The sequence below is a fragment of the Lepidochelys olivacea genome, assembly GCF_965140295.1.
Source record: "Lepidochelys olivacea isolate rLepOli2 genome assembly, chromosome: 1".
Classification (NCBI taxonomy): Eukaryota; Metazoa; Chordata; order Testudines; family Cheloniidae; genus Lepidochelys; species Lepidochelys olivacea.
In genome coordinates this window covers 254,947,955-255,205,263 of record NC_140411.1, presented here as the reverse complement: position 1 = coordinate 255,205,263, position 257,309 = coordinate 254,947,955, and the positions used below count along the sequence as shown (strand labels likewise).

The 257,309-nt window shown below is 42.8% G+C and overlaps 3 protein-coding genes and 1 long non-coding RNA gene across 6 annotated transcripts; 1 reads left to right on the top strand and 3 right to left on the bottom strand.

Moving 5' to 3' along the window:
* The first annotated feature begins 42,092 nt into the window (after positions 1-42,092).
* LOC311519546 lies at positions 42,093-46,934 on the top strand. The gene is made up of 3 exons (XR_014711302.1): positions 42,093-42,179; positions 44,651-45,234; positions 46,549-46,934. It is a non-coding gene; the product is annotated as an uncharacterized lncRNA (long non-coding RNA).
* Positions 46,935-58,856: 11,922 nt separating this feature from the next.
* Positions 58,857-121,505, bottom strand: RIC8B (RIC8 guanine nucleotide exchange factor B). Its single transcript, XM_084613702.1, has 10 exons — positions 121,309-121,505; positions 114,303-114,350; positions 99,314-99,922; positions 93,718-93,812; positions 82,619-82,772; positions 81,160-81,255; positions 78,447-78,591; positions 74,430-74,574; positions 71,704-71,823; positions 58,857-59,201 (listed from the first exon to the last, which is right to left on the bottom strand). The coding sequence occupies exons 1-10, from the start codon at positions 121,393-121,395 to the stop codon at positions 59,090-59,092; spliced, it is 1,611 nt and encodes a 536-aa protein (XP_084469828.1). The 5' UTR covers positions 121,396-121,505; the 3' UTR covers positions 58,857-59,089.
* On the bottom strand, positions 91,393-93,071 carry LOC311519283 (myb/SANT-like DNA-binding domain-containing protein 7). The gene is made up of 2 exons (XM_084625657.1): positions 92,513-93,071; positions 91,393-91,927 (listed from the first exon to the last, which is right to left on the bottom strand). Exons 1-2 carry the CDS (start codon positions 93,051-93,053, stop codon positions 91,842-91,844), a joined length of 627 nt encoding a protein of 208 aa, XP_084481783.1. The 5' UTR covers positions 93,054-93,071; the 3' UTR covers positions 91,393-91,841.
* A 6,442-nt stretch (positions 121,506-127,947) lies between the features above and the next one.
* Positions 127,948-256,412, bottom strand: RFX4 (regulatory factor X4). 3 transcript variants are annotated; one of them, XM_084613445.1, is made up of 18 exons: positions 256,284-256,412; positions 229,857-229,943; positions 216,294-216,354; positions 210,305-210,428; positions 197,069-197,130; positions 190,964-191,177; positions 189,982-190,059; positions 187,791-187,954; positions 184,962-185,062; positions 183,456-183,514; positions 180,455-180,599; positions 175,941-176,035; positions 174,050-174,167; positions 166,026-166,145; positions 164,563-164,724; positions 152,842-153,004; positions 142,678-142,816; positions 127,948-129,405 (listed from the first exon to the last, which is right to left on the bottom strand). In XM_084613445.1, exons 1-18 carry the CDS (start codon positions 256,324-256,326, stop codon positions 129,133-129,135), a joined length of 2,208 nt encoding a protein of 735 aa, XP_084469571.1. In that variant the 5' UTR covers positions 256,327-256,412; the 3' UTR covers positions 127,948-129,132. The 3 variants fall into 3 exon arrangements, with proteins under 3 accessions (XP_084469571.1, XP_084469572.1, XP_084469573.1); XM_084613446.1 differs by having other exon boundaries at positions 164,563-164,721; XM_084613447.1 differs by lacking the exon at positions 229,857-229,943 and having other exon boundaries at positions 256,284-256,408.
* Between the last annotated feature and the right edge of the window lie 897 nt (positions 256,413-257,309).

Genomic DNA, 257,309 nt, shown 5'->3' with positions numbered 1-257,309 from the left:
GAAGGATATAGGGTGGTGCTGTACTGGAGTTCTCCACGCACTGCATAGGGAGGTGAACCCATGACTGTTGAACTTGTAGGTCCACAAGAGTCTGCACCATCTACATTTGCTGCCAAAGAAGACCCATTATGTCCTGGTGCAGCTCCCTCTCCTTTTCCTGTGGGGACTCCTGGGTCTTACTCCGGTCTTCTCTTTCCTTTTCCAGGCTGTTTGCAGTATTCACCCTCCAGGCCCTTTGCTCATGGTCTGATGCAGCACCCGCTTGCAGGATCTCACTGAACATGTCATCCCAAGTCCTCTTCTTTCTCCTTCTTTCCTGGCTCAGGTTTCCATGGGTGTGTACAGCAGACCCTTCAAGGCTGCAACAGCAGCAGCTACAGATAAAACACACAGAGATAGCATTGACACTTCTGTTTTGGAGTGCTTGTGCACAGCACCACTCACAGCACCAGGCATGGTGAGTATGGCCTTCTGGGGGGAGGGTAATGAGGAGGAAATTCCTCAGTTGCATGAAGCTTTGAGTATAAGGCAATGGTCCTGAACACTGGCACCATTTTCCACTGGTAGTGGTGATTTTAGCTGTTATCTCACTCATGATGGTGGCAAAGACACAGAGCACAGCTGCTGCTGGTGTCCGAAGTCTTCCTGGTGCATATGCTGCTAGCCTGTGTATTGCAGTGGTGCCTGCTGAAGTTATTGCTGACTGGCCTGGAAAAGTGTCCTACCGTGGAGGAAGAAACAAGGCTGCCACCCTAGAAACCTTCACAAGAAGGTTGCAGAGTAGCTCCATGAAAGTTTCATTGAGATCTCTCAGGAGGATTCAAGGGACACCACTGCATACGCACACAACCTTCTCTGCATAGCCCAACCTGCCTGACTCTACCAGGGAATGAAAAGAAGTTACCAACTCTACCTCTCTCTGTTGTACCACTACAGCTTCTAGTCTGAGTAAATTAATGAAAAGTCAATAGCTGTGTCCTGTTAAGTTGAGGGTGCCGATCAGTGCATTGTTGTAGCGGGAAATACAATTACACACTTACCTGGAGTTCCTCTGCATCGCGCTTTCCTGAGCTTGACTTTGCTGAGACGGCAGTGGCGTCTCAAACAGGTCCTTCCTTGTGGCATAGCTGGATCCTGACTGCATGCCCCCATCTTCCTCCTCCATGTTCTCGCTGTTCGTGCCAAGAGCCTGTGACCCAGGTATCCATGGTGGTGTGCAGGGTGGTGGTGAGGTCTCCACCAAGTACGGCATGCAGCTCTTTGTTAAAGCGTCAAGGCAGCAGCTCTGCACAGGATCAATTGTTTGCCTCCCTGGCCTTCTGCATGCCTTTTTACGGTTCCTTCATTTTCATGTGGCAGTGCTGGTGATCCCTGTTGTATCCCTTCTCCTGCATCCCCCCCTGCAATCTGCTTGTAGATGTCCACGTGTCTATGGCTGGTCCGTAGTGCTGCCTGCACAGCCTCTTCTCTCCACAAGCCCAGGAGATCCAATATCTCCCGACTACTCCAAGCTGGAGCATGTCTGGAGCATGTTGCCGGCATGGTCCACTAGACAGTTGTGCACAACAATGGAGAGCTGCTAGGTGTGCTTGCCAAGGTAGATAATGAGGAAAAGGCATTTCAAAGATGTGTGGTGTTTTAAAGGGGTAAGGAGGCCTTCTGATCTCTGTGAACCCTGGGCAGTGGAGTACACAATTGTGACCAGAACAGTCAGTGTTAGGCATTGTGGGACAATTGCTGGAGAACTGTTAGGGTTAACATGAGTAACTCTGTGTCTACACTTGTGCTGCATTGACCTCAATACACCAACCACGGCTCAGTGCCGCCCAGGGAGGTGGTGTTACTGCATTGCTGTAATGTGTCGCGTACATCGATGGGAGACAAATTTAAGTGTAGACACATGCACAACTAGGTAGATGCCAGGCAGCTTACAATGACCTATGTTTGTAGTGTAGATCAGGTCATATCCTACCAAGCAGGACACTGAGATCAGAGGCCTAGGACAGCCCCTTTCCTGTTAGATGGAGAGCAGCAGCCAACATACAGCAGACTGCATACCATGCATCCAAAACAATTTGTGACTAAATAAAGGATCATACAGAGACCTTGTTCCAGGCACAGCTCTCTTTGCTATAATGGGCCAGGTCTTAGGGTCCAGCCAAATTACACAAAGCAAGCCAGGGTGTGTTTGTGTTTACATGACATACAGCTCAGCTTGGTACTCTCCTGGTCCCACGGGCCACTGTGTGCAGGCCTGGTCTCACTGTGCTGAGTCCAAGGACCGTCCCCCCTTAGTTGTGCTGCTAACAGCCCCAAAAGGCCAAAACCAAAGCCATGGAATGGTACACGTTAGTAGGGTCCTAGCCAGGTCATGCTTCCTCCAGCCACACCACCTGTACTGCCAACAAAGAGAAGCACAGGAGCCTCTACACCCCCAGCGTGCTGGGCCAGATAAACCAGCTCTACACCTGCAATGTGGTGCAAACTGACATTTATATAGTGCCTTTTATCCCAGATATGGTATGTATGTGCAGCACGCCTGAAATGTCACTTGTAAGGAGGACAGCGGCAGCCAACTAGCACAGGGCTCAGGAAGAGAGAATTTGTTAGCCAACACCACCGGGGCAAATCACTGTTCTGAGTGCTGGCTAAAGATGAAGAGCTGAGTACCATGCAGCTTTGAACACGTTTAGAAATAGGGATTCTGTCTGCCTGCAAGAAAATTAAATAGACCCTGCGACTTTTTGTTAGAGTAGGTTTCCAGTGTTGTGCAGAGTGCTGGTTGTCACCCTCCACCCCAAAGGGGTTGCATTTCAGTTATGCTTTATCTATGTAGTGCAATATTCTTCCCTCTGCTTCTGAAAACAGAGGAGAGCCAAAACCACTAGCTCCTGGCTAAGTATATGGAAGAGTGTAGAAGTGAGTGCTTGAGGCCTCCTTCCAGATGTTTCTCCACTGCAGCTCCATTAGCTTACCCCTGGATTTGCAGGGAGACATAATGCAGATGGGGGTTAAGCTGGTGAGGATCGGATCTCTTGCAGCATGCTCCTCTCCGCTACCCCTCAGATTTTTGATGTGAAATCCAGTCAGACTAGACTGCTAGTGCCACAGACTGTTGCTAGAACCAGAGACTTCCTTCCCTGGCTGCTGTTGTGAAGCTGCCGTGGGAGTCAGTGGTGGGGTAGCTGTGCATAAGCACGGGCTTGCCTGGGTGTCAAGAAGCCTTGTGGCTTAAAGAGCTAAAATCCCTGCACAGTGCATGGGAGGAGACAAACTTTATCCCTCAAGGTAGCTTAGCTTCGAGAAGGGAACTTATAGCATTTCCGGACCCCTGCATGGGAAAATCCCAGCTAGGGTAGAGTAAGGCCCCTAGTTTGTAAGACTCTTTGAGATCCTTCTGGATTTAAATGGTATCAGAGATGCAAATTATTATTATTCTTTAAAGCGAGACCGGTCAGGAACTCTCCTGGCTATTAGCATGTGTTGGCAGTTGGGAGAAAGCCCCTTCCCTTATCCCATTCCAACTGCTACAGCTCCCTCAGTCGACAGCCTTCTCCATCAGTCCCTCTCTGACCAGAGTCAGTGAAGGAGCTCCCCCCAGGAACTGTGTGCCGGGCTGCATCCATTGCTGCTCCAGCTCTTCAGGAATCTGCCTTTCAACTGCTCCGCTGCATCCTTTATTGGTGAATCTCGTTTCAGTTGTTTGAGATAAATGTATTTTTCTGTCCATTCTGAGCCTTTAGACTGAGGTGAATATAACGGTTTCTTTAGATATATTGCGCAGCCTCTCTGGGATAGGTAAGCCTGAGGCTCTGAGGGAGTTGTGTCTTCAAATGATCAGGCTGCTGCCAAAAGAGGTGTGTTCTTCTTGAAGCCTTTAATTGTCGATAGGCTTTAGGATAAGGGCTGTCTGCAAATGTTTTGCCTACTATTGTTACACATAACACTTTAAGATTTCGATAAATGTAAGTCATTACAGGGGAAAAAAATTTCTTTTTTCAGTTATTTTTAAACATCTGGTTTCACTGTAAAAAAGAAACTTACTGTCATCAGATTCCCACGGTTGTGTTCTTTTTTCACACAGCAAAAAGGAAAAAAAAAAAAGTGCTTGTAAAACCACAAAAGTTGGCAGGTAGGCCGTAGGAACAGGTGTAGTAACTGTAACTGCTTTTACAAATTGACTAGATTACAAATTGATAGTGTCCCTTTAACCTTTCTATGCAGTACTTTTAAAAGGTGGGGGGGGGGGATTAAAAAGGTAGCCAAACTTTTTTTGCACATCAAAAAATTTCAGTTTGGGTAAACATGCAAGTTGATTCTTATTTTCGCTCATTGTAACCAGCTCCCTTTTTTCATGCACTAATCTACTTCCTTCCCAGCCTTCAAATGCCTCCTTAAAACATACTTGTTCCACGATGAAAGCTTTCAGTAAAGATTTCTCTAATCTGTGTGCTAATTGCATGACCTTCCATCACTGTAGTAGTATATAAGCACCTTGCCAAGTATTTAAAAATAGAAATACTCTTCCCCTTCTAAGCATGTAGGAGGTACAGTGTGACTAGTTTAGAAGTCATTTGATTCTGTGTGAAGAAATAATTGAAGGAAAGCCAAGTCAAAGAAAGGTTTCAGAGTAGCAGCCATGTTAGTCTGTATTTGCAAAAAGAAAAGGAGTACTTGTGGCACCTTAGAGAGTAACAAATTTATTTATTTTAATGCTCAGATAAATTTGTTAGTCTCTAAGATGCCACAAGTATTCCTCTTCAAGTCAAAGAAAGAAGTTTTGTATTAGTTCTGTAAGCAGCAAATTCTGTGATTTTTTAAAATTTATATCACAGTACCACTCAAGGCTTTTCACTCAGGATCAGGGCTTCATTGCACTGGGTGTGTTACAAACACTGAGTAAGAGACAGTGCTTATGCTAAAGATGATCATTCTTCTCTCCTTACATAAATGAGTTCAACAATGAAAGTTCCTCTCCTGGACCTCTGAGCCTTCCCCTTCTAACTGACAGTTTCATTTTTCCAGTGGAAGGTAGCTGTTGTGGGGGGCAGGGGTTCTCTCCAGACCCCACTTCAGATCCTTATACTGTCTTTCTCTCTCCCCCATGGCAAACACCCAAGGAGGTTCTTGGAGCAAACAAAACAAAAGTTCTCTCCCCTCTTTCTTCCCTTCTGGGAGAGGGGAGTCCATGGAAAAACAGAGAGATGTAAGGGTCATGTGGAACCCAGGGTCAGCCCTTTGGGTGGACCTAAATGGGCTCCACTTCCAGCACCTCCTTGTGGGATATACTGCTCTGAGGCTGGGTCTTGCAGCTTCAGAGTGGGGGGTGATGTTGCTATCTTCCTCTCCATGAGCCTGTTTCAGCTATCTGAGGCAGGGCAACCTTTTTCCAGTTCACCACCCCTATCTGTGGCAGGTTTTCCCTTTTATGCCCCCCAGGCAGAACAAAGCTTGCAGGTGTACCTTGTTGGTGTTGAACAGGCCCAGAGCAGCTCATTAGTCTTTTCTCTGCCAGTGAGGGTGTGCCCCACTACAGGGGGTCATGGTTGCAGAGGGAAAAGCAGTCTCTCAACTAACTATGGTTTTGAATATCAGGACAGATAACTTGGACTGGACTCTCAGTTGAACAGGGAATCAGAGCAGCGAGCTGTGTACTGGGGCGGGAGTGCTCAATCCTGTATTAAGCGGACTGGCTTCAACATTTTGTAACTCTTGGAGCTTTTTCAGAGCGTACAATTTCATGTCTAGACGACATTTGCATGATCAACCCTGGAGGTTACAGCTGCATAAATAGCCATAGTCACTTCTGGGTGTGATGGAGTGAAATCTTTGAGTGAATAAAGTACACCAAAATATGAATAGAGTCCCATTGTAGATACACATCTCTGAGGAACTGAGCAAAAAGATTAGACTGGACTCTGTATTTCCATATTACTATTTGCAAGTTAAAAATGTACATCCACTTGGGGTCTAGAGATTGCTTTCCTGGACAGATATTCCAATATTTTACTGCAAGAAAATAAGAGCTAAACTTATTTCCAAATTTTACAATAATTTAGTTAATGACACCACTGGGCAACAATATTTTAATAGGAAGTGAAAAGGCACTGGAGTGAAAAGCCTGGAGAACAGCTGGGTGTGAAAGACTGGGCGAGAGCTGCTCCAATGTCCAGAACATCTTGATTTGCTGCACATGGAAGGAAATGCTTATCCTGCTCCTCTCTCCTACCTTCAGATCCAGCTTATTTCATAGAAATTGAAACCAAATATAGTTATTCATATGCTGGAAGAAGAATTGAGAGACCGTTGCAAATTGTGTTGGGACATTGGGAAAGGAGATAGACGGGTTGTGTAGGATTTCCAAGGATGGTGCACATAGTAACAGGTAGAACAACGAGGTAGTGCTGCTGTTGGAGGCCAGAAATCAGGTGGGCCTAATTCTCCTGACACAATCAATAACTTCAGAATTACTGTGGTCTAAATCAAAAGGTAGTGAGAGTAGATTTTAAGCTCTTGCTTACGTTGTAAGCTCTTTGGGGCAGGGACTGACTGTCTTTTCTCTTGCCCATGCACGTAGGCCCTGAAGAAGAGCTCTGTGTGGCTCGAAAGCTTGTCTCTTTCACCAACAGAAGTTGGTCCAATAAAAGATACTACCTCGGCCACCTTGTCTCTCTCATATCCTGGGACCAACATGGCTACACCAACACAGCAAACATATCCTCAAACGAGGGTGCTAGGACAATTTTTATAGTGGGGATGCTGCTGATGGAAACCATGTATTTGGTGTTTGTTATTATTACCTCAAACTGGGGGGATGCAGCAGCACCCCCAGTTCCAGCACTACTGTCCTCAAAGGTGTTTAGCTGCCGAGCTCCCATGGAAATCAATGGCAGTAAGTTTGGAACAAATGGATTTCAACAATACTATTTCATAAGACTATTAATTTCCTAATTAGTCTCACCAGGGAAGATTGGTGGGAAAGATCTCAAAAGACACATACTATTTGGTTTGTAAAAGCAGTTTTCTGCTATTTTGTATGCATCCCTTTGGGATAGGGTGACCTCACTCAGAGCACCCTCTCACGGCAGGCTGCAGCTAAACAGTCACACCTGCCTCAATTTCCCTCCTTCAGAGACTCCAGTAACTCCGCATCAAGCTCTCTTGCTTCAATAATTCTCCCTCTTATTACAAAAAACATAGTGTAAATAGTCGATGACAAAAGTCCCCATAGTCCATTTATCACCCCCAGCGCATGTAATCCTTAAAATCCCACATCATCTAGTCCCTCAACACCTCACATACCACACCCCAGCGTCTTTCACCACACCTAGACTCTTTGTCAGTCCTCTCCTATCCTTCTGCCAGGTCAGCCACCTTCCAGCTGGTGTACAACCTCTTCCCAATGGAAACTGTCCCAGCCTCTCTGCTGGAAGTTCATCGTCATCAGGGGAGCATCAATCACTTCCCCTGTCCCATTAACCTTTCTCACCTCAGACAGTTCCATCAGGTAGGCCCATCCACTGTTCCCTTGGCCCTCATCCCTCTCCAGCCCTCTGGCTCCAGCTCTCCAGCATGGAGATGTCACCGGGGTACACCCCTCCGCTACTCCCCCACCTTCAGACCTCTCTGACCCTCAACGCTGGTCCTTCAGCTTCGAAATCAGCAGGTGACTCCCTCTGCTGCTCTCCAACCCGTAAACCTCAGTCCAGGAAGATAATTCCCAGGGAACTCCATAGAGAGCTTCTGGAAGGGTTCCTGAAGAAAGCAGCTTTGGAGAAGCTGCTGGAGGAGCTGTTGAGAGCCCAGAAACACAGTCCCAGGAAGAAGGGATGTGCAACCGCCTGAACCTGAGGGGAAATACTACTGGTCAGGGAGACTTTATTTTGCGTCTGGGTGTGACACGCTTTATTTCAAGTTTATTTGGACTTAATAAAGTAGAACCCCAGCAGGGGATTTTTGTCCGATACCTTTTAACCTGCATAGAATTCCTAAGAGTCCTGAGAGAAGGGGAAACTGAGACAGAGCCACACTTGACCAGCAGAAAGTGCTAGAGGACAGGCACGCCCTAGCGATTGAGCTACAGACTCTTTAGCTTTTCTTTCTGTGTTTTCCCTTTGAGGGCTTGTCTACTGTACAAAATGTTGTTGCGTTCAAACATGATTGTGAAAAGTCGGGTTAGCTGAGGTGATGACTCTGACCCATGTAGACCAGGAAAAGCAGTGTTCAGCATTGTGACAGCATACCATGATTAAACCTCTACCAGGCCTCCAGCCTATTATAAAAAGAAACGGGAAGTCCCTGTACATTTTGAGGTTAGAGAGTCTGTTGGTTGTATGTGAAACCAACCAAAGGCAAAACTCAAGCCTGTAACAGTGACACTCTCCTTTCCTCTCTTCTCAAAGGTCTTTTCCCCTTTTGACTGCCAAACAGCTGTTATAGAGCTTCTTCTGCACCCTCAAGAGCCTGACTGGCTGTTCAGTCCCTAGTCCTGCCTCATCATTACACAACGTTGGAGAGGTTGAAGCTTGGGGAAAACTAGATAGGTGTCTCCATATCCTGTCACAGCTACCTTAGCTACAAAGGCGAAGAGTGCTTTATAGGTACCTATAGGTACAGATAGATATAATAATTAAACAATAAGACACTCTAGGGTTTGTATTATAGTGTAGTAATGAAATAGTCACTGAGGCAAAAGACCAAAGGCTGCCTGCCATTAACCACCAAGGCATGTCGTGATTACAACGCATACACATTGTTACAATATACGTCCTGGAGCATCTGACTATAATAATAAAGTATTGCGTTCGAAAGAAAAAACATTCATATGAAAAATATTTTTTTTAAAACCGAGGACACACTTGAGGACGTGGTTGAAGAAAATAGTCTCGTTTCTTTAAAGTTTTAATTGTAAGCACTTACTTCAAAAGTAAAATAAACTGACCTTAACATTGCTATAAGGAGACTATATGGCTTTCGAGGAGCTCTTCTTGCCTCGCAGAGTCCCTCCTACTCATAGCTGACACACACTGAGAGCAAGAAAGGGACGCATTAAAAAGTAAAGGGAACCTATCAATGTTGCAGACCCTAGGCCTAATCTTGAAAACACTAGTGAGTGTAGTCCCCTGGAAGTTACGAGAATAAGCAGTTGCAGAATCCAGTCCTAAAATATATGCTGTGGTCACTTGTTAGGCTTCCTTCTCACCTATCAGTTTGATCATTTACTCAACAATGCCCTTCCATCTCATCTCCCCCCTTCCTTTGGGCTGTGAGCAGGCCCTGCACCTCCGTTAAGTTTCCTTTTTTCTTCAGGGAAATTAAAAAGGAGCAGAACTGTTAATTTTTTTCAATGTCACATCTACATTTTATGGCGCTGATTCTCCCCTATGATGCAGCTATTTTATGCCACTCTTACAGCAGAAAGGGTCTTAGAAAGTGCGAAACTAGCCCCAGGAGAATACATCTCTATTAGGAAGGAGTTCTCTGCTTGCATAGAGTCTAGTGTAACCGTCATACATAGGGTGACCAGATGTCCTGTTTTTTAACCGGACAGTCCCATATTTAAGCCCTCCTGCAGGTGTCCTGACTTTTTCTTTAAAATGGGCAAACTGTCCCATATTTTCTGCCTTTCTCTCCCACGCCCGCCCCCCCATCAGTACCGCTGGGTCCTGCTGCTGCCTGGATCCCTGCTCACCAGCTGCCCGCCCACCAGCTGTGAGTGGGGTGATCCAATGGCCCACAATGGGGGTGGGTGTGCAAGGCTGGTGGCGAGACAAATCTGCAGCACACGGGTCTAGGCCTCTCCCCCTGCTGGTCTGTCACTGCAGCCCCCGCTGTGTGCCAACTCTGGAGTGGGAGGGGGAGCAATTTCCAGCCTGTTCCCACCCCAAACCTGCAGGCTCCACAGCAGCTCCCCGGGCAGGGGCTTAGCACCTTCTTCACCCCCCACCCCGGCCCCGGGTCCTGGCCCCAGGGGGCGTGGCACTGCTCCGTACCCAGGCACCCTTCCCTGCTAAGCCACCTGTCTGGCTGGGTTCGCTGAAGCCCCTGCAATCAGGTTCCCTGGGCCCTGGTGCACAATGCACCATTAGGGCTTAAACCCTTCCTGCCCACACTGTAGCCAGGGCGGGGGACAAGAGGCAGCTGGGTTATGTTGGTGGCCAGCAGCAGCCTGGAGGTGTTAGTTCCTTTCGACACTATGTGGTCAGGAAGGGACAAGCTGCAAAAACATGGGCCAGGTCATGCCTTCCCCTCCTCCTTCTCCCCTGAGGCTGGAAGTAGCTCCCGGCCCTTCCCTCCTGCACAGTGCCAAAAGGCTGCTGCTGGCCACATTCTGGTGTGAATATTGGCAGAAATCTGCGGGGGGGGAGGGGGGCTATGACCCTGCGTGTCGCCTTGGGAAGATGCAGCGCCAGGTACTGGGAGAGGCGGGTCCATCCTGGGGGGCCCAGCCAGACATGGAGGGTGGAGAGCACTGGGCAGGAAGGGTCAGTTGGTCGGTCACCCCCCCATGTGAGAGAGGTACAGGAGTGTGTCTATGTCACCTCTCCCAGTGTGTGTGTGTGGGGAGGGTAGGTGTGTGTGTGTCACCCATCCCCGTGTGAACCCTAAAGCCTCAAAGAGAAGAAGGTAAAATAAAAAGAAACCAACGCAGTATTTCTTTTTAAAAGGGGCTCAGTCAACTTTATGTTAATTTGAATGTTTGTACTGCATAGTTCTGATTGATTGCTGTTGAACTCACTTGAATACAAGTAATTTTACCAGGTGTCCTGTATTCAGCATAGGGAAATATGGTCACCCTAGTCATACACAGCTGTTGCTTGTGGCCCCTGGCGTAGCGACACACTGGGAATGAGAGGTGGTGCGAATGATACACTCTGTACTGTAGCTCGTCTTTAGCCAGCATCAAAGCCTACTGAGGGTTGTTACCGGGCAGGACCAGATTGCAGGAAGCAGACAGATAGCTTTAAAGCTGCCTTTGCCACCCCTTTTCACACGAAAAAGGAAGAACAGAGAATTTGGCCCAAGTTTAGTACAAACATGATTTAAATCATCATTTACCAACCCTAGTTTTTCCCAAGACACTCCAACAAAGTATCTCAGACATTTGCACAGTTTCCTTAAATTACCAAAGCTTCGTCAACACCTCCACCAACTATCTGGCTATTTTTCAAGTGCCCCAATTTTGACTATTAATATACTTTGCTCTGCTGTTGATAGCTTTATCCAGTTGCGCTGGGACTGCAGGATCCCTCACAGGAGTTCAGCTGGGGGAGGATGATGGAAAGGAGGATTCTGAGCTAGGCTAAGTCATCAGCGCAGTTAGGGAGTGAAAAGGAGGCTTTAATAAATGTTCTTCAAATCTCCCCCACCCTTCCCCGCTTCTGGCTCCCCTCCTTAGCAGCTCCATTTCCCCTTCATCTCTCTGTTTCCAGGAGGGGTCCCCATACATTATAAAAGAGAAAATGTTCAAGAGAACTAACAAGGCCTTTTAACGGTCTGAACAGTGTTCAGATTAATTACATTTTGTGAGGTACATTTTAGGGCGAGCACTGCTGGCTGTGAAGATAACAGTAGTATTTTGCTTTTTCACCATTCTTCTACATCAGTAGCACCCAGCTGGTGGCCTACTGGGCTCTATAGTGTGTCTATCAAGGCCCCCTGTGTCAAGAAGAAACTGTGTATTTGATTGTGAATTGTAAGTGTGCTCCCTGGACCAGGCTGTGCAATTTTTAAACTGTTGTGTTTGAATCAGTCCCAGCTCTAGTGGGCAAGGTAGCTGTGTCACCAACTCTCACTATTTTATCTCACACTATTTGGTGTGTGTGGGTGGGGGGGAGGAGGGGTTTAAAAACATCAGCTTCTGGAGTCAGGTCATTATGTGAAATTAACATAGTAAGTTTCTAACCTTCATGATTGTGGAGAAAAGTTTTAAAATGTGACCCCCCCATGCACCCTAAAGGCTCAGAAACCAGAGACACATTATTTTTTTGAAAAGCCCTCGTGATCTTTAAGCCAATCTCAGGATGTTGAATGTTTTGGGTTACCAATACTGAAGTAGGGAACACATTTCCCCAACTGCCTCCCACCACTTCCCCAGGAGCAGCTCTGATGAGACATGGGAACACGCCAGGCTGCTGTCTCTCCCCTTCTGCATCACAAGGAAGGAAGGAGTAGCTCTCACTGCTCCATTGCCTGTTTCCCTGATGGACCACAGGAGCCCCAGAGAGAGCAGGATCAGAGCTCAGCTGGCTCTGCCTGACCAGAGGGGAGCATCTAGGAAAGAATGCCTCCCTTCCCACCACAGTCATCCAGGGCAGCACAAAAGATGGGAAAAATAGAAGATAAGAACCAACAACCAGAACCATAAGGTTCCCTAATTCTCTGGCTCAGCCCTGGAGCAGGTTAGAGCAGCCTAGGGGATGCACCAATTTGCACCAGTGCTGTGCAAAGAGAGTGGAAGAGGGCAGAGAATCTGCCCCAGTGTATTGATTGTAACCTTGGACCTTTTGAAATAATGCTTTTGTGCCTCAGACTGAAATGTCAGACCCCACTCCTGTCCTCAAACATTTTCAGATGTGAAACTGGCGACATCTTGTAACATACTTTCTAAATTAGTAATGTTTAAAAATTGCTGCACAGAATTAAGGCACTCTTAGCCACTCCTTGTTTAAGGAGGTCACTTTAAAAAATAAAACTTTATTCTGGTGATATTGGTATATTTAACAGCAAGAGCTCTTGTTACATAGCATTGCATGTCTCAACTACAAATAGACAAAGGGGTACAAACCCACATTGGTATCAACACAAATATAGAGACTATTCAGAAAAAGTAGTCTTTCGAACAGCAAGTGCAAATCCTTTTTCTCTCACCTTGTCTTTTCTCAGTTTGAGGGCAAAACAGGAAGCAACCAAGTGAGTCCCAGTGGCATAAAACAATGCATAAACTAGGCTATTTTATATATCAATATGGATGTTGTACAAGTAAAATACAGGTATCATTCACACAAGCTGGCCAAATACTAGTGTACAGCTGGAATAATTTAATTGGCTTATGTGTGTAAAATCAGAATTGGGCACTCTGACTTCATGCTGAATGACAGCAGGGATATTTGAGAAGAGGTCATATTTTTAATGAACCAGCAGATGGCATTCTTACCCTTTATCCTTCACTGGACCAACCATTAATGTGTTTTACAGGGTCCTAGTCACATTTTCATTTTATTGTTGAGACCGACTAGCTCTGCAAATGACCATGTTCCAAAAAAGTAGCTAATGGTTTTTTAAAGGTAGTTTTTTAAATATTTCCTGCATGCTGTACCAAATTGTAAGTGACTTAACTTTGAGGCTTAAAACTATTTCCCCAGAGCTCTCACTTGAATTTTAAAACATTAAATGTAGTCTTTTTATAGGTGGCAATGGAACTTTTTCATATGCCCTTTTAGAAAGCATTTTAATATGCTGCAAAATTTCATGCTGAATACAGCATACACATAGTTTCAGGGATAATAAGGGCAGAAGGGATCACTGTGCTCATCTAGTCTGATGTCCTGCATAGCACAGGCCATTGCATAGGAACATAAAGTTTAACACATTGAATCAGATCATTGGTTCATTAATCCAGTCTGATGGATAGTTTGTTCAGAGGAAAACAATAATAAGATGCATCCTAACAAATTGTTCAAGGGTAAACATGAGACAGGAGCTCTGAGGAATATTTCCAGATTTTTTCAGGCTCTCAGCTAACACTATGAAACACGAGTTTGGCTTTCTATATAATCTGATCTTACATAGCTATAAATCTCAATAATGGCAAAAATATTGGTTGATTTTTAACATGGCAGACAAGTGTTTGTATTTCAAATACAAAATGATTTGTGAATCATATGCAGTAGTAAAAGTCCACATACGGATTTTTAGTGCTATCACATGAAATATGAGTTTATAACTATTTATATCTGGTTGGTGCACAGCTAGAAAAGGTGTAGTGATGGGGGGGGATCTGGGTTACATATTTATAGTAGTGCTGGATCCAAATTTATCCACCCTGATGTTCTGGGCTAAAAGCCCACTGATTTCAATGTATTTTAGATCAGGTCATTTGTGAGCAGACCTCTGCTGATGTTGCTGGGATTTCCAAGCATTGATTCCTAGAAGTATGTCCTTAAGACATTCATAGTGCAACTTGGATAAGAGAATTTCTCTCTTAAACTAGCACAAGAATTGTACTGGTAAACCCGGTGCAATTTGAGAAGGTTCAAATGGTGAAGCCGAAGTGGAAAATGAAATGGGAATAGTCTAATACCACTGTCTGCAGCTAGATGGCAGTAATGACACACGAAGAATGTCTAGATTTGTTAATTTATTGATGATTCTTCTTTTGATTTATATTTTTCTTACATATATTAAAGCTGGAACTTTTTATTTTTAGCATGCCATATTTTCAATTTTGCCTGTCTGTGTACAGTACTGATATGTGTATAGCGATCCATCTGTGTTTGTCATGTAGTTCTTATTGCATGAAAAAATGCTTGAAGCTTGGTGTCCACTAAGTATGAGCAAAGCAAATTCTATTCTCTCATTTAATTTTTAAATAAAATATTTAGTCTAGTCTCTATTTCCACAATATATTTCTATTTCCCCTATGGTAGAAGTGCAGCGAGGCATTCAAAAGTGTTTGTGTGACTCTACTAATTCAGAAGTTGTTGTTTTTTTTAAAGATTTTTTAATTGGCCATTAGCTGTTGATCATCAATTTATAAGCTTACATGAAATGCTTTCTCGGGAGCTCAAATATTGCCTTAAGGTAATTAGAAGGGGCAAAACAAAAAACAAAAACAAAACCCAACAGCTCTCCAAAAATACTCAGAGTAACTTTAAGGGGGAAAGAACACAGCTCAAAGGTTACAGAAGGAGTTTCAAAACTTCTCTTTTTTGAAGTTTTTCCATGAGTATGTTAGTTTAAAAGATTAAAGATTGCAATCTGCTCTGAAAGTAAAGTTCTCACTAAAGCCTGTATACCAAAGCTGTCTGTGAATTGAAGACCTGGTGTAATTAGATTACTGTAAATACAATAAGAAGCTCACTCGTGGTGGTCTGTAGGTGTCACGGGGCACTAAGGATGTATTGGCAGGATTTGGGACAGTTTGACTGAAAGCAGAGAACACAATCTCAAAATCCTTTTAATCTTTTTGCAGTTCTTTGGGGATTTGTTTGTCATTAAATAACAGTCAAAAGCTGAAGGGAATATAAAATGACATTAAATCACTCAAGTATTTCTATACAATTTATTTATTCTACTAGAGTCTTTAGTAAGGATCATAATTTCTGCAAAGGTCTTCTAGAGCCAGTCATTTTTAAAAATCCTACTTGTTTGGGTCCAAATACATTTTTTCTCTTAGCACTTCCAACAGACTGTCTTCCAAAAGTGCTGTGGCCTGTTGCTATGTGTCTGGGCTCAACAAGCTTAAACTTTGCACGGCCCATGCTAAACTAATTTGAGTCAATTTGTCTACATCATTTCAACAATCGTTCTGTGCATTTTGAATCGTACATACAACACTGCATGATAAAGGCCCACAGAGTAGATGCCGACTGCTCATTCTGCCGTGGTCTAGCTGTTGCTAGTTCTTCACCATGGTTTCTCCATATCCTAGTGACAATGTTAGTTTTTCGACGGTGGGGTTAAGGCTCTGCCTGGCTAGTTAAGACTTTCTTTACAGAAGACAGCTCCTATACAACTGCCAACTCTAAGCCTGACCTTTAAAATGAAATGGGGGAGTGTTAGCCTGAGTACTTTCTAAAACTTCCCTAGGGATCTCAAAGAAATACAAGGCGATTTTGCAAGTCAGTTTTAAGCATGTACAAGAAAGGGGCACCAATACCAGAAGCTCTTATTACAAAGAGCTTGTCTAACTTGCTTAAAATTAAGTAGTATAAGTATAAATAGTTCTAGCTAGTTTTTGAATGTAACCTTTGGGTGGTAGTTTTATTTTTAGAACTAAAATTGGGCAGAACAAGGGTGAAGAATTAGAACAGTCCAACTCTGTTCCTAGGGAGTATTAATGGCCAGATCCACAGCTGGTGCAAATCGGCATGGTTTCATTGCAGTCAGAGTTGTGCCAGTTTTCACCTGCTGAGGATCTGGCCTGAGTGCCGAGCTTCATATTTCAAAAACTCCACTATTGCATGTACAGGAGGGTCCAGGAATGAGCGGACAGTAATAGAAATGAATACCTTATTCTTGTGTTCGATAATCCCTGCAAGAGGGGTTGAAAGGTAGTAATTATCTACTGAGAAGACATCTATAACTGATGCTTATATTGTGCCTGGTTTGGTTTGACCTCCTTCCTGGAGCTCTCCGGTAGAGGATGATCGCTTAGCAAGTTTTGCTTATTTGGAGCCTGATCTAACACTTATTGGAAGTCAGATCTGGGAGACCTGGGTTCTAATTCCTTGCTCTGCCCTGGACCTGCTGGGTGACCTTGTACTAATCACAGCCCTGCTTTGTGCCTCAGTTTCCCCATCTGTAAAATGGGGATCATGATACTGGCCTCCTTTGTAAAGTGCTTTGAGAGCTGCTGCTGAGAAGTGCTGTAAAAGCACTAGATATTATTTATTACTAAAGCCAATGGAGAGACTGCCACTGAGTTCAGTAGAAGATGGATGAACTCTTTTAGAAAGAACACCTCATTTTGAATTCATTTGAAGGCAGTTTTGATTGTTAGTTAATATTTATATTACAGAGGACTGGATCAGTCCTGGGGCCCTCTTGTGGCAGCCACTGTACAAACAAATGGAGACAGAGTTCCTACCCTGAAGAGCTTACTGTCCAAGAAGAGGAATGGCATATGAAGGCTGGAGCTATGGGAGACAATCAAACAGATCCATTTGCTATATTTTGTAGTCTGGCAATTACATAAATATTGATGCTTCCCAACTACCCCTCAGCTTAGCTATTAAATGGTGGCTGATTTCTTGTAGGCTTTGTGTCAGAAGTGGGGCTGAAAGAGGGTGACAATGCAGAGTAGTGGGTGGCTTTATGGAGCATTTCAAAAGAACAGTCAGGACATAAGGGGCAGTGTGGACGATAACACAGATGACTGTGTGAGAAGGAAACAGGTAGGACTGTGGAGACTGGCATCATTGGCTGTGCAGAGAGGGAAGGGAATGTCTGAGCATGACATGACACAGGACACAAGCAGCTATGTGGGGAGGGGCAAAATTTGTGAAGATTAAGACAAGGAGGATTTTTCCCTTTGTTTACTCTTATGGTCAAAGGGATTTGAAATGGTATGGTCAAAAATGCCAATTTTTCCACAGGAAATTATGAAATAAACCTCATTTTTTACAAAATTTCTAGTGAACATTTTTTTGTTTTTCAATGAAAAATATGAAACCCCCAAAAGTTTTCAAAATACCTGCTTTTGATTTAAAAAATTGGGTTTTGTTTAAAAAAACAAACAAACCCAATTTTTAAAAAACAAAAGTTTAAACATTTGACCAAAACCCAAACATTTTCACCAAAAATAAATTTGGTTGAATAAAAAAGTGGAAAAATGTTGACCAAAAAGCCATTTTTCATCAACAAAACCTTTTGACAAAACTATTGCAATCAGCTCTGGTTTGTGCACTATTATGTTTCACTGAGAATTCATTGTCTAGTGCCTGGTTTCCAGAGGATATAAGTGGAGATGTGCAAAACTTGGCAGGCTCTGTTTGCAGTGGTTGATGTGAACTTTCTCTGGCATTCGAATTCATCTGCAGTTGCCCTCCTTGAACTTTGCTTTTAATTTTAGCTTCAAATGGACTTCAGTAGCGAAAGTAAAAATTTCCCTGAAACAACAGTGCACTGGGGCCAGAAAGCTGCCTTAACAGGCGAGCTGGGGATTCCCCTTGCATAGTAGTATTTTCAACTGGGAGAGAGGCCAGTAGGGTCAGTTTTACGCCTCTTCCTCTCCCCACCAACGCAAGGGCACTTCTGAGGTAGTTAGTGTGCACCGTGCTTGGGCATTCTCAGCCATGTTACAGCACCTAGCAGTCCCATACAATCCAACGCAAGTTTCAGAAGGCCTGAGGCTGACAAACTAGCCCCTGGCTGGCTGCCACAAGGGTAGGGAGAGTGTAACCTAACTTTGAAGTCCACCTTCCTCTCAGGTACATCAAGTAGAACTTGGGTATTAGTAGCATGCCATCTAGGTATGCAACACATGAAGTTCATACCCCAGAATTCAAAAACATGGTCCAACCGGTGGTCCATGGGCCAGATCCAGCCTACAGGAAGATCCCATCCAACCCCCAAACACACACTCGGAGAATGCTATTTTATAGAACAAAATGGAATCCTCCTCACAGTGTGACCTTGTATGCGCCCTACGTACAAGATCACGCCACATGGAGGATGCTATTTTGTGGAACATCACTAAAAAGGTTGGACCACCTGAGCCATTCAAGTTTAACACTGAACCGTTGTGTGTCTTACTAAAAATGTCACAGCATGCCACTGTTGGGCACACCTGAAGATCTGAGCCATTCACTCTAATACTGCTACAGCTAATAAAGATTTCCCTTTGCTCAAGTAGCCAAGGTTTGTGTTTCTGGAGAAGTTGGTTCTGACTGATGACAGCTTTGAGGCTTCTGCTACAGAGTAGCTACAATTCCTCAATTCTCTCTCACAGGGACTAGCTTGCTACAAACAGATGCAGGAAAAAAGGAAGCAGGACATGGTATGTGATGGGGGCAGCAGAATGGTGAAGGGTCCATCACTAATTAAACAGTATGTTTGCTGGCTAGGTCAGTGCCCTGGTGCAAAAGCAAGTTTCTTATTGCAAGGTTTATCGTGAGGGTTTGAAAAACAATCTAAGGAACATGAACATGTCAAAGCACCTCAAGTTAGGAAGGTAGAAAGCAGGGGCTTTATGAGATAAATAGACGAGAAGTGAAATGTGTATAGTCCAGATGGTCTATTAACAGAACCTTCCTATCCAGCATTCTGAGGACTGGGCCAGATCCTGAGGTGAGCTGGCCAAAATGCACAAGGTGCAAATCAAGGGGAGGATGTTGCTAAAATGGCATATTCCTGATCCAGAGTCCACTCTGGGCTGGGCTAGGCCAATCCAGTCCCCTGGCATATGGAACTGAATGATAGCAAGTGGCTGAAAGAGCAACAGGCCATCAGTAGAGCATCCAAGTGTCCCTTTTCTGAAGCCACACCCCCTACACTGGCAGCAGGTGAAATGATCCTATCAGGTCTACAGTCTAATTCCGTTCACAGCATGGCACAGACTAGACATATATTGCCACGTTTATTTTTCCTTTAGGGTGTCAAACCTAACGGAGGAGGCCTAGTAAATTCAGGTTGACTCAGATCTGTCCTTCTCCAGTGGAAAGTCTGAGAATGCTTGATCCTGAATGGTGTTTCACTTGGTCAGGTCATTTATATGCTCAGGAAGAGCAGCAAGAGCAGTTCCTAAACAAGGGCTTGTCTATACAGTGCATTAGTCCACACCAGGGGGTGTAAATTCTAGTGCACACTAGCATGTTGCACACTAATTGGCCCTTGTGGACCCTGCTGATGCACACTAAAATTTCTTACTGCACATTAATGTAGTTCAGTTTTAAATGGTATTAAGTTAACGTGGACTAGGGAACTTTTAGTGCATGTCCGCAGGGTCCATGCTGGCCAATTAGTGCAGAACACATTATAGCTAGTGCACACTCGAATTTACACCCCTCTGGTACAAACTAGAGCATTGTATAGACAAGCCCTAATACACACCAAGTGCACCAAATTGTTTTAAGTTGCTGGGTTTCAAGGTTGAGGTAGAATTTGGGCTTGCAAGTGGAATTTAGTCAACAATTCTGTTAGTGCGTGAGAAGCAATAGAAGCCAGCTCACTCTCCCATAAGCATGTTGATTGTGTTGTGCAAACAGGAGTAAAAATGAGTGGAAACATTTGTAACACTAAAGTTAGCAGATGTGACTGAACACACACAGGAAGCAGATCACTTAAGATGCCATTTCTATACAGTCATTTTCAACCTTGGAATCTCAGTTTAAGAGCTAAAAGAAAAGGAGTACTTGTGGCACCTTAGAGACTAACCAATTTATTTGAGCATGAGCTTTCGTGAGCTACAGCTCGCTTCGCTATATTGATACACAGGAGCAATGATCAGAGCTCATACACACAGCATGCAGAAAGGTGTACATTTTATGCAATTATTTCCCCAATCCTACATATTGAGATGCACCAAAAGACTCCACTTGGGCTTCTTAGGAGTGCAGGCCTGTCCAAGAACATGAGCTTTTGGGACTGAGCCTAAGAAAGCAGCCAGAAGACAATTCAGCACTGCTTTGATGGTGGTGGCACAGACTGACTGTATGACAATTTGCAAATGATTTAGTTTGCCCGTGCCTCAGTTTCGCCATCTGTAAGATGGAAATAATAATGCCTGCATACATTTAAAAGTGCTCTGAGACTTAGATGAAAAGCATTACATAAATGCTATTTTATATTTATATGTATTATTTAATACATACATCAATATTTAAATATAATTCATTCATTATTATACAATTTAATAAGAGCTTTTTGCCAAGATCTTCGAGCCAGCCAGCAAATACTACTGTGATGGGCTTGTTATAGGATGCCTGCATGGATAGCTAGATTGAAGAAACAGGGGCTTCCAACTATTCCAAGAAGCATCCAGGGCTAGTTTCTTGGTTAATTAAATAGCTCGAAGAGTAGAACACAAGTATAGTTCCTTCCCATAGCTCATTTTCCCTGGCTGTGGCTATCTGGTAAGAGAAGTGATGGAGCAGATGGGTAGTTGCCTGTTCATTGCCAGTCAACAAATTATGTGCCATTTTGAAAGACATCTAGTGTTGAGTGCCTAGGTGTTAACATGTCACAGAGTTAAACATGCACGGGCCCCAGTGAATCAGATTGCCGCGGTTTTGTGCCATTTTCAGGTTGCTAACAGTGGAGGCCACTGACCAACTAGGGAAGTTCCCAGAACCATGAGCCCATGGAAGACAAAACAGATGAGGTGCCTAAGGGAACTGGCATACGGAGAACCTGAGCTAAGTTATTGAACTGTTAGGCTGACTTCATTTCTGTGAATTAACCAGACAGAAAAAGCTGGTAAACAAACACACCCTTAAATCGACAAACATGTCAGAGGCTGTTTCATTCTGTTTTTTTTGTTTTAAATAGACAGTTCTTCTTCATGTATTTGAGTGTGTAGATCCCACTGTTATGCGCTGCTTGTGTGCTGAGACCTCAGCCTATCATGCTGACCAGTATTGTCTCATTGTTGCCTTGTACTCTCCTGTACGTCTGTATCCATCTGTTGTCTTGTCTTATGCTTAGATTGTAAGCTCCCAGAGGCAGGGGCCACTTTTCAATGTTCTGTGTTTGTACGGCACCTAGAACATAAAAACATAAGAACAGCCATACTGGGTCAGACGAAAGGTCCACCTAGCCCAGTATCCTGTCTGCCAACAGTGGCCAATGCCAGGTGTCCCAGAGGGAATGAATAGAACAGGTAATCATTCAGTGATCCATCCCCTGTTGCCCATTCCCAGCTTCTGGCAAACAGAGGCTAGGAATACCATCCCTGCCCATCCTGGCCAATAGCTATTGATGGACCTGTCCTCCATGAATTTATCTAGTTATTTTTTGAACCTTGTTATAGTCTTGGCCTTCACAACATCCCCTGACTAGGAGTTCCACAGGTTGACTGTGCATTGTGTGAAGAAATACTTCCTTTTGTTTGTTTTAAACCTGCTGCCTATTAATTTCATTTCAGTTTCAGTTTCAAAATAAAAAACATTCAGTTTTGAAAGACTTTCCGCTGTGGGAGGGAGCTGTCAACCCATATAGGCAAATGCTCAAGTCAACAGACAAAAAAACCAAGTTTGTTGGGAATTTGCCATAAAAGGGTACATGATGAGAAAAAGCTAAATGTTTTGGCAAAAATTTCCATTTTCAAAAAACAACTAAATATCTTCAAAAATAAAATAAAATTCAAATGCAAAAAGAAAAGCATTCAGGTTATGCAGGGCACTGGCCAGGGAGAACAGGTGGGGGTGGAGCTACAGGAAAGAGTTGGACCCTCTGTCATCACTATGTCTCATCTAAACAACCTGCCAAATATTCTAAACCAACAGACAAAGAAACAAGATAGATCTGTTTGTAATATAGAGGGTAATAAAGGGTTGAAGCTGAGACTAGGTAAGATTAAAAGGATGAGTGTCTGCCCCAAATACTGATCCAGCAGATAAAGGCCTTTAAAGATGGTATAAAAGTGCCTACAAGAGACCTGCCTGTACACTGCAATTTTGTGGACATTTTGAGGGAAGCTAGAATTAATGGGCTAGTAGCCAACCTCAGCAGTCTCTAATGACCCCTATCCATTGGTGGAGCATGTGCAGTAGTTTTCAGGATGGGTAAGATTGTCTAATCAATAGCCTACAACTGACTAGAAAGGAAAAGGGGAGGTATTAGGTCAGCTGGCAGAGGGCCGGAACAGGATGGTTGTGCCAAAGGTAGCAGTGAGAGTGCTCCTAAATGAGAAGGTTGGTTAATCACTTTACTCTTGGGGCACCAGATGACAATCTTTTGTCAAGATTCAAATTTCCAAGGCACTAAGGGTGTAAGTCATCATGGGAGCAATCACTACATGTATTCCCCTTCTAGGCTGGGTTGGCCACTCCAGCTGCCTGTTTGGGGATGTGTCAGTGCAAAATGAAATGAGACCGGTGGATGGAAAGCAAAGACCTTCAAGAATTAAATCATGTTAGAGCTTTACAATCTTACAAAACTGAGCATGACTGTAATGGAAAAGTGTGTTTAGAGGCAGTTACTGGAGCCAGTTGACTCCAACTGTGCTGCATTCCAATGGGTTTTTCTAGTAGCAGATCTCCTGATTAATACATCTGGGGAAAGAGACCTTGGGCGCGTACACAACAGTTGAACTAATCACAAGCAATAAAGAAGACAGTATTTACAGGAAGTCTTTCCAAGGACAGAGATTGCCTGTTCTGACATTATTCTAGAGGACAATCTAAAAATGTCCTATCTATGTCATAGCACTGGGCAGGAAGGAGGTAAACAAAGAAACCATTGACTTTGTGGGATTAGCAAGCAGTCTGATGGTGAGACATAAAACCATCAGGATGGAATGCGTTGGGTTTTAGAGAACACTGTCTAGTGGTTAGAGCAGAGGCCCGGGATCCAGGAGATTTGGGGTGAAATCCTTGTCTCATTGAATTCAAAGAGAGTTTTGCCATTGACTTCAGTGGAGCCAGGATTCCACCCCTGGATTTTGGCCCTGATACAACAAAGCTTGCAAACATATGCTTAACTTGAAGCAAATCAAAGACAATGAGACTTAACTGTGTACTAAAGTGTTTGCTGAATTGGGATCTCTATTCCGTGCTCTGCTGCTGACTCACTGTGGGCCAGACTCTGATACTAGATCTGGTTAGAATATGGGGTTTTTCCCCCTGCAGCAAATTTCAACTTTTTTTGAAGGAAAAAACAAAAAACAAAACAAAAAAATCCCTAAAACCTGAAAACTGAACTAAGCCTTCTAGAATCCATATGAATGAGATAAGTATTTTAGCCCCATTTTACAGACAGAGAAAAGGAGGCACAGAGAAGTTATGTAACTAGTCCATAGTTTCACAGGGCCAGTATCACATTTTGTGGTACAATCCAGACCAGTGAGGGGCTGTGTCATCACCTGCCCCGTAACAATGGGTGCCTTAAAATAAGACAGTTACCTATTCCGTAACCGGTGTTCTTCAAGATGCGTTGCTCATGTCTATTCCACAATAGGTGTGTGTGCTTGCCATGTGCACCGGTGCCAGAAGCTTTTCCCCTAGCAGTACCTGTAGGGGGGGAGCCCCCATCCCCCCGCAACCCTTGGAGTGGCGCCTGCCTGGCATGATATAAGGGGAGCTGCGTGCTCCCCCCACCCTCAGTTCCTTCTTGCCAGACAACTCCGACAGAGGGGAAGGAGGGCGGGGTGTGGAATAGACATGAGCAACACATCTCGAAGAACACCAGTTACGGAAAAGGTAACTGTCTTTTCTTCTTCAAGTGATTGCTCATGTGTATTCCACAATAGGTGATTCCAAGCTATATCTGTTGGAGGTGGGTAGGAGTTCACAAGTTCCCAGGACAGAGGACAGCCTGCCAAACCCGGCGTCATCCCTGGTTTGAGGGACGATAGCATAGTGCGAGGTGAACGCGTGAACCGAAGACCATGTGGCAGCCCTACAAATGTCCTGGATGGGGTCGTGGGCCATGAAGGCAGCTGATGAGGCCTGAGCCCGAGTCGAGTGTGCCCTCACAATGGTGGCAGGGGGACACCCGCAAGCTCATAACAGAAACGGATGCACGAAGTGATCCAATTGGAAAGCTGCAGAGTGGAAATTGGCTGGCCCCTCGCGTGCTAAGCCGCGGAGATGAACAGTTGCGAGGACTTCCTGAGCGACTTGGTCCGCTCGAGGTAGAAAGCCAGAGCCTGCCGCACATCGAGTGTGTGGAGATGGCGCTCCTCACTGGATGCATGAGGCTTGGGGCAGAGGACTGGTAAAAAAATGTCCTGACCCATGTGGTAGGTGGATACCACCTTCGGGAGAAACGCGGGGTGTGGGCGGAGCTGGACCTTGTCCTTATGAAAGACCGTGTACGGCAGCTTGGAGGTCAGGGCCTGAGCTCCAAGACTCACCTGGCCGATGTGATTGCAACCAGGAAGGCCACCTTCCACGAGAGGTGAGACCAGGAGCACGTGGCCAGTGGTTCAAACAGGTTCCCCGTGAGATGAGCCAACACCAGGTTTAGGTCCCACTGCGGGACTGGGGGTCTAGAATATGGAAGAAGACAGTCAAACCCTTAAGGAACCAGCCAGTCATAGCATAGGAAAATACCGTGTGCCCTTGCTCCGGCGGATGGAAGGCTGATATGGCTGCCAGGTGCACCTTGACAGATGAGGGCGCCAGGGCCTGGGCCTTCAGGTGGAGGAGGTAATCAAGGATAAGCTGGATTGGGGCGGCAACAGGGGAGACACCCTGGTCCACCGCCCACCTAGAAAACCGGGACCACTTCGCCAAATAAGCGCAGTGAGTGCAGGGCCATCTACTTTCGAGAAGGACACGCTGAACGTGTTTTTAGCATGTCATTTCCTCTCCACCTAACCACTGAGCAGCCATGCCGTGAGGTGAAGAGCCGCTAGGTTGGGATGGAGGAGGTGGCCATGGTCCTGAGAGAGCAGGTCCGGACAGAGCAGCAACAACCACGGTGGAGCTACTACCAGGCCTGTGAGGGTCCTGTACCAATGCTGCCTGGGCCATGCCGGGGCAATCAGGAGGAACCAGGCCTTGTCCATCCTTATCTTCTTCAGGACCCTGCTGATTAAAGGGAACAGGGGAAAGGCATAGAAAAGCCGGCCTGACCAGGGCAGGAGGAAGGCATTGGAGATAGTGCCTCTCCCCAGGCCCCACTTGGAGCAGAACCGGAGGCATCGCCAGTTCTGCAGAGTCGTGAATAGGTCCACCTGAGGAGTTCCCCACCTTCAGAAGAGCGAGTGGGTCACTTCTGGGTGGAGGGAACCACCCGTGTTGTGAGGAAAAGTCCCTGCTCAAGTGATCCGCCCTCTTGTTCCGGGCGCCCGGTAGGTGGAAGGCCTTCAGGTGGATGTTGTGGGCTACACAGAAGTCCCACAGCCTGAGGGCTTCGTGGCAGAGGGCAGAGGATCGGGCCCCGCCTTGCCTGTTGATATAGAACACTGAGGCCATGTTGCCCATGAGGACCCTGACTACCTTGCCCTCCAGGTGAGAGCAGAAGGCCATAGACGCCAGCCACACCGCCTTGAGTTCCTTGGCATTTATATGTAGGGTCAGATCTTGTGCTGACCACAGGCCTTGGGTCTGAAAGTTCACCACATGGGCCCTCCAACCCAGGTCCGACACATTGGACGCCAGCTCCAATGACGGGGCCCTGTCCCTGAACAGGACCCCTTGGAGCATGTTGTTTGGGGCGGACCACCACCATAGGGAGGTGATCACAGAGTCCGGCACGGTGAGGACCTTGTCCATCCTGTCCATGGCGTGGGAGAACTTCGAGGCCAACCAGAGCTGGAGAGGCCTCATCCTGAGTCTGGCATGACGGACCACATCTGTGCACGCTGACATGTGACCCAAGAGCTGCAGACAAACCCTGGCTGTTGTCACTGGGAACCTTGTGACCAAGTCGATGACACCTTTCAGGGTCTCAAATCTGTCTGGCGGAGAGAGGCTCTGGCCGATGCTGCGTCCAGGAGCACCCTGATAAACTCTAAGCATTGGGCCGGGACTAACATGGACTTGGTGTTGTTTACCAACAGGCCCAAGGTGGTGCACGTGGACAGGAAGAGTGCTATGTGACACCTCGCCTGCGACCGGGAGGTGCCCTTGACAAGCCAATCATCCAGATAGGGAAATATCTGGACCCACCGCAGTCTGAGGTAGGCCACTACCACTGACATGCATTTTGTAAACACCCTGGGGGCAGTGGACAGACCAAATGGGAGGACCGTGAATTGGTAATGATTCTGTCCCACCACGAAATGGAGGAAGCGCCTGTGCCCCTCGAATACTTGGATGTGAACGTTCAAGTCTTGTAGATCAAGGGCAGCAAACTAGTCCACGGGATCCAGGGAGGGGATGATGGAGGCCAGGGAAACCATGCGGAACTTGAGTTTCACCATGTACTGCTTCAGACCTTGCAGGTCCAGGATGGGCCTGAGCCCCCCTTTGGCCTTCAGGATAAAGAAATAACGGGAGTAATAACCCTTGCCCATGAACTCCTCGGGCACTGCCTCTATTGCTCCTAGTCCTAGGAGCCGCCCCACCTCCTGTTCGAGCAGAGCTTCATGTGAGGGGTCCCCCAAGAGGGATGGGAGTAGGGGGTGGTTGGGTGGGGAGGAAGTAAACTGGAGGGTGTAACCCTGGGAGTTGGTGTTGAGGACCCATCAGTCTGAGGTTAACCATGACCACTCTGGGAGAAAAGCACACAACTGGTTGGAGAAGGGGAGCTTTATTGGGGGTGGATCCCTGAAGAGGACTGGCAGGGTGCCCCCAAGTGTCCTGTCAAAAGCGCCTTTTCCCCGCCTGCTTGTCCTTGGAGAACCCAAGCTGGGGGGCAGGCCAAGACTGCCTCTGAGGGTGTCTCTTATAGTCCCACTGCTTCTTATGGGCGGCCTCATACTTTGGGAGGGTGGCCTGGGTGGGAGTCTGTTGTGGCTTGAACTTAGGTTTTGTCGGAGCTGGGACATAGAGTCCCAGTATCTGGAGGGTCGTGCAGGAGTCTTCCATGCCATGCAGCCTTGTATCCATTTCTGCCGCAAACACAGCTTTCCCATCAAACGGGAGATCCTGCGTGTAAGACTGTGCCTCGCTGGACAGCCCAGAGAGCAGGAGCCATGAGGCCCATCTCATGGACACCGTGGAGGCCAGGGATTGTGTGGCCATGTCCGCAGCGTCCAAAGCTTCCTGCAGAGATGCCCTAGCGGCTGCTGCCCCTTCCTCCACTAGCGCCTTGAACGCCTTCCTATCAAGCTCCTGGAGGAAGTCCTCAAACTTGGGCAGGGAGCCCCACAGATTGAATTCTTACCCGCCCAGGATAGCCTGATGTTTTGCCACTTGTAACTGGAAGCTTGAAGATGTATACATTTTCCTTCCAAAAGAGTCCAGTCTCCAAGAGTCTTTGTTCTTTGGGGTCAGGGCTGGCTGACCCTGCCGTTCCCTGTGGTTGACCGACTCAACCACCAGGGAGTTGGGCGCCGGGTGGGTATACAAATACTCATGTCCCTTAGTGGGTACAAAATACTTGCGTCCCTCCTTCATAGAGACGGGGGCCAACAAGGCCGGTGTTTGCCACAGGGCATTTGAAATCTTAGCCACCCCTTCATGGAGAGGCAAGGCCACCCTACCCGATGCCAATGGGGACAGCACATTAAACAGGGAGTCTGAGGGCAACTCCATCTCCTCTGCCTGGAGGTGGAGGCTTGCTGCCACCCTCTTTAAAAGTTCTTGATGGGCCCTGAAGTCCTCCTGTGGGGCGGGACCGCAATCGCCTCCTCCGGGCAGGGCAAAGAGGCCCATGCGGTGCTCTGGGTGTCGGCCAGCACTGGAGGGTCCACCACCTGCTCGGTCTCCGGGCACAGTGCCGAGGACATACGTCCCGCCGACTCCTTTCTCAGGGGTCTGGGGAGGGAGGCCGATGGTGTTTCCAAAGCTCCAGCCACCGAGCGAGCTCCCACCAGGGGCTGCGCCGGAGGCCACGGTGCCCAGTGGTAGCAGTGGGCCGGCCACGACGCTTGGTGCCACTGCACCTGCTGGCTGGGTTGGCTGGCCCAGCCCACTGAAGGACAGCTACGAATAGAGGCTGGGCTGGCATAAGGGCTGCTGCTGTTTCTGAGCTGGGAGGAGCGGCGGTGCCGGGATCTATGTCGGCCGCGGGACCGTGATCTCGACATGCAGGACCAGTACCGACCGTAACAGCTGCTCCATGAATGGCCTCAATGGGCGGACCCACGACAGCGAGACGCTGGCAATTGATGCCCAGGGCTGCGATTTCTTGTCGGAGACTTGGAGCGGGAGTCCGAGCGGGAACAGTGTCGGTGACCGTGCCGTGACCAACTGCAATAACCCCTCAGAGACGAGGACTGTTGGCAACACCTGCCATGGTCCCATCGATATTCGCTCCTTGAGGACAAGCGGTGCAGAGAGTCCTGGCCGGACGGAATCCAGCCAGACAGTCTGGTCGGTGTAGAGAGAGATCCACATGGACTCTGCCCCGAACGGCCACTGCGTGGTGAACAGCGTTGGAAATGTTCCCTCGACCGAGATCAGTACCGGGCCTGAGGCAACTGCGGAGATCCCAGAGGCAGCTTGCTTCTGGAGCGTGGGGCTGACATCGATGGCGCTCCAGGCACAGCATGGACATAACGAGCCTCACCTCAGTCCCTGGAAAAATCATGGAGCAGATCTTCAAGGAATCAATTCTGAAGCACTTAGAGGAAAGGAAAGTGATCAGGAACAGCCAGCATGGATTCACCAAGGGCAAGTCATGCCTGACTAATCTAATTGCCTTCTATGATGAGATAACTGGCTCTGTGGATGAGGAGAAAGCAGTGGACGTGTTGTTCCTTGACTTTAGCAAAGCTTTTGACACGGTCTCCCACAGTATTCGTGCCAGCAAGTTAAAGAAGTATGGGCTGGATGAATGGACTATAAGGTGGACAGAAAGCTAGCTAGATTGTCGGGCTCAATGGGTAGTGATCAATGGCTCCATGTGTAGTTCGCAGCCGGTATCAAGTGAAGTGCCCCAAGGGTTGGTCCTCGGACCGGTTTTATTCAATATCTTCATTAATGATCTGGAGGATGGTGTGGATTGCACCCTCAGCAAGTTTGCAGATGACACTAAACTGGGAGGAGAGGTAGATACGCTGGAGGGTAGCGATAGGACACAGAGGGCCCTAGACAAATTAGAGGATTGGGCCAAAAGAAATCTGATGATATTCAACAAGGACAAGTGCAGAGTCCTGCACTTAGGACCGAAGAATCTCATGCACGCTACAGACTAGGGATCGAATGGCTCGGCAGCAGTTCTGCAGAAAAGAACCGAGGGGTTACAGTGGACGAGAAGCTGGATATGAGTCAACAGTGTGCCCTTGTTGCCAAGAAGGCCAATGGCATTTTGGGCTGTATAAGTAGGGGCATTGCCAGCAGATCGAGGGACGTGATCGTTCCCCTCTATTCAACTTTCGTGAGGCCTCATCTGGAGTACTGTGTCCAGTTTTGGGCCCCACACTACAAGAAGGATGTGGAAAAATTGGAAAGAGTCCAGCAGAGGGCAACAAAAATGCTTAGGGGACTGGAACACATGACTTATAGGAGAGGCTGAGGGAACTGGGATTGTTTAGTCTGTGGAAGAGAAGAATGAGGGGGGATTTGATAGCTGCTTTCAACTACCTGAAAGGGGGTTCCAAAGAGGATGGTTTTAGACTGTTCTCAGTGGTAGCAGATGACAGAACAAGGAGGTGCAGTGGGGGAGGTTTAGGTTGGATATTAGGAAAAACTTTTTCACTAGGAGGGTGGTGAAACACTGGAATGCGTTACCTAGGGAGGTGGTGAAATCTCCTTCCTTAGAAGTCTTTAAGGTCAGGCTTGACAAAGCCCTGGCTGGGATGATTTAGTTGGGGATTGGTCCTGCTTTGAGCAGGGGGTTGTACTAGATGACCTCCTGAGGTCCCTTCCAACCCTGATATTCTATGAGGGCTTCAGGCGTGGATGGCATCCGGACAGGCCTGTTCTGAAGGGGCTGGGCTACTCCGCTCAACATGAGTTGGAGGCCTGGGGCCCGGTGGAGATTGAGGACTGCCCAACATGGGCCTAGCCTCTGTCCCAGACTTCCCTCGGTGCTGCTACGAAGAGGGAGTTTTCCTGGCCCTCTTGGCATGCCCCGTGGATGGAGTGTGGTGCCGACTGGTCAGTGGCACCGGAGGATCACAGCGTACTGATGCCGTGGTGCAGATTCAGAGCGGCGTGCTGGAGCCTAATGTCCCTTTCTCTTTTGGTCCGAGGCTTAAACGACTTGCAAATCTTGCACCTTTCGCTGATATGGGTTTCTCCCAAACAGTGCAAAGAGTCTGTGTGTGGGTCACTTCTTGGCACAGAAGGCCTACAAGAGCCGCACGACTTAAACCCCAGGGCGCGGGGCATGCTCCGGCCCAGGCTCACTGACTAACTAAACTATCTAACAGCTAACTAACTACAGGTACTAACGCTGAATAAATGAACAGTTCTGGGGACGAGCTACAGCAAAGCTGGAGCAGAGCAGTTCCGACACACCTTCACTGATGGCAAGAAGGAACTGAGGGTGTGGGGGAGCACGCAGCTCCCCTTATACCGTGCCAGGCAGGCTCCACTCCAGGGGTCGTGGGGGGTGCTCCCCCCCTACAGGTACTGCTGGGGAAAAACTTCTGGCACTGGTGCACATGGCGAGCACGCACACCTATTGTGGAATACACATGAGCAATCACTCGAAGAAGCAGCTCTGCTTCTGTAGCACCCTTGTCTGGATGCTCCCAGCCTGCACACAAGCCTACACTGAGTGTCTGTGTGATCAGTAACCCTGGACCAGCAGCTCTGACTCCAGCAGCCTGCTTGTTATACCACAGCAACACTCTGGGCTCCACTGACCTTGGTTACATCTGGTAAGATGACCCCAGCAACCCCCAGTCCCAAATTCATGTGCTCCACAATGCCCAGCCCTGTCCTGGACCATTCAGAGGAATAATAAGGTTTGTTTGTTCCTCTAAAGAGACAAGCTACACAGCTTGTCACTTTAACTGGCATTAACTATCACTTCAATTCAAACACAGCACTGGGTTGGTTTAGATTAGAAGTAATATATGTTTATGAACAAAAGGAGATAGGATTTTAAGTGAGTCCAAGTATAAAGGATAGTGTTAGAAATGGTTACAGACAAATAAAAGTGAATTACTTTCTAGAATACTTAATGAAATTACAGTCTTGGTTCAAGGTAAGAGTCTTACACCACTGCCTTCCAGCAACATGGCTGACCACCCGTCTTGTCAGCATCTCCTACAAGGTCCATTGTGCTCAGTTCCTTTGCTTTCTTAAATGAAAAATGGTTTGCGGTTCTTTGCCCCTCTCTTTTATAGGCCAATGAACCTTTGAAATGGATTCTTCTGAAGGTTCTTCCTCCTCCTTCCCCCCCACCATAGTAAAGTTCATTCAAGCTGTGAGGAAGGAGACATGGAATGTGCTGGTAAAGGAAATTCCATGCTGGTTTATTCCCTCACTAGTGTCTGCTAAAATGCAAATGAATGGCCACTTGAGATGTGATTGCTAATTGACTCTGAGGACACCTGGCTGGAGGCGTTGGCGTGTCCTTTGCCTGGGAGAAGCTTGTTTACCCGCTCCCCAGACTTGTCTGGTAAACACAGAATAGTTCCACATTTTCCTCATATTTGAATGGCCCCTTGGCCATTTACCATACATACACTATGAAAGAATATTAATTATCAGTGTGTTGTTAGTTTTCCAGAGATACCTTACATGACACGCATCATATACAGTTTATGTATTAATGAATGAATGAATTGAATTAATTAATGAATTGGGGCACACTGAACTGGCCAGACCAGCTGAAACGCTGTCAGATACTAGTGAGCTCCTTGCCCTCTTGCACTGGGATGTTGTTAAGGTCACAGCCAGATTCTGACACGCTTTACTCATATTGAATAGGACCTTATTCAAAAAATGGCTCCAGGGTCATTTGGAAATGCCATCATGGTGCTTTATGGGAGTTGTAGTTCAGTACCTCATGCTCCCAATCTTTCCTGTAGACTGAGCTCACTGGTGGGATTACTTTTCCCATGATGCGTCCTGTGTCATGGGGAGGGGAAGCAGTACATCATGGAGTCCCTGGCTGTGGTGTCTCAAGGAACATATAGTACAGCTGCGGAGTCCAGCCCATAGACAAGAATGGGGACATGTGCCAACCAGACTATAAATCCCATGAGGCCTTGTGGCATCATATCCAAACAGAAATATTTCTGTTTTTAGCCAAGAACTAAAAACTTTCTGGTTTTTGGATGTTTGCGTTTTTGATGGAAAAAAATAAGATTTTTCAAAGAAAGCAGATGCTTTTTGCAAAACAATTTTCTCTCAAGCCCAGTTTTCCATTAAAAAAACAGTTTTGATTCACAATTTTCACCCAGTCCTCACTGATGCCTTTACTTTTGGTGAGTAGCAATTTCCTCCTTGAGTGGTACCACTGACTTCAACGGAACCATTTGTGGAGTAAAGTACTAATCAAGGTAAGTAAGCATGTCAGCATTGGCCCTGTGAAACTCTGGGGTAGTCACTTGACTTCTGTGCCTGCTTTTCTCCATCTGTAAAACGGGGCTAATAGTACTTGCCTCCTTCTTAAGGATGCCTAAATGTTTGTAAGACACTTTGAGATTGTTGGAGGGAAAGTGCTATAGAAGAGTAACACCAACAGACTGCGGTTGTGATCAAACCTGGGACCTCTGGAGCTAAATGCATGAGCCTTTACTGCATGAGATAAAAGCCACATGGCCCTTAACTAAGGCTGTAGCAGACTCATTAATCTGTAAGTGGTCTTGGTGCCACTAGATGGGCTAGAACACCACACCCAGGAGGCGTGTGGGTTACAGAAGCACCAAGAAACACTATTGCCAGTGAAAGGGGACGTGTGCAGCTGTCAGGCGCTGAGATTGCCCTGTTCTTGCTTGACATTCAGGGGTAGATATTCCAGAGCGCGCACGTTAGACATATATCAACATTTGGAGTTATTTGGAGAACCTCTTGCTTAAGCTTCTAAGTTTCAGCAGGGTGGAATATTGTGTTTCAAAGTTATTGCCAATGGGTGTACACTACATTAGATTGAAAGTGGGTTTTGTGCTTGCCACTCCATGCTGAACCCCAACCCCTGCCTCATTAATATACATGCCCCTTCTTATTTGTGCCCTTATTTGCACTCTGTAAACTGCTTCTAACAGCTCCTTTCCCCTCTTTGTTCAAACAAACAATGGCCTTTGAAAATTTATTTTAATGCTGCTGAGACCAAATTGTTATTTAATTTAACAAATGAATAATTCTCTTCTCCAAATCCCCTTTAGCTGCTCCCAGATATTACTTAATAGTTTATCTGTATGCCTGCCAAATTCTTGCTCCTCTCAAAGCATACAAAGACTAACCCTTTGCTTGTACATCAGATTAGCAGGGCAGGGTGGGGGAGGGGAGGACTAGGCCTTTTCTGTTCACTCTCATTTTTCCATATATAAAATGAAAACATGTAACATAGGTTTTATATAGGTAAACTTGGCTGCTTTATCTGAACTGAGATATTATGATGTTTGGGAACATCTCTAGGAATAGGATTATCTGAACATTTGTGTTATGGATCAGGCACAAGAAAGATATTTCTATTAAAGTGTTTGACGTATAATTTCAATATTATTTTATATAATTTGACCTTTTAAATTATTCAGTTTCTTCTTTTGTTTTATGTCTTTAAGCAGTTAGTGTTGGTGAGATTCAGTGGTTGACTTTTTAAGAGCTGCAGGATTGGGGCCTTACGCATATGAGTAGAGCATGGGATTCAAGAGAGTAAGGACCACAGCAGTGCCTCCCAAACTTGTGAAAGCTGAGCTATCAGCCTCAGGAAAATAAAACCAATTGTGAAAATAAAACCCTGCAGCCTGGCCATGTGTTGTTACTAGTCCTACCCAAAGTGAGCGGTCATTCAGAGTAGATTGTGTAGATGTTTGTAATATGATCCTCCCTCTCCTTTCTCACCGTTGCTGAGCAGTGAAATAGTTAACAACAGAGGCATTTATAGTATATTCATCGTCACCTGAGTTAGCACCCATTGAAAAGAATGGAGTTCACGCTCAGGCCTATTGGTTCAGGCTCTCTGCAAACTCAGACAGACATCACTGCATACTTTACATAGGGTCATATTTGCAAGGATTTTCTTCACAGCCATAACAGCTAGAGACTTAGGGCACACCTTCACTGGCAATGTTAAAGCACTGCCACGGCAGCACTTTAACATGGCTTGTGTAGTCGTGGCGCAGTGCTGGGAGAGAGCTCTCCCAGCTTTCTAAAAACCCACCCCCCACAAGGGGTGCAGCTACCAATGCTGTTGCATTGTCTACACTGGCACATTATAGCACTGAAACTTGCAGCGCTCAGGTGGGTGTTTTTTCACACCCCTAGGCGAGAAAGTTGCAGCACTGTAAAGTGCCAGTGTAGACAAGACCTTAGCTTTCATTTGAAAAAATAAATTAAATTTTTAACAATAAAATGAAGTGGTAATCTTCTGGGGTCTGATCTGATGCCAACTGAAGTCAGTGACTTTGGTGGGTTTTGGATTAGCCCCGTACCGCATGGATTAAAGTAGGCAATAGGGGATGGCAGCCCAAGTTGGATTCTGCAGTGGTTCAGATGGATGACCTCTCTACCAGCCTGGGGCAAAAACGTGTTAAGGAAGTGGACTGGGTAGCAATACAGCTCCTGTTGGTGGCCCATGTCTTCAGATTTGGTAGTATGCTCACACCACGTGAGGCTTTAGTGAAGAGTTTAGTTCTGACAATGTAAGTAATGCTGCAGCTTGTCCTTGCTTTCCAAAGATCATCTACGGGACTAAAGACAGAGCAAATAACATCTGGGTCACTGTGTAAGTATTTCAGGCATCATTCAGACGAATGTGAAAAGGAATATAAGAGGGGGAAGGGTACAGTTAGAGCCATTAAGCGGTCACTTCCTCTGTGTACGCCAAGATGTGGAAAGCGTTGCCCATGTTCAGATGCCTAATTACAGATTGCTTCTGTAGTTTCTTTATGATTTGTCCTTTGTCTCACGTGTGTCTTTAGGCTCATCATGCCTTCTGAAGGCAACTGCCTCTTCTCCAAAATTCCTGGGCCTACTTACCTCTGCAAGCGAAAACTATTCTTTGCGGTTTCCAGTACTTTACTCGAGCTCATTGGTTTTTAAAGCTACTTTGAAATAGATTTAGCTGTGCAAAACAAATGATATCTGAGTAGGCACTATAGGACCCACCATTTCAAAAATAAACTCAAACCAAGCAATGTCGAGAACATACACGTCCTTCTGTAACAGGCAGAATTACAAACATTCTGATATTTCGGTAAAACTGTGAGGCCTAACTAGTTAAAAGGCAATGTGTGCTGAAAGGTTCCTTCAGCTGGTTCCCCCCAGTTCTTTCCACATCCAAGAAGCTTGTGGAGTTAGCTGCCGATTAACATCCAGGAAGATTGTGCTCTGTCTCCAGTTCATTGCTCTTTTGTTGGCTTACGGTTATTCAGAGCCCATTTATTGTAGATGAGCCATTCGTTTCCCTCTAATTGGATGGGATTGGATTTCACTTGCATTGTTGGCTGTATTGAAAACCCAGGGGGGCGGGGATGGGGGTGGGGGAGAAATCAGACAAGGGTCGTGGAGGTTTAACTGAGCGCCAAGTTTAGATTTCTGCTCAGAGAAACTGTACCTTTTTACATAAACCCCTTGCTTGGATTTGCAAGTCCTCTGTGAGGTCTTGAATATTTTATTGCGTTACTTGTATATATTTCCTCAAAATGCCTGATCCTATCAGGGCTTCTAATAAAATGCCTAGGAATAGCAAAATCTAGCAGTGGCTTTATACTGATGTCCCTCTTTTCAATCTCCAACCGGCTTTCTGTCTCTTCTTAGGGGTTCAAATGAAAAATTACTTCACTGCTACCAGGTACCACATTGTACCATTGTGCCCTGGGAAGTTGCTCCAATTTATTTTGGGGTTACTCAGGGCTCTGTGAATGGCGCATATTTCTGATGCTGACTTCCACTGTGCATTCCATCTCTAACAAAGAGCAAACAGGTTCATAAAGATTTTGCCCTCTGTTTCACCTGTATAGCTCCTTTGTAGGAACTTGGATAACACTTTTATTGTTGATGAACCAGCCTAAATAAAATTCCTCTCCATATCTCATAACCGTAGTCTCACAATGCACTCTGAATTGTTAACAATAATAGTAAAAGAAATATCAGCAAGTTGAACTGGAAATACAGTTCTACTGGAGAAAGACATGTCATTTGTATATAGTCACATTTCAGAGTAAGACCCACACTGTAACACCTACTACTAACCTGCAGAATAGTAAGAAACTTACAAATTACAAAACAGAGAAAAAATTGGAAGCCACCATTCACGAAGACAAGTTTATCCTTAGGTTCTTCTGCAGCTGAATCAACAATTTCATCTAAAGAGAGCAGTTTGTGGACACCCAGTGATCCCTGGAGAGCTGGCTGGTCACATGGGGCCAGCACGAACCTAATGAACCATGTAAGTCCCACTTACGCCCTCAAAAATAGGTTTTAAGTGGGACTTATGCATTGGCCTTATATGCTGAATTAAATTTTACCTGTAGATGCATAAATTTTAAGTCCAGAAAGGACCATTATGATAATCTACTCTGACCTCCTGCATAACACAGGCCTTAGATGGGGGTGGGCAAACCTTTTGGCCTGAGGGCCACATTGTGGTTCTGAAACTGTATGGAGGGCCAGGTAGGGAAGGCTGTCTCCCCCCGAACAGCCTGGCCCCCACATCCTACCCTCTGACTGCCCACCTCAGAATCCCCCATCCATCCAATCCCCTTGCTCTTTGTCCCCTGACCACCCCCTCCCAGGACCCCTGCCCCTAACCACCCCCTGGGACCCCACCCCCATTCAACCCCCCTGCTCCCCATCCCCGACTACCCCGACCCCTATCCAGTATCCACACCTCCGCCCCCTGACAGGCCCCCGGGACTCCCATGCCTATCCAACCGCCCCCTGCTCCCTGTCTCCTGACTGCCCCCGGGACTCCCTGCCCCTTATCCAACCCCCCCCCACTCCCTGCCCCATTACCATGCCGCTCAGAGCACCAGGACCGGCAGCCGCGCCGCCTGGCCAGAGCCAGCCTCACAGCCCCACTGCCCAGAGTGCTGGCGGCACGGTGAGCTGTGGCTGCAGGGGGGCGGAGGGGGGGAGAGGACAGCAGGGGAGGGGCCAGGGGCTAGCCTCCCCTGCCGGGAGCTCAAGGGCTGGGCAGGACTGTCCCGCGGGCCATAGTTTGCCCAACTCTGCCTTAGATGAAAGTAGACGAAAACAGCAAAAGTAGACGATATGATTAACTTTTTCAAAAAAGGACGGAACGTTTATCAAATAAGGACAGCTGTGAAACAGGTAATTCCGAATATTACGTTTTCATTTATGCAGTTGCTATTGGCAGAGATATTGTGTGATCATGAAAAAAAGGGAAGATGGGCCATGCACTTGTGAATGGGAGGTAGTCCAAGAATCAGCCTCTACATTAGGATGTGATCCATGCAATGAAAAAGTTTAAGAATCCCTGATTTAAAAAAATAGGGCAAATTAACAAGAAACTCTCTCCAATATTCCAGCTTCAAGCACGAGTAAGCTCCACTCGTGCAAGCTTTTTCTTTCCTGGTGTCGTGTTGGAGTTTTCATCAGTCCAGCTACATCTGAGGTTGGCCACCAATGGCCGAAATCCCAGTGCAGCCAAGGCCAAGTCAGAGAAATTATTTGACAAATAGTTTTGAATAAATTTGACAAAATTGTGATTGTTCGTGGGCAGTTTGAATAAAAAAGTACAAAATGTGTCAACTTATTTTCTATGAATTATTTGCCCAGCTCTAGCTGAGACCAGTATATTTTGGGCATTAAATGTTAAAATCCGCACAACAGGCAACCAATGAATAGTGCAAAGCTGCAGGGAGTGTGACATAACAGAGGCCATAGAATTTCATGCAGTCAAACCAAAGAGCTTGTGGTTGAATACTGCAGATCTTTTAGAAAGACATCCCCTCTTGATTTAAAGACTTCAAGTGACAGAAAATCCACAACATCTCTTGATAAGTTGCTCCAATGGTTAAATAGCCTCACTGTTAAAATGTGTCTTATTTCCAATTTGAACATTGCTGCTTCAAGCCACTCAATCTTGTTATGCCTTTGCTGGCTAGATGAAAGAGCCCTCTACTTTCGCATAGAATCTCCCTGTGTAGATAGACCAGAGGTGGGCAAACTATGGCCCGCGGACCACATCCAGCCTGCGGGACCGTCCTGCCCAGCCCCTGAGCACCCAGCCGGGGAGGCTAGCACTCGGCCCCTCCCCCGCAGTGATGCCCACATCGCGCCACCAGCGCTCTGGCCCGCCGCTCCTGCCGGGCAGCGGGACTGGCTCGGCGGGGCTGCAAGCTCCTGCTGCTCTGAGCAGCATGGTCAGGGGGCGGGGAGTGGGGGGATTGGATAAGGGGCAGGGAGTCCCGGGGAGCAGTCAGGGGATGGGGAGTAGCGGGGGGGGGGGTTGGATAGGCGTGGGAGTCTCGGGGGCTCCTGTCAGGGGGCAGGGGCATGGATAGGAGTCAGGGCAGTCAGGGGATGGGGAACGGGGGGGTTGAATAGGGGGTGGGGTTCCAGGGGGCCTGTCAGGGGGCAGGGGTGTGGATAGGGATCAGGGCAGTCAGGAGATGGGGGGGGTTGGATGGGGGGGGTCCCAGGGGGCCTGTGAGGGGGCAGGGGTGTGGATAGAGGTCGGTGGGGCACTCAGGGGACAGGGGGAGTTGGATAGTGGGTGGGTCTCGGAGGGGCAGTTAGAGGCGGGGGGTCCCAGGAGGGGGCGGTCAGGGGACGAGAAGCAGGGGGGGTTGGATGGGTCAGGGGTTCTGAGGGGGGCAGTCAGGGGGCGGGAAGTGGGAGGGGGCAGATAGTGGGTGGGGGCCAGGCTGTTTGGGGAGGCACAGCCTTCCCTACCCGGCCCTGCATAGAATTTTGTAACCCCGATGTGGCCCTTGGGCCAAAAAGTTTGCCCACCCCTGAGATAGACCATCACCAAGTCGCCTCAACCTTCTCTTTTGTAAGTTAGATTCAGTGAGAGACATAAGGAACTCAATCAAAGACATGTAAGGCAGTCCCCAAATCATTCTCATGGCACTTTGCGGAACCTACTCCAATTTTTCAACCTTGTCTTTGAAGTGTGGATAGCAGAACTGGACACAGTATTCTAACAGTGGCCTCACCAATGCTATATGGAGATAAAACTACTTCCTTACTCCTATCAAATATTCCCTTGTTTATACAACCAACCGATCCAAGGATTACATTATCCCTTTTAGCCACATCATCAGACTGGGAACTCATGTTCAGCTGTTTCCCACCATGACCCCTAAATCATTTTTAGAGTCACAGATTTCAAAGACACAGTCCCCTATCTAGTAAATTTGGCCTACACCCTTTTTTCCTAGATCTATGACCCTGCGTATTGATTGATTGCACCAGGCTTATCAAGACATTCTGATTGTTCTGTACAACTGACCTGTCCTTACCTTTATTTACACCTGACCAAATTTTATTATCTGGAAACTTTATCAGCAATGACTATATTTTCTATCAGACCATTGATAAAGATATTGAATAGCATTAGGCCAAGAACTAATCCCTGCAGGATCCCCCTAGAAACATACCCACTGAAGGATAATTCTTCATTTGCAATTACAATTTTGAGAACTATCAGTTAGCCAGTTTTTAGTCAATTTAATACATACTGCATTGATTTTCTATTATGATAATTTTCTTTAGAACATTGTATTTTATGTCAAATGTCCTGCAGAAGTCTACATCTGTTACTTTTATCAACCCAAGCTTGTAGTCCCATCAAAAAGTGAGAAAGATTGTTTGACAAGATCTCTTTTCCATAAATCCATACTGATTGACATTATATTACCATCCTTTATTTTTTATGAGGGTGGTTATCAAGGGAAGAGATGATTTTACATTTATAAAGAATAATGCTTCTAGTATAACTATTCACAAACTAACCCCCTTCTGATGCCCTTGGCTGGGCTGAGGTAAAGGTGCTACTGGCTGGAGGATTGGAGTAACAGACTAAGAGGGTGTGTGTTGAGGCTGGAGTCTAGGAAATGGTGGAGTATCTCGAGGAGGCAAGAAGAGAAGAGACATGGAGCAGAGTGGGAAGCTGCAGTGGTGGGAGGGTGTAGAAGGAGGAAGGAAGAAAGGAAGGAAGATGGATGAGACCCCAGGGGGAGGGGGCATGGAATGTGGACATGGGAGAAAAGACATTGTGGGTTCAAGGAATGCAAGATACCCAAGGAGATATAATGATTGCGGTGAGGAAGGGGAATGGAGTTGATAATTGTAATTGTCCTGTGCTTCACATTCCCAACCCAGATAGTGGGCCTCATTTGTTTTTTCAACCATCAATTACAAAATATTCATGTGATTTGCACAGGGAGAGACATATAGACCCAGATCCTGAAAGGTATTTAAAGCCCTTAATTCCCACTGATTTCAATGGAAGTCAGGAGCCTAAATTCTTTTGGAGACCTGGGCCATACTCACAAGCAAAGGAGTTATGTTCCATTAAAATCAAAATATAGCTACATGATAATGGCTGCTGTCACAGTGACTTACCTTTCTGTCCTTGGAGTAGCTGTTGTTTTACTTTCTCTCTTGCTGTGAGTAGTTCAGTTCATTGGCCAAGCCAAACTCCATCACTGGCGGTGTAATAAAAGTCCATAAATAAATAAAATTAAATGAAAAAAAAGGTCATTTCAACTCAAGTCTAAAACCTTCACCTTTGGGGCAAGGCAGAGCCAAGGCTCACAAAATGAACAGTTTCCTAGGGTTTGTTGAAATTCTTGTTTTTTTATTTTTCACAACAACAAAAGCATATTTAAATGAAAGATTTCTTCCCCCCCATTTGAAAATTAAGGAATTTCTTTGATTTTGATTTAAAGAACTGCAGTTAAACTTGTTTGATTAGAAGCTATTTTCATTTTGGTTTTCCCCAATCCCAGAAAAAGGGGGGGGGGGGAGGGAGCAAATAAAAACAAACAAAACAAAACATTAGAGGGTGACAAAGTTACATTTTGTTTAACTTTTTTATTAACTTTTTCACACTTTTCCAGTGAGAGAAAAAGTGGAAAAACTAACAAACAAAATGGAAAAAATAACTAAATGTAAAACTCCCTCCTAGCTAGAAGCCCTACCACAGGTTTCACTCAGTCACCCTCACTTGGAGGAAAGAGAGATTACTTGTAGTCCTGGCCCACTTCCCAGCATTCCTTGCTGTCAGGCCTACAGTTCCCATACTTGCTGGGAACTACAGTCCCCAGAATGCCTCCATTCTGGGCAGAAAAATCAGTACAGAGGTGTGCTGGCCTCATAGCCTGCCTGAGAAGAGCCAGCTCTGGTGGGTTTTTTTTTAATGAGTGATAGGATTGCTGAGGGCTCTGGAGCTCATCTTTGGACGATGCTAGAAGCTTTAGCTCTCTCCTGCAATTCAGCCCTGCAAGAAGCCAGCGGACTCCCCTCCCCTTTGCTAACCATTTTCACAGGAGGGGTGGGGGGAACAGAAAAAGCCTGACAGCTCAGCATAGCTTTACCCCTCCCTTCCTGTGAGCAAGGGGGACAGGACAGCACCTCTGTTCCTTCCCTCTGCAACATCTGGCCTGGGAAGGGGCAGGAGGGTGAAGAGCCCCTGGAGTAGCAGAGGTGAGGCTGGGGGGCTGAACTGCGGGAGGGGGAGGACTACTGATTTTTAATCTGCTGAGATTGGCAATACTGAGCGTGCCCTGTTACAGACACCATGAATGTAATAATACAATCTGTACTACTAGAGCACGCTTCCAGGAAACCTGAAAAGATGTTTACAAAAGTACATTAGAACACATGGAAATAAATACTTTAGCTTCCATAATAATACCAGAAATTACACTAAAAATGGGATTAGTAATGACTACTGTCATTAGTCAGTTTTGATACTTTGTGAAGCTGTTAAAAATTAAGTTTACAATATTATGCTGATTATATTTAAATTATGTACTTTTAGTAACCGGCATTTCTGAAAAAACAAAACAAAAAACAAAACCCCCCTAAATAAGTGTGTGTTGCCTGTTGGTGTTTGGTTACTGACAGTGTTATGTAAATAGCGATTGTATATTGTGCATATGGATATATGAAAATTAGCTCACTTTTATTTAAAGTCTAGATATGGATTTAGGAGCCTAACTTTAAGCATCCCAAAATATGGGCCTACATTTCCAAAAACCTGGTCAGTTTTCTATACTGGGAAAACAAAACAAAGCACAGCATGGACTCCCGATTGGCTGGTATCATCAGGAGCTGAGAGTAATTTATAATGGTAAGATTTTTGCCTGGGGAACGGTACCAAATGGGACACCACAGGGGTCAGTAGTGGACACAGTTCAACAACTGAATTAATGGTATGGAGCAGTAACACTTGTTCAGCCTGTCTCTTAAAACAGGGCAAGCAAAAGATCAATTGTAGGAGTACTCCATGGCCTGTCTGACACAAGCAAGACAGCATGAGGAGTGTTGGGGTACCAAGCAACTAAATATGAAGGCCCTAAAATTGAGACACCCCACAAAATGCATTCATAGGGAAATTTCTAATGCAGTTTTTTTTGTAATGGATTCCCCAAAAAACAAACAACCCCCCCTCAAACTTTGAATGAAAAACCCATGCTTAAAAAAAGATAAGAAAAATTAAAGAATCATCACGTTTTCCAAAACTCCCCTACCCTTCCTAATAGATTAAGGGTAGCCCAGAATAAAATATGACACTATATAACACTGAAATATAAAATGAAGAATTGTTAATGGTAAGATTAAGAGCTTTGATAGCCTGTGTTATTAATGATATGTAATTATGTATAGTGAATGAAACATTAAGGCTATGACTTTGCTGGAGTAACTGTGGCTTTGCCAATTCTTCTTTTACATAGAATTACTAATCTGCTTAAAATGTCATTGCTGACAGAACAAAGGTAACGTGTTGGAAGATGTAAGTAAGAGATACACAAACATGCAAGGATAAGTAAAAACTCCCCTTTTTCTGGGAAGACCCAGGGCAGGGTGTCACAAAACAACATGATCCAGAAGCTGCAAAACAAATAGGAAAAATACAGAAGTGGGGTAAATGAAGCTTGCACATGCATAATGTATGGGTTACCTAAAATCCAAAAGGTTGATGTGCTAAAAGATGATTGGATAAAGATTAAGTAATCTGAAATGCAGAAATGTATAAAACATGTAAGTGAACGTGGTTCCAAACTTGAAAAACACTGGACCAGAAACTAAAGAATGGGACCAAAGGACCAGACCAAGGGATCAGAGGAGGCAATGAGTATCATGGAAGATGAGTCATTACACAAACTAAAAACTATTTCCCCATGCTAATTTCTCCCTACTGTTACTCACACCTTCTTGTCAACTGTTTGAAATGGGGCCATCCTGATTATCACTACAAAAGTTTTTTTTCCTCCTGCTGATAATAGCCCACCTTAATCAATTACTCTTATTAGAATTGGTATGGCAACCCCCATTTTTTCATGTTCTCTGTATATCTATATCTTCCTACTGTATTTTCCACTGCATGCATCTGATGAAGTGGGCTTTAGCCCATGAAAGCTTATGCTCAAATCAATTTGTTAGTCTCTAAGGTGCCACAAGTACTCCTTGTTGTTGTTTTTTTGTTTTCTTTTTTTATGGAAGATGAAAGAACTTTTTTGGCCCATTTACCAATTCTGTCTTGTCTGTCGTTATTTGTCTGGCATAAATGTATGTCCTGACACTATAAGTGATAATAATTCTGTCCAAAATTGTATAAATAAAGGGGGAAATTGATTAAGTCTAAATTGGGTGGACTTGTGACTTGTTTCCAACTTTTACCCCCCAACAAGGAGTGATGATGTATGTTTGCTCACTATCACCCCACTCAGGGGAGAAAAGAAACTACAAAGAATTTCTGTCTCCAGTCTCAGCAGTCAAGAGAGGATGAGGGGAGTGAGGAGCTAATGTATCAACTATAGTCACAATGTGGCACAACGTAAATACTGGGCAACTGTTCAGTGTTAGCACTCTCATCCATGCATTCTTGGATGATGCAGATATGGTAGTACATTGTCAAGATGTTGCACCGTGAATATTTTGTCTCTCTCTAGGATTCCACCCAAAGACCAACTTGATTTCTGAGCTCCTCAGAACCGAGTGCTGTGGATCGAGAAGATGATGTAAATTCAAGTATGAACAAATCTGCTGACAGCATCAGAACTGGAAAGATATCAAATACAGTGGGGGACAGACGCAAACTGCAACTGGGCCAGGAGAGATTGTAAAGGAGGCTCACACGTGAAGTGAGAATCGATAGAAATACATGTAAATACATACACCTGGGAAGAGGAAATAAAACACCAAATGAGGATAATTTATCTGGAAATGGGGCCAGATTCTCCAGTCTGCTAAGGCCACTTTGTGGCACAAAACAGACTTAAAGCAGCCTGATATGCCCTCAGAGAATTCCCCTTTTGGAGGGAAACAGTCTGCTGGGGTAGCCTCCTCCTGAGCCCACTGCCACCTCAACCCACAGCATAAGGAGATTTAGGGGGCGCAGCAGTTCTAACTTGTGCAGCTGTAACTCCCATTGGAACAGGTGGCTTCAGATCAGGCAACTTTAAGTAGCTCTTTGCTCATCCCCATTTCCACTCTGTCAAAGCAGAGCTCAGGTGCAATGGAAACACTGAGTCCGGTAAGTTTGAGAATGACCAAAAGGTGGTTCAGTACATGTCTGCTAGACTGCTTCATGGCTCATACACACTGTTCTATGATTAACTGCATTTGCCATCTGTTGGACCCCATCACCTAAACCTTTGAATTCCAGTTACATTATTCCATGTTAATTGTTCTGCCTTTAATTTTAGTATCGCCTGTACATTTGTAAGCCTCATTACATAAGAATGACCACACTGGGTCAGAGCAATGGTCCATCTTGCCCATTATCCGGTCTTCCAACAGTGGTCAATGGCAGGTGCTTCAGAGGGAAAATGAACAGAACAGGGTAATCATCGAGTGCTCTGTCCTATTGTCCACTCCCAGCTTCTGGCAAACAGAGGCTAGGTACATTTCAGAGCATGGTTTTGCATCCCTGTCCCTCCTAGCTATTAGCCATTGATGGACCTATCCTCCATGAATTTATCTAGATCCTTTTTGAACCATGTTATAGCCTTGGCCTTCACAGCATCCTCTGGCAAAGAGTTCATCAGGTTGACTAGGAGTTGTGTGAAAAAATACTTCCCTTTGTTTATGTTAAACCTGCTGTCTATTCATTTCATTTGGTGACCCCTAGTTCTTGTGTTGTGAGAAGGAGTAAATAACACTTCCTTATTTACTTTCTCCACACCAGTTATGATTTTATAGCTGGCTCTTTTCCAAGATGAAAAGTCCCAGTCTTATTAATCTCTCCTCATATGGGAGCTCAGTTGAACATCCTGTATCACTTGGTATGTGTGACTGCAGTGTTGCTCATGGATGGATCACTGTTTTCCTCTTACTTTCTGCTCTTTGAGCTCACTTTACTGTTGTGCTCCACAAGCCAGGCACAGGAAGAGGTGCTCCTCAACGTCAGGGAGCGAGTACAAGCTTGTTATCAGCAAGTCACGTCAATATGCCATGCAGCAAAGCAAGATTATGTCCAGACTTTGTTCACATATGGTCACACCACCACTTGCAATGAAATCCCCTGCGTATTTCCCAAGAGCTGTTATAAGGTTTTACTGCGCGTGGTTACATCACTTAAGGTCACTGGTGTCAGTGAAAAGATAGCGATTGACTTCAGTGGATATTGGACCACACGCAATATCTTAATTTCACAGCCTTAATTCTACAGCTCATCTCCTTGAACCACATATTAAAAATGCTGTCGTATCGCCATTTTAATTGTTACGTTTAAGAAATGTGAGTGACTATAGTGTAACAGCTGTTTCTTGCACTAACACTGTCAAACAAAGCCCCGGAAAGCAACGCACCCTTCCAAGCTTGTTCATTGTGCCCCATTTAATTACAGGAGGATGTTGGTGGCTGAAAACAGGTGCTTAGAAGATGAAACTTTCTCCTGCAGCAGGTCATCAGGCTCACCAAGAAAGCCAATGTAAGGGGAGAAGTGCCTGCTTTCCAGCGACAAGACAGCTTCCCATGAAAGAAATAGGAGCAGACCAAGACTGAGGTGAATCAGCCAGTGTAGCTCCATTCCAGTCAATGGAGCTGTGCTAATTTACATCAACCAGGGATCTGGCCCAGAATCTGTTTCTTGCCTTTCAGATTGCTCTATTATAATGTTAATAGTATTAATACTAATTTTGACAAATTACAAACAACAACGAGGAAAAAACAACACCTTCATTAAGAACACACGTACCAGGGGTCCTATATAAAAGGAAGGGGGAAAGGTTCTACATGTGGACTCAACATTAAAAATAAAAAACTTTTTTTCTGAAGGTAGGTTTGAGTGAGAGGATGGGCGGGGGGGGGGGGGAGAGAAGAGAGGCAGAATCAGATTGCAAGGAGGATGTCCCACTCCCTGTAGCCTACTGCAGCAAATATGTGATCACCTGCTGACTTCAGATCTGAGGGTGAAAACCATAAGAGGTGGGTCATGTGAGGGCAAAACACACAGCAGAACATTAGAAAGTAAGCCTTGAATGCAGGCAGGCCCGACTCACCATCAGTAGCTTTAACAGGCACCACATGTGTATTTTATTCCAAATGGCTAATTTTCATTTATTTGTTATGAATAATTATAGTGCCTGCTGACACCCCCTCTTCCCCATACACAAGCCTATCCCCAAACCGCAACAGTGTGTAAAAGTTTGCCATCGCGTCTCCATTAAACTGTATTCTCTCTGCCTGCTGGTGATAATGCACTTCAGATCATTCATTGATGCAATATATTTTCCAGGATAGGCTTTTTGTTTTTTCTCTTGGCCGCTCACCCTCTTCTGTAGTCAGATTTGCTCATTTCTCTTGTAGGCTGTCTCGGAGCAGAGAAAGGCTTTTAGTTTTAAGCAGTTCTCTTTTCAGCCTCCCCTTATTGAATTCCAACCTCCATTTTTTTTTAAACATAGGAACATCATTTATCTTGGACTTTAAGTTGCAGAGGCCTTCAAGGGGCTCCTTTTTTTCTTTCCCAGCTGCATTTGTTGACACACAGTCAATCTGTTTTTTGCCTTCCTTCCCCTTTTCCCCCCCAGCAGGCCATAAAGTATCGACAGCTGTGCCCTTTATTAGCATAGCCATTCTAAACACAACAAGAGGGAAGAGACTAAATATATTACAGCCATTACCTCTGTCAAAAAGTGACAATTTTAAAACATTTCGGCTTTTCACTGGGAAAGCTAGCAGCACAAAAGAAAGTGCTATAATTTTATTGTAAATGCTTTTTAAATATGGGTCACTTGGCCATAATCAGGAGAAAGAATGGAAAAGTTCAAAGCTTGAGAATAGTTCAGGCTGATATCAGAATTTTTTTTTTAAAAGGCTTGTCTTTAAAATATGCAAATTGGACAAAATACAACAGTGAGAAGCATGCAAACTAAGATCTTGTTCCTGGAGGTTTTGTTTTCAGTACAGCTCTGTTCATATATTTCCATTTACTTATAAGTGTGTTTTACAACTTGGATGGGAATTTTTCCTCCCCAAACAGGGTGTTATGAATGTTTGGACACAAAGAAATAAAGAGGGGGAAACAGCCAGTCTTCTGTTTTCAAAATAATGAAGTATTCTTTTTCCTAAATGCCTTTGGAACTGAGATGTAATATGGCTCTGGGATTTACTCGACAAGATGAATTTTAAGAAATAAACTCAGTGTGAAATCTTTCCTAGCATTTTAGGTTCAAGGTAGAACTCTCAAATCTCTGCATATGCTATGAATTTTGTTTATCTATTTTTAAGTTATGACACCGGAGTTTTTGACAAAGACTGCAGAATGGAGGGTGGGGGAGGCAACCTTTTCAGTATTTCCAGTGACCTACTGTCTGTGGTTAGCATCTAATCTGCACTTTAAAGGTAAAAGGGGATTTATGGATGTGCTGAAGTATGTATAATCCAATCATTTTCATTTTAAACTGCAATCACAGTGCATCAGGCAGGAGGGAAAAAAGCTTGAATTAAGAATGGATTCTGACATCAACTTGCTTCTCATTTAGGAGAATATCAGAAGAAAGTTTGCACTAATTTTTCCCTCATGTTAGCTGTAGCCTCCTATTCACAATTCTTGCCCCAAGGTTTGCTTTTGCTTTTTAAATTTGAAAGCGTGTGTCAACCTGAGCAATATATGACCTGACCATTTGGTAGACTCAGTCATCCAACCAGCCTTCCAAAGGCAGAACTTCTTGAAAATATCTAATTCAACAACGGTCAATAAAATCCTGGGGAAAAGAGTTAACACAATTATTGTTGTTAGTATTGTGGTAGTACCTAGAGGCCTGGACCCCACTGTGTTAGGCATTGTACAAACATATCATAGAGAGAGGGTCCTGCCCCAAATACCTTACAATCCTACTGTAAATCTCATTAAGTTCTAAATCCCTATTTGGTAGCACCCTATAGATTTATATACCACATGAAGAATGGCTTTTTAACAGCAGCAGCAACTAAAGGACCATTAGCATTCCTTTCCCAAGGCTAAGAGGAGTCAGAACAGGATCATATTTTCTTGGAGCTTACTAGTGAGGTGCGATTGCATCTATGTCACTCTCAGAAAAGGTCTTGGAGCTGCTGCCAGCTTAGATCAGGGACTGCAAACCTTTCCACGATGAATAAAATCTGAAACTTCAGAACAGCACCTTTATCCTTTTCATCAGACCTCCTGGTGCTAAATATTGGTAGAAAACACCATATTCTGATATTAGCTTTCCTTTGTTTAAAAAAAAAAGTACTGTAGTTCAAAGGTAGCTTATACCGAGCCAATCCATATTATATTAAAACACTACATTAAAGGATGGCAGGGTTGCAAAGTGTAGCACTCGACTCAGGAAATGACATAGTGAAGGATGTGATCCCCAAATCCCTGCCTCATTCACTGGGTAGTAACATGAGTGTAATTCAGCCTCCTGCAATGTGATCTTCTGAAGTGAACACTGAGGGCCAGATCAGAGTCTGGACTGTGCACAGGGATGTTGAGTGGGACATCCTGTCTCCAGTATGGCTTTCTTGGAGCAGGGGCATTAGGAGAAGCCTCTCCACAGCACCCATTACTCCTGTTAAGCAGGTGAGTGAGGCCAGTCTTATACTGAAACGAGATGGAGGAGGGCCAGCCACACCAGAGGAGGAGGAGGGAGTGTTTCTCCCTTAATCCAGGGAGAGAAGAAGATGCAATCCCCATGTGCTCCCATACGTTAACCCATCTTCAGGACCTTGGTTCCACCTTCTGAAAACTGACCATCAGGGTGGAATTAAGCATCTGCTACTCCTCAGCACTAGAAGATTTTAATACCCCGGAGCAGAAAGAGAGCAGGGAAGAAACCGGCCTGTGTGAGGCACACCCCTTCTCCAGAGCAGAGTATAAAGCCACAATTTGGCCTGGAATGAGATAAATACCATGTGGAGCTTTTTATTTACAACATATTCCAGTTGAACCTGGGGGAAAATTGGAAATAATTTCCTCCTATGTTTGATTTATCTATCTAATTAGGTATTTATTTAACTGTGTCATCTCACTGAGTTTGCGTGTCCTTGAAATGTCACTTCTAGTGAAATTAAGCACCGAGTTTCTCTGCACATCAAGTTGTGAGATCCACTTCTGGCTTGGAATCGCAGGCTGCTGCAATATTGTCCACCGAAATCATCACATGCCAGTATCATGGCAGCCATCTTTGGCCATCTTGCTTTGTATAGCCAATCACGCACCCTTACAATATATTATATACAGGGGGTGCTACTACAAAATGAACTTAGAGCACCACAGAATTCACCTTTTCTGTATGATTTACAGTATTCTTGGTGCTTAGAATGTGAAATAGTACGTTTGGAGATGGTAAATGTCCGCTGTATATTGTCACTCTTCGCACACAGCCCAGGTGAGGACAGAACCATCCCAGAGCTTTTGCATGCTGGGTCTGCCTCCAGGAGCAGTATGAAAACCTCTTCCAGGTCCTTCACCCCCTGTTCCAGTTAGCATGGAAAGCTGAGCTAAGACACCAAAACATCAGCAAATGCAAGAGGCTGGCGGGTGGCAGAAGCCAGCTCTTTTCATTGACTAAGAACATGTAGTGACCAAACTACAGTAGCTGCTCTCACTCTGCACAATGGGACACTCGTGAGCTGTGAATGGATTCTGGAGGAACTGTGAGCTGTGACTGTTTAGTGGGAGATTCCAGTCCATGCAGTCTTCTCGTTGTGCAGTTATGCAGCTACAGAGACAGGTGCTTAGGCTGCCCAGGACTGTGGAGGCAGTCAACCTGGGCACCTCCTCTGAAGCGTAGCCCATAGTACACTTCTCTTTGACCCTCCAAATGGCCCTGCCACAGTGAGCTCCTCTTCTGGTCCTTCCTCCCAGTGCAGGGGAGTGGAAGGGTCTCAAGAAGGAAGCCAGTTGAGGAGGCTGGTGATTTTATGTCAGAATTATGGGCAGATTTGATATTGTTTTGGGTACAGCGTTTCTTAGAATCTGTACACTGTGACTACACAGAAAATGAAATGATAAGCATACAAACACCAGCATCAACAGAGCCAACTGCTACTTAAAAGCACAGAGTAAACTAACTGTACCAGAGTAAAACAAACCATCTGATGTTGGAGGAACCTCACAAAATGTTAAACATTTGGCTGCTTATCAAGCTAGTCCAACCTTTCCCACTACTCAGCCCTCTGTCCTTCCAGCCAACAGGCCTTATGACGGGGCTTCTCTTCCCCCAGACCTGCTCTGGGCTTGTAAAGGGCAGGGGAAAGGAGATGTGCCTGCATAGGTTCTGGGGGCTGTTGGCAATTGACAGGTACAACTGGCAGCCACGTACAACTTAAAGCAGCCTTGAGGTTGCATTACATTATGCCAGGGTCCAGACTGGTCTCCAGCTGGCTTCAGGAAGCACAATGGGGTTTAAAAGCATCTTCCTGCACCCCTCTGCCACCCCCAAATACTTTGCCTAACACAATGGCCTATGGATACATTACTTTTTAAATGGTACTGAGGTAGCTCAGTATCAGTGGACATTTAGCAGAAGTCAAAGGACCCAAGACAAATTGACAGGTCAGAGATTGCTGAGCTAAACTTTGCATGATCCCTGAAGCCAGAAGCTGCATTCTGCAGAGATAACTGACTTCAGTAGTAAAGGCTGCACAAAACAACATAGGAAAGATTGATTTGTTTTGTCTTATTGTATATACGCTTTCAGTTAAACTAGTATAATGGTCCCTATCGTTTTGGGATACCTTTTCTAACAGCGCTGAACACACCAGGTAATTAAGATGTTAACCAATGATTTTCGTTTGCCAGATTACACTGTGCTTATACTTGTTCCTCAGAGCTGCTGTGCCTTTGTACTACTTTTAATTAGCATTTTACACACATGGATCAGAAAGAAGAAAAAAAAAATCTTTCCTGGCCAGCTAACTGTTTAACTTGTTGCTCATCAAAGATCTAAAAAGTCTGTTTTTCAATTATTTGAACAGCGGAACAGTCTTTTTACAGCCAACCTTATTAAAGTGCCGGATTTTATTAGCTGTTTTGTGTTAATAAGACTAAGGAGAATGTAGTGGAATGCTCCTTTGGAAGCTCTTGAATTCCTGTATACTTTGGAGTTCACTTTTCTCTTTCTGAATAGGATGCCTGGCAATGGACTAATATGTTAGCCTGCTGTATTGTAATATTCTCTACCTTGAAGCGCTCTCTGACAACTACTTCACCTAGATAAGCCAAAGCTACTTTCAAAAGAAAAGAAAACCCAAATAATACTGCCCATTCACCACTTTTTTAAACTGTTCCGGGGAAAGGGACTCTCATTTTAAGGAGATTTAATATTAAGTGCATTGGCAGTCCAGAAGGAAGTCATTTCTTAATGCAAGTAAGATCTGATTAAACAAAAGTCTATTCTTAAAAAAAAAAAAAAAGTCAAAATATTCTAAACTAACCCTTTTTCATCATTTTGAAGGTTTTTGTGATTTTTTTTATGCAAGTCACCCTTCCTTCAAAAGTGTCTTTTCAAAACTTTCCCTTGCCAAAAATCTGGTTTTCAGATAATGTAAAATTTTAACCACCATTTAAAAGTATTTGACAAAATGCTTTCAATTAAAATTTTAAACCCTCCCAGCAGAATAAAGCATGAGGTTTTTGTGTTTAGATAGTGTCAACAATTTCCCATGAAAATTTGTTTTAGAAAGCGGTTATTTTTGAATGAAAAATAGCTTTTTGTTCCTGTGACAGGTTACCGGCCCTTTAAGGCTAGAGGACATGTGTCCTGCATAACTGAGTGTGTTGGATGCAGTTCCAGCAATGCATAATCAATAGACAGGAGGTAGACTTCAGAGCTCCAGCCCCAAACAGCAAAGTTAGGTCATAGGAGCCTCCCTAGCTGTCCTGCCCAACTCTACTACTAGCAAGGAACATCCCCTTCTTCCCACCTGCACAGAGGAGGTGCTTTCTGCAGGTCAGGGCCGGATGTTAGGCAAATTGGGTAGCAAATAGAAGGAAGAGGCAGCTGTCCATGTTCATTTGTCAAACTGAAAAGTGCTATATGGAGCCTTTGAGGGAAGCATGTCTGAAAGAATAGCTGACAAGCTAAGTAGTCAGGAAGAGCGTGTGTATATGTACAAAATGTTAGTGGAACCCAAGACCGTGGCAGGGCCTGGGGAATCCATAGAACTTAATCCAAAGTACCATTCAAGTCTAAATCAGCACCTGCTTTTGGGAGCTGTACCAAGAACTGATGCCACAATGCACAGGTACAGCAACAGCTGGAGCAAGAGCTGTGTGTGTAGCTAACAGGGACGATTCTCTGGTTTCATCAGCTTATCAGCCGAATAATCAGAAACCACGAGATGTTCTTCATGGTAGCCGAGAAAAATCAGTGAAACAACTCCTCTTCTGTCCCCGAGGAATCATGGAGAAATTGGTAATACAGAGAGCAGGTTTTACAGAGACAATATGCAAAGTATCCTATGTCACAGTGGAGACGATACTTAGATCATGGCAAAGTACCACGAAGAATCTAGTGTCACAGGATTGCCAACAGGGAAATCACCCCTTACTGTCTATGTTCCATTCACTATAATAACATTTTCAGAAGTGACTTAGATTCTTAAGTCCCTTGATTTTCAGTGAGATTTGAGCTCCTAAATCACTTTTGAAAATGGGACTTAGGTGCTTTTGAACGTTTTACCCAATATCAGAAAGTGACGAATCCAGTTAACTTCCATTGGCTGGGTGGATTGACTGAGCCCATCATTATTATCCAACACAATTACATACAGTAGAACTAAAGCTTATTAAATTCAGAAGCAGGCTGATGGTTTGAATAATGTCCAATGGCTGCCTCAAGACTTTTAGCAGAAGCAAAAACTAGGCCATGGGACCACAAAATATGCTAAAATAATCTTGGTCTACAAGCACGTTCTAGTCACCCTAACATGTGTTTTACAGCTCTCCTCCGGCATGACTCTCCAATAAAAGATATTACCTCGCCCACCTTCTCTCTAGAACCCTGGGACCAATACAGCTACAAGAATACCATTTACATCCCCACATGAGATTACCAATAGCTCCGTGTGCGTTCCTACACCCCGAGAGCGAGAGAGCCACTAAGCAACTGTACCACTCTCCTGAATCAAGTTTATTTTCATCTTGTTTCCTTAATATTGTCCTAATATTTTCTCATATATTCAACTGCTATTGGCTGGGCTCAGCACGGGTGGCGTGCAGGGGTTCCAAGATCTGTCCTTAAAAAGTGACTGAAGCTACTGCTAAATGTCTGGTTTTCATTGACAGCAGACACATTTTAAAAAAAAAAAGAAAACTTAGAAATGCCTCACTTCAGCTTACACTATAAGCTCTTCAAGACAGGGATTGTCTTTTTACTGTGCGTGTGTGTACAGCGCCTAGCACAATGGGGCCCTGATCATGACTGGGGGCCTGTAGGAGCTATTGTCATACAAATTAACTCAAAAGGGAAGCACAGCCTCCAGGCTCATTTAACAATATTCTGTGAGTTACACCAAAATGTAGCATGCAGCAGCTGAAAGAAGTGCAGCACCGGGGAGCAAGGGGAGGAGTGTCAAACTCATTAGGGAGACAGGGCTGAATTTTATTTTAATTAGAGCCCACGGGGCAGAGCTATGAAGTCATGAAGGGCCCTATACGCACTTGCAGTGCACAGCAGACGTATCAATGGGAGTTTGGGATAACTGAAGTTAGACTATGGACGGCCACAATAATTAGTATTATGACCTGAAGTGCTGAGCAACTGCAAACCCATTGGTCAAGGAGAAATGGGGGTGGTAGCCTCACTCAGGCCCTTAATACAATTAGCTATTGCCTCTTTAGGGCCACTGCAATGGCTGTTTTATTCCTCACTTCGCCCATGTCTTTCCCCATCTCAAGGTTGGCCTCTATTTGGGCTAGTACCTCTTGGCCCTTTTCCCTCTTTGAGCAGTGCAGTTGCTTGAAATTTAAGGGGGCTTAAACTGAGAGCCCACCAGTTATTCACAGCCATCCTTCTCTGACCTACACTCCTATCTCCTCCTTACCTCAGGTCTTCCTGAGAGAGAGTAAGGAGCAGATCCTCTTCCTGCTGCAGTCTCTGTGGTACTGTTCCTTACCAGTTTCTGCAAACTGAGGAAGACAGTACTGCATCCCAGCACCTGCAGGTTTTCTGTCAAACTTAAAAGACTACATACCACTTTTTCCCCAAAAGTTTAAATTCCACAGAATCTGAACCTATCAGGGGAGCCAGATTGATGCACAGTGTGGGTTGCCGGTAGCCTGCAGGCAGTTTTTTGCATCCATGCTTCCATGCTGTAAGAGGGATGAAATGGTGAGGTAGGACGAAGAGCCATCTCAAAGAAAGGAGAGGGGACATGTGGGGAGTGAGAAAAGCTTGGGTTTTTTTCCACAGGAGGAGCTGCCAGGTCTGCAGTAACCTTCACCCTCACTCCCCATAATCTTGCTGTGTAAAGTTAATAGAATAATGGAGTGAGGTTTTGGGACATTGCCCTAGTAGAAAGTTACTCCATACACTTAACGAGACCATGTTTCAATTTACTGAGGAGGAGTGAATTTACATGAATTACTTCAGAGCTGGAACATCAGCCAGATTCAGGTACTTGGAGTCTTCATTTCTGCCTGTCACTTTAAGCAGTGTCCAGTGGGTGTCTGAAGAATATATACTCTTATTTTGCAAAATAAACCTTTAAACAGGAAAACAAATGGTTGTGTTATTCAAACTGGCAGAAGCAGAGTGTTGTGCTGTCTATATTGAGATCCCTTGAGCCAATATAATTTCATCCCTCCGGCCTTCTGGGAAAGATCATTTTAGAGTTGGTAGAATACGCTCAGCGGGCAAAGTGTGATCTTTCTCCTTAGTCAAAATAATCTTGCGTTGATCCCTTCCACTTTGCAGGAGGTCTTGCTGCAGCACTGATTGGTGTCCAAAATCTTACAGCCTGTGTATGTTTTATGGGACTCTACTCCTGAGCAACAGCTCCTACCTCTGTAGGAAAGAATGTCTGAAGTGGATACCAAGAGACCTTCAAATCCTCATTAATGAAGCTCGTGAGCTGTTGCTCCTGAGGGAGAGAATTTGTGAATTCTCCGGTCGTCATCTTCTACACCATTAACCTTATTGTCTGTGGAGAGCTGATGGCAATTTGTGTAGAGCAAGCACTGCCCACAGGTGGACTCTTCTACAGTCAGACTCCCACTCTTGGAAAACACCACAAATCAGTCTAGAAGTAACTATCTGGAAGAAGGCAACTACCAAAACCAATCTCATTCAGGAAACTTGCCCAAGATGGAGGAGTAGGGTCCTGTAGTGGCAGAATTGGGGCCACTCTTACTTTTGTACGTGGCACCTACATATTATTGGTGCAATAGAAATGTGTTTGCTTTGGCCAGTTGCCTTCTGCCTCCAACTCAGGGCGGGAGCAGTGGCTGGCTTCACTTCTGCAAGGTGGCTTGAACTCCACTAGTTTCAATGCAGTGTGAAGAGAAGCCATAGATTCACCAGGCAATCTAGAATTGCATGGATTAGCATGAACAACATTTCTAGTGGTCTCAGCTTCAAAAATTCTATAATATTAATTTTGATATCCCTGGTGCTCTTTAAAGTAAAAGGGAAGGCTCTTGGCTAACCTCTCTCTGAAGTGAGTGAAACTCACACCTTCTGAGATGGCATCAATGGGCTTTTCCTTTCCAGTCCTTTAGGAAGTATAAGGGATGCTCAGGAGACACCTCCGGGTAACACACCCCTATGAAATCAAGTCCCATTTCCCCTGCTACACAAAATCATTCAGGTTAGGGAGCCATGTGGACAGAAGTGTGCACATTTACACTTCAGGAAAACATATGGACATTATAGGCTGTCCAGAAGCTCTGTATGCGACCAATGTTAAACTGAGGGAAACAAAAGGCTAAAGGGCTGCTGGCTTCCTTGAGACAAACCATGCTTGGAGTAGTCGTTGCAGGAGGGATTCTGCCAGCCTCCCCCTGAAATTGTGAGAGAGATGTCTATGATGAGCACTTGAACAAAACATAGAAACACACTTGACTAGGACAGGTAGCAGGGATTGTAATTCACATATGGATATCAAAAGACACACAGGTAAAGAGACCAGGTAGGCAAAAAGGCAACAGCAGTAATGCAGCACTTCTAAAACTTTTCATCTTTTAAGGGTCCAGAATTGTAAAGTTAAAGAGTAAAGAAGCATTAGTTAAGTATGACAAGCCTTGTCCCACAACTCCACCAAGTTCAATTACCCCCCCCACCCCACCCCCAAAAAAACCCCTTCTCCTTTCTTCACATGACTTCCCCTCAATTAACACATCTGTTACTTTTCAACAAGTAGCTCCTGATTCAGGAAAGCACTTAAATATGTACTGAAGTCCATCCCTGGCAACAATTTAACAGATGCTTAAGCACTGTTTGAATAGGGATGTTTTCCTGAATCAAGGTCAGGGGCAGCAGCTTTGTATAATTTTTGATGGTGCCCAGAACAGGTCCAAGTCTCGTCCCCCACCTGCCTAAGGCTCTGTGAGGGAGTTTGGGTGCAGGCTCTAGACTGGGGCACGGGAGCAGGCTCTGGGAGGGAATTGGGTGTGGGGTGCGGGCTCTGGGCTGAGGTGGGGTGAGGCTCTGGGCAGGAGGGGGTGCACGGGGCAGGCTCTCAGAGGGCGTTTGGGTGTGGGCTCTGGGCTGGGGCATGGGTTTGGGGTGCAGGAGAGGGTGAGGGGTGCAGTGCTTACCTCAGGCAGCTCCCAAAAGTGACCCGCACACCCCTCTGGCAGCAGCGCCTAGGTGGGGGGGCCGGATGGCTCTCCACGCACCGCTGCCCACAGGCACGGCCTCTGCAGTTCCCATTGGCCGCAGTTGACGCTCGAGGTGGGGCAGCGTGCAGACCCCCCCCCCCAGGGGCCACAGGGACGTGCCAGCACCTTCCGGCCACTTCCGGAAGCAGAGTGGGCGGGCAGGAAGCGCCTTAGCCCTGTTGCACTGCCCGTGGTGGGGGCCGCATGCCCTTTTAAATTGCTCGGGGACAGCAGGCAGGGGATGATCCAGGGGAGGCATGCGGGGGCAGCAGGCGAGGCCAGGGGAGAGACCCAGCCCCTAACTCTGGTGGATCCGGGCCCCCGTGCTCTCATATTGGTGGAGCCTGGGCACCATGGGCTCATACAATTCACCACCCATGATCAAGGCCATAAATAGTATAGGCTTGCTGGGCTTTACTTCTGTGGCCCCAATTCAGAGAACAACCAAATACAGCTTATTTAAAAAAAATAAAATAAAATAAAAGTAGATTAAGCGGTAGCTGACTGACACAGAGGGTAAATTTTGAAACAGATCGGTTAACCATGGTAACGAATGGGGAGATCAAATTTGATGGTTAACATGTTGTTCTTCTAAAGTGGTTGTAGAAACATTGAGAAACCGTGTAAGCAAACTGATGGCTTGACTAGGTCAGTCATGTCACATTTAACATCCTTTATTCCTAGGGCAATTAAGTCATTCTGCTTCTTTAGCTGAAATTGTATTTTGGGACGGGGCTGGGGTAGGACACTGTAAACAACAACCAACAACAACAGGAAAAGGAAAAAACCTATTGAAATGGGAGAGAAGAATCTAGCAAGTTACAATAAATATTTACTTTTTTTGCATTGCAATCTTTTATTTTCATCTCACTGAAATACAATTTGCTTTACAATTAATAAACTGATAATTTGTTCCTATATAAATGGATTAATAAAAATGCAGAGATTACACCACAAGATCCATCATTCAAATATCCCAATAATAAGACTTAAAGTGATGCTGGCTAATGAGAGGGTAGAATGTGTAGATAAAAGATGTCGAGGCTCTGAGGGAAGATGCTGATTAAAGGAGATATTGACAGAAGCAGGTGATGCTTTAGTCTGAATCTGAACTGTCTTGCTCATTGGTTTGGTACTGGCAGATTGTCTCTTCCAAAGGAGTCATCGTGCCATCTGTTCGAACTCCCATTGGCTTTATAACCTCATCCCTGTAAGATTTTTTAAAAGTCTTAATTAGCATATGCACACATGCATCAATCCACTGTTTTATTATATATAGAGATATACACACAAACTATATTTTTATAGTCTTTAAAATAACGTTTTAATGAAGATCTCCATTTTGAATAAGAAAGGGGAACAAAACAAATCCAAAACGGGGGTGGGGAGGACAGATAAAGACTTCATTCATGTAGGCCAACCTATTAAGCCAATTAAAAGATACAGGAAAAGTCAATGCCTGACAGACTCACCACAAGGAGCAGGTTCACTGTTTTAAATACATACACTAGCTTTTCTTCTGTGAATTCTTTAAGAAGAAATGGTTGCCAAAGTTTCACCTGGCATTCTGGGCAACACACAATTAAAATAGACGATTTGATACATATTATCTCATTCGGTGAAATAAATCATTCAGGAGAACACATTCTGCCTACACAACCTCTAGTGGTGCTTAAGTACTTGTTGATTCATTTTGAAAGTCAGCTTTTTTTTTTTTTTTTTTTTTTTTTAACTATTGCTTTTGTTTGTAGCAGTTTAATTACAGGGATTGACAGTCATTTTAATCTCTTCAAAGCTCCAAAGGCCTCTCCACAGCTAATCCAATTATATCTACTCCACAAGCCACGGCCTCATCTAAAGATGATTAATTATTGATTAAGCCAATCAAAAAGTATTAGCAAAGATTTATTTAATCCTCACATTTTATCACCTCATTTATTATATGTGGATTATGGAAAAGGCTGTAAGGTCAAAGATAACATTTTAATTTTCCATTAAAAAGCCCTTATTTTTAATTTTCATGATTTCATCTAAATGGTGTGGATGCTGGACCCTAATTTACCTCCAATTTGAAAGGGAATCCCTTGAAACTTGTTTGTTGTTCCCAAAGACAGCCATAACTTAAAGAGCAGGATTTAGTTACTCTCAGTGGGGAAAAGCTTTATTTCCCCCAACATTCTGCCTGCTCCTCACTCTCTCTTTAGGACAAACGAGAAGGGCTTTGTACAGAGAGTCATCAATCCCTCCTTCCAATGATGACTGTTACAGAAGCAGCTAGAAAAGCAACACGCTAGTTGCAGGGTATGAACAATAATTCAGATATTATAAAGATGACCAATGTTCAAACAAGATACCAGAAACCCTAGTTTTGAAGAGTCTCATCTCTCTCAATAGAGAAAGGGAAGCTCTGAAACCTGTCATTATGCAAGGCACTGCATTTAGCCGTATGGAGTGGAAATCTATCAACTGCATGAAAAAACTTGTACAGATACAGACAGACATCATCTTCCTTTCCAAATGCAAACAGATGGACATCGTACCAAAAGGACTGAAGGTAAAAAATCCATTACAATCTACATACCACACAGACTATGCTGACAGCTTGTGCCACACGCTCTCAAAGAAACTGCGGAATCACCTGATCAACATCCTCTACAGCAAACAGGGAAAGATTAAGAATGAGCTCTCAAAAATGGATACTCTCATAAAAAACCAACCTTCCACACAAACTTCCTCGTGGCTGGATTTTACTAAAACTAGACAAGCCATTTACAACGCACATTTTGCTTCTCTACAAAAGAAAAAGGACACTAAACTTTCTAAACTACTACATGCTACAAGGGGCCACAGCAATGGTTCCCTCAACCCACCTAGCAATATTGTTAACCTATCCAACTATACTCTCAGCCCAGCAGAAGCAGCTGTTCTATCTCGGGGCCTCTCCTTCTGCCCCTCCACCCCCACGAACATGATACAGTTCTGTGGTGACCTAGAATCCTATTTTCGACGTCTCCGACTCAAGGAATATTTCCAAAATACCTCTGAACAGCATACTAATCCACAGAGGTCTCCCTACCAACACTACAGAAAGAGGGATTCTAGGTGGACTCCTCCTGAAGGTCGAAACAGCAGACTGGACTTCTACATAGAGTGCTTCCGCCGACGTGCACGGGCTGAAATTGTGGAAAAGCAGCATCACTTGCCCCATAACCTCAGCCATGCGGAACGCAATGCCATCCACAGCCTCAGAAACAACTCTGACATCATAATCAAAAAGGCTGACAAAGGAGGTGCTGCTGTCGTCATGAATAGGTCGGAATATGAACAAGAGGCTGCTCGGCAGCTCTCCAACACGAGTTTCTACAAGCCATTACCCTCTGATCCCACTGAGAGTTACCAAAAGCAACTACAGCATTTGCTCAAGAAACTTCCTGAAAAAGCACAAGATCAAATCCGCACAGACACACCCCTGGAACCCTGACCTGGGATATTCTATCTACTACCCAAGATCCATAAACCTGGAAATCCTGGGCGCCCCATCATCTCAGGCATTGGCACCCTGACAGCAGGATTGTCTGGCTATGTAGACTCCCTCCTCAGGCCCTACGCTACCAGCACTCCCAGCTACCTTCGAGACACCACTGACTTCCTGAGGAAACTACAATCCATCGGTGATCTTCCTGATAACACCATCCTGGCCACTATGGATGTAGAAGCCCTCTACACCAACATTCCACACAAAGATGGACTACAAGCCGTCAAGAACACTATCCCCGATAATGTCACGGCTAACCTGGTGGCTGAACTTTGTGACTTTGTCCTTACCCATAACTACTTCACATTTGGGGACAATGTATACCTTCAGATCAGCGGCACTGCTATGGGTACCCGCATGGCCCCACAGTATGCCAACATTTTTATGGCTGATTTAGAACAACGCTTCCTCAGCTCTCGTCCCCTAAAGCCCCTACTCTACTTGCGCTATATTGATGACATCTTCATCATCTGGACCCATGGAAAAGAAGCCCTTGAGGAATTCCACCATGATTTCAACAATTTCCATCCCACCACCAACCTCAGCCTGGTCCAGTCCACACAAGAGATCCACTTCCTGGACACTACAGTGCTAATAAACAATGGTCACATAAACACCACCCTATACCGGAAACCTACTGACCGCTATTCCTACCTGCATGCCTCCAGCTTTCACCCTGACCACACCACACGATCCATCGTCTACAGCCAAGCTCTGCGATACAACCGCATTTGCTCCAACCCCTCAGACAGAGACAAACACCTACAAGATCTCTGTCAAGCTTTCTTACAACTACAATACCCACCTGCAGAAGTAAAGAAACAGATTGATAGAGCCAGAAGAGTTCCCAGAAGTTACCTACTACAGGACAGGCCTAACAAAGAAAATAACAGAACGCCACTAGCCGTCACCTTCAGCCCCCAACTAAAACCCCTCCAACGCATTATTAAGGATCTACAACCTATCCTAAAGGATGACCCAACACTCTCACAAATCTTGGGAGACAGGCCAGTCCTTGCCTACAGACAGCCCCGCAACCTGAAGCAAATACTCACCAACAACCACATACCACACAACAGAACCACTAACCCAGGAACTTATCCTTGCAACAAAGCCCGTTGCCAACTGTGCCCACATATCTATTCAGGGGACACCATCACAGGGCCTAATAACATCAGCCACACTATCAGAGGCTCGTTCACCTGCACATCCACCAATGTGATATATGCCATCATGTGCCAGCAATGCCCCTCTGCCATGTACATTGGTCAAACTGGACAGTCTCTACGTAAAAGAATAAATGGACACAAATCAGATGTCAAGAATTGTAACATTCATAAACCAGTCGGAGAACACTTCAATCTCTCTGGTCACGCGATCACAGACATGAAGGTCGCTATCTTAAAACAAAAAAACTTCAAATCCAGACTCCAGCGAGAAACTGCTGAATTGGAATTCATTTGCAAATTGGATACTATTAATTTAGGCTTAAATAGAGACTTGGAGTGGCTAAGTCATTATGCAAGGTAGCCTGTTTCCTCTTGTTTTTTCCTACCCCCCCCCCCCAGATGTTCTGGTTTAACTTGGATTTTAACTTGAAGAGTGGTCAGTTTGGATGAGCTATTACCAGCAGGAGAGTGAGTTTGTGTGTGTATGGGGGTGGGGGGGATGTGAGAACCTGGATTTATGCAGGAAATAGCCCAGCTTGATTGTCATGCACATTGTGTAAAGAGTTGTCACTTTGGATGGGCTATCACCAGCAGGAGAGTGAATTTGTGTGGGGGGGTGGAGGGTGAGAAAACCTGGATTTGTGCTGGAAATCACTTTAGATAAGCTATTACCAGCAGGACAGTGGGGTGGGAATAGGTATTGTTTCATATTCTCTGTGTATATATAAAGCCTGCTGCAGTTTCCACGATATGCATCTGAGGAAGTGAGCTGTAGCTCACGAAAGCTTATGCTCTAATAAATTGGTTAGTCTCTAAGGTGCCACAAGTCCTCCTTTTCTTTTTGCGAATACAGACTAACACGGCTGCTACTCTGAAACCACTCAAATCACAGTCATTATTTGCACCAGACACAAACTCAGAGTGTTTTCTCCTCTGGCATTTTAGAAAAATGTATTTGCTGCACTATGTGGCTTGAGACACCTTGAACTCAAGGAAACCAGTGTGGTTTTGCAAGCTGGGCTGGGCAGACTTCTAGGTATTTGTGCAAGAGGTCTGCAACCCTTGCATGCAGACCAGTGACAGTATGGCTTCCTTACACATCTGAGTCTCCAGGGGGAGCTGGCAGGGGGAGGGAATGTGCAATTATGTACTTCCACTGGCTATTCTCTTCATGGAGGAGAGATAACTAGCCGTGGACTAGGACTGATTCTTCCTCCCCTTCTCACTTTGGCAGTATGGGTTCTCGGCCTCTCCTGACCATCCAAAGTTCCAAACCACCCCACAGTAACTTGTGTACTTCAAAAGGGTAAAATGAGAAGGGAGAGGAAAAAAAGGACTAAAAGTAAAGAGAATGATTAGCAAACAAAATATGTGATGTTTGGGATGCCACAAAGCTAACTTTATGAGTCTGGAATGAGTACATTACTCAAAACAGAACTCGTTGGGTAGGTTTGCAAGAGGAGTAACTCCACCAATTGAAATAAAGCCGACTTTGACATTTGCATACAACAATCCTCATGCAGATCCTCAGCTCGTGTAAACTGTCATAGGTCCATGGAGGTCACCAATTTAGCACTGGTTGCTTAGAGACCTCAATGGAGCTATGACAATTTATGCCAGTTGAGGACCTGCACCCTTTTGTTTAAAGTAAGGTAAAAGTCATCTTGGGGTTCTCCTGACAAATGCACACACGTCCAAGAAAATAATTTCACATCTATGCTATCACAGCTGTGAAGTGTGATCACTCCACATTATAGGAAAGAGATCTTACTTCCCACATGCAGTGGGTGGCAGTATGAATTTTGCTGTATCAATTGAATATATATTATAAATGCAAATATATGAATGTACATATTAATAAAATTTGTTTAAGTGTGTATGAACATCCTTGTAACCCCTAACAAGATCAAAGACTCTTGGCTGCACTACACATATTCCTAACACAAACAAAGCATTCTATTCAAGTATACAAGTAGAAAACACACCCTAATTAAGCAGCTGGTAAAATGCATTCTTTTCTCCACTTGCAGATCTCCCAAGTGTCCCTTCAAATTTACCTATACAAGTTTCAGCTTCCTGCTTGCCACTTAGCTTAATAACGATTCAAAAAATCATTCCCTTGTTTTCAAGGGTACTTCTTTCTTGTCTGCTCTGTGTATGACAGGGCAGTATTGACACATGGAATTAATGACAGTGTCTGTAACGAAACAACTGTCATGCAAACACCAGTCTGCTCCTTTGATAACATGGCATGTTTGGGACCTATTCACCTCCCTATAATTGAGTACTACATAATAGTTCCAATCCTTTCATATAACATTATTTTGTTCTATGATTAGAAAAGGAGGGGGGGGGGAGAATCTATACACCATTACCTTCTTCATTCACCCCCTGATTAATGCTGTGTTTTTAATGAGTGTGGCTGCTATTTAGGCAGGTTCTGTTACATACTTGTTTTGTTGACTTCTGTTCAATGTACAACAAAACCCAAGCTGTGATAATTGGGGACCATTTCCATCAGCAAAAGAATTCCTGCTATTAATACAAGGTTGGCTTGGAAAAAGCACCCTTACATTTTAAATTAGTCAATTAATATATAATTCTCCCATAATTTATAATGGAGAAAGTGTTAGTATATTTATCAGACATTTTAATTAGCATGGAATATTTCCAATACTGTTGGATATAAACAGATGGAAAATTGCACAATAGTGATTTAATGTGGCTAAATTTAGTCCTTTGCAACTCCGAAAGGTTATGTTAAATCTTTTTGTACAGATTGGAGAAGGTTTTGGAAGCTCAATCATACGACTTACTATGGAGAGTGAACTGATTCGCACCCAACAATTCTCATTGCTATAACAAGATGAGTTATACTACTTACTTACAAACAGGTTTTATTTGAAACAAATTCAGGGCTAACTCCAGCCACCCAACACCCTATCCAACACCTTGCCCAAGTAGTGTTGAAAGTTCCCGAGTGCTGTAGAGATTTCAAGGTCTTCCTTTTCCCTTGCATTTAAAATTATTAGAAATACATATATTACAACAACAGCAACAGGAAAGCATCCTTGTCAGGCTAAATTTGTACCAAAGTTTAGTTACTGTGAACGGAACAGAGAGCTTTTATAAAACCAAGACCACACACTTATTTAAAAATCAAAAGATGATTTATATTTAGGATAGGCTGTTATGGTTATATCAGATTTTTTTTTAAATACTTCATTCCTATGTATTTTATGGATGCTATCCTTGTATGTATCCTGACTTCTGACGAGTAATGAGTTCACATTCTGTATGCCACTTTCCCTTTTTGTGGATTACAAAACTCCAGATAACACTTCATTTGTAAAAACTGCAGTTTAACCATAAAAACCTCAATACTTTTAAAAACCCTCAGCCTGTACAAAGCAGTTTTTCAGTTATGTGCAAAAGAGTCTGAAACATCACAAACATGTATATTCACTCCTCCCCTTCACACTACCTATATTTATATGCAATAAAACTGGATGAATTAATTTTCTACCCAAACTTGGCAATAATAATTCGTTCTCACAAAATCAACTTAGATCAGCGTTAGCATCAAAAGATTCATTCAAGCACAACTGCCATACTGAAAAATTATAAGTAACTGAAAATAGCAGATATGCCATTGCAACCTTACCTATAGTCTAATATCCATTGCATTTCTCTCTCCTAGAGGGTTAATAACTTTAAAGATGCCAATAAATCCTTATCACCTCCTTCCAGCTCCATCATGCTTATCATTTAGTGTTACAAAATGCCATAAAATGGTTTCAGATATTTCCTTGTTGCATGCAATTATCTCCTACAACAGGCACTCTTCAATATTAATACACTACAAATACTAAAGTAATCAAAAAATGGACAGCTTCACAGCTCACAACATGTGTGTCCAAACACATGACTGCTTGTGAAAGTTTGTGCCCTTTTAAAAAATGGTGCCATGTTTTTATTTCCTAGGAGTGCAATCGGTCAGAGAACGCATTTTAAAAACAATAAATAAAATCAGATCTAGAAAGGTCTGTAATCAGATGGGATGATTTTTGCCATTTTCAGTCAGTCAGGGACTTATCAATCCTTTATATTTTTCTTTACTGTGAGAATGCTAGTTCTTAAAGGGTTACATGCCATAAGGTTACATGCCCCACCCCACGTTTTCCTGTTCAATTTCTTTCCCTTTTAAAAAAACCCTCCCCCTAAATGATGAAAAGCATGCTGGTGCTGGAAGAAGGTGATAATCATTTATTGGCATCTTTAAAGTGATTAACACTCTAGCAGAGAAGAGAAATGCAATGGACATTAAGATTGCAGTAGCATTTCTACTACTTTCGATTACTTATAACTTTTTAGTATGGCAATATTTCCACAGCCAGCTTCCTTATGTGTTACTTCCTATAGTGACAACAGAATTAGCAAGTCTATCTAGAAGGAAGTACACCTGCCATTAGTGATCGGCTTCAAGGCCATGAGCTTCAGAACCAAGAAACAAAGAAGCTAAGAGATTGTGGTCCTAGACGTGTAATTCCAGCATAGAAGAATATTAGACTTTATAAAACTTCTGATTAATTTTCAAGAATTGTAGCAAAGCAGCTTTCAGTTTAATTTGTAACTTACAAACAACTGCAAAAACATTAGCGTCGGTCCCTGGTATACGTCAGGGTTGTGTTCTTGAAAAGGGCCATGGATACCGAAATGACGTATACCGGGGACCCGCTCGTACAGCAGTGGCGTAGGCAGGAGGGGACACTTGGGTGGGCGGGCAATGACGGGAGGCAGAGGGGTAGGAGCGGCCTCTCCACCCCTCCACTTGGCCTTGCAGTGTGGGGTGCAATAGACACTCTGGCCAGGAGTGCCTGGAAAAATGTGCTCCCCTGCTCCCCCCGTGCGCTTGGGGCTCGCCCTGCTCTGCCCATCTGGGGCTCTGTGGCTGGAGCGCCGGGCAAGCCCCCGACCCCCGCTCCGTGGCTGGAGCACCAGGTGAGGCGAGCGCTGGGATGGGAGCAGAGTTGGAACTGGGGTGGGGGGGGGTGGGCCTGGCTATTAAGTGGGGCTACCCATATCTGTTGCATATCTGTCGCCCATCAATAGGGGAACGTGTTCCGCTTCACGCTGGTGAGCAAATCTGTCGTTTGCAACTCCCAGTACAGTACTTCAAAGGACAGATATGCAAATCGGGACAGATGTGAATCGGAACACGTTCATCTATTGATGAGCAACAGATATATGAAACAACGGATAAGGGGGAAGACGTATACCAGGGACCCACTGTAGTCAACTGGTAGCGTTAACTTTATGAAAAAAGTCTCTGCACTGAAAGGCTCAGAGTGCTGGCACATATGTGCAGTTCCAAATAAAAAGGAGAAAATCCAAATCCTGTTAAAATTAGTTCCTCTTCTTGAATGCAAGACTGGCAGCTTCTGGTTTCCATTTAATCTCTCTACAAACTGACCAACTGCAGTAAGTTACATTTGGTTAAAAAACACTCCAGTCTCCTGTAAACAAGCTTCATTTCTTTTAGTTCTCTCTTCTTGGTGGTATCTTTTTACAATAAATAAAAAAAAGGGAAGTGATTTTTTTTAATTTGTTTTACAGCAGTGCCCAGGGGGTCAAATCATGACTCAGGACCTCTTGCAGTGGGCACTGTACAAACACATATCAAAACAGTTCCTGCCCTGAAGAGGTTACAATCTAAGGCCTTGTCTACACTATGGGGGTAAGTCGAGCTAAGTTACGCTACTGAGTTGACGTAGCTTAGGATGACTTATCACGGTGTCTTCACTGCACCGTGTTGACAGGAGTGTCACTAGACCCGCTAAATCGACACCTGCTGCATCAATTGCAGAAGTGTTGATCTCCCGGTAGTAATGAACAGGAGACAACAAGTAGATACGACAGACAGAGGGAAGCACAAGGTAACAGCGAGAGGATATTGGTCAACAGCATAAGCAGCGCAGACAACGCCCAGCTACCTAACCACTGTTACGCTTTTTGTAGGCATCATGACAGGTGCCTCCAACCCTGTGAATTGAGAAGGCTCTTTCGTCACAGTAATGTCATTCACATTTTATCTAAATGTATTTTTGAACAGCTATAATGATAGCAACTCAAAAGCCTTCAGTCTTAAATAATTTCTCATCTCCAGTACAAAGTTTCCCTTTTAAGTTTCGGACAATAGGTAGGGTTATTATGATGTTCCTTAAAATGACCTCTCTTTTTACTACCCCTCTTTATCTTAATACTCTATCCTATTCACTGATTTTCCCTCACTGTTGCACATGTAATTCTATTAAAGTTAGCTATTTTCTTGTGATCATCGCTTGTACATATTTTACTATTTTTTGATGATAGACAAATGCGTCTTTTTAATACAAACAAATGTGGGAAACAATTATTCAGTTACTGCACTGGTATTTCCAGACTGATGCACCTCAATTTTTCCCTTCCTTCACATCTGGATTTAATTAAGTGTATTTGTTAATACCAAATCCAATGTTGCCATCCTCTCTCTTAGCATGGCACACTTTCTGATTGCAGAAAATCAAACACCCTTGCCCTGCCCTCCGCCCCACGGCGCTGCCCCCCACTCACTCCATCCCCCCTTCCTCCATTGCTCGCTCTCCTCCACCCTCTCTCACTCTCATTTTCACCAGGCTGGGGGAGGGGGTTTGGGTGTGGGAGGGGGAGAGGGCTCCAGCTGGGGTACAGGCTCTTGCTGGGGTGGGGCCAGGGAAGGGAGGTTCCGGGTGAAGAAGGGGGCTCCAGGCTAGGGCCGAGGGGTTTGGAGTATGGGAAGCGGCTCAGGGCTGGGGCAGGGGTGCGGGAGAGGGTGCAGGCTCTGGCTGGAGGTGTGGGGTCTTGGGTGAGGCCAGGGCCAAGGGGTTTGGAGTGTGGAAGGAGGCTCTGGGAGGGCATTGGGGTGTATGAGGGGGCTAGGGTGCAGGCTCCAGGCAGTGCTTTCCACTGCTTCTGGGAGCTGCCTGAGGTATGGCCCCCTGGTTCCCGGCCAATGGGAGCTGGGGCAGGGGCAGCACGCAGAGTCCCCAGCCTAGGGGCCAGAGGGGAGACATGTTGCCACTTCTGGGAGCCATGGAAAGCCAGGGCAGCTAGGGAGCCTGCCTTAGCCTTGCTGTGCTGCTGACCACAGTATTAACAGCCCATTCAGCACTGCTGACTGGAGCCGCCACGGTCCCTTTTCGACAGGGCGTTTTGGTTGAAAACCAGACGCCTGGCAACCCTAATCTCTCATTGCGTTCTTGACCATTTGAAAAAGTTATTCTTAAATAAAAAGATCTATGAAGATGTATGCAGCAAACCATATATCGCCTATCAGATAGCTTTGTAGTTTAAATTTCCTAGAAATACTTAGATTCTGTGCCTTTATGAACTTTGGCTCCAGTCCTGCAAATGCGAATATTTTATACATGACAGCAATCCCACTGAATTCAATGGGTTTGATGTGCGTAAGTGTTTTTAGGACTGGGGCTTTTATGCATTTGAGAATAGCGCCGTTAAATATTTTTAGGTGAATCAAACTCCTATGGCCCAAGCCACTAATAAACATAATCAGTGTTATATTAGGTATGAACTGGTACTTGAGAACTCCATACTCGTTTGTTTATAGGGGATTATGTTACTTAGATAAAGAGTTGCTCCAATATTCACATGTAGTGGAAGTGGAGGAAGAAACTGTTTCTGAGACATCCAAGGATGATGCACCAATTCCTAAATATTAAGTCAAGGGTGCAGATAGTTATAATCACTAAAATAGATCTGTTCTCTCTTGGTAAAGAGAGCCAATATGTTAAATCAACTCAATTCTTCTGCATTAATTTATATTTTAATACCATTTTCTTTTATGCTATTATCCTTATACAGATTGAAGTTCAATTTATCCTCATTTGGACTACAGCAAATCACAGCTGCAAACTCTCAGGCTTACTCACAGCAGTGTAAATCTAAGCCACTTTTTCCATTTGTGTCTCAGTTTGTAAACCTGTTAATATAAATTCATTTCCCACAGGCCATCCAATAGACTACAGATGATAACTTTTATTCACTACTTGTGTGACCGGGGCTAGATTTTATCCAGCAACTTAGAAATAATAAATTTTGTCATTAGCAGTCTGCCAAGCCACCTAGTGCCTTACGGTGTCTTCCACTGCTGCGTCTCATCTTGATCCTTAGTCATTGGTGTATTTTACTCCGCAAACACTGTATACTCCCCACCTTTTCTCCACCCCTATTCATTCCATAATGTGACAGTCTCTTATGTTGTCCATACACTCCCCAACCCTCCCACTACTGCTTTCTCTACACAACCTTTGATTGCTTCTGTTAGTCACAGCAGCTTCCTCCTAATCTGTTCTGAACACAGTCCCTGCCATTCTGTCCCCGACTCTTGCTCTCCCCTCCAAGGTCAGGAAGTGAGAACAGCACACCCACACTACTATCAAGAAAAAGACATTGTCTATAATCACTGCTACTTAAAAGTAACAGCAGTGAGACTGGAAAACACAGCAAACCTGTCAAAAAGCAAGTAGGTTTTTAGAGACTCTTGGTTTTTCAGGGTGTTTTATTATGTTGCGCAATGTTTTAAACCAGATTTCTGAAGCAACTCAATGTGCACCTGTCTCTCCACCCTGGCTCCTTTGCTTTGGCGCAGGGAACCAACCGTTTCCAAAGGTCCCATACACATTACAGTTTACATAGAGTTAGATGGAACAGTGTTAAATACAAGTTCTTGCTATCTGTCCAAGTGTAAGCATCATTTTCCTGTCCAGTGAAAGTAGCCAAAACGGGGGAAAAAACCAAACACTTAAGCATGTGGATAACTAAAAAGCAAGCAAATTGTCCCACCGACATGAATACACACCTCTGACAGAGTGAAGAACTGGGGTCTAAACCTCTCTCTTAAGAGGAGCTATGATTAAAAACATCCACTTTTTTTGTTTGGTTGTAGTATTTTGGATAGTGTTACATTACCTGGAAAGTTTATCAAACATGTTGACAAGTTTCATGGCTTCATATTCTTTTTGTTCTTCTGTCATTTCATCCATAGGGTTGGGCATTGGCTCCTCTACATGGCCAGTGATAAGATTAATGCTGTGATGGGGGGAAAAAAGAAAAGAAAAAAAAGATGGCTGTAGCATTTACATCTTTACATTTGCCAACAAAATTTCTCTTTTTCAATTTTGACAGATAACTGTTTTAAAAGTTAATGCTCCCTGGTAGCATTATAAAATGGTTTAACTCCTTCAGACAGAATTGCAAGTAGAATTCTGCAGTTCTTTTCATGGATGGCCTTCCTCCATATTGTTGGCTTTTTAATTTTTTATTATATTAGCCCCATGTTAAGTGCTCAAATACCCAAGTTTCACGAGTACTCATTATGCCTATGGGTCAAGACTCAAAAGAGGAATTCTATTCAAGGTAGGCATTTTGAGTTAAATTTTCTGGAACTATTACTTTTGGCACATATGGCCCAGTTCTGATGGTGCACTTTATCCTCCCCCCACCCCAAAAAAAACAACAACAAAGTGATGGTGTGGGTACCTTAAAATGGCATCACCACTTCCTTTATTTCCTTCTCACACTCATTTTTACTGAACCAAGCTTTACTAAGACCAGAGGCTGAATTTACAGTACTGGCTGTTAGGAACCCCCTTCTCCCACGCAATTTTTACTTGTAAACTGAGAGTCAATTGGATATGGAAATCTGTGTTTTGTGACTGGACACCACAGCTTTAAAAAAAAAAAGTATGACTTTTCAGAGCAGAATCACACTTCCAAAAATGAAATGAAAAATAATATTCAATAAAATAAAAATAAAAGTAGTAGAGGAAGTCATATTTAAGACCTTTTCACATAAACAAAATGGCAAATCCCAGACTACATGCTCACAAACATCTTTTACATTCAAGATGCCCATCATTTATTATCTGGAGATGACAGGACTGTTTTCAGGTCAGGTTCTTGACAAACAGACCAAGAGGAAGATGTCCCCAAACTATAGGGAGATTGAAGTCTTCCGTCTCTTTTCTTCTCTTCGTGGTATATGTTGCTTTAGGGGGAAAAAAATTGTTGCTGTAACCTACTGAACTCCAGGAGATTTTCCAATAGGAGGGCCAAGAGAGGCCTGAATCTGCACATTTTTTAACAGTGTCTTTGAGAGAGTCTGAAACTAAAATCAAATAACCCTACATATATTTGTATCTTTCTTCCATTGAGAAGATTAGTAGCTTCAAGCAAGGCAGAGCAAAGCCATATAACAAGTAAACCCTACTCAAGCACTACAATGGGCATTTGAAATAACTATGCCTACTGATAGTATCCCATCACTAGGGCTCTACTAATTTCACGGCCATGAAAAACATTCACAGACTGTGAAATAAGCCCTGCCCCGTGAAATCTCATCTACCCAAAATCAACTGGGCTGGGAAGGGACAGGACTTATTTTTCTATATAACAGCCATGCAGGGAAAGAACCAGATCCACCTCCACAGACAGTGCAGGAGTGAGTGTGGTGCGCTGCAGCAGCCTCAGAGGTGGGTTCCAGACTGCCACCCCCTGAAGTTTTTGCCAGGGCTCGGGGCGCTTGGGCTGGGGCCTGCTGTGCCCCACAGCCTGGGCTCAGGGCACCCTCGTTCTGGCACTTCCACCCCCGCCTACATATGGCTACTACCAGGGCTCAGGGCATCCAAGCTCTGGGAATTTTGCTCCCTCTCCCGTCTGGCTCCTGCTGGGGCTCAGGATGCCCGAGCTCCAGGGCTGCCGCTCCCCTTCCGCTCCCCCCGGTAGCTCCTGCAGGGAAGTGCCCGGGCTCCAACTGGGACTTGGGGCTTCCACCCCCTGTAGCTCCTGCCCAGGCTCAGGGCAGCCGCCCCCCGGGGCTCAGGGCTGTTGTCCCTGATGGCTCCTGCCAGGCCTTGGGGCTGCCACCCCCACTCCCCTGTGGCTCAGGGCTTCCACCCCATGGCTCCTGCCAGGGCTGGGGCACCCATTTTTCAAATTGTGGGGGGCCCCTGGGGGGCCCATGCATTAATCCACCACTGGCCCTGACTAGCAGCTAGGAACCCTTTGTTGGGCCACTCCCAGCAGCACTGGGGGATCGGACCTACCTCCAGCTCTGGGAGCCTCCTCCAGCTGCAGGAAACTCCGCAGCCCAGAAGTGAGTATGGCAATCCTACAACCCCCACACAACAGCTTTAGGACACACACACACCCCCACAATGATCCAATTTTGGATCAGGACCCTCACAGTTACAACACCCTGAAATTTCAGGTGTAAATATCTGAAACTGACCAATTTTAAGACCCTGTGGCTGTGAAATTGACCAGAGTGAACCATGAATTTGGTAGGGCCCTACCCATCATATATCTAAAACTGGTTAATATGGAAACATCCCAGCCTAGAGCTAGGAAGTTCTCTATCACTTATCAAATTCATTGCAATTGATGAAATTATGGAGGCAACATTCAAGGATGAATAACAAAGACGAAGTTACACTTGAACCCCAGAAACACTAGATCTGAACAACACTGAAAACCTTTATAAAGTCTGTGAAAAACAACAGTCCATGTAAATACACACAACTCCAAAGTTGTAAGCTATGATGGACCCCTTTGACAAAGGGCAGAGAGGAGGAAACTAACTCAAAACACAGTGGACTGGGTGGTAGTAACAGGAAGAAAAAAAAATAGTACTGTACTTTGGCTTTGCAGATTTATATTCTTCAGTGTCTGTATCTTCATCATCCGAGTACCAATGATCTCCCCTTCCTCCTGCTAACAGGCCCCTTGCTGCCAGCAGGCCTGCTGCATTACCATAGCCTGTATACTTTAACAAGTTGTCAACTGCAAAGAGACAAAGATCAATTTATTCAGCTAGAAGTTAATTTAATTACAGTACAAAGTGCAACATTAGCATCATCTTTAAAATGGGTTTTAAAATCTAACTTATTTATATGGTGACCAGTATGCCCTATGAAATAGCTGAAAAAGGCAGAAGTGAGGTACTACATTTTAATTCAGTCCCGCAGTCAGTCGCTTTTGATTTTTTAATAAGCCATAAACATGGCAAATTTAAGTTTGCCTGTTTTATATCATTTTGTATTTTCAGGAGGCTGAAAAGCTGTGATAAGTGAAAGTGTGTATTTGAACTCTTGACAGGAAGGTGGGGTTCAGTGGTATGAATCAGGATTGGGACCCAGGAACTCCCGAAATTCTAATCCTGGCTCTAAACTCTGCTCTTTTTGTGGCTCATGTGAAGTGCTTTCTCTCCCCCAAAAAGAGGGCTTTATTTGGTTTGATAAATAACGTAGGCTGGGATTTTCAAAAAGTGCTTAAGAGTGTTAGGTTCCCAACTCCCACTGAAAAGCAACGGGATTGAGTCACCTAACTTCTTTAGGTTTCAGAGTAACAGCCGTGTTAGTCTGTATTCGCAAAAGGAAAAGGAGTACTCGTGGCACCTTAGCGACTAACCAATTTATTTGAGCATGAGCTTTCGTGTGGAAATCTTGACTGTAAATGCTAAGTATTACTACTGCAGCCACTATTAGAACAGCTTGTTTTATTTTCTATGCAAACCCAAAGAATAAAATAATTTTTTTAACATCCACTGACCAAAGATGCAACTTACTGGCAACATTTTCCTAAATGATCTAGAAAGTTCACTGAATCCTTTCATATTTGGTCAACTTTCTGTTTTCCATCCATCCTTCCACCCTCCCAACCCCCATCTTCACAGACAAAGTGCTCTTCATTGTTTATATTTGTGCTACTGTTATTTATGGCAGCTAACTAGAAAATTCTTGGTTGGTACCATTGACAAAATTTCATGTTTTTGAATTTTGTTTTCATTATTATTGCTTGAAACTTTCACGTATTTCCATGTGATGTGGAAATTATTTTTTGAAAATGATTATCTTCCTTGAGAAATGTGGTTTCTTTTTAATCTGAGGTTCACAGTTATGGGCAAAATTCTGCTCAATTGACATACCCTACTCCCAGTGACTTCAGTGGGAATAGTCCAGTGAGTAATGACAGCAGGATTTGGCTTCAATGCTTCTCAAACTATGGATAGTATAGGTAAGTGACAGTGAAAGGATAACATTTTCTTGAAAAAAAAAAATGTTTCTGGTACACAGCACCATGCATATACTATTTACAGAGTACATAGTCCAGCAATCGCAGAACGTATCATGCTTAATGTTCTGGAAAAAGGCCATCCTATTAGTTAGAGAAGAAGAGTTTAGCCTCTCCTTCTGTAGTATTAAAGCTGGCCATTGTTAGAAGGGGAAAAAACCCACATAATTTATGCAGCCAGTATAGGAGAAAAAAAACAACAGTCAGTCACTTTTCTCAGTACAGCCATCTGAAAGAAAGACCACATGGCACAAAGCATTTTTCACCAAGCACAAACAAGGGTTTTCTTGTTTTTTTTTAAAAAAACAACAACAAGTGGTATTTTAAACCTACAGCAGATTGTTACTTTTACCCACAAATTCTCTGTGTGTGACACTAGCAGAATGAGAACTTGATGTGGGAGACAGAAAATCAGTTTCTAAGCTTTATCAACACAGAATCATCACTTGAAATGTAGGGCACTTACAAGAAGTCAGTTTCCAAATCCATTCTCTTGCATATCAGGCCAGTAGGGGCTTGGAGAACTGCAAATACAGTCTACTCATCCCTTATGGGGACTATGCTGCATTGCTATGCAGTGACCCCTTTGGCTAATATACAATAGAACAGATCCTGATGTTCTCCTAATGGAGTCCATTCAGCCTTCCGTATTCAAAATAAGGTCACTAAAAGGTAGGGTCTTAAGGGAGAATGAGCATTAAAAAAAAAAGGAAAGAGCACGAGATGCCACAGTATATTCCCAGGAGAAAAAGCAGGACACTTCTACAAGGGCAAAGGCCTAGACTTTGCATGGTTATTCAAAAAAATTCTTTTTTCAAGCAGCAATTCTGAGAATCACCTTCTCTGAATGCAGAATTACAAAAGTGATTGTCCCTACATCTTACAAAGGTACTCCACAAGCATGCTTATGCCCAAGTCTGGTATTAAACAAGAAATTAAGCTATAAAAGCAATTGCTGGCATGCTCTTAGCAACAGAAACTCCAAGATCGTGGCTATATCTTGAAATAGGTAAATAGTAAAATTTGCACCAGTACAGGAGCCCTCTCCTCCCCCACTTAAGCCCTTTGTACAAGGTTTAATGAAGGACCTTGCACATTCCCTCTGCACTGGGGTGAAATCCAGTCGAACTTGGTAGTGATCAGAAGTAATTTACATATTAATATTTTGGGGCCTAGTGGTAAGAAAAAAGAATTGGTTTGCTCAGTCCAGATCCTGGTACCCGTTTTGTAGCTGCTCTGAACATGGAACTCCCATTGAAATGAAATAAGATACTTTGCTTCAAGTCAATGAGAGTTTTGGGAATGGAACAGCTACAGCAGACAGTTTACAGACAGAACTACTACAGCTGGTGCCACTGGCATTCTTAGATGAGGGGTCAAATATAGAAAAAGGCAGACAACCTAAATAATTCTGACACCCAGCAGGGCTGTGTGCAAAAGCTTGTTCTGCCACTCTATCAATTCCATGACAAACAGAAAATTCTAGTCACCTGGCTTGTAATTTTGGGTACATTTATCAGATTAAGAAATGATAGATTTATAAATGATTTTTTTATATGATAAAAAAAGCCCTTAAAGTAATTTTTTACTGTAGGTTGCTGTACTATAGACTAGGCTGTGGAAGTACAGTTATACTTTAACATTATTACTGGATTGGTACTAGATTTTTCATTAGATATCAAACTTTGAAAACAATGTTTTATGGTTTGAAGAGTTCATAAAGTATATTACTGAAAAGGAAGATAACCATTAAATATATGTCAGGAAAGAGTTTGGATAATCAAGGTATTTAGTCTGAACTGATCACAATTTATTTCCAGTAAATTATGTTACATCTTTAGAATGTAAGATCTTTGAGGCATTGACTGCTGTCTTCCTGTTTGTCTCAGAAGCACCCGGCACATTTTTGATACTAAATAAATAAGGCTAGAATCTTATTTGTCAATTAGGACTCCAGTTCTTAACTGAAGCCACAGATCTCTGGAAGGCAATTAAAATTTTATTTTCAGTCTTTTTTAAAGAAGATATTTGAAGGACACACTTTCACCAACACAGAATTAACTTGGCCATTAAAAGGTGTTAATTTCATTTAAAGAGTAGAAATAAAATCTATTTAATATTACACAGAAGCATGGTAGGTGTATGTGCTGTCTGGAAGCAGACAGAACAATTAGTCAGTTGCAAGATCTGTGTTGAACTAAATGACCTGCAAGAGGGAAGCTGGGGGGAAATATGTAAAGTAGCATAAAAAAATTTCAATAATTTACAATTACTGTTGTTTAGTTAGAGTGGCCAGACCCCAAAAATGAAGCTCAATTCTGTCAGTATACATTAATTATGATGTTAGTACTATGTAATGTCCCATTGCACAGTAACTATATACATGTAGATAGAAAATGGAAACCATTATCTAATATTTGATTAATGATGAAAAACATTAGGCATGATTTTAGCAGTATCACAAACAGTACTTTTAAACTAAAGGACGTATCTGGAATTGGGAGGGTTACAGAAATAAGAAGATCCTCCAAAAGTCTTGCTGTAATTAGAATAAAAGGAAAGGAACAAAATTGATTTTATACCTCTCTCCTTACAAAGGACAAAAAGGAATTCTGCTGCAATTTGCTTTACTCCAAGGTCGACATGTGTCATAAGGCGCACAAGTTTGTTTCTCACTGTTGTGCCAACTTCAGGACGATTTGATACATCTCTTAATGGAGGCAATACCTAGTGTTACAAAAAGAAAAAGTGAAAACCATACATTCCTGGCAGAAGTTAATACAGTACATGGAAAGGAAAAACATTGCAAACTTTGATTTCTTGGAAAATAATGTATGGAACAAGCTTAAAATCCCACCCATGCAAAGCAGCTGCAAGTTTATAAGTAGGATATCTACAATATAAAGCCTATCTTGCAAAGGTGACTAGAGCCCAGCTAGCTGCATGGGTTTCCTGGGACCTCCGCAGACAACTGAACAAGACACCCGCCTTAGAATACATTTGTTTCCTCCTTCTGCCACCTTTATCCCAAATAATATCAGGGCTCTAGCCTATGTCTCAAATAGTCTTCTTGCCAAGAAGAGCCAGAGAAGGGGTACAATGAGATTGGATGAGGAGATCAGTGAGGGAGACTAGAACTGGGAGCCAGTAAGGTGGAGGGGGGGGCGGGACAGAGAAGAGAGAGTGAGAGATTGATTGGATGAGGAGCTGAGAAAGGAGACTGGGACAGGGCTGAGAAGCCTGAGGAGTGGAGACAGGGACTGGGAAGGCAAGGAAAATGGGACTAGAAGAAGATGTCAGGGAATGAAAAGACAGCACAGACAACAAAAGGTTGGAGGGGATGGGGCTGAGGGTGAAATGGGCAGAAGAGCTTGTGCTCACTAGAACAAGCGAACATTCTTCCAGACCTTGGAATGGAATCCAAGATTCCTGATTCTCACCATCCCTCTGCTATCAGCAAATATCTGTGAAACTCAATGGTAAAATGTGCGTCTCATCCCCCTATAGTGCTGATCCACATGAAGGATGACAACTTTGTTACTCTGTTTGCTCAAGTAGCAGAGATGTGCACAGTGGATCCAAAGGTTCCAACCCTGCTGACGAGCCATGTGGGTGTCAATAGGATTCCACATGAGAGAATTTGTTTTTTTCAGTTTGCTATTTTTAAGAACCATGGGAATTACACACAAAAAACTAAAAAAAAAAAAAAAACATTAAAAGAACATACTAAGGATGCAAAGTCAAGCACTCAAAAGTTGGGAAATGCCATAATAAAGGTTGCCTGTGCATTCTTAATTTGGCCCTTTTGGGCATACGCATTATGATCATGAAATTAGAAATTGCATCCTAATACATACACATGAGGGGGCCATATTAAGACAATCTTAATTCTGGCATTTCCTAACTTTTGAGTGCTTGACACAACCTCAGTACTGCACTTTTAATGTAGTGTGTGTGTAATAATCAAAACATGTTCATAGGGAAATGACTGTCATATGAATATGGGTTCAGGTGGGGAATATGCAGCAAGTACAGATTTCTTGAAAGTAAAAGATCAGGTTTTCATTTAAAGGTCCATAACAACAAAAAGGGAAGAAGAAAAGATGCAGAGAAGATATGTGGTAGAACAAAGAGCTAGACTATGATTTCAGGCACAGCCCTGAGAAGGGTGTAATTTGGAAGCTGCATCATCCTAGGAGTAGCCACAGGAGACACTAAGAATCAGTGATGCAGCTAGGACTCAATTTCTATTCTGCTTCCTCCTTGCTTGGCAGGGGGGCATTTTGAAAAGTTTTTCCATTGCACTTTAGCAGATAGTTAAAATTGCAGAAGTCTTTTTTAAACATGGGATGAAATTCACCCCTAGGCAGAGGGCCAGCATGGAGCTCATGCTCCACTTAAGACCTATTTTAAGGGCTTAAATGATGCACAACCCTTGAGCTAGCCCTCTGCATAGGTATGAATTTCACCTTGGTTATACAATTTACACACAGCAGTTAAGTCTTAAAGCTCCAACACCATTGACTCATTTCTGCTGATGTATTGTAATTTATGACTAAAGCTCAATTGAAGGGTACCAAAACACGGATGGACTGACTGGCTTCCATACAGTTGTAGTGCTATTTTATTAATTATGGGGCAAATTTGCAGAAGTGACTAATGGATTTAGACACGCAAGTCCCATTAGGTTTTTTTGAAAAAGTCCTCCTATCTCATACACTACAGCTTCAGACTCCGCTCTAATGTTGCTGAATTGAAGGCTCTTGGCATAAGCCATGGAAGTTAGGCCCATGCAATTGAATTAAGCCAAGGACCCATGGCATCTTCTTGTAACTGAAACAATTTGTCCAGTTCCCCTCTATATTTTAACATTACAGAGGTGCCTTGTGGTTACATCCCAAGTCTTACATTTTGTATTTTTAATTTGAAGGAGAATTTAAAGTTCTTCAGTTTGTCAAATATTTTATTGTTGGATTTTTATTTGCTGATACAATAATTTAAGTCATTGTCCTGCATTTATAGGGTGACATTAATGTTCATTCCCTTTATATTACTTTGAAATCAAATCATGACATTGCACTGAAAACACTTAATGTAGATCAATATTTTTGTCATTGAGCTGACAGAAGGTAACAAAGACACTGCAGTTGCTTACGGATGTAGACATCTTTAAGAGAAATTTTAAAATCCAAGTTGCTTAATATTCAAACATCAATGTTCTCTGTGCTGTAGAAGCCTGAAAGATTTTGCTGCATATTTTATTTTCAGATTTCTAAATTTATATCTGAATCTTACCTGAGCTTTGATAAACTTCCTGATGTTCCGATGAGCTCGACAACATTCTGTTAGTAAACTGAGAACTGGAGTCAGACCCTCTCTGTAGCTGCTTCCCTAAAGTGGAATTATAAAAAAACAAACCAAACACTGGCTGAATTACAAGAGTCAGACAAGATTATATTTTATATATTATATGCATTCAGTATGGGTGTGCTTTGCTTGAAACTTTACAATAAATAATTAATGTGGCTAATTTAGTATACAGTCAAGTGGAAAAGAATAATTCTTATGTCTGCAATGACAGATTTTTCCTTCTCAGTATAATCAAAAATTCTTAAAAATGTCACCAACATATAAACTGTTACTAGTTTCACCACTCACTGCAGGGACAGCATTTCCATTAAAATCTTTTCTTTCAAGGGTTTATAATAATCTTACGTAAAGTTTCTCTCTAAATTAAATCTTTGCACAGAATATCTCATCATGAAAATACATTACTATACACAATTTGAAAAAAATGATTATGTAAACACACTACCAAAATCCTCCCCGAAATTCATAATTTCGGAATTCATTCAGTAATTCCAAAGGGACTGTTACATAAACTGCAAATTTTCAGACTAAAATTAGCTTTTAAGACAACCTAGTTTAGTTCCCTTGGAGGTCATAAAAATATTTACAACTGCTTTGTATTTTGAACATTATGTGCAGTGCACAATTTAATGGTGGCGTTTCAGCCTTCAATTCTCCTTGTGTTTTGGATTTTGGATTCACATTACTTCAACACATTTTGTTCAGCAAAGCATTTAGGCTTAATCCAAAACCCAGTGGGCACTGGATGAAAATTTTAAGTATACATTTAAATTATCTGCTGAACTCGGCCCTGATCAAGTTTTGCTGACCTTGCTTTTCTATACATAGATGGTATTCTCTGCAATGCTAACAGAAATAAAAAGTTGTCAGTAAAAGAAGACATCTCAGCCACAAGAGGCAAAATGTTCCCATCTACTGCCCACACACAGTTGTCACTTTTTATAACCACAACCATGTTTTAAACTTTATTGTACTCAAGGGATCCAGAATCAACATCACATTAGAAACTGGGTTGGAAATCAGTATGGTTTTATCATCGATAAATAAATTCTATTTGATTGAGTGGAAAATTCTCTTCTTAGCTTTGCTTTTCCTTGTTATTTTAATATTGATGTAATGAGAGAAATGGGTTTTTCTTTATTACATCACATGCCTCTTGACATTTTTCATAAATTTATGAAGAATTCTACATTAATATAATTATGATCACATGAACTTTCAAATTCCAGAATGAGTCTGACCTGCAAAATTACTGAATTTCACATCATTCTCACCCCTTAACGTTTTAAAGTTCTGGAGTAGAGATCTGGAGTTCTGATTCAAGTTCGTTTCTACTCTTACTAAGAGGCATTCCTTTTGTGAAGTCCTTCAGTGTCACACATACCTTGTCTATTCTTTTCTCCATGAAATCCAGCAACACTTGAATGGCATCCATATTCATACCATTATATTTCAAAACTGTTTCTTCTTGGGTTGATGGATTAATGAGAACATCCAAACAAGAAACTGGAATATTGCTTAAAAGGTTGATTGCATTACTGAAAGAGATTTTTATCTAGTTAGTGCTTTGATAACATATTACATGCTGTACCCAAATCATATAAGTAATTTTAACACTAACTGAAAAGTATATGCCATTACCAACACTGTTTATGTGCTTAAAAATAGACAGTGTAAGGAACTGAAAATGTAAAGCAGAATACTAACTATGCATAAACACCTACAGTTTATTTAAGATACTTAACATTAGTTCTTAATTCTCTATTCTTTCTAATTTCTTACAAGATTACCCATGTTGTGTTTCTAAAGGAGGAGAGGCAAATATAGCTGCTTTTCATTACTTCTGGCTGCTTCAGCACCCCTGATGTCAGCAGGTACTGTATATGCATAGCTAGAAGAACTGTGTTTATTACATTATTGATGCTGCACCCAGTAGGGGGAACCCACACATTGGTTTTCCAGAGGTCACATAAAATGTCTTTTTCCTTGAAATTTACAAGTTTTAGCTTTACAATACTTAAAGTTACAATAATGACTATCGGAATATTTTAAAAACAGTTATTTCATCCTCCTTGAAGAGGCAGGGGAGGAAGTCTTAAATGCTGTTCATATATCAGCACCTTTACTTGACTTCTCACGTATGGGAGATATTTAAGGCTTTTTTTTTAAAAAAAAAAGCCAACTGGAGTTCATTTCATCAAGTGCTGGATTTTAAAAAGTGATAGTTTTAGAATCCCCAAAACAGCGAGGGTCAGACTGCAATACCCTTACTCATGCTGAGTAGTAACTTACTTCATAAATAGCCCCACTGACTTCAAGCAGACTACTTGTGGCAGAAGGTACTATTCAATACAAGTGAACTGGACTGTGTCTTGATTTTTAAAACCATATTTAAGTCAGTTAATGGAGACTAATATTTATTTAATTCAAGAAACTATACCACAGGGTCCTTTTGTTATGGGAAACCACGTCAGAGTTTTACTTCATGAATTTCTGCTTTATGGTCTGGTTTATTTACCTTTTCAATCAGAGAGCCTTATTCTGCTCTTTTGACAGAACAATAAAAGTTAGATTGTATTTATAAACTTCCCCAATACATTGCTATATAGTAGGTGCTGAAAGAGAAGCACCCTCTCCATATTTACTGACGACTAACCAGCGTTTAGCAAAGTTAACAACAGATAAATCTAGAAAAGAGTTAAGAAATATTGTAGAACACAGACTCTGAAGACTACACTGCCAAAAAACAACCATGGCAGTGAGTATCAGAGTCTGGGTCTACAGACTTGAGCTCAAGGGGCTTGCACTACGGCGCTAAAGATAGTAGTACAGATGTTCTCGCCCAGGCTCTGAAGCCTAGGGAAGAGGGGGAGTTTCAGAGCCTGAGTAGGAATGTCTACATGGATATTTTTAGTGCTGTGGCGCAAGCCTGAGTCTGTAGGACACTGAGTCTCAGCCCATGCAAGGATGTTTTTTTTTGCTGTGTAGTTGTACCCTTATAGTCCTGCTAATCATAAATATCAGTGCTTGAAAAGTAGTGAATAATCTTGGCCTCAGAGTCCTCAAAGCTTTCAGAAGCCTCTACTGAAGTTAAAAACAAACACAAATCTAGCTAGGTATTACTATTGCCCCCCATCTCCATAGTATCTTGCTACTTGATATTGTGGTTCTAGTGAAAAGTCTATTGTCTAAAACTTTCAAATAATCAGATAATATTGTTGTGAATTTGTATTAGAAATTGTATTTTTGTTGCAAAAAAATGACCGTTTTCCCCCACAATATTAGCTCCCTCTCTAAATTTTGATAGTCTTTCTATTATTTTACTTTCCTTCAAAGCAGCTCTCTCTTTTAAGCAATCTAAAAGTATCCAGTTTCCAGCCACTCATACAGCAAGAAACAAAACAGAACTCAATTCAACAAATATTTGGTGGCTTCAGCCTTTTCATAGAAAGTCCCCTTTTTACTGGTTTCCTATTAAACAACTGAGTTCCCAAACACCTACAAAATTAATTTTCTGGATCACTGTGCCTGAGCTATTCTTTTCAATAAATGAAGCCCAGCTTTCTGATCTTTGTCACTTCACTGACAGTTTTATTTGTGGTAGAGGAGTGTATGAAATTCTCCAGCTACCAGGAAGTCAGTGACTATGCACAGATCTGCACAATAGCGTTTGCATTCCTACTCCAGGGGGTAGAAATACTGCGTATATTACTCTCCCCTTTCTAGCTTCCTAGAGATCATTAATCACTGGGACATGACGTCCACCCACTCAGACTCCCAGCCCCCTCCTGATATGCAAATTCAAAAGCAAAGGACTATTGAGCATGGCTGAATGCCTTGATTAAAACCTTGTTAGTGGGCTAAAATGGCACTCGCTCTAATATGTGGTGCTTTAAGCTTCTCATATTAAAGTGAGAAGCAATGATATTACAGAATTGTATTAACAGCAACAAAACAATACAGGTACTAAGTTAGTTAAGGTATTTTCTATAGAAAAACTTTCACGTATTGGTTAAAAAAAATCAAGTTGTGGTTAGTGCTTATGATGAGGGAGCAAACCAAACCATATTTCAGGTTTGGTATTTCATTTGATGTTAGTATAAAATAAGTTTATTTTGAGCTCAAATGTTCATACAAGGGCTCCTTAACAGGCTGTCCAAGTCCTGGATTTGGACACTAAAAATCAACATTTATAGGTGTAACACTCAAACTTACATGCCAACAGTAGATACTGATCTAAGCATCCACATGTGGGATTTACTCATCCTTTTAAAAATAACCACTGTTGAAAAGTGGGACACTCAGCTGAAAGTGTTGTTTATACCCTGAAGAGGGACTATAAAAATATGTTTGTGCCTCAAAGATGCCATACAAAATGTGCTCAATTTTCAAATAGAAACTTTTTTGTAACTGCCAGGCCTGCAGACTCCATCTGAAATCTGGATTCTAAAAATCAAGCTCTCTTCTCTCTGGTTTGTGCCTCATTTCCAGCAATAAAGATTCTACAATTAGAGTCTACTGTAGTTCAGAGTTCTGTTGCTGAAACATAAACCTGAAAATAAACCAGCTCATACTTTTTTATACCTAAACTGGCTCAGCAGTGCTATCAGAAGTTAAAGAGGAATAAATAAAATATATTATTAATAAATAAATAATTATTAATAATAAATAATAATAATAATTGAAAACTCTAATCTGGAAAGTAACATTTGTGTTTAATTACGACTACACCCATAGCGGACTAATGGGGTATTCAAGCTCCCAGAGGTTTATAAGGGGAATCCCCCTGGGCTAAAGCCACCCCGTTCCAAAATTGCTTTATTACACAAACATTTGAGTGAGGAAATGCCACATTCATGGTTGCTTATGAAGTCTTAACTTTGCCCCCTTGTGTGTCCAGTCTGTGCACTGGATGAGATGGAGGTCCGCGGGGTTGCGGGGGAAGGAAGCATGAAATCACATAATTAAAGACTGTATCATAATGCATATGCATAAGGGGACAGAACTGATGTTCTGCAGGCAGTCTTAAGTCCGGACTTTCTAGTGCCTGACTTTGCAACTTAAATAAATGTTCTTTTAACAGGTTTTTTGTATGCAGTTTCCTAGGGGGTGGTGCCCCACCAGACAAATATCACCTCCTCCCCTCATCACGCAATATCAGCGGGATTTGAACAGTCAGTACTTCAGTACAACTTTTTATTACTTAAGCTACAGGACTAGCTACGTTAACTGGCAACAGAAGGCGGCTGTTAGCCCAGAGAGACGGGGATAAGCTACTTCAGCCACATGCTTGGGCTGTCAGATGATATGGGGAGCCTAGTCTGAAGTTGGAGGAGCTCCTGACATGTTGTGGTGCACTCAGAGGGGAGTATAGACCACTAAGCCATGTGCCAGGTCCACCAATAGCATGTCTGCTAACTGACAAAGGCAGATGTGACAATCTCTCCAATACAGTGCTCACTCCATGGCTGCTTGTCTATTTCAGATTCAGTTTCAAGTCAGTTTGGATCTACCAACAGGGCCGGTACAAGGATGTTTCGTGCCTTCGGCCCAGGGAGCTGTGCGGCAACTCCCTCCCTCCCATCGGTCCGGGGAGCCGTGCAGCAACTCCCCACCCCAGCTCACCTCTGCTCCGCCTCCTCCCTGAGCACACCGCTGCCACTCCAGTTCTCCCGCCTCCCAGGCTTGCGGTGCCAATCAGCTGTTTGGTGCCGCAAGCCTGGGAGGGAGAGAAGCAGAGCGGGGCAGCATGCTCAGGGGAGGAGGTGGAGCAGAGGTGAGCTGGGGCAGCATGGTGCTGCCTCCCCCGCCCCGTTACTTGCTGCAGGCGGCCCTCCCCGCACCCCCCTGCCCCAGCTCACCTCCGCTCCACCGCCTCCCCGGAGCACGCTTTTGGCTGCCCCCAACCACTTGGCGCCCTAGGCAACCGCCTTGTTTGCCTAGTGGTTGCACCGGCCCTGTCTATCAAACACTTAGCAGGCTGGGACCAAAGCACATTACATGTTAGTTATCCATTTACAACAAAGCAAGACCGCAACAGTCCAAGATGGCTATACTTTACGGGGGTGATACACATAGATACGCATGGCCCTAGACTCTTGGGTGTATGAAGTAGAACTGTGGAATAACTTACCAGAAGAGATCAGACAGAACCTGCCCCTAACAATGTACTGGTCTAAATGCAAAGACCCATCTCTTTAATAATGCCTTCCTCCAGTAGTAGTATCTCCCAACAATCCACTAATCCCCTCCTCTCCCACCCCCACACACTTCAGGGGAGGATGAGAGCAAAAAACAAAAACAAGGGAGAGAGAGAATATACTGCCCTTTAGGGCACACCCAGCACTATCTTTAATTACATGGTGCTTAGGCACCGATTGCAGATATGCCTTAAATAGTCCCAGACTAATCTACACCAATTGAGCGCAGCTCTGATGCAAGATCTAGATTCCCAGCAAGTAACCCCACTGGCACTGTAGCTTTTGATAACTTTCAGTCAAATTTACAGATAGTGGTAAGGGGGTTTCAGAGTAGCAGCCGTGTTAGTCTGTATTCGCAAAAAGAAAAGGAGAACTTGTGGCACCTTAGAGACTAACCAATTTATTTGAGCATGAGCTTTCGTGAGCTACAGCTCACTTCATCGGATGCATCCGATGAAGTGAGCTGTAGCTCACGAAAGCTCATGCTCAAATAAATTGGTTAGTCTCTAAGGTGCCACAAGTTCTCCTTTTCTTTTTGGTAAGGGGGTGAAACCTATAGCATTCTTCGGAGAACTGTTGGCTCAAAGCAACATCCTCAGAAGGTTTTGCAGCTAGAAATATGGCCTTTCCAAGTTGAAATAGGCAACACTAGTGTCTGTCATTAGACAACTTGGGGACAGTGTTTGTATCTACTAGGCTCATGTGCGTCTTTGGATGTCTGTTACTTTGAGGAAGGCAAAAATAAAAAATAAATATCCCAAATAAAATTCTAGCGATTCTAAATGCACAAGAGTGGGACCCTTATCAAAATTAATTTGAATTTTTTGTGTGCTTACCCTGCAGTCAAACAGTTCAAGAGAATTTGGTGAAAGAAAAGAAAAACTTTATAGAACAAATTCCTTACGGGATCAAAAGCAACATTCGAGGAAGCTGCAGATTCCCCAAATAGCACAGGAAGATGACCTGATAACTAAGGCAGCTTAATGACATTTATACATAAATAGGTAGGACAGTGGGAAGGCAATTTAGAATTTTAACTATTCCAAACCCAGTCAAATGCAGGAGCACAGATCCAAGAGCATGAATTTATTGCAACTGATTCACCTTTTGACAAATTAGAATTTATACATGTATATGGCACTTGCCCCGCTAGTATACCAGTGTAGAAATGCTGGGCTAATGGTGACATAAAACACCAACAGAACAGTTCCACCCTAGTGCATCAAAGTTGTAGAAATATTTCTAACTTCTTTCTCTACTGATATTTATTGGGGTATGTCTACACTACAAAGTTAGGTCGAATTTATAGAAGTCAGTTTTTTAGAAATCGGTTTTATATATTTGAGTGTGTGTGTCCCCACAGAAAATGTTCTAAGTGCATTAACTCGGCGGAGTGCTTCCACAGTACCGAGGCAAGCGTCGACTTCCGGAGTGTTGCACTGTGGGTAGCTATCCCACAGTTCCCGCAGTCTCCGCTGCCCATTGGAATTCTGGGTTGAGATCCCAATGCCTGATGGGGCTCAAACATTGTCGCATGTGGTTCTGGGTACATATCATCAGTCCCCCATTCCCTCCCTCCCTCCCTCCGTGAAAGCAGCAGCAGACAATCGTTTCACGCCTTTTTTCTTGAGTTACCTGTGCAGATGCCATACCACGGCAAGCATGGAGTCCACTCAGGTAACTGTCACCATATGTCTCCTGGGTGCTGGCAGACGTGGTACGGCATTGCTACACAGCAGCAGCAACTCATTGCCTTGTGGCAGCAGACGGTACAATAGGAGTGGTAGCTGTCATCATCATGTCCGAGGTGCTCCTGGCCACATCAGCCAGGAGCGCCTGGGCAGACATGGGTGCAGGGACTACATTAGAAGTGACTTGACCAGGTCATTCTCTTTAGTCCTGCAGTCAGTCCTATTGAACCATCTTATGGTGAGCAGGCAGGCAATACGGATTGCTAGCAGTCCTATTGTACCATCTTCTGCCGAGCAGCCATGAAATGTGGATGGCTTGCAGTCCTTCTGCACCATCTGCTGCCAGCCAAAGATGTAAAAGATAGATGGAGTTGATCAAAACAAGAAATAACCCAGCTCTGTTTTGTACTCATTTGCTTTCCCCCTTCTCCCCCATCTAGGGGACTCCTTCCTCTCAGTCACACTGCAGTTAATCACAGAGAAGGTGCAGCGAGGTAAATCTAGCCATGTATCAATCAGAGGCGAGACCAACCTGCTTGTTCCAATAAGAACAATTACTTAGGTGCACCATTTCTTATTGGAGCCCTCTGTGAAGTTCTGCCTGAAATACTCCTTGATGTAAAGACACCCCCTTTGTTGATTTTAATTCCCTGTAAGCCATGTCATCAGTCACCCCTCCCTCCGTCAGAGCAACGGCAGACAATCGTTCCGCACCTTTTTTCTGTGCTGACGCCATACCAAGGCAAGCATGGAGGCCGCTCAGCTCACTTTGGCAATTAGGAGCACATTAAACTCCACACGCATTATCCAGCAGTATATGCAGCACCAGAACCTGGCAGAGCGATACTGGGCGAGGAGGCAACGTCAGCACGGTCACGTGAGTGATCAGGACATGGACACAGATTTCTCTGAAAGCATGGGCCCTGCCAATGCATGCATCATGGTGCTAATGGGGCAGGTTCATGCTGTGGTTTCCCGAGCCCGGAATCGGCGTTCAAGCACAGACTGGTGGGACCGCATAGTGTTACGGGTCTGGGACGATTCCCAGTGGCTGCGAAAACTTTCGCATGCGTAAGGGCACTTTCATTGAACTTTGTGACTTGCTTTCCCCTGCCCTGAAGCTCATGAATACCAAGATGAGAGCAGCCCTCACAGTTGAGAAGCGAGTGGCGATAGCCCTGTGGAAGCTTGCAACGCCAGACAGCTACCGGTCAGTTGGGAATCAATTTGGAGTGGGCAAATCTACTGTGGGGGCTGCTGTGATGCAAGTAGTCCACGCAATTAAAGATCTGCTGATATCAAGGGTAGTGACGCTGGGAAATGTGCAGGTCATAGTGGATGGCTTTGCTGCAATGGGATTTCCTAACTGTGGTGGGGCCATAGATGAAACCCCTATCCCTATCTTGGCACTGGAGCACCAAGCCACCGAGTACATAAACCACAAGGGGTACTTTTCAATAGTGCTGCAAGCTCTGGTGGATCACAAGGGACGTTTCACCAACATCAACGTGGGATGGCCGGGAAAAGTACAGGATGCTCGCATCTTCAGGAACTCTGGTCTGTTTCAAAGCTGCAGGAAGGGACTTTATTCCCAGAACAGAAAATAACTGTTGGGGATGTTGAAATGCCTATAGTTATCCTTGGGGACCTAGCCTACCCCTTAATGCCATGGCTCATGAAGCCATATACAGGCTGCCTGGACAGTAGTCAGGAGCTGTTCAACTACAGGCTGAGCAAGGGCAGAATGGTGGTAGAATGTGCATTTGGACGTTTAAAGGCACGCTGGCGCAGTTTACTGACTCGCTTAGACCTCAGGGAAACCAATATTCCCACTGTTATTACTGCTTGCTGTGTGCTCCACAATATCTGTAAGAGTAAGGGGAAGACATTTATGGCGGGGCAGGAGGTTGAGGCAAGTCACCTGGCTGCTGGTTATGCGCAGCCAGACACCAGGGCGGTTAGAAGAGCACAGGAGGGCACGGTGTGCATCAGAGAAGCTTTGAAAATCAGTTTCATGACTGGCCAGGCTACGGTGTGAAAGTTCTGTTTGTTTCTCCTTGATGAAACCCCCCGCCCCTTGGTTCACTCTACTTCCCTGTAAGCTAACCACCCGCCCCTCCTCCCTTCAATCACCGCTTGCAGAGGCAATAAAGTCATTGTTGCTTCACATTCATGCATTCTTTATTCATTCATCACACAAACAGGGGGATGACTACCAAGGTAGCCCAGGAGGTGTGGTGGAGGAGGGAAGGAAAATGCCACACAGCACTTTAAGCACAGCACTTTAAAAGTTTACAACTTTAAAATTTATTGAATGCCAGCCTTCTTTTTTTTGGGCAATCCTCTGTGGTGGAGTGGCTGGTTGGCCGGTGGCCCCCCCACCGCGTTCTTGGACATCTGGGTGTGGAGGTTATGGAACTTGGGGAGGAGGGCGGTTGGTTACAGAGGGGCTGTAGTGGCAGTCTGTGCTCCAGCTGCCTTTGCTGCAGCTCAACCATACACTGGAGCATACTGGTTTGATCCTCCAGCAGCCTCAGCATTGAATCCTGCCTCCTTTCATCACGCTGCCGCCACATTTGAGCTTCAGCCCTCTCTTCAGCCTGCCACCACTTCTCCCGGGTCATTTTGTGCTTTCCTGCACTCTGACATTATTTGCCTCCACGCATTCATCTGTACTCTGTCAGTGTGGGAGGACAGCATGAGCTCGGAGAACATTTCATCGCGAGTGCGTTTTTTCTTTCTTTCTAAGCTTCACTAGCTTCTGGGAAGGAGAAGATCCTGTGATCATTGAAACACATGCAGCTGGTGGAGGAAAAAAAGGGACAGCGGTATTTAAAAAGACACATTTTATAAAACAGTGGCTACACTCTTTCAGGGCAAACCTTGCTGTTCACATTACATACATAGCACATGTGCTTTTGTTACAAGGTCGCATTTTGCCTCCCCCCACCATGTGGCTACCCCCTCAACCCTCCCGCCTCCCCGTGGCTAACAGCGGGCACACTTCTGTTCAGCCACAGGCAAACAGCCCAGCAGGAATGGGCTCCTCTGAGTGTCCCCTGAAGAAAAGCACCCTATTTCAACCAGGTGACCATGAATGATATCTCACTCTCCTGAGGATAACACAGAGATAAAGAACGGATGTTGTTTGAATGCCATCAAACATACACTGCAATGCTTTGTTGTACAATGATTCCCGAGTACGTGTTACTGGCCTGGAGTGGTAAAGTGTCCTACCATGGAGGACGCAATAAGGCTGCCCTCCCCAGAAACCTTTTGCAAAGGCTTTGGGAGTACATCCAGGAGAGCCGTGAATGCCAGAGCAAATTAATCCTTTCACACGCTTGCTTTTAAACCATGTATAGTATTTTAAAAAGGTACACTCACCGGAGGTCCCTTCTCCGCCTGCCGGGTCCAGGAGGCAGCCTTGGGTGGGTTTGGGGGGTACTGGCTCCAGGTCCAGGATGAGAAACAGTTCCTGGCTGTTGGGAAAACTGGTTTCTCCACTTGCTTGCTGTGAGTTATCTACAACCTCCTCCTCGTCCCCAAAACCTGCTTCTGTGTTGCCTCCATCTCCACTGAAGGAGTTAAACAACATGGCTGGGGTAGTGGTGGCTGAACCCCCTAAAATGGCATGCAGCTCATCATAGAAGCGGTATGTTTGGGGCTCTGACCCGGAGCGGCCGTTCGCCTCTCTGGTTTTCTGGTAGGCTTGCCTCAGCTTCTTCAGTTTCACGCGGCACTGCTTCGAGTCCCTGTTATGGCCTCTGTCCTTCATGCCCTGGGAGATTTTGACAAAGGTTTTGGCATTTCGAAAACTGGAACAGAGTTTTGATAGCATGGATTCCTCTCCCCATACAGCGATCAGATCCCGTACCTCCCGTTCAGTCCATGCTGGAGCTCTTTTGCGATTCTGGGACTCCATCATGGTCACCTGTGCTGATGAGCTCTGCATGGTCACCTGCAGCTTGCCACGCTGGCCAAACGGGAAATGAGATTCTAAAGTTCTTGGGCCTTTTCCTGTCTACCTGGCCAGTGCATCCGAGTTGAGAGTGCTGTCCAGAGCGGTCACAATGGAGCACTCTGGGATAGCTCCCGGAGGCCAATACCGTCAAATTGTGTCCACAGTACCCCAAATTCGACCTGGCAAGGCCAATTTAAGCGCTAATCCACTTGTCGGGGTGGAGTAAGGAAATCTATTTTAAGAGCCCTTTAAGTAGAAATAAAGGGCTTCATCGTGTGGATGGGTGCAGGTTTACATCGATTTAACGCTGCTAAATTCGACCTAAAGTCCTAGTGTAGATCAGGGCTGAGACAATTACAGTTAAAGATAACTTCAAGGAGTGCTGCAGCTAGAATTCCTGTAAACAATTTTATCCTCAATATTTGCACAAGTACATTTTACATTTCAGTATATTCTCTCAGTCTTAAGGGTTATGCAGTTCAGGGATTACTTTTTAATCTATTTTTTGGATAGTGGATATTATTTTTAGACATTATATTGATCTGCTAATATCTAAAGAGAAATATTTAATGCTCTAACTAAAGAAGTTATCCTTCAAAAATATATTGGTTCTGTTAATTCTACCAACCTGTGCAATTCTTCAGTTTTGTCTTCAGTAGGGCCCACGGTTAATAAGCAGTGGCGAAGGATGGCAGCCATATAACGAAATTGATGAGATTCATTCTATATAAATATAAATTATGAAGATATTTTCATTTTGACGATTGCAAATGAGGGTTTCAGGTCACTAGAATAATAAAAATTAAAGATGGAAAACACCCATTAGATCATATAATCTATTTCCTACCAATAAAGGACTGCTCTTTCAGAGTTCATTTGAATGCTTGGTGCAGTCTAGTTTTAAGTTACTCTAAATCCATTATTTCCTCTGGGAGATTGTTTGGGCTAGATTCACAAACTTTATGCACCTTTAAAAAAAAGAAAATAGATCATTGGGATTCACGAAGCCTGAGTTAGGCACCTAGCCTCCCTATACAATGAATGGGGACAGACAGAAGCCTCAGAATGGGAATCACACAAGCTACTACATGGGGAGGCTTTCCACTCAAGTTAGCCAATGGGAGAGACCAAGGTAAGGGATTTGTCCTAAGCTCCTGCCCCTCTTAAGGAGCTTGGCTCTAAGTCCAGGATGCAGGGAGGTGCCTCCCTTCGCGGGGCTGGCAGTTACAAAAAAGTTTCTCTCCTCCTGGCATAGGAAACGTATGCCATTTTTGCCAGAAAATTGGGGGAGCAGGAGAATCTTCCTCATAACTTTTAGTACAATGGTTAGGGTACTCACTGGGGATGTGGGAGACTGGTGACTTAACTCCCCCCTTCACCTGAAGGGGAGATATTCTGAGGTGGGGCTCCCTCAGTCTCTGGTGTTGAAGCTGTTGTATTGTGGATAAACAATGAAAGCATCATTGGGCCAGAAAGAGAACAAGCTCTAGAATGACTTTGTAGCATGGTGGTTCGAGTACTCACCTGGACAGTGGGAGGTCCAGGATCCAATGACTAATTATTTATATACAATGGAACAGTTTCAGTAGGAGAGAGAGAATGAGGGACCCCACATCAGGCTATCCCACTGCCCAGTGGTTAGGGCACTCACCTGAGAAGTGGCAGATCCCTGTTCAAATCCTTTTTCCTCCTCAGGTGGAGGGTGAACTTGAGCCCAGGGTCTCCTACATTTAGACCACTGGGCTAAAAGTTATGACAAAGGTCCTCCTCCTCCAGCTGTTTTGTGTAAACTCATCTAGAGGGGGCAATCTGAGAGGTGAGCTCTAAACACGCATAGTAGATCAGGCCCCAGAGGCAAGTTAGATATAGGAATGCATGTAGGGCCCAAATTGCACTGGGGCTTAGGTGTCTGGATGCCCAGCATGGGGCTGCACTGAGCATGCTCAGAGGCCAAAATATAGGCATAGGGAACATTTATAGTAAAAATTTAGGAGCAGAGGAAGTTTAGGTGCCTACATGGTTTGGCAGCAGCGGAGTGAGGTTTTTGTAAATCCCACTGGGGCCTGATTCTGGGATTTAGGTGCCTAAAGTGTCAGTTAAGCATGCAAGTCCTTTTGTGCATCTAGCCCTTCCAGTCTAACATTTCATAATTAGGAAATTTATCTTGATATTCAGACTAAGTTATCCTTTGCTCAATTTCAACTCCACAACTATCTTCTCCCTTTCCCTGCCATTTACACATACCAAATTTTGGTATGTGTTACATTACCCTTAGCCCTCCTCATTCTGTGAGGTGTCACTTCTCTGTAAGCTACCCAGAATGTCTCTGCCATTTTTTGCACTCCTGTATCTCACTGCAGGTTGGTGGTTTTTTTTTTTTGGGGGGGGGGGGGGGGAGGGAGGAGGAGAAGAGGGCAATCTCATCCTGGGGGCACTAGATCTATTTCCTCTGAAAGCTGGCAGCGCCAAAATTCCCAGAAGAGGAGCCAGCCATTGGTGCCAGAGATTTGTCCCTTGCAGTAATCAGGGACAGTGGCAGCAACATTCCTTCATGGCTCCTGGGCATCAATGATGTCACTGACTGCTTTTGAAAGTTTAGACTACATACATTCCTCAGTCTGATTGGGACAAACAGCCAAACTCCTCCCTCCCCTATTCCTCAGTCTTTTTAAAACACATCTCAATCTGCTGTCCTCCATATTCCTTCTTACTCTCTTCTTTGCCCCTTCAGTCCTTCTCTTCTCCCTTATTTAACTTGTCTACTCTTCCCATTCCCACTCACCCTATCTTTGCCCTTTTTTTTAAAAATGACCTCGCCCACTCATCCCTCCCCAAAAAGCCCTAAACAGGAGCAAAAAAAATACATAATTAAAGTGTGCCAATAACCACCACAATCATTGAGTTGTATGGGTTATCCCTGTCCCCTTCCCTATTTATTTTCTTTTTGACTGTTAGTTTCTCTTGGCAATGAAGATCTCAAGTGTTTGTAGAACCTACCACAATGGGATCCAATTCTGATTGGGCCCTGGGGTGCTACTGTAATATAAACGTTAAACCATCACCACCTCGTCCTCCAATTTGATACTCAAGATCAACTCTATTCTGGCATTGCTACTTTGAAATTATTTCCTGCCATTGAATTCTGGTGTTTCAGATACAGGTTGAGGTTGAATCTCATTTTGAGCTCATAGGAATAAACTCTTTAGATCCCTTTATAATTTTTCCATCCTCCCGGATGTTTGCAACGTCTCCTAATTCTGCATCGCCAGCACACTTAATTAGTGTACTGTTTACCTCTTTTCCTAGATCATTAAAAAGGATGTTAAACAACACTTTGCCCAACAAGGATCCTTTGGGGAATGTTAAAGTTTAGAACTAGAGAGAATAGCTTTTACTGAAGTGTTGTTTGGCTTTGGAAACCTTTAGCAAATAAGTTACTATAAAAGCTCTATCTTGAAATACAAAATAAAATTTCTAAGCCTAGAAGAGATCCAATACTCATGTGATAGAAAATAGAGTGACCCAATGCAACAGTACTTCCCTTTTCCCTTCTTCATTATGCTCCCTCAGCATAAGCTGTTTCTTCAGTTCAGACTGGCTTGTTTGGCTTGTCCAGGGGCAAAGTTCTGAGATGAAACCTCCACTTTTCTAAAGATATTCCCCCAACTGAATCAGTAGGAAATGCCACTGCTGAGACTGCCAGTTCCCACACGCACAAAACTCCATCGTTTTTGAGGTTTCAGTGCGAGAAAGCATTGGGAAAGATGCCGTCTCAACCTTCTTAAAAACTCCACAGTATCTGTAATCATACCCTTCCTTTCAGGTGTCAGAAAACGAAGACAAAATAACCAAGAGTTGGCCAGATAGCTAACTGTTGATCCTTCCCTATAGTTCAGCCGCACCATGGTTTCACTTGATAGTCCACAGGACTTTGGGAAGTCTGTTGCAATATCAAATGGGCTCATGTTGGAAAAATTCAAGGAACCAAACAGTTTCTAAGAGCTTACTTCAGTGGCCTAGATCAGAGGTAAGACTACTTTTCATGCGATACGTCCCTAATTACAGACTACCTACCTAAAAAGATACAGGTGCAGACATTAGTGCGCTGTGACTGCTAAGAGATACCATATTCAGCTTCAATCTTTATGTTCTCAAGGAAGAAGACAGTGATGAACTACTCCCCTTTCAAAAAACACAGGAAGCCCAACTTGCTGCACAGTCACTATTTTGAAAACCAAACAAACGTTGCATGGAGAAAAATGCTTGAGGCTACAAATTCATCTTACCAGGGCAAGTGATAGCTTCAGTGAATTCTGCTCTATATTTTAACAGATAGGCAAGACCCAGGAGTATGTGGTCTATCCTGTCTTGAAAATATACTGAAAGATCTGGTGATCAAAATTATAATAGACATCCCCCTTTTGTGACAGCTGCAGTTCCCTGCAAGTCAACCAGTTCCAGTATGATCAGGTCTTATACAGGCTTAATGTGAGGTGTCATCTGATTTAGATATTTTTAAGCAAGGTGCCCATGTCCATGAGAGGTAGTTGCTTTATATTCAAAAGGATATTACATAATTTCTGTAGTCCCTTCGTCAGGAGATAAAACCTTCATCTGGTGCTACTGGAAACCCTCAGAGATGGAGAAGTAGAACTTATCAGCATCAAGACTTAGGTTTCAGAAGAAGGAGTTGCTACCCATGAAGTAAACACATAACATGGCTTGAGTCTACAGTTTAACATCTTTGATTTTATGACCAGGTAATTCTGTCTGAGGGAAATAAAGTCATTTATTTTCACCCAACTTCTTTCCAAATGCATACATTTATACAGCATGCATTTATATATAAATAAAATATGACCTCCTAAGTGCATATACATGCATGCATATTATACACACACTTACACTTAGGAGGTCATATTTTCCACCCCTGAGCACACACATTTAATGCTACTGTTTGTCTAGACAAAGGTAAGGCATCTCTTCCTGTCAAGAGAGACTTTTTAATTATTGAGGTTGTAAGTCAAAAGCAAGAGCAAGAAAAGTCCCTCGCTTTCTTGTGGATTATCCAAGAGTCTGAAGACTATGCTATCTACTGTGACATTCAGACCTAAACTTTTTTCTATTTTGGGAGTTACATTTTTCTTCAGGGCCCCATAATTTTGGAAAATTTTTAACTGAATTGTTAATTTCAAAACTCTTTTCAAGTCCCACATTCCTGGGTGAGTAATTCATATCCGGGCTCTCATGTTCTTAGGATTGTTAACCTCTCTGCAGATTAGTCTAACACACTGACCTTACACAAAAGAATCTCTGCTTGATAATTAAGACATTTGTTTTGAGGTTTAACTATATGGCAAAATTACTATAGTGTAAATACCTTCTCTTTAGACTTACCAGTTGTAATCATATTTACAGTGCTTGACTTGAAAGAGCTTACAATATAATTTTAAGATGTGACACAAGTGGGGTAAACAACAAAAAAGAGGGGAGGACAGGAAGGCTGATGTATCATATTCCAGGTGCCATAGGTTCTCTCGAGGCAACTGGTTTGACATTCAGCAAGAGAAAAGGTAAATCCTATTTAAAAATTATACCAACAAGGTGCATGTATTGCTTCTCATCATTTAACATCTTAAGGAAAAAAGCACACCTCTTTCCCTCAAACAATTACTTGTTCTTAAAAAAAGCTGATCTGTTTGTAATTGTGTCCACAGAAAAACAATCAGGTCATTGTTCCACAGCCTTAATTGCTGGCTATAATCCCGAGAGATGGTCATCTGAACAACACACATTTAAAGAAAAAAGTTATCCTAACCAACATATATTTTAATGTGCTTAACTAGTGCTTATTTCCCTTTGGAAACCTTAAACTCTCATCCAGCCTCATTCTCATTAGACATTCAACTGCATATTTGAGTTTATATATAAAAACCTTAAAAAAAATAAAAAATTGTATTACACCATCCATCCAACCCCCACTGTGTAGTTACTTTCCTCTGGAGGACCTCAAAGTTTTTTCCTAACATTAAGGATTCACCACCTTTTTGAGGCCCTAGTTCAGAAGGGCACTTAAGCATGTGTTTAGCTTTTAAGTACTGTCCTAAACAAGGGAATGCCCTGCTCTGATGACTGGGCAATTGCTTCTCCAATTTAAGTATGAGGTGGCTATGGTTCTTGCAGACAAAATAAGCCCAATCAAAGAATTTAAACTCAGACCTTACCTCACTGTGAACATTCCAACTGTCAAGCGTCACATTAAAGAGAGCTTTGAGTGCCTCAATGGCACAATCTGTTTCTTGTAGCGATAAAGGAGATCCATCATGCTCTTCAGCAGCTTTGTATTTGTCTGTCCATCTTATGCTAAATGAACTTTCCAAGGCTTGAGTCAAAACCTGCAACCCTTGTAGCTCATGATGCAACTGTGACCGAATCTCTGTGTGCAGAAGTGACAGGAGGAAGAGAAGGCGCAAATCAAAGCATTTAATGGCATCAACAAACTGTTGGTCCTTGCATTTTTTCAGTAGATTGCAAAGCATAGCTGCAAGGTTCAGTTCCAAACTGAGCTTCTGTGCAATGGCACTATTAAAAACTATGTTACAGAGGCATTTTAAAGCTTCCACTATAACAGGGAAATTGGACACATCCTCCAAAGAATCTTCTGTCATGTCCAGCTTTGCCAGCCTCATCAGGATCTGCATGTTTTCCTTTGTTGTCACAGGCACTAAAACCTTCTTATCTCTGGAGAGAATCCGAAGGGCTTCAAGACAAGCAACTCGACATGAAGTTTTTGTGTCTTTTTCGAGGATGTTTAAGATTCCTTCACACAGTTTCTGTGGACACATACAAAAAACCCCCAAAATTTTAATCATTGTGAATTTGAATGCAAAATCTTTTACTACTGTCATCCATCAAATCATAAAAACTTCAGCCACTTTCTTCAAGGAACTTGTTTTTGGTCATATTTTATCTAGGTCATTATTAGCTTTTCAAAATATGAACTGCTACAGAAATATTCAGAGAATATCTTTAAAGGTTTTCTTACACACACAACCAAAATAAATGGATAAAGACAGAGATGACAGCACATCTCCTAGTCATAAGCATGCTGCCAGTTTCACCTGGGTTCTATACATTAATCCTATTGGGTCACAGCAAGACTTTGGTTACTTTTATGGAAACAGAGGTCCTTATAATAGACCATTACATTTTTAGTTTAAAAAAGAAATCATCCACATCATAAATATAAAGGGAAGGGAAGGGTAAACACCTTTAAAATCCAGAGGAAAAGCCCTTTCACCTGTAAAGGGTTAAGAAGCTAGGATAACCTCGCTGGTACCTGACCAAAATGACCAATGAGGAGAAAAGATACTTTCAAAGCTGGAGGGGGGAGAAACAAAGGGTCTGTGTCTGTCTGTGTGATGCTTTTGCCAGGGACAGAACAGGAATGGAGTCTTAGAACTTAGTAAGTAATCTAGCTAGAGATGCGTTAGATGATGATTTCTTTAAATGGCTGAGAAAATAAGCTGTGCTGAATAGAATGGATATTCCTGTCTTTGTGTCTTTTTGTAACTTAAGGTTTTGCCTAGAGGGATTCTCTATGTTTTGAATCTAATTACCCTGTAAGGTATTTAAAAAGAATGCCCTCTGTAAAATCAGAAATGGTACTTTTTCTTCTATTAAAATTCTTCTTGTAAGAAACTGAATGCTTCTTTTCATTGTTCTTAAGATCCAAGGGTTTGGGTCTGTTGTCACCTATGCAAATTGGTGAGGATTTTTATCAAACCATCCCCAGGAAGGGGGGTGCAAGGTTTTGGTGAGGATTTTGGGGGAGGAAGACGTTTCCAGATGGCTCTTTCCCAATAATAAACACGGTTAGACGTTTGGTGGTGGCAGCGAAAGTCCAAGGGCAAAAGGTAATAGTTTGTACCTTGGGGAAGTTTTAACCTTAAGCTGGTAAAAGCAAGCTTAGGAGGTTTTCATGCAGGTCCCCACATCTATACCCTAGAGTTCAGAGTGGGGAAGGAACCTTGACAATCCTGTTCTAGTCGTCTTAAATATTTGGAATATAGTACATACCTCTCCTACTAAGCTTGAAGCTAAATGGTTCTTCATGTGCATACACCTCTCTTATTTGAGATTTAATGACTCAGTCAGATTCAAAGTTGAGGCAAACTCAAACTGGTATTTAATAGTCTATATGCTGACAGACAAAAGAGGGCATATTAAAACTAGCAAGATGAGACAGAGTGGAATGTAGACTTTTAGTAAATTAAGGTAACTAATATGCAGTCATAGCTAGGAGAGTTACAATACTACCTGCAAAATATAGTGCCAGGCCAAGCTGATCAAGAGACTCAAAGATTGTCCAGTGATCAAAAGACAGAATGCTATACTTATGTTACAAGCAGTTGTTAATTTGCATTGCTGCTTAGAAAAATGTAAGTGATTTAAGAATCAGAAGGTCAGAAAAACAACATTTCAATTACAGAAAGATTCTAAACACACTATTTTCTAAAAACCTAAAACAAACTCAGACAAATCAACCAAGAGAGAGGAAAGACACAGTAGAAGAGAGTGCATGACCGAACAGGGCTCCATACATTTTTTATTGCTACAAATTCAGGAAGACAATATTACTCATGGATGGCAGAGTCACGAGTCTAGTTATGAAAGTCTTCGCAAATAAGTGGCAATAAAAGATTTACTGCACCCTATACCACCCAGATCCTTTGGTTTTTGCCCTTTAAATCTTCCTCTGCTTCTTGTCCCTTGACGTACGTTAGTTACTAGTGAAACAGTGTAGTCACTAATCTGGGTAGTTCTTAGTGACATCCACTGGTGCGGTATGAATCAGTTTATGATCAGAAATATGCGCCATGTACACACACTTCAGTTTTTTAATTAATACTAAATATATTGTAACAGTTTCCTACTTAAGGAAATGTTGCAGGAATTGGATTTTTCAGCACTAAAACAAATGCTCACCACCCAGACTGAGAGCTAGAGAGGAAAGTTTCACTGGACGCGATCGAGGGAGTTTTGTTACAGTAATGATTAAGAAAATGAAGAGTCATGTTAAAACATATTATTCAACTAAACTAGGCAGGTCAAACTGTGGTACAATGCTGTGTGATACATCACGTTGTCAAACAGGAAAGCATATGATATTATAAGCAAAACGTGAGACAAGTTAGTTATTGACTGTCACACACAGCTACTTAGTACACTGGTGATGTTTTGGTTTAAAGACCTACCAGTCTGCTGCATTCTTCGCCTCTAAAAATTTATCTGGAAATCATTTTTGATAAGCACAGATGGGGTTATATTTATATCATGTATGCCAAAAGAGACAGTCACTAAAACACAGAATTTCAGTCTCTCTGAAATACTTAGTATTGTTAAACCATGGCTATGAGTTATCTGGAAATCAACAAGACACATAAAGAAAAAAAAAAAGGAAGCTTAAGAGTGGGCTTTTCAGAAGCATTCAACACTGGCCTAACTGCTTTCACTGAAGTTAGTGATAAAACGCTCTTTGACTTCAGTGGGAAAAGTTGGCCAATGCTGAAGACTTTGAAGATCTCACCCTTAAAGTTTTTTTTTTTTAAAAATAAAAAACAAACCAAAAACGATCATAGTTCAGGAGAAATGGTCAAATCAACCTCTACAGCTCAACTGACTTTTCACAAATATTTTAATTCAATTAAAAAGTTTTCTGTATAATTATCTTTGCTTATAAATCAGAAGCAGCAGTTACTGAACCTGCTAGATTTTGATAAATAATCCAGACAAGAGAGAGTGGGCAGCACTGGGGACTACAAACACAAACCTGCTAATAGCAGGAACAGAATAAATTGACCCTTTTTCTGCTAGAGTGATTCAGTCAAGAAAGCTCTGTCTCTGCTGACAGAGTACTGTAATTCACAGTGGCAGAAAAACTGTGAACTGATCCAAACTGCCACCGTGAAACAGCATTGTAGGAGAGGTGGTCTCTGAGATAACCAAGTGTGGGCAATTTTTTCCCCCTTTTTGTTCTTTAATAGTGGTAGATAGAATCCCATGGATGAGAATAAATAGGTTGTAAAAAGAGGTGAACAGCAATTTCAACAACTGTGGGACTGGCAGGACATATTGGGGGCATTGCTGAAAGATGGTAGAGTTAAGGTTGCATGGGCAACCTTAACTGTGCATTTCCTGGCTTTCAGAAATTTGAGCTTTGCTCAACTCAATGTTCTGCAAGGAAAGACTACTAGCAACCTTATCTCTGCATTAACAGTTTGCCACTGAATTTCCCAGTTTTTCAATCAGGAAAAATATATGTTCTTAGTAGTCATTTAGACAGTTGTACATATTATGTCCCACAATTTGAATACCAAGCCAGCTAGCCCATTCTCCACACATCAGCTAGGCTCCACTAGCCCTGTTTTAGCACATCTCCCAGCCATGTTGCTGACCCATTCAATGTGTTCCCTCTCCAAATTACCCCCCACTACTGGCTTTTTCTGATCTATGCAAGCTCAGTTTAGTTTCTTGTAGCTAGTGTACAAACATGCTGAGAACAAAAAAACATAATGAGCGACATGAGGAAGGGGCTTTTTTGCTGTTCCCCCTAGAGAATCACTTTCCATTTGGATAATATCATGAACTTGAAAAATATACTTTCCATTACTGCCATATACAAACCAGTAGCTGAACACCACTAGCTTATTGAGTATAACAGCGTGACTATGGATGGTTCACTGTTACAGGAACTAACTGGAATTTAAGGGTGAACAGCAAGAGTTTTGCTAAAAATAAGTATCTGCTTCCAAAATTTGCTAGGTTCTCTTATATACAATGTACTTGCATTTTTGAGTTACAACCAAGGGACCTAAAGCATAAAGAGGCACCCTTTTCAAATACACATCTATATATTATTCTACTTTGATGCGAGATTAAAGAAAATAATTTGCCTCTGCAACTACCTCACTCTGAACTGCTTGCTGATCCTATTTCCCTGTACCAGAGCAGACACTGTCAAAAATGAAGGAAAATCCAGCAAAAAGTAGTAATTGAATGTTACCCCAAAGTAATGTGTTTTTAAACCATCTTCACTTATCTTGCCTCTTATAAGCAATGCAGTTGGGCCCGATCCCGCATTCTTTTGCGCACCCTAAATTCCAATGGCAGTTCAGCAGGCCTAAGGAATGCAGTTTAGGATCCTGGTAGGTGTGTGGAAAATTCCCAAACTCAAGCCTAGCCATATACCTTTGTTGAATTTTTAATCTAGATTACCAGTAACTTCAAGGATCAGGTCTTCTGCTTTAAAGCTAAATTGATATTGGCTCAATCTTAAAGATTCATGATTTTAATGCAGCATTGTAGAGGCAGAGGATTTGACTTGGGAGGGTGATGGAACATCCACCTGCTTTTAAAAAAAGATTAACAATTTACACAGTTATATGGTTTTGGTTTTTTAGAAAATGTCCATTTTAAAAAGGCCTCAAACAGCTAAATCATGGTCCAAGTTGTTTTTTGGAAAGGGGAGGGGGAGAGCAGCGATGGTGAGGAAATCAGTCACATCACAGGTTTGCTATGAAGTTTCATGAGCTTTATAGTTGAGAGCGCTGGCAGCACCCGCATCTTTGGCCTCAGGGATTATGTGCCAGAGCACATGATGTTCCCAGTCACTTGAATAAACGGTAACTGGCATCAAGTCATTCTGCCTTCTCCTGGACTGACATAAGTCTCTGTAGTTCATTGTGTCTTCTAACCAAGGTTTTTCATAGTTTTAAATTCTCAGTTGATTTTAATTAAGCTCTCAGTAGGGGGTTCATGAGATGGGCAAGTTTTTAATTTATTTAATACAACCTACTTTAGCAGCTGCTCAGAGGGCAGAATGTCAATGAAGTCATTAGGAACACCACACAAAAAACAGATGCAAAACTGGGTCCCATAAAAAATATTTTTTAAAGGGGGTGTGGTGGGAGACAGGCTAGTGAATTAAAAATAAAGAAACAGTGAAATAAGTATAGTAGACCTCATTCTATATATGCCCCACAGTTTTGCATTGACCACGCATAACGGATTATAGAATTTGTCAAAGAAAGAAGTTCGGAGTTTCTGGCAATCAACTAGGAGACAGTTAGGGATTTTAACATCAAATAAGGTTGTTTGGGATTGCTGGATAAGTTGAATAGCTGGCTATTTCTGCTAAAATGACCAGCATTTTATGGCATTAGGTTTTGGAGCGAAGCATCTATTGGTCTGAGTGAGAAAGTGTATACTCTTTACATGTACTATTTTAAGCTCAGTGTATTCTCAAGATGTCAGTATTGCATTGGTTTCCTTTCAGTGCAAGTTATTTTCATAGTTCTGTCAAAAATAATACATGAAAGCTTAGATTCTGGAGCACAATTCTGTAACAGTGGCTAGCATTCACAGCAAATTCTGTGGCTGCAGAGTCGCAGAATACAGAGGCCCCAACTTCTTTTTTTTAAAATGTTTAACAATGGTTTCATTTTATATCTGTAAATCCACTTACACAGAGCATTGTGTCTTAAACGTTGTGACAGCAGCTAATTCAGTCAGCATGAGTTCTTCATATACACCTATTTTTTTTTGTATTTTCTTGCATGTTTTCTCAATGGTGCCAGCTTCCATATATGTACGTCAATCATAGTGTATATATTCAGCAGTGGCTCTCAATCTTTCCAGACTACTGTACCCCTTTGCAGGAGTCTGATCTCTCACGTGTATCCCAAGTTTCACCTCACTTAAAGACTACTTGCTAACAAAAATACAAAAGTGTCACAGCCACTATTACTGAAAAATTGCTCACTTTTTATTTTATAATTGTATGGTAAAAATGAGAATCAATTGGAATATAAATATTGTACTTACATTTCAGTGTATAGTACATAGAGCAGTATAAACAAGTCATTGTTTGTATGAAATTTTAGTTTGTACTGACTTTGCTAGAACTTTTTATGTAGCCTGTTGTAAAACCAGGCAAATATATAGATGAGTTAATGTACCCCTGGAAGACCTTTGCATACCCCTGGATGACAACCACAGATATATAGAGATACAGCATTCTAGATTTCTGAGAGCTTCTGAGAATTAACTACATTCTGAGTTAAACTAAAACTCCAGTTGGTTCTGAAATGGAAAACGCTGAACAGAATATAGAACTGCTGAGCTGTTGGTGAAGTTAGTAGATTCATATGAGTGTGTGGTTAAAGGGGATTGTGGTAACATGTAATTGGCAGGTGCTAGGGGCACATTTAAAGCCCCAAAACACACTGACATGAGGATTCTGCTCCACCATGCTTGCAGCGACCCACCCCTGCCCCCCAAGACAGCAGAGAGGGCAAGACTCTTCAGTGATCTGGGGACCTGACAGGCCATGTGGGGCTGGCACACAAAGGAAGGAGGAAGACACTGTCTGGAGGAAGCTGGGCGGGCAACAGTTCTAACATAAAGTAGGGGGAGATAGGGAGCCTAGAGATGGGGAAGCAAGAAAGAAAAAAAATCTAGAATTAAAATGCAGAGAGACAGGGTCATTTCTACCATGGAGTGCATGACAGCAAGAGTTAAAGAAGCACAGGGGTTATGGTTTAAAGAAGTGGCTTTGTTTTTGGTTTTGTTTTTTTTACAAATGTGATAATCATGTGGAAAAAATTAAGTGCTAACCAACCCATCACATACAAAAGTCAGCTGATAATTCACAAAAAAGTAAAGCAGAGGAAGAGAGAAATCCATGGTTAGAGAAACAATGCTACCAAAGTTTGAATAGCTGATCGTAAAGGAATTAAGAGAAAAGCAGAAATTACTCCCCTGCTGAAGTTTTGGGACCACAAAAAAATAACTTATTGGAGCTCTTTTTGCATTTGGCTGCTGCTCCTTGACTATTTAAGCTCAATTTTTTGTGTGTGTTAATATAAACAGTTTTCCTTCCTACCTTGATGAATTTACTTCCTCTGTTTCAGCAAAAGTATTGTTAAGCTTACAAACTACTTCTGGTCGTAAAAAGTCACTGAGAAATATGACAACATGTTAGGAGACCACAGCTCTAGCCACAAAAATGCTGCCATTTTCCCAATTTTAAAAAAATGTCACTGTTGACCAAAAAAACCCTTAAGATTGCTACCTCCTGAGGGGGTTCCAGGCCCATTACAAGTTAACAACAACATTAGGATATCAGGCTGGTCATTTGTTTTACTGAAATACTCAACAGAATGGTTCTACAATTCCAGCCCAATTCAGTTCACTACCCCACACAAGAAAAAAAAACACGTTTCAGTAAGAGACAGCAGGCCTAGGTTCTGCAACCGCTAGGATACTGTAAAGTCATCCTCTGGCTGGAGGGTCCTATAATACTTAGGCAAAACAGGTAAATTATGATCCCAGAAGATCAAATTTTCATTTTCAGTTCGGTTATGCTAACAACTTTTTTTTAAATTGAGGTGTGGCATTACCTAGGGGTCTGATTATCCTTTAAGCAGATTTGTTAAGAGCCCTACAGATATGCTTTATTTTTTATTTCCATTCACAACGGGCATGTGTAATTCTGCAATATCAGCATGCACTGAGTACACTGCGTGAGATGAAGTCAAGTGCCTCTAGCTCCTAAGTACTTATAAGATAGCGATATACACCAGAGCACAGTAATGATTAGATTTTAAAAGAGTTAATAAAACCAAATTACTGACTGAGATGAGTCCCATGTTTCTATGCCATCCTTGTTTGATAGGCTATTTTATTGTTTAAAATTTTTTTTTAAATCGTACGCGCTTGGGATGATTTTAAGACAGACAAGAAAAACAGCTGAAAACTTTAAAAAAATCAAGTTTTCTATCATGTTTCTATTTTTTTTTTTTTAGACAGATGGACTCCTCTGTAAAAAAAGGTAAATGTGTACATATAGTATTTCCAAATCTCTCAACTAATTTTTATGCACTTGTCATGCTATGCAATGCAATGCAACGCAACTTCAACAGCTTACCCAATGAAAATGCAGTGCCTATCCTCCAGGTCACCTTTTAAACTCTGTGTATATTTTCTTTCTTCTGTATGCAAATAAAGGGTTCAATCCTGCCATGCCTTCCTCAAGGACTACTCACAAGATTTTGTAGGACAAGTCCAAATAGCACAAAACTTAAAATGAAAAAAATCATAATTTGCCTTAAAGTTAATGGCCACAACTGAAAGAAGTGTGTGCATGTTTTCCTGAAACTGGATTTCCAAGGAACTTTGCTCCTAGAAGCCCTAGTTCATACTGTCTCCCATCATGTGCGCGCGCACACACCCCCCTACACCTAGACTGGAGAGAGAAGGAGAAAGGATTCATGGAGACACCAAAAATACTTCAAATACGTACTAATAAATTTGCATATTAAATCAATGACCCCAATCATGCCTCACTGTGGCCATGTTTGCAACATTAAGGGCTTGTCTATACTTTCTGCTAAATCAGCACTGCTGCAATCGATGCAGCGGCAGCGATTTAGGGGTCTGGTGAGACAAGCTAAGTCAATGGCAGAACATTCTCCCATAGAGGTCTGTTCTCCACCTTCCTAAGAGGCGGGAGGTAAGTGGGCAGGAGAGCATCTCCCATCAACATAGCGCAGTGTAGACACCCTGTAAGTTGATCTAAGTTACGTTGACTTCAATTATGTAACTGAATTAGTGTAACTTAGGTCAACTTACAGCGTTAGTGTAGACCAGCCCTAAGTTTAAAGATTATGTTCCCCTCAAGACCTTGTCTGTTAAGAGGATTCAAAGATGGCTCTCTGATAGAACATTTTAAATAAAGGTCCTGACTAAACACCATTTTGCTGAAAGTAGTGTAATAGTAAGGAGAATGGACTGCAAAAAAAATGCTGTAAAGCACTCAGACAACCCTGCAGCATATAGCATGATGCCAACAAAGCACATTAAAAACTTAAAGACATGATCTAGTTACACACTTCTAAAGTTATTTGAGCTGAACTAATCAATTCAAATTAACACTTCTAAAGTTATCTGAGCTAATCAATACAAACATACCTGCAGTTATTTGAATTTTGGTGACGAACATGGATGCTTATATTTGAATATGCAATCACTTAATACACTTTTAACAATCCCTTCCACAGGACTACAGGTTATAGTTTCAAATCATGCAATGCTACCACAAGTTAAAAGAAAATCTGAATCCTTATTTAAACAAGCTTTTAGATGAACAGCTGGAAACAAGTTTCACAGCTAAAAGGAAGGGTGTCATATAAGATGTCAAGAATGAAGGAAGACGAGACACCACCAGAAAATTACTGAGAGCATGGAACAGAAGCCAAGTCAACAGGAAGGGAATCAGAGAACTAATTATATAGAGGGACTTGTGTATTATTTAAAGTTCTTGATTTTTAGTTGAGTTTATATAGAGACCTAGAATGTCAGTGTATATAGTAGTCACAATATATTTAAAACATTTTCAATAGAACTGTGTGTTATTTATTCATAGATATGTCAAGTCGTCTTAGGTTTTTATTTATATAGTTTAGAACTATGATTAAGATTGCAATATATATTAACAACTTTGATAGTTAGAAATTAACATCTTCAGGTACCAAATCTAGTTTTATGTGGAAGTATGTTGGATATTAAACCCACTGTACCCTTAAACATCCCACTATACTGATACTAAAAATACCTTTTTCTAGCTTTTATGTGTTGGGTAAATTCACATATTGCCTTGGAATCCATTTGTGCGCTTGACTCATGAAGCTAGATTGTTCCTGTATAAGTGGTCTAGATCAGTGGTTCTCAAACTGTGGGTCAGGACCCCATTTTAATGGGTTCGCCAAGGCTGGCATTAGACTTGCTGGGTCCTAGGGTTGAAGCCCAAGCCCCACTGCCCAGGCCGAGGCCAGAGGGTTTCAGCCCTGGGTGGTGGGACTCAGGTTATAGGCCCCCTGCCTGGGGCTGAAACCCTTGGGCTTCTGCTTTGGCCCCCCATTCTGCATGGTGGGGCTCAGGTTTCAGTCCCCCACTCCTGGGGTTGTGTAGTAATTTCTCTTGTCAGAAAGGGGTCACAATGCAATGAAGTTTGAGAGCCTTAATTTCCTTGAATGTTCTTGTTCTTCAAGTAACTGCACATGGCAACTGGTTCTTTGAATAACTGCACCCACTTATGGTGTCCACATTCCCCAGAATAGCAGTTCAGAATGTTTTCTCTAGCAGTGACTAATAGCGGTCATGCATGTGCTCCCACCACCCCTCCTCACCCTGTCCCCAGGGAATAAAGTGTACAGCAACCTCAACCTCCATTCAGTTCCTTCAAACTGCTTTAAGTAATGAGTTGGAACACCAGTGTCCAACTGTATTATTGATTAACTTCCAGCCTAAATACTCAGTAAACAGTTTGTTTATAGTTGGTTACTTTTTACTGTTTCAGTTAGCAGCAGGTTAGGAAAAAAAAAAAAAAAAAAAAAAAAAGGAGTGCAGCTTTCGGTAGAGCCTAAATTCCCAGGTTTTAAATCATGCCAATCCTGGGGGGCGGGACCAGGGGAGAAGGAAATATTCCTCTCACTGATACCCAGACAATAAAGGCATATGTCATGGCTGAGGAACTCCCAGCTATCCCAGATAACTGTACCATTTTCACACCCTTCAAGAAGTGGACACAAAGGGAGAAGCAGTCTAGACTGAACCTTTTTCCTCAGGGGGCGGGGGGGAGGGGGGAAGGGGCCACAAAAAAACCATGAAAGCTATGTTAGGCTCTGACCATAGACAAAAGCTTCTTCTTTCCTGAGACAGTCTTCCAATTCTCCTGTCAAAGTTGTGACACCAAACTCACGGGCCAGGAAGCAGCTGAGGCAAACTCAGGAAGATCCATCAAAACAGTCCTGCTTCCAAGGACTGAATAGTTCTGACTCAACATCAGCTCCAGTGCAACTGCAGAGGGAAGCTTTAATCAGCTGTTCTCAAACTTTGTTGCACCACGACCCCTTTCTGACAACAAAAATTACTACGTGACCCTGGGTGGGGAGGACCAAAACCTGAGCCCTGCACCCCGAGCCCGAAGCCAGAGCCCTGCTGCCCCAGGCAGAGGGGGCCGAAGCCCAAGGGCTTCATCCCTGGAAGAGGGGACTGTAACTTGAGCCCTCCACAAAAAGAAACAAGGGTACCAGTTATGAAAACTTCTTTGAAGCAACACATCAGTAAAATTAAAGGATGCAAGTCCCACTTTTATCTTTCAGTCTCCTGTCATGGTTCCTGCATCAGTTTTCTTCAGCCAAAGACACCAATTCCTCTGCAGCTTCTGACAGGAGTCTTCCATTAAAAAGAAATATCAACGGAGAGAAAATAATAATGAGAAGAAGCTTCCTATTACATCTAAAGATGCTCATTCTCACTATGCTCCTTGGTTTCCTCTGAATTGGCCACATCTCTTTCCATATGGCCACAATACTCAATTTCAGGAGCAAGTTCTCCCACAATATATGGGAACTATTTGTGACTCACAGGCTGCAGACTCTCAGTTCTAATCATTTTCCTTGTCTAGTTGGAGACACAAAGGAACATATTTTAAGTGATGATGAAATACCTGCTCATCGGGACAATCATTCTGATCCTATACTTGATTCTTCTTTCTTACCTGATGAAATCATTGCACAGGCTACTCCACTTTCACCTGATAATTTTAAAACTTTTCAGGAATTACTGAAGCATATAGTACACACACACACACACACACACTCACTCTTCATTTGGATATAGTTCAGGAAAAAGCATATAAACTATTTGATATTCAACAATCCGCAGCCCAACTGCATTAGATGCTGCCGATTCTGGTGCTTGTTCAATGGCTACAGGTATTGTAATGCAACACTAGTCATGGTTATCTGCCTTAAGTTTTACCAAAAGAAGTTCAAGCAGCAATTGAAGACTTGCCATTCAAATGGTCAGAATCTGTTCAGTTCTAATATTGATAATCTCTGCATTCATTACAAGATTCAAGATCCAAGCTCAGATTTTATAGAATTTCAAAAACAAGGAATTTTGTCCTCAGTCTTCCGTCTCCAGATATAGGAAAGCTCAATATTCTTTTTTCATGTTCTCAACACCAGAGGCCTTCTGTACAATTAAAGAAAGATCTACATATTAAAAGAAGTCAGCTCCATTACCCTCTCCTGTACTACTCAGTTGGATCAGGCACAGAGACATCAGATTCGAAGCAGTGGTCAAGGATCTTTTACAGACACTCCCCCGACTTATGCAATTGTTCCATTCCGGAACGCCTTGCGTAACTCGAGTTTTGTGTAAGTCAGAAACATATATCTGACATTACGCCAACAAAAAAAAACAACCCCAAAACACTCTTTATTTCTAGCTTACGGAGCTTCTTCCAGAAGCGCAGATTTGCATAAATCAGGTCTTGCGTAACCCGGGGAGCGTCTGTACTAATCTAACAAAGATCTATGCCCTTTTACTTCACACTCTGATTCCTGTCTATTTTTTTTCCTGCAGGCTTGGATGCCATTCACCACAGATTGATGGGTCCATCAAGTAGGCAAGGATCGTTATGCCATTCAATTTCAAACCTTTTCTTCCTTCCCGCCCCATTTCCCAGTTCCTTTTCAGGGACTATTCTCATGAGAATGCCACATGCCAGCAGATAGAGGACCTCATCAAGTTAGGAACATTAGAATCAGCACATGAAGCTAGGAGCATTAGAATTAGTACATCAGAATGGCTTCTATTTTCTTTATTTCCTCATACCAAACATACAGTTAGTCCTCAGGAACCTTAAATACATTCAACACACCAAATTCCACATGGTAGCTCTCACTTCAATTATCCCAGCACTAGATACCATGGATTAGTTCATTACCCTCAACTTGCAGGACATTTATTTTGATGTGCAAGTGCACTCACAAATGCCAAGTTTTATGGCTCTGGGGAGTCATTATCCATTCTGGCACTTCCTTTCAGAAGGTCATTGACACTGCAGGTGTTTATGAAGCACCTGCCAGGACTAGCAGCTCATTTATGCTTATAAGCATTGTACATTTACTTTTATCTGGACAATTGGCTTGTAAAGGGGAAGTCACGAATGCAAGTCATAGCAGCAGCAAGCAAAGTGATTATTTTTATCTCTGGGTTTGGGGATCAACAAAGTCAAATCTGGATCTGTCCCGGTCTATAGGAGACCTCTGATTAATTCTAGATTGAGAAGCAGTGAGGACATTCTTTCTACTGAAAGTATTTCAAATAAAAAAAATTTTATCCTTCACATCTGTACTTACCCTCTGCCTACAATAAGAAAGAGTTGAAAACTTTTAGGCCATATGGCTTCGTATATGTTTGTAAATCCAACTGCCAGATTGTGTGTCAGACCATTTCAAGCATGGATCAAGTCACCTTATAAACCAACACTCAATGATTTGTCATTAAAAGTACTGATTCCTGATCAAATCCTGGAGCCTTGATGGAATGATAGACAAAGGGAAATGTATGTGTGGGAATTCCATTTGCTTCTCTAGTCATGTCTGAAGCTCAGATAACCGATTTATCCAAAATAGGCTGGGATGCACATATTACTTTTGTCCTCGTGGCCTCTGGTCATGTCTAGAACCTACGATTCACATAAAACATACTAGAACTGAGAACCGTGAGATTAGCTTGCAAAACCTTTCTGCTTTTCATCAAGGACTCTTCAATCCAAGTTCTCATGGACAATTCTACAGTTACATATTATACAGACAGAGGTTGAGATCAGACCATCTTTTTCAAGAAGCCACAAAACTTTCAGAATGGTGTATTGAGAAGCACATCAGTCTGACAGCTCTTCATTTCCTGTGAGAAAAAATGGTATTGCGTACTCACTAAGTAGGCAGATGTCTTGTCTGATGAATGGGAAATGAAAAATTTTCTATTAACCCAAGTCTTCCAAGAATGGGGAATTCCATTTGCTTCTTCCTCCGGTTGAGTTAGTGGTCCCTTAATTTATTTTTCCTAATCAGAACCTCCAACAAGATTACTTAGCTCTTTTGTTATTTTTCTTTATCAGTTCTTCTGGAACTCAGTTTCTTTTTCTGACAGCACAGCAAGGCAAAACATGTATGTCATAGCGTGACAAACTACACTCAGTTGTATCACCTCAGTGGTAGTGGACTCTAAACACAGAGCAAAGGAAAGACTGCCTGAAAGGGGGCATGCACAAGTAGAAAGGTTTGTTTTGCTTACCTTTCTTTTGTCCTCATCTGCAGGATCAAATTTGAAAGTGGCCCTATTCTGGGGAAAGAAATAAATTAAATGTAAAATAATTGCCATAATCTGATTAGAACAAATTTCAGTTTTAACATGAATCTCAGTTGATATGGTGCAAAGGACTTTCTTGAATCATGTAATCTAACCCACTGCATCCAACTGTGAGGCTACAGTAAGCTTGCAATAAGTGCCTCTAAATTGTTCCCCAATTACCTCTATAGTTGTAGTATAAGCCTGGATCTTGGAGCTATGTAGTGCTAACCTTTACTCCCTCTGTTGTCATGGCCAAGTCACTTAGGGCCAAAGACTGACCCCATTGAAATCAGGGATATTTTTGTCAAACTTCAATGGGCAATGGAATCAGGCCAGCAAGATAATACCTACTTACACACAAGGGAAACTGCAGTTATCTCCATCTTTTCACCTTATACAGGTGTTGAGGATTAGTTCCATGTGTAAATCAGCAAGGCTATTTAGGTTTCAGAGTAACAGCCGTGTTAGTCTGTATTCGCAAAAAGAATACAAATAAATATGTGTATAAATAAAGTCTGCTGCAGTTTCCACGGCATGCATCCGATGAAGTGAGCTGTAGCTCACGAAAGCTCATGCTCAAATAAATTGGTTAGTCTCTAAGGTGCCACAAGTACTCCTTTTCTTTTTGCAAGGCTATTTAGTTACTCAGGCTTTACAAACGTAAGTGGTGCATCTCATTTGTAGGTTGGGAAATTCTGCTTTAGGTTGATTTTCCCAGTTTGGGTATTTTTAAAATAATTCATCCAGAAAATGCTGATTCAAATAAGAGTGAGTACAGTACAAGATCTGTTGATATATTTCTTCAATTTTTAATTTTTACTGGTTGTCTAAATGCATTACCTAGTGTTCTTTTGTTATGGGTACAATTAAGTGTGAGGAAGGTGTGGTCTCACAGAACTTGAGCTAGTGATGGACATTAGTTCTATTTTAGAAAATTCTGAACTGTATTAATCAGCACTCAAGTGGCAAAAAATATTGTTAGAATTTTTTTTTTAAACTTGAGAACAGCAATTAGTTATTTAACAATATTTGGTCTTTAAGAATGCTAAAAAGAGATGGAAAGCAATAGAGTGTAAGACTCTTGCTAAGCTATTTAATTTTATCTAATGAAGTGAACGTTGATCTTTACTATCTCTGTCCTTTAACACCATAAGAGGAAAAAATGACAAGCTGCTACCTTTCATACAAATGATCCAAAGGTCAAGCATGACTGCCTTACATGGCTTATCTACAGGCACTCTCCCTTGCACGGCACCAAGCATGCACCTACGTTGGCAAAAACTGGACTAGATGTCACTATCTGGACTCACTATCAAAAGTTATCAGCATCAGTCTCTTCAAGTAACAGGCTCTCAAGGTCAGATGAGGATTGTTTTACTGTTTGCATTGTTGGGCAGGTCTGATGTGAGGGGAGTAAAAAGAATCTGTAAAGCTGTGGTAGCTGTTTTTAACTACACTTAATGACCATGAAGGTACCAGCAGAAAGTCTCTGGGTAGGAAGACGCAGAGGACAGGCTTTGGATATGTCTTTAGGAAACAAAATCTGGCTCAGTATTAAGTGGGACTCCCCCAAGCAGAACATCTATTAGGGCTAGATGGGAAGAGTTCACCACCTCCTCATCACAGATGTCAGAGTGAAAGAAAGGGGCCCAGACCTTGGCAGTATCTTTTTATTGATACGACGCCTTGAAAAGACTAGAGAAACCTTTACTGGGGGTAAGGTATCTTTGAGCAAGAGAGAAAACAAACACATTTGGTGTGCCCATGGCAGATGGGGCCATGGAGTGGGAAGAGAAGGAATGAGCATCTAAATAAATGCTCTTTTAAACAGCCATCTGCAACCACCAAGAAACAACTCTTAAAAGTTAGACACACAGAACTGGGTCCTTCTATTAAAGAAATAAGTTATCTGCTGCTTTTAGAATTTGCTGGGTTTTCTTTTCTTAAAAATTTGAAAAGTGTGCCCAGGGTAATAGGTTGTTTTTTCCACGTGCCTTAACAAATCTAGCTAACTATCAGTTTGTAATGGAACCCAGACACTGCGATGTTTTCTGCTTCTGCCTGATTATGCCTTAGAGGCTAAATAAATGAGACACAGAAACACTGTGGTAAGACTTCTTTGTAAGGACCATAATAGGCAGGGGATGGGTCAGATTGGGAACATGTTTAGAGATTCATTCCTGCAGCCCAAGTTTTTCTGGAATACACAGCAAAACCTCCAGTCATCAGAAGGAGAAACTTTAACCACAGCTTACATGCTAAATCCTACTAAGGAAAGCTTCCCAAGCCATTCCCTGCCCCAAATGAGTAGGGGTTGGCATGTCTGACCAAGTGAGGGATTTTTTGCTGGGTGGGGTTGTTGAGAAGGGAGGGGGACAAACAGAGATAAAGTATTAGATATTTATGTGCATTCAGACACTGATTGCATATACGGAATTTAACAAAAATACAGTTCTCGGCCTTACATTCCTGCAGTCTGCCCCTCAGGCACAAACCCCCGTACCTCAGGTGACAGTTATCTAAACCCTCTGTTGGGCCACAGGCAAGTGAATTCCAGAGCAGAAATTCACACACAGGTGATACCTTGACAGTAGCCCTAACGGATACAATCAAGTCTATCAGCAATTAGGCAAGAACATGCTGAGATACTCTGCTCAATCTCCAACAAAACCCCAGGTAGCTGGAGGCTTCTGCTAAAATAATCAACAGTAAAACTGCTACTGTCATCATTAAACATCACTCAATAAGAAATTGAGATACGTTTCTATCCATCTCATACCTAGGAAGACAACCATGAACTGATTCCCATTCATAAAGGTTTTCCTTTCAAATCACAGGGCTAGAAATGTAAAGAAATGAAAAGCTTACTCCGCACAAAACAGACAAAGCCACCCAGAAGCCTTGGTACAGGATACAAGCTATGGCCAAGATTCAGACTGAGCTGGTACTGTGCTGAGATGAGCAGCTGCAACAGCACAAGAAAGAAGAGGTGGCAACTTAAGAAGCTAGTACTCAAATCTAGCAGATTTAGAGTTCAAAATAAGCCTTTAATTGCTTCCAAAAGCATGCTAGAAGATACAGCTGTTCTCCAAAGTCTGAAGTAACAGCAGTCTGACAGAATAAGGCATCTACTTTTATGTCAAATGATCTTCAAAGATAGACTACACCACCTACGGTTGCCTCCCAGATTGGCCAGGAGTCTCCCGGAATCAGCCTCGATCTCCCAGTGGCTATTGAAAGCAATCTGGGAGATTTTAATAGGCCATTAGAAGTCCGGTGGGCAGGGCACAGCAGAGCTAAGGCAGGCTCCCTACCTGCCCTGGCTCCATGTGGCTCCTGGAAGCAACCACTACATCCCTCTGGCTCCTAGGCGCAGAGGTGGCCAGGGGGGTTTCTGTGTCCTGCCCCCACCCTGTGTGCTGACTCCAAAAAACTCCTATTGGCCTAGGTTCCCAGCCAATGGGAGCTGCGGGGGCAATACTTGCAGGCAGGGGCATCACACAGAGCCGCCTGGCCACCCCGAACCTGACCGACCACTTCTGGGAGCCTGCCGCACCCCAACCCCTTGCCCCAGCCCTGAGCCCCCTCCTGCACCCAAACTCCGTCCCAAAGCCCACACCCTGCACACCCTCCTGCACCCCAACGCCCTGCCCCAGGCTCAGCGCGGAGCCCCCTCCTACACTCCAAACCCCTTGGCCCCACCCCCAGCACCCCCTCTTGAACCCCAACCCCCGTCCCAGTCTGGTGAAAGTGAGTGAGTGTGTGGGAGAGAGTGAGCGATTGGGAGGGGAGGGGGAAAGAAGGGAAGAGAAGATGTAGGGGGCAGGGCCTTGGAAGAGGTGCAGGGCACGGCTGTCTGGGTTTGTGCGATTAGACAGTTGGCAACCTTACACCACCAAAACAATCTAAATGTCATGAAGTCCATATCAGACAAAAATGGAACCAATCATCTAGCTCAGCGGTTCTCAAACTGTGGGTTGGGACCCCAAAGCGGGTCACAACTCGATTTTAATGGGATCACCAGGGCTGGCGTTAGACTTGCTGGGGTCGAAGCCCAAGCCCCACCACCCAGGACCAAATCCCAAGGCCCCTGAGGTCAAAGCCAAAGCCTGAGGGTTTCATCCCTGGATAGCAAGTCTCAGGTTACAGCTTGCCCCCCTGCCTAGGGCTGAAGCCCTTGGGCTTTGACTTTGCTGGCCCCCCCACCCCCTGGAGGAGTAGGGACTCGGGCTTTGGCTTTGTCCCCTCTGAGGCGGTGGGGCTCAGGCTTCAGTCCTCCCTCCTGTGGTTGTGTAGTAATTTTTGTTGCCAGAAGGGGGTCACGGTACAATGAAGTTTGAGAACCCCTAATTTAGCCCAACAAGTGAAAAACTAAACTTCTGGCTCTCATGCTACCAGGGAATCCAAACATATCCCCAAGCCCCTTGACTACACATGGGCATACCCCTGTGGTAATGGAAGCTGACATGCCCTTTGCCACCACCCACTAGATGCTTCTTGCCAGCATCTTCAGCTCAGCCTCTTCTGAACTGAGCTTCAGCAGGCTCTCTTGCACACTCATGCCCTTATTTTGGCCAGGTATACAAGCAAATTAAATAAGCTGTGTCTCCTGGATTTTATGAAAGAGACAGCGCTCCATGTTATTCACATGCTGACAGCAGTCACAGACCACATGGTCTCCGCATCACCCAGTGGCCTCACATATACACCAAGCAAGATGAGTGACAAGCGAACCCTAGCCAAGAGTGTCCTTCAGGTGGATGAGAAGTTACCCATCACCATCTTCCAAGAGAAAGGAATGGAATGACTCAAGTGCAATCCCATCCACTCCCTGACCAACTCTGCAGCCATATTATCAAAACCTTGCAGTCACTGGTACTATAGGCTGAAGGCAAAGCTAAAAAAATCATTATGGTATTCTTATTTCTGAGCGTGGCTGTTATTTTGTGAGGGATAAATAATGAGGACATTACAGGGAAGGTTAATAGTCATACAGCATTCATACAAAGAAAAGGAGTACTTGTGGCACCTTAGAGACTAACCAATTTATTTGAGCATAAGCTTTCGTGAGCTACAGCTCGCTTCATCGGATGCATAAAAGTGGAAAATGCAGTGAGGATATTTTTATACACACAGACCATGAAAAAATGGGTGTTTATCATACAAACTGTAAGGAGAGTGATCACTTTAGATAAGCTATTACCAGCAGGAGAGTGGGGTGGGGGGAGAGAAAACCTTTTGAAGTGATAAACACCCATTTTTTCATGGTCTGTGTGTATAAAAATATCCTCACTGTATTTTCCACTTTTATGCATCCGATGAAGTGAGCTGTAGCTCACGAAAGCTTATGCTCAAATAAATCGGTTAGTCTCTAAGGTGCCACAAGTACTCCTTTTCTTTTTGCGAACACAGACTAACACAGCCGCTACTCTGAAACCTAGCATTCATACAGTGCATGGTGATTTATAGCCTAGGCAAGGTGAAGAGACATTCAGGTCAGACTATTTTACGGTGTAATTATACATTAGGATAATGCCTAAAGGTCCCAGTCAAGATCAGGGCCCTTTCATGCTAGGCACTGAACAAACATGGCATACCCTAAACCTAAGGAGTGACAAATGGTGGAGTGGAGGAGGAGAAGCTATAAATCACCACACACTTGTAAATATTAACCTTCCCTGAAATTGCCTCATTACTGATCCCTCACAAAATAAAATTCCCACTCAGAAATAAGAATACCATTTTTTTCAGCTCTGTCATCAGCCTGTAGTACCAGTAACTGCACGATTTTGATTGGAGTGGGGAAGGAGGGTAACAAAGATCTTGCAGGTTTCAGAGTAGCAGCCGTGTTAGTCTGTATTCGCAAAAAGAAAAGGAGGACTTGTGGCACCTTAGAGACTAACCAATTTGTCTGAGCATAAGCTTTCGTGAGCTATAGCTCAATTCATCGGATGTTAGTCTCTAAGGTGCCACACGTACTTTTTTTTTTTTAAAGATCTTGCAGTTGATTTGATTTCTTGCATGGGTGTCATATAGACAGACACATACATACACACACACACACTTGGAAAACAAGAGAGAGAGAGAAAGACACATAAGCGTTGCTTAATTTCATATCTTCCCAAGTAAAACTAAGGTATTTGTGGTAGAGAAGGTGGAACGCACATGAAATGAGAGGCGTGAAGACCAGGTGAAGGAGCAAAGGGGGTTATTTCAGGGAGGTGTATTTTGGGATCACTTAAGAAAGATAACTGGTGTTTGTTAATTTGTGGAAATTTACAAGGTTAAAAAAAAAAGGGGGGGGGGGAGTTTACAGGCAGTAGCCAGGGGCATTCCAGCAAAGAACAACGATTACGGGAGGAAGCAGGAAAGAGTGGGAACATACTAAGGTATCTGAGGCAGGGACAGGGATGCACGAGGGAAAGGGGTCGGCAGGAAGCAGGGGTTAAAGGGGGAGCTGGAGTAAGGCGGGATTTCACAGAGATAACAGGTGCCCGTGACCTGGAGTCACGAAGCGGGCGGCTGCGGGGAGTAACGGGGGCCGCGGGGGGCTACGCGGGTACCCGCGGAGCACTCCCGAGGGGCGGTGTCTGTGGGAGAGCGTTACGAGGGCTCCCGCGGGGCTGGGGGGTCAGCGCGGTCCGAACGCGGGGCGGCGAGGGAAGCGGGCCGGCGGGCGGGCCGGGGCGCAGAGGAGGCTGCTGGCAGCGCTGTGCCCGGGGAGCTGGAAGCGGGGGTGACAGTTACACGGCGGCGGCGGCGGGGGGGGGGATGCTGCGCGAGCGGGGCAGCACACCGGGCGGAGTGGGGGGGGAGCTCGAGGGTGTTACACGAGGGGAGCTAACGGGGGCGGGGGGAGTTATACCGAGGTCCGGGGCTGTGGCGACGGCGGCTTATACCGAGGCCTGGGAGGGGGGGCTGGCCTGGGAGGGGGCGGGGGGCGCGTTACCTTCTCGTTGTACCGGCCCAGGACCCGCTCGAGGCCCTCGGCCCCGCCGCGCCCCCTCACGGCCTCCAGCGCCGTCTCCAACTCCATGCCTGCGGGGCGCTCCCGAGCCGCGGGCACCGCAGCCGCAGCGCCTCCGCCAGCAGCAGCCAACACCCAGCCAGCTGCTCCCCGACCTTTCACCCTTCACCGCCAATGACGCCACGTTTGCCCTGGAAACCAACGGCCCGGCCCCACCCGGCTAGGCGGGGCGAAGGGAGAGTTCGGTCGCTGTTGGCTGGAGCGGGCCTGGGGGAGGAGGGCTCGTGCCCATTTCGTCGTTCCTATTGGCTGCGCTCTATTTCCCTCCCCAGTTCAGGGCAGAAGCCCCCGGCGCCCCCTCAGGCAAGGCCGAGGTTGGCAGAGACTACATTTCCCAGCGTACAGTGCGTCAGCAACACGGCCATGCATGGCGGGACCTGCCGCCTGTTCGTGATGTGTTGCATGCTGGAAGTTGTAGTCCCTAGGGTCTACGCCGATGGAGGAGTTAGCGGGGGCGGGAGGGCAGAGAAACTTTAATTATCACAGTCTCCACTGGAAGCATTGACGTGCTGTGTGTGTGAATGTGTGTCTTGTCCCCCGCAACTCCTTCGTGCCTCAGTTTCCCCAGCGGCCCGATGGTCATCACGACATGTCCCTACTGTGGTGGCTAATACAGCTGATAACAACATGCATTCGGCCCCAGCCGCAGGCTCTCAACCATTTATGTCCTTTTGCAGGAGGCTGCAAACACCGGATCCCGCTATGGGGGTTACCACTTGTGGCCCTTCGTCCCAATGGGCCAGACAGGCACGTCGCAGCATCTGTGCCTCGGGGTCATAACGCTGGCCCGGTGTGGGCTGATGCCCTCGAATCATATGGAGTTAGTTACATTAGTGCAGGAGGGCTGTGAGGGGTAACAGAGAGCACAGGACTGGGCACTAGGCGTGGGGCAGCGGGCCTCAAGAGCGGAGTGTTGAGCTGGGTGCAGTGTGGAGATCGTGGAGCTGGGTTTAGAGGCAAAGTGACGGTGACAGACAGCTCAGAACTGGGTGTGGGGGAGTTACAGGAGGAGAAAACTTGCGGGGGGGGGGGGCCGGGAGAGCTCTATCCTGCCCTCCAGGCAAATTCTGGTTGCACCCCTGCAGGACGATATTGCAGCATAGGGTGATATGCCATTAGTATATGATGGGTTTCAGAGTAGCAGCCGTGTTAGTCTGTATTCACAAAAAGAAAAGGAGTACTAGTGGCACCTTAGAGACTAACCAATTTATTTGAGCATAAGCTTTCGTGAGCTACAGCTCACTTCATTGGATGCAACATATGTGTTCCATCATACAAGTGCACAATGATGCCACTTCAATGTCTTGACTCTTTGTCCAAGGGTGAGAAAATCTATGTAAGTGGGAACTGGGTGGGCAAGTGCCATGAGGAGGGTGTGTCTTGAGGTTCCAGCCATAAAGGCGGATAAGGAGGTCTCTTTTGACTTTCTCTTAGCCTGTAGCTGAAGAAGAGAGCAGTCATTGGTATTGGGCATGAGATAAAGCTTAAAATAAATATTCTGGTGACCACCTGAGAAAAGCTGGAGCCACCACAGCTGCCTGGAACAGCTGAAGAGTCAGGGTGGTCAGGCAGCCGCTACAAAAACTTATAAAAAGCAAGAGGCAAATATGCACACTACACAATTGGACAGTCTTTGAATTCTGTGTGCACTCTACACCAATGGGTCTCAACCTTTTCAGACTACTGTACCCCTTTCAGGAGTCTGATTTGTCTTGCATAGCCTCAAGTTACACCTCACTTAAAAACTACTTGCTTCCAAAATCAGACATAAAAACACAAAAATGTCACAGCACACTATTACTGAAAAGTTGCTCACTTTCTCATTTTTTACCATAGAATTATAAAATAAATCAATTGGAATGTAACTATTGTACTTACATTTCAGTCTATAGTACATAGAACAATATAAACAAGTCATCGTCTGCATGGGATTTTATTATGTACTGACTTCACAAGTGCTTTTTATGTAGCCTCTTGTAAAACTAGGCAAATATCTAGATGAGTTCATGTACTCTGGAAGGCCTCTGCATACCCCAGGGGTACACGTACCCCTGGTTGAGAACCACAGCTCTACAGTAAGAAAACAAAGCAGTGTCACTGTCAGTGAATGATAAGTCTGATACCTGCGGCGTTACCATCTCTTGTGACTATCAAGAGTTCAGTATAGTTGGTGTTTTTCCTCAAGTCCCACCTCCTGGACTCATGTTATTATGCAAGAATCTTAGCTTCCATTTAGAAACAAAAATTACGCTCTCCTTCTCAAGTGACAACATGGTTGGCTCTCCAAAGTTGCCTATGCACAGTAAATCCTTTTGCAGATAGATTAATGATGTGGTGGGAGTTTATAGTGGCCTGACTAGCATTAGTGCCATGGAATGGTAGCATGTCACAACCAGCTCCCTGCTCCACTCCCCTGCCCACTATGTCACGTGCTGCATTAAAAGAGCAAGAGGGCAATCTGATATCAACAGGAGTTATGGGTGTGCATAAAATTCAGGATGAGCTCTCAAAACATAAGGGCAGAGATCTTGTGTTCCTATATTTTTTTGTGAAGCATTATACACATCTATAGGTTTACAGCAATAAAAAAACACTTCAAACTTGAACAGTATTTTACATATTCAGAGCATTTTGTAATAAAAATGTACTGTCCAGATTGCAGAAAATTGCCTATTTTGTGATCAACAATAAAACATTGCTTCAGAGGGGTCTGCTACTTGTCTCCCTCAAGAGGAATTTACTTATTCAACACAGACTCATTTCCTGACTCCCAGGAGTGCTCACTCTCCTAGAAAGCTTGAAGAATACTTCTCTCTCGCTCTCAAATATTTGATAGCATAGCTGAATATATCCTGAGGCCAGGGCATTAGCAATTACTAATGGACCTCCAAATAGAAACACTCCTGAACATCTTGTGCATGTGTGTATGAATAATCCAGATCCAAATGTGGATCTGAATGTCTAATTAGGGCCTTGATCCACAGTGGGCTGAACTGAAACCCAAAATCAGAACACCATCCAACCTTTGGGACATAGAGGAACAAAATCCAAGCCTAAACACTAATCTGATTTTTTTTTTTTACTCAAACATATCACCTTCATAGTACCTTCTTAAAGAAATTAAGCAAAAATAATCCTTTGATAGTTTTTTTATCTACATACCATATAATAAAGTACAAGCCTTTCTACACCTCTCTCTCTCCAAAATAATAAATGTTCAAATTACTTACATACCTTTTTATTAAAACCTAAAAGATAGACTCTAGAAAAAGTTACTGGCACTTTGAAGGCACATTGTCATTTATCATCTGTGCATTTGAGTTTACATCTTAGGTAGCATATGAAAGATTAGGATTTCAATGAAAGGTGGACAGAATAATTTGCATCTTCCCCCAAAGAGCTGCCAGACCTTTTCAGAGGGCGCATACCATGAGCTCTTTCCATGTTTGTTACTTTATCTAAACCTTCCAAAGCAGTGTCTGCCCCTGAATTTCATGGGTTTCAGGGTCAGTCACAACAGAATTGTGAGGTTGGCGAGGTCAGAGGCCATTTTTGTCAAAGGGTAGTGACCCTAGCAGCAAGAGATAGCCTGACAAAAAATTGGATTCATTCTAGTGAAAGTAGTTCTCACTGCTCTTCCCCTGCTGAGTCTTTTTTCTACCTGGTAATGAAAATCCTGCAAAGTTGTAGTGGGGTTTCACTCCAGAATGACAAAAGCAGCATTTTGAAAATGCATTTGTAGTGGTCTCAAGGGGGAAAAAAAAGACAGTGGACTTCCCCAGAGACATTTGTATAGTTGCACTTTACTTAAAATTTGTGGCTATGAAATCACAACAGTTTTAGTTGCCATGGTCAAGGAGCTCAGGTGGGCGGGCAGGGGAGGTCACTGAGTGGTCTAAGCATCTGCTCTGTAATAATTCCTAGAATTACAGATTCAAATCCCTATAGAAACAATTCTGCCTTTCATCCTTCTAAATTAGATGAAATGAGTGTGTGTGTTCTGGGGGAGACCTTCGAAACCAAGGTCCTATCTAATCTGTGTAGTCATTAAAGATCCTGTGGCTCTTTTCATAAGAGCAGATGTTTGCTGTGGTGTCTTTGACCAAAAGTCCCTCTCCCCAGCACTGATGTGCTATATGCTGGCTGGCTGCAGTCCTCCATCCCAGAGATGGTTGCGTTTCAATGGTACTATATACACTGTATATGATTTCTATCTATCCACCCACATGGGTTTTCATATGGCTCCCATCATCATGGTATCTGAGCACATCCCCCAGATTCTAAAATGTGTGTGTACACATAAGGATATATTTCTGTTTCTCTTCCTTCCAGTCAGCAGGGACTGGGCTTTGTTTATTGATTTTAACGTGCTGTTTTTGTGGAAAGGCAAAGTGGTAGATTTTGCACTTTGCTTAGAAGCAGCTGAGGTTCAGGTCACCTGGATCTCTTCCAAGAGTTCACTCCAGATTCTAGTGCTAGTGGCGGAGAAAGCTCCATTCTGCCCACATGAGCCTCACTCTTGTGGCAGACTGTTTTGATGGTATGCAGTTGTCATGCCAGGTCAGAAGCAGCAGTCTATTGGGTAACTTAGGCCACTCCTCTGTAGGGGACATTGAAAAGACCAAAACCTTGAATTTGACAAAGTATTTCATGGAGGGTCAGTGAACAGAATGGGTCACAGGTGGGCCCTGCTTGGCTAAGCAGAGGGGCTGCTGTTCAATGATTTGAGAGCTTTTGGGAGAAAAGGCAAATTTTATTTCTTTGGCAGCATTTGCTTTCCCTATGAGTTGCAGTGCACTGATTGCAGTCTGGCTGTAGGTACATTTCTGTATGCATTTTATATTTAACAATTTCAATGCCTTGATTAAACAAACACAGAAAGAACACTGAAATCAGGACCTTGATCCAAACCAAATACTTCAAAACTGTAGCTGCTAAAGCTTAGCTACTTATAAACTTCACCAAACATTTTAACTATGTGATATTTTGACATTTTTTGTGGATACCTTGAATTATAACAAAGGAGGATTTGATACATTGAGCCTGATTCTCAGTTTCCCTGCACCATTTGTAGTCATTTACACCAGTGCAAAATGACTGTAGACTGAGTGTAAAAGAATATCATTTGATCTAGTAGAATTTTACCTCCGCTTTTCTCTTGGTGTAACCACATAATGGAGAACCAGAGCCAGATTTTAAAGATATTTAGGCACTTAAAGATGCAGATATGCACCCAGCGGGATTTTCAAAAGTGCTGGTGTTTTTGAAAATTTCACTAGGTGACTATCTGTATCCTAAAGTGCCGAAATACCCTTAACAATCTAGCCAACAGGCTCATTATTTGTAATTAGCAAAAACTCATTTCATGCAAATTTTCAACTCAATTCTGCAGTCAATGTGTACCCCTGTCAAAGGGTTGGCCACCTCCCAAGTGCCCCCCTCATGGCCTGAGGTGGCTCTACGGAGGCCTGCCTCACTTTCCTCTTCATTCAGAGCCTTTTAAAAAGTCCACACAGTCCAGATATTCAAAACATTCCCCTTCTGGGGTCCCATTTATTAAGTCCTGCACAAAATCTTTCATAGCAGATCTCAAACCGCCGAAGACGTCATCCCAGTTTCAGCTTGGCCCAGCCCTTGGCCACTGAGGGTCTGACCTCTCTTTAAAGTCAATTTCTTTTGCCCTTATCCAAAGCTGGGCATAGCCCCTCCTCTTGAGTGTCTATCTCCCTTTCAGAGTTCAAACACTCCATCCTTCCACTTTCAAGCTGGGAACAGCCCCTCCTCCCTTAGGATCCGTCTTTCTGCTTTCCCAGTATCTCTTGCCTGGAGTTTGGCCTTCTCCACAGGCCTTTCGCCTGCACACACAGAGCCCTGCAGGAGCCATCTTATTCCCTGCAGTATGCATAGGCATATGCCAACACCACCACCCACTGTTCCCCTTCAAAAGGCCCAGGTGCTTTCCCTTATGCCCAGTTGGGCAGACGAAAATTGCTCCAGCAGATGCACTGATCCTGCTCCCTCTTAAAGTGGCCAGTAACTCTGTGATAACCCCATTGACCTAAACAGGACATTGGGTATGCATGGACTGAACATTTGGCCCCTTTATTCACTGTTCTAAGAAAACAAAGGCTTTGTTTTTCCAGCACTATTTGGCATTGGCCTTGTTATAAAAGTTATATTTATATAGAGACAAATCTTGCTTCCCTTCATCAGTGCGATTGCTTGAGTGAACGATGTCACCAGACTTTGGCTTGGATATGGCTCCAATCCAGCAGTGCACTAAGCACATTTGTAACTTTAAGCAACCCAGCAATCTCATTTAAGATAATAAGACTATTTAGAGCTTAAAGTTTCACACATTCTTCAGTGCTTTGCTGGATAAGGGCATATGCCACCACATTTAAGATTTGTTTAAAGAGTTGTCAGCCTGTAAAGGTCACTGTGTACAAATAAATTAAAATAAAATATATTTAATTTCAAAAACTTTTTTATCTGAGTGTGAAAATCCTTCATATATCTTGCACAACTGTACAAATAATATTTATTTCCATTTTAGCCATAAACATGGTTATCATCACACTGGGTGTTATCAAAGATTTTATTTACATAACAATTACTAAAATGCCCGATGTCATATTTCCATTTATTTATTTCTTACCCATAGGGTAATAGGTCCACCATAATTGCTTGGTGCATTTTATAATAAGAAGAAAAACCTATGTTAATAAATTCTAACAAAAACTCACAAATACCTACAAATCTGACAGAAAATGTCTACTAAAAATTCTCCCAAAAATACAATACATTTTCCCACACATACACATTACAGAATAAGTTCAAAGGCACAGCTTTGAATTATTTTTTTGTAGACACATATTGAGTTGTCATCTTGTGAAGGAATCAGAAGAGTGGTTTTCATACCTGTCGATAGGTAATGAAATGAATAATTTGTTTTGTATTGTCACTTTTATATAATTGCTTAGTATCATCGTATTTAACATAAGTGGCTCTGAATCCAACACTTTACCAGTCTCAAAAAATCCCTTCTTAACCTTGATGTTACAGACCAGAGCTGTTGCATTTAACCAGATTGTGCAAACTTAATACAAATACATATATAATAAGAACCACAGTCAACTTAAGGCAGTGTATCATTCAATGCTACATGTCTTTCTTTTGTACGGATAACACTTATTTGATCAACAGAAAGGTGCATCAATATACAAAGTTATGTGTAAACTGAAGCCTATAACAACACATACCATTTAAGGAGCCCAAAAAAGGAATTTAGGACAACAAGTAACGACCTGACAGAATGTCTCTAAAGAACCCAGTAGAGGTGCCAGAGCTTTGTTATGGTCAACTTTTTGTCTTTATCTCAAATTATAAATAGATTTCTCTCTAACATCTTTCCTTAAAGACTAATTAACATTTGTCAATAAGGGGGGAGGGGGAGAATGGCTCAGTGAAACTGACATCACAACAGCGCCAGACCATACCACAGCAGAAAAAAAAGGCACAGCTTGGCCAATATAATGCTCTATAGTAACAGTTAAATCTTGTTACAGGAACACGCCGTCACACTGGTCTGCAGTATGTTCAGATTATGAACTAAAATTATCTGTCCAGGATCGATTCTATCTTCAAGTCCGTTAACGAATGTTCAGATAAAGTCCCATGTAATAGCCAGATATAAAGTTTTTCTGTCTTTATTAGATATAGGGGCTCATGCTGTACGAGTCATTTTCACTTAGCCCACCCTGTGGTGGCTTCTCCATTGATATAGGCAAAGCCAGGAAAGTGTTGCATGTGCTCGTATTCAGAATTCCTGCGAGTTGTCAAGGGCGTGTACATGTCACTAGAGTTTCCATATCTTGTGGAGTGCATGGATGGACTTGTGTAGCACGTGTTTGCTGATGGGACTTCTGGCCAGCGAGGAGTTACAGGGGCTGGATGCAGTCTTGGGGTGCTACTCATCAAACAGGGCTCCATCCTGGATGTCGGGCTGTTGAAAGGGTACTTAGAAATAAAAACAAATTTTAAAAATGTTAAACACACACATTAAAAAAAAGTTAGAACAGGCAATAGCATACATGTTGCCTTTGTAGTAGGAACTATTGTTAAGGAGCTATAAAGGTCATCAGTAAATTCATAATGGTAAATATTCTTAGCAATACATTCTCTTTTATTTTTATCGAACATTTATAGTGTGCCACTTGAGATGTTCTACAGACTGTTAACTGAGAGCTAAAGAAAAACAAATGTTGAAACATCAGACTTTAAAGGGCCGAATTCTTCATCGCCCTACACCTTGCGTGGTCATTTACAGCAAGGCAAAGTGAGTGTTATATTCCACCCTTCTGATTTAACTACACTACGTGCAGGGCATTGGAGATCAGGCTCAAAGACAGGAAGTGATTAGATGGAGGATCTTAGATGGAACAGAATGGGGAACAGATTGACCAGCAATGCATGTTTCGATTATACCAAGGCTGACGAAGTTTGAGGAGTTCAGTAACTTTCATAATGGGAAATATAAATAAAAGTCTGTCCCACACTGGTAGATGTTTGACAACAGTGGACAGGCTGGGCATGAAAGTGGAAGAGGAATACAAAATCGTGGTGAATCATGTGGTGGAGACAGAAAGGAACTCCTGAGTGGAGGAGCGGAGCAAGTAGGTGGGCAGCAGGTGGACAGAAAGACAGAGAGGGATGATAGTACCACTTGTGGGAGGCCATTGTGAATTTTAAAGAGAATGAAGGAAATTGTAATTAATTAGTTTCAGAGATGAAGAGGAAGCCAATTAAGCAGACAGAAAATGAGAGAATATGGTACTACTTCCTGGAGAAAAAGGAGCATAAGTATTATTAATCCAAAATAGCCTACAGATTATGGAGAGTTGTGGGTTGGATGGTGATGGAAGATGGGGAACACTGTTTGGAAGATGAGTAGGTATTGCTGGAAAGAGGGAAAAATTTAAATGCAGGGTTGGCAATGATAGCCAAACACCCTCCATATTTAGAGGCACGGAGTTTTTCCATTGTAAATGGGGAATAGACTCACTGAGTGGAGAGCAACTAGGGTTTAACAATCAGGTCTAAGCCACCTGAGGAATTTCAAAGTCATCATCCAGAAGGAGGTAAAGATTGCATAGTAACAGATCAGATGTTCTGGAGAGAGTCAGGTGGTGGTTTGGTGCCACATGCATTGTCTTGACAGAGAGAGGGATAGTGCAGAGGAGGACTAGTAGAGAGGCAGACTCCTAAGGCAGCCGCAGGAAGATGAAGACCAAGCAGAAAGTGGATGAACTTGTTTTGTGAGGAAGGTCAGCATTTGGGGCTGGAGGCCTTGGAAGAAGGGAGATTTGTTTTAATGGAAAGCAATACTGGGGAAAATAAGGGAAGGAAGAGAGAGGGTATTATGGATAAGAACTGGTGCTAACTACAAAAGAATATGGGAATAGACATACCAGGGTAGGCAACAGAAGAAGGGGCAGTGATAAGTGAAATCTTGAGATAAAGAGAGAGGAAAAATAGTAGGAAGTTACACAGGGAGATGAGAGGTTTCTCAGCCTTAAACGGAGCATTTTCTACTAATGAATGCTATGCCATTACTCAGCAATGACAGCCAAAACCATAGCAACTCTCTATAAGAGACTCTTAGTAAACATTCAAAATGTTCAAGCTTTATTCACACATATGTTCAGGTAAAGTGCATTTTAAAGTTGCGTGCACTAATATTCTCTGAAACTGAATTTAAAAGGCCCTGATCCTGCAAGTTGATCCATATGAGTGGACCCTTATGCCTATATGGAGTCCCACTGAAGTCAGTGGGGCTCTGTATAAGGGTAGGGTCATCCCACAGGGATCAGATAGCAGGATTGGAGCCTAAATTTGCACATGTGAACACATGCACTAGAAGTGTAAGCCTACCTATTCAATCAGGAGCCAAACAAAACCATGTGACTTATCTAATCTATCACATCAACAGAGTTTATATTTAATAGGTTGAGTATTAAATACTAATGTTTGCAATTCATCCACAGAATAAGAAATGGTTTGCAAACAAATCATTAAATTCAAACTTCAAATACAGTCAGGAAAACAATAACTGTTGCAAGATAGTCCACAAGCAGAAAATAAGCCAAATTTGTCACAACTCAAATCAAGAAACTCATTATCCAATAAACAGCAGGTCTTAAAATGTCACACTTCCTGCTCATTCTACTGCGTTCCAAAGAGGAAAGATAAAAGGACCTTTAGAAAAAGGCGGTCTGTCCCCTTTAAATGTTTACAAGCCTGTCTCCCAGCCTCTGCAGAGAGGAGCTAAGGTCTGTCCACCTAGAAGGGAACTAACTGGTAAATCCGGAGATCCCTTTCTGTGAAAAATATCACATTTAAAAAAAAATTATCCCAATTTGAAAATTTTCCACAAATGGGAAACTCCATTTTGGGAGAACTGAAATGGATTTTTTTAGCTTGCCGGCTGCCCACCTGGAAGACTCTTATCCATTTTACTTTCTGCAGGCAGGCAGCTGGAGAGTTCAGTTTTCCCTGCCAGAAAAATAATTTTCTTTAGCAAAATGGGAAGTTTTCCCACAAAACAATTTGATTTTGCAAAAAGGGCTTTTTCTGTGAGCTAATCACTCAGGTGGAAAATTCCTGACTAGCCCTGCTAACTGGAGAGCTTCTACAAAGAGGTGGGATGGTGAGTTACGGAAAAGAATCTTTCTACACTCCGTCTGTCTAAAGGGAAAGCTGGAAACAGGAGAACAGAGGGGGATGATATCTGCCTCCTGCTAAAAAGAAGACAGGCTGAAGGCAGGACAGAAGGGAAGAGAGCAGAGTTTGCCCTCTATAGCTGGGAGGCAGAAAACAAGTCATGGACCATGTAGTGATATATGTAATAATTTTGAGTAGGGGTACATTAGAAGGAAAAGAGGGAAACTTTTCTGTTGTAAGCTGCTTTTTATGGCAGCAGCAGTTTGAAGCTAAATCCTGGGGAGAGGGATTAGTTAGCAGAGGGCAGGTGAAGAGGTCAGAGATGCATGATGCATTCATTTAACACATGGCTTATCACTTTATCACATGGCTCTCATCTCTACACATGTAGCATATTATATTTTCCTGTACAATGTTTGACAGGAAAACTCGGAGGCCGTTATTTCACCCTAAAGGCCTTGATTTTCAATGCAGAGTACCTAGAGCTTTCATTGAAGACAATGAGAACTGCAGGTGCTCAACACCAATGAAAATCAAGTCTTGAAATTTTACATTAAGGGACTTAAGGCCACAGAGGGAGTCAGTCTCTGAATCAGGCTTAGAATTTAGGACCATGGCAGTCTACTTTAATGGGATAGTAATCTGGTTGGTAAAGATTAGAGATTTTAGAGCAGTCTGTCAAAGAAATTATAAATATTTAAATAAAATCTAAGTAGTTCCAGGTAAAGTTTAAAAACTTTTCATATCTTTAAAGTGTCAGGTGAAAAACTCATTGGAAGATCTTTTCCATTAATATGCTCAAGAACTAAATCTTCTTGGACCACATAAGCAATATATGAAGTGGGAAGGTAAAATCCCTCTGAAATTCATTCAGTCAATCATATGAGGATGCTAGGAAATATAGACCACCTCTACCATATGTCCAGCTGTACAAATGTGCTGCCATAGAGTACAGTCAAACAATACTTTGTAACTAAGGCCCTTTGTTTTCAGTTTCTATTTTGTTTAAAATTTCACAGGAATGTCAGTGTTTATTACAAAAATTTAAAAATGGGCAAAAATCAGTGCAAAAGTTTACTTCACAGTTTTCTGGGTAAATATTGAGATTATTATTGGGGGATGGGAGTCTAGAAAAAAGCAACAAATAGAGAAAAATCAGAGTATTGAAAGTAAAGCAGTTTAATGCTGTAGTTTATTTGATGAACTGTACATTAACAGTACATACCCATATGCACATGCATGCATATATGTGTGTGTCTTCCACTGCATTGCCTTACTTTAACAGACAGCCTCTCATTCATCCTAGACTAATTTATTATTAAAATAAACACATCTACCTAATGTAATGTAACAATCAGTAGTCTCATGTACTTGTGTGGTCCAAAATTTGGGTGAAAATAGTAAAAACAGAATAACAGCTTTTGTAAAACCTGGGAATTTTTCAGTAAAAATCAGTAAAAACTTAAAACAAAGGGCCTTATCTGTAGCCAACTTAATGTGTTGGCTAGGGCTGTTCAGAGGAGGTCATTAAATCAACCGCAATGTCCCACTCTATAGTGGCCAAAGCTGTGAGCTGTTCTCCTTCCTAGCCTCAGAAGCCCCTTAGGAGCAATGTTCACAAATTGTCCTATGTCACTGGGTGCAAGGATAAAGATGAACCATATGGGAAAAGGTAAAAGCTTCAGGAATAATTTAAATGAAAAATGTGTACTCTCCAGGGCCCACTGTGTGAAGCTTGGCCTGAACTAGAGCTAAATTGGGAAAATACTATATTGGCCGAATCAAGATCTTGTCTTATAAACATTGTGATGGATTTATTTCTTAATTCACATTAGAATTTAATGTTAACTTGAAGTTTTGTTACACTTGGAGCCAGTGTTCTGGCTTAAAAAAATCTTTTCTTCCTGATGTTCTAAACAACTTTCCCTCTTGCTAATCAGATTAGAACATTCTGCCATCCCGACATGCTACAATTTCCTACTGGAAGATGTGAGGCAAAGGCTGGGATTCAAAGCCAGGACTTCACCTCCTTGCATGAACTGAGAACGAGGACCTTATACACTCCAGAAGAAGCTCTCTCTGGGATGTACAGCAGGCTTCTAAAATTTCAACAACGTTCAAGGGAAACCGAACGGTCTCTAGGGAAACCTCACAGGTTCTCCAGATCATGCCATGTCATCATTGTATGAGGGAGTCACACAATGCAGTTCACTTGGCAGGTAGAGTAGATGAACATATGAAAAAGATGCCATTTTTGGATTTAAGCTTTAGCCTATGGAGCAAACTCCATAATGCATTGAAAGGGAGAGCTAATCTGCCTTCCCATTTTCAGTTAATATGTCGCAGTGAGGCTTACTTGAGAGCAAGGGCTAATGACTGAGCATAAGGGGACAGGATACAGTATGCTGCTTTTCTGTTTAGTCAAATACCCCAGATGCAGCTGTGTTTATGAATGTGTCACGAATATAAAAAGAATAATTGCCTGAAAATAATATGGACTCCAAATATCTACTGTTTTACAATAAATTCTGTTATGACTGAATCCAACATGGAAAGTTTTGTAATGGTAGGTCAGCTAATTGCAAATGAGTCAGTGACTTCTTTTTCCCTACAGTGAAGAGACCATTGAAAGACAATATTTTTAAAGTACCCATTGGCCCCTGCCTGACTATTAACTCAACCAATGAAGCATCTATTCAGCCTTGTTGGAGTGTCCAAAGCATAGCCATCTGCGCGGATGCCTGCCCAGGCTGCCTGAATCACCTTTCACACTTTACATCCGGTTTAATGAAGAGTGCTTAAGCATGCTGAACTCAAAACACTGGGGCCTAGTGATCTTTGCCAGATATAAAAGCGACATTTGTTGGAGGGCTCTTGACAGGAAATTACTATTTTCTGGGTCAACTCACACTCGCTGCTACCACTGATGTTTAAACTAGACAAGAAACACTAACTCCTTTAAGTTTGGGTGACTTTAAGCTGATTATTGTTAAGGCCTTTCCGCAAAAATTTTAAATTAACTCAATTTCTTTTAGTATTATTTTAGAAAATACTATGTTAAGTGTCTTCTCCCAACAAAGGAGTCTGAGTTCCTTCAGAGCAAGGCTGAAGAATAATCTCTTTATCCTTACCCTTTAGCAAGCCGGTTGATTATGCAAGAAGGTGAAAGGTGTCTCTGTCCAAATAGCAAAATATTTTCCTTATGAACGCAGCTCTAACTTTATATTGCATTAGCTCACACTTTTGAGCAGCATTGGAAGTCATTATTATATACGTCAAACATTATCTTTAGGATTCATAAGTACCTAGTCAAAAGTTATATCTGTATTAAAGACCTGATTACAAATGAACTTTTTGGAAAGTTGTACAGTAACATCTAATGGAATTTAATAATAAAAGCTATTTATGGATTGGTTGTTCCTTTCTAACCTTTAATTTGACTCTTTTCTGTACAAAGCTAGATTTGGTGTGTCTTGGCCCATCACAGATGTAGGGTAAGTGACTTAGGCACTTTTGAAAATGGGACTTAGGGGCTTTTGAAAACGTTACCAATGCTTACTTTTTAAAATGTCATTTTCTGCTTTCCAATAGAAGTACATGACTATTTCAATTGAGTAAATAACAGTCTGATGGACAGTTATGAACTCATATCTTCTAGAACAATAATTCAAGTTTCTTAAATGGGATTTGGACATATTGGTCCTTATTTATTCTTAATGTCATGACTAAATATAAGGAAACTGGCTGATTCTAATGGGTATTACAGTTTCCAGGATTATAATGTGGTTATTGGGGGATGAGGACATATGGAAAAGGGAAAGCTATTGTGTAGGGATATAGTACACTTGGGGTGAGGTTCTCATCCCTTCTCTAGCCCCATTAAGGCAGGCAAGAAGGGTGTAAAGGGAGTATAAAAGAACTAGTTCCAGGTGGAAGAGAACTCCCCTGGAGCAAGCATCGCAAATAGACAGGAGTAAGACTGCCTTCCATGGACCTCTCCACCCCTCACAAAACCTGGCCTCGGGGCATGTCAGTGGTTGTGAAGGGAATGCCAGAGGCAGGGCTGCTCATGCAGTGCTGCAGCCCATAGGGCAGCCCTGCAAAGCTACTGTAACTTAGACAGGACTTCAGGACTAAGTTATGTTGGGGGCCTCTCCAGTCCTGGAACAGCCCATGCAAAGTGCAACCATGGCTTAAAGCAACCTTAACCTCTGTGCTCAACCCCAGGGCGTGAGTTCTCTGCTGTGCTTCTTAGAGGTACAACCCCAAATTTCACCCAAGGAGCATAGTAGTATTAGAGTTACCAGTGCTACCAGTGTATCCCACACCACAGTGAGCATTAGCAGGAACGAAGAGGTTATTTATGAGAAGGTACACAGGTAAACATGCATGTGTGCTATCTAGCAGAAGGTGTGTCCAGTCACATATACCCACAGACATGTGGGTTATAATCCTGTTTCATTAGTAGACCTCCAGGCACTTCGCTGCCCACATTAAACTCATGCAATAAACTAAACTACTGTCATATTGGGATTCCAAGGGAACTGTGGCCTTAAACAGATAAACATTTGTAGAGATCCAGTCATCAGTGTGCACTGAACAAACCATGTGCTGCCCCAAATTGCTGTCACTATAAACACAACGAGGAGATCAAAGACTAGCATTACCACCTCTCCTGAAACTCATGGGACACATTTTTCATGGTCTGTCACATGTGCTGAGCACTGGCCTGGCAATGTTTGTGTCATCCACTATTCAACATGTGTTGTTTTCCCTCTCTGCCTAATCCATGAAGATCTATAGAACATATGACTTTGATTCAGCTTCTAACTATGAGAAGTAGGTCCCAATTCTGGAACATATCGCTATTCAGCACAAGACTTAAACACATGCTTAAAAGTGCTGTCCTAAATAGGAATGGTCTTAAGCAGTTGCGTAAGTGTTTTTTTGGCATCAGGGCCACAGTCCTTTACCTCAGTCTACAGAGGCTTATGCTCTTGGCTCTGGCGGTCCCAGGTTTAAGAGGATTGTCCTTATATTTACATGACATTTTCTTTGGACAGTGAAACTAGAGATGTGAGTTGTGCATTCTGTGTCCAATCAGAGTCACTTCCTAGTTCTTATACATTAATGCAATGCTATTGTGTTTGGGTTCCAACATCATAGGGGAAAGTTTAAATCAATCAGTTTGATCTGTCTGTCTTGGAGATGAATGTATTGTGTCATATGTTCAGTTACTAGACATTTAAAAATATTAAAGACAAATATGGTTTCGTGTTCATGAAAACACAGCTCTTCATATTAAGATAAGTGTAGTGAAAGTACTTGATGTTTTACAAAACAAAAAATGTTGGAGCCTAAATTACTCAGTGTCCAGTTAAGCAGCAAACAGTTTCTGGAGTTTGAGAAGGAAGAAGATGGGTGTCTAGAAAGAAAGTGGAATAATATTTTAACTGAATGATACACTGGGTCATAGTCTGCTACAGGGTAAAGCTCTTCTATTTCTCATGCCAAAAGTTTTGATCAAATCTCAGCTGACTTTGGACAACACAGATTGGCTAGGCGGTGACATTATGAATAAAATATACATCTCATCACTGTGCCATGAATTGTTAGGGGAAATGCTCAGACGTTCTTTGACAAAATTGTTGCCAATGACCTATTAAATATGAGGTAACACCAGCAGCATCTCAGCTAAAACTAGGTAGATGGCTAATTTACGAAGTATAACCTGCAATACACAGGTGTTTATGTATAAACATTGCACACTTCACTAGTTGCAGGAGTCACATATGATCATATGCAGTTCTGCATTATTGCCTAGAAAATGAGACAATAGTTAGCAAATTCACACAGTAGATCATTTCACATTGATGCACCATGCTCTTCTTGCTGGTGAGCCAGACCTGGAGTGCTAAATCTGAGCAATTATAAATAGGAAGCAGCTGCTCTGAGAACTATCAGCAGATGCCACCAGAAGGCAAATGGATTTTAAAAATATTCAGGCTAAGATTAAGATACATCTAGAGAGATTCTGCATAAAGGACCCAATCTAATTCCAATTTAAGTCAATAGAAAGACCCCCACTGACTTAAGTGGGAATTGGAGCAAGCCGATAGTGCGGGGAGGAGCCAGCAAGAGACTGAAGCCAGCACAGCAGCTGCAGAAAGAAGTTCAACCAGGAGCCCACAGCTACTGATGATGTCATTAGTAGAACTGGGTGGGAAATGGTTTTCCTGTCCCATGAATATTTTCAAGATTTTGGAAATGTTTCCTGTTCTGCATTGAGATGAAACCGAGACCTTCTAAAGTTATTTGATAAAAGAGAGAGAGAGAGAGAGGTGAGAAACAGACACAACTTGCTCCAAATCAAACAGATCAGGGACTTCAACTCATGTTTCCCAGGTGCAGGCCTGCCCACAGCAATTCTGGGCCCCAAGGCCAGGGCCATCCCTAGGGGGGCTGCAGGGACCGGGGTGGAAGTGACGAAGCCGTCACTTCTGGGATCGACCCATCACTTCTGGGACCAACCGCGCTGGCCAATTGCGCCGGCCCCTCAAAGCACGGGGTCCGGAGGGCTTGTGTGCACCTAGGAGACCTGTGGCCTGCCTGGGAGGTTTAAAAGGGCCGGGGCTCTTGGCTGCCACCCTGGGCCCTTTTAAATCGTCTGGGCACCATCGGCAGGCCTGTCCAGGTGAGTACCCAAACCACCTGACTACTGGCTATCCTGGGTGGCTCTTCCTCCCCTCCCCACTCGCCACCCTGGACCTGAGAAACCTTCCCAACAAAGTTTTGTCAAAACTATCTCTTTCCTATGAACTATTCTGGTTTTGACAAATTGGCATTTTCCAACAAAAAACCACTTTGTCAAAAAAGTCTCCACCAGCTCTAGTCATTAGATTGCTTTCTGCAGTTTTCCCTCTGAACATTCACTCCACTGTGTTGATTGGCTGTTTGCTTCAACCCCCACTCTTCCTTTGTCTTTCAATCTAACCAATCCTCTCCTAACATAAGCCCATCAAAATGATTTACATAATAAAACAAAAGCAACAAAAATATCCTGGGACTAACTTGATGTTTGCAGCCATCACACTGTTCACTCTGCTTGCATGTTACCCTTTTTCCCCGCTCCTTTGTTTGATCTGTCCACTTAGACTAATGGTTCTCAACCCGCATCCCACGGGCCACTTGCAGCCCAATCAGCACACAGCTGCGGCCCATGTGACATCCTCAGTGCCATACAGGTAGTATATATATTTTCTGAATGCGGCCCACATAACATAGAGAGCTGTATATGCTGCCCACAATGGTAAATAGGTTGAGAACCACTGACTTAGGCGGTAAGCTCTTTGGGGCAGGGACTGTCTCTTATGTTTGTACAGGGCCTAGTGCAATGAGACCCAGTTCTTGATGGGCTCCTAGGCACTACTGTAATGAACATGGTAAGCAGTACACTAAATAATGCTCAACTAGGCTTTTCTATTTAAACCAAATGTGGACTATGGAAAAATATTTCTTTTGAAAAAAAACCCACTGGTAAATATATGCCACTTGACTGAAGAGCCCATGCAGACTGATGGAACAAACTTCACCCCTGGCATAAATGGGTGCAGCTCCCCTGACTTCAGTGGAATTGTGTCTGCAAAGGGCCCTGCAAATTTGGCCCATTTTGTTTTGATTTTGCAAAGTCATGACTTCTGCTCTCTGATTCCTTGCAGCAGGTTTCCCTTACAAATGTGGCTTCATAATACCTCTTTTACCTTTTCAGTGCAGAACACATAATTAAGTTGTTATGCATTAAGGGTGACTAATAAAATGACAACATTTATCAGTGCAGAGATTTTACAGCATTCCATTAAACTTTAAAAAAAAAACACCTGATTTCAGCCAATGTCATATTAAAACTCTTGGAAGCATTCTTGCATCTTTGGGTGCAGTTTATAGCTCCTTTAAATGTAAAATTAGCACATTAATAGGCTTTTGCTGACTATATTCTGCATTAAAAAATCTCAGTTTACCAGCAGGGTAAGAAAGAACATACTCAATTCAAGCTGAGGTAACTGCTCTGAAATATGATCAGTTAAGACACATCTACTTGTTCTATTTTGTTCTAGAATGTTCAAGAGCTGAAGAAGGCAGAAAAGTTATTTGAAACCCGGACTTGAAGAGACAGTCGACTACAGCAACAATGCTTGCAAAAGAAATCTCCCTCGAAATGGTTGCATGATTTTAATTTATTTTATTTGCATATGTTGCCTTAACCATGAAATTAGTGTGCACTCAAAGTAGTTATCTCTATTTATTGTTATTTGCATAACAATATGCTATGTTTGACACTGAAGACTGTCACAAGAGGATAAGAAATTTGAGTAAGGGACAAAATTTCTCAACAAAAGCAACAGCCAAACACTCTATTATACACACAGACACATGTGCTTCAATAATTTCTGAGCCAGTGCATGTGTCCTTAGATCACATATTTAGATTGTTTTTCATGCAATTGTTATTATATATTTTCTGCAATTAATAACTGAGATGGAAAACTGATTTCCAAAAGGTGAAAAGTCTTTGATTTAAAAGGTTTGTTACAGAACATAAAAATACATACTGTAGTGAAAAACGGATACATACAAACTTGTCTTGCACTACTAAACCTAAATATCCACTCATTCTTCTTACTGTAGATATAGCTGTTGCACTAAAGGTTAGAGTCTCTACCCAGCACCTGGCATAACTGTCTGGGCTAGGTGCTTGGAAGATGCATAGGAAATTGTGGGAGGAATCTCTTCACACAGGCCACTGAGTCACTGTCAAGCTGTTAGTAATACCTACCTCTTATGCAGCACTTTTCATTCATATATCTCAGAGTGCTTTACAGAGTATCATTATCCTCATTTTGCAGAAGGGGAAACTGGGACACTGAGAGGGGAAGTGATTTGCCCAAGGTGACCCAGCAGGCAAGTGGCAGAGCCAGGGACAGAATCCAGGTTTCCTGTGTCCAAGGCCAATGCTCTATTCATTAGGACCTACTGCATCCTCCGTGAAAGCTGCTCCAGCCTAATGACTGGAGTAGGCTCCGTGGCCCCTTATGTGTCTCCCTAAATTCCCTATAGATGAAAGATAGGAGGATCCATTCAGATGGACACTCCCAACTTTGCCTCCTCCAGAATCCTGCCCCTACCTGCTTCCTGCATGCTCCAAGACACAAAGCCTTCATGGAGCTGTGCTCCACACTGTGCAGTAGGTCAGCACCATCTGTGTATCCCCCAGAACCTCACGGCTTTGTGGATCCATACTAGTCCTGTTGCCAACGGCTGTGCCTGCACCTCTAAATCCCATGCTGGTTCTGACAGGCACAGTTTTATGAACTGAAATGACTAAATAGTGTAGTTAATGTACAGTATGAGGCGCAGAATAGAAAGGGGACTAAGATAGTGCTTTTCATGCAATGGAATTCGAAAGTGCTTCACAATACATGCAGAAACAAAGTGCGAGTGGTTCCCAATCAGTGAAACTAAACCTGAGTCAGAAGACACAGGGCTTGATTCACCACTGTACTACTTTAGTTTCATGCCAATGTAACTCCATTTAAATTAAATGAAAACTGGAGTAATGCGGCCGGGAGTGAGACCCATAGTTTTTATTTACAATCAAATGACTGACTCAGCCAGATACAAATCCTAAATATGAAGTGCATAACAGCCCAGTACATATGTTTGAAACAGCCAGCACATAGGCTTTATATCATCTCAAGCCATTATGGGGCTCATACAGACAAACAGCTTTAATAAATGGACATGATTTTAATATTACATGATTGATTAGATAGATGGATAGATAGAGTCCAAATTGTGCTGCAAGTTACAAAAGTTCTTAAAGCAACTTTATGAGAAACATGGGATGAAATCTTGGCTCCATGAAGACAATGGCAAAACTCCCATTCAATGGGATCAGGATTTCACCCAGCATATTTAATTAGATGCCAATATAAGTTTCAGAAATGCAGTAAAATATTGAGCCTCTGTTTTACGAGTTGAAATGCAAGCAGTATTTGTTACAAGCTCAGGGCCAAAAATAAAATAGTAATAATAATAATAATAATAATAAAAATCAATACTCAAAGGCAAAGGTTCCAAAAGAATGGACTACAATCCTAGCATCAGATGAATTATGTCTGCTATTTTAAAACATTTATTACAAATGAGACGTCTCCTTCACTTCAGAACAGCTAATGCAAATGTTCAGTTATTTAAACTGATATTTTAGACTGGTGCTTGGCAAAGAAACGTTTTTTGTAATCCCATCAATTGCATTTAAGATCATAGCATTCAAAAACAACTTCACAGATTAAAGTCACTTTTGGCAAAAGAATCTGCAGCCATGATAAAAATGTTTATGAGGAATTTTAGACCGCTATAGTCTATAAAAGCTGAGAGTAAAAATCAGGGCATAGCATATAACACCACGTATTAAAGACAGTTTAAAATAGCTTGAATGCTGATTACAGATAGTTTAAAATCTTTATTTAATACATTAAATCATGCATTGGCAGTAAGACAACAGACTTACCTGTGAAGAGCTTCTGTGATAAGCTGAGTAATGAAGTGGTCCAGAAATAGTAGTGTCATGTGATAGAGATGGATATTGACTCTGCATTGGATAGGGGTGCTGGTTGCTATAGCTACCATAGTTGTAGCTTCCTGTGTACCTAAAATGAATGAAACCCCCCCACACATTTAGTACTCATAAAAATGGCATTCCAGCTACGAGTTCTGTTGTAGTTTTCTAATGCTGTATGCCAGATATATTTGCATTTGTTTCCATAGGAGAGAGATGCTCTGAAGAACAATCTGTACGAAGATTTACCCCAACTCAGCTCGAAAATGCAAATGTCACTTAGTGTAATTATGTGCTCTACATTGAGCAAATAGAGTGACTCCATGTATCTGCGTGATTTGTAATCAGTCATTTGTTGTGCTTTCTAAGCGTCCAGTTTGGCCACTTTTACTAGTGTTCCATAGTCCTCTATTCAGGGAGGCGGTTCCTGCGGCTACTCACACAATGAAGTACTATTCAGCATGAGCCAGAATGGTAGAACTGGGCCTTGAGAGCTAAACTGTTAAATGTAGCCATAGCCTTGCACTGGGGCAAGGGGTGCTCCCCACTGATGATGGGGTTGGTGAAGTAATTTGCTACTTCCCTTAAAGGGGTACAGCATACTCTTCCTGTGCAGCTGAGCAGAGGGACAGAGTCACGGCTCTGCCTACTCCCCTTCTCTCCTTACCCCTTTTTTTTGGGACAGCTGTTCCAGCACAGGTCAGAATGGGGGAGGGAGAAGCTCCTGCACTTTTCTGAATGTTTCTGGTTAATCCTTAGGTGGGTCACACAAGAGGGGGTAAGGGATGGAGACTCTACAGTCTCCCTGCCTCTGCATGGCCATGTAAATGCTACATGCTATTCTACCTCTAAAGTACTAGGCTTTAAAAATGTACACTAGCTAGACGTGGTACTGATATAGGGATGGGAGAGGGGGGGCAGGGGAAGGAGGATGAGGCTCATTTACATTTTATTTTTATTTATTTTTAACATCTTTTAAACAGACTACTATAAGGTGCACAGGATAGATCTAGAGTCTGGGTACATTCAACCATCTCCTATTAGTCTTCAATTTAGCACACTAGAGATACTGCGCTATATTGTAAACCAGTCAAACGAACAGGTACGTTTATAAATGACAGGAGGACACCCAATCTGAAAAGGATTGCTTTCAAAAACCGGGGCCAGAGGCCTCTCTTCATTCAGAAGCGTGAGGTGGAGCAAAGCAAAGGGGAAGAGGATGGACCACAGTGGGACTCAAGCATTAATAGGGAGGTTTTCCATATGTGGGACTGGTCCATCTGGGTGGGTCACTGGGTCCTCCACTCTCTGTTAATTGGAATGGAATAAATGGCCCAAGAGTCAAAGATGTTAACATGACCCTGTCCCTATACAACATTAAACATGATTCATGGTTTTGAGTACAGAGACCTCGCCCTGCTTAGCCCCATGGAATCAACCACTATTAAAAGCATTTTAAACTTTTATTAAAGCTACAGAAAAAGAAGAAAAAGCAGTGAAAGCATTTGAAATGTAATGCATTAAAGGAAGCATTTCTTCATTCCCTTTAGCTGTAGAGTTTTTAGCAAACCCCAGCCCGACAGTCTTTGAGATGGTATTAAAGATGTAATAACTGTCTTGGTGGGGGGAGAGAAAAAGATAGTTGAAATGGGCTGAAGTTGCTGTTGTTGTTAAAGTCCAATCCTGATCCCTTTCAAAACAAAACAAGAAAAACATATACGAGGGGAGAGAAAAGCACAGTGAAGACAAAGTGCAGCTTCTGTCTCTGGTGCTCAATCTTGCTTGTAATCTCACTCCTGAAGAAACCCGGAGCACACAGTCCTATCTATTACTCCCAGATCTGGCAAGCTGTTCCAGTGTTGGGCTGTTTAAGCCATTGCTTTTATCTGCCTCTCTGGTCATGGGCTCGCAACAGGGTTGTGAAAGATACAATCTTAGCCAGCTAAGCCAGACTCGTTTTAGAAGGCAAAAAGAGAAGAAAGAAAAGAAATAAGGTGGGGAAAGGAAAATGATATTCAAGGGAGGGCATGACAGCTACAACCCAAGTCTCACATCCCTACAGACATTTGGGATTTAGCCTGGTAGAGGTGGTGATGTCAGCTGTGTCCCTCTCTTTGGTTCAGTGTGGTCAGGGCATCTGTCAGGATCAGGTCAATGAAGGCCCAGTGGTGTCAGGGTGGGTTCCAGGAGAAGATTGGGGTGGCAACCATGATGGTTGAGCTCACTCCTTTCAGTTCACCTGTCTCCAGCCTTCGTGTTTTGATACCTTCCCCCCTCCTTGTCTCTTTTTTAATGAGCTGAAAGGGGGTGATAGGAATAATAGCTCATCCCCTCATCATTGTGTTTGCTATTTAGGCCTGCTTGCTGACACACCAATTTTGGTCCATTCATTTCCAATTCCATTCTCTTGTTTAGTGGTCATGATTTCAACACCGTTCTTGGGTGGTTTCAGTAGACCTTTTTGTCTGGACTCATTTATTCTGTCTTCTTTTTATACCTTTTTCCAAAAAATTTTATAGAACAGTCTGAATTGGACTTTTGTTACCCTGGACATCTTAGAGTGTAGGCCTCTGCACAACAACTCCTCCTGATGGCAGCATGACTCCTCCTGCCATGACTGTGCTCTCTCTCTGGGGCAGATAATGTCAGTTCGACCAGCACTGCATTTCCGCTCAGCGGTGCATTAAGCAGGGTCCTAGGACAGCATGCTGTATATGGTAGCAGCTCCTTGTCCCTGCCCTCACTCCTCCAAACTCACATATTTTCAACCATGTGATGTCCACTTGACAAGGCTTCTTCAGCTTCCTTGTAAGGACACGCAGGGGCATGCCATGGAGCTGTCACCCACTCTACTGCAACCCACCTTTGGGGAGTCTTTTTGCTTCTTGCTCCCCTTTGCAGGGAAGCACGAGGCTCAAAGCCAACAACAGATTTTCTGGTGGTCAGTGGTAAGCCTTGGCTTTCTTACGTTATTCTATGGTGCAGTCTCCTTTTGCGGAAGGTTTACACCCACAATTGGTCAAGTCAGTCCATAATTTAGGAATGTTGTTGGATTCCTTGCTGAGGCTAAGCTGTCATATCTGAGCATCCACGAGTAATGCTTTTTACCATCTCCAGTTGGCTAGGAGATTATCCCTTGCTGGTGGTGACGACCTTGTCTCAGTTATTCCTGCCTTTAGCACTGTGATGTATCTGGTATCGGTTCTGTTCAATATCTTCATCAACGATTTAGATAATGGCATTGAGAGTACACTTATAAAGTTTGTGGATGATGCCAAACTGGGAGGGGTTGCAAGTGCTTTGGAAGATAGGATTAAAACTCAAAATGATCTGGATAAACTGGAAAAATGGTCTGAAGTAAATAGGATGAAATTCAATAAGGACAAATGCAAAGTACTCCACTTAGGAAGGAATAATCAGTTGCATACATACAAAATGGGAAATGACTGCCTAGGAAGAAGTACTGTGGAAAGGGATCTGGGGGTCATAGTGGATCACAAGCTAAATATGAGTCAACAGTGTAATGCTGTTGCAAAAAAAGCAAACATAATTCTGGGATGTATTAGCAGGAGTATTGTAAGCAAGACATGTGAAATAATTCTTCCGCTCTACTCTGCGCTGATTAGGCCTCAGCTGGAGTATTGTGTCCAGTTCTGGGCACCACATTTCAGGAAAGATGTGGACAAATTGGAGAAAGTCCAGAGAAAAGCAACAAAAATGATTAAGCGTCTAGAAAACATGACCTATGCGGGAAGATTGAAAAAATTGGGTTTGTTTAGTCTGGAGAAGAGAAGACTGAGAGGGGACATGATAACAGTTTTCAAGTACATAAAAGGTTGTTTCAAGGAGGAGGGAGAAAAATTGTTCTTATTAACCTCTGAGGATCGGACAAGAAGCAATGGGCTTAAATTGCAGCAAGGGCGGTTTAGGCTGGACATTAGGAAAAACTTCCTAACTGTCAGGGTGGTTAAGCACTGGAATAAATTGCCTAGTGAGGTGGCAGAATCTCCATCATTGGGGATTTTTAAGAGCAGATTGGACAAACACCTGTCAGGGGTGGTCTAGATAATACTTAGTCCTGCCTTGAGTGCAGGGCACTGGACTAGATGACTTCTCGAGGTCCCTTCCAATTCTATGATTCTATGCAGGCTGACAGGAGGATTGGAAACTTCACCTACACACACAGCATGCCGGCTTCCATAGTTCTTTACTGCAAACAGGCCCAACTATGCCAGTTAGATACCAATCTACATTCTTGTTATGGTAATTCTCCTGAAGTAGTACACAGTGCCTTTTAATCTGGGGAATTTGCTGTGTGTCAGACTCCTGGTTCTTCCAAAAGAATTTGGAGTGACATGGGAACAGAGAAAACTGTCATCAAAGACTCAAAAAGCAACAGTGGGGTTGTAGGACTTAGAATAAAGAAGCCAGCTCGTCAGATGCCCCTCACAAAACATGTCCTGAGTGAATAAGCAAAAGCTACAGGAGAAAGAAGTGAAGACAAAGCAAAGTCCACAAAGCAAGTTCTTCCCTCTGCACTGAAGAGGGATGAAGACTATGTTACAGCTCTTACTAACTATGTCATCAACAATATGATAAACCCATTTGACCCTGAGTCACATCCAGAGGTGCTTATCAACGTATCTACTAGACTTCATGTAACAATGGATGTACAAGAGTCTCTACTGAAAATAGTAGATGCTGGTGAAAAACAAATGGAGAGATTTAGGAGAGGTACCCTTGATTCTGATGGGTCATGTAGTTTCTTCAGCCCAGGCAGGAAAACTGGCATCAAAACATTTGCTAATATGGCCAAGAAGACCAAATTTAAGTCTGGCAAAGGAGGGACACTTACAGCAGCTATAAGTGCAGAAACTGTTTCCCACAGAGCCCTATCTTTAGCAAGAGGCAGAGATGATGTTTCAATGGCAATTGTTCTTAGTCACCCAATAAGACCTGTGCCTATGTTCCTCTTTCATGCTGATGAAACAATGAGAACAGACAAAGCTGAATTAGTGCATCAGCTGGAAGCTCAAGCTGAAAGAATCCATGAGCTAAGAGCATGCAACAAAGAAACCACTGTATACATCAGAGATGCCATGGCTGTCATACAATGATGGCTGGAGACAAATAAATTCCACACATTCAGTGAACTGGCTGCTAAGTTCTTGAGGAAGGCCCTGGGATTTCACAAAGCTAATTCTGTAATTGAAGTCTTTGAGAGATATGACAACAGTAACACTATTAAAACTGCAGAAAGACAGCGCTGGACAGGATCTAAGGTTGGACGCAAGAAATACCAGGTGATTGGTGGATGCCCTGTGCCTCCCTGGAAAAAGTTTCTAAACTTGACATTTTACAAACATTGTAAAATTCCTCTATGAATACATGGTTCAAAATGCACCTAAGTGTGTAGGAGCATACCCAACACAAACACTCCTTCTTGCTGGAGACTTTTCCAGTGGTGAGGTAGCAAAGTCCATCACCAATAGAGATGTTGAAGAAGCCCAAGCCGTGTACAATACTCAAGAGAAAGTGGACAGAAGGATGCTTCTGCATGCTATATGTGCCAATATGGCTTTTGAGTCTCTTAGTGTCAAAGGAACCATAGCAATTAGGTCAACTGATACAGAGGTTTTGGTCCTGCTGTTCACAACCTTCCATAAATGGAACACATAGATAGCATGTGGATTGAAACCAGGCACCATTACAAGCATGACTGACTAGTGTCACTTCATATCTGTGCATGCAGTTTGTGACACACTCATACACTCCTGAATTCTGCAATATACTTCTTGCTGTACCTGCATTGATAGGATGCATCTGTGTCATCCCTATTTGGGATTCAGGGGAAAAATCTGTGTTTAGTTTGTCAAAACAAAGGGAGCTTACCTCATCAGAGATCTTGCCAAACTGGGAGAGTGTGACTAACAAGCCACAATTTCTGCAATCAGGAAGTTGGTAGCAGTGCTGTATGACCAGTGTGAAAAAGAAGACCCACATTGCTTTTGGCTCAATGTAGCCATCAGAAAGGACACGGCATCGGCCAAACTCCCACCACACGACCACAGTTTTGAAGAGCAGGTCAAAAGAGCATCTTGGCAGACAAAGATTTGGACGTCTTCACACACACAGGTAAACCAGATATTGGATCATCATTGCAACATGGATGGGCAAATGTGGATGATGAGCTAATTCTTGTATTCTTCAAGGGCCAGTGGCATTTGAGCTTCTACAAGACCTTATCTGTGCCTGTAACAGTAGGCGTCACCGCACAATCAACTGTCTGTAGTCAGAACAATCTTTCCTGCACAGAACTGTGTGTATACAAAGGCAATGAAGACTGGGTAACCAATACACTCTTGACAGAAATCATAAGGAACAAGGTGATGATAATGATGTTGACTAGAGATGTCACCAGTGCTATTACAGTTCAATGATAACTGTACTAATTTATTAGATTTTGCTTTACTCTTTTGATTGTCGTGATGCTCTGAAATCCAAAGAAATCCATTTTTATGTCTTGAAATAATAACAGAAACAAATGCGAATATTTCAAAGTGGCCATTTTAATGTGTTGATGGTGTAATTGTTTACCCTCTTTCTATGATAATGGCACCATTTGACAGTTCCCCATCACATGTCATCTTAAGGTAGACATAATAAGCTTTCAAATTATGTATGATGTGATTGTGTGTAGAGAGAGTACATTAAGTTGCCCAAATTGGTGGTCACTGCTGCTCGCCCATAGAGGGGTATGTTTTTAAAGTGTTCAGACACATTGCACTCTAACTGCCCTATGTACACTCCATTGGTGCATTCTAAAAAGTCCCTAGGTCACGTTAATGCAAGCTAGGTACTTTTTAGAACGTGCCAGCAGGGTCTACACAGCACAGCTGGGCGCTTTGCAGATCACATCCCTCTGGTGCGCTCTGCCACGCCATGTAGACAAGCCTCAGGAATCTTGGTTTCCATTTCAAATTCTGTAGGGGAATGTGCTCTAGTAGGCACAGACTCGTCTGCCTGTTCCCCCAAACTTGATCCCTTCTGTCCCATGCCCTCCAATGCAACCCTGTCCTAGTCCTGTGTCTTCCCCGCCCCAGCTCCTCATTCCAATCCCATTCTTCTCAACTAGCCAGTACCAGTCTCCACTCTTAAGGCATCTCATCTTACTCCCAATCTTCTTGCTCAGCAAGTCCTAGGCCCGGTCTACTCTATAAAGTTAGTTTGGCTTAACTATGTCAGTCAGGGGTGTGTGAAAAATCCACACCCCCTAAGCGGTGTAACAAAGCCAACCTAAATCCCCACGAAGACAGCGCTAGGGCAGGTGAATTAACTACATCAGTGGGAGAATCCCGCCTCTCTGTTTAGGTAGTGTCTATAGTGAAGCCCTGCAGAGGTGCAGCTGTGCCACTGCAGCATTTTAAGAGTAGACAAGCCCTCAGTCTCACCCCTCTGGACTCCCTGCACCAGTTTCAGTCTCCTTGCTCATCTAATCCCCGTCTCTCCCCATTTCAACTCCCAATTTCCCCTCCCACCCACACCATCAACCTCCAGTCTCAGTCTCACGCATGTAGGCTCCTTGCCCTAATCTCCCTGCCCCATTCCAGGCCCCATCTGCATTTGAAACAGGCAGCTTCCTCTTTCATGATGCCTGGGCCCAGCAAGATAGGCACTGAGAGCACAAGAGAGACAGTCTTTGATGTCTGCACTTCTCTGTTACCAGGATTTGGAGGGATAGCTCAGTGGTTTGAGCATTGGCCTGCTAAACCCAGGGTTGTGAGTTCAATCCTTGAGGGGGCCATTTAGGGATCTGGGGCAAAAATTGGGGATTGGCCCTGCTTTGAGCAGGGGGTTGGACTAGTTGACGTCCTGAGGTCCCTTCCAACCCTGATACTCTATGATTCTATCACCTGAAGCTATCTGGATTCCTGGGTAATCGGGAGGTTGTGATTAATCACCTGTGCAGTAACAGGCCAACAGAGGGCAGTGTGAATGAGGGTGAATTTGCTGCTGCTCCTTTCCTCCTGCTCAGAAGGGATATAGGTCACCAGAAAGGGAAGGTTCCAGGGCAGTTTGAAGGCATTAGGTCACAGAGGCAAGCTTTCTCATGGCCCCTCCAGTGATTGGAGGCAGCTAGCAGAGTCTAACTGGAACCTGCCAGTGCCTTCAGGCCTGGCACCTAAGGTGCCTATAGCACTTGTCTGGCAAGTGGCACACAGACCACGCCACTAAGGATGATTTCAGGACAAAGGTTGGTACTGCAGAGTTGCCAAGACCTCCCAAGGGGTGGACAATTATAAGGTTTTCCATGCTGCTGTTAGCGTGACTCTTGCAGTTCGTAGAAGAAAGGTAAGCAGTTTCTGTCTTGTTATCCTCCATTATCTCCTAGGAGGTGCCATTGATATACACAATATACATTTCTTCATTTGGTATTTTGGAAGAATGTTTTCTGACTGTGTTAAAGGATGTTTGCGCACTTGTGCACATCGGGCTTAGGTGCTCGAGGTTTCCGACTTTTCCACCTACTCTCCAGAATAAGTCTCACTAACCCCTTCCCATCTTGGACAGTTTAACTGGGCTTTAGGAGTAAATAATTTTACATAGCCTCTGAAAAGAAAAGAAAAGAAAAGAAAAGAAAAGAAAAGAAAAGAAAAGAAAAGAAAAGAAAAGGCCACAACAAGAAGTTACACTCCTGCCACTTTCAATAATATTTTCACCAGTACAATCAAGCTAATTAAGAAATGTCTGATAAATCCCCTCATTTAAAACACAGCTGAATGTCACTATCTCAGCATCTTCCCAGGAAGGTCTGGAGTCTTATATTATCTATTATTGTCACCACTTCAAATTCAGAGGGAAGCAGTAATGATCCCTCACTATTTATGGTCATGAAAGCTGCTTTTATCATGAAGCTTTCATTTTGTTTTGCACGACTGGCCTCAAGTACAAAAAGATACATTTACATTTTCTGAGCATGACTCAAAATGACTCTGAGCTTGATTCTGTCTTAAGCCCAGTCATGTGGTAAAATAAAAGTCAGTGTAAAAACTCTTGAGCCCTTTAAGGTGCTCTCCTCATCAGTACTCTACAAAGTTTTTGCATTCCAGAGGGTATCCATCTTCAGTGATGACTGGTAGTAGCTCCAGCAGAAATTGTTCTAGAAAAGCCAGAAGAGGTTCTCTCCATTCAGATATATTGGCAGGCTGAGGATCCGCATTTTGTGTGAAATTCAGCCCAGATCGAGGACCAAAGCCCTCAATGGTGCATAGATATTGTGCTGGCTCTCCACAAAGCAATGAATCTCTTATCTTCCACTATGGAGTATGCATTTCCACACATGGAAACTGTGGACAGAGCTTGAGGAATTCAGTAAGAAGTCTTCACCTTGTGTTGCACGCAGGCTATCAGCAACATCTCCCACACTCCTAATCCTGGTACATGCATGGGCCTGCCCAATGGGTGATTTTGTTATGGTGTTTGGCTAGTTGTGGAAGGGACAGAGGAGTTCTCTGAGCCTGATACAGAGCCCTATAAGTTGGGAATATACAGAATGGCTATTGCTTTCGAACAGAAGTGTTGTTAGGCTTTGTTAAAGTTTGTAAAGTGCTCCAAGATCTTTAATAAATTGTGCTATGTCAATGTTTACTATTTTCATTGGTCAGCATTACTCCGAGGCTTTTACACATTTGTTATGCTGGATTCTCCTTCTAGTTCAAAAATTGTCTGTCTTTCCAAACCCTGGAAATTGTTGCTCTGTGAGACTAGCAACTAGCTTGGTGAAGGAGGGTTAGCTTTTCTTGACATATCTAGGCCATTGACATAGAATAATAGGAATCAGAGATAGAAAGAAACCTAATTAGATCATCCATCCAGTCCTTCTCCCTTTAGAACTTATTTTCCAGGTTTCCTTGTGTTTATGACTAGCATTATGTTTTAAATGAATAAATGGAAATATGTGAGAGACCATATAACCATACAACGCTATCACATTTGCAATGACGATCTATTCCCTCAGGAAACAGACCTTGGATTCCAACTGCTTTTGAAAAAAAAATTATTGCAAATTTAGACGAGTCCTTAAAACTCAAATAAACAAACTGGAAAGTGACCTACCCGTGGTCCTCTCTGTGGGGGTAAACAGGTATCCTGTGTGTGACAGATGAAGAAGGCACATGAGGACTTCTCATGCAGGGCAGCTGTTGCGAGTTCTCAGCAGGTGAACCAGCAGCTGTTGTCACAGTGTATGTGAGTGACCATGTATAGGACTGCATAGCCCCTGCAGAACAAACAAAGTTGATATTCATAGTTAACATGAGCTGTAGTCCTTTGAAACAATCCATTTTGAAACAGCCAGTAAAGAACAATCTAATAAGGTGATGCCTATGAAGAACATCAACCAAAGGAGGTGATAAAAATGGCAAGCAGTAAAACACCCATTTTTGAAGAACACTTCAAAAGGCACAAATAGGTGAGCTAGAATATCAGATACTGGGAGACAACCCAGACACAACTAGTATTTTTGAAACATAGCAGGATGGGAATAATCAATGCAATGCTGTAATTTGTGCCTATAAACCTTTGGGCAGGGACTGTCTTTTTGATCAGTTTGTACAGCACCTAACACACTGGGGTCCTGGTCCATGACTAGGGCTCTTAGGCACTACAGTAATACAAATAGAAATATATAATATAATTAATATAATATAATATACAAAATACAGGACAGGGCTTAGAGCTGGGAGAACAGCCCTAGCACAAAACATTCCATAGACATTATGGGCCAAATCCTGAGCCCCTCTCTGCAACAGAATGGAGCTCCGTGCCGGCCTAACTTGATCCTCAGGATGATCAGGGCTGGTGTGGTAGGAAAAACAGTCAGGGCCCTTGTGGGCATAGAAGAGGGTTGGATTCAGGCAAATGAATTCCCTGCTGCCTGACTTGGCTTTCATCTACCCACCAATCTAAGTTCTTATGTGGTCCCCATCATTGTGGTATCAGATTGGCTCCCAAAATAATAACAAGTGCACACTTGGAGACGTTCCTCTCTCTTCCCACTAGTCAGCAGGGACCAGATGTTGTCGACTTTTAATGTGGTTCTATTCTAGGAAGGTTAAGGCAAAGAAGTGGGTTTTGCATTTTGCTCTGATGGTGCTGAAGTTTTTAGTCAGCCTGATCTCCTCCAGGTGGGAACTCCAGATTTATGGGCCAGTTCTTGAGAAAACTTGTCCTCTCTACGTGACTCCCATTCTTGAGGTTGGTGGTTCCATAATTCTGGGGTAACATAGCTGTTGCGGATGAGGGCCAACATCTTGAATTTGACCCAGTATAGAACAGGGAGCCAATGAAGATAGCAGAATAAAGGTCACCAGGTGCTCTCAGCTCTCTTTCTCCAGCTAAAAAAGGGAATGGCCTAGAGTTTCAGGAGCTGACTTACATTTTCCTTCAGCACCTCTAGGACTTTCTGTTTTGTCAAAGGACCTAATTCAGAGAGGCAAGTTACTGTGTTGTCAGCTCTGTGTTCATTGTATGGCTCTTGGTGAATGGAGAAGCAATCTCAGATGTGGGTGATTTTCTTCAGAAAGTCAGGCAGATAGTTCTTTGTAGTGGAAAGTGCTCAATTCTGGGACTAAAGTGGGACACCCTGTCCTAAACAAGGTGATTCATAGACAAAATCTCCAGTAGGCTGTGACTTTATGGCTGCTCAGGTGGAGAAGAGGTGGGAGTACTTTGCATGTTTCATGCCTGAGAGTAAAAACAACAAGGAGTCTGGTGGCACCTTAAAGACTAACAGATTTACCCACGAAAGCTTATGCCCAAATAAATATGTTAGTCTTTAAGGTGTCACCAGACTCCTTGTTGTTTTTGTGGATACAGACTAACACGGGTACCCCCTGATACATGCCTGAGAGTAGGTTCACAAGAATTGCTTGTGCTACAGCCTGTCTGCATTTGCTTCTGTTCTCCATCACTAACACTTGAATTTTCTTCCTTTCTACTCCTTCTGTTACAGGTTTGCAGAGAACCACTGAGATCTATGGGAGCAATGAGGAGGGTGCAGGCATTCCAATGCTAGAACATCAATGGTTGTGTTTAATGAGTGGTCACAGTGACTCAACAGACCGTCTATCCTACAGCAATTTGGTGGGGTGGCATTACCTGCAAGTGTGTTTTGGACTTGACTGGGCCCAGGCCATTACGTTACCTTCCTTTTTGTCTGGAAACCAGCCTGAAGGAAGTGACGGTCAGTCCAGCATAGGGGGCCGTTTCTTGTGTCCTCTATATCAGGTTAGGTTCCCCCTTTTAAGTGAGAGGAAATGATCTAGTAGTCACTGCTGGCCTCAAAAATTGATGAATCCATAGCCAAGTCCCATTCAAAATTCAGGTCCAAAGCATGACCTGCTCTGTGTGTAGAGCCAGATGTTACCTATGAGAAACTAAAAATGGAAAATGCGGCGAAGAGGTTTTAGGCCATTGTATTGGAGGGGTTGTCAATATGGCTGCTGAAATCTCCCAGGACGATCGTCAGAACATCTTCACCATGCCAGACAGCAGCACCTCAGGCTACTGCTCTAGGAAAGGCTTGCTTTCTGGGACGTCTGAAGACTAGCAGTTTGCATGTGGTGGACTTGTCTCTGGATTTGCAGAGCATCTGACTATTGAAAGATTTTGTATCAAGGAGGCCTCTCTTGCATTTGAGACTGGACTGGAAAAGGATGACTACTCACCCCTTCTCTCCCTTGTGGAGGGAATGCAGTAGCTTTCACAGAGTGATCTGCACATGAAGAGAGAGGGGAAGGAGTGGCTCAGATTTGGAAGGTCTCAATTTCCTGTCGGAGGAAGAAGAGTGCAGGGTACACGTGTGTATGTATGTGTTAAGGGAGGGCACCAATCAGAGCCCTTCCATACATTGTGGTAGGGCAAAAGGTAGGAGGAGAGGCAATTGAAGAGATTGTGATTGTTTCGATTTTTAAAACACCAGACACCAGAATCCCAATCCCACAGTTTTTATACAATCAATCCCATTGATTTCAATGGGCCGCAAGACTGGAATCCAGAAGACAGCCTTTTTTAGCTGCTGTACCCACTGAATTGAACCAAACTAAACATAAAACAGTAGTGGTTGAGTGATTTGACAACACTTTGTTTTTCTTTGTGATTTCAGCCTTTGGGGTTTGAATAAACATAGAAAGTTCTTTTACTTCATTTCACTTTATTTTTTACTTTTTTAAGACTGAGTACATTGTTGAAGACACGACAGCAAGAGGCCCTCTGTAGGAAGCACAATGTATAAATAGCTCTGCTAAAAGCCCAACAACAGCCTTGTCGTGCTTTCACACAGCAAAGCCAAAAATCCAAAGGAATTTCATTCACGGACGCGTGATTTGTACTACAAACCCTGACTGTACTTGGTGGTGTGTGTGTATGGCTGTGAATAGTCCCATATAGCCAGGCTGATTAGCTATTGTCCTGCCTCTTGTGCAAAGTGAATGCAAAGTGGATGTAAAATGCTACCATTTCACAATGGTACACACATTCACACATGGTTTCACATTTTACAGCCACTTTGCACTGGATTGCAAAGGTGCATGGCAACACTGAAGCAAGCCCGCAGATGTCAGTAGGAATCGCAATAGTAAATATTATACCTGGTAGTAAACAATACAATACCAGGTATAATGTTTACAACAGACTTATGTCGGTATAACTACGTTGCTCAGGAGTGTGGAAAATCCACACCCCTGAGCAATGCAATTGTGCCGACCTAATCACCAGTGTAAATGGTGCTATGCTGATGGGAGGGATTCATAGCTACTGGCAACATAGCTACTGCCTCATGGGGAGGTGGATTAACTACCGCGAGAGGAGAAGCTCTCCCGTCAGCGTAGGTAGTGTCTTCATTTCGTGCTGCAGTTGAATCGGTGCAGCTGTGCCACTGCATCGCTGTGCATGCAGACAAGCCCTCAGTCGCCCCAAAATCAGGAGACTGGCTTAAAAATCAGATTTTTAAAAACCAGACATTTGGGGTTCTTTTCATTTGCTTTCTGGTGCTGGAGCCTTCAGGGTTTGCATCATCAAGCTTTTCTCTGCAACCTCGAGGGCTAGAAACTTACCTTAATTTTTAAACAAAAAATAGCATTCTCATGAATCCAGGAGCTGGAGCTTTAAGTAAAAGCACCAAATATCATGAGACTCTTGATAAAATCATGAGAACTGGTAACACTCACTAAGAGTTTACAAGATCAGCCCCAGGGAGCATTACTACCAAGTCAGCACCCTGAGGAATAGTGTACAGTACTATTGAAATGAACCTTCAATTCAAATATACAGTCCCTTGTAACTGAGAGGAAAACAGTGGAGGTGGCAATGACAAGGAGGTGGAGAAATGATTAGTTATCTATTAGCAAACATTTACAATGCAGAATTTCTGTAAACCAGTTCAGGTTCTTCTAACAGCAATTGCATTAGCAAATGAGTAATCCCAGGCTTTAAGAGAGGACTGCAGAGTCAACCATCACTTTTGTTACAATATTGTTGTAATTTGACCAATCATTAATCTGGCCTTTGTAATTTAGAAAGAATTAGGGCTAATTATCCTTTTAAACTTTCAGTAATTTAACAGAAAATTTTAAATAAAACGTTAACTGGGCATGCCAGATGTTTTACACCAGAGCAATCTATATAGGATTTACCTTACTTTAGTTAGGTGTCATCTAATCGCAGTGATTTAATTTGCTGCTTTTGTGTTTGACCATTGAGTGCATGCAGGAAGTTTAAAAAGCAAGTTTAATAGTTAACTTTTATTGCCAGTGCCACAAGCAGCAAAGACTTAATGACACCTCAAATGGGGGAACTGCAAGCTATTGGCAACCAACCAGATTAGTTTTCTAGTTGTACAATGCATTTCCACACTGCTACATTTACCTAAATTAAAAAAAAAAATTAAAGAAAGGCAACACAGTAATTTTTAAATATATCTCAAGAGAATTGCTGGTTCGATCCACTTATCTGGAGAAAGTACACAGAATTAGAAAACAAACAAAAGAAAATACATTGAGAATTTTACACTTCATCCCTCAAATCCTCACCTGGTATAAATATGCATAACTTCACTGAGCTGGAGTACTTACATTTTCAAATATTTTGATTTTTACTTTACATGCTGTGTAAGCACTAAAGCCTGGTCTGCACTTGAAAGCTTTATCAATACAACTATTCTGAGTAGTGGTGTGATTTTTTTTTTTTACTAACATAGTTGTACTAGTGCAAGCCCTAGCATGGATTCAGTTAGACTGATATAAAGGTGAGACTGCACCTAACACGTAGATCAACTTAGCTATGTTGCTCAGGGCTGTGAAAAATGTTGTGCCCTGTACAATGTAGTTAGGTTGACCTAACCCCTACTGTACATGCAGCCTCTTGAGGGGATGAATTTTCTACAGCAGTGGAAAAATCCCTTCCTTTGCTGTAGCAAGTGTTTCTATTTCAGTGGTGTAGCTGCTGTGCCATTGTAGTGTACACCTACCCACCAGTATATCTTATTCCCCTTCCTGAACTGGAATAAACTTTAGGCTTTATAGCTAAAAATCAGCGTTTTTATACGGAATAACTGCATCCACACGAGGGGCATTTTGCTATTTTATCTATGCTAGTGTAGTTAATGAGGAAAACCTTTCTAGTGTAGACCAGCCCATAGAATCAAGAAAAACATGGATAAGAAGCATCTTTTACATTTTTATTAAAAAACCTCCCCTTTTTATTTTATCATCAACGTACATGAACTTTCCACACAAATGCCTTTTACATTTTTCACATGTCTGGAATATTATCTGCATCGACATCACCACCAGTTTTGGGTAATTTTTTTGATGTCCCCTCTAATGTTTTTAAAAACTTCCTATTATATTTTTCTACAAACTGCAGAATATACCCTCTATTAATTGATACCCTAGAACTATGGCAGGTTGATTAGCCAAGATGGTTTATAATATGTCCTCAGCACACACAAAGTAAAATACAACCAATTCCTGCAGCTGCAATGTTTCTGGTTCTGGATTACTTTACTTATATGAACTCTTATTCATATAAGTTGCGTTCTAGACAAAAATTAAGATAATGGTGATTAAAACAAAGTTGAGCTCAATGGCCAGAGAGAAGCAGCAGTTCTGCCAAACAAAAGAATATGGGGAGAAAATGGGGGAGGTGGGGGAGGAGGGGAAATGAAGAGCTGGTGAAAAAGGAGGACTGTAATGATCAAAGATGAACTGTAGCAGAAAGGTCTTCCATGGAGGTTTAGCTAAGACAGGCTGTGGTAGAAATGCTCAGGTGGGAGGATTCCTTAGCCATAGTCCCTATGTCCATCCTGAGGCTTCACCTTAGCAGCCCTCAGCCTTGGAGGGCCATAGCAGGAGAGAGACAATCACTCAAGCACCCTAGTAAACATAATTAAAGTACAAATAAATTAACATAATGCCAGTGTGAGTCCCTTCCACGTTCCCCATTCTTACAACCTCAGACCATTCTCATTTTGTAGGTCTCTCCTTTGAGGGGCAGCACACAGTTACCTGCTTTTCAATTTCTTGTTACTGGGGGAGGTTTTCTGGCCTGTGTTACATAGGCGGCCCAACTAGATGATCACAATGGTCCCTTCTGGCCTTAAAATCTACGAATCAAATTATTCATAAAATCTGTGTCTCAAGTTTCTACTGGGGAGAGCACATAGCATGCTGCTTCATTCAAACAGTGTATTTTCTTTTGTGCTCACCAATGTTCCCTCTAATTTTTGACAGGCCAAGTGCGCAAAACATTTCTTCTGTGAAAATTTTTGAAGTAGAGTTCAAATTTGTGCGCCATGAGGCAAATGCATCCAAGCGAGTAAAATGCTTATACATTTAAAAAGTTTTAATTTGCAATTTGTGATAATAATAGTTTTATACCATGTTATTTTATAAATGTCGTTTTTAAATACTTAGAAAAAGGAAATTTAACCATTCTTCATGAAGCAGAAGTTAGTTTTAAGCATTACGCTTCATGATCTTTTTTATAGACAATCACGAGCATATATCAAGCACATATTAATCATGATCATTATCAGTCCATAGGCTTCTGCCAGTTGGTGTCCACTTTCACCTTTCATTCTATACACATGTCCGAAAAGATTTTGATAAACATATAATAAATACAATTTAATAAGTATGCCATTATGTCAATTTGTATGGGTTTTCAGAAAGAGACATCATAAGTAAAAAAAGAAAAACAAGAGTTTGTGTTTTAAATTTAAAATTTTCCTAAACAATATCAATAAATCATTATCAGCCAAGAATAAGATATGTAATTACAAATACATTTTAATTTCCTTATTGGTCGAAATGTCAAAGACTGCTACTTACTGTTTTTCCCTGTGATCTTTTTCATTTGCCCATTCAATATAAACTCTGTCCAGATCTATCCATCTGTCCTATCTATTTCACTCTGTCCTCCATCCAGCTGGTAACTCTTAACACACATCAGCATGTCCAAATGATCTACTTGTAAATGATTCCGTAGTTTGTTTTTTAGAGTGTTCATTAAGCTAAAGCCACGCTCACAGTCTGCACTTGATGCTAGGAATGTTCCTCCAATATCCGTCAACTTTGCAAGATCCTGAAATGTTCGTTCTGGTGAGCAAATGTCACCATATCTGGGAAACTTAAAATCAATTGGCTTTTGATTCTTGTCTAGACGCGATAAATCGATCCCCGAATCAATGCCTGTATGCCACCTCAGCAGGAGGAGTAAACGGAGTCGACGGCGGAGCCATCGCAGTAGACTCGCCGCCGTGAGGACGGCCAGGTAAGTCGAACTAAGATACTTCGACTTCAGCTACGTGAATAGTGTAGCTGAAGTTGCGTATCTCAGTTTGAATGCCGCCCCCCCTCCCCCCCAGTATAGGCCAGGCCTAAGTCTTGTTATACCATCTATATGAGACTTACTTGACAGATGATGCTTCAAGAAATCCAACTTCCATAAATAGTTCCACATTCTTCCTGTTGAAAATTCTCCCGAAGCTCTGGCATCTCGACAATATACATAAACCACTCCATTGTCCTCATTATATGTGAATATTTCACAAAGTTTAACAAGCATTATACTATGGGTACATTTTCCGGCAGGTAGTGATCAATCGGGGATCGATTTATCGCATCTCATCTAGACATGATAAATCGATCCCTGAATCAACTCCTGTACTCCACCCTGGCAGGAGGAGTAAGCGGAGTTGACGGGGGCGCCACCGCGGTTGACTCGCTGCCATGAGGTCGGCCAGGTAAGTCGAACTAAGATACTTCGACTTCAGCTACATGAATAGCATAGCTGAAGTTGCGTATCTTAGTTCAACCCCCACCCCCCCACCCCCTGCCAGTGTAGCCCAGGCCTACATGACTTTGGTGTAACCGTCTCCATAGTCTCATCCAGCTATCCAGATTTAAATGAAGTCACTGTTCTTTTATGCTTTAGACCTCTAGATAGTGACATTTTTGGGATTGATTTTTTACCAGATTGGTTTATTTAAAATTAATACTTCTAAGAAATGGCTACTATTTCAATGTGCTTAACAGCGTAACTCGACAAAAGGACAAATGGGAAATCATTCAGATCAGGATACCGGAAGTTTGTGCATAGCTCCGATCACATTCATGCATCTGTGGCAAAAAAATGCAGGAGAATGGTAAAACATCACGAGAAAATGTATGAAGTCCAATGCCTTTGAAAGATTTCAGTCACGAAAACAACACTTACCTTTGTTCATTTCTGGGAAATCTTTGCAGTTCCTTAGCAACTACGGCCAGGCATTTTGACTTATTCACACGTACTTGAGTTTGTACACAGCCAAACGAACAGACTACAATGAGATGCGTGGGTCCCGACTGTCCCGACATGATCAACGTTTCACATTCGAAATGATGGTGGGGAGGGGTAGGATTCATTGCCCTCCTTTCCCTTTCCCCCCCTTGCCAGCTAGTAGAATCTGGCTGTGTTGATAGATGGCAGGCGAACAATGTCAAAAGTCGCCTGTAAATGATATTTCAGCCTGGCTCTGATGTAGTATTTCATTTTTTGTGTGCGCGGTGTTTCGCCGTGTGTGCAGAGTTTAGGATCTGTGTGCACATGCACACAGCTTAGAGGGAACAGTGGTACTCACCCTTCATGTCCAAGAACCACATGACTCTGGTCTTGTGGTCTTGCTGTTCAGGACATGGGATTGTTGTATTTTCACACCAAATACACTCTAAACTTTAGACTATGATTCTAAAGTCTCAAACAACAAGCAAACCTGAGGTTTCCACAATGCTATGTAGGATTAAAATGCTCTTAAATCTATTTCAGCCACAAATACACACTGTGGTTCCCTGGAATGTCTTTGAAGGCATGAAAAAGATTTGGCAGAAACCTTTATTAGTCCTTTAACTACTGTCTGATTCTCTAGGATGGTAAATTGCCACTTCCTGGCATTTTTCTAGAAGCTTTTGTTGCTACTCTAGAGTCCTCCAAAAGTGAAAGTTATATCATTCATTTCACCACTGAGTAGCCAGGGCAGCATCAGGTGCCTGGAATGTCTTCTGACAGTCATGCAAGTTCCTGACTCCTTTCCAGCATTTGCAGACTCAAATTAGGAAAACAAAATATTTTTGACCCCAGAGACTTGAAGGTCATGACTGGCCCTGGCCACCACCTTCAGAATGTACAATCTGTCTTTCATATCAGAGAGCCTATGAGAGGAATTTCACATGCAGAGTATAGAGGCCCACTTGTATACACCAAATTGCAAGCCAGTTGCGTGCCTACTAGTTCATTTGCAATTTTTGCAATCCCGAGTCACAAATGGAGTATCTTCATGCACAAATGATTAATTAGGACTTTTACATGCCCATTTGATACACAGTGTGTTCCTGAAACTGCTATAATTATATGTGCAGTTATAGGCATGCAGTTGCATACAAGCCACAGGCCTTCATTTCCTAAATTCTGTCCTTGTAAGATGTTGAAAGGTATGAACAAAGCGTTAAAACAGAAAAACAAAACAAACCCTAGAGCAACTGAGCCAGATTTTTAAAGGATTTAGGCACCTGAAGATGCAGACAGGATCTATTACCATTGGGAATTGGGAGTTGAGGTGTTTTTGATAATCCCGCTAAAAGCCTGTATAGCTTTATAAATCTGGCCCATTCAAACTGTGTCCATTTTTAGAGAAAGTGTGTGTTAAGTCATCGAGGGTGTTCTAAAGCACCATTTCTCAAATGTGGCCACAGTGGCTGCATGCGGCCACTAGGGGGTTTCCCTGTGGCCACGGCAGTTTCCTGGGCTGGGGGGAGGGGAAGCATCAGCCCCTCCAAGTTCCCTGTAAGCTGCACGGCCATGCAGCAGCCTATTTAGCACCACACAGGCACTCAGGGAACCCGCCTGGGGACCGGCCCCACAGCCCCAACCCCATCCCAGAGCCTGCACCCCCAGCTGGAGCCCTCACACCCCTGCACCCCAACCCTCTGCCCCAGCCCTGAGCCCCTCATTCCTGGCCCCACCCCAGAGCCTACACACCCAGACAGAGCCCTCATACCCCTGCACCTCAACCCTCTGCTCCAGCCCTGCCACATTCCCCCTCGGCCCCACCCCCATCACATGAATTTTGTTTTGTGCACCAATATGAAGGTTTTGTGCACCAATATGAAGGTGAAGGTCACACATCACCTCCATATTGGTGCACATGGGTGGGAAAAATTAGTGGGAACACTGCTCTTTCTCCCTGTTGCTGCATGCGCTGCCTCTCTGGAGGCACAGATGGGACACACAGCGCTTAAGGAGCAAGGTGAGAAGGCAAGGGGTGGTGAGGAGGCGAGCAGCGGGGGAGTAAGGAGGTGAGTGGTGAACCAGCAGCAGAGTGAGGAGGCCGGGGGGAGGGGGGGCGCGTGTCCTCCCCTCCCCTCAGCCCTCCTGAGCATCCTCCCCGACTCTCCTCTCCCCAGACCCAAGCCGCCCAGATATGTTTTTCATTATTATTTGGACTTCTATTATGTGAAAGCATTTTAAAATTTACTTCAGAATTGTTGTACAACCATTTTTACCAAAAAAGCAAAAGAAACAATAATAAAAAAAGACAAGAACATGCAAAGCACCTTATTTGTGTTTCTATTCTGTTAGGTCCAGTCAAGAATAGAGATAACTACATTATTTTTATTATTGAGTCCGCAAAAAAAAGCCCAAAACCTTACATAAATAAATTACAATGATTTAGATGTATATATGTGCATATTACTTTATTAATTTAGGAAAAATAAATAATTTTAGGAAAAAGTGTCTGTGCGGCTACCAGCAAGAGTTAGTGGCCACACACTGAGGCCACCCAAAAATTTGTTGCGAGAAGCCCTGTAAAGTGCTGTATTTAGAAAAGGCTCTTTTAAAGTATTGCTAGAAATATGCGATTTTAAACTGAGGTTTGAAAACATTTTGGAACAAAATTGTGGCCCTCTTCTTCCAAGGGCCCCAGACATCTGCATAGAGTCCATAATGTATTGAGATTTCCATCTGCTTTTACAAATTTATATCTTGATGTCCAGGAATCCATGCACACATTGGATCCTTTTTCAATTGCACTGCATGTCATGTTTGGCAAGATATAAAGAAAATATCTATTTACAATTATAAATAAGGAACATATGCTGAGTCCATTTTGAGAGGGCGACTTCAGAGACAGTGGCTCTAAACTGACACATTGCTCACAATTTTTATTGCAGGCTTTTGGTTTTTTGACAACATTTTTTTGGAAAAAAGAATGCAAGAACCAGCCATCCTTAGCCTACCTACCTGTTGTAGTTGCTATGCTAGCATACTCTGGGGATTGACTGCTCACAGGTGAGGGTGCAGATGGCACTTCCACCAAGGTGGCAGATTTAGCTGGAGAGAATGGCACTGGCGAAGGAGTTGGAGGAGCAGGTTCTGTCAATATAATTTCTTCTCGTATTTCTGCTGAAGATTGGGAGACAGGTCATAAAAATGTTGTTAAATATGGCTCGTGGAACCCTATGAAATAGATCACTTAGAAAAGTTAATTTTAGATGTAAACTCTGGTGTGTGGAGGAATTACATAAATCTGTCTTTATCGTAGGTATTTTCATGGCTCCATTTTCATGGCCCCATCTCCTGATCATTAACATGCTTATCCTCACAACATCAGTGTGAGGTACTCTTATGCCCATTTTACAGATGGGGAACTGAGGCACAGAGAGGATAAATGAATTACCCAGGAAGTCTGTGGTGGAGCATAGATTTGAACCTGGGTCTTCCAAGTCACAGGCTAGCACCCTAACTACCGGATCATCCTTCCAAACCTTAGGTGTCATATTTAGTCTATGCTAAAATGGATGAGTGAGCTTTTCAAAAGCCAGCTAGGGGATTTAGCCATACAACTCCCATTTAAATTAATTGTAGCTTCAGGGAGGGATGGAAGCTGGCTCCACTGACTCTATGCCTGCTAGGACTCTTTTTCATCACATGCGTCCTGAACTGGGAGGTTACAGGTGATCTCCACACCGCTGGGGCTGCACTGAAGTACCTGAGCATACAGCACTGAGTATCTGGCACCTGTATTTCTACTGATAATGTAGATTTTTTTCTTTGGAAGTTGAACATTGGTATATCATAAATCATAGCTTTGGCTTTAATCTTAACCAATGAAAGTCACTCACCCCGATTCTCTTCTCAGACTCAGTGGTGTAAAATCAGGAGTAACCCGACCAAAGACAGTGGACATATTATTGTAAAGCCAGTGTAAGGGAGAGGGGAATCAAGACACGTGTCACTTAAATGTGACTGTGGTTTTATAGGTTAGTTGATGTGAACATTCAGTATAAAACTCCCTTGCTGAAATCTCAAATACAGGTTTAGGAGTTGAAATTTTCAGACTTTCATAACTAAACTCAATAGTTACAGCAAGAAGCAGGCAGTCTAATTAAAAATCAATTTCAGGACACTCAATGTCCCCACTGAATGCATCCGGTAAAGTGAGCTGCAGCTCACGAAAGCTTATGCTCTAATAAATTTGTTAGTCTCTAAGGTGCCACAAGTATTCCTGTTCTTTTTTCACTAACCAGAGAGGCTCATAATTGAGCCTTGTCTGACATAATACAGCTGAAAAATTACACATTCCTTCTGGAAAGGCCTGATTAGGGTAAATGGGGATAGGGAAATGCCCATGTACAGAAATGGGTGAATCACAGAGAATAAAATTATAGAAGGTATGTAAGGTACTGCTAAGAAAACAAACTCACCTGTGCTTCCTTCTCCTTTCATTGCTCTCATTAACTCATTAGCTCTCTCCTGACAATGCAGTGATTCTAACAGGTATAATACGTAGTCATCAAACATCAAGTGAATAAGGTGAAAAGACCCTGGGAATGAAATAATATGAACAAACATAAAAGCAATTAATGGTCTCAATACATTTATCACACAAATGATTACAGTATTACCAAAAAAACAACCCCAAATCACTGAATACCACTGGCCCCTGTATAGTCCTGCTACTGAACCATGTCTCTTACTGAAAAGTGAGTCATCTGTCAATGTTAAAGGCAAGTTAAGAGGGGAGGGTGTTTTTGTGTCTGGGTTCTGCTTGCCACAGTGTACTTGTACCTGGATTTATACAGATTTATGTGAATTCTGGGATCATTTCTCAGAAGTAAAATTTGTGTCTCTGAGGTCCGGTTCTTGAGAAAAGTGTCCTGACAAATAACTATCATTCTGTAGTAATTATAAATCTTGAGCAAGAATTGCCTTTTGGACCAAGCTCTCTCTCCTATATCCAAGCAAGCACTTACTAAGTCAGATGGGGCGGTCTGGGAAAGCAGGAAATGAATCAAAATATAAAAATCTATTCCTGTCAAATACACTAGCACAAAGTATTGTTGAGCTAGCTGGACTGTCCATGGGGGCTTTAAACTAGAAAGATGAAGGGAGGGATATGGTGAAGGTCAGAAACTACGGGACCTGGACCCCAACCTTCTTTCAGCATCTTCCCAGCAAGAGTCTGATTATCTTTTTGTTAGCATTTTTCAGCCAATTGGGCGTTGGTACCATTTATATAGGACCTTTAAAGCCAGAACATTTCCTTCCCAACTCTCTGGTAATGTCATTAGTGTTGCCAAGAATCAAAGCCATTATTCGTGTATGATAGGATGCCCAAACACCTTAAAATAAGTTGCTTTAACAGGAAGCATTGTCAGTCAGGATAGGTACAGTCTGAAGAATTTATAAATAAGGAACTTTCTCATTTTTCATAATTATACGTCCGGAGGTGGATTATGTTTGTGGTTAGACTAATAGGTTAAAAATTACAAGTGTTAAGAATCAGCACATTTTAGGATGTAAACTGGTCACTGAGTTGAGAGCTGGAAATAAATATTTTGCTCTCACGTCCTAGCATTGTAAAATTGGCCAAGAACAGTATAGCATACTTTTCTGCCTTTCTCTGAAGCATCAGATTACTGACAGATGTAGAATACTGAATGGGATAGACCAATGACATGTTCTGGCATGACAATTCCAAGCTACCTAAGACATCAGAGAAGGTATATGACACAATGATATCAATGAGAGACTAAAAGACTCCTTAAGTAAAATGTCCATCCCTATGGCACATCTTGAGGGTTTTATCCAGTCTATCTTTGAATAATTTGACAGATGAGGTTTCCACTACTTCCCAAACGTGCGAGCAACAACTGTGGGATGCCCCACATGGAAAGGCTTCAGCCAACCAAAGTAGCGTCAATATCTCTGGCATCAGCCCTTCCACATGAGGCATCTGTCACATTATTACGTACCACATTACTATAGTTGGAATAGGAAGTGTCCTGAATGTTTTGGCTTTGCCTGCCATCTCCCAGCATGAGGGACAGGCATCACTATCTTTAACAACCATCAGTCTTGGAAGTTCCAAGCACATTTCTTGGTGGTTCCCGGCAAGCCACTTCCTAGGAGGCAATTTGAGACATGCTATACAGATATGGATCTGGACAGGGAAAGAAGAGTTTCCCGTGTAGTTTCAGGTCTCAGTTCAATTAGAGAAATGCCAAGAAGCAGAGAACAGATGTGAGGGAAGCAGTACTGGGGAAAATTTGACTTTTCCTCTAGCCTCCATAGACAGAGACTTAAAAATTTATACAAGGACTCAGTGTGAGAAGTAGACATGTCCATATGCTATCACTGGGCAGATTCAGCAGTGTATAGAAGATAGGAAGCAAAGAAGAAAATCAAGACAGATTACTTTGTCTGAAGAGCATACTGGCATCTACTAGAGATGAATGATATATATATTTTTAAAACTAAATGTTTTTTCTTCCAGAACCAATCTTTTTGCAAAAATGAAAAAATCACAAAGACATGTTGACCCTCTTTTTTGTAATTTTAAAAATTTCCCATGACATTTTTTGTAAAAATTTAAATCACTATTTGTATTGATTTTTTAATAAAAATATCTTCAAAATTTTTCATTTACCAAAACCAGCTCTTTGATAAACAAACAATGTGCATAAACATCTAGATAACACTTTAGACAAAAGTTGCAATAAACTGTTTTTGTACAAAACAGAAAAATGGGTCTGTATCAACCACTGCAAAATAGAAACTTTGATATTTGGGGTTATTATTTTTCAACCAGCTGTATTATCTATATTATACAACAGAGCTGGGTGAATACTTCACTTTTTTTTTATGAAGAGTCACTTTAGTGAGAAATTTAACTTGCTCTTTTTATATTGGCTTTCCACCAACGATTAGTAAATTTTAGATATATTTATTTGTACTTGCATGGTACATTTAAAAAGGCCTATCAAAGGCTTTAGGTACCTTTGGCAGGAGTGAATACAGTCAGACTGGAATAAAAGTAAACCCACCAGCCACCCCAACACCAGAGAAAACAGCCAGCTGAAAAGAAATCAGAAATCAGCTACACCCATAGACCCCAAATCCCGCAACCACAAATACAAGCCCTCAATATACTCATCACTCCTCAAAACCTGGAAAAAGAGATGGCTTTTTCGTTGTGCTCTGAATATCAATGGATTTGTCGATTTCAAACCTAGGGATAACGGGAGGGTGAATTCCAAAATGGAGGGCCCCTCACAAAAGAATGTTCTGCCAACAGGCCCCTTTCTTAAAAGTCAAGAGATGTCAGCTCACTGCTCACAAAGATGGCAGCTGGGGACAGAGAGAGGCTCTCTCTCCCATAGGCAGGTCCTTGGTCACAGCCCAGGATCTGGCCCAAAACTTTCAAATTTCTTTACTGATTTTTTAACAAACTTTTGAGACAAAATCCTTCCCTGGAATGGGATGCTACATACATAATTTCAGAATGATTGGTTTTTTGGAGGAAGTTAGAGGAGGAGGTTGAAAGCTGAGCTTATATTGGGAAGCCTGTTTCTACCTTAACGAGTGCCTACAGCTGCTCCACAAATATGCTGTTCTTTGCTCGTATATACTGTACAAGTGGAGTGTAGGAGAAGCAGTCTGAAAGGCCCCATGTCATTATGCAATGCAATGTTGTCTCGTAATTAGGCTTTCAAAGCAACTGTGCACACACTCTTCTTCAGTTGCAACAGCTCTAGTCTTTGTGTTCCATTCTCTCAATGCACGCATGCGTAACTTCCATTGTCATTCATGGGAGTTATGCACACACACTGAGGGGAGAACAGATGCTTTGTGTCCTTGGCGCAAGACCAAAAACAAGAACATCGGACATTTTTATAAATAGAACACATGCGTAGTGATGGGCAAATAATCTTCCACTGGCGAATATAAAGGGCTTGATGCTCTACTTTTGTGATCATTTACACCTGTGCAAATCAAAACTGTATGCTTCACAGCCATCTTACAGAAATTAAAATGACTAATAAGGTGCAATGTAGTGGAGAGCCTTAGCCAAGCTCTGTAGCTGTTTAGTTTTATAAAGTTTTTGAACTGGAAGTCTTGTAAAAACTGCAAATGGAATAAGATAGCTATTTTCAAAATGCTTAACATCGGTTACAATGTTGTAGAATCCTACTCTGTTTAGAAGTGTTATGAACACAATGGGCCTGATTGACCACTGTGTTAGTCCAGTTTAATACTGATGTAACTCCATTGGGGTTCACCAGCGTAAAAAACTGGAGCATTATGCCCTAGAACAAGCCTGGTTCTCGTCTCACACAAGTTTGTACCTCTGTTGACTTCGAGTCATTACTGATCCGGACAAGAGGCGAATCAGGCCTAATATTCAGCATTTCCAAGTCTCACAATTTTAATCACAAGTCTCAGGATATTTGGTGTTCATCCTTCAAGCCCCTGCTCCTGGAGACAGGTAATTACGTGACAATCTCATCTTTCATTAAAAAATAAAAGAAAGTTTCTAGCCCTAAGGTTGCAGAGAAAACCCTGAAAGTAGAAACACTAAATGCTCACATGCTAGAAGACAAATACTAAGAACCCAAGATTTATTATTTTTTAAAATCTCATGATATTTGGGGCCTAACTCTTGATTTTTGAACACTTGGGGTTGATAATACTGAGTACACCATTTAAAAAACTATCTGGTCCCCTTGTCTCTCTCTGAATTTTCCTCTTCTTTTACTATTTGATATTTTTTAATTCTGTAGAATGTTTGAGACAGAATTTATAAGACACTCTGCATCAAGGGGTGTTGTATCAAATGAATGCAATCATTTTACATTTTAAATTAATTAAGTTAAATGTAAGATATAAAATGAAACCAGTTTCAGGATATGCACATCAGTTACTTACTGAGCAGCTATTCATGTACAACTGTTTATATTTTATGTTTATATTTTGTTTTGCACGCTACTGTATTTAGCAGGGACCTACGATTGGCTCTTTCAAATACAGCTGTAGGTACTGAAGAGGATTCATCTGTGTCTCATAAAATATATATTCATTTAGTGAGAGATAAAAAGCCCCCTAGATACTGTACCTACAGTAATAAATTGCTTTTGTCTCTCTTTTCAAAAAGACCAAATTGAATGCAATCAGGATATTATTACAGCTGTTCTATCCAGCTAATACACAGTAAACATCAGCAGCTTTCACAAAAGCCAGGAATTATGTACAAGTATTGTAAAACAGAGATATATAGCTCTGCGGAAGATTGGAAGGCTCCTTTTACTAATTAGTTGTTTTAATACACAGGATGCATTACCAAAACATTGCCACCGACTGTGCCTTTGATATGCCTAGACAGAAGACGGGTAGAGGGAGAGAGAAAGGAGAGAGATGAGCTTTTGTCTGCCAGGAATCGTTTTGACTTGCCCATGCCATGCACCATACTTAAAAGCTTTGCCCAGAGTCAGATCTGTATGTCATTTCAGGATATATACTACCAGCCCAGTGACATGTTGTGAAACATTCTGTAGTCAAATTTCCAGATCATGAAATGATGACAAAGCTCAAATATATTGTACTGTATATAAGAATGACCACAGCATCAAACAAGTGATTTTTATCATGTTTTTGTTTCAAACACACTCTCAAATAATGCTTTTTTGTTTTTTAAAACAATAACAGCATAAAGATCTGGCATTGTTTATTGCTTAGAATGATCCCGAAAATCAGTGCCTGTTTATATAGTCATCAATGTAGCCAAAATACACAAGTTTTCATCTAAGATAAGAACAAATTTATATAGAAGACAATATCTAAAATATATCAATGTAATCTTTGTTCCCTCTATTGTACAGTACTCATTAAAAATGCATGATACTATAAAAAGAGAGGAAGAACTGTGTTAAATTAAGCCCACAACAAGTTCCTCAGGTCTGATTCTGATACGTTTAAATTCAGAGGATATTAGACTTTTGGAACATGCTCAGCTATAATGCAATACAATGGCTTTGTAATTAGAATATTACAGCATTCATTCAAGAGATTATAATTCAGCTGATGATGTTAAATAACATGTCAGTCACTTTTTGAGAAGTGGGAGCAGTGATAGCCAAATTTTATTATACTGGGGTCTGGATGTGGTTTCAATACTCATCCCCTTTGAGGATCTGAAGTCCTTGCTCATTCTAAACTCCCACTGACTTCAATAGACCTGCACTTTTGGACCCAGAGGGGAGAAATTCAAGGGTTCCGTTAAAAACAACTAAAAGCTCTTATTCACAGAGACAGTGTGTATTGGTAAAAAGAAAGAAAGCTTACATGGGCTTATTATAAGAAAACCTTAGGAAGTTTACAGTGCCATAATGAAGATGTAAATGATAATCCTGTTCACTACTGCTGCAAGCAGCATTATCAAACCCAAGTCGTTAAAAAATTCTATACTATATTATTTATATCCTTTAAAAATGCATTACTTTCAGAAAACCAGTTTATACTGATTTTACATGTGCTATAATAATTTGAAAGCAGACTCTTAACAGATGTAGCTGGTGACTACAAATGTAATTAAATTTCCAATACTTTTAAGAGACAGCAATTGATTTTAAACATACTTTTAAGATGGAGTATGCATTTAAGATCTGTCTTACTAGAATTGTATAGAGTAATTCTCCAGATGCCATGGAAAGCACATCGCATGTGGCTGCTGATATGCTCTTTCCTAATACACCATTCTATCTAAATAGCTCTATTTTGTGTAGAGAGGGGTATACGTGTGTGACTACACATCCTGTATATTTTATTTTATACATTTTACAAAAAACAGTATTCTATTAGGCTACACATTTAGCCTAAATAGGCATTTAAAATACTGCTTATGTACAGCTTGATAGAGAGTGCACAATTTTTGGAACCTTAACTTGCATTTTTGACGTTTCATGATTTTATCAGTGTGACCTCAACATTGCATTTTACACAGTGTTTTGCATATAAAGGCTGCTCCTGCAGCTGAGTGCTGCAGAGAGCCAAAACGCTCAGAACTCAGTGTTTGCTCAATACCTGTTCCAAGAGGTTTCTGCATTGTGCAGAGAAGTATGCAATGCTCAGCAATGCGAGCAATCTCTATTTCCACAGTGAAAAGAGTTTTGGTGAATAAGGGGGAGAGCGCATATGAGAGGGGATAGATATCAAACATGGTCAGGGCTCTGGTACTTCAGCACAGTCCAGTGAATACAAAAGCTGTGCATAGAGGCCTTTTAAGGATTTTCACTATCCTACTGCCTGCTAGGAGTGGCAACTCACTGTTGTGCTTGCTGAAAAGCTGTGCTTAGAAGAAACTGACAACAGGGAAGCCATGAAGACCAACCACAGATCAAAATGCTCCTGAAGGTTCTCAGAAGACAGTGAGGCCAGCTCTTGAGATTTTATCAAGAGTTGTGTGGTATTTGGTGTTTTTCTTAAAGCCTCAGCTCCTGGCAGCTTGTAAATATGTGAGAATCTCAGCTTGCATTAAAAAAGTAAGTTTCTAGCCTTTATGGTCATGGAGTAAAACTTAAAAATGTGACCCACATGCACTCTAGAGATTCAAAAACCAGAAGATAAATAAAAGCACCCAAAATGCATTTAAAAAAAAACATACATTTTTTTAAGCCAGTCCCATGATTTTGTGTGGCCTGACACACAATTTTTGATTGCTTGGGGTTAGTAATACTGAGTCCTCATGGCCAGCTTCCCAGGTGCCCCATGTGGGACTTCATAGTGTTCTTGCCTGCCTCCAAAATCTGCTCCCCTCAGCTTACTGGTACCTGAACAAAGCTCGGAAGCTTTCTATCTATAGGTCTACATTCTTCTGGGGGTGCCCAGCACCCCTATATCTAAGCATCACCTAAGAGAATAAAACACAATAAAGCACTGCTGGAAGAAAACATGCTAGTGGCTCAGTGCTGCTCTCTCACAATCCTCATTATTATTAGTCTGCTAATAACATACATTGACAAGTGTGCACTTATGAAAACACAAAAGCACAATAGCCAATTTTCCATCATTCCTATTGTTGACTAATTCAATTTGTACATACACATACTCCTCAGTAGGGACTGTTTACACACCAGGTTTCAAAGCACAGTTCTGTGTGAAAAGAAACAGGACAACCTTTTTTTTCCTTTCTTTTTTTTTTTAAATGAGGTACGTTTATATTCTTCCACTCTTATGGACATCAAAAACAACTGAAGGGAATTTGTTCAAAAGCAACAGAAAAAATGACCTAGAGGCAGAAAATTTGTTGAAAATTTCAACCCCAAAAAGAGATTTTTAAAAAAAGTTATAAACATGTGAAAATCAGAGGGGATCATCACTCAAAAGTGCATGACAGCTATTGATCTAGCATTTTTTACTGTGCTAACAATCCGTAAAATTAAAATTAAAGTACCAAAGCTGGGTGCACTGTGCAAAGTCATGTCCCGAATCACTCGTGTGCCAAAGCAGGACCACATCAAGAGGAACTGCTGAGCCACTTTCTTCAAAGAGCCTTGTCTCTTGGCAGCTACCTACAAGAAAATATATATATTTCACATGGATAACAAACATTCATTTTCATTTCCATTGTCTGTCCCAGCCCAACACTGCCCATGTCCATCCATTTCCTTAACTAAAACTACATCCCACTGTAAGAAAATTAGGATAAAAATTAAAACAGACACACATGAAGCCATCCCGTAATGATAATTCTATACACATTAGTTTGCAGGAAGAAGAAGCTTACAATAAAATTATAATCTCTAAAACAGAAAATGCTCATGCTTCTGGAGGGTAACATTTGGATTATAAATAATGAAGGGATTTATCAGACTGCCTAACAACATCCAGGTCTTCATCTTAATTTGACTCTCTTTTTGGCAATTCTCTAGTTCAGGAAGAAAATTTATAATGAATACTGCTGGGAATATACTGCAAAAATAATGTATTAATCTAATTAATTTAAACTAATTGGCTCTTGGTGCGTTCACATCCTCTTTGCATTTTCTTTCTGTGAACACTCAGATGATCATGTTTTACTCACAATTATACTTCTCAGAAAGCATATTGTAAGTTTACACTCTCAAAAGCTCATTTTCTATAACTGTTACTGTAGCCGTGTTGGTCCCAGGATATTAGAGAGACAATGTAGGTGAGGTCATATCTTCTATGGGACCAATTTCTGTTGGTGAGACAGACAAATTTTTGATCTTACACAGAGCTCTTCTTCGGGTCTGGAAAACTTAGAGTGTCACAGCTAAATACAAGATGGAACAGATTGTTTAGCATAAGTAGCTAACACATATTTCAAGGGACCATTCAAGGTGAAATGACCCGTTAATTTTCTATATTCCCAGTTGATCCTAAGAATTATACTCATCTAGTCAGCAAATAGAAAAAATACCACGTCCAATATGATCCATCATAAGCACTCACAGTTATTTCAAACAGCAATCTATAGACTAAAGACACTTTTTAAAAAATTAAATAATTTCAAACAATTGATACATTTAGGAATTTTTTTTGGTGGGGGGGGGGAGTTGTGGACATTCTGCGAACAGAAAAAGAGGTAATATTGTTTAATAAAGTGTTCTTAAGTTATTTACACAGGTCTAATAGTGAACTCTGGAAGTAGAGTTGCAATTTTCCAACAGAACATGCTAATACAAAATGTATTATCATTCACAGACAGAAGCTAAAAGTATATGGTAAATTGTACAGTTACATATACTGCATAAAATTGTATTGATGTCTGATTGGCCAAGAGTGCTCATGAGTTCAGCCAGTATGTGTCCACCCAAATAATACTAAAACTGAGGTCAGAGTTCTATTACTGGTGTTTCAGAGCAACTCCTAAAAATCACCCAGCTTAATCCCTTGCTGAACCATAAACTCGTTGTTAACCTTTATTTACTAAAATGAATCAGCTGAACTAAATATTATCTTCATTAAACTCTCAAAAGGGCATATTAATTTATTATCTCCACCTGCAATGCTACATTATTCACTATACACTACAGAGGAGTCTGAACCAACACTTCAGATCCATACACCCTTGAACGTTGGGGTGTTGAAAATCTGAACTCTGATCCAGCTCCGAATTTTGCAAATGGCTCCTATTTTTAGAATGGAATGAATGAAAGCCTTGAATCTGAACACTCCCTGACTTTTGACTCTGGAATTTGGATCCAGATTTTGCATCTTGAGTCTGTGTCTACTAAATACCTATTGCTTTGTTAAAACAAATATTACACATGGTAATACTGCACATTAAGTGACTCGGGTCCTAACTCCTATTTACCAACCTTCACAACACATCTGTCCACCATGGAATCCAGCCACTCAATGTAGGACTCAATGGGTGACTGCTCCTCCAAAAGATGATCAAACTCCTGATACACTAACAAACAAAGAAAAATACTCCAAATCAGGACTTTAATTCCATTTTATAACAATAGAGAAAACAACTGTCACAAAACAATCAGTAATACATCGCCAATTTGCTAAGCTAATTACAACAGGTCACTTAACTATAAATGTATATATGTACACCTTAAGACATAAAAGAGGTTGAAACCATTACTATCCTGCTCCTATGGAAATCAGTGGGAGTTTTTAAAGGATTTCAGTGGGAGCAGGATCTTGGCCCATCATTTGTAATTCATCTTTTGATTTACGCTTCAGCTGTCTATGCCCGGAAGTAAAACACATTTATGGTGTTCATGGTGCAGAGCAGTAAGCTAGGCTTTGACCCTCATGAGAAAAAAAGGCCATGCATGAAATTGATTTAGAAATGCATAGAGGATCTTTTAAACACCCAGTGGATGAGCATTGTTGATAGGCCTCTCGTCAGCAAATCTCCAGTGCATAATGCTTTAGTTGTGAAAACGTGCTTCAGCTGCAACCGTCATTTAGTTGTAACAGCAAACAAGCAACAACAACAAAAGTGTACTTTTATAAAGTGATTTACTGCCAAAACACAAATGCCATGCTGACTACACCTAAAGGAGTTTCTACAGACAGGCAATCCTCTTCCAAATATTTTTTTCAAAAATATAGAGAGTAAACTCAGATGGCCTGTTCAAATGTGTCAATTAAATAGGAGAATCTCCAATTTATTTAGGAGAAGAAGCTATTGGAAGACAAGGAATCATGTGTCTGAGCATCTCAAGGAATTGCTCTGCAATTGAGCTACAAAAAATGGTCCCCTAAATCAAAAGAAAAGATGCTTTTATACCTGCTGTGTCACAGGGTGATTTAAATGCGCTGTGCACATCCATTTATACTTCATTATAAACAGCAGGAGAGAGGAATTTCCCACCACTGGAGTGGATGCTAGGGGCAGGGAGACGAGGCAAAGCGCAAAGTTGGCAGCTAGGGAAGAGTGCAGGAGACATGGAGAAAAAATGCAAAATACAAGGATGTTCTCCACTTGAGCAGCATGGCCATTCTTTGTAACACCACCCTGGATTGGGCTCTGCAGATTGGGAAGTATTGTTATGAGCTGAAGCAACGGATCCAGTAGGAATGCATTTAAGAGTTTTCTTGCCTTACAAATGACTGTGCATTGATTCCATTTAGACTTAATTACAAAGGGGTAGATTGTCACAGCTGTTATTCAGCCACCGAGGGGAACAATGGGGAGCAAGCCTCCCCTTCCTTCCTTTCCCACTCAGACCTGCTCGTATTAGGACCCTGGATGCAGAGGGGAGAACTCTATTTGTCCAATACTTCTCACTGCAAGCAAGCCAGTGGGGAGAGGGTGGACGGAACAGGGCATAGGAGGAGCCCTCGCTCTGCCTCCTTAATCCAGTACCTGGCTGGGCATAGAGTGGGGAGTAAGCTGCTTCAACTACATTCTCTGTGAGTGAGTTGGGGAGCACAAGTGGAACTGTGATCCTCCGAGTCCCAGTTTGTTGTCTGGTTAGCTGCTGGGAAAGTGCTGCTATGCACTATCCCTTAGTCAGGGCCGATTAAAAAGCTACCATCTACCCCAAAGCAGCTGTTGCAGACACATCTGAAGGAGCCAGAAGGAATGGAGCACCGGAGAAAAATCATGATAGAAGTAGCTCTATTCTTAAAAACGAGAAAAGCCACTTTCTACTAACAAACGACTATCACGTTCAGTGGAAATCTGCCAATCTGGAAGATTTTTTTCCAGTTATTATAGTTGGAAATTGTAACCTTGGGAGGCTGAGTGTCGGGATTTCCCAGCACCAGCAGGATATAAAGGAGCATTGGAAACCTACATTGGACATGTGTATTAAGAAATCCCAATGCCATCATCCTAAAGTGAGGGCCCAATTTCACCACGTGAGGAGACACCCTGCAAAAATGTGACACTTTCATGCATGTGTGAGTGTGTGTGTGTGTTGCAAATAAGTAAAGTGGACTGGGTGAAATAAGAACCAGCCCGAATCTTCATCCAACACTTGACTCCAACCTACGCCAGCCCCTTTTAGAGGTACAGAACAGTTTGTCTTTGTCTCTTCCCCTTACCTATGTTTTCAACCAGGATTTGAAATAAGACTGAGCACTGACAGAGAGGCAAGCTTTAGAGGGCCGGGAACACCTTTTCAATCTGTGTGCACACAGTGCTTAGCACAATGATCTCTGATTCAGACTATGGCTGCTAGGCACTATTGCAATACTCATAAGGAATGGCAGGACATGGGAGAGTTATCCTAGAGTTCTTGGTGATTCAGAGGAAAAAATCTATCAAGAGTGGTAAGAGTGTACAGGAGGACAGAGAGGAGGTGATACTACTGGAGGATTCAAAGGAATTAAGCTGAATTTCCAGCCTGCTATAAACCCTCCAGTAGAAGGGGTAATACTGACTTGCAATAGCAGTACTGAATTTGCTGCAAGGGAGCTGAAAATACCACCCCAAAAAGAAGGTTCACCTTTTGGAACTAGCTCCTTGTAGACTTATCCTTGGTTACAGATCTTTAAATGATCTTCATCGAGGTAGAAACTATATGCAAAGTTGGAAAAAAAACTCTTGAGGTCAGTGTCACATATATACCCTTGTCTCAATGTAATCCTCAACACGTACACTGGGTTGGGTTACTGCTTCTGGTCTTTCTCCTCTCTCTCCTTCTTTCACACCTTTCTCTTCTCCCTTTCTGTTGCAAACTGCTACCCGGCTATGACTGGCCCCTTCTGGAAAGCACTTATATGCTGAATTCCATCCACTCTTCAGGAAAGTTCTTAAGCATTTGTTTAACTTTAATGGTTTTTAAATATGCACTGAAAGTTTAGCACTTGCTTAAGGGTCCTTCCTAAATGGGGATGGTCTCCTGAATCTGGGCCAGAAACATTACTGGTATTACGTATTAACCCTTTGGGAACTAGATAATTTCTAGGGGTTTTGGGTGTATGCTGAGGATGGTTAAAGAAGAAGAGAGATTTTCTGGCTGGTGGGAACCAGGATGAGCCTGGATTCTAGGCTTCAGCTTGTCCTGAACTGCTTATCTTTTACCCCTGTCCTGTCCTGAATTCTCACTACTCTCAACCTTTCACTGCTGCCAGCTCCTGGCTCACTCCCGTCAATCACCAGTGGGCAGAAGGGTCATATCAGGAGGTAAACTCAGGGGCTGGGGGAACTGGCAAGAATCCCAGAACAGTTCTCCTCTGGGAAATGGAGCCAGCAGCAGGTGGTCAGGAGATGTGAGGCCTTCTTCCTGCTTGGGGGTGACTCTTTCAGAGGTCAGTGAGGGATGTGAGGTAGACGGGAGCATTTTTGTCGTCTTCAGGAAAGAAAGGAGGAGGACTCCAACTGGAGGTAGAGGTTGAGACTGCTACTAAAGACAAGAATACTCATCTTTAGTATCTCAGTGTAGCACACCCAGGGATGCACACACATTTGTTGTCAGAGTTCTATGGGCTAGAAATGGCTATCACATGCACATTCTGTGGGCAACTTGTGTCACTACTTTACACATGGAATAGATGAGCTTTCCCCCTAAAACAGGGTGACCAGATAGCAAGTGTGAAAAATCAGGACAGGGGGTGGGAAGTAATAGGAGCCTATATAAGAAAAAGACCCCAAAATCGGGACTGTCCCTATATAGGACATCTGGTCACCCTACCCTAAAACCAACTTGCCCCTTTAAGAAAGCACAACTTTTCCAGGGTTTCTACAAGTCATTCTTCAATAAACCAAGCAGTGTCTATGTCAGCCAATCAGATTTCTGGATGTGGGATACATACTTACTTCTAAAAGTTCACAAAGAAAACTTCAGCCAATCAGAGACTAACTTGCTGATAAAAGTGCTTTGTGAAACCAGTGCTTTTAAAAAAAATAAGCCTCTGGAAGTGACTCAAACAAAAATGGCCCTGCTGTCAAAGCCATTCAAAAGGCAGTTATCCCATAATAGTATAACTGGGTAAACAACCATCATTCTACTCTATCAGATAAAATGATTCGGGGCTTGATCCATAGCCCATTAAAGGCAATGGGCAGACTTCCATTGACTTCAATAAGCTTTGGATTGGGCCCTAGATCTGCATCAGTCATTAGGAAGACTAGAAATAATCTCTTTAACAGAACATTGTCCATATCCATGTCTCAAAGTGGAACATCTTGGTTTTGGCTCACCTTTCTCTTTGATACGTGTTTCAGTATTTATCTGAGCAGCAAGCAAGCAATAGCCAGTAATGATGTGCCACCACATTGCTACAATATCTCAATTAATAAACTGATTGACTGTAAAGCAATTATTATAAAATTGAACATTATTATTATTGTGGTGTTTTGCATTCAACAGGAAACACAGTTCAGAGTTCCCTGTACCACATTTGAGGATTTTATTCTTACATTGTATGATGAGCTTTCTGTGCTCCTCACGTGAATCCTCCATGGTATAGAGAGTTTGTTTGGTAATGCTGTTCAGATCCACATTCCTCCAGTCCTCCAGCATTTGAAAGGTAATGTCTGCACTGTGGATCACCGTTCTTGATGCCTATAATCCAATCCAATCTACTCATTAGTTCATGGTTTATTAGGTTAAAAATAGCCTTCATCCCCTTTTACGCTCCCTTAGTGAGCCTCACTAAGTTGATTCTCAAACCCCACACACCTCTTGATCCTTTCTCGAAGTTACTGGACACAGTAGCTAGAAAGAACTCTGAAGCCATTTTTGCCAGTTCTACTCAGCATGTATTTGGTTTTCACAAGTACAAATCTCAACAGGCATTTCTAATCAAACTGCTCTCTCCCTAGACCATTAATTCTACAAGGTTTGAGCTGCAGTGTTTGGTCCACGTCAGTCCAAGAACAAAAACACATTGGCCCAGATCCTTCCCCTCAATCTATGTAGGGAGGGAATACTCTGCGTGTGCATCTTCCCCCTGACACATGAAAAGGAGGCTCACCTGCCCCCACACCACCACCTGCCCATCCTCTGGACCATGCAGAGGCCTCCCTGCACAAAGGGAAGGAGTAGGCTGAGAGAAATGTGGGTGGTGCTGGATCGGGGTCACACATCAGTCCTGTGTAAATTAATCAGAGAAGACAACCCAGATTAGGGCTGTATTATCTTTTCCAAGGAGTCTCCCTTGGGGGCCATGGCAGCCTGAAGAGTCCCTGGTTTAGGAAGCTGTTGAGGGGACAGAGCTGTGTGAATGGATCTGGTCTTCTACAGATTCCCGTGGATCTGTGCAGATTCTTGGGGATCTACCAGGTTTGTGGATAGACCCCACAGCTCATGCAGCAGGATGCCCCACAAATGAATTAAAGGAGGAGGAACTCCACAAAGCATCCTCACTGAGATCTCCTTCCGTCAGGGGGTATTTCTGCTGTGGGGGTTAATCTGGGGCATTAGATACAGTTTTCAAGTGTAGCCCCTCAAACTCCAGTGTGGGACAAACCCTCAGCTGGTGTCAATGGGTGAAACGCCACAGGAGTCAAGGGAGATGCTCCTACTTATACCATCAGAAAATCTGGCCCTGTGAATTTTGCACAGTTCATGTGGCCTAACTGAGTCAGTGAAAAATAAATCACAGACATAGTATGTTGACCTGCATGGTGGATTTTTATCAGTAAAACAATGGGATATTATGAAGCTTATATTCACAGCTATAAGAACATTAATACATTATAACGGTAATTTTATTTATAAAATGATCTCTACTGAAGTACTGTTGGGCATGCCAAACAAGTTTTGATAAATAAACCATTTCAAAACCCCAGAAGAAAATAATCCATTGTAAAAAAACCCCCCAAAATACAGAAAAATATAGTCAAGCCATCCTCACAAAATGATAAACAAAGAAAACTAATAGAGTGGGTCCTATGTTAAAGGGAAAAAAGACAGACAAAATACACCTGTTGAAATAGTTCAATTTTATATGCTGCTACGAGTTTTCAGGTTAATTTTATGGAAGAAAAAAAATCCATCATGTATGTCTACGAGAGCATCTTTTGCAAAGTGGTAAGTCTGCATAACAAGCTTAATCAGTTTTTATCTAGGCAAAACTCCCTAGTTCTGCCAGAATAAAGACTGGATTAACAAAAACAAGTAAAGTGTTCAGGATTTGAGAGCACTCGGTTTTAAACTGAAGTATGTAACCACAATAAGTGAATATTTGCCCTGTATTTTGTTTTCACTTGAGGTTTAATGTCACAACTAGGTATGGTGTTTTCTCTCTAGAAAATGGACAAATTGCTTCCCTCATCAAAGGCCTGATCCAAACCCCATTGAAAAATCAATGGAAAGTTTCCCATTGGTTTCAACGGGTTGAACTGGATCTGAAACCTCTTCTAAGATCCGATCCTGAATTTGTTACATAGAAGTCACTGGGAGTTTTGGGTGCATAAGGAATGCAGGATCAGCCCCACTATTTAACAAATCATGTAATTGATTTGTGGATGGTTTTGTAGCTTATCTATGGAAGATCATAATAAATAAATATTAGAAACAAAACTACTAAAGCAGGGGTGGGCAAACTTTTTGACCTAAGGGCCACATCTGGGTATGGAAATTGTATGTCAGGCCATGAATGCTCACAAAATTGGGGTTGGGGTGTGGGAGGGCTCCAGCTGGGGGTGCAGACTCTGGGGTGGGGCCAGAAATGAGGAGTTCAGGGTGAGGGAGGGGGCTCCAGGCTGGGGCAGGGTGTGTGGGGGGGGAAGGTTCCAGCTGAGGGTGTGGGCTCTGGGGTGGGGCTGGGGATGAGGGCTTTGGAGTGCAAATGGGTGCTCCGGGCTGGGACTGAGGGGTTCAGAGGGCTGGAGGGGGATCAGGGCTGGGGCAGTGGGTTGGGGTGCAGGAGGAGGTCAGGGGTGCAGGCTCCAGGTGGCGCTTACTTTCAAGAAGCTCCCGGAAGCAGCGGCATGTCCCCTCTCTGGCTCCTACATGGAGGCGGGGCCAGGGGAATCCGTGCGCTGCCCCATTGGCAGGCACTGCCCCTGCAGTTGCCATTGGCCAATGGGAGCCCCAGGGGCAGTGTGCGGAGCCCCCTGGCTGCCGCTGCGCATAGGAGCCAGAGGGGGGACATGCTGCTGCTTCTGGGAGCCACACGGAGTGGGGCAAGCCCCCAACCCCGCTCCCCGGCTGCAGCACCGGAGCGGGGCAAGCCCCAGAGCCCGCTCTCCAGCGGGAACTCAAGGGCTGGATTAAAACATCTGATGGGCTGGATGCAGCCCATGGGCTGTAGTTTGCCCACCCCTGTACTAAAGCCTCATATACCATTGTTACTTCCAAGAGAGTTTCTCCTTGTGCAATATCCAACCTGCAGATTTAGCAAACTGTTACAACAGTCTGCAAAAGCAGCATAGAATAAATTTATCGGGAATGGATAACCACTGAAATGCCTACCTGGCAGAGATGATTTAATGAGGTCTGCCGACGGAGAATTTGTGAAAACCTCCTGGATACTGCAGGAAAGGAGAATTACACATTTAGGTAATATTCCAAATAAAGAAACTTGATTATAAAAGTACTTTGTTAAAACTAGCATCAATTAAATACACTGAATTTCCTTTCTGTTAAGACACACATTTGTGACTTATTTATTGTTCATATTAATTGCCCAGTTTTCAAAGATGGACTTCTGAATAGGACATCCAAATCTTACATTTGGATGCTCAAATCAGTAGTTCCAAGTATGTATAAGGATTATTTATATCTCTAAATGATGGTTTGAGTGTCTCAAAAAGGGATCTGGGCATCTTATTGAGGTATCCATACTTGTAACTTGGGCTATAAATATTTATTCTACATACAGCATCTGAAATCTATGATCCCAATCCTGAAAACACTCCCAGCCATACAGCTTTCTTTCACCAATACTTCCACTGGCTTCAATGGGACTGCACAGGCAAGAGTAAATATTATGCTCAGGAGTAAGTAATCATTTGCAGGCACCAAATACAAGTAAATGCTGGTGTGTTCTCAAGTTTATTCTCATTTTATAATCACTAAAGATCTGCAGATCAAAGCAAATAATCTATAGAGATATTTGAAGTCAGACTTCTTGGTATTACATATTCCTTCTGCATTGTCCATCGAGCAGTTAAAATATATATTTTCAGATTTATTAGAATGTTCATTTCCCAATATTTATATGAGCAGAACAGAGTTCACTGTTGTGGATTCTCAATAGTTTTGAATTGTCAAAGAACTGACAAAAATAGTCTCAGGACACATTTTCCATAATTTTTGAATAACTAAGTAATGACCAAAAATATCCAGTGGATTATTATAATATATGTCCTGAGTACTTTCTGCAAAACATACTCCTAATTTTCCATGCTGATCAGTAGTTAATCCTTCTCCTAAATTAGTTTTTTTTTTAAACTTCTGATGTGGAATTTACTGCTCATGAAAAGCAAAGAATGGAGAGCTGTGAAATAAAGCAGGCTTTATCAATAGGTGATGCGCACTGCAGGCATCTACAAAGCATGTCTGAAAAGGCATAGTGCCCTTTCCTGTGGTGACAGGGTAATTTGATCCCCTTCATATTTAACTCTGGCACTTCTTTGGAGTGAGGGCCTCAAGCTGTATTCAAATTGTGCAAGTCTATAGGTTTGTTTAATAATTTGCTTTGCCTAATATCATGCCTAATGCTTGCTTACTGTCAACAAATTAATTTCTTATCAGAGTCCACAAAAAAGGAAAGGCAACTGGTCTTAGAGCTGTGCTTTATTACATTTAAAGGAAATTGGTTCTCATGAGTGAGTGGAGATTATTGGTGAATGAAAGATCTGTAATGTTGATCTTTTTTCATGACTAATAGAACATTTTCCCTAGCTTCCAATTAATTTGTAACGGATAAATAACACATTCTTCTCATATATATAAAAGAGATTGCTCAGTACATACACTCAAACTTGATATTTCGGAGGTTTTCTGGCAGGTCGTAGAGAGCTACTTTTAACCACTCATCCAGCTGTTTTGCAAACTTTCGGATCACCTGAGTCAAGCTGAAAAGAGAAATCACTACTTCAGAAAATGTACACTGTGTGGTTTATATGGCAGTGCCTGGAAGTATGTAAAGTCAGTGTTCCACCACCCAGCATATCATTTTTAGTTACAATTTATAAACAAAGGTACCTAGGACACAATTTTCAGATGTGGGCATCTTAATAGTACATTTAGATCCCCTATTTGGGATATGAAATTGGCATTAAGGTTCATAATACAGGAATTCATGCACTTAATTGCCAATTTGAACAGCCACATCTGGGTTCTAGAAGTCTCATTGGTTGCTTACATTTAACAATTGTGCCCATAACATAAAAGGGAAATTTTGACATAGCTTCAAGAGGGTGGAGTGACTGTTGGGCCAGATTCGATTTTCCGTTACACCAGCATACATATGGAAAAATTCTGTTAAAATCAGTGTTGTTACTCTGCATTCAAACTAGTATAATTCTTCTGAGCAGAATTCGCCCCACTACAGTCTATGGGGCCCACTGGCAGCCCAGTTACACGGCTTTTTAGTGAATAGTTTAAACAGGACTAAACATAGAAAGCTGCATAAAAATAACAGACCTTTAGAAGTTTGGAAAGGGGAAGAAATAGCCCCATTTCTTAAATGACTACATTTTGGGAACTGTATTCTCAAAACAGGTCAGATCTGAATCCTGATCATGCAAGTAACTGTCTGGGCAGCTCCTACACCTGTAGGCAGCCCCACTGTGCACACAGAGTCACCTGCAGGATCAAGGACTTGGACAGCATAGAAAACATCTGAAAATATCTGAAGCAAAAGGGAAAATACCCAAAATACCTTGAATTCAGGAATAGTTTCAGATTCATCTTCCTCATTCAAATCAACTTTAAAGATGGCCTTAATACTTCACTAAGCTTACAACTGTGTTTGCTGTTTTCAGTTAGGGGGCGGGGGGTGGGGGCAGATCAGCCTCAACCTATTCAACTGTCATAAAAAAACTCATGGTCCTACTCTCAGTCACATCACTTTAAGGAACATAAGACCCAAGATTAGAGTTTTGAGCTCTACTGGGCCCAGCCCTGCATGGGTACACAAAGATGGAAGGGGGAGGACACATAGAAGCTTTTCCACTCCTTATGGAGCCCCTGTGCGGGGACCGGGCTCAACTCATTGGATGTAGTGCACAGCCAGTTTCCTGTGGATACTAGCTACTCACAGTGGGGCAGGAAGAGGTGTGTTGCAGAAGACATGGCCACGGTCCTGCCTTCCTCCACATGGGCTATCTTAGAGGGCTGGGCGTGGATGGGAGTACATGATGCCCCCACTGAAAGGTTGGCTTTGTTGGCACTGCAACTTTTGTTCCCAGGGAATTCCGGCTGAGTCAGCAAGATTTCCTCCAAGGGCTTCCATTGCTGTGTCTCCATTGCTTGAGACCCTTCTGCACTCCCTCCAGTGTGGGCCATGGCTTAACAGCCACAATCTGGCCCTTTATATGCATTACAAAAGTCCATATTCACACTCAAGTCTCTCCTTATTTGCTCTGAAAGAACTAAGCAGCTTGAAAAAAGAGCTGCTATGCAATTTAATCCTTCCGATGAAATAGATTGGGGGGGAGGGAGGGGAGGGAGCTGAAGTCTGCAAAAACTTGCAAGATTTACCAAAGAAATCCATGCTTGTACCCTGTTCCTGGTTGCAGACAGATACTTTGCACCTACTTAACAAACCATACAATCTGAACACTGCACTCTAGTTTAAATAAGTAGAACAAAAGCCGGAAAAGGTTTGCTGTAATTAGAGCTACAATAAAATGTAGGTGACCAAACGTACAGTGCAAAGAGTGAACACTCAAAGCAATAGTCTCAACAAATTGCTAGCAAATCTTGCGCTGAATTTTGTCAAATAATTTTGAATATTGAACAAATGCATAAAAATCTAAGTCTGTTTTCAGATAATTCACAAAGAGAAAAAGAAGCTGGTTGAATAAAACTTTCTGTAGTTAATTGTTGACCCTAACCCTGCTGTCTCTATGTAAGCAAAACTCCATGGACACAAATGAATTACATGTAGGAAGAGAACAGACAAGATCTGACATGTAGATCAGAAAGGAGAATTTAGCTCTCAAACTAGTGTGGAAAGACTATGTATCTTTCCTGTAGAGATAGGCTGTGTAGGCCTGGTTCTGGACCATGTGAAGAAAGTGACCCCCAAATGGGCACAATTCTATCCTGCCCACTATAGTATTTAAATGCATCCATGTTCTCTCAGAGGTCAGCCTTACACCCAGCCCCCACACACATTCTACTCCTGGTAAATAGAAGAACAATTTGGGTCAGAGACTATGACAGAGACCAATGCTTGGATTTCTGCACTTGTGTATGCAATTGTGCATATGCAGGTAGCCCATGCTAACTCCTCTTGGAGCCATAACTCGGAATATTGAGCTCTCAGCCCTGGAGAAGTGACCGAGCAGCCTCTCTAAAAGTTTTCAAAGGAGGCATAATGAAGGCATTCCACTGCCAATAGATTTCTGGTCGGCACTCGCGCACATGCCATCTGCAACATGACCATCTATATGCTATGAGACATTTCTATCTATCTATAAACTCATTTAAACTGATTCTGACTTGGATTCAGGAGATAGGAAATATGTAGGGAAATTATGCTTTTTAAAGAACTGCACCAATAGTGAAAACAAATCCACACAATTAACAAAAACAATTCAAACAAAAACGGTCAATACTGCAGAACATACTAACCTGTCAGGTAATGCTTGCAGTACTGTTGGCATCAAAACTCCAGAAATAGCTTTGTACAATATTGAATCACAAACCCCAACGATATTTACTACAGTGGAAGAACCCAATACAGGAAGCATGTGAGGCGGCATCCCTTGCCAAAAGTGCAGAAGAAAACTTTGAACCTAGAATTACACACACACAAATTAAACATGGCAAATGTGATTTTTTTCTTAAATGATCTAATTCCATATTACTGATATGGCACCACAGTTGTACATGGTGCTGCTCAAAACTCACATGACAGAGTCCCTACCTGGACAGGCTTATGCTGTAACTTAGATAAACGTGGTACATCATAAGATAAATGCACAGGAGGATAAAGTGGTGAGATCAGTTTAAAGAAAGCTTTTGCCAAGGGTTCCATGCATGCCACGCAATTTTTATTCTCCACCAGCAGGCACTATGAGTGCAGCTCCTTGACTTCCACATATACTGCCTGATTTTCCACAGCTTGCACCGGGTGTAGACATTTATACATGTGTAAAGTGAAGGCCAGGAGAGGACTAGAGGTGGTCAAAATACGGGAAGTATTTTCCATGGACATTTTTGGAAGGAACAAAACAGGTTTGGTTTTTTGAAAGAAATTTTCTGGTTTTTTGGGGGTTTTTTTTAAATGAAAACTGAAAATGTTTTCACTAGAAAGGAAAAGGGGGAGGAGAGGAGAGAAATAGGGAAGGAGGGAAAATCTATTTTCAGTTTTAAAAAAAAAAGGTAGGTGGGAATTTCAGCCAAATCAGAAGTTTTCTGTTAAAATTTTCATTTAGGAAAAAAAGCCATTTTCCATGGGAAAGGATTTGATGAGTTTTAGAGCAATCAAAACACAAGTATTCCAGTTTGATAGTATTTTAGACCCACTTTGCACTGATGTAAATAACTACACAAAGTGCAAAGCAGGGGAGAATCAGGCCTGTAAAATTTATAGCCATCAGAGGTGCTGAAAAACTATCGGATTTCCCAACAAGATATTTGACTAACACTCCATAGTGTGGAGCCAATCCTGCAAACTCTCCTATATAGATGCTTATTCAGTGCCACTGAAGTCAATGGGACTAGAACAGGGGGTATTTACCTTATATAAGCTGTGTGTCCGTTTTACTCTCATTAAGAAACTGCCTTGATCCCCATTTGAAAATGGGTGATTGTTAACAAGGAAGCTACCAAAGGAAAATAGTAAAATGGGAGAGTGTTCGTATTTCACTTGGGTAAATGAAAACATCTAGGCTGGATGTAATCATTTAAAGAGCCTCAGCTTGAAACTGGAAAAGTGTGGGGAATAATGCAGCATGAGAGACATGCCTAGGGAATTCTGCCCCCACTCTGGCTCGGATGTTCAAAGGGGCCGACCCGAATAGTTGCCCCATTCCTATTGACTTTCAATAGGAGTTGGGTGTCTTGACTCCCTTAGGTTCCTTTGCAAATCCCAGTCTCTGTGTATTCAGACTTATTTCCCTTAACTAAATACTTTCTCCATATGCAATTGCAAATTACTTTACACATTAGCAATTTTGGGAGTTTGCAGTTCTTGAACTATAACAAAGGCTATGTAAGTACATGACCAGAAAGTTCTCAGACTATGAAAAATAGGTTGCAAATTTGTGGGGGTAGTTTATATACTGAAGCCAGTCAAACCTGTGTTGTGCCTCAGACTGGCTGCAATGAATCAGTCTGAATCTTGTATCCAGAATACATGCCCATTCCTAACAGATATCCAAGCAATCAATGGTAAGTGTTACTAGCAGCACAGGGCTATAACTGGGCAATGGCAAATTTATACTGAACTTCGAGAAAAATTCCCTAAGATTGATATGTTACTGTATAAAGATCTCCCTAGGAAAGTGACGGATGAATCATTTTTTGAATCACATAAAATTGGACTGGCCAGCACTTAGAGTATAGTATGGGGCCAATCCTGCATTGGAGGAGGGGTAGACTAGATAATTTCATAGATTTTTTCTCTAATTTACATGATGATAGAAGTAAGAGTTATCATTTATAAAGCACCATAGATACACTAGTGCAAATATCCTCTATTATTCACAACAATGTACCAGATAATCTATCATTTGAAATATCACATTCAAAATATGCTCCAGAAATCCTGAAGACATTAAATGTTATTAAACTACAGCTCTTTTCTTTCTCAGCATACCTCATCAAAGTTGGCTCTTATTACAGTGTCTAGTATCCTCTGACAGTGAGTTCTGTACATCATAATAAAGGTAGAAACCTGAGAAAGAAAAGGAAAGACACACGAAAGATGATTTTACTTAAAAAAAAAATCAAATCAAATTAAAAAAACTTCTGCTTTAAAAACTACTATCAAAATACACAGTACAAAAGGAACATGGTGGTTTCCCTCAATATATAATTGCAAAAAATACTAAAATCAGCTGAAGTGATGAGTTCAATTAGATAACTATTAGGAACAATGCAAGTCTTAAAGCTAAATTCTCCTTTTTGAGACCTACAGAGGATTCCTTGATGGAGATTCTGCAAGTATTAAATGAGCAAAAAAGCCTTGATGAGATCAACAGGAATAACATAGCCCTTAATTAGGATATAGAGAACCCTATTTATTTTGTTGAGTCTACATATTTACTAAACACATGAATAGTGTCTGCAAAGTAGATCAATGAAGAGTCAAGACATTTTGCCATATGCACGTATAAGATTTCTTTCGCTTTCCAGCCTACAGGAAGGAGAAATGTAATAAATACACTCTTTCCTCAGGAAAGTGTTATAATAGATTTCTTTCAGCTTGCAAACAAGGGAGTTCAGACTTTGTAGATGGTATACTCAATTACAGAAACAGAGGCCTAGAATATCACAGTTGGTGACATAAACGGATACCCGTTGCTAACCCTTTCTTACTGTATACACTGTGCCTACAGAATGAGTTTACATTGAACTCAGAAATGTTGGGGGGGAAAAAAGCTACAGTAGATTTTTTGTCAGACATTTTAGTGAGAGAAAAATACATGCCCCTAGCACATGGAGCAATTAAGTCCCTCATAAATAAAGCCAAGGCATTATTAAACTCACTGTTTTTTAAGATCCTTGTATTTTAGATCAACCTTTCGTCAACAGGAAAAAAAGCAAGGCAAGCCAAAGAAATATTTCAAAAGCATTACCTTCTCCTCTGGCAGACTGGCTGGCAGATTTAGATCTTTGACATTTGGAAACTCTGGCAGTAACGTTCCAAGTTTGGATCGTGGTGAATACGCCACTGTCTGTTTGGTTACTTCTTTTTTTCCTGTTTCATTGACCCAGGCTGCTCCTTTCTTAGAATACATCACGTCATAATACTGAGAGCTCTCTTTCACTGCAATGCCATAGTAATGGTACCTGACACATGAAGATACACATTTTATAAGCAACCTATTCATATAGCATACAAATAAAGGGTGGGAGAAGAGAAAATATACAATTGCTGGTGGTTTCACTTGCAAAACAGATGTGTGCCAGTGTACATTTGGTGCACAAGTGCTGATTTAATGGCAGAATGACATTGTAATGTATCAAGTTTCCAAATATCAATCCTGCTGGTAAAAATAGCTCTAATCAGGAAGAGTAAAGCTGCTTAGCTATGAGCAGAGACAGAGTGCCAGACCAACAGGACTAGTACCTCTGCTATATTTCCAGCTACCTGACTCTCAGGCCGCTGTGTGCTGGTTGGATCCTGGGGAGCAAAAGTCTTTATCACAAATAGAGCTGATTGGAAAACTTCAGATGAAACAAAATTTCAAAAAGAAACATTAACAAAGTATGGCACAAATTGGCAAATCCCAGGAATGTAAATTTCAGGATAAAGTTGTTTGTAGCTTGGATTGCTATCCTCATTAGGCTGAGACCCATGAGGGCTGTTACATGACAGAATAACATCACCTGTGCTACAATACATAGGGAAAACAGAATAGGTTTAATACTGTTCTTAAATCACTGCAAATTTGTGCTACAGCTTAGCATTATCATAGATGATAAAGGGACCCCTCATTATCCAGTCCAACCCCCTGCATCAAAGCAGGATGGACAATATGATTCTTTCCATCAACTTGCCTAACCTTGACCACAGCAACTCAGCCATCGCTACCTCATTGTGATGATTATGAAAATAGACAATGTCACAAAAATATCCTTCTCTTGAAACATTCATTCACTTCTTTGTTTTTCCTAGAGAGAGTTGTCTGGCATCTTCATGTCCTCTCATAGGCATAGTGTCACAGACACCTTCTGGGGTATGGCTCCTCTGGGAGCCCATCAGTGATGCTCCACTGGTCAACCAAAAGGGACTCACTTGAAAACAACATTAGACTGAGTGGGATTTTCAAAAGCCCTGAAGTGACTTCTGAGCACAAGTCCAATCGGCTTTCAATGGCATTTGTGCTTCTACATCACTTCAGCACTTTTGAAAACCCCACTCTCCATTCCCTAGTTCCCTTTAGGGCTTAGGACAAACCCCAGATTCCACACAGGACAGCAGACTACCAGACTAGTCCTAACTACAGCTGGCTGAAATTCAGGATTTCTGGTTCAAGGGAAATTTGACAGTTAGAATTCTGCCTTCATTCTGATTCAGACCGAAACCAAATTGTTCAAAGTTTCCTCTGTGAACTGAAAATTCTGAAAAAAAAAAACCCAATAGTTTTGGAAACACCATGTGTGGCTTCTATAAGCGACAGATAAACTGACAAGAATCATGTCAACTTCATTCAGCAGCTGCCAGGACTCCCAGGATCTGTGGTTCTGGGGTGGCTCCATCCATCAGAAGTCCTGGGAGTCAGCTGGGATCCCCCAGAGCAATCCACACAGTGGGGCTGCCCCAGAGCCAGACCCTGGAAACACATGTTCACCAGCAGCCCGCCAGGAAACCAGGCAAGGATCCACCAGAACTCTGCTTGGGATTTAAGCAAAGATCATCGAACCTGAGACATTTCGGCACAATAGTTTGGGTTTGACAAATCAGCATTTTCTGATTAAACTTGCGTCAGAAAATTCCCGACCAGCTCTAGTCCTAACCCTGTTCCATATTTAAGATGACAATCGTGCCCTCCTGCTCAGCTACCACCTGCTGTACACACTGATGTGCTCCATTTTTTATATCATGAGTCAGATCCTCTCACTGGCTCTAGTCCCCTTATGCTGTGTAAAAGGGCTGTAGCAACCTAAAGGGGCTCTACAAGCCCTGGTTCCAGCTGGGGGAGAATTTCCCCCAGCACAAGCACTGTGGAAGACAACCATAAAGCTGCCTCCTGAGAGCCTCCTTGCAAGCCCTGATGCGGGGGGCATGCCAGAGGTGGGACTGAGGGCAGGAAGGGCATGTTGGGGGCAACGCTGTAACAGGCAGCACTGCAGAGATTCTGAACAGCCCTGGCAGGCTGCAGTAACCTAGGCAGGGCCCCAGCCCCCAGGATGAGGAGGGCTGGCCTTACCATGAGGTGAACTGAGGTGGCCACCTCAGGTGCCAGACTGGGGGATGAGAGGGGGGACACTAGGACCCAGAGTTTCAAAGTTTTGGCCCAAGTGAGGGGGATGTGGGCGTCATTTGAGCTCCCCACCTCAGGTGCCAAAATGTTGTGGGCCGGCCCTGACAAAAATGGATTAAAGCCACCTTTGACTCCACTTTCCCTGCATTGCAAGTTTTCTGCAGTGCCTGAGGGGCACAGCACAGAATCTCACCCCTTGTGTTCTATCAATAAATTATTCCTTTAGGGCTAGATTCTTTTACTCACACTGGGTAGCGCTTTACTCCAAAGGTAACCTCATTGACTCCATTAGGACTATTAGGACTATACACGGAGTATATACTATTCACCATGAGTAAGGGGATCACAATCTAGGACAGTCAGTTTAATTGCTGAATTACTGGGACAATGTAGGTGGCATCCTACGAGAGGCCTTTCCCTCTAATAAATTCAGCAACTCACAGAAGCTCAATTTGTTCTCAGCTATACCTGTTTCAAAATCAAAACCTGAACAAAAGTGTGAAGAATTTGATAGTGTTTTATTTTGTATCATTTCATTCCTGGCATATTTCACTTAGCAGTACACTACAAAAGAGGGTTTTTCCAATAGCCACAAAATCAAAGAAATGGCAATATTCAAAATTAACTTATTAGGATTACTGCTCCAAAGGACAAAAACTCCTTAGTGCACTCTGCAAATATTCTTTTCTAACTTTTCCTATCAGTTACTGTGGAAAAGAGTTAAGCCAATGGCCAGCATATGAAAGTTTGAGCTTTAAGAGAATAAAATGCCGACCATACACAAACATTTTTACAGCAGAGCGGAATGACTTTTCCTTTCATGGGCTGAGTACCTGCAGTACTCCTTCAGTGAAAGAAATAAAATTCCCTGCACACCATGTAGTTTCCATTGGGAAAAGTAACCCCTTGTTCATATAATTGAAGAGTTTCAAGCTACAGTACCATACAGAAAGAAATTGGCTTTTATGTATAGCTGCCTTCTCATGGCTCACCTGTTGTGAAACTGTTTTTAAGCTCAGTGAGATAGAACACAGCTGTGTTCTTACAGGCAATAAACCCCATTGCAAAGAAGAAAGCTGGTCAGCTGATGACCAGAAGCATAGTGACATTGTAGCGCTGAACTTCCTAATGTTACTTTTTTCTATAAAAAGACTGAAGGCAGAACAGTGTGAAGCTAGATAATCTTAACCATTTGTACGGCTGGAGTTCCTTTTGGCAATAGGTGGGTAGCGGAGTGAAATGATATTGGCAGCAATTGGTCTGCCCAATTGTTGAGAGGGAGACCGACCTTCTAGTTTATAGTTCTTCAGTAATTTCTCTATAGAACATTTAATTTGAATGTGATTGGATATTTTTGAAAACAAAAACAGAACTCAGTCAGAGCAGTACTGCATTTGGCAGAGAGTGTGTTTCTTGTGATGGACTGTATTTTGTGCATGTAGATCTTCACCTTTCATTGGATAAAATCAGAACTACTCATCTGGGTGCTGTGATCCCTACACTGCTAACAGCTAAAAGAGATGTAGATCTGAAAGAATTGAATTTCACCCCTCCTGTTGCTGTGAAATTTTGAGAGGGAAAGACATCCAGCACAGTGGGAATCATGAACTCCCTATGTGGCCATGCATTTGTTTCTATGCTGACTGCCTAAAACCCTGCAGATTGCTCTGATTATTTTGTTGTTTATTTTGCCTGCCTTTCCTTATTTAGAAAGATGGTTAAGGTCAGATGTTAGCAACAACCCAGGCCAAGTCTGAACAGGATGGGAATCTCACTGGACAATCCAGTGAGATGACACATGGCCACTAGGTATCCTACTGACACTTCCACGTCACCAAGAATGGGTCCTGTAAATATTAAAATAACCACGTCTACCTGGAAATGCACCCACATAACTATGTAATGAGTTGGCCTGTTCAACTGGATGCTATTCCTGAAGGTGTTCCCTCTGAAAGGCAGTATTATTGACTGGAGTGGCCAAATTTATTGGCCAAATGCTGCCCACAAAGTTCTACAGCAGGACTATGGCTACAACCAACTTTAAATGTGAAAATATGCTCATACCTCTGCATTAAACAGGAGTGTAATTGCCATCTATTTCTGTTTATGCAAATTAAGCATGGAACTGGGGCTCCTGGTAAACTGCTAATATGGCTCCCTCAAATGGGTCACGTTTGGGTGTCCCCATTATAGCACAAATGAATGGCTAGTTTCAGCACTCGAGTGACAGAAGTACCGTCTTCTAAAGGCAATTAATATTATCGTCAAACATGGTAGCACTCACCCTTTCCTTTCAGCTGAAAAGCAATTAACCAAATGATGTTGCAGTTGACACCAGTGTGAGACAGTGTACAATTTCACGGCATACTACCCAAAACCAAACTGTCACATCTTCATACATACTGCCCTTGCTGAACCAGTGCAGAAATCATGTCCATTTGGCCTACAATTTTTTGCTAATGTGCAGCTGGGCTAGCCCATCAATTTCATTTGAATAATATTTTGGGTTATTAACCATTATGGTAGCTGGGTCTTTGGGATGAGATCTCAATTTTAAAACTGTCTGAGGGTTATCACTCTGGAAAAAGAGTTTGGTTACAAAACACAGGAAATTCTCACAAAAATTGCCTCAGGGAGACGGTGGTGGGTTGTTGTACAGTTAGTTTTGATCTCAGTGAAGAGAACCTGCTAGAGACGCATCACCATGGAACCATTTATTAGAAGGAGAAGGAAGTGAAATTAGATTTTAAAATGGTATTTGATTGAATATCTTTCAATGCATGAGTTATTGTTGGTTTCTATCCTTACTATATGTTAATAGATAGGTTTAATTATCATTTTATAAGTTTTTCTTATTGATTAGTAACATTGTGCTTGTAGGCTTTATGTGGGAATGAGAAGTTTTACCAACAAAATTTTGCAGCCATACTAGTTAGGGCTTTCATTTTATATTTTACAAATTAAGGGTCCGATCTGGACAATATGTGGATCTCCAAGGAAAACCTAGGTGTTGCAGGGAGTGATGTTGCATTCACTCTTCTTTCTGAATCAGTACAGAACCAATTCCTGTGATGTTAGGATGCACTTTACTCTGGAAATTTCATCTTTTGTATGAGACAGAAAACTCATATCCTGACCACTTATGGTTTTTTAAAGATCTCATCTTCTCACAAGAGCAGAGGGTATTAACTCCAGGTTCCTGGCCAATTTCCAGTTTGGGCAATTGGATTCTTTCTACCTAAATTCCCTCTAGAACCTCTTTTTGATATAGTGTTCTGCCATTTATGTCCTAAACTGTATGCTGTTGAATAACTGTCACATTGCACCCCAGAAATGGTTGCATTTCAGTGGTGGGTGTGAAGATCTCTAATAGTGTATGAAGTGCTCTAGAACCTTTTGGCAAGAAACATGCTATATAAAATGTATATGAAATATAAATGATATAACTCTACAAAGTTTCAGAAAGTTAGCACAGAATGGTGAAATAAGTAAAAGATGCTCTTTTAGACCATTTATAAATTACCTTAGTTACTACACCACTAAGAGAAAATATTACTTGGAAATGGCTTCTAAAGCAACAGAAATAGAAGTCAATGGGAACTCCATGGTAGAATCTTCAGGCAAAGTTTGGATCTAAAAGGCTACAGGGGAAAATTCATCCCTGGTGTCATGCCCCTATCTTCAGTGACAGGAAACCAAATGGCAAAATTTGTCCCTGGGTGAGAATGTGAAATAATACTATACGTTGCTCACTTTGACTGGCCTCTGGTTCCGAGTCTTCTTGTTGTTAACTGTGGAAATTGTTGTCTTATTATCTGCAAATAAATATAGTGACACGTTAACAAATCCAAAAAATCACATACGCTAATACTGTATTTTTAATATAGACTGTTTTGGGCAGCACGAGGGAAAGGAAGAGAAATTGTATTGCACGTAATCAGGGGAACCACTAGAAATTTGTCACCTAGTGTGCACAATCGCACTCACCCTGCAACAGCACGTAGGCCCAGTTTCCCATTCCAGTGTGTTGCAACTTGGTGCCCAGGGTTGGTTTGGCCTGGTGCCAGGTTGCAACGCCACTCACTGAAATGGGCCCTGCGACCCTCCATCATGATAGGTTTGGACTCACAGCCCCTCTGAGTGGCAGTGCAACCCTGCATGCTGGGTCACACCACCACCCAGTTTTGGGACCCTCCAAATGGGGGCGCCAGGCAACCTGCCTATTTTCCCCTCTCTAGGCAGCTGTACCCTCGCCCATTGGCACCCCTGCCAATGGTATGCACCATGTGTACAAACAGAGCTGTGGGCACCACTGCAAGTACATGTAAAGTGTGATAGGAGAAATCGGACCAAATTAGCCTTTTCTAAAAAACGATGTTTTAATTTAATCCCTTTACTGAATGAGGCAAAATAACAAATAAAATTCAGAACAACTCCACTCACTTAAATGAAGCTGCTCTGAATTTATACCAGAGTGAAACATGATTCGTAAACTCTAAGGGCACAGTTCTGCCCTTAAGCTTATTGAGAGTTTCACCTAAAATTGGGCGTACTATTAAAGTTGCTCATGTATGCGTTTGCAGGAGCAGGGGCTTCATGTTATCAGAATAAGACACTAATTACTGGAAAATTTACTCAGTGTTCTGGTCAAATAAGCCTGAGATTTTGCAATTTAGGTAACTTTTGGTTATGGAATATTAATTTGTGGGCAGCATCTCATCTTGATGGCTCTGGAAGCAGAATGTTTCTTAGAATGCAGTAATTCTTTCAGGGCCCCCACATTCCTGTTATTAAAATACTCACACTGCTACAAGAAGATTCCTTGGAAAGAGGTTGCTGTTTGCCAGAGGCCACAATTCTGCTAGATGAGGTTCACAGTTGTGTTTACAGGGATAGGGTAGTGTTAACATAGGCTTAATCTACACTCTGGATGGAGAATAAAGGTCCATCTCGCAAACAGGATTAAGCAAAGAATTTGAACACTGATTTATGCCCAATAGACAATGAAGAGGACTGGTAACCAACACCACATCTTCAGTGCTAGCAACATTTAGGACTCCGATCATTATTAATTCAAACAGTAGATTGTGCCTTCAATAACTATTGATTCTGTCATGCAGTCTAGTCCCTCCACCAGTGCAGAGCCCCTTTGTATGGGTCTGCCCAACTCCTACCGAGGTCCAAGTGAGTGGAACCCCCTCACAGGAATGAGCTCAGTCTGCAGTGTCACATGAGGCATGATGAAAACTCTTTCAGCAGAACAGCCATTCAAGAAAGAAAGCAGTAGGCCTTAAAGATTGGTATGGAGGAGGAATTTCTTCCTTTATTTTACTCCTAGGCATTCTATTTTCCACCCTAGATTATTGCTGAATTTTTCTCATACTTGATGAAAGCCATGTAAAATTAATTGAAGACAAAGATAAAAGGAGCTGTTCAAACAGAAGAAAATGTCAATTAAAGATTAATTACAGAATATGGACGTTTCCCATAAAGTTGTATTTTACCACAACTGGTATCAGCAATCAATATCTAACCCTGACTGATGATCAAAAGCTATGGAACGGGCATTTGGATCAAAGGTGTTTTATAAAGATTATTACAGTATCACATATTTGGCTTATTCTTCACAAATATTTCTTGCCAAATCTACCAATGGTTTTCCTTGTGCAACAGATAATCGATTTGTGTTTCTTTCTCAGAACCTTGCACACACTTTGGCTTGTGTCAAAAATGCTACGTATGTTCACACTCACTAGGCTGTTCAGCTTTAATTTCTGGAGCAAAACTTCAGCAAACAGTAAAACACTTTTGTGGAGCTGTGAAAGTTCACAGCCTAGCTGTTTGATAAATGAGCAGACGGGCAAGCAGCCCCTCTTTCTTTTTTTGTATGGATTCAATGAAGCCTGCCTAAAGAACACCACATGCTGTTCCAGCTACTGATCTAACATTCCGCAACATCTCAACCTTCCAAATTCCCTTTAATTACACATTAATCCCACCCCTCTCTCTTTCAGTTTCTGCAGACAAGGTTGGGGGCTCCACAGGGCTGTGGGAAAAAAGGCAGTGTTGAAGAACCACTTTCTGGGGATTTTTTTTCCTTTTTTTCTTTTGGTGGTTGCCGTCACTCAGAACGTACCATTCCACTCCCGAAGTTGAATATTACAGCAGTGGATTCAAAAGCAAACTTACTCCATTTTACTTTTACCCTAATTTTTCTTTCAAAACCAAACAAAAAAAGCAATGGAATAACTTTCAAAGTCTGTCAAGTGCTGATTAAGTGTTATAATGCACACTGTAAATGTTACCTTATGAACCATATTCTGTGGGAGTTCTTGAAATTCAGAAATCAGACATTTCTACATACCAGGGCAGAAATGACCAGGAAAAGAAAAGAATAAATAAAAGCAGAACATCAGCTGATTTGCCTTTTTTTTTTTTCCTCCCAAATCCAGTACGTTAAGCAGTAAAATATACTTTCTGGAGCACTGCTGAAGTGTGTGTTGCTTATAACAATATTCAGTATAAATTATTTTTTTAGAAGTCCAGCAAAACCTTAAAGAAAAATTCCAGGATTTTTCCAGCAAACGTTATGGGGGAGGTATGGGGGGGTGTAATTTCAAGCACAACAAATGTCGTTATTTAAAAAATAACTGTTATTTTCAAATGTTTATATTTATATGGTTATAGATGATTTTGTTCTATCTCCATGGATGGAGCTAGTTCCCTGCCAAGTGGCAGGAAGTGAGGCTGAGTAGGTTGAAATCACTGTGCATTGAAATCAATGGGAAAAGCAGACATGTGTGATTGTTGGTTTTAAAATGTGTTTCCACTCTGAAAAGTGATGATAAAAACTAGCAATATGGGGTTTCATATTTATTGACTTTCAGTGACTGACAGAGAAAATTTGCTCTTTTTAATAAGTAAAGATGCTTTTTTCTAGCTGTCAGAACTGAAAATTCAGCTTAGGATCTGAAAATTAAGCTAGGTTCTTTCCTTCCCATCACCAGTAAAGAAGATTCTGTGGGGCGGCTGCAGATACAAGTGAGGGCAAGATCTGACTCTGCAATTTGAACTTGTTTAATAATTCTGTTGGGGATGTGTGAACAAGAATAGAATCCAGCTGCATGCCGCACGGCAATGTTGGCTCTGCGGTAGCAACAGAGGTAAAAGATATCGTGTGAAATCGTACCAATACTGGAGCCAGTGGGAATTTGCCATTGATTTCAGTGAGGTCAGAATTTCACCCCATATGTCCCTAAAGTGAGCAAATATAAATCTGAAAACAGAGAGCTCTGCTGAATAAGGAGGAGTCATTTTACATTGTCACTTATTAAGACTAAAACCACATTTTTACACTAAACTTTCTTTTATATGAAGTTTCACTTGGGCTTTTTTAGGAAGATGAGGCCCAGGAATTTCACATGAAGATAATCTGTGCTCTCAACACCACCTCAGGATCCCGTGCTCCACTGATTTCCTTCCCTGTTTAATAACTTCAGCTCTGCCCCTTTCATATGTGCCTTAGCTAAGTTCTAGTCTTTCCTTCTTATGAGAGGGAATCTTGTGTATTTTCCTATGAGCTATTTAAACATCTCCCTCACCACTTTGTAAAATAATCACACAATTAAATAGTCATACCTGATGCCCCTATTAGCGAGTGCCTGGGATTTAGATAAGGCAGGATTCATTACATCCAAAAATCAGAGCTGTATATTTTTCTTCTCTTTTGGACTATTACCAAACACATCTGTGTTTGTTTAACCCTTTTGATGTTAATCCTGAAATGTGGTTTTATGAAAGTGGACAGAACGCCTGTGTTGTGTTTTAATGTTATCAGTGAGAAGTACATGAGGGACCCTTTTTTCTGTATGTCTGGTGGGGACAGGTGACCTTTCCTCTCTGAGGTTATAGAGGACACCAGAGATAATGGGAGAAGGGCTCCCTTCAAATCATTCTTATACATTTGAGGTTAAACAGTTGCAATGTAACATACAATAGCTATTACATAGCCACAAAAATGAGAAAAGAAGTGGGTTTTTTACCCACGAAAGCTTATGCTCAAATAAATCTGTTAGTCTTTAAGGTGCCACTGGACTCCACAATGTTTTTGTGGATACAGACTAACACGGCTACCCCTCTGATATTATATAGCCATTACATTAAGAAGCATTTAATCCAGCGGTATTTTTGAAACCTAGAATAGTTGCCTGAGTAAATCTAATTTAAATATCAAATTAAATGCACTTTTGGTAACTCTTAAGACGTTGAAATAAACAGTAAACAAGTCATATGTAAGGCTCAGTGCAAGTTACCAAAAGTTTTATAAACAATAATATAGAAAAATATACAAAAAGTGCAGATATCTATATTGTACTCTGCATGAGCCATGTAAGCATCAGCCAGGGATAGCTGCAAAAGATATAACTATGCTGCGGAGGTACACCCTGCCCTTCCGATTCATACCATCTGTAATTTCTATTATTGCATCACACATGCCTCAGCAGTATGAGACTCAAACACAACCAGGGTCCTCTCTATCTTTGAAATGAGAAGTGTATTGTCTATTCTACCTTTAACCCCTGCACCAGGGGCCATCATCCCTTATCCCATTCACAAGTGAGCTGTGAACTTTCTACTTCCCAATTATTCCACCTAAATTCTTCCCTGGTATGAGGCTCAAAAACAGCTTAGGCCTCAGTCTTCACACTGACAACTAAGGATGGGAGAGACCTGCCATCTTTGAGGTCTTGTGAAGACTCTAGAACTTTTTGGTTTATTAGTTAAAATGTTGGATTTTGCAAAACCTTTTCAAAGAAAGATTCCCCTCCATTTAAACTGTTATTTTTCAAAGGTACATTTCATTTTTACAAGTGCATTTGAGCTAAATAGAAGCCTGTGCTATACTTTGCAAGTCTTTCTACTTCTAATTTGAAAATTATTCTTGCCATGCTCCTAACGCTAACAAGGGCAACTAAATAAATTTAGAATAAAACAAAAACTCATATAGTAACAGCCCAGAACTTGAACTCTGCCGGAACAAAACAGAACTCCCACCACTAAGATTCAGAGTGCCAGTCTAGAACTCATGATTATCACGTTCTAAACAAGGCAAGAGAAATTCTCTTACCCCTGCTAATAATTCCTTCCATTCAGTTTCCCCAGTTTCCCCAGCAGGGCCCGTCATTCACTGAACATTGACTGATGAGCTGTGCACTCCCTGTGGCTTCCAATACTGCACCCAGAGCACATTCTTTGCTTGTGTGAAATGAGATACAAAACACAGTGTGTGCTATTCCCCAGTTTTAGGGTAATTATTTTTATTGCTCTGGTCTAAGACAACTCTGCCAGGGTGGTCATTCTCCTCTTGTTCATTGCAAGGGTGAGCTCACTCTCTCAGAGCTGGGCTATCTGTATTTCCTATTAGTGTTAAAACTCGAATCACAAATACTACTGGTACCTTCAATCCTATACAGGAAAGGTGAGGTTCTCACAAGTGCGCCGCTGTGACCTAACTCTGCTCCCATTTAAGTTTTACCTACCACTCCAATGCCAAGTGCTTTTGAAAATCCCACCTGAAACCCCCCACCCCACCCCACATACATATTCTAGGATCAGTTCCCTAATTATAGGGCATCATGTAGACGTGCTGCCCCAGGAAGAACAGAAGGAATGCATTGTGCTGCAGAAGCACACCACTGAGATGCAATTCCTCCAGAGCACCCCTTTTCCACTGGTGGGAAGAAGCATGATAAATCAGCCCACTGTAAAATAATACTCCCCGCCCCCAGCGTCCATACAGCTCTGCTGTCCTGTGCATAGTGGGGGAGGAGGCATGACCTGTGCCTACTCCTCACTGCCTCCATGCCCACTTATATGCGAGGGATGGGGGAGGGCGGGAGCATTGGGAAGGTACTTTACCCCTGCTCCCAAAGCTGTGTGATTCCAATGGAGGAATGAGGTTATAATCCAACCCTAAATCTAGATTGTTACATTGAGGATTGCTATGTCCCAGTTGACATTATCAAGCAAGATAAGGCAGGCTCTTTGCACCCACTTTAATCACTGGCCCTTGTTCTGACAACTATCTGTTCAGTAGGATCTTACCCTGCAAACAGTCCTACTGGCTCGAGTCCTTTAGGGAAGTTTGTGAAGCCCTTGCTTGAATCCAGGTATGTACAAAATCTTCCACTGTAAGAGTTCATCCGGCCAGATGAAATTCAGGCTAATTCACATGTGACACTGCACCCCATATTCTTCACAGTGATATTATTATTGATAGGATTATGGCATAATTATGATGCATTTTGTACAAGATAAGACATGTGAGGTGTCATTGAAAAGGTTATGATTTTCTGAATATGATTATCCTATTTATATACAAGTATCATTTTTGTATCTGAAGTTTTGAATATTGACTATGTATCTGTACTTCAAATTTAGTTACACCCGGGTAACGCCCACTAGACAAGATGCTTTCAATCTAGATAAAGGGTGGGGAAGGGCCTATTCAGGGCAACGGGCCATTAGAAAGAACAATAGGCCTTAGGAGAGGTTTATCTCTCACCTGGTGAGCCTTCCTGAGAATGCTACAGACAGCCTGTGAGTGATGGCTGCTATGACTCTACAAATGTGTGACCAGGCCACAAGATGCTGGACTCCACCTTGGGATGTCAGTATTTTCCCACAGACTGCTCTGGGAGCCAAGTTTTGAAACAAAGGGTTCCCGCCTTATGCTAAAGCTATGTGAGGTAGGGAGTGACATCATCAGAGGCTCTTCATTCCACACACAATAAGATTCCTGGAAACACTTGAGGAACAAAGACTGAACTGGGGGAAGTGCTGGACCCAGGCTAAAGGGATTTCTAGCCTGTGTATGAAACACCTGGGGATTCCAAGCTGTAAAGCAAGCACAGCTTGCCCCTTAAGAATCTGCAGCCTGCTTGTATCATTTCTCAGGGTGAGAATTGACTAATTCATATCTCATCTATTCAGTATCTTAATTTTATTTGCTAGGTAATCTGCTTTGATCTGTTTGCTATCCCTTATAATCACTTAAAATGAACTTTTTTAGTTAATAAATTTGTTTTTGCTTTAATCTAAACCAGTGAGCTCTGACTGGAGTGCTTGGGGAAAATCTCTGCTTGGTTACCACAAGTGTGCATTGTTCTCTTCACATTGAGGGATAGGCGGACAAGGTACTAAACCCATATACTGGCAAGATTTGACCAGGGCAGGATGGAACTGCTGTGGGGTCCCAGGGTGGGAAGCTGGTGGTTAGACAGCCTGCATGTAACTGCAGCTGGGTGTGTCCCTACCTGTATGAATGCTGGTGAAAGTGCAGGCTGGAGGGCTTTGCAGCTTGACAGAGCAGTACATTGTGAGAGGGAGCACAGGCTGGTGGGTCAGGGGCTCAGTGGTACCCCAGTTCCAGATGGCACGCCAGGGGAACCCCGTCACAGCACAATCAAACAGACTGTTGCTTTTTCAAGATTAAAGAACCATTGAACACTTTGGCCCAGACTCTCAGTTGAGTTGTAGCTGCCTGTAATGGCCAGGGTGTAGGCAACTGGACCAGTAATGTCTGTTGGGCCAGGGTTGTTACCAGGCAAAGTCAGGAGACGGGTTCCAAGGTCAAGCCAGCCTAGGGTCAATGTCAGGATCAAGACAGAGCAAAAAACAAGGTTTGTAGCCATAGCAAGCCATAATCTGCATTGTTGCTCAGACAGCTCCCTGGGCCAATTTCCTAGATTAAACAGTTGGTGTGGACCAATCAGGCAGCCGCAGGGTTCTGTTGCTCTGGCCTCTTCAGGAAGTACTTCCTGGCTGTCTTTGCCTTTGCACTTTAAAACCACTGAAATGTGCAGTCTGAAAACTGTTGCACATGAGGACAAGCTTGTCAGGAGGATACTTACAATGCATACTCCTGATTAATACACAAGGCCTTGCCTGTAAAGTAACCTTTAACAAGGGCAAACTCATCTTCAGTCCTTTCCTCTGATCGATTAAACTAATTCATTTGCTTTAATGAGGGAATCGCATTTCCCTCATCTTTGAGTCCCAAGCCAATTGGCTCTCAGGACTCTAAGGAAACATTACTGGTGAGACGGCACAGATGTATTTTTATATTTTGCTAAACACGTACGTACTTTGTGTGACTGCCCTCATTAGTATTGGACCTGAAGTCTTTGGTATGGACAATTGTCACAGAAGATACATTTTTATTAGATATTGTTTCCAGCCAATACTGGGAAGGAGAAAAAAGAAAAAAAAAGAACTAGGGGGGAAAAAGGTGTTTAAATCTAAGGATCGGTGTGGTCCACTAGACAAGGTGCTCGCACAGGAGTCAGGAAACTAGTGCTTAATTTGTGCCAGGACTTGCTGGGACTGAGCCCCGGCACCTCTAGGCTTGCTGTGTCAATTATGAAAGTAAAAACATTGCTTGAGCCCCGGCACCTAATTGCTTGAGCCCCAGCACCTCTTTCGTTACCAATTAAGCACTGCAGGAGACCCTGGCTCTGCTGCTGAACTGCTGTGTGACCTTAGGTACGTTTCTGTGCCTTAGTTTCCCCATCTGTAAAACTGAGATAATATTTACTGGCAGCCTGTATTATAGAGGAGGTCACATTAGATCAGTGGTTCTCAAACTTTTGTTCTGGTGACCCCTTTCACATAGCACGCCTTTGAGTGCAACCTCCCTTATAAACTAAAAACACTTTTTAATATATTTAACACCATTATAAATGTTGGATGCAATGCGGGGTTTGGGATGGAGGCTGACAGCTCGCGACCCCCCCATGTAATAACCTTGCGACCCCCTGAGGGGTCCTGACCCCCAGTTTGAGAACCCCTGCATTAGATGATCCAGTGGTTCCTTCTGGCTTTGAACTCTGACAATACCGTGGATTGATCATCTAGCAAAGTTTGATTTTGAAAAACTTTTTTAAGTTCTTAGAATAAAAAAAGTCTTAAATAGAGAAGGCTTGTTTCTTGTTTACACTAAAGCCTTGTCTAGATTAGAAGGGATTTGCTGGGTACAGCTATATTGGCAAAGCCTCCTAGTGTAAATGCAGCTTACAGCAATAAAAGTGCTTTTGCTAGTGAAGTTTATACAGTTCCCCAAATGAAATAAGATATACCAGCACAAGGACTTTTATGCCAGTAGAACTGCATCTACTCAGAGGCTTGTGCCAGTGTAGAATGTCATAAGAATCGGTGACATTACTCTACTCCCCCTTTACATTTAAAAACGTGGGACTTAATTCTCATTCGCATCCAGACCACGTTACACCACTTTGGCAGTGTATGCTTTACACTGCCAAGGGTGGTGTACAGTGGCCTTAGTATGAATGAGAATCAGCCTATAATTTTTCGCATTCTTCTGGATGCCGAGTTCTTTCTTTTTCCCTTTTAAAATATTTATTTGCTGCAGCTGGCCAAAGACACAGCAGCATCACATCAAAATAAGGAAACAATGGAAGGAGATATAGAACCTCCAGGCTGCACAATGGAGTTGCATGAAGAACACTGGGAGGGAGCATAAACCCATCACGAGACACTGCAGAGTTCCCCTTTGTAGACATTCAGGATCTCCAAGACAAGTGTTAAAACGGAAAGTTGCGGTGGGGGGAGATTACATTTTCAGGAGGTGGGATTAAGAGAGTGAGGAGCATATGGAGTCATGAAAGAAACAGAGGAAGGAAGCAGCTATGTGAGAGGACACTGGGGAAGAAAAGGGGAATGGAAAGGGGACAAGGCTGAAGTTATTGGTAACTTTATAGCAGTGGTTCTAAACCTACAGTATGAATCAATGCTCACCTGAGATTACTGACAGATCTGGGAATGGGTCAAACAGTTGGGAAGATTTTTTTAATTAAATGTTTGATTCACTGAGTCCTTTGTCCAAATAATGGGGTTTCCTGTATTTCTGCCTGAGGACTATTTCACAAGCTGAACACTCTCACAGTCAGAAAAAACTTTTCCTCACATGCCGCCCAAATTCCTTTTTCTTACTTGTACCCCATTGGTCCTAGTTAAATGCTTCCCTGTCCCCTCCCACTGGCTGCAAGTACCAATCTAACTAATACTGCTCCCTCCTTAGGGTGAAAGCCTGGTTCCATTGATGTCATTGGTAATTTTGCCATTGACTGCCCTGATTTCAGCCTCAGTCAAAGCCTGGCCTTCTTTAGTCATTGCTTAGATAAGTTATACAGGTAGAATTGCCAAGCGTGCCTAAGGCCTTGCCTTCGCTAGGAAAAAAAAGGGTGGGTTTTTTTACTACTTGTTACCAAACCCTTTTTCCTCATGTGGATACACCTTAAGTGCCACTGAGGACTCTCTTACTCATCCCTCTTATAGTAATTCTGCTCCTCCAACTCCTTATCACGTCTCTTGCTCTTTTTTAAACTCTCTTTATTTTTGCCTCCATTGTATGTGTATTCCATTTAAAGGAGGTTTTAAAGGCACTTCTGAGCTGAAACCTTGAACCCCAAGTCTTGATCTACACCAAACATTCATAGGCAAGTCAGAGATCCCCCCAAAATGGCATTTATAAATGAAACCTTACGTGTACTGGTGGTATCAGTGCTGGCATATTAATCGAGAAGAAACAGTTGACTCAGAGGTAGTGTGCTAGGGGTTTACTCATTGCACATGGGTAATTTTTAGTTCAGGACAGAGAGCTCTGTGCTTTAAAACAATCTATTGAAAAATAAAATAAATCAATCAAAAAGCAGGAGCCCTTATGTTTAACATTGCCCACAAAGTTCAAAGTTCAAAGATGAATCATAAATTCAGTGAGATCCACTCAAAGGAGAACTGTCCATAACTTCACTAACAGCTTTCACAGAACAACTAGCCTCTTTCTCTGGAATAGAGGACAGCTGCAGTGCACTGATGAGTCGCAGTAAGGGCAAATGTGTCTGGGTTTCTGTTCAGCCAGCTAAATATGGAAACCCCTCAGTTGGCACTACTCATTTGTGCCTGGAAGGACAGCCCCACTTCCAAGGCACTTATGGCGCACACACTTTAAAAATTACTGCTTTTTCAGCTGCCACGCCACAGCAGCGTAATTTGTCAGAGCTCTAGGGTGTGTCTACACTAAGGGAGAAATCGACGGCAGAGTCATTGATTGCATGGAGTGACTGTTGGCTTCACTGGTCTTTGTAACTGTTTAGTACCTCTGCACAGCAACAGCTGGGTTTGACAGAGCCATTTTGCTACGTTCAGCTTCCTACAGATAGCCTACTGCCTCACCACCATAGCTGTACCAGTGCACTCAGATTCCTGATGTACATATCCCTGTTGCTGGGAACATGGGTTTGGGGGTAATTTGCACACATGAAACACTGCATGATAGGATGCAGTGAGAAGGCTCATTTGTGTTGGCTCCTGTCTACAATGGAGAGAAACCGCTGGATCTGAGCTAAAGCCCTGACTCTAGTTTGGATGTTGCAACCAGCTGGTAAAAATCTGCATTTGGGACAACTGCACCTGCTTTGCAAGTTCAAGATACTCCAACTAGTGCTTCAGGGAAGGGAAAGGGTTTAAATGCCTCTCCACCTAATGTAGACATGACGGGAGAGACCAGTGCACTTTGAGAGGTCACCAGTGTGGCATAATGTTTCAGACAGGCAAACCATGTTTGTTTCCTGATTAAACAATTTAAAATTTTACAGCTTATGAGTCATTTACAGACATTTTTGTAAAGGCAACAAAGGTATAATAAAAATTTTACCTGCGTGCCAAATTTGTCAATCTGTAGGAAATTTGTAACTAATTTCCATTGTTTCTAAATTAGTCATTGGAACAATATTAACTACTTAGTAGCAATGATATAGCAAATAGGATGAACAGAAGTTTGAATAAAAATAATTTTTCATTTACTATATCTAAACAGAACTTTAACACAAATTCAACCTAACTGCTTAGGGCTTTATAGCAATTAATTCACCTAAAACATTGCCACACAATGCATTTTACTTGCCTCACTAAACTACTTAAATAAACATGAAATACAAAAGAAAACATTCCATTAAATGTTTTCTCCTCTTTTGGCTTCTGCATTAGGAAACATTTTCGATTCTGTAAATATATAGCACTACTATACAATTAATGTTGTAAACATTAAATGAGACTAGCTTCAATTGAAATTAGCTTCAGACGGATGCTTGCAAACTTTTCAAAAATGGTTGGCAAATTTCAGCATGTTGTATCACAAAATACAAGATTTAAAGGTCCAGGGTGCTCTCTTGAATAACTAAATAAAGATTGACACAATCCTATTTTGCACTTAAGACACCCACCTTTTTGAAAATTCAAAAAGTAAGAACATCTGGTAATGTTCAGGGTTACAGGGAGCTCCTAAAAAGACAATGAAACTCGGTACTGAAATATACAACTAAGATTTATTGATCACATCTGTACTGTGGGTGAAATTCACTCACTCACAGAAGACCAGCACAAGACATATAATGAGACTGGTTCTCCTCTCACTCATGTTAGTGTAAATCAGGAGTATCTTTACTGAAGTCAATGGGCATTCCAATATTTCTGCAGAATTAATGTGCACTTCTGTTTTTATTACCTGAATTGTTGCTGTTTAACTCTTAAAATTATTGTTATTGTTAAAGCAATATTAAGGAATAACAGAATTACTTACACTCTCTTGTATTTGGCTTCCATATTGCCAATGCCATAAATGTCATTTTGAAGCAAAATGGTTGCCACAAACAGGCAGGTCATAAAAATCATCAATTTTTTAAAATGCATTTTCACTTTAACCATGATGAAAAGCGATCCTGACCTCCTGAGTGTTTAAAATGCTTTACATTTTTCTTGGAGTTTTAATACACACCATATTCCTTTGATGCATCACCACCTCTGACTTGAAGTGACAGTTTTCCTGAGGTTAGAGCCTTTATCCTTTAAAATATCAAAATCTCACTGGAGCAAGGTTAGGGAGCAAGGCTTCTCATTGCAGTTTAGACTCACCTTCCCAAAGCTGGCAGCATTAACAGGCTGCGTGTCGTTTTTCTCACAGAAGTCCAAATAGTGCATGTAGAGAGCACTTCGAGGAATGCAAACGCCTTCTGCAATCTCATAGTTCTCCTCCAGCCTTAAAAAGCAAATACCAAACAAAGAAAACTGCAAATATGTTGGCTGCCCTGAATTATAAATAGTGTGCAAACCTGCACGTTTAAGTGACTTTCACTTTTCAGCTAACCTCTGTTTTATTGTTATCTCATCTTTCCAATTCACCTCCACCCCATTTGTCTGTATTGTCTACCTGTTGCATTCTATCTGATATATATATTGTGAGCTCCAGGGGCTTCTTTGTTACTTCTCTGTATCGTACCTAGCACACTGGAGCCCTGATCCTTGATTGAAATTCCTAGGTGCTATTTTAATAATTAATACTATTATATCATAAAACTTTTAAATCATTTTGGGTTAAACGAATGAATGCACAATCACAGAATAAAGAAATCACTAAGTGGCAACATTCTGATGCACCCTGATGAGCATTCTGATGAGTCCAAGCCAGTGTCACCATCAACATCCTGAAATATTTTAAATACTTTCACGTCTATCTGATTGCAAGATTCTTTACATAAAGTAAACAGGAGTGGCTAAAAATAAAATATTTGCATCAATGTAAGGATCTCCACAGATCAAGTTTTGTACAACAGTTTCTTACAGCTGCTGATGAACAACACAGGATAAGAAGAATCTACCAAGTGCTGAATGCAACATTAAGATATTGTTCTATTCTACCTCATAGAAAATAATAATTCCCCGCAATATATTTAATTTTACACACACACACGCTTTGCCTTTAAAACAGGAGACTCTCCATATAACTGAATAATTATAAATCTGTCTATTTGAGAACATGTTGCTTTGAAAATTATTTTCTGAAGGCTGATCTTTCCCAAAGAATAGAGGCCCCCAGTTCAGCCAGGTACTTAAGCACATGCCTAATTTGAAACCCATGAGTAGTCCCACTGACTTCAATGCTCCTACTATACTATCTTGCTGAAGGAGGGTCAGAAAGGGTACACTTAATTATTTTGGTTAATTATATTGCTGGAATCAATATTTGCTCAGGAAACCTGGGTTTTAAAGCAAACATGGCCTTTTAAGTGGTTACCTGTAAAAGTTCAGATCTCCAAATAACCTGAGTTTCTCTGTTTCGCTGCCCTTGGCAGACCTTCCCTCCATGTCAGTTATTGTGACCATTTGTGACTGCAAACTATTTTAATAAGATATCTGGCTGGATGAATGGAATTGGTTTGTAAGGGCAACATCTATTCTTCCTTGGTTTCTACAGGAATATCATCACGGCATCGTTCCCCAAATTCATTGACCTTTAACAAGACCTCTTTTCAAAACCCAGTGAGTTCATTTCTATACTATAGCTGCTAATTGGCATGTCAGCTTCCCTGACCAAGACAGGACAGAAAGAAAAGCAGTTAATTATTTCTGTTCATATCTGATGAATTTTTCTTTTTCTCCCCTCTTTCACAGGGAGTCATTAGTCTGACACTGAAGAATGCTCCATTATACCTGGACTTTTTTTTTTTAAATGATCAAAAACCCCATTTTGCTCCACTTCTTTTATTTTCCTGCCTTTTATTTAACAACTTTATCATATTTTGAATTCAGCTTCATCCTACAGTATTGTGGAAAGATAATGAACTTAATCTTCTGCCTAATAAATCATTATCAGAAATATATGTGTGTCCTAATAAAGCAATCCAGTAGTTCACTATGAGAGCTTTTGTACCACTCATGGTATTGCAGTAAAAAAACCTAATGTGTCTATAGGAAAGACAATTTTATCTGCCCCTATTACTGTTCCCCTTTGTTACTTATACACTGCTAGATTAAAAGGGATTATTCTGCATCTGAGTAATGTTTGTAAGTGTTGATCATACAGACTTTTATTTTGAAATGAGAAGCAAAAGAATATGCCCAACTGTTGCAACGTAGCTACAATTAATTCCTATATTTATTGATGGAATTACTATGCCAAGGAAGGCTTATTTCTTATCATCCTCTCTTTCCCCCTTTCCTAGTCCTTTTTACATTATTTTGCCACTTATGCCCGATGAGTAATTTATATCACCATTTATGTCACTGCTGAATTTGGCCCAGACTTTCATGGCAGTTGCACATGTTTACACACTAGGCTGTCTCCAACTGAATTTGGCCTTCTCTCTTTTACAATCATGCAAAGGCAGAGTCCAAGGCAATTGCAGGCAGAGCTGTCAAACAAACACATGAAACTAAAACTACTACGCATGTCTTGTCCCGTGTTTGTACAGCGCCTAGTACAGTGGGGTCCTAGTTCATGACTAGGGCTCCTAGGTGCTACTGCAATATGATGGTTAATCTGATGCTAACGTGTTAGGCTTTTTAGAACAGTGCAAAACGACATCTTCACACCATGAAAGCTTAGCACTTTACAGCACAGTGGCCAAGATATTTGAGTGTCTGCTTGTATACAATATAATCTATCCAGTAGCACAGCTTCTCCAGGTGAGACCAACAACATTCAAAGAGATAATACTAAGATAAACAAAAGGAAGAAACACCACATACTGTTGTGTGGCACAGCCGCTAAACTGTGAAGCTCTGGGGCGTCAATCAATATGCTAATTGAATTGTTTAATTTGACACCAGAAAAAAAGATATTTTAAAAACACAGAAGAAAGTTGCTGTGTGTATTTTGCTCTCCTCCCATATTTTTCAGTGGAATATTCAATAGAGGGAATTAAATGCTCTGCAAAAATGCATGCACTAGATAAACATGGGCGAACATAACGTAATGTGTAGGTAGCAGGAAGCAGATAGACTGCATGACGCAACAAGCCTTTTACATTTCTAAATTCTAGGATTCTCTGGCAAATGCTTCTGAACGGGCATTATTGTGCAGACTGCATTCCAGCAGAGTTCTATATCCCAGGAGTTTAGGGATTTACTAACCTTTGTGAATGAGGAAGCCTGAAAGTGTTTGGCTGAATATTGTTTCTAGTATTTGCATGTTTTCTTTTGAGAGCGGTATCACCGCCATGTGTTCCAATTCAATCTCACTTCTTGGCTACTATGTTATTTGCTCCTTTGGGGGGGGGGAAGACTTCTAACTGGCACTACTACAAAATAAACAATGTCCTGCATTTGTGGCTGCTAAGTACTGTTGGCTATTTTATTTTAGATGGAGTGTCCTACATTGTATTGTTTACCTTGTACTGAGGTCAAGTAGACTGGGGGAATAATGCATAATAACAGGACACCTATGAATATTCACTCTTCACTTTTTAATGAATTCTGTTTGGCCACACTCACTCACCCTTTTCATTCACTGACCACAAACATCTGAGAGACTAAATTTCTTTGGCATAGATACTTGCAGAAAGTGATTTTCAGAGTCAAATTATACATCAATTTAAATTTGCAAGTCTGAGCGAGTATTTGCATCAGAATTGTTCATGGGTTTCTCCAGTCAGAACACTGAATACTCACAGTAAGTTGCTCTGGATCGATCCATAGTCAAATAAAATGAAAAATTTCATTGAATAAACTTTAAACAACAGATGTGAGGAAACAGCAATCTGCTCATGAATATTCCACATGCAGGAAAAGAGGCAAATTCATTGGATAGATTATTCTTAGCAACGTATTCATTCAGGTCTACAGTGAAGCATGTTGGAGGTAGACCACCAACCCAATTTTTATACTGGGATGGATAAATGAGAACCCCCAAATTTTGCAATTGGGTGCTCAAATTAGCATTTAGAAACCTAAAATGGGTATTTGAGTGCCTAAGTGACAATCTAAGGGTCCAAGTGCAAAATTGGGTACTCTTGTTTGAAAACTGGCTCTTTGCTTGATGTCCCTTTAAAGACATGAGTCTCAAGAGGCTGACACAACAAGGTAAGTATTCCAACATTTTGCTAAGTGAGATATTGTATGGCAATAATCCATTTGTTACCTGACATACTGAAAATTACTGATAGCTGAAGTAGAGTGGAGATAACAATAGCCCCTCAAGTTATTTGCTTTGGAAAGTATTAAAACAAGTCCGGGGACACTGATTTCCAACAGGGTACCTAGGGTCCAATCCAAAGTCCAATGACTGTTTCAGTTGACTTCAGATCACAATTCTAGAGCCCAATCCTATGAGATGCAGAGCACTTCCTGCAAGGCACTTTGTGTCCTCAACTCTCTCTGAAATAAAACTAACAAAAATAAAAAGACAACCAAAGTAGAAGACACAAGCTACAGAAATAGAGCTCAGAAGATTGTGTCATCGTAACACAAATGAAAATGCTGCAGTAAATAAGTGTGGACAGGTGGACCATCCCTCACTTATTCACAGTACAAGACACAATAATGCTCTAATGCATTCTCATCTACTTTCAACCTTGCCCCTCCTTGCCCCCTCCCTCCCTGCTCCACCACCTAATTTCTCCTCTCACTCCTTCCTGTCCTCCTTCTCCCTGGTGGGATTATGACATGTGAGGTGAATCACACAGTCAAACTCCAGCTGTTCTTTTTCCTCCTCTACCTTAAAGCATTTGGACCGCATCTAACTATTGTTGCCAGCTTCCTATTTGCACAAAACCCAACACCCTTGCCCCACCCCCTGCCCTGAGGCCCCACCCCTTCTCCAAGGCTCCACTCCCATTCACTCCATCCTCCCATCCCTCTGTCGCTCGCTCTCCCCCACCCTCACTCACTTGCTCATTTTCACCGGGCTGGGGCAGGGGGTTGGGTTGTGGGAGGGGGTGAGGGTGTTGGCTGGGGATGCAGGCTCTGGGGTGAGGCTCGGGCCGAGGTTTCGGGGTGCAGAAGGGAGCTCCAGGCTGGGGACGAAGGGTTTGGGGTGTGGCAGGGAGTATGGACTCTGGGCTGGGGGTCCAGGCTTCGGGGTGGGGCCAGAAATAAGGGGTTCAGAGTGCAGGAGGGGGACCTGGACTGGGGCAGGGGGTGCAGGCTCTGCGGTGGGCTGGGGATGAGAGGTTTGGGGTATAGGAGGGAGCTCCAGGCTGGGGCCGTGGGATTCAGCGTGCAGGAGGGAGTTCCGAGTGGAGGAAGGGGGTTGGGGCACAGGAGGGAGTTCAGGGTGCAGGCACTGGGAGGGACTTTGAATGCAGGAGGGGGCTCAGGGCTGGGCATTGGGGTGTAGAAGAGGTTTCAGGGTGTGGGTTCCGAGCAGCGCTCATCTCAGACGGCTCCCCGCAAGCAGTGACATGTCCTTTGGCTCCTAGGCGGAGCACAGCCAGGCGTCTCTACGCACTGCCTCCACCCACAGGCGCCGCCCCCACAGCTCCCATTGGCCGTGGTTCCTGGCCAATGGAAGCTGCGGAGCCATTGCTCTGGGCGGGGCAGTGCATGGAGCCCCCGTGGCCATCTCTCTGCCTCGAAGCTGAGGGACATGTCGCCGCTTCCGGGGAGCCACATAGAGCCAGGTAGGGAGCCTGCCAGCCTCGCGCCACCTGGACTTTTAACAGCCCGGTTAGTGGTGCTGACTGGAGCCACCAGGGTCCCTTTTTAACCAGGCATTCCCTACCGGACACCTGGCAACCCTAAATCTAACAGGGATGAACATAAGCACCTGGTTGAGTGCTTTGCTGAATCAGGGTCTTGAAAACTGAAAAACCCTTGGCATTTATTTTTCTTTATCTTTTTAAAATTAAACAAAACAAATCAAAACCCTCATTGCTTAGGTGGCAAATACATCTGCCCAAAAGACTTATGCAAACTGGATCGGAACTTGCTCCGTGTACAAAAAGCATAATTAGGACAACCAGCAAGACACATTATCATATAGAGTGTAACTGCATAGAATGCCCACATGCAGTGAAAACACTATTGCTTTGTGAGGTTTCTCAGACCTACAATCTTTTTACTTGGGGACAGAGCATGAAAATGATAAGGAATTATCAAAGGGTTTTTTTAAAAAAAGGAGTCTTACCATTGCAGAGTAGCTGGAGTTGAGTGTGGTTTGGATGCTCTGTTATTTTCTTTTTCCTCATCTATTGAGAAATAAAAAATGGTATGTCATTTCAGTGGGAATTGCTCAAGCATTTGTGAGCTGATAAGGAACCATCTATTCAAAGAATTCTGTCAGACTTCACAGCCTTCCAAAAATAGAGACTAAACTCTGGAAATGTGTAAAACGGTCCCCCTAGACTAGTTCACATACATGCTGCCAAAACTATGCATATTTTGCTTGCAGCAGGCCCTGACCATTAGAGAGGAATTGTGTATAGGGATTATTGTTATGTCATATGTAACAAACCCCCCACCCCAACGTGGTCATAAGAAGAGTCAGAATCTGGGACCTTCAGCACCACAACACACAACCACTCGAGATAATGGAGCAACTGTTCCTCAAGTCCCACTAATTCTTATAACAGTTAGAAAATAAATTTAAAATAATTCCTGGGCAAATGTGACTTGCAAGGCTGTACATACTCAGGGGTGTTAGATGGTATCAGACTCCCCCTCAGAAGGGATTTTTAAGTAATGTACAGTACATCTCTGCTGTCACCAGAACCCCCAGATGTATTGATATTGAGGTTCATCATTTCCTAGTTTGTAACAGTACATGGACCATAGATCAGACAGCACATCTCCTCAATATGCAGGATTGACTACAGAATATTCACAATTTAACCCAGCCCTTGAGTCATGTCTGAAGGCCATCACATGCAGTAATGGTCAATTTCTCTGCGCTGTTTCCATAATATATTTTGGTTTTTATGGGACAGGGTTATTAGCCCTGTGCCTAACCCCCAACCTGGAGGACCAGGGTGTCTGTTTTGTCTGGTCCCTCCCGCACAGACCAATCCAGCCTGGTTGAACCTGCCAGGAGCAAAAAGCCCCCCTCCCCGGCACAGACTCTGGAAATCATCAAAATACCACACCAAAACCAAACTCAAGATTTATCAGAGCTGTGTACTTTCAACCTTGCTTTAGAGTGCAGAATGCAGGGGAATGACAAAGTATATGTCCAAACTATCTTCATTCCATACAACCTGTCTCAGAAAAATCCTCCGAATCTTTTGGCCCAGAACAATCTCAAACCGAGACCTATTCACACACTGCAGCCAAGCAGATATGAGCACCATCATTACCAGGAGGCGCTGGAGACGGATTGACCATGTGCTTCTGATGGAAACCGATTCCATCACCAGAATAGCAATAAGACGGAGATCTGAAGGCAGGCGAAAACAAGGCTGCCTGAAAATGACATGGCAAAGAGCTGTGGAAGTTGAGCTGAAAAACCTGGGGCACGCCTGGGGAACCATTGAAAGACTTGCCAGAAACACACAGGAATGGAGGAGCTTCATTGCTGCCCTAAATGCCAGAGGCATAATGGATACTAACTAACTATTGAGTCATGCCAGAATGCTCTCGAATGCCTTTTTGGCACTTTCTGGGGGAGCCAGAATGGCACCTAGTGGTAGTTCCTGATCTTATTGGGTACTTCTTGAGGACTGCATTCACCCCCTGTGTTAGCCAGCCTATTTGCTAGAACTTTGGCCCGCACCATTCTGCAATGTGTTGCTACACAGCTTAATTTTATACATCTTCCACACTTCTCCTGGCTAGTCCTCCTAGCTCCCCCACACCCATTTGGGGAAATGGTGTAGATCTTCTTAATATAATACTTCCTCAGCCCTGTCAACTCCTAATGTTCAAAACCCATGAGTCAGAGGCCAAAACAAAACCAACAACAAACCAACAAATATTTGCCCCCAGGTTTCTGAATCATGAAGTGCCACATTTTCCAGGTTCTTGCTGTACCACAAGGGCTAGAAATTTGGATTTTTAAAAAAACCTGAAAGTGGAGAGCCTCCCATAATCACAGGACTCCAGAAGTTGGGAATTAAAATAAAACACCAGATACCTCAATACTTGAGATAAAAAAATCACAATCACAAAAACTGGCAATATTGCTTCCTCTCCTTTCTTACATGCTTTGATGAGCAGTGAAATAATTAACAATGATGCCATTTAAAGTATCACCATCCCAGTTAGCACCCACTTAAATGAATGGCTCAGCTCACATCTTAGAGCTATTGTTTCTGACTCTCTGCAAACTCCTACATTCCTTCAGTTACACTCACTTCACCTTTTGAAGGTTTTCTTTGCAATCATCATAGTAGGAGACCAACATTTTTTCAAATGAAAGCAGAAACTGTAGACTCTCTCCGTGCCCTTCCTCCTACTCAGCTAAGCCAGGCGGGTTCAGAAAACACATGGGGAAACACTACTCTACTTAATACTGCCCAGCACTTAGGCCAAAATTTTCAAAAGTGATTTTTGAATGTTTTGAGTGTTGAACTTAAAACTTCCTTAAAGGGGACTGATTTAGGTTATATTAAAGGAATGTTCTCACTTGAAAATTAGGAAACGTCAGATTTATGCTCATCTGTGCAACCTTAATTCTGTCCCCTTGTGCATAGGCATATTATACAGTCTTTAATTACATTACCACATACTGCTTTTTTCCACAGGACACCTGCCTCATTCCGCGCACAGGACAGCTGCACAAGTTTAAATACAGTTTTTAAAAAGGTAATTTCACGGGGCTTATTTGAAAAGGAAAAGGGTGAAAACAAAACCTGTTATGTGCAACTGTAACAACTCTCTCACCGGGGGAGTCTGCCCTGAGGGACTCTCTCTCTCTCTGTCCTGGAAGTTGACAAGGTCCAGCCCCTTGAGGTGCCCCTGGGGAATGGGGAGCAAACATGCTGCTGGGTCTCAGGGGGCACCCAGCTGGTTTCTGCCCAATATGGTGCTCGCAGAGGGGTTACGGACCACACCCAGGGAGGGAAGGGAAGGGGAGCCCAACCTAGTTTTCCCCCATGACAGCCGCTCTGGAATCTCCCAGACGTTCCCAGGACACAGTCTGCTGCAGCTTTGACATGGGCAGCGTGAGGTCAGCCTCAGGGCAGGTCTACACTACTAAGTTAGGTTAGCTTAACCGACATCGTTCAGGTTTGCAAAAAATTTCACATCCCATTCGATGTCATTAAATCAACCTAAACCCCACGTAAACACCAATAGGTCGATGGAAAAATTCTTCTGTTGAGCTAGCTACTGCCCCTCAGGAAGGTGGATTTACTATAGGTTTCAGAGTAACAGCCGTGTTAGTCTGTATTCGCAAAAAGAAAAGGAGTACTTATGGCACCTTAGAGACTAACCAATTTATTTGAGCATGAGCTTTCATCCGATGAAGTGAGCTGTAGCTCACGAAAGCTCATGCTCAAATAAATTGGTTAGTCTCTAAGGTGCCACAAGTACTCCTTTTCTTTTTGGATTTACTATAGTGACTGAAGAACCCTTCCATTGCTGTTATAAATGTCTACACCACAGTGGCATATAGCAACACAGCTGCAGTGCTGCTGTAGCATTTCAGTGTAGACAGACCCTTAGAATTGAGTATGTGTGTGGTTATTCCAGCAGGCTGCCAACATTTCCCTGAGGGAAAATGAATGAGAGAAGGGAAATGGCCGTTTTTAGCAGTTTATATCTCAGCAAAATGTAAACAGAATTTTGTGAGACAAAGAAGAGACACTTCTGTAGCTGGAGGGCAACCCTCCCGTTGAACATTAAAAGTGTTCTGCAAACAATAGAGGTCAGAGAGTTTGCAGAGAACAGATCACAAGAATCTTTCATAATGGAAAGTGTTTGGCAACCCAAGTACAGATATCACTACCAGTCCCCCTACAATATGGCACTATCTAGCTTTTTTGCACACCAATGTCTTTTCCAATGCTGCTGATTTTTAAGACATAAAATCTATAAACAGATGCATAAAGGTGGCCTCAGTTATTATTTCAGAGCCATGCACAAGAGGCCAAAATTTGTCCCTAAGCCTCCTCTTCCTGTTATGTTCAGGTTTATTCTCCCCAGATGTAAGGTCAAACATTAACTTAGTACTTTCTATTTTATTGTCTAATTTATTAACAAAGATGGTAAACAAAATGGGAACAAGTATCTGACCCGTGAAACCCAGTGGATGCTATTCCCTCCACAGACTTCAACTTTTAAATGTATTCTTTCTGTTTTGTTCAATGGACTATCTTTAGATGCTTATTATATTTTCATCTATGCCAGCTTGGTTTAATTTTCCCTTAGGATATCACGTGGAACTGTATGAAATATCTTACCAATATCTAAATTATACAGCAGTATAGTCACTACCCCCATCCATTTAGTTGCTGTGTTTTCATGTAAGGAACTATGAACAGGTGCCTTATCCAATCTGATAGCAAGCACAATTTATACACTATGAATAGTCCAAACTCATTCCTCCAATGCACTTAATTTTATTAACACCAAAAATTAATGATAAGATCACAAACCCCAGGTAAAACCTTCTCCTAAGGTTGTCTGTTCCTGGGTTCCTCCTTTCAGACTTTGCAGCCCACACACTGGTTTCAGTTACATCACAGTAAAATCAAGAAACTGAGATCTGAAGGAGCTGTTGCTGGTTCCAGAACAATAATATATATGAATCCTGCAATCATTTTTCATTCCTTTCTAACACTTGGAAGCAGTGCTTAATTTATAATGACAGGTTTCAGAGTAACAGCCGTGTTAGTCTGTATTCGCAAAAAGAAAAGGAGTACTTGTGGCACCTTAGAGACTAACCAATTTATTTGAGCATAAGCTTTCGTGAGCTACAGCTCACTTCATCGGATGCATACTGTGGAAAGTGTAGAAGATCTTTTTATATACACACAAAGCATGAAAAAATACCTCCTCCCTCCCCACTCTCCTGCTGGTAATAGCGTTATCTAAAGTGATCACTCTCCTTACAATGTGTATGATCATCAAGTTGGGCCATTTCCAGCACAAATCCAGGTTTTCTCACACACACACACACACACACACACACACACACACAAACTCACTCTCCTGCTGGTAATAGCTTATCTAAAGTGACCACTCTCCTTACAATGTGTATGATAATCAAGGTGGGCCATTTCCAGCACAAATCCAGGGTTTAACAAGAACGTCTGAGGAGGGGAGGGGGTAGGAAAAAACAAGGGGAAATAGGTTACCTTGCATAATGACTTAGCCACTCCCAGTCTCTATTCAAGCCTAAGTTAATTGTATCAAATTTGCAAATGAATTCCAATTCAACAGTTTCTTGCTGGAGTCTAGATTTGAAGTTTTTTTGTTGTAATATCACAACTTTCATGTCTTTAATCGCGTGACCAGAGAGATTGAAGTGTTCTCCGACTGGTTTATGAATGTTATAATTCTTGACATCTGATTTGTGTCCATTTATTCTTTTACATAGAGATTGTCCAGTTTGACCAATGTACATGGCAGAGGGGCATTGCTGGCACATGATGGCATATATCACATTGGTGGATGTGCAGGTGAACGAGCCTCTGATAGTGTGGCTGATGTTATTAGGCCCTGTGATGGTGTCCCCTGAATAGATATGTGGGCACAGTTGGCAACGGGCTTTGTTGCAAGGATAGGTTCCTGGGTTAGTGCTTCTGTTGTGTGGTATGTGGTTGCTGGTGAGTATTTGCTTCAGGTTGGGGGGCTGTCTGTAGGCAAGGACTGGCCTGTCTCCCAAGATTTGTGAGAGTGTTGGGTCATCCTTCAGGATAGGTTGTAGATCCTTAATAATGCGTTGGAGGGGTTTTAGTTGGGGGCTGAAGGTGACAGCTAGTGGCATTCTGTTATTTTCTTTGTTAGGCCTGTCCTGTAGTAGGAGACTTCTGGGAACTCTTCTGGCTCTATCAATCTGTTTCTTCACTTCCGCAGGTGGGTATTGTAGTTGTAAGAATGCTTGATAGAGATCTTGTAGGTGTTTGTCTCTGTCTGAGGGGTTGGAGCAAATGCGGTTGTATCGCAGAGCTTGGCTGTAGACGATGGATCGTGTGGTGCGGTCAGGGTGAAAGCTGGAGGCATATAGGTAGGAATAGCGGTCAGTAGGTTTCCGGTGTAGGGTGGTGTTTATGTGACCATCGTTTATTAGCACTGTAGTGTCCAGGAAGTGGATCTCTTGTGTGGACTGGACCAGGCTGAGGTTGATGGTGGGATGGAAATTGTTGAAATCATGGTGGAATTCCTCAAGAGCTTCTTTTCCATGGGTCCAGATGATGAAGATGTCATCAATATAGCGCAAGTAGAGTAGGGACGTTAGGGGACGAGAGCTGAGGAAGCAGTGTTCTAAGTCAGCCATAAAAATGTTGGCATACTGTGGGGCCATGCGGGTACCCATAGCAGTGCCGCTGATCTGAAGGTATACATTGTCCCCAAATGTAAAATAGTTATGGGTAAGGACAAAGTCACAAAGTTCAACCACCAGGTTAGCCGTGACATTATCGGGGATAATGTTCTTGACGGCTTGTAGTCCATCTTTGTGTGGAATGTTGGTGTAGAGGGCTTCTACATCCATAGTGGCCAGGATGGTGTTATCAGGAAGATCACCGATGGATTGTAGTTTCCTCAGGAAGTCAGTGGTGTCTTGAAGGTAGCTGGGAGTGCTGGTAGCGTAGGGCCTGAGGAGGGAGTCTACATAGACAGACAATCCTGCTGTCAGGGTGCCAATGCCTGAGATGATGGGGCGCCCAGGATTTCCAGGTTTATGGATCTTGGGTAGTAGATAGAATATCCCAGGTCGGGGTTCCAGGGGTGTGTCTGTGCGGATTTGATCTTGTGCTTTTTCAGGGATTTTCTTGAGCAAATGCTGTAGTTTCTTTTGGTAACTCTCAGTGGGATCAGAGGGTAATGGCTTGTAGAAAGTGGTGTTGGAGAGCTGCCGAGCAGCCTCTTGTTCATATTCCAACCTATTCACGATGACAACAGCACCTCCTTTGTCAGCCTTTTTGATTATGATGTCAGAATTGTTTCTGAGGCTGTGGATGGCGTTGTATTCTGCACGGCTGAGGTTATGGGGCAAGTGATGTTGCTTTTCCACAATTTCAGCCCGTGCATGTTGGCGGAAGCACTCTATGTAGAAGTCCAGTCTGCTGTTTCGACCTTCAGGAGGAGTCCACCTAGAATCCTTTTTTTTGTAGTGTTGGTAGGGAGGTCTCTGTGGATTAGTATGTTGTTCAGAGGTATGTTGGAAATATTCCTTGAGTCGGAGACGTCGAAAATAGGATTCTAGGTCACAGAACTGTATCGTGTTCGTGGGGGTGGAGGGGCAGAAGGAGAGGCCCCGAGAGGCCCTATTTTCGACGTCTCCAACTCAAGGAATATTTCCAACATACCTCTGTATAGTGGTTTTATAGCATGTATAGTAGTAATGGATTTAATTTGCAGTAAGGGGAATTTAGGTTAGAACTTTCTGACTACAAGATTAATGAAGCACTGGAACAGGCTTCTCAGGGAGGTTCTGGAATCCTCATCATTGAAGGTTTGTCCAACCTATTCTTAAAAACACCTGTCAGGGATGGTCTAGGTTTACTTGTTCCTGCCTCAACACTGGGGGATGGACTTGATGTTTCAAGGTTCCTTCCAGCCCCACATTTCTATGATTCTATAATTCTGCCACAGAACATTAAAGCTGAAACCTTCAGAAAACCCTAAATTGTAATATCCCATCCCCAAATCCTGCTGTTCTGTAGAATATGCCAAAGCAGAGGAAACAATAAAAGTTATTTCATTTCGTTTACTTGACAGGAGATGATGCCATTCCCTTTTACTAGAATTTTTGAACAATGGGAGTGCAGGTATTAGAAAACTGGAAGCTGATAAGGCATTAATCTAGAACACTGATGCTAGGCCAAATACTATGTGCCAGCTATGCGCAGAAAAGACCCTGAATGAAGGGTAAACAGGGTAAGCGGGGGGGCAGAGAAGCTGGTCAATCTGCAGCTACACAGTTCGACTAGTACTAGTCATCCCTGTCTTCCACAAAGAAGCAGGGGAGTACAGCAGCCTTGATGGGCAGGGTGGGGGAAGAGGGAAAATGGCTGGGGAAAGACCCCTAGGGAAAGACCTATTTTCTCAGGCTGTGGTCTTGGACAGGGTATTGGTTTTATGAGCATAATCTAACTATAGGAAAGATGTGTCAGGGGGAAATGAACTCTATAGCTTTTGCCCAAAGCCTCACTAAAAGCAAAACCTTGGAAACAAGGCTGGGAAAACTATAGTGAAAGGCAAACAGGGTGCTCACAAGAACAAACATTCTTTCACTTGAGATAGCACAAGACATGTACAGATCCAGACAAAACAAAATACACCAATATGCCATTTCCTGCCTCACTTTCCTCTCCACTCTGGAGTGTTCTTCAGGATTTGGGTCAGTATCTTTCTGGACTTCCAGGTCCCCTCTTCAGGACTCCCCTCCTTCAAGATGGGCTTCTCCTCTTTATCATAGAGCTGCCTGACCTGGAAGAATGAAATCCCAGAGGGGAAACTTGGCCCTGCAAAGACACTGACTCACACCCTGAAGAATACTCCAGGATGGGGAGGGAAGTGATGGAGGGAATAGCGTATACGTATTTTATTGCTCTGGCTGGATCTGTATAGTTCTTTTGCTATCCAAAGTAAAGAGCAATTGGTTTTGGAACCTTTGCACAGTCTGTGTGTTATGTGCTTTCATCTCTCTCGTGTCCCCGAAGGGGTAACCATAAGCCACAGTGCCCTCAAAGTTGGTGCTCTGGGAGGGGCATGCTTAAGCTACTGGAGAGCCTGGGCAAGCTGGCTCTAGTCACAGGGCCTAGGCTCAGCTCTCAGAAGGGGGTGCTGGATAGAGGATCTGCACCCCAGGAGTGTGCCTAGAGACCCAAAGCCAGAGGCAGTACCTGGGCTCTGCTCAGACACAGGAAGCTTAAAAGCACAACGGCTCAGTGTGTGGGCCCAAGACAGCAGCCTGGTGTGTCTCTGGCAGGGGCAGCTTTACCAGGGGCTGTGACAATAAAATCAGCTGACAGAACTCACTGCCACAATTATCACTAAAGTCAAGAACTAAACAGAATTCAAAAAAGGCAGTAAGACATTTATATGGACAAAAACCATCACCAGTCACATTACATGGCGGGGGGGGGGGGGGGAGGGAAGACTTTTAAGGGATATAAACCCTTCTGCTTCAAGGCATAACCCCACCTCTAATTAACGTGAAGTTAGGAAGAAGTTTCTCTCAAGGATGGATTATACCATAATTGCCCACTTTGTGGTTTTTTGCAAATGTCTTCGGAGATATCGGATATGAGACACTGTGGAAGACATGATACTGGATTAGATGGGGACCTCAATTCTGATTAGCTATGGCAATTCCTTTCTACAGATATTTAAGAAAAATGAGAAAAATCTATCTGCTAATTTAGGTGCATTGAGTCAATGTCACTTTTATGGCTGTGGGTTTTGCAGGCATGGCATCACAGAAAGTCCTGAGGTTCAGAAATCAGTCCCAACGGTCTGAATAAGTACCCTTAAAACTGCTGTGGCTGAGGTGAAAAGCCTGCAATTAGGTATGGATGCTGAGCCAATGACTTCACATCAGCCCAACAAGCTACCAGATATATGAGTGACTGACACACACTCATACAAGCTCCTTTCACTCCTCATGTATTTAAAGGCACATCGGGAAGTGGAATCAGCACAGAGACACTTGAAATATGGCACTTCTTGCCCTGATCCTGATTCTCAGAAGACCCATTACAATACACTGATAAACAATGGAATACAGATGGAAGACCCATTGCAAAATACTGATAAACAATACAAATGGAATTTCCTTGGCTCACCAATGAAGTGGCCATTTTAGATGCTCAAGGGACACCTGGGAGTTAGAGGAGGTTTAATACTTGCCATAAAGCAAAAGAACATTACCCAAAGTGACCTCGACACCAGTTAACTCCACCTGTAGTGGAAGGACTAGCCAATCAAACAAGCCCAAACCTGCCCAGCACCAACATACTCTTTGCAGATCCAGAACAGAAAACTCTGGAGTAAGAGCTACCCGTACTATAGGGCATTCATCAGACAGGGCCTGATCCGGAGCTCAAAGTTAAAAGAAAGAATCCGACTGGCTTGGACTAAGGGCCTGATCCAAAACTCACCAGAGTCAATGGGAGTCTTTCCGTTGACTTTGATGGGCTTTGGACTGGGCCTGCAGAGACCGTGAGCATTCTGAAAAGCAGGACTGCTCAGCGCTGAACTCTTTGGCTATTAGGAATTAAGTCATATCAGGCGTCACTTGAAAGATGGCTATACTCAGGTTTAGCACACAGTGTGAAATTGATGTTATAAGCATAGGCGGCGAGTTACGTCTCCATGTGGTGCCTTAACACCAGCAATATTCAGAGCCCAGGGGCCCAGCTCCACCAATATTTGGGGCTGGGTGTTCCCCCAGCCCCACCTGCCTCCCCCCACCCCCTGTGCCTTCTCTGAGTGTCCCCCGGCCCCCTCTTGCTGCCCCCAGCCCTCCTGCACGCCCCCCCGGGTCCCGGAGCAGAGCATCCCTGTCTCTGCCTCTTCCATGCAGCTCCATGCTGCCTCCCTGCAGCAACTGCTGCTGCAAGGTCCTAGTGCCCCCCATCTCCACTGCCAGGGCACACTGACCCTGAGCCTGCCCTTGCACCTCAGACCCTTCCCTTTTCCGGCAGGACCCTCCACCAGCACAGGGGGCCCCTCTGCCTGCAGTCACCTCTCCTGCCCCATACTGGGCAAGGAGGCAGCCCCATCCCCCACCCCCAGTGAGGCTACAGTTAGGGGCAACAGCAGGGGAGGAGGTGCACGCAGCACCCCCTGGCACCCACCATGGGGGAGGCAAGGGAGATTCCTGGACCTGAGAGGGGCCCTAGGAGCACATGCAGTGACAGTGGTGGGGGTGAGTGTGCTGCCGGGGGGGGGCGGGAAAGGGGAGCTCCTTCCCCAGAGCTCGCTGCTGCCAGGGCTGGGGGGAGTCCTCCTCTCTGGCCCCTGTCCCGGAGCAGCCTGCCTGCACCCCAAACTCATCCCCAGCCCTGCCCCACCCCAGAGTCCACACCCCCAGCCAGAGCTTTCATCCCCCCACCGCACCCCCAACCCTCTATCCTAGCCCTGAGCCCCTCCAGCACCCCAAACATTTATCCCCAGTCCCACCCAGAGCCCTCATCCCCCCACACCCTAACCTTCTGCCCGAGCCCTGAGCCCCCTCCAGCACCACAAACCCCTCATCTCCAGCCCCAGCCAGAGCCCTCATCCCCCTGCACTCCAACCCTCTGTCCCAGCCCTGAGCATCTCTAACCCCGCAAACCTCTCAGCCCTAGACAGAGCCCTCACCCGCCACACTCCTAGTCTTGCCCTGAGCCCCTCCCACACCCCAAACCCCTCATCTGCAGCCACACCCCACAGCCCTCATCCCTGTACGCCCTCCCTCCGCACCCCCTCCCTTCCCCAAGCTCCCTCCCAGAACCTGCACCCTGCACCCCAATCCCCTCCCCCAGCCTAAGGCCTGCACCCCAGACCTCCTCCCCCACCCAAACTCCCTCGAGAGCCTTGGGCAGGTGGGGGGCTGAGTTTGGGCAGGGGCAGGTTCTGGGCACCACCAAAATTTCTACAAACTTGCCACCCCTGGTTATAAGATATTAATGATCTCCGTCTATATAAAACATGGGCAAACAAATGGTTGTTGTGAATCTGCCAGAATTATTTACAGAGAAACTCAGTTAGAAGAACTCCTTAATTTCTAAAATAAATCCTGGCAAACAAGTGGTCCTCAGCTAAACTCATCAGTTTGCTTCAGTGAATTACAGCATGTGTTCTCAATTTCGGGGTCACAAACAAATGTCAGGAGGTTCCAACCATTCTTCTCTTCCCATATTTCTAAATTAGAGGGTTGTCCCCCTACAGCCCTGAGCAGAGGGGAGCAGAGACCCTGTGTAGAAAGGACCACTGAATTATTGTACTGTCATATCATCAATACCATAGCAACTGGATAACTTCAGAATATTTAATTCTCCCTTAATGCAAAAAGGGTGTGTGTGTGACGGGGGGAAGATAGTCAGGTACATTGGATGCAAAATATGGGGTGGAAGGGTTGTTTTTCTGAGTTTTTAAAAGCATAGTAAAAAAAATAGCTTTTTAAAAAAATTCAGTTAAGAGTGTTTATGTTTAGACCTAAGCAATCGCCTGCAGGGTAAGAAATGCAAACATATATTGTAGCATGGGCTAACACATAAAATGCAGAGATGGAAAATGACTTATGATGTTTATTTTCTCTCCCCAAATTGAGTACAATGAAAAGAAAAAACCCAAATGGGGAAAAGTAAATGCTGAATTAAAAAAAAAAAAATTTAAAGGGAAACACCTTAAAAATCATTTCTGCCTGATTTTTAAACTTGTTACGAGCAACAACTAAAATTGCTATCACTGAAGATAATTAAAATATTTTTTCTTCTGACTAGATTTAAAATTGACACTGTCCTTTTAATAACTTAAGGTATTAGTAGCATTGGTAAGGGCACATTTAACATGTGATTGTAACCTGAGAGAGTCTAATTTTTAAACACATAATGTACACATTCGGAAGGATTTATTAAGCCACTGTTTATTGTTTTATTCTGTGTTCCAAGTGTCTGGTGGTCACCTGTCAAAAACAAAACAGATTTTGCTCTCGATCTAATCCTGACAGTTGCATTTTACAGGTCATAACTTTTTATACAGTGGACCCCAAATCCTGCAACCTATTCTATTCAGGCAGACCCCTGTGCCCACACAGAGCCCTACTGAAGCTCCGACTCCGAGTATCCTGATCTAACCAACAGACAACACTGCTTCCTCTTCAATACATTTTTAATGGCAAACATTCTAATGAAAAACATGTATAAAATTATCAGATATCACAGTAACCCGGCTCTTTGGACTACACAACTGAAACACTCTTTCATTCCAACAATGACTGGATTTGGAAACCTGAATATACACTATTTTACAGTCCTTAGATTGTAAGCTGTTTGGGGCAGCTGTCTGTCTGTACAGTGCCTAGCACAGTGGGATCCTGGTCCATGACTGGTGTCCGTAGTTGCTACCACAATACAAATAATAACTAATAGTTTTAAATCACGTGCATAGTGTAACTGCCTTTTTGTGCTGTACAACAAGATTCACTTCATTTACCAGATCATCAACTTGAAAAACAGCACAGTGCCGCTAAGTCTACACCTATGCTGCGATCCAAGGTGTGCTTGCCGTACTGCTAAAAATAGCAGTACAGATGCGGTAGCCCAGGCTTTAGCAAGGGCTGTACAAACATGCCAGAATCCAAGGTATGTACTTATGCTGCTAGCCCCTGTTGAAGCCGGTGACCCCATGTCTGCACTGCTATTTTTAACTCTGTCAACATGGGCATTCCTACCTGAACTGCAATCGCCCCTTGTATTGCAGTGTAGGCCTACCCTCATTATAAGGCATGTAATTTTTTCTTTATATATTCAATGTCATGATGAAATAAAGATAGTTTTTGAATGTAAGCATCAATGTTACAATGGCATGTTTAAACAAGTTAACTTCTGCACGTGGGCATACCCATAACCTCACTTAAATGGAATGAAAAATTACTTACTTTCATCATTAGAAACATTCCCCAGAGAGGTGTGACTGGAATACCGTTTGTTTTCACTTTCATTGAGACATCTTTCAATCCAGCTCTCTGCAAAATAACAAAATTGCTTTTTTGTCTTTTGTGTAAATACAAATCTTTTGAATGATCTGAAGTCTATAATACAATTAGGCTTGCCAACTTTCTGACTGCAGAAAATGGGAGGGAGTTGGGGTGCGTGGGGGGGAGGCTCAGGGTTGGGATGCAGGCAGGGGTTGGGGGTGCAGAGCGGGCTCTGGGCAGCACTTACCTGCGGCAGCTCCCAGAAGCAGCAACATGTCCTCTGTTTCCTAAGCACAGTGGCAGCCAGGGAGGCTCTGTGCGAGGCCCTCACCCACAGGCACAGTCACCGCAACTCCCATTGGCCGCAGTTCTCGGCCAATGGGAGCTGCAGAGCCGGCTCTCAGGTCAGCGGCAGCATGCATGGCCTCCCTGGCCGCCCCTGCACCTTGGGGTGCAGGGACATGTCACCACTTCTGCGAGCCTTGCGGAGCCAGGACAGGCACGGAGCCTGCCTTAGCCGTGCCACCAACCAGACTTTTAACAGGCCAGTCAGCGATGCTGACCGGAGCCACCAGGGTCCCTTTTCGACCAGTCAAAAACAGGACACTTGGCAACCCTAAATAGAATCTTTTCTTCTTCAGTGCTTAGCCAGACAGTCGGCCGTAGCAATAATTTGCCATTTGGTCTGTTCCTGCACAACCGCAAAGGCTTGACAGCCTGAGAGTCCAACATCGGAACAGACTTGATGAACCCTTGTATTGGAGGTCTCCCCCCAAAGTCCAACCTGTACCTCATTGGGGTAGAGGAGGTGTAACATCTGAAGTCGGGGATTGCTCATTGGAATTATGCCATCAGCGATGAAGGCTTATCCGAAATATCACCTTGGGCATTATGCCAGGTGGCCAGATCCAGTGTAAACCCTGAAAATGATGGCTAACACAGGCGGCAAAGATGCAGGGCAGCAGCTGCACCTAGCTACCCGAGGCAAAGGAAGTTAGAAAGACTCAATGGCTCGGGTTGCACAGCGTGAAGCCAGTACCGGCAGACTAGATAAAGGGTCGCATTACCGCGCCTCCGTCTCATCACAGTGAGACGAGGCATTTCCCTGGATAATCGTTCGCTCTTCTCAATACAACACAGAACCACAGGTTTTGCTAGAGGCCTTTCGGCTGGATTTCACTCAAACCTTGCCCAAACCCACATACAAGCCAAATCATCTTCCCACCTTCAACTATCAGATTTCTGTTTTAAAAAACTACACAGGCTGAGTGAGATGTGTCCATGTACATTAAGAGTCTTCTTCATGGAGACCAATAATTTAATATGACAAGACAAATCAAGGGCCCTGTTCTCCTGAAATGCTTTCAAAATTATCCAGGGAATTGAAACAAATGCACTATGCATACATTTCTAGGCCTCAATCTTGCAAAGACTTATGCATGATTTCAATGAGACTCTTCACATGTATAAAGTTAACCAAGTGTGCAAGTCTTGACAGGGTTAGAACCTACACAGAGGCCCAATCCTGGAATCAGATACACTCAGGTGGACACTTTATCCCCTCACGAATTCCTCCTCCCAGCAGATACAAGGGTCTGGCCATGGAGCTCTGATTATAGGACTGTGGCCTTAGATGCCAGGTCTTAAGGGCAAGGATTGAATCTTCTCATGTGTGTGCTTGTACAGCTCCTAGAACAATGGAGCCCTGAGTCTGGCTGGGACCTTTGGACACTACTGCAATTAATGTAATTCTTCCTCTCTGGTGGAACTGACCGTGGCCATAGGTGGGGTAGGAAGAGGGTGAACACAAGGCTGCAAAAGTGGTCCCATACTTGCAGCAGGTAGCAACCCTGCAGAGAAAAGACTAAGAGTAAGTGAAGTATGTAGCAGATAGCCAGGGCCAAGAGTATTGAAAGGGATCTGGATGACCACACACTCACTTTAAACCACACAGCCTACATGAGAGACCTAAAACATTAATTTCAGGGTGCAGTGATGGGCTGGCGGAGGTCCAGGGGATGGTTGTCTGTGAGATTTAGCATCCTAGTGGGTAAACATGAGAGCACTGGCATTTTGCGGGCAGCTCGCTGCATTGCTAAGTGTATCCTGTGGTTTTAGAATGCTAATTTGTAGGTATACTTTGAAGTTATAAAAACAGGATATGTACAACTTTGGTTCAGAATTGAATCTGAATAAATAAAGACGTAAGCAATCGTGGCCAGACAACACCCATGAGAGCAGCCTCATGCGCCCAGGTGCTCACACACGCACGCAACAGGGGTCCATACAGAAGTACTCAAGAAGGGCAACGGGAAGCAGCAAATCACATGTTTGCCAGGACCCTACCATAAGCCTTCAGTTATAGTTGGGCACATGCTGTTCGAGCTGGTTAGCCCCTGAGCCACAGGTCGCAGCAGCTTCATGTTGCACCACCCCATCTCTCTATTCCATGTGGGTTCCTGAAAGGAATAATGTTGTAATGCAGCCTTCATTCCCTTAATTACGGCCACATTTGCATGCACCACCTCCCCTTTCTCAACTGTTTGCAGGTTCTGTGCACAGGGGCAACACATTCACCATTAGACTGCAGAGCACCCAAGAAGTATCAGACCCGTAATTCTCTCATTCCTAGAATTTACTCCCTTTGCAGATGAGGATTTTCCACACTTTTTCAGGAAGGCAGCTCAAGCAAACAAACACTGCAGCAACATATAGCTATTGTTTCTGGTAGGTTTATACCCTCTCCGGAAAGCTATTCCTCTTTCTATCACATCCAACATGGCCATACAGAAGACCACCCTGAGCCCAGTGGCTTACAACCTTACAATAGAACCTTGATAACTAATCTGTACTTTACCCAATCGCAAACCACAAGTCTGGCTTTCACAGAAGAAAAGATCCCGTTGAAGTTTTGTGGCAGGTAGATCCAGTACACTGGCTAAGGGCCATATGCCACATTATTCTCTGCACCATGTCTGGTGTTCCTGCCACATGCTCAAATTGGCCCAGTGGTGCTGCGAATCCCTCCCGCTCCTTCAGTGCAGTGGGCCAGAGGGATAGGCCCTCAGCAGCAAAGAGGAACCAGGCACTCCGGATTACAGCAGAGTGAGGTCTGAGAGGCCTATGAGAAAGGCAACCCCACCTCTTTGACGTGAGCTCTTCAGAAAGCAGCCTGTGCTGCTTATACGCATCTCATGGCGTTGAGCTCAGCTGCTGGGATTAAAAGCAAACATAACTGCCACCACCTCTGAGCAGATAGACTGATCCTCTGTTCTTCATCCTTCTAACAAGAACTGTGTGAGTCATCCTAGCAACAGGGAGCTGGCAGTAGCCATCTGTATTTATCTTCAGTGCCTGGGCCTGGCGCTGGACTGGGGGCAAAGCTTTTTCAAGGTTTTATTTGGTGGTATTTTGCTTGTCAATATCTTTACACATACTGAACCCACTGTCTTCGATCAATACCATGACTTAGATTCATTTAGAAGGCTGACAAACTATAATTTGCACAATCCCCCCACCTCTTAATGCAGTCACCTATGGGATGAGGCCCAGTTGCTGTTCAACAATGTACTGCAACCCTAAACTTAGTGGCAGATCCCACACACCACTATCTGCAGCACCCTGGGTTTTCCCCTGTGGTCTCACATTCAAGTGTCTATCAAACCTCTTCCAGTATGAAAAATTATTTGACCTGCCAAGCAGCAAAGAATAGAGGAAACTAACCCTGAGTCTCAATGTTCAGAGGATTACTGGCAAATTTACCATATAACAGAGCACATTACAGAACCTGGCTGAAAAAGGTCTGCTTCTTTAAATGATGTGACTGGCGTTATGAGATGAGTGATGGAGATCTGGCTATCACAGCCAGTGCGAATTGGTGCACTCAGACATTCAGCCAGACATTTCCTGTGCACCTGGATCAAGATTTCCAAAATTGGGTCCCTAATGTTAGGCTCCTAAAACCATATTTAGCATCTGTATTAAATGAGCTTTGCAAAAGGGCTGAGCATCCACCAGTTCTCACTGAAGTTGCAACAATAATTTGCTGTATTTTTGCTTGAAATCAGCAGGACTCTGCCCATGTGGATCTAATTGTGGCATCAGGGCACAGATTTGCAAATGAGGACAGAATATATATTAGATTGTTTTGTAGAGCCCACCTGCCAGGTAGTTTTGGCCCCAAATTAACTGTGGAGGAAACTATTTTTAACTGTTGTTTTTTTTTAAAGTTTTTACAAAACCTAACATCCAACACTAATAAGAATATTTTCGTGCATTTCTTAAAAAGCACAAACATGTTTTTGCAGAAATTTAAATATTGCCATCAGGGACTTGCAAAGCCCAAATATGGCAGCAGTGCGCTAATGAAAAAAAATTTTTAAAAAAAGGAGCAAGAGAGAAACTGACTAGAAACAAAATTGAAGCTGGCTGGTCTAGTTTAGTTTCTCACCTGAGCAAAAAAAACCCAAACCAAAACAAACAAAAAACAATAAAAAACAAACTAAAAAGTGAAAAGTAAGTTTGATTTTTAAATTCTTTCAGATCTTAATAATAGAGGCCATGACCCTATAGAAACAACCATATAGGCAGACCCCTGAATGTGCACAGACCCCTACAGACTTCAGCAGGGCTCTAGGCAGGCCTTGAGTCTCACCGTATGGTTGTCTTTTCAGGATTGAGGCCTAATTATTGTTCTGTGACCTTGGGGTCTACGTATTGGTTGGTTAGCATAGCCAGGCACAGTCCCCACAACAACAATGCAAACATGAGCTCCATGAAACAACAAAAGCACATCTATTTATTGCAGGAATAGAGTACAAAGGCAGCTCCCCTCCTCCTACGAGGGCTGTTTCACATTCTCCCTTCCACAGGAAGCATGCACACCCATCCGCCCCTAAACTTCCTCTAATAATTACTTCCCAAGGCAGAAGTCCTTCCCACATGGGAGGAGTCAGACGTTTTATGGGCTGTCTGTGGGTGTGCTTAGTAATATTTAACACAGTCACCCCATGGGGACTCTGTATAGTAACGCAATACAGTAACTCTGTTACACTATTAGTAAAGAACACAGGTAAGGATTTTTTTAAATATAGTTTTTGAGATGACGGTGCCTCTTTAAATAATAAGTAAATATATCAGGGACTAAAAGTGGACTGTCAATCAACCTGTCATTTTACATGCTGCATTTTGCAATTGTATATTTTTTGGTATGTAAGTGAAGACAAGCCCATTATAAATATTACACCATTTCTGTATGACCGAAAGAAGCAGATTCTTAAAACTGAGGTAATTTTTCGTTCTTGATTCCCTTGCTAAATAATTTGAGAATAGGACAATTAACTTCAGAGTACTTTCATAAAGACGGTTTGAAGGTGTTTCCTCAAAGTAATAAGCATTTCCTGGTCTAAATGAAATTTGCCAAGGTATTTATCATAAAGAATGAGGCTGAAAACCACTGTATTTATTAGCCCCAAATATTTTTATTATTGTGTCTAATGAAAGCACACTCAAATTGTTTCTACGTGGACGTTTTTAATGTTCTAAATTAAACTCAAGCTTTTATTTTTTTAAATTCTCTCTCACAGAAGATTGACAGCATAATTTTCTTTCCTGGTTTTTTCCCTTCTCTGTCATGTAAATGTTGGCATTTTTCTGCTTCAGCTAAAGGGATTGAGACGCTGAAGTGACAGAGGATGTTGTGAAAGCCAAAACTATAACAGGGTTCAAAAATAATTGGATAAGTTCATCAATGGCTATTAGCCAAGATGGTCAGGGATGCAGCCCCATGCTCTGGGCATCCCTAGCCTCTGACTGCCAGAAGCTGGGAGTGGGCACCGGGGGATGGATCATTTGATGATTGCCTGTTCTGTTTATTCCCTTTGAAGCACCTGGCATTGACCACTGTTGGAAGACAGGATACTGGGCTAGCTGGACCACTGGTCTGACCCACTATGAGCATTCTTATGTTCTTATATGTATTGCTGGCAAACAGCTTGAAAAAATTCTCAGTACAGCAGCTAATCGGAGCTGAGAGATTACTGTAACCAATAAGACTTTGTAAATGTGTATATTCAAAGACTAGCTATCGAGATTGAGATAGACAGTGGTTATGTAAATTCCTACATTTGACTGGCTAATAATGACTGTTTGCCAGAGTAGATTGTAGTTGATGTTATATATGTGAATAATTGTACTGAAGGGGAATTCACAAAGTCATAGATTTAAGGCCAAGAGAGACCATTATGATCATCTAATCTGGCCTTTATTTTGTCTCAACCAATCACAGTGCAGGGATTTTCCACCAGTTATGCAATATTCTGCAATTTGAATGTGGTTGTATGATTGGCATAATCATTGTATGGTTATGTCTCGATATCCATCATGCCAATGTGCAAATCTCTCCACTCTGTAAACCTGGAGTGATTGGCTCCTGAACTCAGAATTTTCAAGTGATTTGATAACAATAAATAGGACCATTTAATTCAGCTTTGCACAAGGGCTCAGGATTCACCCTATATGGATTGCTTCAATTTGCTGATTGCTGAGTCACCTCTGAAGTGGGATTTGGCTGCTGTTAGAGCTAGAAATGGGCCAAAGGAAAAACTTTTGATTCAACCACCCACACACTCCGATGGTTTGGCAATTGAACCTGAATGCGATCCATTCCTACTTTCTGTTTATCGCTTTAGTTATAACCTTCCAACAATACTACAAAGCAGATTTAAAACTGCGTGCTAAGCAATTGAAGTAGAGGGGAAGGTAGGTCTACAGATTGTGAATATTGAAAGCAGAAACTGGCCTGCACACCATTACACTTGCAAAGAGTGCCATGAGATATTTAATATCCAGATGTAGTCAAGGAGACTTCATTATACATTTTACCTGAGAGATGGCAGTTCCTGCAACACACTGAACCTTACTACTGTGGGGGAAAGTATTGTTGACCTGACCCCATCCCACTCTGTGACAAGACCTATGCACTATATGCAGCATAGGCAAGAGCGGTAACGCAAGAGGCCTACAGGCCTGCATCCTGTAAGACTTAGCTTAAGCTAAGAGCATTTGCATATGCTGGGCCATGGTATTTTGACCCAGATAACAAAGTAGGCCAACCTCTAGCCTAGCTCAAGTCCCTAGCTGTCCATTATATGCAACTCCCGCCCACCAAACCTGCAAAAGCCCTGAGACAAAACGATGCCACAAGCAAAGTGCAGACCTTTCCTGGAAATTCCTGTGTGTGACCATCTCTGTCTCCTTCTCCCTGCATGCTTGTATTCAAAAATGAAAGGACCTCAGACTGTTTGAACCAAACAGATGGTGTGACTCGTTTTCCACAACACTACTATGCTGTGGTATTGGTTCAACATTTTCACAGGGAAGAGTTCCATCTACTACATCAGTCACCACCACCTCGTTTTGCAGCCAATCCCAGTGCTGACTCAGCCAGCCACGATTAGCTATTCTTGTGACATCTCAAGCCAAGAGGGTGTGGCTTGGGACAACAAATATGGTGGATATAAGGAGGGACTGGATAGCTCAGGGGACTGCCCCTAGGATATGGAATCTTCCATCTCTAGTTCTCCAGATCAAATGCAGCCCTTCACTTTACTAACGAAATATCATTACTGGAGAAAGACTGCCCAGTGCCCTGCGTGAACTCACTTGGTGATCTTACACCTGTTCCTAGTGGGTAAGTGTTCACATCAGAAAAAACATGGTTCTAACAGGTCCCCGTGGTAGCAGTCTCTGGAGAAATGCTGCTGACTGAGTAGTTTATGGAGACTGAACACTTTTCTCATCTCTAGCCTGAAGCACGTTGATATGAAAGACCCTTGCATTCCTGCTGCCCATGTGGGTGGATAGAGAACTTCAGCCTCCACAACTGTGGTTATCACAATGGAGCGACAATCCTGGTATGGGGTCTTTGCATGCTACTGCAATGCAAATAAGTAATAATGATAGTAAAAGGAAAAACAATAGTACATCTTATTCTAATATTTCTTCTGGGGAAAAAGAAGTCCACGCATTACAACACTGTCACGACCCAAATCAATCAACCATACTAACTCAGAGGACAAGTCAGGACTTTTAAACTCCCAAGCCCTACTCTCCTTAACAGAACAAAACACTGTTGGCCATTGGTCTCTGCAGGACAGCCTCACCAGAGTATACCCAGCAAATCATTAGGGGTCTATTCCAGCACCCACTGAAGTCAAAGGACAAACTCTCATTGACTTCAGTAGACGCAGGAGCAGGGCCTAACAGCTTTCAACCGAAACACAAAGTTTACATGATAGGATCTAATTGTTGAACATAACATTACTGGAATAGGGAGCTGAGTAAAGCCCACTGAAGTCAATAGGGTCTTTCTATTGCTTTCAACAGGCTTTGGATCAGATGCTAAATCCATAAAGCACTACCTATATATAAATAAAACTTTCCTAGTGGCTCCGTTTTCTCCAGGAGCTAAGCCTTCAGCGTTCTTATTATTTATTTATTTATGAATGCTACTGGTGGTGATGAAAACCCTCTAGCAGGGACCAGAATGTAACAGGTCTATAGTTATTTCATGAGTCTGCAAACAGATGAAACAATGGAGCAAACTCATCCCTGGCGTCACTCCCCTGACTTTAACAGAGTTACCTCTGAATCGAATTTGATCCAATAGCTATAAGAGACTTCTCTAGTTTATCATAAGGGGCGTCAACTGCATAGCCTAACGACAACAGTTTTAAATTGACAGCATTTAACTATTTCAGTGCTAATCATCTGAGCATTAACATCTAGCTGTGCTTAGCCACTGTGGTTGAGTAGCATGGAAATTAGGCTGGAAAAGATCTGGCAGGTCACTTTAACCATGTTCTGGGGCCCTGCTAGGGTTGTTCCCTACTGTGCATTCTCTAGGGCTTTGTCTAGTCTAGTTTTAAATGTTCCATCGCTTCCCTGGAGATGGTTATTATTCACTCTAATAGACTCTTCCCTGCTAGGAAGTGTATCTCCAGCCTAATGTTTCTTTTTCTTAAATTCATCCCATTACTCCTAGTTATTATTCCAAGGCTTGGAGTGAGCACTCCAGAAAGAGGGGGAAAGAGAAAAGGGAAGAGGGACGGCATCTATGAGAGGAAAGGTGAAGGAAGTAGCAGCCCACAGAAGAAGGTGGTGTGGGGAGAGTTGAGGGGAGAGCAAACTAAGGTGGAAGCTTAGTAACAAGGCCATGAGCCAAGCACCACCAGAATATTCTCCCCCCCAGTTCAACCCTTGCTGCCAATAATACAGACAGCTAGTCCAGCAGACTTGGGACTAGTTCCCTAATAGTGTGCACTACAGGTGATTATGAAGCAGCAAGTCATGGTCAGGCTTATAGCCAGAGCTAGCTATACATCACTTGTTCTGACGAGAAACCCACTCGTGTCTTGCTCCTTCCTTATCTCCTGTAACACACGCTGTTTAGTTGCTTGTTGCGTACACCAAAGGCGTCCATCGCCTGAGAAGCACACTATAGTATGCACTGTTGGAAATGTCCTAAGGTTGACTACAGCAGAGCATTAGAAGCTTTTGAAAGAGTCCCTAAAGGGGAAAAAAAATCATGATCGCTCTGAAAACTTCACCAAAACACTGAGATTTATTTCCTAGCACCAGCCACCTGACGTGGGACTGGGTTACAAACAATTACACGCCTGGTACATGGCAGGGGTCAGTTGCCACCAATTCTAGTGGCTGATGGTACATCTTTTTCAAAACAGTCAAACAAACAAATGCAACTAATATACTATCAACCCAAACCAACCACCAAAAATTAATATGGACAATTAATAAAACATGGAGAGACGTTTAGACTGTTGGTTAGAGTAGATAACGTCAACCGCTAGGGCACATGAAAGTATTCTTCTGCCTCTTCTGGACCATTAGTCAATAACGATTACCTCTCAAGCTCAGTGGCTTTCTGATCACACGGCCACTTGTTCTTTAGGTGGATCTGCTACCTTGATCCTGGGTTTGCTGTTTTTTTGTAATTTCATTGTTGTTGACTGGATGTGCATTATGTCAGCCCATCCAGGAGCACTGCTGGTAGTATCTTGGGTGCCCATTACCTTGGCAAGTTGCCAGATACGGCCTCTTTGAAATCTAACATTCTTTCCCACTAGCAACAGGGGTAAGTGTCTAGCATTCTTCTTGTAGTAGTTTCTTTATGTTCTAGTTTCTTGGACTATCGTTCTGTTGGAACTACTTCAGGGTTAATTGTCTTTGGTCAAAGAAACATGCTAAAGGTCTTTGTCCTTCCACCCATAAATCTCTGAACTGGTGGTCCTAATGAAGCATTGTGAGGGGTGATGTGATATTCCAACAATGCCAAGTATGGACCCTGTGAATCCAATGGGGCCCTTTTGTTCTGTTTATTCATTTTTTGCTCTTTGTATTGACTTGTGTGCTAACCCATTTTATGGTGTGTAGTATGGGCTTGCCCTGCTGTGCTTGAACTGATACACCTGAAAGAGTTGTGAATTATAGCCCATTATTTGTTGTTAACTCATCTGGAATCTCATGGTGAGCAAATCGTGTTTACACTGTGCTATTACCTTGTTACTTCATGTGTTGTGCAACAGCTCAGTTTTAAAAATCTGGAGTAATATTTCACCCAAGAGGGCATATTTCAGTTTTAAAAGACTGGCCCAAACCTTGAACCAAGGACATTCAGGAATCTTTTGTGGTTGCAATGGTTCATTTGCGTTCTGATTCCTCTATTTCACTACAGATCTTATTTTTCATAGCAGCATTTATGCCTGGCAAGACAGGAACATCTCAAACTCTGTCCTTATCCTCCTCAGGAACCACATGGTGATTTATGTTTGGTATATCTGACCTCATGTTCTGCATGGAATTATGATGACAGCCATTCTCCAGCATTCCACATATTTTGGGCAGTAGTTTTCACCAGCATTGTAAGCATGCACTGTTCTTTGCAATGTCAAGTCCATTTCTCACAGTAGCCTTGCTTTGACCTAGTGATCAGTTATACCAGAAATAAACTGATATCTAATTGATCCATCTGTTAACTATTCAAATTCATCTGACTTAGTCATTACCTAGCTCTGCAACATGATGGTCAATCATCTGCCCCAGCACCTGTTTTTTTTTTAAAGAATATATACCTTGAATGTATTCCTGAATTTTTTGGATGACTTTGTCAGTTTGCAGCCACATTCATGCTCTCATTTTAATGTATTATGTAGATCTCCAGTGATTCTGGGTCTGCCGCACATAGCAGTATGGAAGATTTTACCTTCTCTGATTTCTCTGCATCATTTCCTTCCAGGAACATTTGAAAGTTCACAATCACCTCCTCCTTTTCTGTGCCAGGTTCATTCCCAGGCCGAAGGACAGCTCCCTCTCTGCACTTTTGCCAAAAATTCCATTTACTTTGAACCCCATGTAATCAATGTGTGACACACACGAGTGTTCATAAGAGACTGGTCTTTGTTCCTTGGTCCCAGTCACCTGGCAGGGGTATCCACTCATTAGTAGCTTTTGGGGGGAAATCATCATGATAACCCTTGAACTTCAACCCACTAGCGCATGCAAAGAGGCATGAAAGCCCCAGACCATTGATTCAGTCCCACAGGGGTACAAAACTAAAGTGAGTTGGCTGGATACAATATCTATGAGAAGCAGGTCTACACCAGGTGCCCATGCTATGCTTCCTTCCCTACAACAGGCGCTGCTGAATCTAACAGCAAGCCAAGTTGGCCCAACACAGTGATCAGTGCTTAAAGTGGTCTGAAAAAATGTGGGGGGTCTATAATAATCCGGGAGGTGCAACTTCTATAAAACTGTGCTTAAAGTGTGCCCCTCAGTGACATGGTTCAATTCTTAATTATTATTTTTTGCCAGGTCTGTGATCCCTTGTGACCTCTCCTCCTACACACACTTTAAGCACTGAGGTGGTGCATCAGTAAGACAGGCAGGCAAAGAGGACAAAGCAAGAAGACAAGTGATGAGGGGGAAGAGACAAGAAAACAATGACAATAGGGATGGGGGATGAGGAAGACAATTGAGAAAGAAAAGAAAAGGGTGAGGAAGAGGAAATATTGCGGTGGGGGGGGGGGTGGGACTGGTAAAAGGAGGTAGCCAAGAAGAAAGGAGGATGGAGGGAGAGAAGATAAAGATGGAGAAGATACCAAACAAACAGAGAAAAGGGAGACCAGCAGAAAAGAGAAAAACTATACAAGAGCCAGAGAAATCTGTCCCATCAAAAAGAGCACCACTTGCCAGACCCATACAGAAATCTTGACTCTCAAAAAAGTCCAGATGGGCCATCTGGATTGGCAGCAGCAATATGGAAGGACCCAAATACTAAAAAAAAACAACCCAGCAAAACAAAGCAATAGAAATGAAGATAAACTAAAGGGTAAAAAGAGAAGAGAACAGTATTTCTTTTAGAATTTAAAAATGCATCCGGAGCATATTTGTTTTACAAAATTAGAAGGGGTGGTAATCAATAATAAATAAAATAATATGTATTAATTAATTAATTAATAAACAATGTGCTCTAGGCCATCCTAGAGGTCCCAGCAAAGATCAGTGTCCCACAGTACTATGGACTGTACATATACACACTAAGAGTTCTCGTCAGAAGCAGGGAATGGGTGACAGGGAATGGATCCCTTGATGATTACCTGTTCTGTTCATTCCCTCTGAAGCACCTGGCACTGGCCACTGTCGGAAGACAGGATACTGGGCTAGATGGACCTTTGGTCTGATCCATTATGGCCATTATGTTTTATCCCACAGAGCTTACCAGCTAAATATATTTCTGAGAGGTTTCTTAACAGCTCTCCACTCTGCCCCCAATATACGCAAATTAGAGATTCAAAAACCTAGAGCAAATTCAATTCCTTCCGCTCCTTCTCCCCTCAGAAAGTAGCACAAGTTTCTCAAACTGCGAGGCTGACCTCCTGGAGAAGGCTCCACTTCCCACAATGTGCAAGCAAGGCCAGGGAACAGGAAAAAAGAAAAGGGCTAAGACAAGAATCTAGTCCTGAATATTCAGCGCTGAATGCTAGCTGCTCAATAGATGGGCTGTTTGCAGGAGCTCCAAGTGGAAATGATCCAGCAAGCTGGAGAAGTAAACAGGCTGCTCCGTCCATGTGATTAAAATGCTTTTTAACTGCAGCCTCCCAGTCCATGAACCCTCCTCCCCTCCACCATGAATGCTCTTTGCTGCCCTGACCCACACCAATTAAAATGTTTATATTAGGGCTGTCAATTAATCGCAGTTAACTCACGTGATTAACTCCAGAAAATTAATCACGATTTAAAAAATTAATCACAATTAATCACAGTTTTATTTGCACTGATAAACAATAGAATACCAATAGAAATTTATAAAATATTTTGGATGTTTTTCTACATTTTCATATATATTGTATTCTGTGTTGTAACTGAAATCAAAGTGTATATATTAGTTTTGCTTATAAATATTTGCACTGTAAAAATGATAAACAAAAGAAATAGTATTTTTCAATTCACCTCATACAAGTACTGTAGTGCGATCTCTTTATCGTGGAACTACAACTTACAAACGTGGGGGGGTTGGTACACAACTGCACTCAAAAACAAAACAATGTAAAACTTCAGAGCCTACAGTTCCACTCAGTCCTACTTCTTGTTCAGCCAATCGCTAAGACAAACAAATTTATTTCCATTTACAAGAGATAATGCTGCCCTCTTCTTATTTATAGTGTCACCAGAAAGTGAGAACAGGCTTTCGCATGGCATTTTTGCAGTCATTGTTGCAAGGTATTAACGTGCCAGATATGCTAAACATTTGTATGCCCTTTCATGCTTTGGCCACCATTCCAGAGGATATCCTTCCATCCTGATGACGCTCGTTAAAAAAATAACGCATTAATTAAATTTTTGACTGAATTCCTGGGGGAAGAATTGTATGTCCCCTGCTCTATTTTACCCACATTCTGCCATGTATTTCATGTTATAGCAATCTCGGATGATGATCCAGCCCATCTTGTTCCTTTTAAGAACATTTTCACTGCAGATTTGACTAAGCGCAAAGAAGGTACCAATGTGAGATTTCTAAAGATAGCAACAGCATTTGACCCAAGGTTTAAGAATTTGAAGTGCCTTCCAAAATCTGAGAAGGATGAGGTGTGGAGCATGTTTTCAGAAGTCTTAAAAGAGAAATACTCCGATGCGGAAATTACAGAACCTGAATCACCAAAAAAGAAAATCTGACTCAGATAATGAAAATGAACATGTGTCGGTCCACACTGCCTTGGATTGTTATCAAGCAGAACCCATCATCAGCATGGATGCACGTCCCCTGGAATGGTGGTTGAAGCATGAAGGGACATATGAACCTTTAGCGCATCTGGCACGTAAATATCTTGTGACGCTGGCCACAACAGTGCCATGAGAACGCCTGTTCTCACTTTCAGGTGACCTTGTAAACAAGAAGTAGGCAGCATTATCTCCTGAAAAAGTAAACTAACTCTTTGTCTGAGCAATTGGCTGAACAAGAAGTAGGATGGAGTGGACTTGCAGGCTCTAAATTTTACATTGTTTTATTTTTGAACGTAAGTTTTTTTATACATAATTCTACATTTGTAAGTTCAGCTTTCATGATAAAGAGATTGCACTACAGTATTTATATTAGGTGAATGGAAAAATACTATTTCTTTTGGTTTTTACAGTGCAAATACTTGTAATCAAAAATAAATATAAAGTGAGCACTGTACACTTTGTATTCTGTGTTTTCATTGAAATGGATATATTTGAAAATGTAGAAAACATCTAAAAATATTTAAATAAATGGTATTCTATTATTAACAGTGTGATTAATTGCATGATTAATCGCGATTAATTTTTGTAATCGCTTGACAGCCCTAGTTTATATTGAGGTGTGGGGGCAAGTATTGTCTCTACCACCCTGTGTTTAGGAGAGGAATGTTGGCACCAAGTTTGGGAAACCCTGGGCTACAGAATCAACCACAACTTTGGGCTCCGTTATCATTGCCATTGACGAGAAAGGCAAAACAGAGGGCCAGATCTTCCGAAGAGTTCAGGACTCGGCAGCTCCCATTGTTTTCAGAGCGGGCAGCGGGGTGGGTGGAGTAAATCCATGAACCTGCAAGGAGCTCTGCTGGGGCAATGAGGCTGTGTGCAGGTGAAGGGGCCCACTCAAGCAGAACCCCTTTCAGGGCCCAGGGCTTCCCTCACATGGCACAATAATATATGTCCGGTGGTAGATTTTAGAAGTCCAGGAGAACAGGCTTCTCCGGAAGCTGGACGTACGTTGTGCTGATTTAGGCCTTTCCCCCCAGCGTTACCTCTGGCAACTTGATTTCATCACCAATAGCATGTGCACCTTGTCTCTGTGTAGCTTTAGTACTCATCAAATATTGTGCGGAAATTAATACAATACAGGAAAAGTATGTTTTAACCTAATGTATCATTCCATTCAGTGTATCACTATTCACCCTACATCTCTTTTATCTGCTGTAATCAAGATGATTTCTTACTGTAATTCTCTTTGCCATTTTACTGCAGTATAAATGTACCACAGACTAAGGATAGAATCCAGTGCCTGTTGGCTTCAATGGAGAGACTCCCAGTGAATGACTCCATTCGGCTCTGGTTCAGGCCCTGTAAATCTGTATAGCAACCTAAAGTTCACAGCATCTGTATTTCAGTGTTTTGCTTACTCAGGGCCTGATCCTATAAACTTCTACTCAGGTGAGTAGCTGTTACTCCTGCAGGTAGCCCTATCCAATGTAATGGGAAAGCTCACGAGTACAGGTTTGTGGTGTCAGACCCCAACTAGCTGCATCACCTGAAATAGCTGTGCTGGGGAAAGCTGGCTATCGGAAGCCCGTTAGTATTATTCTGACCAGAGCAGGTTTTACAAAAACTTTAAAAGTGAGTACTGATTAGAAAAGAAAAAAAAGAAAGAAAAAAGAAGTGACTCAAATACTAATGTGTCTCAGGACATTTGTCCTTAAGCCACAACAATTTCTAATCATCTATTCTTTAAGTCCTGACTTCAGGCAAAATTCCCATTTCTTTCAAGACTGGCTATCAACTTTGCAACTGAATTAACCCTCCCCCCTGAAGAATAGGGTTTACAATGGATGTGCTGACATAACATAAGATCCTAACCCTGTACTACTGATTTGCCCAAAGTTCCTATTGTCTTCAATGGCAGTTTTGTCCACCTAATGACTGCAGGATCAGGCCAGGAATAGCATAGAAAAATAATGAAATCAAAATGCATATCAAGAGCTGAATGCTTTAGAATTAATGACTCTTTCTTAATGCTGTGGGTTTTAGTTGGGACTGTTTCTCGGAAAGACACCTGTCTATCCTGCTATCCTGGTACTTCTGTTGTTGCTCATCATCATAATGAAGTGAGCTGTAGCTCACGAAAGCTTATGCTCAAATAAATTGGTTAGTCTCTAAGGTGCCACAAGTACTCCTTTTCTTTTTGCGAATACAGACTAACAGGGCTGCTACTCTGAAACCCATCATAATATAGGAGCTCTTATTTAGAAAACCTGGTGAGAATTTGTTAATTGTGAACTCTGGTGCGCTAGCTGCTGAGAACTGGCTATTTCAGTCACATAACAAAGACCATTTTAGAGACATAATTTCACTTTCCAAACCCCTCCCCACCCCACCACCACACACACTTAACTGCAGTCACAGGGAAATAAACAAAACATTCCTGAGCTGAGAATTTTGTCCTTTCTTGGACAGGTTGGGGGAACTTTAAACTGCAAGGGAGCCTTTTCTCAGTTATTGAAGCCAGTGGACCCCATCCTCCTGCTGACCCCCTCTTTCTTTCTCTATGACAAGTTTAATATGAAGGGGAAAACTTGCCAAAAACATTTAGCATGATCAATTATACTTAGGGGGTGAAATCTTGGCCCTGTTTGAAGTCAGTGTATTTTGCCATTGATAGAGTTTCTAACAGCAGCTGATGTCTTGTACCTAATGAACAGATCTGCATGCAAATCTCTAAGAACAAAATAAACAGGAAGGGGACAAAGCCACAACTGCCAGTTACACATGTGACATGGATGCAAAATAAAATTACATATTCACAAGCATTATAAAAACTCATTATAGGCCAAGCTCTTTGTATGAGGAACTCCCATTGATTTCAACAGGAGATTTCCATGGAAGCGCGGGGGATGGAAATGGCAGGATCGGACCCTCTATCAAGTAGAAAATTATACTATACACACACACTTACATCTGAATGCAAATGAGACATGCACACACAGAAACACACACACACACACACGTGTGCATGCACAAATGTTTGACTATGTACATATTAAAAAACATTCCCTATGCCCAAACTGGCGTAATCATCACCAATTACCCTTCCTCGTTACTACTGTTCTCTATTGTATCCCTCGTGGCAAAACCCATTATACCACCCATCATCCTAGCTAGAATGTCAGCAGTCCGTTTACTCAGCTGCTATGAGTTTCAGGCTCCAGCGGGATCAAGTCTTAGAGAGTATTCATTTTCAGTTACAATGGCATAAATGTATAAAATTCAGCACAGATCTATGGAAATAGACATGAAGGGGGAAATCAGAAAATTCACCTACTTCAATATTCATGCAATAGCGAGCTGATTATTTTTGTTGTCATGTAATGTCAAATACCACTCAAAGTGTGGACTTTATACCTGCGTTAGGTACATGACAGCCCACCACTGCTCCAAAGGCGTCGTTACAGTTCTGGCTTTACTCGAGCCCACCTCTTTGAGTCTTGACCTGAAGGGGGATGTGTATTCAGACACCACCCCAAGTTTAGCGATCCCAGCATTGCACCTTAATGTCAGGATTTTGCTGGGGAAGGCTCTAAAGTGTGGAACCCGTTCCCCTTGACATTCACCCCAATTCCTCTCATCCTTCTTTATAAACAAACAAGAAAGCCTGGTGTTCTACAGTCAGACACAGCTGCCCCACCCAGCTTTTCCCCCTCTCCTCCATATTGCCCTTATTTTTATTGAATCCCGCCTCCCCACAGATTGATTATTCTTTGGGGGGGTTAAAATAATAAGGGTGTTTTCAAATTATGCTTGATTATATTTTAATACTATTGATATGTAGCACAGAACCCTAGTGTCTCAGCATGAGGGTGTTAAAATAGTCGTCATTGTATAAACAGATTAAATATTTGATAAATATTGAACTCAATAGACAAGAACACTACAGTAAAGGAGGACTGTTCTGTATATCAGATGAGAGCAGGGGGGTCACAAGTGCACAATGTCCACTGGAAGCACCATTGCAGTCTCACACACATGTCCGGAGGGCCCAGTTCTGGAGCCCTTTCTTCAACAGGAGTTTTGCCCAAGTAAAACCTTGAGGACTGTAGCTTAAAAAAAAATATTTTCTCACTCTACTTTTGCAAAATGAGGCACAGTTGTGCCACTCTCCAGGCTATTCGTGTGCGTATTTTTGTTTTTAAAACAACCATTTATAAACAGCAGGCAAATAAAGCACCTTCACTCATTTCACACACACAGCTGAGAAAACTAACACGTCTTTCCCTCGAACTTTTGGAAATAATTCCATAGCAATTGAAGAAAATGTAGACGATCTTTTCCCCTGACTAGAACTCTGAAAGTCAATGTCTAACAGTCCAAAAATCTCTGAAAAGCAGGGTTTAATATAAATTCATGGATACAATGTAAAGTCTTGATCCTAGCGCCTTCCTTGTTCTCACTAAGAGTTCTGCCAGCATAATACCCAAAATAATGCCAGCGGCACCACAATAGTAAACATGAAAAACCACTTCTACCTCTTTCACTGGTGCATTTCTATGAAATCAGATAATGTGGTTAACAGGATTTAGACCCTATAGGACTCAACGCACTATTCTTTGTATATCCACACCATATCAACTTCAAGGTGCAAAAAGAATACAGGATCAGCCCCATGAACATAATGCACTATGTATATGGAAGTACAGAATATAACAAGCACATTTCTACCACAGCATAAGCAATCAATAAAGAAATATAACATGCTTCAGCCATAATAAACAGTTTGTCTCCTAGATAACAATGCAAATTGTTTTGGAAACTTCTTATGAAAAGATAGGTAGTTTTCCAGCAACAAAATAAACCACTAATTTGAATTTCAAAAATCTGGAAATCTACGGTTAAATACTGTATTATTATTCAAATGTTTTAAAGTTTTATAATCAATCTCTTTGCCAACTAGGGCACTAATATTTGTTAAGATTTAAAGTGGTTACATCTTTATACCAATTTTCATGATCAAAATCAATGTATGAAAGCCTTTATAGCTATTATAAGTGAATGTTTACATTCTAGATTTTTTTGAAAAAATGCAAATGAATAAAACAGAATGTTTAAAATGAACTGATATGTTTTAGTAACAAAGATATGTAGCTATAATGTCATCTTCATTCACAGGGAATCATAATAATCCTCATGCAGTGATGATCATATATCCCAAAATTTGACTAATGCTAAAATGCTTTCATCATTTCACGTGATTTAAGCATTTCAGGGTTCACACCAAAAGTGCTTTAAGGACTCTCTGAAATAAATGTAAGCCTTTTGATTGAGTTTAATGGGCTTTGGATCAGGCCCGAAGTATCAGCTTTAGGTCCCACCACCCCCAAAAGGACCTGATCCCTCTCCCACTGAAGTAAGTGGAAGTTTTGCCATTGATTTCATTTGGAGCAACACGGGGCCCAAAAAACTGTAACAACAAGTGTCTCCAAACTTTAAACATACATCCAGCAGAAACATTCTACTGCAAAACGATCTCCTTTCCATTATCCCCCCCAGCCCTGACATCCTGTGGTACAGATCGTTCTCAGAGGGTTTTATAATGCTTGGCAAGATGGCAACACTAGCATGGTCTCCAGTTCCTGTCCTAGGAAAGACATGCTGTTCTTTTGGAACCCAAAAGGATGGGAAGTGATGGGGGTTTCGACCTCTGGGACATGGCTGAAGGTATGTGGAGGTAAAGCTACCCACCTAGGAAAGAGGAGAGCACACACACAACTGCCTTAAAAATAAATAAACTAAACACATCATGACCGCCACCAAAACAAAGCTACTGTTTTGATGAAAGGATTAAACTCTGACACGTCATCTAGGGGGAGGGAGGGGAATCATACATTGCAGACCCCTGCTTCTTGTGGAATCTCTGGGTGTGAGGCCTGTTTGGTGTCTGTGTGACTCAGTAATATCGCACAGTGTATCACGCAATATTAAGATGACATGAGAGATTTCCTTTACTTATGGGAAAACTAGCTCTTTGCCCAGTCCTGAAAATATAAAAGCAATACTGTTAGCATGCTTATTCAACAGGTAGTAGACAGAGTCATTTCAAATCTCAGCTGAACACATCACTTTTCTCCTTTGCCTCTACACCTCTGCTTTTCTCTCTCTCTCTGTCACTGATCATTTGCTAGGTAGCTCTGTGAAGCATCTAGAAGATTATGTCAACCAAAGGTGCAATGCAAAATCCAGCTGCGTTGTGTGAGCTGATGCAAGGAAGTGGGTAGTACTAATCATTTGGCTGGAAGGAAGATTGCTCTCCGAGGTGGCCAGAGAACTGATGGTTCTAGATGCCCATCCCTCCCAAGTTTGTTTGGACAGGATTGTTAATGAGTGATTAAGAATGATTTGTTGGAGCTGTTCAGCAGGGTTTCGCCCCTTCTCTTCTGCATGGTTTTATTTCACAGCAAGCTGCAGGGGCTCCTACATTGTATGAGGGGGACATGCATGCTCCATTGGATCCTTGCTCCTTCCACTCCCTCACTCCCCCTTTGTTGTGAACTCGCTGCTGCTTTCTTGGTGCCCCCTGCTCCCAAACGCCTTTTAAAGAACCAAAAACAGAAAACTTATAATATTTTGCTACCCCCTTCCCACTCCCGGAGCTGCCTCCCCCCCAGCTCCCTGCAGTCACCATGGTGATGTCGGGGGCGGGGGGAGGGCTGTGGCTATGGAAACATCTTATTAGTACTTCCACTGCCTTGCAAACTTTTCTCTCGGTGTGTGCGGGAAGGCGCAGAGCTGTCCTGTGAGTTCCAGCGGCTGGGCACCGCTCAGGGCGCGCAAGGCACCATCAGCGCACACAAGGCACCGCTCTGCCCGCGCAAGGCTCACTGAAGCCAACTCGCATTCTAGGCGCGGTAGCTCTGAGCCCTCTCCCTGCAGCAGGCCCCTTACTGGCCAGGACTCCCATGGATTGCAGTGGGACTGGCCCACCCTGGGGAGAATTGCACCATCTCAAAGGCCCTAGAGGTGGATGGGAAGGAATAGGCTATTCAAAGCAGCAGGAGCAGATGGTGATGATTTCAGGGCCAAATTCTGTTCTCACTCACACCTTGCTTACTTCAGTGGGGTTGCGTCGAAGGGGGGTAGACTTTGGCCCTTAAATTGTGAGACATCCCTACCACAGAAGTGACTGCCCAGTTCTATAAGGAGGCTTCTAGCTGCCTAGGTGCTTTCCTGCAGAAGAGCTCTGAGTATCTGGAAAGCTTGTCTCTCTCACCACTAGAAGTTGGACTAATAAAAGATAGTACCCCAGCCACCTTGTCTCTCTGGGTGCTTGCTGTGCAGCCATCACCATGGTGTCTGAGCCTGTCCCTGATTGGAGAATTGTGTCCAGAGGAGTCAATGCTGGGAGAAGTATAGAAATGACAGCCCTTCCCTCCAGCCCTGACCCTTGCAATGCAGGGTGGGTGATGGGGGGCGGAATGAAAGACGGCAGGATCCGACCCTTGGCTTGGTTCATAATGTGTATGTGGCAGCAATGCAGCCTGGCCAGGCTGCGGCTGGCTCTCCACGGAGTCACTTCCTCCCTGGCCAGCAGCCCTGGGGAGCGGCTCCCCCTCCAGCCCCCAGAGAAAGATCCCAGCTGGATGGCAAAGGAGACTGCCTGGAGCGCAGGAAGGAAGGGGACCCAGGAGGAAGAGAAGGGGGGAACTGGCAGGGATTTGGGGAAAATCCACCATAGGGCGTGTGGGTGTTGGTCTCCCCCTTTGACTGGGGAGGTAAAGGGCATGTGGAGGTGAGGCCGAGGTAGGATTAGGCGGGGGCTTGGTTGCCGGGGTGGGATGGGGCTGGCCATGCGGGGAGGAATAGCTCAGTGGTTTGAGCACTGGCCTGCTAAACCCAGGGTTGTGAGTTCAATCCTTGAGGGGGCCATTTAGGGATCTGGGGCAAAAATTGGGGATTGGTCCTGCTTTGAGCAGGGGGTTGGACTAGATGACCTCTGAGGTCCCTTCCAACCCTGATATTCTATGACTCTATGAGTCTCTCTCCTTCTCCTCCGGGCAAACAGGTACTAGTACTAGGCTGGTTGTTTGGGGTCCGTTTTAATGAGTCAGGCTGCGCCCTGGGGGAAAAGCTCTCTCTGATTATAGCCATAAAACCCAACCCCCCCTGTGAAGATCCCCCCTACTCCTTGCTCTTCCTTTGTAAGTCTAAAACAAAGGGCAGGGTGAGCCGCCAGCTAGCGGTGCGTCTGCAGGGCCTGGATTTTTACACGTTAACTTCCAGCGCCTTGCAGAAGAAAACAAAATCACTCACTCCGCCAAACTTCTGGGTCTTTGCCCAACGCTAGACCTTAAGTGCCTTTAAACAGCATCGCCAGCAAGAGTAGGGGTCCCCTTACAAGAATATCAACAGCCTATCTTCATCGTCGATTAAGGGAGGGGAAGGGCAGACACACTAATAACCGTCTGTCCCAAGCGAAGAAATCTGGGGGCTTTTCCCTTCCTGAACACGGGTTGGGTTCCCTCCACACAGCAATCCCCTGTACAGCCTTGTTTGGACAATCGGGAAACCCTTCAGCTATCAGGAGCCAGGACCACCAGTCCCGGCGCTGCTTCCTCTTGTCTATTTCAATTAGTTTCCAGACCGGAGCTCCTGGATCCCTGCTGCTAGTAAGAAGTGATTCTCTTCTTCTTCATCATCTCTCTTCCCTCCTGTCCACACCTCAGCTAAAGGGTATTTCTTTAGAGGGACAAAAAAAAAAAAAAAAGGAAACGGAATCTCTCCCTCGGTGTGTGGATGCATCCTTCACTTTCACTCCAGCAAAATTTTGCCTTTGATTCTGAGCACTTGTTGCATATTAAGGGGCGGGGAAGCTTTGCCCGTTGCTATTTAAAACAAAAATCCTCCTAAAAAGTCACAAGACGATGCGGAAGATCTCATTAAAAGGAGAAGGGATTTTGTAATACTTCCAGATTTGTAGCAATCGATTTCTTCTTTGAATTGGTTTTAAAATAACTAATTTCCACGCACGCTGTATCTTAGTTGACGATTCGCTAGGCTAGATTTAAGCCGATGGTATTTTATTTTATAAAGCAAAGATTATTAAGTGATTTCAGTGCCTTGCCATTAAAAGTTACGGGCTGGTTGGGTTGTTTCCCCCGTTACTTTTAAAAAAAAAAACCCAAGAAAATAAAACTGATAAAGAGAAATTAAAACATGGCTGGGTTTTTTTTTTTTTTCAATGAAGCTATATTACTCCTCCAATGCCCTAGGATCTTTACATAACAACTGAAACTCAGAAGAAAAGCTAATTGGATTAAGTCCTCTGAAAGGGAGGCTAAGGTGTCTGAATGAGACAACTGCAAAGCTCCACTTTTCTTGCCATCTGTTTAGCAAGGCTAAAATGTTTTCTGATTAATATTATCTTCATCAATCATGCTGCCATTTATCATAACCCTGCTGCATTTAGAGAACGGCAGCTCACAGAGACGGCCGCAGGGCACAGGTCTGAGCGTTGGGATTGAAAGTATCGGGGATTCCAATCGCCTGTGCCACCGGTAAGTAACAAGCAGTGCCCATAAATAAGTCTGGATTGCGTCCCTGCTAAGAGGGGCAACTTTATCCTACTGTTTAACGACTCTTCACTGAAAACTAGGCGCAGTGTGGGCTGCCTCAGAGCGAGTGTTGCAAATCAGCGAGTACAACGCTTCATTCATTTCAAAACATTTTCATCCTGAGAAAACAAACTCCGGGGTTTTTTGTTTTTGTTGTTGTTAAAGGGTCACATCTTTGTAAATTCGCCCCAGCCAGACTATTCCCTCCCCCGCGCCCCCCGAAAGGTTTTGAGTTCCAGCTGTTGCGTTTAGTTCTCAATGCATGCACATAATAATTAGAGCTTCAACAGAAAAAACCCCGGGCAATGATCTCACACTCTGCATTTACAAAATAAATTCTATTAAAGATGTAAATATCTGGCGTCTGCTTATGCGGGAAAGCAGTTCACATTTAGGTGAGGAAGCGTCTTGCTCTTGAAACTTGCATACGATCCGTTAGGAGACTTTAGGCTTTCTTTACATCGATGGCCCCTTTCAAAACACAGCATCGACTCCTACCCGAACCGGTGATAATTGGTAGAGAGCAGACAGGCTTTCAGGGGTTCTGAAATGTTACAATATTTTCACACACACCTCCCCCTCACAACTTACTTCTGGAGAGTCCTCCAAATGCTAGCGGTAATAAGTCTCCCCTAGTTTCCTTCCCTCAGAACTGCCTAAAGATACTGAGCTGGAGGAGAGAGATTCTTTGCATCTGAGTGAAAGACATACACAGGAGAATTCCCAGTGGAAAATATAGCACGGTCAGGGAGAAGGAGCCAAATCAAAGAGAAGTTTTAGTTCTGTTAGGGTGGATCCTGTAGGTCTTCATCGGATAAAACTCTCACGGAGTCGCTGGGAGTTTTGAGCCCATAAGGTCTCTAGAATCTGGCCCATAATTACTCTTTGGTCAACATTGCAAGGCAGGATCCTGTAGCCACTGAAGTCAACGGCAAAACTCGGACTGACTTCGTTGGGGGAAGGATCGGGTCCCCAGTATGTGTTCAGCACGGCAATTTATAATTAATTATAAATTACTAAAACTCGATAAAAGAAAAGGAGTACTGGTGGCACCCTAGAGACTAACGGATGCATGAAGTGAGCTGTAGCTCAGGAAAGCTTATGCTCAAATAAATTGGTTAGTCTCTAAGGTGCCACAAGTCCTCCTTTTCTTTTTGCGAATACAGACTAACGCGGCTGCTACTCTGAAACCTAAAACTCGATAGAAACCTGCACAAGGCGAATATAAGCCGCAAATCAGGGCAAATGGCCACTGACGATTTCTCAGGTGAAAAATGGAAATGATTCCACGCTGGGCTTATTTCGAAAGAGGACTTTGCCGTGAGAGAGAGCGAGCGAGCGACCTGTTTGGAAAGTTTTTTTCCTAGAAAAGCGCAAAGGTTACTGATGGATTCAGGGATCTGCTTCTGAGTGGGAATTGCTTTCCTATGTCATAGGTTGCATCAGGACAGGCTGGTGTGGCCCGAGTGTAAAATCCGGCTGGACATAGAAAAAAATCTAGAAATGTCGTTTCTGTGGGTGCAGGATTATTAAATCGATTTCATGATGGGAAAAAAAGGGGGCCGCCAGGTGAACCGGCGCAAAAAGGGGGGTGGATTCGTTTCGGAAGGTAGCTGACTGACAGCTGGCGTGGGGAAGAAATGGAAGGCCTTAAGTTAAGGGAGCTAATAACGCATGTGGTTCAGGGGATACTCTCAGAACCTGTCCACAACATTACCAGCCACCGAAACTGCAATCCACCGCCACCCGATTTCCAAAGCACGAGCCTTGCCAACGCTGCGGTGCCAGGGGCTGGCAGGAAGCTGCAGCCTGAGCTGGACAAATACACTTCAGTGTACTCCTCTGACTGAGCTCCGCATCCATCCCCTCTAGTCTAAGGAAGCCTGGGGCTTTCTTTGCTTGCCGCGCTTAGGAAGAGGTTACTCACGGTCTCCCTTTCATTCCAACCAAGGTCTTTACACCTAACCCTGGCTTGAATTTTTTAAAAAATCAGAAAAACTTCCCACTCAGCCAGTCCACCCCAGCGAGGGACTCGCTTTCCAAACCGGCTTGAATTCTAGCTATTCCCACAAGACGCCATTTGGATGAGGTCATTAAAAAAAAACAACCCCTTCCTTATTAATACCGTAATGTATTGCCCTGGAAAGGCTCCGCTCAAATCTAGTCAACTGCCTAAAACTGAAAGCAGAGAGGGAATTAGTTTGCCGATATCCCGAGGAAAAATCCAGCCTGCACCTCAGCTGCAAGGGCAAACTTCGGGCTCCAGCCAGCCCTGTCTATTTTTAACACAACTTTTTGGGGCTCTCTTTCTGGTGAACTGAAAACACACACACACACACACACCAATGCACGTTTGATTAGAAGCCGGGTAACTTATCATCCTATTAGAGTCTAGTATATTTCCTCCACTGTCAAGTTGAATAGTCTCCACTTGGCTGCAATGGGAGGCTGTTGTCTCGAGTCTTGGACTAACCTGTGGAATCCATGTCGGGTTCCTCCAGTAACCCACAATGCATGCTCTTCCCATGGGCAGTACAGAAGCCCCAAAGTCCCGGGGTCTGGAGATCCCCTAGCTCAGAGATGCACACCGAGAACAGAGAGAGGGGAGGGGGGGAGGTTAGAGAGAGAGAGAGAGAGAGAGAGGGACACTCAGTAATCCAGCAGGGCAAAGCCAGACCCGTCAAAATGTTTGCGGATGTTTCATGGGAAAAAGCATCATTTTATAGGAGCCCTGATGGGAGAAATGTCATTGATAGGCCAGCCAGCCTGATGAATGGCTGCTAGTCAGATGGGGATGTGGCAAGGCTCAATGTGAAGCCCATTGTGATGCTGTTTTGAATAAGAAAAGCTTTCCTCCAAAAAGGGGGGCCTTAGATCTACGCAATCCCAACACTCCGACTTCCCTCCTCGGTTAGAGCATTAGAAACGTTCTTCTGATTTAAAGTTCCAGGGGCCTTTCCACTCCCCCCCCCCCCCCCCAGTCTTTGGTTCATTACAGCCTGAGCTCAAGTTTGGCTCAGCTCCTCAAACAAGCAGGAGATCTGGGTGCGGGGTCTGCGGTGTGTGTAAAGACCCCATCGATCGACCCCTCCCCGAGCTTTAAATTGGGCTCATTCCCAGACACACATGGAGTTGGAGGCTGTGTGCTGCCTTCCCCCCAGGTCTTGCAAGCTCAGTTTGGCTGGGGAGGGGTGACGGAGAAAGTTGCCCATGAACAGAGCTGACGGTCCAGTTCTGTGTCCCTGGCGCACACACACCCCCACACCCCCCCCCCCAGGCATTTTTGCTTGGCTCGCCAGGGACTGCACATAAACTGCATGTGTTGTACAGGGCGGTGGCACGTTGTATGCACTTGACGTGCAAGTCTGGAAGAGAAGGGAAGCTCCAGGCGGCGCTTCCAAGAAAGAAGGGACGGTTGTGTGTGCTCTCCGGGGTACGTGAAAAGAACAAAATGTTACCTGCGGTTTTTAGGACAACGTTGTAGGGCTCCCTTTAGGGG

Excerpts from the sequence above, each read along its gene's own strand:
- LOC311519283 (XM_084625657.1), bottom strand. The coding sequence starts at position 93,053 with ATGATGGAGTCCCAGAATCGCAAAAGAGCTCCAGCATGGACTGAACGG. Across the intron at positions 91,928-92,512 it reads AGGCGGAGAAGGGACCTCCG|CTGCATGTGTTTCAATGATC; the intron begins GTGAGTGTACCT and ends TTCCTCCACCAG.
- RIC8B (XM_084613702.1), bottom strand. The coding sequence starts at position 121,395 with ATGGAGTTGGAGACGGCGCTGGAGGCCGTGAGGGGGCGCGGCGGGGCC. Across the intron at positions 93,813-99,313 it reads GTTGGAATGTTCACAGTGAG|AATGAATCTCATCAATTTCG; the intron begins GTAAGGTCTGAG and ends ATATTTATATAG. Across the intron at positions 71,824-74,429 it reads TATAAATCTGCAAAGCCAAA|CATTAATCTTATCACTGGCC; the intron begins GTACAGTACTAT and ends CCCCCATCACAG.
- RFX4 (XM_084613445.1), bottom strand. The coding sequence starts at position 256,326 with ATGCATTGTGGGTTACTGGAGGAACCCGACATGGATTCCACAG. Across the intron at positions 180,600-183,455 it reads CATTAAATCATCTCTGCCAG|GCATCAAGAACGGTGATCCA; the intron begins GTAGGCATTTCA and ends ATTGGATTATAG. Across the intron at positions 166,146-174,049 it reads GCACAGTGCACCCAGCTTTG|GGTCTTTTCACCTTATTCAC; the intron begins GTACTTTAATTT and ends TTTCATTCCCAG.